The following is a 260,434-nucleotide window of genomic DNA, read 5'->3' on the forward strand; positions in this document are numbered from 1 at the left end:
GGACCCGGAAAGACAAGCCAGCAACAGGTTAAGTGAAGTGTTTTCTGTTACTTCAAACGTCTCCTGTACCTTTTCTTATGTTACAATAACAAGCCGCCCCAGCAGCGCCAGGGGCCCGTTTCTCGGGACTCTCTCGGGTTCGGTCACCCCGGGGGTGTCTCTGGGCTCCGGGCGGGGAGCAGGGCGAGGCTTGTGGCCGGTCTCTGGCAGCGGAGGGGTTAACCCTGTGGCTCGCTGCTAAGGGCGGGGAAGTTGCTCTGGCTCCTGCTGCTCCGCAGAGCCGGGGCTGAGCTTCCCGGGTCAGACGCTGCCGCCGCCTCCATCGTGAGCCGGGAGCCCGGGCTGAGCCGCTGCTGCTCCCCAGCGGGGTGTGTGCGGGAGAGCCCTTCCCTAGCGCCCCTCGGGGCCCAGCCGGGGGGACTTTCTCCGGGGGCTGGAACCAGCCCCTGAGCCGGAGCCTGCAGGTGAGGGAGAGACCCGGGGAAAGGGCTGGGCAGGAAAGTGACTCTGCACCAACGGCCCCTCCTGGCCCCAGCCCTGCTCGCCCTGTATGTGTACGCTGTGGTTTAAAAGCCATGGCTGGCCCTAGCCTGGGGCTAAGGGGCTGTTTAATTGGGGTGTAATTCAGGCTGGGGCTCACCTTAAACTCTGTGAATCGATGAATTTTCGGTTTTCCTCCAGCAAACACTCACTGCAGGTGTTTAATTAAGCGTCTGAGTGCGCCCATTGATTTCGCTATGACGAAGGCTTAAAAAAGTCTCCCTGGATTTAGTTCTGGTGGGAGGGGCTGGATCTGTGGCAGGGCTGGCTTTACCATGAGGTGAACTGAGGCGGCCGCCTCAGGTGTCAGACTGGGGCGGGGAGCCACTAGGACACAGAGTGTAGAAAATTGTATCTGCTGGTGGTGCATCTATATTCTCTCTGCTCTAGATGCACAGAGATGGTGGAGTGCTGTGCTGGGGGAAGGAGGGCATAAGAGACCTAACAAGCAGGCAGGAGAAAAGGTGAGCAGGAAAAACAGAAAGCAGCAGGGAGAGAGAGGAGGAGGAGCAGCCTCTTATGTACATCTCTAGCATCCCCAGGAGCCTGGACTGATTAACACCAGCTTCTCAGGGAGCTTCAAGTTTCCTGCTGCTTCCCTGAACCCCTTAAGGGGAACAGGCAGTCAACTGAAGTAGTAGGAGCCAGTTAGGCCCTTAAGACGCTGATATCTTCCCTCACTCAGGCCCTCCTATCAGCCTGCTTGTTTGTCCCCTTCAATTGAGTGTTGAGAGCCACTATAGCTGGCACAGAACAGCAGTCATGAGCGAAAGAAGAAAACACCCCTCTGGGGCAGCATTCAGAAAAATAAAGAAAGCAAAGGAAGCTTCTCTATCTAAGCAGGAAGGAGCTCTCCTGAGATACATAGACACCAATGTTCACGGTGAGCCTTCCGGCCCCAGTGAGGATGTGAGTGGTGAGGAGATGCCTGATCTTCTAGTTAGTCAGAGTGCAGGTGACCTGGCAGCTATTGCAGCATCCATATCTCCATCTCAAATGGATGTAACCATGCACATTCCTGAAGAAAAGTGTAGATCAGAGAAGAGTGTGGTGGAGGCGCAAGAAACAGCCGTTACTGAATTTAGTTCCTTAAGTCTAGATGGTCCAGGACTGTGGACCCACTTGAGCAGTAGCCTGAGGGACTTCCTTGTACTGCATGGGTCACAGCAAGTGAAAAACTTCATGTTCCCCAAAGACAATGAAAATAGAAGTTTCCATCCAACACATTACTGGCGTGAAATCCCCAATGGTGACAAAGTGGAGAGGCCATGGCTTATGTCCTCAAAACCCCAAAATGCTGCACACTGTTTTTGTTGCAAACTCTTCCAGTCTAATGTTCCAGCCACATTGGGTTCTACAGGAATAAAGGACTGGAAACATCTGGCTGGAAATCTGGCATGCCATGAGAAGGCAGCAAATCACCAGAGAACATTCCATAGGTGGAAAGAGCATGAGATGAGACTAAGGTTAAAGGACCCCATAGATGATCAGCATCAAGAGAAGATTGCATCAGAGTCTCTTTACTGGCAAAATGTTCAGAAAAGGCTCATTCCCGTTGTGAGAATGCTTGCTACCCAAAACCTAGCACTGCGTGGCACTTCAGATCAGCTGTATGTGCCAAACAATGGAAACTTCCTTAAAATTGTGGAGCTGATGGCTGAGTTTGATGCTGAACTCCAGGAGCAGCTAAGAAGAGTCACCACCCCAGAAACGTGTACACACCACTACCTTGGAAAAACAATTCAAAATGAGATCATACAGTTACTGGCAACAAAAGTCAAACAGAAGATTGTGGCAGATCTGAAGTCAGCAAGATATTACTCTGTTATTCTGGGCTGCACACCTGACATCAGCCATATGGAACAAATGACTTTAATGGTGCGTTTTGTAACAACAACAGAACCTAGTGAAAATGTCCCTGCAGTGGTGATGGTCAGAGAGCATTTTCTAGAATTTATTGACATTGATGATACTACAGGAGCTGGTATGACAAATGTGCTTCTTAAAAAGCTGGAAAATACGGGAATTGCGATTGCTGACATGAGAGGTCAGGGCTACTACGATAATGGTGCCAACATGAGAGGAAAGAACAGAGGAGTGCAGACACGGATCCGAGAGTAAAGCCCTCAAGCCTTTTTTGTCCCATGCAATTCTCATTCATTGAACTTGGTGGTCAGTGATGCAGCATCAGCTTCTAGTGAGGCAGCTGAATTTTTTAATGTAATTCAAAGCATCTGTGTATTTTTCTCTGCATCAACTCATCGATGGCAAATTTTGAAGCAACATCTGGGAACTTCCTCTCTGACACTGAAACCACTGAGTGCCACACGATGGGAAAGTCAAGTGGAGGCGATAAAGCCTATCAAACACCAAATTGGGAAGACAGATGATGCCATAGTTGCCATTTATGGAGGATAATGCTATGACAGGAACTGTTTGTGGGAGAACAGTGGCAGAGGGAAATGGAATCATCAGAAACATACATCACTTCCAGTTTCTGTGTGGCTTAATGTTGTGGCATGACATACCGTTTGAAATAAATGTTGTAAGCAAGAGACTGCAAGGTTTTGACCTTGATATATCTGGAGCAATGGAATAACTGGACAAAGCAAAGTCATACCTACAGTCTTACCAGACAGATAAGGGATTTCAAAACGTTCTGAAGAATGCACAGAAGTTGGCAGAGGAACTTCACACTGAAGCTATTTTCCCACCCATTCAAGAATACAAGAGTCAGCGAAGAAGAAGACATTTTGATTACAAGGCACAGGATAAGCCCATAAGAGACCCCAAAAAACAATTCAAAGTTGAATTCAGTCAACTACAGTCAGTTGAAGAACATTTCATGCAGCTGAAGGAACACAGAAGTATATTTGGGATGTTGTATGATATTCCCAAACTCCTCACTATACCTGAAGAAGACCTACACCAGCAATGCAGGGCACTAGAGACAGTGTTGACACATGATGACGTGCGCGATATTGATACGAGTGATTTAGGTGATGAACTGAAAGCCCTTTCAAGATACATTTCAGCAGGATCAACTCCAAAGGCTGTTCTGGAATATATGTGCACAAATAAGATGACCACCCTCTTTCCAAATGCTTTTGTGGCTCTGCGCATACTTCTAACATTTCCTGTAACAGTTGCCAGTGGAGAATGCAGCTTCTCCAAGCTGAAGTTAATAAAAACACATCTACGCTCCAGAATGACGCAGGAGAGGCTGGTCGGCCTTGCAACCATCTCAATAGAGCATGAGCTGGCCCAGACTGTGGACCTTCAGCAGGAAGTAGTTCAAATCTTTGCAACCAAGAAGGCACGGAAAGCACCACTTTGATTATTCAAACAGATAAAAACCCCAGTGTTTACTATGCAGACAAGAAAAGTTACATTTGCTGTTCAGGTGTTTGAAAGTTAAGTGTTACTTAAAATTTTTGAACAAGGCATTTTAAGTTGTTAGTTCTCCTTTATTGGGGTAGGTAGCAGAGCAGTACCATGAGAGGAGTAGAACAGGAAGAAGGTAGAATTGAGACCTCAGGTGTCAAAATGTTGTGGGCCAGCCCTGATCTGTGCTATAATAAAATGATGAAGGCCAGGGTCTTTAAATACAGGAGCATAATTAGACAGTTATATCCATACTCAGGCACCTGAATAAGTAGATTCATTATCAACAGTGAACACTCAGAAATGAACACCCATGTTGCAGGCTCCACAATTTTAAACTCAGGCCACTGATGGAGAAAACTGACTATGAATTTCTGAGCCTAACTTTAGGGTCTTGTTTTTAATATCTTAGCATAAACATCCGCCCAGAATGGCAGAATCTAGAACTGTCTGGGAAAGAACCTGGGATGAATCTGGCTGTAAAAGGGACTGAAGCCCCTTCTGAAACCTCCTCAATTGCCTTCTTGCCCTGACAGGCTGCAGAACATTAGCTCCAGGTCATCCCATCCCAGCATGAGACGGAGAAGTGACATGGCCGTAGCAAAGCCTGTGATCTTCGAGGAGGTGGCGGTGTATTTCACCAAAGGGGAATGGGCTCTGCTGGACCCGGGTCAGAGAGCCCTCTACAGGGATATCATGCAGGAGAATTATGAGATTGTGACCTCACTGGGTAAGGATTCCTGTCCCCTTGGGTATTAGAATCTGTGTGGCTCTGAAGCACCTGGGTCAACTGCTGTGCAGGATTCTTCATTGGTCCCCTAGATTTCAGAGGGATCAGCCCCAGTATTCCCAGATCCGGTGTGTGAGAGACTGTGCCCTCCACGTCCCCTCTCTTGGGACAGGAGATTCAAGGACATAATGTTAATGGAGCTTAGGTAAAAGTGATCATGACTTGGTCATATTTATAATGTGCATTAGAATAAAGTCCAGACCAGTTATATAACTGGTGTTTCTAAAGGATCAATTTCACAAAGTTGAAAAAAATTATGAGCCAAATCAGCTGGGAGGAAGAATTTCATCAGAAAAATGTGAATGATAATTGGGAATCAATTTAATAACACCTTCCTGGATTCCCAAAAAGCCACAATTCCACAACTGAGGAAGAAGGCTGTGCTGGTTAAAATACCAACCTGTTTAGAGGGAGAGTGAAGGCAGCTGCAAAATACAAAATAAAATATATTTATAACAAATGGAAGAAAGGGGAATTTGACCATTATGAAAATAAATCAGAAGTTGGGAAGTGTAAAAAAATTGATAAGGGAAGCCCATGGACACAAGGAGAAATCTATGGCCAGCAGAGTTAAGAACGATAAGAAGGAGATTTTAAAAAATATTAGGAACAATAAGCAATCCTGACAATGATAGTAGTATATTACTAAGCGGAAATGATAACATTATCAATAATAATTTAGAAATGGCAGAAGTCTTCAATAAATATTTTTCTATTTTGTATTTGAGGATGCAAAAGATGATTTAGTCATATCACAGGGTGGTTATAACACTCTTTCCATTCCATTGGTATCTCTGGAGAATGTTAAACAAAAGCTACTAAAGTTAGACTTTATTAATTCAGCAGGTCCAAATAACTTGCACCTAAGAGGTTTAAAAGAACTGGCTGAGAAACTCACTGTCCATTAATGTTGATTTTCAATAAGTTTTGGAGCACTGGGGAAGTTCCAAATGTCTGGAAGAAAGCTAATGTGCCAATTTTCAAAAAGGGTAAACAGGATGACCCAGATTATTATAGGCTTGTCAGACTGATATTAATCACAGGAAGATACTGGAGAAGCTAATATAGGACCCGATTAATAAAGAAGTAAAGGAGGGTAATGTAATTAATGTAAGTCAATGTGTGTTTATGAAAAATAGATCCTGTCAAACTAACCTGATTTTTTTTTTAAGATTATAAATTTGGTTGATAAAGGTAAAAGTTTTGATGTAATATACTTAGACTTCTATGAGAAGTTTGACTTTGTTCAAAATATTTTGATTAAAATATTAGAAAGATATAAAATTAACACAGCACATATTAAAAGGATTAATAACTGGCTAACTGATAGGTCTCAAAATGTAACTGTAAATCGGGAATCGTCATTGTTTGTGTGTGTTGAGTGGACTCCCACCGGCATCGGTTCTTGACCCTATGCTATTTAATGTGTTTATGAATGACCTGAAAGAAAAGATAAAATCATCACTGATAAAGTTTGTGAGTGACATAAAAATTGAGGGAGTGGTAAATAGTGAAAAGGTCAGGATACTGTTTCAGAGTGATCTGGATATCTCATAGTATACTGGGTGTTTACCACATTTCGATATGACTAAATGTAAATGTATACTTCTGAGAACAAGGAAAGTTGGCAATACTTACATGATGGAGGAAAAGCAGTGAGCCTGAAAAGGATTTGAGGGTCGTGGTGCATAATCAGATGAACATGAGCTCCCTGTGTGATGCTGTGGCCAAAAGAGCTAATGCAATCCTGGAAGTAGTGGATTAGCCACTGGGCTGATGGGGCCTGTGCCCAAGGGCCCTGACCAACTGGGAGGCCCCTGGAAAAAATCCACCGCTTCTGGAGGAAGCCTGGAGCTCCTCTCCAGCAGCCCCGACCTGTCCCTGGCAGCAGCCGCAGGGAGCAGGGCAAGTCCCCAAGCCCGACCTGCTCTCCAGCAGAAGCACCAGGCAGGCGGGGTGGGATAAGCCCCAACCCCCTGACTCTGATCCCCTGCAGAAATGCAAGGGGGTGGCGGGGGAAGCCCCAGCACCCAGACCCCTGCTGTAGCCCTGGAACTGAAAGAGCTCTCGCTCCCCATTGTGGCCCTGGGGCCATGGCATGGGGACAGAGCTTCTCCAGTCTTGGGGCCGCAGTGGGGCAGGGAGGGCAGAAAGGAGCAAAAGGGGTTGTGGGGCTGCAATGGAGGGGCGGGACGGGGAGGACCCTGGGTGGAACAGGGGCAGGCCCTGGGGAAGGGACAGAAAGAAGTGGGGCTGTGGGTGGGGCCACAGGCGGAATGGGTGGAATGGGGGCCGGGCTGCAGGTGAAAGGGATGGGGAGGGGCCCCCCACTTCCTCTGACCCAGGGACCCAGGAAATCTTAGTCTGCCTCTGGATCCTGGGATGCCTAAACAAGGGAATCTCAAGGAGGAGTAGAGAGATTATTTTACCTCTTTATTCAGCACTAGTGTGACCACTGCTGGGATGCTCTGTGTCCAGTTCTGGTGCCCACAATTCAAGAAGAATGTTTGTAAATTTGAGAGGGTTTAGCAAAAAGACACAACAATGTTTACTAGAAAGCCTGCCTTATAGTGATAGACTCAAGGAGCTCAATCTATTTAGCTTAAAGAAAACATTAAGGGGTGGATTGATTACTGTCTATGAGTATCTACATGGGGAACAAATGGGGAATAAGTAGCTAGGTAGTAGTACTGCAGAAAAAGTTATCACTGATTGATTATGAGCTAACAATGTGAGGCAGTTGTAAAAAAGGCTAAAGTAGTTCTGGCGTTTATCAACAGGAGTTTCATATGTAAGATGTGGGATGTACTTGTCCTACTCTGCTCAGCACTGGTGAGCCTCAGCTGGAGTATTGCGTCCTGTTATGGGCACCACAATTTAAGGAAGGTGTGGACAACTTGGAGAGAGTCCAGAAGAGTGGAACAAAAATGAAAAATGGTTTAGAAAACATGAAATACTAGGAAAGGTTTAAAAACCTGGGGATATTTAGTCCTGATAAAAGAAGACTGACGGGGGACCTGATAACAGTCTTCAAATAAAAGAAAAGGAGGACTTGTGGCACCTTAGAGACTAACCAATTTATTTGAGCATAAGCTTTCAAATATGTTTTTTTAAAGAGGACAGTGGTTTTTTCTCCATGTCCACTGAAGCAGGACAAGAAATAATCAGCTTAATCTGCAGCAAGGGAGATTTGGGTTAGATATTAGGAAAACACCTTTCTAACTCTAAGGATAGTTGAGTACTGGAACATATTACCAAAGAAGTTAGTTGAATCACCATCACTGGAGTTTTGGACATGTTAGATGAACACCTGTCAGGGATGGCCTAGGTATACTTGGTCCTGTCCCAGCACAGGGGGCTGGATTAGATGGCCTCTTGAGGTCTCTTCCAGCTCAACATTTCTATTATTCTACTATTTGAGCCTAGGCAGGAGGAGACTGGCAACTTTTCCTCCAAAGTGGTCCTTGCTGTATCTGTGGAGTATGGAGCAGGATGAGATAGTGAGAAGAGCCAGCGCCACACCTGAGATGTCAGTCAGCTGGGCGTCTGGGTGGGCAGAGCAGGTCTCATGGGTAGTGAGGAACGGCTGATTGAGCATTCAGCAGCCAGGGGATGGGCCTGTAGTGCTCATGTGAGCAGGATCTTTGCTCTCTGCAATGGACTGGGAGCAGGTGTCTAGTATTTTCTTTCCAGGCCATCAGTGGCATTTCCTCTGTTTATTTTTTAACAACTGTTTTCGGGGAAGTACCTAGAGACTCCAATCAGGGATGACAGCCTTGTGGACCCAAGTGTTCCATGGACACATAAGGAGACATGAGAGAGCTTGGCCTCTGTTGTGAAGGTGTGTGGGTGTGGAGGGGAGGTGTCATTGGCAGTGATGGAGAATTTACTTGTACCCCAAATACCTAGAGAGCATAGCAACTCTGCTCAGCTTCCCCGGGGAATAATTTAGGGCTGCTCCCTAGGCAGAGTGGATGAACCCTTGCTCCAGCCCAGTTCATCATGGGATCTTTTACAGTTTATAGCCCAGTCCCTGTAGGGTGGGGATGGGTAGGGGAAAGACCCTTTTTGCATTTTGCTGCTCAGATCCTGGGTCTGGAAGTAACAGCACTAACCTTAATGAACAAGATAAGAATTTGTTCCCTTTCCCCCCCAAGCAGGATTTCTGATTTCCAAACCCAGTGTGATCTCCTGGCTGGAACAAGGGGAGGAGCCATGGGTCCCCAGTCTCTGGGGCTATGAGGAAAGGGAGATCTCAAGAGATGCCCACACAGGTGAGGAATCAGCTAACCTGCTTCAGAAACCAATTCTTGTACCCTCATGCAGACATGGCTCTTCATCAAGTGGGTGGGTGAAAATCCGTGGCCTGCGTTGTGGTGGAGGTCAGACTAGATGATCATAATGGTCCCTTCTGACCTTAGTATCTATGAATCAAGACTGTCTGACTCTTCAGCCCCTGCCTTTATTTATATTCAGAGGATGTGAAGAATGGCTGGGTCCCCTCCTGTCTCTTCTCTGGGGAAGATTTTTTGGAGGGATGGTGATTTAGCTCCTGATATTTCCATCTTCCCAGCAGTTGTTTGGGTTTATTCCCCCTTTCCTTTCCCTCTTTCCGAGATTCCCTTTCCCCAGCACAGGGAGTGACTCCTGTCTGGATTCTGTCTCTGTCCCAGCAGGTGATGGGACGGTGAGTGAGAACAAGGAGGAGAACCCTCAGCAGGAAGGTCCCGAGCAAATGGAAACACATGGGATTCTATCAGGAAGATCTGAAAGGAATGTTTTCCAGAATCCTGAGCACAAGGAGGCCTTGCAGAGTCAGTGCAGACCAGAGAGACATCAGGGAAACCAGCCAGGGCAAAGACAGGGTAAATCCACTCAGAAGAGCAGAGGGGTTGAGCAAATCAAAGAAACTGTTCAGCAGAGAATCCCCACTGGAGAGAGACCAAACACGTGCAACAACTGTGGGAAAAGCTTCCTTTGCAGATCAGCCCTTATTACTCACCAGAGAATCCACACAGGAGAAAAACCCTTTAAATGCCCTGAATGTGGGAAAAGTTTCTGCAAGAGGTCAGCCCTTACTGACCACCAGAGAACTCACACAGGGCAGAGACCTTACAAATGCAATGAATGCGAGAAAAGCTTTACTTGCAACTCACACCTTCGATCACATCAGAGAATTCACAGGGGAGAGAGACCCTACGAATGCCCCCACTGCGGGAAACAATTCCGGCACAGCTCAACCCTCATTAGGCATAAGAAAATCCACACAGGACACAAACCCTAGAAGTGTCGTGGCTAGGGATGGATCAAGTAAAAAACACCTTTGTTGGGTCCTATGATTCCCAGAGAGTCAGCACAGTCTGGAGTGACCATATAACAAGAACATGCAATAGTTGTTAAAGGAGAGAATGAAATTAACTAGCAGGAACAGAGCTGTGCAGAGCAAGAGGCTGAGATAGAGTCCCATGTTATGATGGGATTTGATTATAGCATCCTCTGTTCAGCTCCTATATTAAAGTTTGATGTTATTCACCTACAACCATCTTTATCTTATACAATGTGACTTCTCATTTATTCTTGATAGTGTTTTGGGCCTGGATCTACCAAGGGGCCTAGGTGTTGTGACATCGAGAATTACAACACCTAACTTTTAGGGTCGTAGAAAATCACAGGTATGACACTGGGATCCTCAGAGCCTGAGTTTGGAGCCCAATCTCCCTGTAAGATGAGTATGCAGAGATAGGCATCTTACAATTGCCTTTTTAAGTAGATCAGCAAGTTGAGACAGTAGCTGCAGCCAGCAAGCTCCTTCTGTCCTGAGCCCTATTGTGTCCCCCCACCTGCCCTATGGAGAAGTGGTAAGTGGGGGGCAGGAGCAGGGGGGAGGGGAACACCCTGACATTAGCCCCCCTCCTCTTCCCTCCCCTCGCCCCCGCACAGCAAGCAGAAGGCTCCCTGGAGCAGCTCCAAGGCAGAGGGCAGGAGTAGCACATGGCAGTGGGGGGAGGGACAGCTGAACTGCTGGCAACTGGAGGGGCAACTGGACTAAGTTATAGGATTTGAATTTGACAAAATTATAATTAAAATTGATTTGGTGCTGAGTTAGACTGTGTGCTTTCACTTGTAATTGCCAATTATTGCTTACACTTGTGTGTATAGTGCTGCGCTCACTTCACTTGATTACTAAATTATCTGGTATACTACTTAAAAGAGCTACTCTTGACGTCTCTGGTTTGTTGAGTACATAACACATCTGAGATTTAGTTATCATTTGTGGGAATTCATTGTTGGATGATAAATTCTGTTTTGTTTTCTTACTTTAATTCAATTTGTACCTTTAAGTGCTAGTGAGAGCTAGCAATTTTGTTAAATCACTGTTCTGCTCTGCTCTGCATCTCACACTCATCCCCTGCAGCTGTGCTGTGTTTACACATTTGAGTGAGAATTACCTGCTGGTGAAAAATGCATCCTTAAATCTCTCTCCCTTGTTACATTACACTGTGTGTGAGAGAAAAAAAGCTATCTTCTGACTTCAAAATCTCACATCCATCTTTGTGTGTGTTTGAAACTTTAGAATACTTTCAAGCTAACTTTAATTTTTGTGTATGATTTTTGAACTACAGAGCTATCTAAAGTGCTCATACCTTACACTCGCCTCTAGCTTCATTCCAATCGTGGTGTAGGGACTTCTCTAGCACGGTTATAAATAGCAGTGTAGAAGGTGAGGCACGGCTTAGGAGACTAGAGTAAAGACATGACTGAACCCTATGGGTATGTACCCTACACTGGCCCTCAACTCATCCAAGCACTGCCTCCCCCATCTACACTGCTATTTTTAGCAACGCACTGTCCCCCTTCCTCCCTGCCTCAGTTTGCTGCCAGACCCTTTCCCTGACTCTGGGAGCTGCTGGACCCTTTGCCTAGGGCAGGGAGACTCTGGCTGTGGGGAAAGACTGCAGCAGCTCTCCTTGCTGAGCCTTTTCCTGTGGCCTACTCCTGCCAGAGCCTTTCACTGACACATGCAGCTATGCACCATAATGTAGACCCAGCTTGCTGTTCACTGAGTCATGAAGTTGTGGGTCACCAGTGTGGTTAGATGTTTGGCTGTGTATGTGTTTTTTGTGTGTGCTGCCCCACCTCTGTGCAGACAGCTGGCACAGCAGACCTTGAATGAACCGCTCAATGACTACAAGATCCGTTAAGATACGAAGGCACCAGGCCAGGTTTATTGTTGACAAAGCACAGTAATAGCACCTGGCAGACTCTACAAGAATACCAAAACATGTATGTTTGTAACAATGGACGCAGTGCCGTGAATGGTGGGACTTTCCTTCCCCCCTCGGCTGAACAAATATACTCCCTCTGAAATATATTTTTATACCCGAATACAAACAAGTTAGTACTGCCTCTGACATAATTAGTTACTATCCCCTGATGTAGCTAGTTATCACCTTGTACGTGTTGGTTGAATTAAAACATTTTCATTATATACTGTCATCCTGACTTTATCTTTAAAAGGAATCAGTGTGTTCCTGTTATTTTTGAAAAATGTTTTTTACCATTTTTAATACCCGAATGTTCTCGTACCACTTAATATTGGAATGTGTTTGCATGAATACTTTGTGCTTAGCACTTCTTAGGAATATGTATTTTCGCAATATTAGCCCTATTCTTACCAAATTCTGTGAGCAGGCCCTGCCTTATACCAGGCCTTTAATACAAGGGCATATGTGTCAGCCTCTCTTCCTACTACAGCCATTGCCAGTGGATGCAGTGCATTGAAACCATGTCCAGATAGACATGTGTCTACACTGCTGAATTCCAAGCTGTAGTAATCATATGTATGTGAATTTGCCTTAAGAATCATGCTTAGCCTCAGAATACTACCATCGTAAGAGAGACGGAAAAGAAGTATCAATGGTTTTGCTAGCTTTTGTTAAGTTGAAACTACTTTCAGTTCTGTTGTCCTGTGCAACCTCTCTAGTTCAAATTTATTTTTAGTTTAAAAGTTTTAATATCAAGTTGAATTATAGTTGTTGTAATCTAGTTACTTCACTGAGTTTTTACTTGGTTATATTACACTATTTTGTTAAATTGAGCTGTTGAGTTATGTTGATGTTTAGCTACTAATTAATCTTAATTAGGATAATCATTGTGTTGATGCTGTAAGTATCCTAAGTAATTAAGTGAATACCACGGTGTTTAATGCTCACAGCTTTTTAAAATTTATACTGTTTTATATCTGGTCCATTCAATATATTTAACCAATGTTGTTTTTATTTACTGCCTTATTTAGTATTTCATGTTTAGTTAAGAGGTTGTTTTAAGCAGGGCTTTGGAGCTGTGCTCCAGCTCCAGGCAAAAACCTGCAGCTCCACGCTCCAGCTCTGGGCTCTGCTCCAAAGCCATGGTTTTAAGAGTTGCTCCATTGTATTATTTGTTTTATTTACCTGGAGTATCTCATTTGGATAATTCTTCATGATTTAATTGTTTGTTGGTTTCTTCTGTCATTTCTTATTTCTTAAATGTTTATTTTAAAGTCAATTTTAATGGTTTATTTTGGGACATCCTTTAGTGTTTAGGGAAAAGTATCCCCAATACATTCTTCTGTGGTTACACCCTGATAGCAGTCTCACTAATAACCATAATTAATAATTTCATGTGCTTGTTTGGTTTTCCTGAACTGGTTGTATGAGAAGCTATTGTTCACAATTCCATCTAATTAATTGTTGTTTCTCTCACTTACCAATTCTGATAATTGTTTGATTCTTTTGGTAATTTTACTTTGAAAATTAGCTGGCGTCCAACAACTTTCTGGAGACAGATTCACCTCTGCATTCCTGACTTCTGAACCATTTTCCGGGACACTTGGACAAGGCGAAAGGAGCTTTTTAACTAAACCCCGAGTAGATTTGCCGTGGAGTGGGTGTTTGGAAGACAGAAAGGAAAAAGGAGGAGCCTTCTGACAAGATTGGAGGATGCCAAGCAGATCTGCCTAGTGTGGTAGATACTTGCTGGGTTTTGCTGAACATCTCTGAGAGCAAGGGGGAGATCTTCACTGATAGCCGGCAGGTGGACATGAAGGGACTTTCTGCATGTTATGAGCTGCCAAAGAGGGGACCCCTATGAGGTTCCCTAATTGGTCAGGGAAACATGGTCAGGGATGTGTTGTGGTAGAAAATGAATGTCCTGTAATCCAGTGTGTTTGTGTTGAGATTTTATTAAGAGTTGATGCTATTAGAAGGGATCTGCATCTCAGTTAAATTTTTCAGCTGAGTTGTACAGGACAAAATCTTTGTTGATTTAACATAACATAGGGAAAATTTCAAACCAATGGCCCTGTGACAAGTGCTGAGCACACACATGGCTGTGTTGATAGGCTCACAACAAATGTGTAGAACAAAATAGTTCTCCTTGTCTTGGTGGGTGCAATGGTGCGGGCAGGGCCTGCCAATTGAGGGCACAAAAGGGGGCTCCTAGTACCCTGTGTTCTCCACAGGCTGCAAAACATGGCTAGGTTGGGGTGTTCTTTGTCAACATCATTCCACTGTGTTCTCTAGCCGTGCTGTTTGCTTCTGCATCATATTCAGAAGCCTTTCCTGTATGTCCTTTCCTTTGTCCTTGTTCTCCCTTGAGAGCAGGGGGCAGGGATAGGTGTGACTTAATGACCCCTTAATGTTGACTGGTAAAGGGGTTACAGGAATGTCCTAATTCTGGTCTGTACATTCTGGTTCCGCCAAGAATGTCACGTGAGGTCTTAAATAAAAGCTAGGCTCACACTGTGTCAAGGTTCCTTCCCTACTCTGAACTCTAGGGTACAGATGTGGGGACCTGCTTGAAAACCTCCTAAGTTTACTTTTACCAGCTTAGGTTAAAACTTCCCCAAGGTACAAACTATTTTACCTTTTGCCCTTGGACTTTATCACTGCCACCACCAAACGTCTAACAAGTATACAATTGGGAAAGAGCCCGTTTGGAAACGTCTTTCCCCCCAAATTCCTCCCAACCCTTACACCCCCTTTCCTGGGGAAGGTTTGATAAAAAAATCCTCCCCAATTTGCATAGGTGAACACAGACCCAAATGCTTGGATCTTATGAACAGTGAAAAAGCAATCAGATTCTTAAAAGAAGAATTTTAATAGAAGAAAAAGTAAAAAGAATCACCTCTGTAAAATCAGGATGGTAAATACCTTACAGGATAGTCAGATTCAAAACATAGGGAATCCCTCTAGGCAAAACCTTAAGTTACAAAAAGACAGAAAAACAGGAATCTACATTCCATTTAGCACAGCTTATTTTCTCAGCCATTTAATGGAATCAGAATCTAATGCATATCTAGCTAGATTACTTACTAAGTTCTAAGACTCCATTCCTGTTCTGTCCCCAGCAAAAGCATCACACAGACAGAGAGAGGCTTTGTTTCTCCCTCGCCCCAGCTTTTGAAAATATCTTGTCTCCTCATTGGTCATTTTGGTCAGGTGCAAGAGAGGTTATCCTAGCTTCTTAACCCTTTACAGGTTAAAGGGTTTTTCCTCTGGCCAGGAGGGATTTTAAAGGTGTTTACCCTTCCCTTTATATTTATGACACACTGGTTATTCATATTGTTGTGAAATATACATACAGAGACTATGTAAATATGTTCTTAGATTCTGTATCTAGGTATGAATCACAAGCAGAAATGGCAAAATGTTTTTTCTGTCAGACAAGAGATCTCTCTGCACCTCTCTCTTTGTCTGCTACAAATTAAGCATTATAAGCTAACAGAATGGATGTCCATTTACATACAAAGCTATCAAACAGATGAAAAGTCAACAGAGAAGCAGCACACAGGAAAAATAAGCCATGGGCAGACATCCCCTTATTCTGCTTCTAGGGGTAAAGAGACATTTGTATTCATGAAAGCGAAGTTTCAGCCACCACTACAGAGGTCTTTGGGGAAATAAACTTCTCCAGGCATGAGGATAATCTGTTAGTTCAGTTTAGTGTCTAGAAAGCGTGTTCTGATCTTGTTTTATGTGTAACGTTTTGTTTCCAATATCATTACTCACTATCACTTGAATCTTGCATCTTTGGTAATAAACTTTATCAAAGTGCTGTGGTATTAAGCAAGCTGCTGATTGTGAGGTGACACATACAAGCTGCTGTTTTTCCTTGGTAATTCTGTGAGTAGCTATTGTCAGGGGCTGGATATCACAGGAGAACACTTCAAAGGGACTCAGGGACTAGGTTGCACCTATTGTTAACCTGCAAGGTAAATTAAGGGCTGGCCTAGCCCAGAAGAGAGAGCTTGGAAGACTAACAAGCTGGTGGTGTCAGGGAGCTGACACCCAGCTAAGCACAAGCAAGACACTGTCCCGCTGTAGATGGGGGTAACAAAGTGACTCTATGATTTCTATGATTCTATGACTCTCAGTCCTAGGTACCCCAAGAACCATCACAGTAGGTAACTGCATGTGCACCTCTTCAGGCTTTCATTATAGTGAGGGATGTTACCCTGAGGTGTCCCCAGGAGGCAGAGAAGGGTCTTGTTGAAAAAGGCAGTGGGCCCAAGGGGAAGATATGCAGCACTGCTCTTTACCTGGATGGTGCTGTCACTCTGTCTCAAGTGGCTCATGACTATGAGTGCCAACTTCAGGGCAGACTGTCAGAAAGTGGGGCAGACACCCCCAACGTGGTGGTGTGATTTCACCAAGCCAGTAACAAATGTGAATTTCTGAAGCACTCCAACAGTCTTACCACAGAGTCACAGACAGTGCCCTTGGGTGCTCCAGTCTCTCTTGCCACGCAGGCAAGCTGGACTTTGTGATAAATGGTCACTTATACCTAAGATCACAAAATATGCAGATTGCCCCCAGTTCCAAGAGACTTTTTGCTTAGTATTCACCTGTGCCTCAATATGTACCTTAGATCTCACACCAATGACAATGCTTGTAGCCAATCCTATAATAAACTAAGGATTTGTTAACTAGGAAAAATAACTGAGAGACAGGTTGCAGGCAACATATATACACAAATGAGTTACAGTCTATGGTTCCAAAAGGTGACAGATTTGCACTCATCTGTCAGCACTGAATGTCTTTTAGGGCTAACCCAGGATGACCCTGGGGGTCTCTGCTGGGGAGAGTCCAAACAGCAAAGAGATGAAGAATTTTCTTGTCAGAGATCTTTATTCCTTTCTTCCAGAATTGAAGCTGATGGGATGAGCTTTCTTGCACATAGCACCTTCCTGGATGTAAGAGGACCATCAACCCAGTCTTTGTATCACAATGGCCCAGTTAGTTTTTATAGTCCTTCTTCATGGGTGGGGAAACCACTCCTCCTGCCTGGGTTCACAAGTTCAGAGCGGGCATTTTTACAGTTATAAAGCAAAACTTACATATTACCTTATACAGAAATTATAAGTAAGACTAATGTATGCAGAAACTATAAGCATCTTACAGAGTCTAAACATTAAACCAGTGGTTCTCAAACTTTTTTTGTAGACCATTTGAAAATTGCTGAGGGTCTCGGTAGGCCACTTAATGATCTTTCCAAATGTTGTTTGTACCATTGTACAAACATTGTACCATTGTTGTTTATACCATTGTAAAGCACCTTGAACAAAAGCACTATATAAAAAGACCGAATAATAATTAATGTTTTTTTTCTACAAATAAAAGTGCACAACTCATATTTTAATATCAGTAGTCTTACCTTTCTAATGTGATGGATGTGCCCTTTCTCCCCCGCTGCGGGAGCCATCGAGCTGGGCTGGGAAGGAGGGCCATCTCTCCCCTGCAGCTGCAGCCCTGGAGCTGTGGAAAGTCACCTCTTTCTCTGGCCACTGCAGCCCTGCATGTCCCAAATTCACCCCACCCGCTCTTCTCACCCCACTGCCCCCTCCCATCTACCTCCTATTCCCCCCAAGATCACCACCTCACTTTACATGTGCATCTTCTCCAGGGTCCAGGCACCCAATTAGTGGAGCCATGCCTGCGTGGCTCCACTAATTAGGTGGGTGGCCCTTCATTCTCTTGTGTGCAGCCACCCGGGTGCTCACCTTAGAGGGAACTATCCGTGGACCACCTGAATGGAGTTCATGGACCACTGGTGGTCCACGGACCACAGTTTGAGAACCTTTGCACTAAACCATCCTTACAAGCCTAACACCGATCTTGAACAATACTGACATACAAGTGAGCTGATCTGGTTTTCAGCTATGATTTGCCAGTGTTCAGCTGATGCCTACAGCCTTGGAAAGAGATGGCACCTGGTCTACCAACATCACAGGTGCCTTCCCCCTCTCTGCTGACACAGGAGTGGAAGGGAAACATCCGCTACATTGCAGTTCTGGGAAAGCCTTCGAAGAGAAGGCTTTGGATTCTTTGACCATGGGATGGTGTTCCAAGAAGAAGGATTGCTAGGAAGAGGCAGGCTCCACCTAACGAAGAGAGGGAAGAACATCTTTGCAAGCAGGCTGGCTAACCTAGTGAGGAGGGCTTTAAACTACGTTCACTGGGGGAAGGAGACCAAAGCCCTGAGGTAAGTGGGAAAGTGGGATGCCAGGAGGAAGCACGAGCAGGAGAGCGCAATGTTGTACTTAAAGTACTGAACATTTATTGGTAATACATGTATCAATCAACACTGTATCATATGGGTATGATATATATTACACTCATTGTCAAGGTTCCTTCCCCACTGTGAACTTTAGGGTACAGATGTGGGGACCTGCATGAAAGACTCCCTAAGCTTATTCTTACCAGCTTAGGTTAAATGTTACCACCACCAAAGTGTCTAACAATAATAACAGGGGAAGTGCCCACTTGGAAAGTCTTCTCCCCAAAAAAATCCCCCCAAGCCCTACACCCCCTTTCCTGGGGAAGGCTTGATAAAAATCCTCACCAATTTGCATAGGTGAACACAGACCCAAACCCTTGGATCTTAAAAACAATCAGGTTCTTAGAAGAAGAATTTTAATTAAAGAAAAAGTAAAAGAAACACCTCTGTAAAATCAGGATGATAAATACCTTACAGGGTAATCAGATTCAAAAATATAGAGAATCCCTCTAGGCAAAACCTTAAGTTACAAAAAGACACAAAAACAGGAATATACATTCCATTCAGCACAGCTTATTTTATCAGCCATTTAAACAAAACAGAATCTAATGCACATCTAACTAGATTGCTTACTGACTTTTTACAGGAGTTCTGACCTGCATTCCTGCTCTGGTCCCGGCAAAAGCATCACACAGACAGAGAGAACCCTTTGTTCCCCCCCCCTCCAGCTTTGAAAGTATCTTGTCTCCTCATTCGTCATTTTGGTCAGGTGCCAGCGAGGTTATCTTAGCTTCTTAACCCTTTACAGGTGAAAGGGTTTTTCCTCTGGCCAGGAGGGATTTAAAGGTGTTTACCCTTCCCTTTATATTTATGACACTCATGCACTCACATACACACACAAGCACACTCCGGGTATGTCTACACTACTAAATTAGGTCGAATTTATAGAAGTCGGTTTTGTAGAAAGCGGTTTTATACATTTGATTGTGTGTGTCGCCACACAAGTGTTCTAAGTGCATGTAGTCGGCGGAGTGTGTCCACAGTACCGAGGCAACCGTCGACTTCCGGAGCGTTGCACTGTGGGTGGCTATCCCATAGTTCCCGCAGTCTCCACTGCCCATCTGAATTCTGGGTAGAAATCCCAGTGCCTGATGGGGCTAAAACATTGTCATGGGTGGTTCTGGGTACATATCGTCAGGCCCCCGTTCCCTCCCTCCCTCCGTGAAAGCAAGGGCAGACAATCGTTTTGCGCCTTTTTTCTTGAGTTACCTGTGCAGATGCCACACGATGGCAAGCATGGAGCCCGCTCAGCTAACTGTCACCGTATGTCTCCTGGGTGCTGGCAGACATGGTACGGCATTGCTACACAGCAGCAGTTAATTGCCTTTTGGCAGCAGACAGTGCAGTATGACTGGTAGCCGTCATCGACGTAGTCCTGGGTGCTCTTTTAATCGGACGCCTGGAAAAACATGGGAGTGACTCAGCCAGGTCATTTCCCTTTTAAGTTTCGTCTCGTGGCGATTCAGTCCTACTGGCAGTGCACTTCTTTTAGTCTCCAGCCAGCAGAAGATGATGGCTAGTCGTCATACTGCACCGTCTTCTGCCGAGCACCCAGGAGATGATGACGGCTAGTGGTCGTACTGCACAGTTTGCTGCCAGCAAGATGTATAAAGATAGATGAAGTGGCTCAAAACAAGAAATAGACCAGATTTGTTTTGTATTCATTTTCTCCTCCCTTCCTCCTTCCCTCTGTGAAATCAACGGCCTGCCAAACCCAGTTTTGAGTTCTATCCTTGAGGTTTTGAGTTCTATCCTTGAGGGGGCCATTCACTTTCTCGCAAAGCCACCCCCTTTGTTGATTTTAATTCCCTGTAAGCCAACCCTGTAAGCCATGTCGTCAGTCGCTCCTCCCTCCGTCAGAGCAATGGCAGACAATCGTTCCGTGCCTTTTTTCTGTGCAGACGCCATATCACGGCAAGCATGGAGCCCGCTCAGATCACTTTGGCAATTAGGAGCACATTAAACACCACACACATTATCCAGCAGTATATGCAGCACTGGAACCTGGCAAAGCGATACCGGGCGAGTAAGCGATGTCAGCACGGTAATGTGAGTGATGAGGACATGGACACAGACTTCTCTCAAAGCAGGGGCCCTGGCAATGTGGCATCATGGTGCTTGTCATAAATATAAATATCAAGGTAAACCCCTTGAAAATCCCTCCTGGCCAGAGGAAAAATCCTCTCACCTGTAAAGGGTTAAGAAGCTAAAGGTAACCTCTCTGGCACCTGACCAAAATGACCAATGAGGAGACAAGATACTTTCAAAAGCTGGGAGGAGGGAGAAAAACAAAGGGTCTGTGTCTGTCTGTATGCTGCTTTTGCCGGGGACAGAACAAGAATGGAGTCTTAGAACTTTTAGTAAGTAATCTAGCTAGGTATGTGTTAGATTATGATTTCTTTAAATGGCTGAGGAAAGAACTGTGCTGAATAGAATGACTATTCCTGTCTGTGTACCTTTTTTGTAACTTAAGGTTTTGCCTAGAGGGATTCTCTATGTTTTTAATCTAATTACCCTGTTAGGTATCTACCATCCTGATTTTACAGATGTGATTCCTTTACTTCTATTAAAAGTCTTCTTGTAAGAAAACTGAATGCTTTTTCATTGTTCTAAGATCCAAGGGTTTGTGTCTGTGGTCACCTATGCAAATTAGTGAGGATTTTTACCAAACCTTACCCAGGAAGTGGGGTGCAAGGGTTGGGAGGATTTTGGGGTGGAAAGACATGTCCAAACTAGGTTTCCCAGTAAACCCAGATAAAGTTTGGTGGTGGCAGTGGAAATCCAAGGGCAAAGGGTAAAATTAATTTGTACCTTGGGGAAGTTTTAACCTAAGCTGGTAAAAGTAAGCTTAGGAGGTTTTCATGCAGGTCCCCACATCTGTACCCTAGAGTTCATAGTGGGGAAGGAACCTTGATATGGTGGCAGAGTGGTGGGATTAATCTGAAATCCTTTTGAGATCAGTTTGAGATTTTTTGAACCAGAAAAACAGATTTTAAAAAGGAAATTTTTTTTTCCTTTGGGGCTGCTGGAAAGGAGGTCCAGCTGAAAGCAGCTAGTTTTTTTCTCTGTTTTGGGGCCAGAGCAGAGACAAAAGGGGATTATCTTTGTGAATTGCAGGTTTTCTTTGCCTGGAGGCAGAGTAGTTAATCTCCTGCAGGGAAATTCACAGTCTTCGCAAACCATAGGTTTTTTTCCCCCTAAAAGTAAATAGGGGGGGTGTTCTACCCATTTGCCTGGAGACAAAAGTGGCAGGGTTTTGTTTTTTTTTAGGATTTTGATTTTTTTTTTTCAAGGAGCACAGGTTTGAAAAGGAATTTTTTTTCCTTTGGGCTGCTGGTAAGCAGGTTTCCAAGTAGTTGGAGGTTTTTTGCTTTGATTTGGGGCCAGAGCAGAGACAAAGGGAATTGTCCTTTTCTGTAGGCTGACAATCACTATCAGAGAATAGGTATCCTATTCCAGCACAGCAAAATTTTACAGCCAAGTTTTGTTTGTTTATTTCTAAACCTCGGGTGTAAAGTTAGTTAAAAACAGAGAGGTTAGAATGACAGGCTCCACGACTCAACAAAAGCTGGAATTAGCCAGATTTGAGGCTGCTGAAAAACAAAAGGAACATGAAAGACAGATAGAACTCCTGCAGATGGAGAAGGAGGTACAGGAGGCTGCCCACAGGAGGGAGATGGAGGCAAGGAACAAAGAGATGGAGGCAAGGGACAGAGAAATGAAGGCAAGTGACAAAAAGATGGAGGCAAAGGACAAAGAAAGGGAGGCAGCGAAAGAGGCAGAACAACACCAAGCGGCTGCTCACAGGAGAGCTATGGAAGCAAGACAAAAAACTGGAGGAGAAGGAAAAAGAGAGGAAGCATGTGGAGGAGATGGAGAAGATAAAGGCTCAGCAGAATATACTAACAAACCCTAGCAATCCTTCTCCAGGTACCACTTTCCATCCCAGAAAGTTCCCCACCTACAAGGCAGGCGATGATACTGAAGCCTTCTTAGAAAACTTCGAAAGGGCCTGCCATCTCTACTGACTGATACATGGTAGAGCTGAGGCCGCAGCTCAGTGGACCCTTAGCTGAGGTGGCGGCTGAAATGCCTAAAGAACACATGAACAGGTATGAATTGTTTAAATCCAAGGCGAGAGTCAGAATGGGGATAACACCCGAGCAGTCTTGTCGGACGTTCAGAGTCCTAAGGTGGAAACCAGACGTGTCATTTACCCGACATGCCTACCACATTGTGAAACACTGGGATGCCTGGATATCAGGAGCAAGTGTTGAATCTCCAGTAAATTTGCCCTTCCTAATGCAAATGGAACAATTCTTAGAGGGTGTTCCTGAGGAAATAGAAAGATACATCCTAGATGGGAAGCCCAAAACTGTAATCGAGGCAGGAGAGATTGGAGCCAGATGGGTGGAGGTGGCAGAGAAGAAGAAAACTGGTCGCAGTTGGAGCGGAGACCAGAAGGGATAGCCCCAGACCACACCCTATTACAGGGGGCCGCCCAAAGCCCCACCTACCTCCCAAAGAACCCTCTAGACCCCTTATCATCCCACCACCCCGTTCTCCAGCAACCCACCTCGCCCCAGTGACCCGTCAGCTGGACGATGTTTTAAATGTAACGAGCTGGGGCACGTAAAGGCCAACTGCCCCAAGAACCCCAACAGATTACAGTTCATTGCACTGGAATAACACCAGAGGTCCGCAGGCCCAGATAACTCCCAGATACCCTTGGTGCGGAGGGAAACTGTGAGTGTGGGCGGGAAGAAGGTCACCACGTGGAGGGACACCGGAGCACAAGCGTCAGCTATCCATGCTTCCTTAGTGGACCCCAATTTAATCAACCCAGAGATCCAAGTGACGATTCAACCCTTCAAGTCCAACTCTTTCAATTTGCCTACAGCCAAGTTGCCTGTCCAGTACCAGGGCTGGTCAGGAATGTGGACTTTTGCAGTCTATGATGATTATCCCATCCCCATGCTGTTGGGGGAAGACTTGGCCAATCATGTGAAGCGGGCCAAGAGGGAGGGAATGGTCACCCGCAGCCAGGCTAAACAAGCCATGAGGCCTAACTCTGTTCCGGAAACTTCTATCAGGACCTGGTCAGAGGTGATGGACCCGGACCCCAGGACAACGTCTGCAACAGCAGTAGTGGATCCAGTCCCAGAGACCCAGACGGAACCAGTCCCAGAACCGGACCCACTGCCAGCACTGAATCCAGTACTTGCAACCTCAACACCAGAGGGCCCCACCGAACCTGAACTGGCAGCAGCCCATAACCCTACACAAGAGACTCAGCCAGAGCCTGAACCCCAACAGAGTGTCCCAGCGGAGAGCGGTTCACAGTCAACGGAAACAGCCCCATCCCCTACATAGCTTCCAGAGGGACCAAGCATAGGTCCACAATCCAATGAGGAACTGATGTCTCCAGCATCAAGGGAACAGTTCCAGACCGAACAGGAAGTAGACGAAAGCCTCCAGAGAGCTTGGACAGCGGCACGGAGCAACCCACCGCCTCTCAGCTCTTCTAATCGATCCAGGTTTGTTGTAGAAAGAGGACTTTTATACAAGGAAACTCTTTCTGGTGGACACCAGGAAGACTGGCATCCTCAGAGACAGTTGGTAGTTCCAACTAAATACCGGGCCAAGCTCTTGAGCTTAGCCCACGATCACCCTAGTGGCCATGCTGGGGTGAACAGGACCAAAGACCATTTGGGGGGAGTCATTCCACTGGGAGGGAATGGACAAGGATGTTTTTACCTATGTCCGGTCTTGTGAAGTATGCCAAAGAGTGGGAAAACCCCAAGACCAAGTCAAAGCCCCTCTCCAGCCACTCCCTATCATTGAAGTTCCATTTCAGCGAGTAGCTGTGGATATTCTGGGTCCTTTTCCGAAAAAGACACCCAGAGGAAAGCAGTACATACTGACTTTCATGGATTTTGCCACCCGATGGCCGGAAGCAGTAGCTCTAAGCAACACCAGGGCTAAAAGCGTGTGCCAGGGACTAGAAGACATTTTTGGCAGGGTAGGTTGGCCCTCCGACATCCTCACAGATGTGGGGACTAATTTCCTGGCAGGAACTATGGAAAGCCTTTGGGAAGCTCATGGGGTAAATCACTTGGTTGCCACTCCTTACCACCATCAAACAAATGGCATGGTGGAGAAGTTTAATGGAACTTTGGGGGCCATGATACGTAAATTCGTAAATGAGCACTCCAATGATTGGGACCTAGTGTTGCAGCAGTTGCTCTTTGCCTGCAGAGCTGTACCACATCCCAGTTTAGGGTTTTCCCCATTTGAACTTGTATATGGCCGTGAGGTTAAGGGGCCATTACAGATGGTGAAGCAGCAATGGGAGGGATTTACACCTTCTCCAGGAACTAACATTCTGGACTTTGTAACCAACCTACAAAACACCCTCCGAACCTCTTTAGCCCTTGCTAAAGAAAACTTACAGGATGCGCAAAAAGAGCAAAAAGCCTGGTATGATAAACATGCCAGAGAGCGTTCCTTCAAAGTAGGGGACCAGGTCATGGTCTTAAAGGCGCTCCAGGCCCATAAAATGGAAGCATCGTGGGAAGGGCCATTCACGGTCCAGGAGCACCTGGGAGCTGTTAATTATCTCATAGCATTCCCCGCCTCCAACCGAAAGCCTAAGGTGTACCATATTAATTCTATAAAGCCCTTTTATTCCAGAGAATTAAAGGTTTGTCAGTTTACAGCCCAGGGAGGAGACGACGCTGAGTGGCCTGAAGGTGTCTACTACGAAGGGAGAAGTGCTCATGGCATGGAAGAGGTGAACCTCTCCATGACCCTTGGGCATAGGCAGCGACAGCAGATCAAAGAGCTGTGCACTAGCTACACGCCGACATTCTCAGCCACCCCAGGACTGACTGAACGGGCATACCACTCCATTGACACAGGTAATGCTCACCCAATTAAAGTCCAACCTTACCGGGTGTCTCCTCAAGCTAAAACTGCTATAGACCGGGAGATCCAGGATATGTTACAGATGGGTGTAATCCGCCCCCTGGAAGTGCATGGGCATCTCCAGTGGTTCTAGTTCCCAAACCAGATGGGGAGATACGTTTTTGGTGGACTACCGAAAGCTAAATGCTGTAACTCGCCCAGACAACTATCCGATGCCACGCACAGATGAACTATTAGAGAAACTGGGGCGGGCCTAGTTCATCTCTACTTGGGACTTAACCAAGGGGTACTGGCAGGTACCGCTAGATGAATCCGCCAAGGAAAGGTCAGCCTTCAGCACACATCTCGGGCTGCATGAATTTAATGTCCTCCCTTTCGGGTTGCGAAATGCACCCGCCACCTTCCAAAGACTTGTAGATGGTCTCCTAGTGGGATTAAGAGAATATGCAGTCGCCTACCTTGACGATGTGGCCATATTTTCGGATTCCTGGGCAGAACACCTGGAACATCTACAAAAAGTCCTTGAGCGCATAAGGGAGGCAGGACTAACTGTTAAGGCTAAGAAGTGTCAAATAGGCCTAAACAGAGTGACTTACCTTGGACACCAGGTGGGTCAAGGAACTATCAGCCCCCTACAGGCCAAAGTGGATGCTATCCAGTTTGTGGGACAGCGAGCAGAGCAGAGCGGCTTGTGGAGCAGAGCAGTTTGCGGGACGGTGAGCAGAGCAGCTTGTCGGATGCCTAGAGCAGCTCATGGGGCAACTGGCAGAGTGGAGCCCCATGGAGAGGAGGGGCCATCAGCTTTGGACCATGTAAGGTGCCCCTTAGCGCCCCCCCCCCCGCATCTCCACCCAGGTTGGGAGGTAAAACTCTGCAGATAAACTTTCGAACTCTGGGGCTGCCCTGACCAAGGACAGAGACTTTTGGGTCATTGGACTTTTGGGACTTTGGGTGGTTTTGGGTTGCTGGACTCAAGAACCAAAGGGAAAGGACATGCCCCAATTTGCTTGGGGTGGGTTTTTTGCTCATGGCTTGTGTTATGAATCCTGTTGGTGGTGTTTCCCCAACATAATGTCACATTGTTTCTCTCTGTTATTAAAAGGCTTTTTGCTACACTCAGACTATGTGCTTGCGAGAGGGGAAGTATTGCCTCTTGGAGGCGCCCAGCGGGGGTGGTAAATATTTGTCCCAGGTCACTGGGTGGGGGCTCGAGCCAGTTTTGCATTGTGTTATTGGAATGGAACCCCTAGATACTAAACCCGGCCTTTGTTGCTGCCAACTCTGACAGGCAGAAGGGTTACAGTTGTATGAAAATAGAGGTTATATATGGAAAGACTTAAAACAAGGTTATATGAAGAGGCAAAATTCAAAGTCATATGAAGATGATACACAGTTATGCGAAGATCCTTAATGCAGAGATTTATCTACAGCAAGAGGGGAGGTCTCCTGCCTCATACTGAGAAAGCAGGACAATCAGCGAGTTATCTTAAGTGCCTATACACACATACAAGAAGCCTGGGAAACAAGCAGGGAGAACTGGAAGTCCTGGCACAGTCAAGGAATTATGACGTGATTGGAATAACAGAGACTAGGTGGGATAACTCACATGACTGGAGTACTGTCATGGATGGATATAAACTGTTCAGGAAGGACAGGCAGGGAAGAAAAGGTGGGGGAGTTGCATTGTATGTAAGAGGGCAGTATGACTGCTTAGAGCTCTGGTATGAACCTGCAGAAAAACCTGAGTGTCTCTGGATTAAGTTTAGAAGTGTGAGCAACAAGGGTGATGTCATGGTGGGAGTCTGCTATAGACCACCGGATCAGGGGGATGAGGTGGCTGAGGCTTTCTTCCGGCAACTAAAGGAAGTTACTAGATCGCAGGCTCTGGTTCTCATGGGGGACTTCAATCACCCCAATATCTGCTGGGAGAGCAATACAGCGGTGCACAGACAATCCAGGAAGTTTTTGGAAAGTGTAGCTGTCAATTTCCTGGTGCAAGTGCTGGAGGAACCAACTAGGGGCAGAGCTCTTCTTGACCTGCCGCTCACAAACTGGGAAGAATTAGTAGGAGAAGCTAAAGTGGATGGGAACCTGGGAGGCAGTGACCATGAGATGGTCGAGTTCAGGATCCTGACACAGGGAAGAAAGGAGAGCAGCAGAATACAGACCCTGGACTTCAGAAAAGCAGACTTTGACTCCCTCAGGGAACTGATGGGCAGGATCCCCTGGGAGAATAACATGAAGGGGAAAGGAGTCCAGGAGAGCTGGCTGTATTTTAAAGAATCCTAATTGAGGTTGCAGGAACAAACCATCCCGATGTGTAGAAAGAATAGTAAATATGGCAGGTGACCAGCTTGGCTTAACAGTTAAATCCTTGCTGATCTTAAACACAAAAAAGAAGCTTACAAGAAGTGGAAGATTGGACAAATGACCAGGGAGGAGTATAAAAATATTGCTCAGGCATGCAGGAGTGAAATCAGGAAGCCCAAATCACACTTAGAGTTGCAGCTAGCTAGAGAAGTTAAGAGCAACAAGAAGGATTTCTTCAGGTATATTAACAACAAGAAGAAAGTCAAGGAAAGTGTGGGCTCCTTAGTGAATGAGGGAGGCAATCTGGTGACAGAGGATGTGGAAAAAGCTGATGTACTCAATGCTTTTTTTGCCTCTGTCTTCACGAACAAGATCAGCTCCCAGACTACTGCACTGGGCAGCACAGCATGGGGAGGAGGTGACCAGCCCTCTGTGGAGAAAGAAGTGGTTCGGGACTATTTAGAAAAGCTGGACAAGCACAAGTCCATGGGGCCGGATGCGCTGCTTTAGTATCCGAGGGTGCTAAAGGAGTTGGCGGATGTGATTGCAGAGCCATTGGCCATTATCTTTGAAAACTCATGGCGATCCGGGAAGGTCCTGGATGACTGGAAAAAGGCTAATGTAGTGCCTATCTTTAAAAAAGGGAAGGAGGAGGATCCGGGGAACTGCAGGCCAGTCAGCCCCACCTCAGTCCCTGGAAAAATCATGGAGCAGGTCCTCAAGGAATCAATTCTGAAGCACTTAGAGGAAAGGAACGTGATCAGGAACAGTCAGCATGGATTCACCAAGGGCAAGTCATGCCTGACTAACCTAATTGCCTTCTATGACGAGATAACTGGCTCTGTGGATGAGGGGAAAGCGGTGGACATGTTATTCCTTGACTTTAGCAAAGCTTTTGATATGGTCTCCCACAGTATTCTTGCCAGCAAGTTAAAGAAGTATGGGCTGGATGAATGGACTAGAAGGTGGACAGAAAGCTGGCTAGATCATCAGGCTCAACGGGTAATGATCAATGGCTCCATGTCTAGTTAGCAGCTGGTATCAAGTGGAATGCCCCAAAGTTCGGTCCTCGGGCCAGTTTTGTTCAATACCTTCATTAATGATCTGGAAGATGGCGTGGATTGCACCCTCAGCAAGTTTGCAGATGACACTAAACTGGGAGGAGTGGTAGATATACTGGAGGGTAGGAATAGGATACAGAGGGACCTAGACTAATTAGGGGATTGGGCCAAAAGAAGTCTGAGGAGGGTCAACAAGGACAAGTGCAGAGTCCTGCACTTAGGACAGAAGAATCCCATACACTGCTACAGACTAGGGACTGAGCGGTGAGGCAGCAGTTCTGCAGAAAAGGACCTAGGGGTTACAGTGGACGAGAAGCTGGTTATGAGTCAACAGTGTGCCCTTGTTGCCAAGAAGACTAACAGCATTTTGGGCTCTATAAGTAGGAGCATTGCCAGCAGATCAAGGGATGTGATCGTTCCCCTCTATTCGGCATTGGTGAGGCCTCATCTGGAGTACTATGTCCAGTTTTGGGCCCCACACTACGAGAAGGATGTGGAAAAATTGGAGAGTCCAGCAGAGGCCAACAAAAATGATCAGGGGGCTGGGGCACATGACTTATGAGAAGAGTCTGAGGGAACTGGGATTATTTAGTCTGTGGAAGAGAAGAATGAGGGGGGATTTGATAGCTGCTTTCAACTACCTGAAAGGGGGTTCCAAAGAGGATGGATCTAGACTGTTCTCAGTGGTAGCTGATGACAGAACAAGGAGTAATGGTCTCAAGTTGCAGTGGGGTTGGTTTAGGTTGGATATTAGGAAAAACTTTTTCACTAGGAGGGTGGTGATGCACTGGAACGCGTTACCTAGGGAGGTGGTGGAATCTCCTTCCTTAGAGGTTTTTAAGTTCAGGCTTGACAAAGCCCTGGCTGGTATGATTTAGTTTGCGATTGATCCTGCTTTGAGCAGGGGGTTGGACTAGATGACCTCCTGAGGTCCCTTCGAACCCTGATATTCTATGATTCTATGTGTGCCAAAATACATCTTTCCTTGTGCATTAATTTCTCTTTTATAACACCTACAGATAACCACAAAGATCACTGCAAAATAAACTTCTGCAGTAATTGGACTGTACCTTAGGTGTTTAATGGTAGTCACAAATGCCTTATTTTCTATGTATTGGGAAATATCTCTGCAGCATGATTTGGGGAATTAGCCTCACAATACAGGATGTGTTTGGGAATGTAAAGGGAGCTAAAAGCTCAGGGCATTGATCACACTATGAGCCAAAGGAATTTCTCTATTGCTTTTCCTATTTCTGTATCCACCCGCCACAATAAACATGACTGTCTTGCAATGTATAACATTTCTTTAACCAACACAGGGCTATTATCTTGAGCAGGGGAGAAGAGAGGGCTACAGTGGAGTGGGTGGGAGAGAAGGCACCAAGAAGCAAGGGAAAGCAAGTTGGTGGCATGTTTGGCCAATGGTGGGATTTGATACTTCAGGGAAATCTTTCACACAGCTTAGTCTGCAGTGTCAAAGCCACCCTGAGCACACTGGGGGTAGGGATGTGGGAAGCAGGTCAGGCAGTGAGCGCTCATAGCTCTCATTCAGGGCAACACTCACCCGATACCTGGAAGAAAGTTGTTTAAATGTGCCTGTACAATTCTATTGCAATACAGTGCATAATGCTGAGTGGTGGAGCTCTGCACTACAGCAGTTCCAGTCTGGGTCTCCTGGATTCTGGGGACATCTCCAGCACCCGTGTCCCTGGCCCAGCCTCGGCTTTCTGAGTGAATCTCCTCCTGGGTGACATTTGACAGAAACGGTCCTCATTGCTAGATCAAAGGCAACAGGAGGAATTTGGTGACAAGCCAAACATTCAGTCAGTCTTGCAGTAATAACATCACAAAGAATAAATTAGTGCTATGGGGAACCCCCTTCCCCACAAAATTAGAAAAATAATTGTATGTTACAATATCATAATAAAAACACACAAAGTATTATACTGGGAAACACTGAGAGATGTATCAGAGGGGTGGCTGTGTTAGTCTGGATTTGTAAAAGTGGCAAAGAGTCCTGTGGCACCTTATAGACTAACAGACATATTGGAGCATAAGCTTTCGTGGGTGAATACCCACTTCGTCGGATTCATGTAGAGATGTAATTGCTTAAGCTTTTATATAATTTAATATTAATTAATCTTAATAATTATATTGTTCATGATGATTTACCATTAAGAACATAAAGTAGCTAAATGACAGCCATCTGCACACTATTACACCACAGAAATGATGGAGCATTCAAGCAATAAGAGTCAGCAAAACAGCTTTTTAAAATAAAAACTTAAAAGGACTGAAACTACATTCACAGTGAATTACAGGAAAGAGAGTCCAGTTCAGGCAATCAGAACAGCAGACAAATCCAGTTAGTGAACTGCTGTGAGTCTGTATGTATCTGCATGTTACAGCTCCTCAACTGACAAGGAATGTATTAAACACCAAAAACACATATGGAAATTATGAATTGTTTAGAATGGGTGTGTCAAATATTTCACTGAATCGGATCTCATTTGGCAGCTCAGTGTATCATCTCAAATGGAGAAGATCTGCCCTGTCAAGGCACTGGGCTGAACTTTGCCTTTAATATCACAGCCCTGGGGAGGGGGAGCTGAAAACATCTTCTCCTTAACCCCAGTTCCTGTCCCTGATTTTACCTACCTGCCCCACGCCTGCCCCCTGCACACGCCGTGCCCATCTCGCCCCTCTGATTCCCCCGCCCCAGTTGGAAGCAGAGTCTGGTGGTAGCAAGGGCAGAGTGAGGGCAGAGGCTTCAGCAGCTGTTACTGCTCCGCAGATCCGGGGCTGAACTTCCCGGGTCAGACGCTGCCGCCGCCTCCATCGTGAGCCGGGAGCCCGGGCTGAGCCGCTGCTGCTCCCCAGCGGGGTGCGTGCGGGGAGAGCCCTTCCCCAGCGCCCCTCGGGGCCCAGCCGGGGGGACTTTCTCCGGGGGCTGGAACCAGCCCCGGGCTCTGCCGACACCAGCCCCTGAGCCGGAGCCTGCAGGTGAGGGGAGAGACCTGGGGGAAGGGCTGGGGCCGGGCAGGAAAGTGACTCTGCACCAACGGCCCCGGGGGGGCGGGGGTCTGCGAGTCCCGAAGCTGCTGCCCTCCCTGATCCCTCACCCCCCCCCCGCGGCTCTGCCCTCCTGAGCGCCTGCAGGAGCCGAGCCAGCGCCAGGAGAGCGAACGGGCCGGGCCAGGGACCGAGTCTCCCAGCCCGAGGGGAGGGGAGGGGGGACAGGGGGGAGACAGGGGCAGAGACTGGCAGGGGCAGCAGGAGCAGTCAGTGGGGAGGGAGGTTCCCGGCTCCCTGCCCAGCCCCGTTTCCTGCAGCACCCCGGGCAGATTGACTTTCCTGGGAGAAGGGGAGGAGCAGGGAGGGGAAAAGCCAGTTCCTGCCTCTGCCTGGTCTCCCCGCTGCTAGGGGATGTGCAGCGGCTCCTTGGATTCTTTCATGGCAGCTGGAGCTCACAGTGATACTGACAGTGTCGCTGCACAATTTCAGTCTAAAGGGACCTTTTCAGTTGCTTATAAAATTCTCAAATTTTGTAGACGGACCTCGGATCTGATACTGTCTGGCCGTTACTGTCTTCGTCTTTACGGTACCTCACGTAGTTGTAGCTGTGCCAGTCCCAGGGTGCTAGAGAGACAAGGTGGGTGAGCTAATATATTTTATTGGACCAATACATACATACCAATATACACAGAAGTTGGTCCACTAAAAGATATTACCTCAGCTACATAGCATAGCTAAAAGCTTTAGGGTAGACAGTCTCTGTCCTGGATGAATGTATTGATGAATGTTCGAAGGGAATCCACGTCTCCCGCAAGGAACACACGCTGACCCTGACACACCTGGTCTACACTAGAAAATTAGGTTGGTTTAAAAATCCACACCACTGAGTGACATGGCTAAAATTACCTATGTCCCCATGTAGACAGCACTAGGTAAAAGGAAGAATTTTTCTGACCTACCTACCACCACTTGGGCAGGTGGATTACCTGTGCTGACAAGAGAACCCCTCCTGTTGGCATAGGTGGTGTCCGCACTGAAGTGAAACAGCAGTGCTGGTGCAGCAATGCAGCCATGCTGCTACAGCCATTTAAGGGTATACCAAGCCTTCTGTGTTGGCGTCATAATTTCAGTGTAAAGGGACTTTTTCAGTTGCTTTTAACATGCTCACAGTTATTGGATGGACCTCAGGTCTGATCCAGTCTGGCAAATCCCATGTTCATCTTTAGGGTTGAAAGTCTCCATCCAGGGGTGAGTACTTTAGAAAGTTGGGGGAAAACCATGTAGTTTATAGCTGAGAAAGAGCCGGTGGGGAAAAGTACACATATTACTATTAAAATATCAATTTCTGAGCAATTCTAATTGTAAATCTAATGCCTTGGGCTGCAGATTTGATAGAGAGAGAATTCCTAGTTCAAACAGTCTCCTCTCTGCAGCCTGGTTGATTTCTGAGTCCAAGTGTACATATCCCCCACACAGGCTGAGTTTTTCCCATTCAGGAAAATTAGTTTAAATACTTAAGATCCAATCTTGCAAGTTTTTTACACACATTTATGTCTTTGAGCATCTGAGTGCTCCTGTTGCCTTCATTTAACGTCTATTACTGTGAGGGTTTAAAATTGTCTCTGTGGATTTAGTCCTGGTGGGAGGGGCTGGGTCTGTGCTGTAGTTAAGTCACCATGGCCAAGAATTTTACGCACTGGAGCTTAAAGTTGATTTTCTCAGTCCATATTCAGGCAGCTAAATAGGAGGCCCGATGATCAGCTGTGCTGGCCATTCAACCACAAATTTGGAGGCTCAGCATTTTTGAAATTCAGGCCACTTAGTGAGAGACCTGAATACGGATTTAGGAGCCTAGCTTTAGGTTGCTCTTTTTGAAAATCTTGGCTGAAGCATCACCTCAGAATGGCAGAGGCTAGAACATCTGTCTTCAGGGGAAGGGACAGGGATGAACTGGGATGTGAAATTGTCTAGAGCCCCTGAAACTGCCCCAATCACCCTTCTCACCCTGCCAGACTGCAGAATAACGTCTATGTTTCACTACAGATCATCCCATCCCCTTAAGAGACAGAGAAGGGAAATGGCTGCAGTGGAGCTGGTGACCTTCGAGGAGGTGGCTGTGTATTTCTCCGAGGAGGAATGGGCTCTGCTGGACCCGGGTCAGAGAGCCCTGTACAGGGACGTCATGCAGGAGAATTATGAGACTGTGACCTCACTGGGTAAGGTACTAGAGGCTGGTGGTCTCTAAAGCATCTGGGTCTGATTCTGTGCAGGGTTCTTCATTGGTCCCCCAGATTTCAGAGGGATCAGTCCCTGAAACCCCCACAACACATGTGTGAGAGTCTCTCTCCTCTGCACTCCTTACATGGAATAGGAGTTTCACCGACATAATGACGGTGCTGTTCTCCCCATAACCAAGGCTGTCAAGTGGGACAAGCTCACTTTCTCCCACCATTCCCAGGGCAGGTTACACCTCTGGGACCTCTGTCCCATTCTTTTTTTTAATGCTTGTAATTTAACTCTGTCATTGCATATTTCTCTTTTTAAGATCTCACTCAGTTCCTTCCAAATTTCAACTGTGTCAGCAATAAAACAGCGATTTCCCTGCATTTTGTTCAAGGCTACAGAAATAGGCTTCAGGGCACTCAGCCTGTGTTCAACATTTCTTTTAAGCCCCAGGTTGAGAACTTTGGCTGTGACAGTGCCATCTATTTTTTCACAATTTTGTTCACAAACTGTCATCAGATTATATATCATGAGATATAGTGCTCAAAACAGTCCACTGCTGAGTTCCATTGCACGTCTTGTGGGAGAGTTAGCTTGGGTCCTCCCACTTTTTTCAGAGCAGCTGCTGCAAAGTGGTTGTTACAGAAGTATTTTGCAATTTCAACAACGTTCGCCTTTATTTCTGGAACACTGAAGTCTTTGGCTAGGAGGTGCATCAAATGAGCACTGCAACCATATGTTATTAGCTTGGGACTCGCTTCTAAATAATTTCTTCTCATCTTGGATACATTTGCAGCATTGTCTGAGACCAAGCTGCGTGCTAGACGTTTGAATTTTTTTTCACAGTTTGTTATAGCTTTTACTACTACTACTTGTAAGTATTCTGCTGTGTGTGTATTTTCTGATGTATCAGTTGTTTCTGTAAGGAAGCCATTCCCTTCTTCTGTTGTCACACAAGCACACACAACAGGATCATCGTGGACATTGCTCCACCCATCAAGACTCAGGTTAACAATTTTACCCTCTAGACCTTTTGCACACTGCTCAATTTCTTTTTCATACACTTTATCCAGCAATTTGCCTGCGACATCTGCTCTGTTGGGTGGATTGTATCCTGGTCTTAATGACTGAACCATGTTAATGAAGTGTGGGTTCTCAATCATACAGAAAGGAGAGTTTGTTGCATAAACAAACCGGGCAATTTTTTCATCAATTACCTCTTTTTGTAATCTGCTGGTTCTTATCACAAGCCTATCTATGGTTGTTTCTGGATGACGGAGACTTTTTTTCTTTTTGCTACAGGCGATATACTGTGGCTCTGTGACATACATGATGTGACTGAAACACCATCATTGGCAGATAACTCTGAAACTATAGAAAATGATGGTGATCTTGAAGGTGGATAGTTTTCAAAATCCTGTATGTTGAGGATGGATTCTCCTAAACAAAATAAGTCAATCAGTTATTTAATTATTATTACCATACTGCTCATTTAGTATTACTCATTGCATTCACTGACACTCAGTACTACTTTAAAGGTGAAATTGTAAAAGGAGGAACTGCCTATTTCAGCTATTTATTTTTTTATCACAACTGCATCTAAAATGATAGTATCATAGAGTAATAACTATATTTTTTGCTCAAACATGAGAATTCAAGAATAGTCCAGAAGGAAGACAGGCAGTCCTTAAGAAGGAGGTATGAAATAAAAAACTTTACCAGCCTGAAGACCCTGCATGTTCAGACATGTTCCTTTCATCATCTTCAGTGCAGCTTCCTCCCGAGAAGGAACACTTCTCATGATGTTGTTTCATTTCGGCAACCAGGCCTTGCATTTCTTTGCTGCACTGTTTACATTTTGCATGCTTGCCTGTCTTACCCACAGGTAGAGGAACTTCATTAAAATATTCCCAAACTGGGTCTCTTTTATGGCCTACTGCCATTATAGGTTTTCCCTTCTAGTGAGAGAATGGCATGGTAGATGTCAAATCAATGAAGGCTACACTCAGAAAGACCTCAAGACTTCTGGAATATGCTGCTCAAGCAGTTTCACTTTTGTTTCTACTGCTTGTCCCTCCCTTCTCACATTTATCTCCAGACTCCTTCTCCTTGTCCAGATCTATTCTGCCCCCAACAATCTTCTATTCGCAGAACTTTTTGAAACTTTTCACTTTTAGAGAGAGGTAAGGGATCGAGTCTGTGTACACACATGTGCAGAGGGTCAATAGGGTTGAGGTCTGTTATTTCTCACCTCTAATATTTATTTATTTAAAACATTTTTGCTGTTAACAAGCATGTTATCTCTGGACACACAAATCCACAGTTTGAGAACTGCAGAACTAAGCATCCCTGATGGTATCTTCTAGATTGAGCACTGGGTCCCATAGGGTAGATAGAAAGATTAACCTAAATAATCTATACAGAAGCCCCTGGAGCCCCATAAAATTGGGTCCCTAATCCATTAACTATTGGAACTCATTTACAAAACTTTTCTTAAATATTAAATGAGTATATTGTCTCATACTATAGAATTAGAAATTATAATCCCTATTCCACGATGAGATATCTTAGTTTTAATTAAGATAGGCTATTTCCTCAAAAAGCATTTTATCAAAAAAATCCTATTTAAATAAAAAAAAATCCAATTTTAGATTTTTTTTAAAAAAAATCATTGATTTTTATCCACCCTGTTTGCCAGATAATTGTAGTTTTGTGAAATGGCCCTTCTAAAGCACAAATTATGTATATCTTGTTGATCTGGACTTCATTCTGTTTGATATTTGCAAATGCAATCTGGGCATTGCTGAGAGCTGTATTGTCATGTAATGTCCATGCTAAACTGGAGCATTACCTCTGGCTTAAGTCTGCATTTGTAACAACCAAAGATCTGCATAAACTGCACTGCAAAAGATATAGAATTCGGCAGTAGTGCCAAAAGGGTAGTGAACTCTTAGCCTTAGCATCTTACTTTTTTGAAATTTCTCTGTGGCATGATTTGGGCTATTTGCCTCATAATAATTGCAAAGCAGAAGACATTAATGAACCTGATCCAGAAACATTTTTTCTTTTTCTTGTCTCGAGGTGATGGGTGAAATTGTTACACTGTGGTAATTTTTGCAGTGTTGAAGGAAATGGGCATGTTTAGTCTAGACAAGAGAAGACAATGGGGACAAATGATAACAGATCTCCAATATGTAAAAGGCTGTTATAAAGAGAATGGTGATAACGTGTACTGCATGACTACCAAGGGTAGGATAAGAAGGAACCAGTTTAGTGTGTTGCAAGGGAGATTTCAGTTAAATATTATGAAAAACTTTCTAACTTTAAACATAGTTAAGCATTGGAACAGGTTACATAGGGAAGCTGTGTACAGTTACTTCTCACTTAAAGTCATCCCGGTTAACGTTGTTTTGTTGTTACGTTGCTGATCAATTAGGGATGCTTGTTTAAAGTTGCGCAATGCTCCCTTATAACGTTGTTTGGCAGCCGCCTGCTTTGTCCACTGTTTGCAGGAAGAGCAGCCCATTGCAGCTAGCTGGTGGGGACTTGGAACCAGGGTGGATCAGAGGCCCCCTATCAGCTCCCCACTCCCCTAAGTTCCCTGTGCAGCAGCCGCCCAGCAGGCTACCAGTTGCCGGTGTGGTGTAGTAAATTGCTCTGCATAGGAATGTGCCTCCTGCATGCTCAGTACATCTGCTGAAGCCACTGCCCTTCACCCTGCCCTTATTAGCCGTAAGATTCTATGGACTGCTTTTGACAGGGGTTAAAAAGTGGCAAAAAGGGAGAATCGGAGGAGGGGGGTGGCCAGGGTCTGAGCAGGGAGTGGAAATTTACTGGTCAAGGGGGTCAAGCAGCTGGAGGCAGCATTAGGAGAGGGGCTAAATGGCAAAATCAGGGATGGGGGGGGAAAGGCGGAGTTAAGCCAGGAGTGAGGCACTGGCAGAGTGTGTCAGAGGGCAAAACCCGGCAGGGGCAGAGGGGATAACAGTTATCCCAGTGGGATTGAGACACTAGTGCTTGGCAAAATAGTTTGTTGCAAATTGCTACAGATAGCAGTCTCACATACCTACGATGTGAGAAACTGCTATCTGTAGGAATTAGCCTCACACATATATAGCAGTGTCACGGGTAGCACATCCCTACACACTGCAGTTTCTTACATGCATGTGTGTGTGAAAATGCTATCTGTAGGATTGTACTACCTGCAGCAGCGACAAGTCTTACTTTGCTAAAAAAGGCCATCTGATGTAGCTAATTCAAGCAGTCTCACATGTTAAACCAACCTGATAGTTTTCTTTAACACTGTAACAAGCCTTGTGGATGGGGGGAAGTGATCAACATGGTCTATCTTGCCTTTAGTAAGGCTTTTGATACTGTCTTCCATGACCTTCTCATAAACAAACTATGGAAATGCAACCTCGATCAAGCTAAAATAAGATGGGTGCAAAACTGATTGGGAAACAATTCCAACAGAGTAGTTATCAGTGATTCACAGTCAGACTGGAAGGGCATAACAAGTGGGGTTCTGCAGGGATCAGCTCTGGATATGTTTCTATTCAAAATCTTAATCAATGATTGAGATAATGGCATGGAGAGTACACTTATAAAGTTTGTGAATGATAAGCTGGGAGGGGTTGCAAGTGCTTGGGAGGATAGGATGAAAATTCAAAATGATCTGGACAAATTGGCGAAATAGTCTGAAGTAAATGGGATGCAATTCCAAAAGGAGAAATGCAGAGTACTCCATTTAGGAAGAAACAATCAGCTGCATGCATACAAAATGGAAAATGACTTCCTGGGAAGGAGTACTGTGGAAAGGGATCTAGGGGTCATAGTGGACCACAAGCCGAATATGAGTGAACAGTGTAACACTGCTGGAAAAAAAGCGAACGTCATTCTGGGATGTATTAGCAGGAATGTTGTGAACAAGACACATGAAAATGAACATACATGTTCTCTGTATGTATATATATCTTCTTACTATATGTTCCATTCTATGCATCTGATGAAGTGGGCTGTAGCCCATGAAAGCTTATACTCAAATAAATTTGTTAGTCTCTAAGGTGCCACAAGTACTCCTGTTCTTTTTTTAAAGGCAATGTACCTAGAGTGCGGTCAGCATACTTAAAGGGGCAATGCGCATCTCTCTCTCTCCCTGTGTGTGTCTCTGTCTCTGTCTGCCATGCGGTTTCCCCTCCCTCCATTCGTGCTGCCTTGTAGAGTGTGAGGCTACATTAACATCAATGTGTTAGCCCTTGAGGGCTCAGCCAAATGTTAGTTCATCATTTAGCAGTAAGGCATTCCCTGGGAAATATCCTACCTTCTTCCACCCTCTAATTTCACTACCTCAACCAAGCTTCACAATCATCATTGCTGTGTACAGTATTAAATTGTTTGTTTAAAACTTATACTCTGTGTGTGTGTGTGTGTATATATATATATATATATATATATATATATATAAAAATATAGTTTTTTGTCTGGTGGAAAAATTTTCCCCCTGGAACCTAACCCCCCCATTTACATTAATTCTTATGGGGAAATTGGATTCACTTAACATTGTTTTGCTTAAAGTCGCATTTTTCAGCATCATAACTACAACATTAAGCAAGGAGTTACTGTAATCCCCATCATTGGGGGTTTTTAAGAATAGGTTAGTCAGGGATGGCCTAACTATACTTAATTGTTCCTCAGCACAGGGATGGGCCAGATGACCTGCTGAGATTCCTTTCAGCCCTATGTTTCTATGATTCTGTTTCAATGATTCTATGACTTGCCCTGAAGCAATCGCTATTTTTTAGTTTTCTGATAAGTTCCTCTTTATCTGTCAAGATGAGAGCTACTGTAGAACTCCCCTGTGTTGAATGCAGCATGTTTTGAATTAGGACATTTTCATCTCCAGTTTTTAGACATTCCAAGAAGAGTTTATAGAGTAAGAGACTTAAGGAGCTCAGTATAATTAACTAAGCAAAGAGAAGGCTGAGAGTTGACTTGATCATAGTCTACAAGTACCTACTTGGGGAAGAGCAGAGGTCTCATCAACCTAGCAAACAAAGGCAAAATGAGAGCCTATGGTGGGAAGCCAAAGCTCGACATATTCAGTCTAGACATAAAGCACAAATGCGTAACAGTGATTTGAATTAACCATTAGAATGACTTACCCAGAAACATGGTGGATTTTCCATCTATAGACATCTTGAAATCAAAACTGGACATCTTTCTAAAAAAATGTAAAAATGTTAAAGAATTCCAAAAATATGTCGTTCTAAAAGTTCAACCACAAAATATGGGCTTGCTTGTAATAGGGTTTGACTTAGATTAATAATCAACAAGATATCAGACAGCCACATTCATTTGGTTTATTAAGTAAAGACAGATCAGCACAAATACAGAAAGGCAAAGGTTAACGTAAATCCCCTTCTGTGGACAGCTTCACAGCTTATCCTCTTCTAAACTGGTTACAATTTTGTGGATTTTTATACCCTACATGTTTACAACTATTCTAATTGATTGTCATATTTCTTCTCAGCTACAAACCCCACAATTTTACATCTTGCAGGCAGACACTGTCTCCAGTCAGATCACTGTCTTCTACTTTTTCCCTTCTTTTATACAAAAGAAGCAATGGTCACAGCAGTTTAACTATAAGTAATTTTCCATATTATCTTAACATAGCACATGCTATTACAATACTTAATTATATGATTTGTGGTTTACCGTATGACCTTTGTATTTGGAACTTCCTATGTAGCTGCAAAAATAGGCTATACTCTAGATATAATTCCATTAGCAATACAAAGTTATTCTGGTAGTAATTTTCCATTATTTCTTTTCACAGAACTATGCAAAACTTTATGAGAGTATGACTTATATGCTAACATGATAAAGAAATAGCTGATTGAGTTTCTCTGGCCTGTGTCATGCAGGAGGTCAGACTAGATGAACATAATTGTCCCTTACAAGAGAGGTAGCCGTGTTAGTCTGTATCCACAAAAACAACAAGGAGTCTGGTGGCACCTTAAAGACTAACAGATTTATTTGGGCATAAGCTTTCATGGGTAAAAACCCCACTTCCCTCAGATGCATGGAATGAAAATGTGGACTCCTTGTTGTTATAATTGTCCCTTGGCCCTCAAATGTCTGATCCTATGTCTACCCAGATATGTTCTTAGTCTTGTCTCTGGACTCAGGCACCAGTTACAAAAAAAAGAAAAGAAAAAAGAAAAATCCTATTCAGCAAAGTCCTAAGCATGCACTTAACTACCATTAAAGTGAATGGGACTCAAGCATCAAGAATAAGTTCTTTGATCAGTGGTGTACCTATGCAAATGACCTCGGTGAGATTTATTGGGAGGGAGCGTCTCCCGCATTTGAACCCAGGTGAGAGGAGAATGACTTCTCCTCTAGATCTGTCCTCTCTGGGTCTGCGGTGTATGAAGCAGGCTGAGGGGGTGTGGAGAGCCAGCCCAAGGCCTGTGGTTTCAGCAAGCTGGGTGTCTGTGGGGGCAAAGCAAGTCTCACGGAAGAACCAAATGACTATTGATTACTATGGGGATGGACCCTAGTGCTAGTCCATCATCACGTCATGAGAGGAGGCTCTTTACTCTCTGCATGCCACTGGGGGCAGGTGTCTAGTAATCTTCTTTCCATGGCCTGGGCGGTGTTTCCTCTGTTTATGTCATCACTGCTTGTATCAGGGCACTCCCTAGAGGCCCAAGTAAAGGATCACAGCCCCAGTGAGCTGGGTGCTGCATGAGCACATAGTGAGAGACTATTCCCACCTCCCCCAGAGAGCTCCCCATCTAAGTAATATCTTCCATTTCTGGCTCGTGCCATAGATGGAATGGCGTATGTAGGTGTGGGAGCCGGGAATTCGCAGTGATGGAGACTTAGGGCTGGTTTACACTACAGCATAGGTCGATGTAATTTACGTTGCTCAGGGATGTGAAAAACATATACCCCCACTGGAGCAACGTAAGTTACATCAACCTAAGTGCTGTCCAAACCAGTGCTACATCTCTTGCTGACATAGCCTCCGCCTCTCATAGAGGCGGAGTAATTAGGCCAATGGGAGAGCGCTCACCTGTCGGTATAATGTGTCTTCACTCGGCATGCTACAGTGGCACAGCTGCGCCGATGGAGCATTCTAGTGTAGACTAGCCCTAGGTTGAAAACCAGACACCTAGAGAGTGTAGCAATTCTGCTCATCCACCCAGGGGCACCAGATAGGGCCATTTCCCAGGCAGACTGGATGAAGTCTTGCTCCAAACAAGAGGATCATTTGCAATTTATAGCCCAGATTCTGTATGTGGTGGGGGAAAGAGGAAGGAGCCTCTCTGAGTGAGTGACTCAGATTCTGGGTCTGGGAGTAGTAATAGCAGTGACCGTAACAAACAAGAACAATGCTTGTTTCCTTGCCCCCAAGCAGGATTTCCAATTTCCAAACCTGTTGTGATCTCCTGGCTGGAACGAGGGGAGGAGCCTTGGGTCTCTGATATCAAAGGGTACAAAGAAAGGGAGAGCCCAAGAGATGCCCACACAGGTGAGTAATTGGCTAAAATGATTCAGTTTTTATATCCTCTTGGCAGCCGTTACTCATGGGTTTTCAACAAACTTGTTTGCCCAAGTAACCATGTAACTCATCCCCTCATCCATATCTGGATGTGAGGAGGAGGCAGAATTGGTCCCCTCCTGTCTCTACTCTGGGGAAGGATCTGGAAGGGATTCCTCTCAGCAATTTTCTATCCCCACAGCAGCTACTTTGGTTTGTTTACACTTTTGCCATGCTTCTTTTTGAGGTTTCCTTTGCCCCTAGGCACAGGGACTGACTCCTGTCTGGATTCTCTCTCTATCCCAGCAGCTAATGGGACGGTGAGTGAGAATGAGGAGAAGAATCCTCAGCCAGAGGAACTGCATGGAGTGCTGTTGGAAAGAGCCGAAGAGGACGTTTCCCAGAGTCCTGAGCAGGGAGAAGCCCGTGAGAGCCAGCACAGGCCAGAGACACAGCAGGGAATCCAGCCAGGGGAGAGATGGGATAAATTGATTCATCGGCGCAAAAAGGCGAAGAAAATGAAAGAAACTGTTCCGCAGAGAATCCCTGCTGGAGAGAGACCCAACACATGCGGTGACTGTGGGAAAAACTTCTGTTGGAGATTAGACCTGATTAGACACCAAAGAACCCACACGGGAGAAAAACCCTATAACTGCCCTGACTGCGAGAGAAGCTTCAGACGGAGCTCAACCCTTATTGAACATCAGAGAATCCACAGTGGAGAGAAGCCTTATAAGTGCCCTGACTGTGAGAAAAGCTTTCGTTGGAGCTCAAACCTCACTACACATCAGAGATTCCATACAGGAGAGAGACCCTATAAGTGTCCTGAATGTGAGAAAAGCTTCTGTTGCAGCTCAGACCTCACAAAACACCAGAGAACCCACAGTGGAGAGAAGCCCCATAAGTGCCCCAACTGCGAGAAAAGCTTCAGAAGCAGGTCAGAACTCACTCAGCACCAGAGAACCCATACGGGAGAGAGACCCTACAGATGCACTGTATGTGGGAAAAGCTTCCCTCAAAGCTCACAGCTTCTGCTACACCACAGAATCCACACGGGAGAGAGACCCTATAACTGCCCCAACTGCGGGAAAAGCTTCAGTTGGAAATCAAACCTTATTAATCACCAGAGAATCCACACGGGGGAGAGACCCTATAATTGTCACGACTGTGGGAAATGCTTCAATCAGAGCTCAAACCTTAACAAACACCAGAGAATCCACAGAGGACAAAAGCACTAGAAGTGTCATACTAGTGATGGGCCAAGTGAATAACACCTTTGCTGGTTCCCATCAATCTGAGAGGGTCAGGCCAGGCTGGACTGGCCGTCTAACAAGGACATGCAACAGTTATTAAAGCAGAGAATGAAACCACCTTCTTGGAACAGAGCCATGCAGAGCAAGAGGCTGAGATAAGATTCACACATTGTGATGGGGTTTGATTACAACTTCTCAAGAAGTTCTGAACATCCTCTGATCGGCTCTTACAGTTTAGTTTGGTGCTAGTAACCTAGAACCATCTTTATTTTATAAGCTGCAAATTATTGTTTATTCCTGATAGTGTCTTAAGTGGAGGGGAGGGTGTCTTAAGCTCTGCCCCTGTCATGGAGAAAGATGCCTATGTTCAGTCTGCAGGGAGACACCAATCTCTGCTTACCATTCACAAACCAGGAATGACAGGCACTCCTCTGGCTATGGGCCACATTCAGTAGGAGTGTTCAGAGGCTGCCTAACTCCACTCAAAACAACCTGACTGGGGGAAGAGGAGGCTTTACCTCATAACCTTTAGCCCAGTGGTTAGGGCACTTACCCAGAGGGGAGAGACCCAGTTCAAGTCTGCCTGATCAGAAGAAGGGCTTTGCAACCTCTGTGGTGAGTGCCCAGGTACTGAGCTATGGGATATACTGATGGGTGGGTGGGGCCTCTCAGTCTACCCTGTGGAAGCTGTTCCACTGTGCAAAAATACTAAAAGACTCATTGGGCCAAATAGACTGAAAATGATGTTATAGGACACCCTGCAGCAAGGTGGGAGACCCAGGGTCCAGTCCCTTGCTCCAGTGTTGCTTTCAGTATCTATTCACAGGGCTCTGTCCTGTGAGATAGTCAATTCCTATTCAAATCCCTTCTCATCAGGCAGAGGAGGGGACACTTCAAGTGTGTGTGTCGGGGGGGGTATCGTCTCCCACATCCTTTTCAAGCACCCTAACCACTGGGCTGAAAATTAGGAGGGAGGGCCATCTCCTTTCACCCTCCCCCAGCCTCCCAGCTATTTTGTGTGGAGCTAGGCAGCCTCTGAACATACCTATCAGATTGAGCCTCTGGCTACCTTCCCCTCATCTGTGAGTTGCGCTGAGGCTTAGGGGAGAGGCTAGGGCTTGGGTGCCTAGGGTGAGACAGCCGCATGCACATCCAGAAGCAGGAACATAGGCATCTAGCGCAGGGGTTCTCAAACTGGGGGTTGGGACCCCTCAGGGGGTCGTGCGGTTATTACATGGGGGGGTCACGAGCTGTCAGCCTCTGCACCAAACCCCGCTTTGCCTCCAGCATTTATAATGGTGTTAAATATATTAAAAAGTGTTTTCAATGTATAAGGGGGGTCGCACTCAGAGGCTTGCTATGTCAAAGAGGTCACCAGTGCAAAAGTCTGAGAACCACTGATCTAGAGGATTTTTACTGCAAAAATGTAGGTGTCCGAGTGAGGTTAAGAGCCTACAGGGATAGATGGCACCTGAGTGGGAGTGCTGTTATCACAGGGGTGCCTAGAAAGGTGCCTAAGAACCTTTGTGAATCCCCCCCGCCACCTTACTTAGTACAATGCCTACATACAGATGAAGAGATGGGCTCAGTTAGATTGTCAGTGTGATGTCCTGACTTGGCTCTGGGCACTGAGCAGGACAATGATTTATTTGTGACTTTCTTGCTTTGAACCAGAAAGTTCGGGTTGGTCCTGCTTTGACCATGGGATTGGACTAGATGACCTCCTGAGTTCTCTTCCAACTCTAATCTTCTATGATTCTGGAAGAATGGGGTGGATCTGAGTCTCAGGGTATGAAAATGGGCATTTGTGGAGCTGGGGCCTCCAAGAAAGTCTCTTATGGGTCTGTTTTACACAGTATAAACTATCAAGTGTGATTACACTGGGGTTCTGTTTTTTATTCCTATTAGTTCCCATCAACTCATAGATCTGGAAGGTTTAACTAGATGTCTGAGTTACTGACTATTACCAGTAGCGTTACACACTTCTTCTGTCATGGATCTGCAGTTCCCCATTTTGAGACCTGTATCCTTTACAAAGTCCTCTATGACTACATTCCACAGAATTCATAATTAATCTGATTACATGTAGAATCCAGGTTCACTAAATACACTGTAGTTCCACTGTTATTAACTTCTTATTTCATTTTTCTGATGCAGGCATTTAGCACAAAAATATAAAAAAAGCACTTTAGACTCAGGACAGTGAAAATACATAGAAATTAATTCCCTGGAATGTAATAATAGCTGATCAACCTTTGTGGACATTAATGGTGTTGTGATTCCTTCTGTGGTACCTAAATGTCTGATTTTGACCCCTGAGTATGCAATTTTCATACGCTTTTCCTTAAAAGTGATACCATTACGATTTAATGAAATAGCTCACACTTGACTCATGTATTCTTGCATTTAAACATATGCAAAGCCTGATTTTAGGCCAAGTTACCTACAGTTGAACGCTGAAATGAGTTAAATGGTTTAATTACCCTCTTTCCTGAATCCAGAGTTAACAGACTTTTCTAACAATATAAAAGTTGTCTTATGACTTTGAAAAGGAGTGTACAGCTTTAAGAGAAGGAATAAACAAAGGCGTTTCTATGTCCCTACATGTTCTAGACCCTAAACAAGTGACCTGTCCTCCTCTCCCATCTGTTGTTGTAGATTTATATGTAACATTTTAAATAAGCCTAAGTGGCTCATGACCATGAGTGCAGACTGTCAGAAATCAGGCAGACACCTGGAGCTGGAGCGGTGTCCCTATAATTAGGGTTCACCAAGCCAGGAACAAATGTGAACACCTGCATCACGATACCAGTCTTGCCATGGAGTCACAGACACTCCCCTCAGTGCCTCCTGTCTGTCTTGCCACCCAGGCAGTGATGAGTGATAAATGGTCACTTATACAAAAGATCACAAAATATTCAGGTTGCTTCCAGACCCAAGAGCCCAGTCACTTACCCCAGATCAATTGGTACCCTAGATCTTACACGAAAGACAATGTCTGTAGCCAGTCCTGTAATAAACTATCTATCTAAAGGTTTATTAACTAGGGAAAAGAAATGAGTTATTGACAGGTTAAAGCAAGCGAACACATACAGACAAATGAGTTACCATCTAAATCCTAAGTGACAGTGTCTGTCAATTCAAAGTATCTTTCAGGGCAGACCCAGGAGATAACCCCTGGGGATCTCTGGCTTCAGTTTGGTTTCTCTGGCCCTGTGAGAGGTCAAATGCAAAGAGAGGAAAAATCTTCACATCAACTATTTTTATTTCCCTCTTCTAGCATTCAAAGCTCTGGGACAAGGCTTCTGCACATACTTCTCCATGAGTGGATGGGACAATTAACAAAGTCTTTGTCTTTTAATGGCCCATTTAAATTTTGATAGTTCTCCTGGATGGGCTGGGGGGATTATTTCCACAACTGGGTTCACAAGTTCAGAGCAAACATTTTCAAAGTTATAAAGCAAAACTTACATATTTCCTTATAGCCTGGAATACGAATATTACAAGTGAGATTAATGCATACAGTAATTTACAAGCATTTCATAGAGTCTAAACACTAAATACATTCTTACAAGACTAATACCTACTTTGAGCAAAACTAACATACAGATGAACTGGACTGGTTTCCAGCGCTGAGTTTGTCAGTTCTTAGCTAATGCTTGCAGCCTTGGCAAGAGCTGGCATCTGGTCTGTAACTAAAACTGATTTAGTGCTGCTTTAAACTGTGTGCTTGCACTGCAAATAACTGCCACTTATTGTTCATGCCTTGTGTGTATTGTGCTGAGCTCACTTCACTTACCTTACTAATTTACTGCTTAAATGAGCCACCCTTCAATTTTTGGTTTGAAGAATACATAACTAAAACTCATCTGTACTTATTGTGTTATCATAGTTTTGAGGAAATTCATTGTTTGATGGTTAATTTTGTTTTGTTGTCCTGTGTCAATTTAATTCATAACATTAAGTGCTTTTGAGAATTAGCAACTTAGTATAATCACTATTTTGCTCTGCCGTGTGTCTTACTCTCACCCCTGCAGCTGTGCTGTCTTTGCATGTGTGAATGAGAATTACCTGCTAAGAGAAGCATTCTTAGAACTCTCCCCCTTGTAATATTACACTGCGTGAGTGAGAAAAGCCATCTTCTGACTTCAAAATCTGACGTAAATCTTTATTTGTGTGTTCTAAACTTTAGAATAATTTTATGCTAGTCATGTTGTGTTTTTAACTAGAGAGTATTTAATGTGTTAATACCTTACACCTCACACTAGCCTCATTCCAATCTTGGTGAAAGAATTACTATTTTACCATTGTCTATTTTAAATACCAAAAGCCAGGTACTTTGTGATAGTACTTTATCTATATTTGAACATTAGTGTTTTCCCTTTGGTATACATAATTACCTTTAATAATCAATCTTTGTCTTATGCCAATTAATTCAAACACCAGGATCTCCCTGCAATACAATGTCTACCTATCAACTCTCTAAGAACGCTACCTCAACCAAAGTACAGTAACTCCTTGCTTAATGTTGTAGTTATGATCCTGAAAAATGCTACTTTAAGCAAAGTGATGTTAAGCAAATCCAGTTTCCCCATAAGAATTAATGTAAATCGGATGGGTTAGGTTCCTGGGAATTTAATACTGTACACAGCAATGATGATTGTGAAGCTTGGTTGAGATGGTGAAGTCAGAGGGTGGAAGAGGGTGGGATATTTCCCAGGGAATGCCTTACTGCTAAATGATGAACTAGCACTCGGCTGAGCCCTCAAGGGTTAACACATTGTTAATGTAGCCTCACACTCTACAAGGCACCACGAATGGAGGGAGGGGAGACAGCATGGCAGAGAGAGACAGAGACACACACCGTGTGTGTGTGAGAGAGAGAGAGAGATGCGTATTGCCCCTTTTAAGTATGCTGACTCCACTCTAAGTCCATTGCCTTTTAAGTAGATCAGCAAGCTGAGACAGCAGCTGCTGCCAGCAAGCTCCCCCCTCCTGAGCCCTGTCGTGTCCCCCCTACCTACTCTGTGGAGATGGCCCGATGGGGTAAAGAAGCTGGGGGGTGTGTGGCAGGAGCGGGGGAGGAGGGGAACACCCTGACAAAAGCACCCCTCTTTCCCCCCCCATCTCTAGCACAGCAAGCAGGAGGCTCCCGGGAGCAGCTCCAAGGCAGAGGGCAGGAGCAGCACATGGCAGTGGGGGGAGGGACAGCTGAACTGCCCAGCAATTGGTAGCCTGCTGGGCAGCTGCTGCACAGGGAACTTTAGGGGAGCGGGGAGCTGATAGGGAGGCTGCTGGTCCACCCTGGTTCCAAGCCCCCCCCCAGCTCGCTCCAACAGGCTGCTCTTTCTGCAAGCAGTGGACAAAGCAGGCGGCTGCCGAACAATGCTATAAGGGAGCATTGCACAACTTCAAACGAGCATGTTCCCTAATTGATCAGCAACATAACAATGAAACAATGTTAACCAGGACGACTTTAAGTGAGGAGTTACTGTATTCAAATTAAAGTTAATCAAACTGCTTTCTGAACTTGATCACTTGTAAAATTGTCTATTGACTGCACCAAATCAGAGCCAAACCTATCAACTCTGCTCTATTGCATAATAATAACACTGGGTGATTCGTGTACCGCAGCTTTTGTATGTATTATTCTAACCATTTTCAGCTATTGGCATGCCTAAATACTGCTGAATTTCAAGCTGTAATAATCATATGACTGAATTTTCTTTAAGAATCATGCTTGCCTAAGAATACTTCTTTAGACAAAGTAAGAAAAGTATTAATGGTTTTGCTAATTTTGTTGACACTGATTTAAACTTGATTGTCCAATCCAACATATCTATTTTTGTCCACTTTCATTTTTTGTTTAAAAGTTTTAATGTCAAGTCAAATTATAATTTTTAATTGAGTTACTTCATTGAATATATACTTGGTTATTTGACACTAGGGCCATGTTTACCCCCATAGCACTTTCACTATCCTCCATATTTGACAAAAGCATGGAGTCTGCACAGCTTTGAATGATGAATAATGCAATGGTATTTGCAGACCCACAGGAAGAACTGCAGCAATGGGGCCATGACCATTTCCAATATCTCCTGTCTACTCCTTGCAGGAACATGTCTAGTGTATGTAATTAGCATGGGCAGTTGCATACATCAAGGGAGAGTTAGCTGCTAGCTGTGCTTGCCAAACTGGGCAATCAGAAAAAAACATGTCAAAAATACATGGTGTTTTAAAAGGTTGTGTGTGGCTTCTGGTCTCCATGATCCCTGGACAGTGGAGTTCACAATTGTCACCAGAGAGGTCAGTGTTGGGCATTGTGGGACAGCTGATGGAGGACTCTTAGGATTGATGGGCAGGATCCCCTGGGAGGCTAATATGAGGGGGAAAGGAGTCCATGAGAGCTGGTTGTATTTTAAAGAAGACTTATTGAGGGCACAGGAACAAACCATCCCAATGTGCAGCAAGAATAGCAAATATGGCAGGCGACCAGCTTGGCTTAACAGAGAAATCTTCGGTGAGCTTAAACACAAAAAGGAAGCTTACAAGAAGTGAAAACTTGGACAGATGACTAAAAGGCATATGAAAAGATTACATCCCTGCATGCTCAAGCAATCAGGAAGGCCAAAGCAATTGGAGTTGCAGCTAGCAAGGAATGTGAAGGATAACAAGAAGGGTTTCTACAGGTATGTTAGCAACAAGAAGGTCAGGGAAAGTGTGGGACCTTTACTGACAGGGGGAGGCAACCTAGTGACAGATAATGTGGAAAAAGCTGAAGTACTCAATACTTTTTTGCCTCATTCTTCACAGACAAGGTCAGTTCCCAGACTGCTGCACTGGGCAGCACAGTATGAGGTGGAGGTGAGCAGCCCTCAGTGGTGAAAGAACAGAATAAGGACTATTTAGAAAAGCTGGACATACACAAGTCCATGGGGCCAAATGCAATGCATCTGAGGGTGCTGAGGGAGTTGGCTGATGTAATTGCAGAGCCATTGGCCATTATCCTTGAAAACTCGTTGTGATCGGGAGAGGTCCTGGATGATTGGAAAAAGGCAAATATAGTACCCATCTTTCAAAAACGGAAGAAGGAGAATCTGGGAAACTACAGACCGGTCAGCCTTACCTCAGTCCCCAGAAAAATCATGGAGCAGGTCCTCAAGGAATCCATTTTGAAGCACTTGGAGGAGAGGAAGTTGATCAGGAACAGTCAACATGGATTCACCAAAGGCAAGTCATGCCTGACCAACCTGATTGCCTTCTATGATGAGATAACTGGCGCTGTGGATATGGGGAAAGCAGAGGACATGATACACCTTGACTTTAGCAAAGTGTTTGATACAGTCTCCCACAGTATTCTTGCCAGCAAGTTAAAGAAGTATGGATTGGATAAATGGACTATAAGGTGGATAGAAAGCTGGCTAGATTGACAAGCTCAACAGGTAGGGATCAATGGCTCGATGTTTAGTTGGCAGCTGGTATCAAACGGAGTGCCCCAGTGTTTGATTCTGGGGCCAGTTTTGTTCAACATCTTCATTAATGATCTGGATGATGGGATGGATTGCACCCTCAGCAAGTTTGAGGATGACACTAAGCTGGGGGGAGTGGTAGATATGCTGGAGGGTAGGGATAGGGTCCAGAGTGACCTAGACAAATTGGAGGATTGGGCCAAAAGAAACCTGATGAGGTTCAACAAGGACAAGAGCAAAGTCCTGCATTTAGGAAGGAAGAATCCCATGCACCTCTACAGGCTGAGGACCGATTGGCTAAGCAGCAGTTCTGCAGAAAAGGATCTGGGGATTACAGTGGATGAGAAGCTGGATATGAACAACAATGTGTCCTTGTTGCCAAGAAGGCTAACTGCATATTGGGCTGCATTAGTAGAAGCATTGCCAGCAGATCAAGGGAAGTGATTATTCCTCTCTATTCAGCATTGGTGATGCCACATTTGGAGTATTGCATCCAGTTTTGGGCCCTCCAGTACAGAAAGGATGTGGACAAATTGGAGAGAGTCCAGCGGAGGGCAATGAAAATGATCAGTGGTCTGGGGCACATGATTTATGAGGAGAGGCTGTGGGAACTGGGATTATTTAGTCTACAAAAGAGAAGAGTGAGCGGGGATTTGATAGCAGCCTTCAACTACCTGAAGGGGGGTTCCAAAGAGGATGGAGCTAGGCTGTTCTCAGTGGTGGCAGATGACAGAAGAAGGAGCAATGCTCTCAAGTTGCAGTGGGGGAGGTCTAGGTTGATATTAGGAAAAACTATTTCACCAGGAGGGTGGTGATGTACTGGAATGGATTACCTAGGGTGGTGGTGGAATCTCTGTCCTTAAAGGTTTTTGAGGTCTGGCTTGACAAAGCGCTGGATGGGATGATTTAGTTGAGGTTGGTCCTGCTTTGAGCAGGGGATGGACTAGATGACCTCCTGAGGTCTCTTCCAACCCTTATCTTCTATGAGTCTATGATTGACATAGGTCACATCTTGCACAGCATTAACCACAGTAGGTCACCCATGGCTCAACACCATTCAAGGAGATGGTATTACTGTGTCACTGTAATTGTTTGCTTACATAGCCGGGAGACAAATTTCAGCATAGACACATGCAGATCCAGGTTTATGCAAGGCAACTTACATCAAGTCTAACTTTGAAATGTAGAGCAGACCTAGTTCTTTAAGTTGAGGTACTGAATTCTGTTAATAGTGCTTCGCTATTAAGCATTAACAGAATTAATGTTAATTTCAATTAGGGCAAACCTGTAGATTTGGTTAATATCTTATGAAAAATAAACAAATTTCATTGTAGTTAATGTTCATAGGTTTTAGAATTTTATACCCAGTTTTATAACACTACTCCACTCAATATAGTTAACCAACCTTGTTTTAATTTACTTTCTATTATAGAATTTCAATTTTTAGTTAAGAGGTTGCTTTTAGGAGTTGCTACATTGTATCACTCTTTATTTACCTTTTTTAAAAATCTGGTTCATCTCACTTGGATCATTCTTCGTGAATTAACTGTTTATTGGTTTCCTTCTGTCATTTCTGATTACTTAAATAAATTTTTATTTCAAAGTCTGGTAGAATTGTTTATTTTGGACATCCCATCATGTACTAGAAAAAGAATCCTTGATAAATTATATTTTCAGTCTCATTAGTAAGCTGAATGCAATCCCACTAGTAACAATACACAAACAATTCCATCTTTTGGTTTCGTTTTCCTGAACTAGTCATATGAGAAGCAATTAATAGATAATTATTTCTAATTAATTGTTTTTATCCCAATTCTGAATTTTGATAATTGTTTGGTTCTTTTACTTTGAACATTGCTTGGTGTCCAACTCCTTCCTCCCCAAACGCCACTGAAACTGCAGAAAAACCTGAGTGTCTCTGGATTAAGTTTAGAAGTGTGAGCAACAAGGGTGATGTTATGGTGGGAGTCTGCTATAGACCACCGGATCAGGGGGATAAGGTGGCTGAGGCTTTCTTCCGGCAACTAACGGAAGTTACTAGATCACAGGCTCTGGTTCTCATGGGGGACTTCAATCACCCCAATATCTGCTGGGAGAGCAATACAGCAGTGCACAGACAATCTAGGAAGTTTTTGGAAAGTGTAGGGGACAATTTCCTGGTGCAAGTGCTGGAGGAACCAACTAGGGCAGAGCTCTTCTTGACCTACTGCTCACAAACTGGGAAGAATTAGTAGGAGAAGCAAAAGTGGATGGGAACCTGGGAGGCAGTGACCATGAGATGGTCGAGTTCAGGATCCTGAAAGGAAAGCAGCAGAATACGGACCCTGGACTTCAGAAAAGCAGACTTTGACTCCCTCAGGGAACTGATGGGCAGGATCCCCTGGGAGAATGACATGAGGGAGAAAGGAGTCCAGGAGAGCTGGCTGTATTTTAAAGAATCCTTATTGAGGTTGCAGGAACAAAAGATCCTGATGTGTAGAAAGAATAGTAAATATGACAGGTGACCAGCTTGGCTTAACAGTTAAATCCTTGCTGATCTTAAACACAAAAAAGAAGCTTACAAGAAGTGGAAGATTGGACAAATGACCAAGTATAAAAATATTGCTCAGGCATGCAGGAGTGAAATCAGGAAGGCCAAATCACACTTGGACTTGCAGCTAGCTAGGGATGTTAAGAGTAACAAGAAGGGTTTCTTCAGGTCTATTAGCAACAACAAGAAGGTCAGGGAAAGTGTGGGTCCCTTACTGAATGGGGGAGGCAACCTGGTGACAGAGGATGTAGAAAAAGCTAATGTACTCAATGCTTTTTTTGCCTCTGTCTTCACGAACAAGGTCAGTTCCCAGACTACTGCACTGGGCAGCACAGTATGGGGAGGAGGTGACCAGCCCTCTGTGGAGAAAGAAGTGGTTCAGGACTATTTAGAAAAGCAGGATGAGCACAAGTCAATGGGGCCGGATGCGCTGCATCCGAGGGTGCTAAAGGAGTTGGCGGATGTGATTGCAGAGGCATTGGCCATTATCTTTGACAACTCATGGCAATCCGGGAAGGTCCCGGATGACTGGAAAAAGGCTAATGTAGTGCCCAACTTTAAAAAAGGGAAGAAGGAGGATCCTGGGAACTACAGGCCAGTCAGCCTCACCTCAGTCCCTGGAAAAATCATGGAGCAGGTCCTCAGGGAATCAATTTTGAAGCACTTAGAGGAGAGGAAAGTAATCAGGAACAGTCAGCATGGATTCACCAAGGGCAAGTCATGCCTGACTAACCTAATTGCCTTCTGTGATGAGATAACTGGCTTTGTGGATGAGGAGAAAGCAGTGGATGTGTTATTCCTTGACTTTAGCAAAGCTTTTGATATGGTCTCCCACAGTATTCTTGCCAGCAAATTAAAGAAGTATGGGCTGGATGAATGGACTAGAAGGTGGACAGAAAGCTGGCTGGATCATTGGGCTCAATGGGTAGTGATCAATGGCTCCATGTCTAGTTAGCAGCCAGTATCAAGCGGAGTGCCCCAAGGGTCGGTCCTGGGGCTGGTTTTGTTCAATATCTTCATTAATGATCTGGGGGATGGCGTGGATTGCACCCTCAGTAAGTTTGCAGATGACACTAAACTGGGAGGAGTGGTAGATAAGCTGGAGGGTAGGGCTAGGATACAGAGGAACCTAGACAAATTAGAGGATTGGGCCAAAAGAAATCTGAGGAGGTTCAATAAGGACAAGTGCAGAGTCCTGGACTTAGGATGGAAGAATCCCATGGACTGCTAAAGACTACAGACCAAGTGGCTAGACAGCAGTTCTGCAGAAAATGACCTAGGGGTTACAGTGGACGAGAAGCTGGATATGAGTCAGCAGTGTGCCCTTGTTGTCAAGAAGGCCAATGGCATTTTGGCATGTATTACTAGGAGCATTGCCAGCAGATCGAGGGAAGTGATTATTCCCCTCTATTCGGCATTGGTGAGGCCACACCTGGAGTATTGCATCCAGTTTTGCACCCAACACTACAAGAAGGATGTGGACAAATTGGAGAGAGTCCAGCGGAGGGCAATGAAAATGATTAGGGGGCTGGTGCACATGATTTATGAGGAGAGACTGAGGGAACTGGGATTATTTAGTCTGCAGAAGAGAAGAGTGGGGGGGAATTTGATAGCAGCCTTCAACTACCTGAAGGGGAGTTCCAAAGAGGAGGGAGCGCGGCTGTTCTCAGTGGTGGCAGATGACAGAACAAGAAGGAATGGTCTCAAGTTTCAATGGGGGAGGTCTAGGTTGGATATTAGGAAACACTGTTTCACTAGGAGGGTGGTGAAGCACTGGAATGGGTTACCCCATCCTTAGAGGTTTTTAAGGTGCGGTTTGACAAAGCCCTGGCTGGGATGATGTAGTTTGGGATTGGTCCTGCTTTGAGCAGGGGGTTGGACTAGATGACCTTTGAGGTCCCTTCCAACCCTGATATTCTATGATTCTATGGGCGTAAAAGGATCTGTGGCTCTGCCTGAAGCAACTCCGTTTTAAGTAATAGCCCTCCCAAACATGACTAAAAAAAAGCAAGCACAAAAAGCAAACAAACACAGACATGCCCTACAAAAGTATGACAAGCCCCTACTCCTTGGTGGCTAAAAATTTAAAAACAGCTCCTAAAATACAAGCCAAAAAAAATGACTTATGCAACCCAGAACTTTTGTTAAGGCTGTCTGAACATGAAGGAAAGAGTGTCCTTTCCACTGCCTCTCCTTAGGGAGGATAGATGCCCCTAGGTCCCCTGATAGTGGCATGTTCGGACAGCAGTGATGGTGGCGGAGGGGGAGGTTCACACAATGTAAAATTTGAAGGAGGGATATTTGGACAGAATTTATTGTTGCTGGTGCTAATGTGCTAAATTAATAAATGGTTGCAAAGTTCATGCTTTTGCAAACCAGGAGTACTCCCCCCTAACAACGTACATACAATCTGGTCTCTAAATATGACAAAAACCAAAAGTAAAAACGAAAAGTGCCAGCCAAAAAAAGAAAATTATTGGTTTCAGTTAAAAGCCTTAAGTCTATGCTGGGCCTCACTAAAGTTGTTTTATATGTGTTTGTGCAAATCTTAATATTAAAAAATATACAGTCTGTAAAGAGGGGTGTTTTGTGGGAGAAATAAAGTTGACATTAATGCAATCAGCGATTTTGTGTTTTTAGCCACTGCTAGCTGAAAGCCAAATACCACATAGCTTGGAATAATTTTGAGGACTCAGAAGCAAGGCCGAATAGCTGCATGTTTGTGGCACAGAATTTAGTTGTATGAAGTGGAAATCCATCAACTTCATGAAAAAACTCGCACAAATACAGACAGACATCATCTTCCTCCCCAAGTGCAAACAGATGGACATCATACCAGATGGACTGAAGGTAAAAAATCCATTGCAATTGACATGCTACGGTGACTATGGTCAGAGATTTTGCCACACACTCTCAAAGAAACTGAGGAACCACCTGATCAGTATCCTGTACAGCAAACAGGAGAAGATCAAGAATGTGCTCTCAAAACTGGAGACTCTCATAGAATCATAGACTTTAAGGTCAGAAGGGACCATTATGATCGTCTAGTCTCACCTCCTGCACAACGCAGGCCACAGAATCTCACCCACCCACTCCTGTAACAAACCTCTCACCTATGTCTGAACTATTGAAGTCCTCAAATCATGGTTTAAAGACTTCAAAGTGCAGAGAATCCTCCAGCAAGTGATCTGTGCCCCATGCTGCAGAGGAAGGTGAAAACCCCCCAGGGCATCTGCCAGTCTGCCCTGGAGGAAAATTCCTTCCCAACCCCAAATATGGCTATCAGCTAAACCCTGAGCATGTGGGTAAGACTTACGAGCCAGACACCCAGGAAAGAATCCTATCTAGTGTCCCATCACAGGCCATTGGGCATATTTACCGCTAATAGTCAAAGATCAATTAATTGCCAAAATTAGGCTATCCCATCATACCATCCCCTCCAAAAACTTATCAAGCTTAGTCTTGAAGCCAAATATGTCTTTTGCCTCACTGCTCCCTCTGGAAGGCTATTCCAGACCTTCACTCCTCCGATGGTTAGAAACCTTCATCTAGTTTCAAGTCTAAACTTCCTGATGGCCAGTTTATATCCATTTGTTCTTGTGTCCACATTGGTACTGAGCTTAAATAATTTCTCTCCCTCCCTGGTATTTATCCCTCTGATATATTTATAGAGAGCAATCATATCTCCCCTCGGCCTTCTTTTGGTTAGGCTAAACAAGCCAAGCTCCTTGAGTCTCCTTTCATAAGACACGTTTTCCATTCCTCAGATCATCCTAGTAGCCTTTCTCTGTACCTGTTCCAGTTTGAATTCATCCTTCTTAAACATGGGAGGGCAGAACTGCACACAGTATTCCAGATGAGGTCTCACCAGTGCCTTGTATAATGGTACTAACACCTCCTTATCTCTACTGGAAATACCTCGCCTGATGCATCCTAAAACCGCATTAGCTTTTTTCACAGCCATATCACATTGGCGGCTCATAGTCATCCTGTGATTAACCAATACTCTGAGGTCCTTCTCCTCCTCTGTTACTTCCAAGTGATGTGTACCCAGTTTATAACAAAAACTCTTGTTATTAATCCCTAAATGCATTACCTTGCATACAAAACCAACCTTCCACACAAACTTCCACGTGGCTGGACTTTACAAAAACAAGACAAGACATTTACAATGCACACTTTACTTCTCTACAGAGGAAAAAGGACAGTAAACTATCTAAACTTATACATGTCATGGGGCTACAACAGTGGTACCCTTAACTCACCCAACAATATTGTTAATCTATCCAACCACACACTTACCCAGGCAGAATAGTCTGTCCTATTTCAGAGCCTCTTTCTATCCCACCACCCTCACGTACATTATACAGTTCTGCAGGGATCTGGAAGCCTACTTTCACTGTCTCTGACTCAAAGAATATTTTCAACACACCACTGAACAGAGTACTGACCTACAAGAACCGTCCTACCAACACTGCAAGAAGAAGAATTCTGTGTGGACTCCTCCTGATGGTCGAAATGACAGACTGGACTTCTCCATAGAGTGCTTCTGCAGATGTGCACAGGCTGAAATTGTGAACAAACAGCATCACTTGCCCATAATCTCAGCTGTACAGAATGCAACGCCATCCACAGCCTCAGAAACAACTGTGACATTATAATCAAAGGGGCTGACAAAGGAGCTTCTGTAGTCCTCATGAAGAGGTCGGATTATCATAGAATCATAGAATATCAGGGTTGGAAGGGACCTCAGGAGGTCATCTAGTCCAACCCGCTGCTCAAAGCAGGACAAATCATCCCAGCCAGGGCTTTGTCAAGCCTGACCTTAAAAATATCTAAGGAAGGAGATTCCACCACCTCCCTAGGTAACGCATTCCAGTGTTTCACCACCCTCCTAGTGAAAAAGTTTTTCCTAATATCCAACCTAAACCTCCCCCCTGCAACTTGAGACCATTACTCCTTGTTCTGTTATCAGCTACCACTGAGAACAGTCTCGATCCATCCTCTTTGGAACCCCTTTCAGGTAGTTGAAAGCAGCTAACAAATCCCCCTTCATTCTTCTCTTCCGCAGACTAAACAATCCCAGTTCCCTCAGTCTCTCCTCATAAGTCATGTGTTCCAGTCCCCTAATCATTTTTGTTGCCCTCTGCTGGACTCTTTCCAATTTTTCCACATCCTTCTTGTAGTGTGGGGCCCAAAACTGGACACAGTACTCTAAATGAGGCCTCACCAATGTTCAATAGAGGGGAATGATCACGTCCCCTCAATCTGCTGGCAATGCCCCTACCTATACATCCCAAAATGCCATTGGCCTTCTTGGCAACAAGGGCACACTGTTGACTCATATCCAGCTTCTCATCCACTGTAATCCCTAGGTCCTTTTCTGCCGAACTTCTGCCGAGCCATTCGGTCCTTAGTCTGTAGCGGTGCATGGGATTCTTCCTTCCTAAGTGCAGGACTCTGCACTTGTCCTTGTTGAACCTCCTCAGATTTCTTTTGGCCCAATCCTCTAATTTGTCTAGGTCTCTCTGTATCCTATCCCTACCCTCCAGCGTATCTACCACTCCTCCCAGTTTAGTGTCATCCGCAAACATGCTGAGGGTGCAATCCACACCATCCTCCAGATCATTAATGAAGATATTGAACAAAACCAGCCCGAGGACCGACCCTTGGGGCACTCCACTTGATACTGGCTGCCAACTAGACATGGAGCCATTGATCACTACCCGTTGAGCCCGACAATCTAGCCAACTTTCTATCCACCTTATAGTCCATTCATCCAGCCCATACTTCTTTAACTTGCTGGCAAGAATACTGTGGGAGACCGTGTCAAAAGCTTTGCTAAAGTCAAGGAACAACACGTCCACCGCTTTCCCCTCATCCACAGAGCCAGTTATCTCATCATAGAAGGCAATTAGGTTAGTCAGGCATGACTTGCCCTTGGTGAATCCATGCTGACTGTTCCTGATCACGTTCCTCTCCTCTAAGTGCTTCAGAATTGATTCCTTGAGGACCTGCTCCATGATTTTTCCAGGGACTGAGGTGAGGCTGACTGGCCTGTAGTTCCCAGGATCCTCCTTCTTCCCTTTTTTAAAGATGGGCACTACATTAGCCTTTTTCCAGTCATCCGGGACTTCCCCCGATCACCATGAGTTTTCAAAGATAATGGCCAATGCCTCTGCAATCACATCCGCCAACTCCTTTAGCACTCTCGGATGCAGCGTATCCGGCCCCATTGACTTGTGCACGTCCAGCTTTTCTAAATAGTCCCGAACCACTTCTTTCTCCACAGAGGGCTGGTCACCTCCTCCCCATGCTGTGCTGCCCAGTGCAGTAGTCTGGGAACTGACCTTGTTCGTGAAGACAGAGGCAAAAAAAGCATTGAGTACATTAGCTTTTTCCACATCCTCTGTCACTAGGTTGCTTCCCTTATTCAGTAAGGGGCCCACACTTCCCTTGACTTTCTTCTTGTTGCTAACATACCTGAAGAAACCTTTCTTGTTACTCTTAACATCTCTTGCTAGCTGCAACTCCAGGTGTGATTTGGCCTTCCTGATTTCACTCCTGCATGCCCGAGCAATATTTTTATACTCTTCCCTGCTCATTTGTCCGATCTTCCACTTCTTGTAAGCTTCTTTTTTGTGTTTAAGATCAGCAAGGATTTCACTGTTAAGCCAAGCTGGTCGCCTGCCATATTTATTATTCTTTCTACACATCGGGATGGTTTGTCCCTGTAACCTCAATAAGGATTCTTTAAAATACAGCCAGCTCTCCTAGACTCCTTTCCCCTTCATGTTATTCTCCCAGGGGATCCTGCCCATCAGTTCCCTGAGCTTGTCAAAGTCTGTTTTTCTGAAGTCCAGGGTCTGTATTCTGCTGCTTTCCTTTCTTCCCTGTGTCAGGATCCTGAACTCGACCATCTCATGGTCACTGCCTCCCAGGTTCCCATCCACTTTAGCTTCCCCTACTAATTCTTCCCAGTTTGTGAGCAGTAGAAGAAGCTCTGGGGCAAGAAGAGCTCTGCCCCTAGTTGGTTCCTCCAGCCCTTGCACCAGGAAATTGTCCCCTACACTTTCCAAAAACTTCCTGGATTGTCTGCGCACTGCTGTATTGCTCTCCCAGCAGGTATCAGGGTGATTGAAGTCTCCCATGAGAACCAGGGCCTGCAATCTAGTAACTTCTGTGAGTTGCCAGAAGAAAGCCTCATCCACCTCATCCCACTGGTCCAGTGGTCTATAGCAGACTTGCACCACGACATAACCCTTGTTGCTCACGCTTCTAAACTTAATCCAGAGACACTCAGGTTTTTCTGCAGTTTCATACTTGAGCTCTGAGCAGTCATACTGCTCCCTTACATACAGTGCAACTCCCCCACCTTTTCTGCCCTGCCTGTCCTTCCTGAACAGTTTATATCCATCCATGACAGTACTCCAGTCATGTGAGTTATCCCACCAAGTCTCTGTTATTCCAATCACATCATAATTCCTTGACTGTGCCAGGACTTCCAGTTCTCCCTGCTTGTTTCCCAGGCTTCTTGCATTTGTGTATAGGCACGTGAGATAACTCGCTGATCGTCCCTCTTTCTCAGTATGAGGCAGGAGCCCTGCCCTCTCGCACGCTCCTGCTAGTGCTTCTTCCCAGTATCCCACTTCCCCACTTACCTCAGGGCTTTGGTCTCCTTCCCCCGGTGAACCTAGTTTAAAGCCCTCCTCACTAGGTTAGCCAGCCTGCTTGCGAAGACGCTCTTCCCTCTCTTCGTTAGGTGGAGCCCGTCTCTCGCTAGCACTCCTCCTTCTTGGAACACCATCCCATGGTCAAAGAATCCAAAGCCTTCTCTCCGACACCACCTGCGTAGCCATTCGTTGACTTCCACGATTCGACGGTCTCTACCCAATCCTTTTCCTTCCATGGGGAGGATGGACAAGAAGATCACTTGCGCCTCAAACTCCTTCATCCTTCTTCCCAGAGCCACGTAGTCTGCAGTGATCCGCTCAAGGTCATTCTTGGCAGTATCATTGGTGCCCACGTGGAGAAGCAGGAAGGGGTAGCGATCCGAGGGCTTGATGAGTCTCGGCAGTCTCTCCGTCACATCGTGAATCCTAGCTCCTGGCAAGCAGCAGACTTCTCGGTTTTCCCGGTGCTGATATTTTGGATTTAGCATCTGGTCACCCTAGAGCCAGGGCTCTGGTCCTCTCCCTGCCCCCCAAGCCAGCCGAGACTGACTCGCTTCCGGCTGCCTGGCCCTTGCCCTGCCTGTTGCTCCACCTCCAGCCTTTGTCTCACTTCCCGGGCCAAAGTCACCTGGTTGCATTCCCCTCCTGGATCTCAGGTTATGAAGGGGTGCCCATAGCATCCGTGCCGGCAGCTGGAGCAGCCTCTGCAAAAGTCACACACAGAATTCATGCAACACAGTAAGACTCACATAGACTCACATGCAGCATAACAAGGGAAAATCCCCACTTCGTCACAATACTCCCCTCAAGAGGTCTGACCATTAGTTATCCCTGGAAGGATAATGACTCCTCCTCCTTTCAGAGCAAATGCAAGCCCCCTGCCAAAGAGAAGGCTGATGGGTGCATTTTCCCCTCCTTCTGCAAGGCATCTGCCCACCAGCAGGGCCCACTCCCAGGCCTATGCTCAAGTGTCTGCAGTTAATTCAACATCTACTACATCAAAGACAACTGCCTCTGCTAATTCTACCCGTGGCACCTGCTCCTTCCAGGCCTAACCAGGAGGCAAGGGGATCATTACCTCCTGTGGCAGCTGCCTTGTCCCACATGTCATTATATGCGCAGGCTTTGGTGGCATTCGTTGGGCCTTCCCTTCCCCTTCCCTCTGGGGCTCCTTCCTCCTGCATCAAGGCACATGGACCATGTGGTTCAGGAGGTGGTGCACTGGGGCTCAATGGAGGTTGATGTGGAGGGGGGAGAGGAGTTGTCCCTTCCTGGCAGTTGGAGTGGGAATGACACTGGGTGCCTTACTCAGATAGATCACGAGTCTGCGGGCTCCATTAAGTCCATGGACTTCTTGAGTCCCACTTTCTCATGGGACAAACTGTGCCAGCTCCTGGAGCCTATGTCTGGCACCGGGAGAGGGGGCAGCTTGCTCTCAATGTGAGGGGGCATTTCCATCTTATCTTCTACTCCTGAGAGGGCCTTGTTATGGGAGGCCCAGAGGAGGTGTGCTTTTATCCGTGTGCGACTGCCATCCTCAGTATGTTGGATTCTCATGAGTGCTTAGTCGTGGGTGGGAATTTTAACACCACCCTTCAAGCAAAGAACCAGGTTGGGAAGCAGAGATGCTGCCAACATTCTCAGGTGGATATTGAACATCACTCCGTGGTGGACATGTGGTATGACTAACACTCAGATGATGCCACCTCCTCACCGTTTTCTGGGGTGAGGTGGTTCAGTCACATCCCTCTGAGCTGGACATAATGTACCTTTCACATTTTCATATCTTGTGGGCCCATTTCTCACACATTCAGCCAGGACCCCTTCTTGGGCCATCATTTAGTCCTTGTGAAGGCCCCCCTCATAGCTGAGCAGCTCTGGCTGGCTTATTGGCATTGTAATAATAGCTTATAAGAAGATGTTGGCTTTGTGGAGTCCTTCTGGGAGGTTTGGCTGTCCTGGTGAGCATAGAGGCACACATTCAGTTTGGGACAGGGATGGTGAGAAGTGGGGAAGGTGTGTGTCACACTATTCTGCTGAGACTACCCCACGGGACCAGTGTCAGGAATAGGGCCCTGCAGCTACACCTGTACAGTACTCCTGATGCCCTAACGAGAAGCTAGGCTGCCTGATGACCTGCCCTGCGTAATTGGCTAAGGAAGCTAGAAGGCCAGTTCTTAAGCCCAGCAGCAGGAATAGCTGACTAGCTGGTCAACGCACATGGTGATGGACTGTCTGCCTCCTTGTGCTCATCTCTCCAAGCCCTGCTCCTGCTTGGCTCTTCCACAGCTCCAGTCCATCTCCTACCCTGCACCCAGTCTTGTTCCTCTGCTGTTCAGAACCAGCCTTGGTCCTGCCTTCCCTGACTCCTGGTAATCCAGTTCCGACCCTTGGCTCTGTTTCCTCACTCCGACCATCTCGACCTTTGGCTCTGGCATTCAGACTTCAATGACTAGGCCTGACTCTCACTCTGACCACAAGGACTGACTGCCTATGACCTGGTTTATTGCCAAGCAGCCGGAGGAGGGATGGAGCAGTGATGGAAACAGAGATGAAGTAGTTCAAACAGAAAGTCATGGAGGTGGAGAGATGCATGGCTACCAACCCTGAGAATCTGTCCCTCCACAGAAAGTGTTGAGAAAAATGGGATGAGCTTTGGGTCCTTGATGAACACTGGGCATAAGAACATAAGAATGGCCATACTGGGTCAGACCAAAGGTCCGTCCAGCCCAGTATCCTGTCTACCGACAGTGGCCAATGCCAGGTGCCCGAGAGGGAGTGAACCTGACAGGTGATGATCTAGTGATCTCTCTCCTGCCATCCATCTCCACCCTCTGACAAACAGAGGCTAGGGACACCATTCCTTACCCATCCTGGATAACAGCCATTAATGGATTTAACCTCCATGAATTTATCCAGTTCTCTTTTAAACCCTGTTATAGTCCTAGCCTTCACAACTTCCTCAGCCAAGGAGTTCCACAGTTTGACTGTGCGCTGAGTGAAGAAGAACTTCCTTTTATTTTTTTTAAACCTGCTACCCATTAATTTAATTTGGTGGCCCCTAGTTCTTACATTATGGGAACAAGTAACTAACTTTTCCTTATTCACTTTCTCCACACCACTCATGATTTTATATACCTCGATCATATCCCCCCTTTGTCTCCTCTTTTCCAAGCTGAAAAGTCCTAGCCTCTTTAATCTCTCCTCATATGGGACCCGTTCCAAACCCCTAATCATTTTAGTTGCCCTTTTCTGAACCTTTTCTAATGCCAGTATATCTTTTTTTGAGATGAGGAGACCACATCTGTACGCAGTATTCAAGATGTGGGCATACCATGGACTTATATAAGGGCAACAAGATATTCTCCACCTTATTCTCTATTCCTTTTTAATGATTCCTAACATCCTGTGTGCCTTTTTGACTGCCGCTGCACACTGCGTGGACGTCTTTAAAGAACCATCCACGATGACTCCAAGATCTTTCTCCCGATTAGTTGTAGCTAAATTAGCCCCCATCGTATTGTATGTATAGTTGGGGTTATTTTTTCCAATGTGCATTACTTTACATTTATCCACATTAAATTCCATTTCCCATTTTGTTGCCCAATCACTTAGTTTTGTGAGATCTTTTTGAAGTTCTTCACAGTCTCCTTTGGTCTTAATTGTCTTCAGCAGTTTAGTATCGTCTGCAAACTTTGCCACCTCACTGCTTACCCCTTTCTCCAGATCATTTATGAATAGGTTGAATAGGATTAGTCCTTGGACTGACCCTTGGGGAACACCACTAGTTACCCCTCTCCATTCTGAAAATTTACCATTTATTCCTACTCTTTTTTCCCTGTCTTTTAACCAGTTCTCAGTCCATGAAAGGATCTTCCCTCTTATCCCATGACAACTTAATTTACATAAGAGGCTTTGGTGAGGGACCTTGTCAAAGGCTTTCTGGAAATCTAAGTACACTATGTCCACTGGATCCCCCTTGTCCACATGTTTGTTGAACCCCTCAAACAACTCTAATAGATTAGTAAAACATGATTTCCCTTTACAGAAACCATGTTCACTTTTGCGCAACAGTTTATGTTCTTCTATGTGTCTAACAATTTTATTCTTTACTATTGTTTCAACTAATTTGCCCGGTACTGACGTTAGACTTACTGGTCTGTAATTGCCGGGATCACTTCTAGAGCCCCTCTTAAATACTAGCATAACATTAGCTATCTTCCAGTCATTGGGTACATTAGCTGATTTAAAGGACAGGTTACAAACTATAGTTAATAGTTCCGCAATTTCACATTTGAGTTCTTTCGGAACTCTTGGGTGAATGCCATTTGGGCCCGGTGACTTGTTACTGTTAAGTTTCTCAATTAATTCCAAAACCTCCTCTAGTGACACTTCAATCTGTGACAATTCCTCAGATTTGTCACCTATAAAAGACGGCTCAGGTTTGGGAACCTCCCTAACATCCTTAGCCGTGAAGACTGAAGCAAAGAATTCATTTAGATTCTCCGCGATGACTTTATCGTCTTTAAGTGCTCCTTTTGTATATCGATCGTCCAGGGGCCCCACTGGTTGTTTAGCAGGCTTCCTGCTTCTGATGTACTTAAAAAACATTTTGTTATTACCTTTTGAGTTTTTGGCTAGCTGTTCTTCAAACTCCTTTTGGGCTTTTCCTATTACATTTTTACATTTAATTTGGCAGTGTTTATGCTCCTTTCTATTTACCTCACTAGGATTTGACTTCCACTTTTTAAAAGATGCCTTTTTATCTCTCACTGCTTCTTTTACATGGTTGTTAAGCCACGGTGGCTCTTTTTTAGTTCTTTTACTGTGTTTTTTAATTTGGGGTATACATTTAAGTTGAGCTGCTATTATGGTGTCTTTGAAAAGTGTCCATGCAGCATGCAGGGATTTCACTCTAGTCACTGTACCTTTTAATTTCTGTTTAACTAAGCTCCTCATTTTTGCATAGTTCCCCTTTCTGAAATTAAATGCCACAGTGTTGGGCTGTTGAGGTGTTCTTCCCAGCCACTTGCTTTTGTTTGGTCATGTATGGAACCCCATTAGGAGATGTACTTTGGCAAAAAAACACATCACCTGTTTCCTAGCAGAGGATGGCACCCCTCCTGTGGATCTGGAGCAGATGTGATAAAGGGAAGGAGCTTTCTACATGAACCTTTTTTGGCCGGATCGACCAGTGCTGACATCTGAGCGGCCCTGTGGAATGAACTTCTGATGGTCAGCATGGGTGACCGAGACCGGCCAAGCTCTCAAAAGGCCTCTGTTTCATGCCCATTAACAAAATCTGCAGGCATCAATGGCTGACCATGCAGTTGTACCACACATTCTGGAATGGCCTTGGCTTGGACCTTGCCACCATCTGGGCAGAACCCCTGGGCAGCATGGTGCTCCTCCTGTCATGCAGGAGGGCTGTGCACACCCTGCTGGTGAAGAAGAGGAACCTTCACGCCCTGAGGAATTGGTGAAAATTGTGGAGTCCCCCAGGGCCATTTTTATTGTCTAGTGGTCTTATGCCTTCCTCCACTGCCTCCTAGTCTTCTGATGTGACCAGCAGCCTGCTGTCCTTCATCTGAGATGTCTCCTCCAAAATCTCTGTGAACTGACAGAGGTCTCCTCAGGCCCTGCAAGTTCTCCGCAACCAGATCTCTCACATCAGCCGAGGGTGGAGACCTCCTTCCTGAACTCCTGTTGCACAAACCAGATCTTGTGGCACATGGGAGGCTGGTCTTCGCTGTTGTCACCCAAGTCAGTGACCTTCTCGACTATGGTTCGCAGAATTGAGTGGACCCCAGTATGCTTGCCCAGTATATAGCACTGCCCACCCCACATGTCCCCCACTGTGTGTTCCAGGAGGTAAAGGCTGCCCTGTCCCCTGCCTCTGTGTGGCTGTTCTCGGGCAAGGTGTTCCCCGCCTGCCCATATCCCTTGGCTCTCTGGAGCATGATGTCAGGCCCCTGCCGCATCAGCTCCCACCCATCACTTAGAATCTCCCATTTCAGCTGACTCATATTTATCCAGCCAGTGAGCCTCTCAGCCACATCACAAGAGAAACTATAGACACTCACACTCACCCCTACTCATTTCCTTGCATTCGTGTCCTGCCCAGATACAAAATAGCTGGACATTTTGCCACCTATTGAGGATGAGGAGCCCTGGTGGGCCAGCCTGTATTCCACCTTGATTCCACAGCCCACCAGGAATAATGGTTGGTTGGGCTCTTTCATGGAGCACGGGCATGTTCCTAACACAGTTTTCAGACTTCCCTGGCACTTGTTCATTCTGTGGGAGAGGGAGACCCAAGCTCACACAGGAAGTCTGTGACAGAGCAGGGAATTGAATGCAGGTCTCCCGAGTTTCAAGCCAGACATTCGCTTCGGAAGAGAAAGTCCCTGACCCAAAGATATTTTAAATCTAAAATGACGAGACAAAGTGATTATCTCCATTTCACAGAGGGGCAAGTGAGCCTGAGAGAGAATACAGCTGGAATTTTCAAAGGGACCCAGGCCCCCAAGTCAATGGGATTGAATGTGTAACTCTCTTGGGTGCCTGTGAAAGCCACAGCCTCAGTAACTTACAAGAGCTTGCACAGGAATCCTGTGACAGAACCTGGAATTGAAACCAGATCTTCCGAGTCCCAGGGCAGTACCTGAAGAACAAAAGGAGCCCTCCTCATTTTTTTCTACTACAGTGATACACCCCACAGAAGGCTTGCAGAGCATTAACTGCTTCATAAGCCCTCACTCAGCCCCAGAACCCAGCCCCTCTCACTGGGAGGAACCAGCATTTCATAGAGATCAGCCATAGCCAGGGAAGGACTCCAGGAACCATACCCTCCTTCCTGGAGTTCAGCACATGGGCACAAGAATCCTAAGCCAAACTCAACCCAGCTGCTCCAGAGCCCACACAGCTTCTGATAGCTGAGGGGACAGGAATCCTTACCTAGCAAGGTCACAGTCTCATAATTCTCCTGCATCACATCCCTGTAGAGGGCTCTCTGACCTGGGTCCAGCAGAGCCCATTCCTCCTCCGAGAAATACACAGCCACCTCCTCAAAGGTCACCGGCTCCGCTGCAGCCATTTCCTTTCCCTGTCTCTGGAGGGCATGGGGACGATCTGGAACAAGACCTGGGTGTTCTGCAGCCTGTCAGGGTGAGAAGGACAATTGGAGACATTTTAGGAGGTGCTTTAATCCTTTCCACACACCCCTTCCCTCCAGACTCTTTCCCTGTTGACAGACATTCTAGACTGCATGCTTCTAACCAGTCAGTTGAGTTTCTTGCAGAAAGATAGTGAGCATTTGCTGGTCTTGGTCGGAACCCGTTTCCAACTTCTGGATTAACAATGACAATGCACTTAACATTGGCCTCCAGTTTGTAATGTGTGGTATCTCTTGCTTAAAGAGAAAGTATGATGTGACAGCCATGTTTGTTCACATAAACTGTGTTGTGTCTCCAGCATTCTTAACAGCCTCGTTAAGTACTTCTAAAATTAGCTTTGACAGTGACTGCCTTATAAGGCTTTCTGCTTGTTGATGCAGTCCAGAGGATTGGTGTTTTGCAGCCTTTTCACATAGTTTTTCAACATTGGCCTTGCTGATCAGTGTGGCAAACCAAGCTCCTACACTTTTACTATATAAATCCATGGTATGCTCACATCTTGAATATTGCATGCAGTCCTGGTCACTCCATCTCAAAAAAAGATAGATTGGAGTTGGAAAAGGTACAGAGAAGGGCAACTAAAATGATTAGGCATATGGAACAGCTTTCATTTGAGGAGAGGTTAGAAAGACTGGGGGACTTTCCGGCTTGGACAAGAGACTACTAGGGGCCGGGGGGGGGGGGGGGTGCGGGGGTGTGGATATGATAGAGTTCTATAAAATCTTGACTGGTGTGGACAAAGTGAAAGCTCCCTGACATAACACAAGAACTAGGGGTCACCCAATGACATTAATAGGCAGCAGGTTTAAAACAAACAAAAGGAAGTACTTCTTCACACAACACTCAACCTGTGGAAATTTTTGCCAGGGGCTGTTGTGAAGGCCAAAACTAGAATAGGATTTAAAAAAGAACTAGAGAAGTTCATGGAGGATGCATCCATCAATGTCTGTTAGCCAGGATGGGCAGGGATGCAACACCATGCTCTGAGAGCCTCTGTTTGCCCAAAGCTGGGAGTGGACGACAGGGGATGGTCACTCAATAATTGCACTGTTCTTTTAATTCCCTTTGAAGCACCTGGTATTGGCCACTGTCAGAAGACAGAGTACTGGGCTAGATGGACCATTGGTCTGACCCAATATGGCCGTTCTTATGTAAAAATTAATTATAATATAATACAAATGTTTAGTACAGAAACTCCTAACACCAGCCAAAATTGATCACTTGGGCAACACAGCTTTGTCTGCTGGATACCTAAGCAGAGTAGGCGAGTTCCTATAAATGCAGTCTGGTCCTGAAGCCTTTTCCCCACCCCGGCTCATCATTAGCTGTCAGGGGAGAGCTCATTTAGACCTTGCTTACAAATCATAATTTTAAATTATAAGGTTGGCCAACATTGCCGAAACCAATGTGCCAGCATTGTCAGAAAAAACAACAGCTGTGTGAGGAAGCCAGTCTTTGTTCATGCTTTTCAAACCTATTATACTTTTTCAGGTACAAGTATTTTATCATACACTGCATATTCTTTTAAAGTGTGTATTAATGTTTCAATGTCAATTCAAATTTCTAACCAATGACAAAATTACCAACACTGTTGTAACTCGCTGACCACTGGGGGGTGTTGGGGAAATTCGGGGGGGGGTGTGTGTACAGCCCCCTGGACTGGGGGGTTGTACGGAAGGCCTGGTTTCACTGAATTAAGGCTCCTGCTGCAGCACCTCAGTAGGTTACATCAAAGGGGAGCTGCAGTCACTAGGCATTCGGATGCCTGAGCTTTTAAGAACCCAGCTCTAGGAAGCCCATACTGAGAGGTACTCTCCTGTGGGAGGGGAAATAAAAAAGCCCTTCTGCTCCCCCAACCCTATTTTTGCCAAACACTGGGGTGTCAATCCACCAGGGTAACTGTTACCCCACTGCCCCTGCCTGTGCCGGGGTTTTGCCCTCTGTCACCCTCTGGCAGCACCTCAGCCCTGGGCTTAGAATCATAGAATATCAGGGTTGGAAGGGACCTCAGGAGGTCATCTAGTCCAACCCCCTGCTCAAAGCAGGACCAATCCCCAATTAAATCATCCCAGCCAGGGTTTTGTCAAGCCTGACCTTAAAAACCTCTAAGGAAGGAGATTCTACCACCTCCCTAGGTAACACATTCCAGTGTTTCACAACCCTCCTAGTGAAAAAGTTTTTCCTAATATCCAACCTAAATCTCCCCCACTGCAACTTGAGACCATTACTCCTTGTCCTGTCCTCTTCTACCACTGAGAATAGTCTAGAACCATCCTCTCTGGAACCACCTCTCAGGTAGTTGAAAGCAGCTATCAAATCCCCCCTCATTCTTCTCTTCTGCAGACTAAACAATCCCAGTTCCCTCAGCCTCTCCTCATAAGTCATGTGTTCCAGACCCCTAATCATTTTTGTTGCCCTTCGCTGGACTCTCTCCAATTTATCCACATCCTTCTTGTAGTGTGGGGCCCAAAACTGGACACAGTACTCCAGATGAGGCCTCACCAATGTCGAATAGAGGGGAATGATCACGTCCCTCGATCTGCTTGCTATGCCCCTACTTTATACATCCCAAAATGCCATTGGCCTTCTTGGCAACAAGGGCACACTGCTGACTCATATCCAGCTTCTCGTCCACTGTCACCCCTAGGTCCTTTTCCGCAGAACTGCTGCCTAGCCATTCGGTCCCTAGTCTGTAGCGGTGCATTGGGTTCTTCTGTCCTAAGTGCAGGACCCTGCACTTATCCTTATTGAGCCTCATCAGATTTCTTTTGGTCCAATCCTCCAATTTGTCTAGGCTTAACTCCGTCTCCCCTCCCCCCCCCCACCCCCATCCCTGATTTTGCCTTCAGCCCCTACCCTAACCCTGCTTCCAGCCAATTTTCATCCCCTGCTCAGACCCTGGCCAATCCCTCCTCCGATTCGCCCCCTTTGCCCCTTTTTAACCCCTGTCAAAAGCAGTCAGCAGAATCTTATAGCTAATAAGGGCAGGGTGAAGGGCAGTGGCTTCAGCAGATGTTACTGAGCATGCTCAGTTCTTGTGACCATGCAAAAAAGCCCCTCTGATGAAATAAAAAAAGCCCCCCCGTTTCCCCCACCCTATTTTTTTTCTTTTCTTTTCTTTTTTTTTCGCAAATACTGATGTCTCAGTCCACCAGGGTAACTGCTACCCCCTCTGCTCCGCCCCGTGCTGGGGTTTTACCCTCTGCCACCCTCTGGCAGCACCTCACCCCTAGGCTTAACTCTGTCTCCTTGCCCCCCCACATCCCTGATTTTGCCTTCAGCCACTATCCTAACCCTGCTTTCAGCTGCTTGATGCCCCCTGACCAGTCAATTTTTGCCCCCTGCTCAGATCCTGGACACCCTCCTCCTCTGATTTGCCCCCTTTGCCCCTTTTTAAGCAGTCAGCAGAATCTTATGGCTAATAAGGGCAGGGTGAAGGGCTGTGGCTTCAGCAGATGTTACTGAGCATGCTCAAATTAGTCTCTAAGGTGCCACAAGTACTCCTTTTCCTTTTGCGAATACAGACTAACATGGCTGCCACTCTGAAACCTGAGCATGCTCAGTTCATGTGAGCATGCTCGGTATATCATAATAGCACATTCCTACAGGGAGCAGTTTCCTGTACTGCACCCGCCCCAGCCCAGTACCTGAAGCAACAGTTTGGATGCACTTCTGCTAACGAGGCTCCTTCCTAATCCTGCACCACAACCCACCCTATGGGGAAACTTTGATTCCTACTCCAAAATTCCTACGAGTGCAACATCACCTTCAAAAACAACTACACACGGGATACAATTTAGCTACATTCCAATGTTTGTAGCTAATTTTATCAGTTTAATTAAGCATCACTCAATCTAATCCGAATCCTTAAGAATCTAGAACAACTCATCTGTGTATCTAGCCGGTTTCTTATCACTCTGTCTTCACATGTAATATCATGGTCCCATGCTATTGTTGTTTTTCTGTATTCAGACTGACCACTTGAAATTCAGTAGAAACGTCTGCTATTGTTTGCTAGGGTCACCAGGCATCCAGTTTTCGACTGGAACACCTGGTCGAAAAGGGACCCAGGTGTCTCTGGTCAACACTGCTGATTGGGAGGTTAAAAGTCTGGTCAGTGGCACAGCGGGGCTAAGGCAGGCTCCCTTCTTGTCGTGGCTCTGTGCGGCTCCCAAAAGCAGCGGCATGTCCCCCCTCTGGCTCCTAGGCATAGGTGCAGCCAGGGGGCTCTGAACGCTGACCCGCCCCAAACACCCCAACCCTTTCTGGCTCAGTGTCAGACATAGATATACAATATTGACAGCTCCACAAATTCAAAGATCATGCACCATGCGGTGCCTGCAGATGGAGCAGCATGCAGACCCGCGCCTCCGCATAGGAGCCGGAGCGGGGACATGCTGCTGCTTCCAGGAGCTGCCTGAGGAAAGCGCTGCCCAGAGCCTGCACCCCTGATCCCCTCCTGTGACCCAACCTCCTGCCCCAGCCCTGATCCCCCTCCTGCACCCCAAATCCCTCATCCCTGAACCCACCCCAGAACCTGTACCCCCAGATGGAGCCCTAACCCGTTCCAAGCTGGGGCAGGGGGTTAGGGTGCAGGAGCCCCCTCCCACATTCTGAACCCTTCAGCCCCAACCCAGAGCCCCCTCCTGCACCCCAAATCCCTCATCCCTGACCCCAGAGCCCGCACCCCCCTCCTTCACCCCAACCCCCTTCCCAAGTTCGGAGCCCCCTCCTGCACTCTGAACCCCGCATTTCTGGCCCCATCCCAGAACCCATACCCCAGTCCAGAGCCTGTACCCCCACCCGCACCCCAACCCCCTGCCTCAGCCCCCTCCAATATTCTTAATCCCTCAGCTACACCCCCCCAGCTAGGAGCCTCCTCCTACTGCCCAAACTCCTCATCCCCGGCCCCACCCCAGAGCCCACGCCCCCTGCCGGAGCCCACACCCCAACCCTCTGAGCCAACCCAGTGAAAATGAGTGAGTGAGTGAGGGTGGGAGAGAGCAAGCGACAGAGGGAGGGGGAATGGAGTGAGCAAGCAGCGGGGCTGCAGAGAAGGGGCGGGACCTCAGAGGAGGGGTGGGAAAAGGGTGTTCAGTTTGCATTTCTGAGTTGGATGTTGCCATGGTTGCTGTTTGTTCTGCTTTTTCTTCCCACTCCTCCACAATTCTTTTAGTACTCATCAAATCATTTCTGCTTCTTCCATAGGAATCTCCTTCCTCTGTCTCAACCAGATAAGATCTTGGTGCAAAGCATTGGTCAATCTCCTTTGCAGGTTTCCATTCTCCTTTTTGATAAATATAATCAGTCTCTTTATTGCCCAGTGGTGATAAAGACTTGCACCCTGGTCAAAAAAACATTTCTGCTTTGCTTGCCTCAATTTTAGGCTAATACGTTTCGTTTCCTTGTATCAGTCTGGATTGCAGTCACTGTGATGAAGTCTGCAGTCTGGTCCTTGGATGTCTTCCAAGGGGGGAGGGATAGCTCAGTGGTTTGCACATTGGTCTCCTAAAACCAGGGTTGTGAGTTCAATCCTTGAGGGGGCCATTTAGGGATCTGGGGCAAAAAATGGGGATTGGTCCTGCTGTGAGCAGGGGGTTGGACTAGATGACCTCCTGAGGTCCCTTCCAACCCTGATATTCTATGATTCCCATGACAAGTTGATCAGGTGTTCCTAAATCTCATAAGAACATACATATAGGTCTGTCCACAGCTATGTTGATAGTCTAGAAGAAAATGATAGAGATCTGTTTTCTCCAACCTAGATTTTTTTAGAATCCTTTTTAGAGTTTGAACTGCTTTCTCAGACATTCCATTCGATTGTGGGAACTACAGACTTGATGGTCCACTCAAACATCCCTTGACAAAGCTTTAACAGATCTGAGGTGAAAGGATCAGGGCCCAAGATTTCATTATATAGGGGGTTTTTTGCAGCCTTTTGACAGCATGCAGTTCTTGGGTGAACAATTGGTTTTTGAAGTAACCTCCTATTTCCTAAGCATCACCGGTAATTAGCTACGTGGATTAACATAAGGCATTGCTTATCTCCCACCATTTACAGGTAGTTTATTATATACTTCAAATAGAAATTAAGATAGTGATATCACTACATTCACCATTCATTTAAATGTTAACGTCTACTTTTGATCTCTGAATTAACAGAATACAATCATAGACAGGAACTGTTTGGTTAAATAGTCAACCTACACAAAAAACCACAATGACTATTACCTAATATGTCTCTAATATGTCTCTGGGTCAATTAGCCTGCTAGCTGTGTAACGATTTCTGACCCTGTGTCACACAATCTGGGCTTTACTACCCAAATAGACAGTAAGGTCTCCATCCTATCATGTATGAAATCCTTCTCCAGGGCAAATATCTATCACATTTTTTACTAGCCATAGAAATACATTTTGGGTTCCTTTTATTTGCCTTTTTGTTTCTGAGCCCCTAAGGAGAATTAACTCCTTATTTCTTAGCTTCGATTTCCAGCAGTTTATACTTTCAGAAAAAAAGCAAATATCGCCATAGTCATGCCAAAATCAGGAGAGTTGGTGATACTGGTGATATGTATTTCATACCTAGACACACATGGTCTAGGTATCTGTGGGAATATCTGCACTGCATAAAGTTATAGAATTGTTTAATTTATTTTCTGGGTTGAGGCCTTTGTTTGCAAGCTGATTCTGCAGCCATTGATTGGCTGTTATCTCTCCTGAAGAACCCATATCGCTAAAATGATATGACCTTCAAATAAGTATTAATGCTGTTTGTTGACTTCTAGTAATATGTTATTTCCCCTTTTTTAAATTTTTTGAAAAATCCTAATTTGTGTGACAAATTCACCCATCCTGCAAATATTGAAGCACGTGCGTTAGTCTTCTATTACTTCATTAGTCACTGTGGAGGTATAAGAGATACTATACCACTAAGATCAGAGGCTGGAAGCTGGCTGATTATCCCCTCCCGCTGCACCTGGGGAAAACACCTGCCACTTAATTGGCTGATCCTCATAAAAGGAGGAGCAGGAAATGGAGTAGGGAGCTACAATACCTGCTAATGCCTGCTAGGAAGAACTGCTCCCAGACACAAATGGACAGAAGGGAGACTGTCAGAAGTCCAATTATCACAAGGACCCTGAGGTTAGAGCCAGAAACTTTTTGGGTTGATGAGCTTATGGGTGTGAGGACAGACTGGGGGAGGGATAACTCAGTGGTTTGAGCACTGGCCTGCTAAACCCAGGGTTGTGAGTTCAATCCTTAAGGGGGCCATTTAGGGATCTGGCCCAAAAAATGGGGATTAGCCCTGCTTTGAGCAGGGGGTTAGACTAGATGACCTCCTGAGGTCCCTTCCAACCCTGATATTCTATGACTGGGGGTGAAGGGACAACTTCTCCCGTACAGAGTCTGAGGGGAGAAGTTGTGAAGGGCTGATCTTGTTTTGTTGAGGTGGCTTGAAATGAAAGGGGAAAAAAACACAACTAAGGCTATGGCTACACTACAGAGCTTACAATGACACAACTGTATTGGAGCAGCTGTAGTGCTGCTGGGGCAGATGCTCTAAGCCAGAGGTGGGCAAACTGCAGGCCACATCTGGCCCACGGGACTGTCCTGCCCAGCCTCTGAGCCCCTGGCTGGGGAGGCTAGCCCCCTTCACCCTCCCCCGCTGTTCCTCATCCCCCACAGCCTCAGCGTGCGCCATGTTGCTGGGTGTAGAGTATTAAACTGCTCCATGTAGGAACGTGCTACTGGTAGCAGTTACGGAGAGCAACTGACTACACTACACGGGCGCGACGCTCTGGTGGATGTGGCTGTAGAGCCACCAGCGCTCTGTGCTGCGCAGTAAGGGAGCGTGGGGGGCTGGAGAGAGGGTAGGGGAGTTCGGGGTGGGGATGGGGTTGGGGCGGTCAGAGGGCGGGGAATGGGGGGGTTGAATGGGGGCAGGGGTCCTGGGGGGGGGGCAGTCAGGAAGGAGGGGGGTTGGATGGGGCGGTGGGGGGCAGTCAGGGGCAGGGGTTCTGGGGGTGGTCGGGGGACAGGGAGTGGGGGGGGGGTAGATGGGGCAGGGGTCCTGGGGGGGGCTGTCTGGGGGTGAGAGGCAAGGGGGGGGTGCGGATAGGGGGTGGGGGCATAGCCTCCCCTAACCGGCCCTCCATACAATTTCCAAAACCCAATGTGGCCCTCAGGCCAAAAAGTTTGCCCGCCCCTGCTCTAAGCCGATGGGAGAGAGCTCTCCCATCAATTTAATTACTCCAGCCCTCCTGCCACCCGAGAGGCAGTAGCTCTGTTGGGAGAAGCTCTCTCACTGACCTAGCACTGTCTGCACCGGTGCTTAGGTCAGTGTAAATTATGTCGTGCTGTGGGGTGGCTTACCCAGACTCCTTAGCGATGTAAGTTATATTGCAGTAAGTGGAAGCGTGTACATGGCCTATCTCTGCTGGCAACTACCTTTCCTAGATTTTAGGAGAAGGCTCAAGACAGAATTTCCCCAGGGAGGGAGCTGGCTCAGCAAAAGTAAGCCTGGGCCCAACTGCGAGAGGGCACAGAGGGTAAGTCTACGCCAGTGGTCACCAAGCAGTCAATCACGATCTCCAGCAGTGGAGTGGGGTTGCCTGCTGCCGCTAAGGCAGGCTCCCATGCTGCTCAGCCCTGGGGGTGGGAGGGAAGCGGTCTCTGCGCACTGCTTCTGCCTGCAAGCACCACCCCATGCAGCTCCCATTGGCCACAGTTCCCCATTCCCAGCCAAAGGGAGCTGTAGGGGCAGGGCCTGTAGAGAGGGACAACATGTGGAGCCACATGCCCCCTCCCAGAAGCTGCAGGGGTGTGTTGGCCCCTTCCAGGAGTGTCATGGGGCCACCGGGGCAGGCAGGGAGCCTGCCTTAGCCCCATTGCACCACCAACTGGGAGCTGCCTGAGGTAAGTGCTGCATCCCAAGCCCCCTCCCAGAGCCAGCACCCCATACCCCCTCCTGCACACCACACCTCCTGCTGCACCCCAACCCTCCCCTAGCCCTGTCCTCCCTCCCAGAGCCAGCTACCCATACCCCCTCCTGCATCCCAACACTTTGCCCCAGCCCGGAGCCCCCTTCTCCACCCAAACTTCCTCCCAGAGCTTGCACCCCCTCCTCCACCCCACACCCTGCCCCAGGCTCAGCCTGGAGCTCCCTCCCACACTGCAAACCCCTCAGCCTCAGCCCAGAGCCCGCACTCCCTCCCGAACCCCTACCCTCTGTCCCAGTCTGGTGAAAGTGAGTGTGGATGGGGAAGAGCGAGCCAGGGAGAGAAGGAGGGATGGAGTGAGTGGGGCAGGGCCTCGGGGAAGGGGCGGGGTAGATCCTGGGTTGCCTTTAAATTCAAAAAGTGCTCTTGGGTGTTAAAAGGTTGGAAACCACTGGTCTCTGCTGTAATGTAAGCCCAGGGTCTATGTGGCTTAAGTCTGTAGGCTTAGTATTTCTATGTCCGTGCCCTTGAGTGTGCACACTGATTAGTGAATCTGGGTTTACAATTTCTGGACTCAGGCTCACACCTGTGCTCAAGTGGCCATATGTAATGTGCACTCCTGAGTCAAACCAGCCTATCGCAGGTTTCTTATTGCCTTCTCATACTGTAGCCACTCTAGCCCTTGGTTCATGGTGCACTATGGGAAAATGTAATGTCCATCCCATGGCACTTTACCAGAAGTTTTCTCAGGCCTTCAACACATCCAACTGAGCCATCTTTTGGGTTTTTGCACTCCCATCAACCACAGCCAGCAGTATGGAGAAGGCACCCTTTGAAGTACTTGTCCTGCTTGCACTTTCACTCCTGTGTCTGGAAACAGGCAACACATCCATGATATGTTTGGACACTTCAGTGGCATTTTATGACCTACCAAAGGCACCTGTCAGAGGATGATGATACATACATAGAACCATAGGGTTAGAAGGCATCACAAGGGTATAGTCTAACCCCATGCCAAGATGCAGGATTTGTTGTGTCTAAACCATCCAAGACAGATGGCTATGCAGCCTCCTTTTGAAAACCTTCAGTGAAGGAGCTTCCACAACATCCTGACGCCTCTGTTCCATTGTCCTACTGTTCTTACAGTTAGGAAGCTTTCCCTGAGATTTAATCTAAATCTGCTCTGGGGCAGACTCCAAGTGGCTGCTGCTCATGATTCTTGGTTGTGGTGCTGTGATGGAGAGACTGCCGAGACACATCAAGCCCTCGGATCGCTACCCCTTTCTGCTTCTCCATGTGGGCACCAATGATACTGCCAAGAATGACCTTGAGCAGATCATTGTAGACTACGTGGCTCTGGGAAGAAGGATAAAGGAGTTTGAGGCCCAAGTGGTGGTCTCGTCCATCCTCCCCGTGGAAGGAAAAGGCCCAGGTAGAGACCGTCAAATCATGGAAGTTAACAAATGGCTACGCAGGTGGTGTCAGAGAGACGGCTTTGGATTCTTTGACCATGGGATGGTGCTCCAAGAAGGAGTGCTAGGCAGAGATGGGCTCCACCTAACTAAGAGGGAAGAGCATCTTAGCAAGGAGGCTGGCTAACCTAGCGAGGAGGGCTTTAAACTAGGTTCACCGGGGGAAGGAGACCAAAGCCCTGACGTAAGTGGGAACATGGGATACCGGGAGGGAGCAGGAGACTGCAAGAGGGCAGGGCTCCTGCCTCATACTGAGAAAGAGGGACAATCAGCAAGTTATCTTTAGTGCCCATGCACAAATGCAAGAAGCCTGGGAAACAAGCAGGGAGAACTGGAAGTCCTGGCACAGTCAAGGAATTATGATGTGATTGGAATAACAGAGACTTGGTGGGATAACTCACATGACTGGAGTAGTGTCATGGATGGATATAAACTGTTCAGGAAGGACAGGCAGGGAAGAAAAGGTGGGGGAGTTGCATTGTATGTAAGAGGGCAGTATGACTGCTCAGAGCTCAAATATGAAACTGCAGAAAAACCTGAGTCTCTGGATTAACTTTAGAAGTGTGAGCAACAAGGGTGATGTCATGGTGGGAGTCTGCTATAGACCACCGGACCAGGGGGATGAGGTGGACGAGGCTTTCTTCTGACAACTAACAGAAGTTACTAGATCGCAGGCCCTGGTTCTCATGGGAGACTTCAATCACCCTGATATCTACTGGGAGAGCAATACAGCAATGCACAGACAATCCAGGAAGTTTTTGGAAAGTGTAGGGGACAATTTCCTGGTGCAAGTGCTGGAGGAACCAACTAGGGGCAGAGCTCTTCTTGACCTACGGCTCACAAACCAGGAAGAATTTAGTAGGGGGAGCAAAAGTGGATGGGAACCTGGGAGGCAGTGACCATGAGATGGTCAAGGTCAGGATCCTGACACAAAGAAAGGAAAGCAGCAGAATACGGACCCTGGACTTCAGAAAAACAGACTTTGACAAGTTCAGGGAACTGATGGGCAGGATCCCCTGGGGGAATAACATGAGGGGGAAAGGAGTCCAGGACAGCTGGCTGTATTTTAAAGAATCCTTATTGAGGTTACAGGGACAAACCACCCTGGTGTGTAGACAGAATAGTAAATATGGCAGGTGACCAGCTTCGCTTAACAGTTAAATCCTTGCTGATCTTGTAAGCTTCTTTTTTGTGTTTAAGAAGTGGAAGCTTGGACAAATGACCAAGTATAAAAATATTGCTCAGGCATTCAGGAGTGAAATCAGGAAGGCCAAATAACACTTGGAGTTGCAGCTAGCAAGAGATGTTAAGAGTAACAAGAAGGGTTTCTTCAGGTATGTTAGCAACCAGAAGAAAGTCAAGGGAAGTGTGGGCCCCTTACTGAATGGGGGAGGCAACTGGTGACAGAGGATGTGGAAAAAGCTGATGTACTCAATGCTTTTTTTGCCTCTGTCTTCACAAACAAGGTCAGCTCCCAGACTACTGCACTGGGCAGCACAGCATGGGGAGGAGGTGACCAGCCCTCTGTGGAGAAAGAAGTGGTTCGGGACTATTTAGAAAAGCTGGAAGGGCACAAGTCCGTGGTGTGAGATGCACTGCGTCCAAAGGTGCTAAAGGAGTTGGCGGATGTGATTACAGAGCCATTGGCCATTATCTTTGAAAACTCATGGCGATCGGGGGAAGTCCCAAATGACTGGAAAAAGGCTAATGTAGTGCCCCTCTTTAAAAAAGGAAAGGAGGAGGATCCTGGGAACTACAGGCCAGTCAGCCTCACCTCAGTCCCTGGAAAAATCATGGAGCAGGTCCTCAAGGAATCAATTCTGAAGCACTTAGAGGAGAGGAAAGTGATCTGGAACAGTCAGTATGGATTCACCAAGGGCAAGTCATGCCTGACTAACCTAATTGCCTTCTATGATGAGATAACTGGTTCTGTGGATGAGGGGAAAGCAGTGGACATGTTATTCCTTGACTTTAGCAAAGCTTTTGACACTGTCTCCCACAGTATTCTTGCCAGCAAGTTAAAGAAGTATGGGCTGGATTGATGGACTATAAGGTGGATAGAAAGCTGGCTAGATTGTTGGGCTCAACAGGTAGTGATCAATGGCTCCATGTCTAGTTGGCAGCTGGTATCAAGTGGAGTGTCCCAAGGGTTGGGCCTGGGGCTGATTTTGTTCAATACCTTCTTTAATGATCTGGAGGATGGCGTGGATTGCACCCTCAGGAAGTTTGCAAATGACACGAAACTGGGAGGAGTGGTAGATATGCTGGAGGGTAGGGCTAGGATACAGAGGAACCTAGATAAATTAGAGGATTGGGCCAAAAAATCTGAGGTTCAACAAGGACAAATGCAGTGTCCTGCACTTGGGAGGAAGAATCCCATGCACCGCTACAGACTAGGGACCGAATGGGTAGGCCGCAGTTCTGCAGAAAAGGACCTAGGGGTTACAGTGGATGAGAAGCTGGATATGAGTCAGCAGTGTGCCCTTGTTGCCAAGAAGGCTTACTGCATATTGGGCTGTATAAGTAGGGGCATTGCCAGCCGATTGAGGGGACGTGATCATTCCCCTCTATTCGACATTGGTGAGGCCTCATCTGGAATACTGTGTCCAGTTTTGGGCCCCACACTACAAGAAGGATGTGGAAAAATTGGAGAGAGTCCAGCGGAGGGCAACAAAAATGATTAGGGGAGTGGAACACATGACTTATGAGGAGAGGCTGAGGGAACTGGGATTGTTTAGTCTACAGAAGAGAAGAATGAGGGGGGATTTGGTAGCTGCTTTCAACTACCTGAAAGGGGGTTCTAAAGAGGATGGATCTAGACTATTCTCAGTGATAGCAGATGACAGGACAAGAAGTAATGGTCTCAAGTTGCAGTGGGGGAGATTGAGGTTGGAAAAACTTTTTCACTAGGAGCGTGGTGAAACATTGGAATGCGTTACCTAGGGAGGTGGTGGAATCCCCTTCCTTAGAAGTTTTTAAGGTCAGGTTTGACAAAGCCCTGGCTGGGATGATTTAGTTGGGGATTGGTCCTGCTCTGGGCAGGGGGTTGGACTATGACTCCTGAGGTCCCTTCCAACTCTGATATTCTATGAGAACAAGGCAATTACTAAGTGATCTGTGTACTCCCAGCTTCTGGCAATCAGAGGGTAGGGACACCCAGAGCATTATGTTCCGTCCCTGCCACTCCTGGCTAATAGCCATCAATGGACCTATCCTCTATGAACTTATCTAGTTCTTTTTTGAACCCTGTTATAGTTTTGGCCTTTAGAACATCCCCTGACAATGAGTTTCACTTGTTTACTCTGTATTCTGTTTGTTTTAAACCTGCTGCCTATTCATGTCATTGGTTCTTGTGTTATGTGAAGGGGTAAATAACATTTCCCTAGTCACTTTCTCCACACCAGTCAAGATTTTTATAGACCTCTATCATTACCCTTTCTTAGTCATCTTTTTTTCCAAGCTGAAAAGCCCCAGTCTTTTTAATTTTTCTGCATATGGAAGCCCTAATCATTTTAGTTGCTTTAACTTTTCCAATTCCAATCCATCTTTTTTTAAAAGATGGAGTGACCATCTCAAATACTGCACACACTATTCAAGATGTGAACATACCATGGATTTCTGTAGAAGCATTCTGATATTTTCTGTCTTATTATCTATCCCTTTCCTAATGGTTCCTAACATGCTATTAGCTTTTTTGACTGCTGCTGCACATTGAACAGAACTTTTCAGAGAATTAGCCACAATGAAACCAAGATCCCTTTCTTGAGTGGTAATAGCTAAGTTAGACCCCCCTATTTACACCACTATTATCTTTTTCCATTCTGAAAACTGACCATTAATTCCTACCCTTTGTTTCCTATCTTTTAACTAATTATTGATCCATGAGAGGACCCTCCCTCTTAGCCCATTATTATTTCGGGGTTTTAGAACTTAGAGCAGTGGTAACTTTAACTTTTTTGTTTTCTTCATTAAAGGCTGTATGAAGAAAAAATGAACAGCGACACAGCTTTCATTTGATAAATGATTGATACAAACCAAAGTGCTTTTTATTTAAAATTACTTTTTATTAGGTTTTAAGAATATATATATATATATATATATATATGCTATACTAGTAGGTTTAGAGTACTTAAAATACTACAGTTAAAGTTTGAGAGGGATTTCAGTGATTAACCAGTGGACTTTAGGGGGTGTTTTTTTGTTTAGGTGATGGGGGGGAGGGATGGATCACTTGAAGGTTACCTGTTCTCTTCATTTCCTCTGAAGCACCTGGCACTGGCTACTACCAGAAGACAGGATAGTGGGCTAAATGGATCTTTGATCTGACCCAGTATGGCCGTTCTTGTGGGAGTTCAGATGTAAATTTTGCCCAAAGAAAACCTTTTCTCAGATTATTTTTAAAGTATATAACTTTTAATAGCGAATTTAAACAAAGCACATAACTCATAGTGACTCCTAGTGGGTCACCATAGTAACCCCTAGTGGCTCACTAATTCTTCTGGTCTTAGAACATTTATAGGGCTTTCAATTAATCAGTTAACTCACACGATTAACTCAAAAAAAATTAATCATGATTAATCTGTTTTAATCACAGTTAAACAATAGAATACCAATTGAAATGTAGAAATATCCAAAATATTTAATACATTTTCATATACATTGTATTCTGTGTAATTGAAATAAGTGGTTTTTATTATAAATATTTGCACTGTAAAAATGACAAACAAGTATTTTTCAATTCACCTCATACAAGTACTGTAGTGCAATCTTTGTCATGAAAGTGTGACTTATAAATGTAGATTTGTTGTTGTTGTTCCATAACTGCACTCAAACAAAACAATGTAACACTTCAGATGTAATTAGTGACCTGCAAGTCCACTTAGTCCTACTTCTTGTTCAGCCAATTGCTCAGACAAACAAGTTTATTTACACTTACAGGAGATAATGCTGCCCTCTCCTTTACATTGTCACCTGAAAGTGAGAACAGACATTTGCATGGCACTCTTGTAGCTGGCATTGCAAGGTATTTACGTGCCAGATATGCTAAACATTCGTATGCCACTTCAACCACCATTCCAGAGGACATGCTTACATGCTGATGACGCTCGTTTAAAAAATGCATTAATTAAATTTTTGACACAATTCTCCCCCTAGGGAGTTCAATGTCCCCTGCTCTGTTTTACCCACATTCTGCCATATATTTCATGTTATAGCAGTTTTGGATGGTGACCCAGCACATAGTCTTCATTTTAAGAACACTTTCACTGCAGATTTGACAAAATGCAAAGAAGATACCAATGTGAGATTTCTAAAGATAGCTATAGCACTCAACCCAAGGTTTAAGAATCTGAAGTGCCCCCCAAAATCTGAGGGGGGTGAGGTGTGGAGCATGCTTTCAGAAGCCTTAAAAGAGCAACAGTCCAATGCAGAAACTTCAGAACCCAAACCGACAAAAAAGAAAATCAACTTTCTACTGGTGGCATCTGACTCAGAAAATGAAAAAAACATGCATCCGTCCACACTGCTTTGGATTGTTATCGAGCAGAACCCATAATCGGCATGGATGCATGTCCCCTGGAATGGTCGCTGAAGCATGAAGGGACACATGAATCTTTAGCGCATCTGGCATGTAAATATCTTGCGACACCAGCTACAATAGTGCAATGTCTGTTCTCACTTTCAGGTGACATTGTAAATGAGAAGCAGGCAGCATTATCTTCTGAAAAGTAAACAAACTTGTTTGTCTGAGCAATTGGCTGAACAAGAAGTAGGACTGAGTGGACTAGCAGGCTCTAAAATTTTACATTGTTTTATTTTTGAATGCAGTTTTTTTGCACATAATTCTACATTTTAAGTTCAACTTTCATGATAAAGCGATTGCACTACAGTACTTATATTAGGTGAATTGAAAAATATTGGGTTTTTTACAGTGCAAATACTTGTAATAAAAAATATCAAGTGAGCACTGTACACTTTGTATTCTGTGTTGTACTGAAATCAATATTTGACAATGTAGAAAACATTCAAAAATAAATGGTATTCTATTAACAATGCAATTAATTGCAATTTTTTAATCACTTGACAGCCCTAATATTTTTTATTAAAGCATTTTTAGTATTTTAATAACTTTATATGTTCGGGGTACTTAAAACCAAGGTCAGCTGTTTAAACATCCTTTTATTTTTATGGTTCATAACTTTTTGTTCTAGTCTCCCATTCTGATTAGCAAAATTGCAAACATGCAGCTATTTGGCCTTGCCCCTCAGGAATAATTGAGGACTCTAGCTACGTGGTATTTGGTTTTTAGCTCACAGTGGCTGGATACACAATAGCTGATTGCAGTAATGTCAAGTTTAATTCTCCCACAACACTCCCCTCTCTGCAGACTGTGTGTGTATAGTGTGTGTGGTTTTTTTTTTTTTTTAATATTAAGATTTGCTCAAACACATAGAAAACAACTTTAGTGGGTTACTGGTGAGGCCCAGCATAGACTTAAGGTTTTTAGCTGAAACCAATCAATAATTATATATTTATTGCTGGTACTTTTAGTTTTTACTTTTGATTTTTGCCTTTATGTAAGGTGTGTATTTTTGTTTTGTTTTTTGGGGGGGGAGGGTGTTTGCAACCGATTTTTATTTAGCATGTTAGCACCAGCAACAACAAATTCTGTCCAAATGCCCCTCCTTCAAATTTTACATAGTGTGAAATTCCCCCCTCCCCTGCCCACCAGTGTACAAACATGCCACTGTCTGGGGATGTAGGGGCATCTGGCCTCCCTAAGGAAACGCAGCGGGAGGCACACTTTCCTTCAGCCAGCCTTAACAAAAGTTCTGGGGCACACAAGCCCTTTTTTTTTTTTTGGGGGGGGGGGGGGGGTCTGCATTTTAGGAGCTGTTTTTTAAATTTTTACCCAGCAGGGATTAGGGGCTTTTCCCACTTTTGTGGGGCCTGCTTGGTTTTTGTATGTGTGGTTTTGTAAGAATCTTATTTGGGCGGGTTATTACTTTAAATGGAGTTGCTTCATGCAGAGCCATAGATCCTCTTATGACCATGAAAATAAACAGCACTTTTTGGGCCCAATTCTTGTTTTGTTAATGTATTACTACTTAAACTGTTTTTAAGGAAGTAATTAGGATTAGTAGCACAGTTAATATTCCTATTGCTTGGCAATTATATTTTTAAGGGGAGCAGAAATATTTTTATATGTGGAATTAACACAACTTTTAAAATAAAAAGCACACAAGAAAAAAACAGCAGTGGAAGCTGTGTGTGGAGAAGGATTTGTTGCTTCTGCTTTTTCTAACAAATGAAAAGTAAGTGGGGCTTTATGGGCCAGAGCATCTGGAAACCCATACCCTGGTCCCTTTCCTGGCTCAGAGGTTGTCATCTGCTCTTAGAAATTAATATGCCTTTGGGAACCTGTGGTAAAGTGGGTTGGTGGCTTTTTTTTTCTTTCCCCCTCCTCACCTTTATGTTACACTCAGTAAGACTCTCATGCAACTCGGTTTCCCTGTGTACTGCACCTATGTGGTGGGAATTGCATGTCTTTTGCTGAGGTCCTTGCGGCAGGGAAGGCTGCCCAGCTGCCTGCATGTAGGTGATGGCCAATGCCCTTCATAACCTGAGAGCCAGGAGGGGGAGGCGACCAGGAGACATTTTGCCTGGAAGCAGGACAAAGACCGGAGGAGGAGCAACAGGTGTGTGGGAGGCCAGGCAGCGGGGTCCAGGGCAGTCTGCCCTGGTGACAGTATGTTCAGAAAGAGGCAGCATACTACCCCAGAGTCCTGACTGGCTTCATACAGAGTTATTCCCGAACAGTGCCACAATGATTCTACAACAGCACCTTCTTTTTCAGGAGAGATCCCTACCTGGATAGCAAAGGGAGCCCTGCAAAAACCTCTGGGGTCATGCATTCCCTGACCAAGGCCACCACATCCACTGGAGTAAGACCAGGGGTGCCAGCTCTTGCCAGCCATCCTAAGGCTGTGCTCCAGTTTAACAGGCTAGCCACTTTCCCTACGGTTCTGACCTGGTCAGGAGAGAAGGGGCTGATCTCTACCCCTTCTTCACATCCTTGGTCCAATCTTCTTTACAGTGGTGTTTACTGTGAAGGCTATGGTTGGAGGCTTCTGCAACTCTTCAAGTGTATCAAGCAAGGGACAATCTGGCGAATGGTGTGGAAGGGCCCAGGGAAAGGGAAGCTCATGTGGATCATCCCTCTCATAATTATAATAAGGATGGAATTTGGGTCCTCCTTTGACCCATCTCCCCTCCCCAGTCTGCAACTTCCTTTAATTGCAGCCACTATTCCCTTCTGCTCTCCCAATTTGGCTCTGACAGCATAACTTTGTTTCTTACATTCCCCAGGATTTTCCTGAGTCTTATTCTGGGAATTCTTCAGTAAGGCTCTAACAGTACCTTCGCTTTCCATTGTTTGCTGTTTTTAATTCAAATACCTCCTGCTTCAGCCTGTCACTCTTTCACTGTCACACACTGGCTTCTGCAATGCCATTACCTTTGCTGTCTGAGTCAGGTTTATTGCCCAGAGGGTGTTTGACTCTGCTTTCAGGCCAGCTCCTTTTTTATTTTAATCTTATTTACATTTTTTGCTTTAAATTAATTTATTTATAACTGCTACTCTTTGATTACAGAGCTGCAGGAATGCCCAGGGCTGGTGAAGACTCCAAGCTTCTAAAGACCATTATCATGTTCCTCTGCAAAATCAGTCAAGTTGTTTCCTAAAATCACTTTTAGGAAAATGGTTTTCTTTCTAGATGTTCCCTTTCCTTCTGCCACATTTTTCAGTCGACGAGGCTACTGCCCTGAGTCCCACTAACACAATGTATCTGTAAATGAACTCTCAAACTAGGACACAGGGAAACTACAGATAGATATCCTGCCCTGCTGCCCTCTACTCTTGCACAGGCAATCATTTGTAATGTTATGCTCTGGTAGAGGCCGCCCTACAGGATGGGGGAGCAGGCATATAGCACATGTGGTGTTGGTATATAAGGCTCTAAATACTTTTATTGATTACAATATAAACCCCACCCACTCCACCTTCCCACCCCTTTCATACTACACCAGAGTCCAAAGATCAGAACAAAGTCCCAATGGCCAGTTGAAATTCAGTCCAATCACAAGGTGTGGGCAGCCAACGTTACACACCTCTTCTTTATCAGGGCTCTGGATCAATATCTGACTCCAAATTTCAGATACGTTAGGCAACCATTTATAGACCAGTCTGTTGTGTCATCAGCTCTTTGTCTCTGTTTACTAAGCCTTTCACCCATAACTCCAGGAAAACTGTTCTGGGTAGGCCACCATAATCCAAGACATTCCTTTTCCTCTTATGGACATGACAAATTTAACACTAACCAGTCCTTGACTGCTTATAACCTTGCTTCAGTTGCAACATGTACCTCACATACTTATGTCAAGCACACAGCGTTCATACTAGGCCTCCATGGCCTATAGCGTATTACAACATATACAATTTATATCCCACCAGTATCAGTTGTTCCCTTCTCTCCACCACTCCTGGCTGGCCGGCCAAATCTGTTACCTAGGGGTTACAGAAGCCAAAGCAGTGGTAAATTAACTGTTTCTTTCCAGGGGCTGTCAGGAATAAATCAATGGGGACTCAACTTCTCAGACTGACAAATGATTGATACAAACCAGAGTGCTTTTTAAAAATTAGGTTTTAAGCAGATAAACACACGTATATGCTATAGCAGTAGGTTTAGAGCATTCCAAACATTACAGTTACCCAAAGTCTGAGATGGTTTTGAGTGATTAACAGTCAGCCTTCCAGGGGCCCTCCTTTTGTCCAGTTGCTGGGGAGTTTAGGTGTCAGGTCCCTGCCCAAAGAAAACCACCCTTGGACTGCTCCACAGTATATTTGTTGCTTAATTTTTTATAGCTAAATTTAAATAAAGCACATAACTCATAGTGATGCTTAGTAGATCACCATAGGAACCCCTAGTGGGTCACTAATTTTTCTAGTTTTAGCAATTTTATTATCTTTTATTAAAGTATTTTTAGTTATAATAATACAAATTATGTGTTAGGAGCACTTCAACCCAAGGTCAGTTGTTTAAACACACCTTTTATGGTACATTAACTTTTTGTCCCATTCTGATTAGCAAAACTGTAAACACGCAGCTATAAATTATTCCTAACTGCATAATATTTGGTTTTCTGCTACCAGTGGCTAGACACACTGTCAAGGTTCCTTCCCCACTCTGAACTCTAGGGTACAGATGTGGGGACCTGCATGAAAGACCCCCTAAGCTTATTCTTACCAGCTTAGGTTAAACGCTACCACCACCAAAGTGTCTGACAATAATAACAGGGGAAGTGCCCACTTGGAAACGTCTCCCCCCCAAAAAATCCCCCCCAAGCCCTACACCCCCTTTCCTGGGGAAGGCTTGAGAAAAATCCTCACCAATTTGCATAGGTGAACACAGACCCAAACCCTTGGATCTTACGAACAATGAAAAAGCAATCAGGTTCTTAAAAGAGAATTTTAATTAAAGAAAAAGTAAAAGAATCACCTCTGTAAAATTAGGATGGTAAATACCTTACAGGGTAATCAGATTCAAAAATATAGAGAATCCCTCTAGGCAAAACCTCAAGTTACAAAAAGACACAAAAACAGGAATATACATTCCATTCAGCACAGCTTATTTTATCAGCCATTTAAACAAAACAGAATCTAACACATATCTAACTAGATTGCTTACTAACTCTTTACAGGAGTTCTGACCTGCATTCCTGCTCTTGTCCCGGCAAAAACATCACACAGACAGAGAGAACCCTTTGTTCCCCCCCCCCTCCAACTTTGAAAGTATCTTGTCTCCTCATTGGTCATGTGCCAGTGAGGTTATCTGAGCTTCTTAACCCTTGACAGGTGAAAGGGTTTTTCCTCTGGCCAGGAGGGATTTAAAGGTGTTTACCCTTCCCTTTATATTTACGACACACACAAAATAGCTAATTCCAGTAATGTCAAGTTTAATTCTCCCCACAACACCATGACTGCTTACTTTTCTTCAGAGCATTTTGTGAGGGACCGTATCAAAGGCGTTTATTATATGCACAGGATCATGCTTGTCCACATGTTTATTGACCCCCTCAAAAAATTCTAATAGATTGGTGAGGCATGATTTCTCTTTACAAAAGCCATGTGGATTCTTCTCCAAAAAATCATGTTCACCTATGTGTCTGGTAATTCTGTTCTTTACTATGGTTTCAACCAATTTCCCTGGTCCTGATGTTAGGCTTGCCTACCTATAATTGCTGGGATTGCCTCTGGAGCCTTTTTTAAAAATTGGCATCACGGTAGCCATCCTCCAGTCATCTGTTACAGAACCTGATTTAAATGATAGGTTCCATACCACAGTTAGTAATTCTGCAATTTCATATTTGAGTTCCTTCAGAACTCTTGATCAGGAGTGTGATTTACCCAAATTCGGTGGGCACAAACAAAGATCTCTGAAGTAATTGCCTGTTTTGAGAGAATGCAGTCTCTAAACTACACAGGGACCACAGATAGGATGCAAGGAGCATGAATACATAAACTGCAAAGGGTACTATCCCATTGTTATGCAGGCCTTTGTTAACCACAGAGGCTGATTTATGGATGCTAATGTGGACTGCTGCAGAGCACAGCTCTACCAGTCAGTATTATTTGCAGTACAACTGTATAGGGGGATTTAAACACTATGTTCTGGGTACTGGCTGGCCGTTGACATGTTGGATGGATCAAGCCTTTCTACACCTGCTCTGCTTTCCCTACCCTGACATACAGCATGCTCAAAATGGCATTGACACTAGAGACTTTTAAACTCTAATGGGTTTATTTCCCTAAAAGTATCAAATACCACAACCATCAGCGCAATGTGCCACCCAAGATTCTGGGCTGCCTGGTGCTCTCTCTCCTGCATGGTCCACTGCTGCCCTCCCTCTCCCCTTTCCAAGAAAATGGCATTGTAGTATTTCAGAAAACAAAAAAACAAACAAACAAACAAAACAGATTGCAGGGCAGGCATGTTTACTGTTCTGGAAGATACAGAAAGAATAAAGGCAACAGAAAATGTCCTTTGGCTCACAATGTGATCAGCCACCTGCATATCTTCCAGATGTGTCCACTACCTTTTTAAACAAGGCACTTCTGTGCCTATTGGAGACTTGCTTCAGGGTAACAGCCTGTAGAGTTGCACCCATAGTTACTATCCTGACCCCTGCTCCCCAGGAAAAACATAGACAAAGGAAAGGACATGCTGCAGAGGATGTCTGAAGAACATGCTACAAGGAGCCAAGTTTGCATGTGTGCAAGTGATAGGCTGGGGCATCTTTATCTTGATGCAACTTGCATCAATCAAAGTTTGTAATGTAAACATGGCCCTAGTATCAAATAACCAAGTATAAATTCAATGAAAGGTTTCAGAGTAACAGCCATGTTAGTCTGTATTCGCAAAAAGAAAAGGAGTACTTGTGGCACCTTAGAGACTAACCAATTTATTTGAGCATAAGCTTTCATGAGCTACAGCTCACTTCATTGGATGCATACTGTGGAAAATACAGAAGGTGTTTTTATACACACAGACCATGAAAAAATGGGTGTCTATCACTACAAAAGGTTTTCTCTCCCCCCACCCCACTCTCCTGCTGGTAATAGCTTATCTAAAATGATCACTCTCCTTACAATGTGTATGATAATCAAGGTGGGCCATTTCCAGCACAAATCTAGGGTTTAACAACAACGTCTGAGGAACGGGGGGGGGAGGAATAAACAAGGGGAAATAGGTTACTTTTTATAATGAATCAACCATTCCCAATCTCTATTCAAGCCTAAGTTAATTGTATCCAATTTGCAAATTAATTCCAATTCAGCAGTCTCTCGTTGGAGTCTGTTTTCGAAGTTTTTTTGTTGAAGGATAGTCACTTTGAGATCAGAAATCGAGTGACCAGAGATTGAAGTGTTCTCCGACTGGTTTATGAATGTTATAATTCTTGACATCTGATTTGTGTCCATTTATTCTTTTACGTAGAGACTGTCCAGTTTGCCCAATGTACATGGCAGAGGGGCATTGCTGGCACATGATGGCATATATCACATTGGTGGATGTGCAGGTGAACGAGCCTCTGATAGTGTGGCTGATGTTATTAGGCCCTGTGATGGTGTCCCCTGAATAGATATGTGGGCACAGTTGGCAACGGGCTTTGTTGCAAGGATAGGTTCCTGGATTAGTGGTTCTGCTGTGTGGTATGTGGTTGCTGGTGAGTATTCGCTTCAGGTTGGGGGGCTGTCTGTAGGCAAGGACTGGCCTGTCTCCCAAGATTTGTGAGAGTGTGGGGTCGTCCTTCAGGATAGGTTGTAGATCCTTGATAATGCGTTGGAGGGGTTTTAGTTGGGGGCTGAAGGTGACGGCTAGTGGTGTTCTGTTATTTTCTTTGTTAGGCCTGTCCTGTAGTAGGTGACTTCTGGGAACTCTTCTGGCTCTATCAATCTGTTTCTTCACTTCTGCAGGTGGGTATTATAGTTGTAACATTATATATATATATAACATTCATAAACCAGTTGGAGAACACTTCAATCTCTCTGGTCACTCAATTTTGGATCTCAAAGTGACTATCCTTCAACAAAAAAACTTCGAAAACAGACTCCAGTGAGAGACTGCTGAATTGGAATTAATTTGCAAATTGGATACAATTAACTTAGGCTTGAATAGAGACTGGGAATGGTTGATTCATTATAAAAAGTAACCTATTTCCCCTTGTTTATTCCTTCCACCACCCCGCCCCCCCCCACAGTTCCTCAGACGTTCTTGTTAAACCCTGGATTTGTGCTGGAAATGGCCCACCTTGATTATCATACACATTGTAAGGAGAGTGATCACTTTAGATAAGCTATTACCAACAGGAGAGTGGTTTTGGGGGGTGGGGAGAAAACCTGGATTTGTGCTGGAAATGGCCCACCTTGATTATCATACAAATTGTAAGGAGAGTGATCACTTTAGATAAGCTATTACCAGCAGGAGAGTGGGGTGGGGGGAGAGAAAACCTTTTGCAGTGATAAACACCCATTTTTTCATGGTCTGTGTGTATAAAAACATCTTTTGTATTTTCCACAGTATGCATCCGATGAAATGAGCTGTAGCTCACGAAAGCTTATGCTCAAATAAATTGGTTAGTCTCTAAGGTGCCACAAGTACTCCTTTTCTTTTTGCAAATTCAATGAAGTAACTCAATTTAAAACTATAATTTGACTTGATATTAAAACTTTTAAACAAAAAACGAAATTGGACAAAACTAGATAGGGTGGATGGGACAATGGAATTTAAATCAGTGTCAACTTAACAAAATCTAGCTAAATCATTAATACTTCTCTTACTTTGTCTTAAGAAGGAAGCATTCTTAGGCTGAGCATGATTCTTAAATGAAATTCATAGTCATATGATTACTACAGCTTGAAATGCAACAGCATTTAGACATGTCTCTAGCTGAAAATGGTTAGAATAATGCATACAAAAGTTGGAGTACATGAATCACCAATTCTTCCTGGTTCAAAGCAAGAAAGTCGCAAATAAACCATTCTCCTGCCTCAGTGCCCAGAGCCAAGTCAGGACATCACATTGACAACCTAATCAAGCCCATCTCTGCATCTGTATGTATCAATTGTACTAAGGGGGGGCAGGATTCACAAAAGGTTCTTAGGCACCTTTCTAGGCACCCCTGTGATTACAACACTTCCACTTACTTGTCGTCTATCCCTGTAGGCTCTTAAACTCACTTGGCACCACGCTGTAGGCTCTTAAACTCACTTTTTGCAGTAAAAATCTTCTAGATGCCTGTGCTCCTACTTCTGGGTATGCATCCGGCTGCCTCACTCTAGGCAACCAAGCCCTTTTTTCTCCTCTAAGCCCCAGTGCAATTCACAAACCAGGGGAAGGTAGGCAGAGGCCCAATCTGGTAGGCATGATCAGAGGCTCCCTCGTTCCACACAAAACAGCCAGGAGGCTGGGGGAGCGTGAAAGGAGATATTTCCCTCATAACTTTTAACCCTGTGGTTAGGGTGTTTAGCCAGGATGTGGAAGTTACATGTGAAAGCATGCAGTTTAAAACAGCACGAAGTCAGTTTTAGTTACAATGGTGTCACATTGAAATCCTATAACCCATTCCAGTTTGTGTTTCGAAGAATTTTCCCCAATCTTAAGCACTTTTAAGGCTGTACTACTTTTACTATTTCTAACTCTTTTCTTGCGTACCCTTTGAAATTAGGATCTTTTTCATAGTTGGATGGAAGTTGTTGGGTTTATATGACTTGGGTACTTTTCAGTTAACAGCACCTACCAGCCCAAGAGTCCGGTTTTACGGAACAGAACTGAACTCCAATGGGTTCAGTGTTCTAGGAAAGCAATAACTACCTTCTCCAAGGCCAAATTCCAACTTCTCTTAAGCACAGAAATTCCCTATGGAATTTTAGCAACAACAATTGATTTCTTAAACATTTGTGAACATTTTAGCAGCTGGAATTTCTGTAATCTTCTTCTTTGTCGCAGGATGTAGGATTTTGTCTTCAGGGACACTTAGAGAGTCATTGGAGCACAAGGACTGGACTCAGGGATATCCACCTCACATGTGGGTGCCCTAACCACCAGTCTATAGAGTCATTTTCACTCTCTGTCTTGAGCAAATGACTCTTGGTTCTAGGACAGATTGAGACACCCACATCAGAATATGAGAGCTGAGAGGCCAGGGCACTCCCCTGAGATGTGGCAGATCCCTGTTCTAAACCCTTGGATTAAGTAGGCGGGGAGGGGACCTGAACTGGTCTCCCACATCTTGGGTGAGTACCCTAACCTCTGACCAAAAGCTTATGTAGGAGATTCCTGCACCGCAGAGTTAGGCAGCCTCTGAAAACATCTCCTGGACTGAGTTCTATCATCAGAGCATCGTCTCACTTCCATGACTCATGAATTGCAAGCAGAGATATGCGCCTATTCCCATAAAAGGGACAGGGCTTAGGACATACCATTCTCATCAGCATGCTACACTGGCTACCTTACATGGCTCCCCATGTAATGTGCAGGGATTTGGGGATTCTATTCTAAGGCACCCCTCTCTCCTCATTCATTTTGTAAGGGGCTTGGTCACATAACTCAGTCTTTGTGGATCCCACAACTGTTTCTCTGATATTCAAGGTACCCAAAAGTTAGGCATTTGCAACACTCAGTGTCACAAGGCTTAAGTCCTTTGGTGGATTCCAGCCTAAAAACACTATCAGGGATGAATGAGAAGTCACAGCAGACAAGAAAAAGAGGGGGTTAGGTGTATAACATCAAAATTAAATGAAGTGGCTGAACACAAAACATTCAAATTTCCCAGCAAGTCATAATCAAGTCCCATCATAATGTTGGAATCTTATCTCAGCCTCTTGTTCTGCATGGCTCTGTTCTAGGGAGGAGATTTCATTTTCTGCTTTAATAAGGTTGCATGTCATAGAATCATAGAAGATTAGGGTTAGAAGAGACCTCAGGAGGCCATCTAGTCCAATCCCCTCTCAAAGCAGGACCAACACCAACTAAATCATCCCAGCCAAGGCTTTGTCAAGCTGGGCCTTGAAAAACAATAAGGATGGAGATTCCACAACCTCCCTAGGTAACCCATTCCAGTGCTTCACTACCCGCCTAGTGAAATAGTGTTTCCTAATATCTAACCTAGACCTCCCCCACTGCAACTTGTCCTCACTACATGGCCTCTGATATTTGTTGGAATACAAAAAAATGTTATTCACTTGGCTCATCCCTAGCCAGCACACTTTTACGGTATGTGTCCTGGGTGGATTCTCAGACATCTCGTGAGGGATGAGTTGTGCTAGAAGGCTTTCCCGCACTCAGGGCACTCTTCCCCGTCGGTTCTCTGAGGTTTATTAGGGGCTGAGCTCTCACTGAACATTTCCTAAATTCAGGGCATTTAAAAGCTTCTTCCCTGTGTGGATTCTCTGGTGGGCAACAAGGATTGACCTCCAACTGAGGCTTTTCCTGCACTTGGCAATTCATAGGGTCTTTCTCACCTTTAGGTTCTCTGATGTAATAGAATGTATGAGCACTGGCTGAAGCTTCTTCCGCTTGCAATACATCTGTAGGGTTTCTCTCTTGTGTGGGTTCTCTGATGTTCAATAAGGCTTGAGCACTGAGTGAAGCTTTTCCCACAGTCAGAGCAGTAGAAGTGTTTCTCTCTTGTGTGGATTCTCCTATGTCTAACAAGGTCTGAACTCTAATTGAAGCTTTTCCTGCAGACAGGGCAGTTATAGGGTGTCTCTCTTGTATGTAGTATCTGATGTTTAATAAGGTCTGAGCTCTGACTGAAGCTTTTCCTGTAGTCAGGGCAGTTCATAGAATCATAGAATATCAGAGTTGGAAGGGACCTCTGGAGGTCATCTAGTCCAACCCCCTGCCCAGAGCAGGACCAATCCCCAACTAAATCATCCCAGCCAAGGCTTTGTCAAGCCTGACCTTAAAAACTTCTAAGGAAGAGGATTCCACCACCTCCCTAGGTAATGCATTTCAGTGTTTCACTACCCTCCTAGTGAAAAAGTTTTTCCTAATATCCAACCTAAATCTCCCCCACTGCAACTTGAGACCATTACTCCTTGTCCTGTCATCTGCTATCACTGAGAATAGTCTAGATCCATCCTCTTTGGATCCACCTTTCAGGTAGTTAAAAGCAGCTAACAAATCCCCCCTCATTCTTCACTTCCGTAGACTAAACAATCCCAGTTCCCTCAGCCTCTCCTCATAAGTCATGTGTTCCAGACCCCTAATCATTTTTGTTGCCCTTCGCTGGACTCTCTCCAATTTTTCCACATCCTTCTTGTAGTGTGGGGCCCAAAACTGGACACAGTATTCCAGATGAGGCCTCACCAATGTCGAATAGAGGGGAACGATCACGTCCCTCTATCTGTTGGCAATGCCCCTACTTATACATCCCAAAATGCCATTGGCCTTCTTGGCAACAAGGACACACTGTTGACTCATATCCAGCTTCTCGTCCACTGTAACCCCTAGGTCCTTCTCTGCAGAACTGCTGCCTAGCCATTCGGTCCCTAGTCTGTAGCGGTGCATTGGATTCTTCCGTCCTAAGTGCAGGACTCTGCACTTGTCCTTGTTGAACCTCATCAGATTTCTTTTGGCCCAATCCTCCAATTTGTCTAGGTCCCTCTGTATCCTATCCCTACCCTCCAGCGTACCTACCACTCCTCCTATATCCAGTTATAGGGTTTCACTCGTGTGTGAATTCTCGTATGTCTAACAAGGTCTGAGCTTTGACTGAACCTTTGCCTGCAGTCAGAGTAGTTATAGGGTTTCTGTCCTATATGAATTCTCTGTTGTGAAATGAGGTGTGAGCGTTCACTGAAGCTTCTCTCGCAGTCAGAGCAGCTGAAGGGTTTTTCTCCTGGTTGGATTATACAATGTCTGTTAAGATTTAAGCGTCGACTGAACCTTTTCCCACAATCGAGGCAGTTAAAGGGCTTCTCGCCTGTGTGCGTTCTCTGATGTTCAATAAGGTATCAGCTCTGATTGAACCTTGTTCCACAGTCAGAGCAACTATTGGCAATGTTCTTCTAGTATTTTACATCCATGTACGGAATGAATTTTGTTATGTGCACCAATATGGAGGCGATGTGTGGTGGGGGTGGGGCCCGAGGGGTTCAGAGTGTGTGTGTGGGTTGCTCAGGGCTGGGGCAGACAGTTGTGGCGCATGGGGGTGAGGAGTCTGGCTGGAGGTGTGGGCTCTCGGGTGGGGCCGTGGATGAGGGGTTTGGGATGCAGGACGGAGCTCAGAGTTAGGGCAGAGAGTTGGGGTATGGGGGGGTGAGGACTTTGGGGTGGGGCCAGGGATCAGGGGTTCAAGGTGTGGGAGGGGGCTCAGAGCTGGAGCAGAGGGTTGGGGTATAGGGGGTGAGGGCTCTAGTTGGGGGTGTGGGCTCTGGTGTGGGGCCGGGGATGAGGGGTTTGGGGTGCAGGCTGCCCCAAGGAGAAAGGACTCTCCCCAGCCCTCTCTCAACGCACCAGCTTTCAGGGGAAAGCACCTCTCCATGTCTTCCCATCCACGATAGCTACAGGTCCGGGGGAGAGGCACCTCTCCCCATCCCCAATAGCTCCGGGTTGGGGCCAGGGGAGAAGAGTCTCTCCCCACCTGGGCAGCCGTTGATAGCCTGCTGTGCAGCTTAGAGGGAACTTAGGTTATAGGGTTTCTGTCTTGTGTGAATTTTCTGATGTGCAATAAGGTGTGAGCTTTCACTGAAGCTTTTCCCGCAGTCAGAGCAGTTACAGGGTTTCTCTCCTGTGTGGGTTCTCCTATGTCTAACGAGGTCTGAACTCTGACTGAAGCTTTTCCCGCAGTTATAGGGTGTCTCTCTTGTATGTAGTATCTGATGTTTAATAAGGTATGAGTTTCGACTGAACCTTTTCCCACAGTCAGGGCAGTTATAGGGTGTCTCTCTTGTATGTATTATCTGATGTTTAATAAGGTATGACCACCGGGTGAACCGTTTCCTGCAGTCAGAGCAGTTATACGGTTTCTTTCCTGTGTGGATTGTACGATGACTGTTAAGATTTGAGCGCCGACTGAAGCTTTTCCCACAGTCAGAGCAGTTGAAGGGGTTCTCGCCTGTGTGGATTCTCCTATGTCTAACAAGGTCTGAGATCTGACTGAAGCTTTTCCTGCAGTCAGGGCAGTTATAGGGTTTCTCTCCTGTGTGGATTCTCCTATGTCTAACAAGGTCTGAGCTCTGACTGAAGCTTTTCCCACAGTCAGGGCAGTTATAGGGTGTCTCTCTTGTATGTCGTCTCTGATGTTTAATAAGGTATGAGTTCCGACTGAAGCTTTTCCCACAGTCAGAGCAGTTGAAGGGCTTCTCTTCTGTGTGGGTTCTCTGATGTTTAATAAGACTTGAGTGCTGACGGAAACTTTTCCTGCAGTCACTGCAAGTGTAGTGTCCCTCTTCATGGGGGATTTTCTGTTGATTGGTTTCTTTGTTTCTTTTCACCCCTCTGCTCCTGTGAGTGGATGTACTCCGTCCCTCCCCTGGATGTTTTCCCTGCTGTCTTTGTGGCCTGCGCTGACTCTCGAAGGTTTCTCCCTGCTCAGGACTCTGGGAAACACGCTCTTCAGATCTTCCCCATAACATCCCACGCAGTGCCACTTGCTCAGGACCTTCCTGCTGAAGACTTTCCTCGCTGTTCTCATTCACCATCCCCTCCCCTGTGGGATAGAGAGATAATCCAGAAAGGAGTCATTCTCTGTGCTTGAGGGAAAGGAAAACTCTGAAAGGGGAACAGGAAAAGGGGGGAACACACACAAATAACAGCTGGGGAGATTGAAATATCATGAGCTGAGTTCATTCTCCTTCCTCAAAACCCCTCCCCAGAGGAGAGAATCCATCTTTCCTTCACATCATCTCACTAGAGATGAAGACAGGCTGAAGGGTCACATACACTTGATGAAAATGCAGAAGTGACATCTGCTATGAGGTTTGAGTCAGTGTAGCTGATTCCTCACCTGTGTGGGTGTCGCTGATGATCTCCCCTTCCTCAGAGCCCTGGAGATCCGGGACCCACAGCTCCTCATCTCGCTCCACCCAGGAGATCACATTAGGTTTGGAAATTGGAAATCCTACTTGGGAAACAATTAATCAAGTGTTGATTTTGTTCATTAAGGTCAGTCCTATTACTACTTCCAGACCCAGGATCTGAGTCGCCTACCCAGAGAGGCTCCTTCCACATCTTACAGAGACTGGGCTATAGATTGTACAAGATCCCATGACACACTCATCTGGAGTAAAGGTGCATCGCCTCTGCCTTGGGAATGCCCCAGCTTATGCCCCAGGGAAGTTGAGCATTCTGCTACACTCTAGGATACAACTGAATCTCCACCACGGCCCATTCCATTCCCCGCATCACAGGCCAGAACACATTACTTAAAATGTGAGCTCCTGTGAGGGCTTGTAAGTCTGAAACCGAGGCCCACAGGCAGTGCTCATACTGCAGCTGCCACTTGGCAGATCACTTAAAGCTTGCAGAGAAAGGAGTTAGCAGAGTTCTAGCTCCCCAGGGGCTCTGTTCTGACTTGGTGGGGAAAGCTAGCCCCACTCCTTGGCTCGGATGCACTACTTAAACCAGAAGGAGAGAGAGGAAGTTGTCTGAGGAATGAGGTGAATCCTTGACTGGCTGCTTCAGACCCTCCCTATACTCCAAAGTCCTGAACCCCTTACTGCCTGTGCCTGGGTGGGGCCCTCCAGCTGCCCACAATAGCTGCTGCTCCCGCAGCTGGCCATAGTGGCGTTTGGCTGTGCGGATCCTCCCGGAGTGTGTGTGGCTATTGCTGCAGCGGAGCTCCCCCTCAACTGCTTTGGTCCTACTCTGCCAGCAGCAGCAGCAGCCTCTTTGTGTTGTTTCCCAACCTTCCTCGGGTGCCCAGTCCCCCACCTCCTTCACCTTTGTCTGGGTGCAGGTGGCTCAGTCACACCCCTCTTGGTTGGACAGAATCTACTTTTCACATTTTCATATCTTGTGGGCCCATTCCTCACACATTCAGCCAGACCCCTTCTCAGACCTAAGTTCCCTCTACGCTGCATGGTGCGCAGCTGCCTGTTAAGCCCTGCGCATGGGCTCAGGACTGCAGAGGGGAGAGGCGTCCCTCCCTGCTGGCCCCAGCACGGACCTGCCCCAGACTTGCCACGGCTGGGGGAGAGGAGCCCCTCCCTCGGCCCAGCCCAGACCTGCCAGAGCTGCTGCAGTTGGGGAGAGGCGACTCTCCCCCCGAGCTGCTGCAGCGAGAGAGGGCTGGGGGGAGTCCTCTCTCCCCACCGCAGCCTGCACCCCAAACCTCTCATCCCCAGCCCCATCCCAGAGCCCGCACTCCCAGACAGAGCCCTCATCCCCCCACAGCCCAACACTCTGCCCCAGCGCTGAGCCCCCTCCCACACTCCAAACCCCTTGGCCCCACCCCACCACATGAATTTTGTTGTGTGCACCAATATGAAATCCATATTGGTGAACATAACAAAATTCATTCTGCACATGGATGTAAAAAATTAGAGGGAGCACCGTCTCGGACCATCATTTAGTCTTGGGAAGGTCCCCCTGTGACATTATATGATTAAAATATGACCACGTAAATCATTCTTGCTACCACTGTTATACAACTGGAACAAATCTTGTGCAAAGTATGTCATGTGAGGTGTCAATGTAAAAGTTATGATTTGCTGACTATGATTATCCTGTTTGTATGTGTATATCATTTTTGTATCTCAAGTTATGAATATTGCCTATGTATCTCTATTTCAAATGTGTCTGCTCTTGTTGTTATACCCACAAGGTAGTTTACATCTAGTCTAGCCTGCATATTGTGAATAGAGTATTCTGGTTGATGGCCCATCAACAAAAACCATGGAAAAAGCTCATCTGCACCTGATGGACTTTCCTGTGGACGTTTCAGCCAGACTATGGGTAATGCCTGCCATGACTCATCGAAGTATGCAAGGGCATGTGACCAGCTCATGTGTCACTAAATTCCATCTTGTGCCTGTACTTTTCAACTAACTATGCTGGGGTCTTTTCTTGGAACAATGAGTTTCACTCCACATGGCAGAAACTACAAAAGGCCCTAGGAACATCTTCATTTTTCCGCTTTCCTGCTCTGATCTCTGGACTATGCACTTATACTAATGGGAGCATTCTAACCAAAGGACTGAGGACCTTCCAATCTTTTAGAAGGAAGCAGAGACTTAACAAGCCAGCAGTTTATGCCATCACTGCTTCAAACCTGATACAAAAACTTTGCAATGTGTGTATGTATTTGATTCCTTTAACCGATTTTAACTCTCCCCTCTTTCTCTTCTCTTATAAATAAACCTTTAGATAATTAGATACTAAAGGATTGGCAACAACGTGATTATTAGGTAACATCTGAGTTATATATTGACCTGGGTACGTGGCTGGTCCTTTGGGATTGGAAGAATCCCTTGGTTGATTAAATTGGTTTTAAATAGCCAGTCATCATTAAGTCTAGCGTTTGGGTGTTGAAATAAGGACTGGAATACCCAAGGAAGCTGCCTTTCTGACTTCTTGTTAGCCAGTGTGGTGAGACAGAAGTTTATTTTTGTTGCTGGTGTGGTATATATGTTATAGAAGAATAACTACCAGTTTTGTGATATGTCTCTCCTACTTCTTAGCAGTTTGTCCTGAATTTGGTATTCTCAGTTGTGACCCCTGGAGGCAAAGTTTTGGTAAAATCCATGGAACCAGGTCAATTAAACTTTTGATCAGAACCCCAAACTAGTCAAAAATTTGAAATTTTATATTGAGAGTTTTGGTGGTTGAAGAGTAATTACAATGAATGAGCAACGATCATATGAGGGTCCTGACAGAAAAACCCTGGAAGATTTGTGCTCCCGAAAGGCTTTATCCTTTAAGAAAGCAGCCACTGATCAAGCACTGAAAAATCTGCTAAAGGACTTTGACTAGAAAGAGGGTAACCAAATATACCCCAACACTGCCACCTTTTATGTAAATGCTGTTACTGTGAGCTCAGGAGGAGGTAACCATAAATTGTGCCAACGCTATGTATGGGGGTGGCAATAGGAAATTCCTAAAGAGTGTAAAAATCAATGGTAAAAGCTGTTTAGGGCAAGTTACAGCTTCTATCATTCTAGTTCAAGCAGATCTTGTCAAAAGAGGAAGATTATTTACCAGATAAGAGTGTAAAATTTTGTGATCCTCTTATGAGTTTACTGTGAGTGTGCCTTTAGCCAGAACCCACCTGGAATGGAATGGTAGTAAACATGAAGTTATAATTGGTGTAAGGAATGTATTGCCTACAGATCTTTTAACTGGGGGTGACATTAAAGCTTTATTCAAATCAAGTTAATACCATGAACCAGTCAGACACGAAGTATGAAGGTATGCCCTGTGCTTTACCTGCTACTAGTGTGGAGAGTTATGACCAGGAAGGGACTGATCCTAAACCTGTGTCGATTGGTTTGTGGTTGCCGAAGCAGCAGAAGATAGAGAGGCCCACCTGTGCCATGTTACATGTGGGGGCTTGTCTGGGATCCTGAGCCAACGGACGTGGTTGGCAGCCTAGAGATGGAGGAGACCCTGCAATGGCTTGTAAAACAGCAGGAACAGATGCAGAAGACCCTGCAAGGCTTCCAGCAGTCCCAGCAGGCTGAGAGACAGGCCTTACTAACCTGGCAGGCAGAACAGCAGAAAAGCCTACAGAACTTTATGAGAGAGCATGTCAGCGTGCAGCAGCAACTCCTGCAACGATTGGTGAGTCCTGTGGTAGTGGATGGCACCTGGCCACCAGCCTTGGGACTCTGTAATACGGGCCCGGCAGATGACCTGGATGCCTTCCCCAGTACGTTCGAGTGGGTAGCCATGGGTGCCAGATGGGGTAGGGCAACCTGGGCCCTATGGCTGGCTCCCTACCTGGTGGGAGAAGCTCAAGGGGCCTACATGGCCTTGCGTAAGGAAGAGGCCTGGAACTATGAGATGGTGAGGGTGGCCATCCTAGACTGGGTGGGCCTGTTGGCAGAGTAATACTTTGCTACAGTGCCTCCCAGAGAATATCCAAGTCTGGGTCAGACAACATCAGCCAAGTACAGTCGATGCAGCAGTCAAGCTGACCGAGGAGTACACGGAGGCAGATGTTCCCCGAGGGGAGCGCCAACCCTATAAAGACAAAACGTTGGGGAAGAAACCCCTTCCTGGGAAAGGCCCAGAGAGGAAGAAGGAACCCTGAGGAGCTCCCATTAGAGCCGGTGCGATAGTTTGCTGGCAGTGTGGGTGGCCAGGACATAAAAAGTGGTACTGCTTGGATATGGAATGTGGCTGGGCCAAATTTTGTGGCTGGACTAATGATGAAGGGCAGACAAGGGGGCAGGGGCTGTCCACCATCCCAGTGCAGGTGGGGAGGAAACCCCATAGGGGCCTGGTGGATACAGCTTCAGCCTGCTTGCTCGTCCAGAGGGGGCTGATAACAGCACTGGATGACTCCAGGTGCATAGATGGCCCTGGAGTGTATCCACAGGGACAGGAGATACCTCCCGGTGGCCCAGGTGCCCCTAGAAGTGCAGGGCAGCTTTCAATGGAAGTGGATCGGAGTAGTAGAGGGGTTACCATACCCTGTTATGTTAGGTATGGACTGGGGCCCTCCCCACACAGAGGGAGGAGGAAAGGTTCCCTGAAGGAGGAGGCGGGCACTCCTAGACTGAGAAGCACCGGGGAGGAAGAGGAGCAAGGTCCTTGGGGTAGCGAGAGAACCCTAGTAGCATGAGAACCCTAGACAACAGAGCCCAGATAGGGTAGACAGAGGGGAAGGAGGTGCGGGGCAGATGGCCAGCCCAAGCCCCTTAGAGGAAGAAAAGGGGCAACTGGAGCTCCCCACAACACAGATCCCAGGAGAAGAAACGGGGACCCTGCTTGGTGGCTTGGGAGAACCCGAGGCCCAGGGTTTCCAGCAGGAGGTTGGGATTGGCCCTGACCCCCACTGAAAGAAATGGGAATAAAGGAAAAAGGATGCCCGCAAAGATGCGATTGGTGTGAAGATCTGTGGGTGGCAGCAGAGCTATGGGGACATCCACCCCCCGAACAGTGTACTTCCTGGGGTATGAAGGAAACCCCAAGAGATGATGCAGGTGATTGTCCGAAAGAGGGGGAAGAGACTTCTCAGGACGAACCCCATCAGAAGGGGGCAGAGAGGCCAAGGACTGACTAACCTGGTGATTCATAAGGGGGGAGATGCGTGACAGGGTGCTGGCTAGGAAACCCTGAGCCAGACCTCTGTCACACCAGCTCCAATCAGGAAAGGGGAATTGGAGCTGGCTGAGTAAGCCCAGGCCTAAGTGGCAAATAGGGAAGAGCTGCCAGCCTCGTTAGCCAGGGACTACATAAAGGCTGGAGGGAAGGAAGCCAGGGGGAGGAAAGGGAGGAGTCAGGGAGTTAGAGGCCAATCTCCCCTGCTGGCTGCAGAAGCTAGCGGTCCCTGAGGCTGTAAGCCTGATGCTGTCTGTAGCTACAAGGTGGTAGGAACTTGTACTGTAAATAAAGCGCACAGGTGATTGCACCAAAGCAGAGGTGGTTTGTGGGTGCAGAAGCGGCAGAAGATAGAGAGGCCCACGTACACTCTGTTACACTTGGAAACTTGCTGAAGACTTACAACACTGATATCCTCATGTTGCAAGAGACCCATGTTGGCAATGACCAACAGGCTAGGTGCTACTGTATCTATGGATAAAACCTAACGGCTAGCCATTATCATCCTAAATATGGCTTGGCAATATACATCAAGGACACCATTACAGATTTTAATATTATCCCATCAACCAAAGAGGAGACCACCTTTACCACAACTATCAAAGTAGGGGAGCTCCACATTACCAACATCTATAAAGCCCCTAGCACAAGATGGCCAAAACCAGTGCTACCCAGCACTCTTATTCCATGCATCTATGCAGGTGATTTTAATAGTCACCACGCTATGTGGGGCTATAAAACAAATGAAACCGATGGCGAAAATCTCATGGACTAGATATCTGCACAAGACTTACAACTAATCTATGAACTAAAACAACAATCAGCATTCCATTCAAGCCGCTGGCAATGTGGGTACAATCCAGACCTAACATTCATGTCTAAAGACCAAAGTGGTAACACTCATCGTAACACGTGAAGGACAACTGGCATTTCCAAACAGCCAACACAGACCTATAATGATCCACGTAGGCATTGAAATCCCTGTGTTCTTTCCAAAAGAGGTACTACGATGGAATTTTGCTAAAGCTGATTGGGATGCGTATAAACAAACTGTTGAGAAAACTGTTGCAAAGATTCTAGCAAGACTGGAATGCTATCAACGGTTTGCAGAAGTAGCAGGAAAGAAGAACATTCCCTGAGGCTTCCGGAAAAAGCACACTCCCTGCTGGACGAGAGAGACGCAGGAGTTGCTCCAGCAATACAAGCAGACCAGGAACTCTCAAAAGCCTTGCTACACTCCCTTGACACAGCAAGATGCCAGTGATGGCTTGAGTGCATGCAAAATCTTGATTTTACAAATTCAAGTTGTCGAGCCTGGACACTACTACATCATCTTGGGGCCACTAATCCCACAGAGTACTGGCCACCAAAAATCCAGCCAAACTCAATAGCCTCCAAACTGGTGGAGAACACAAAAGGACCACTTGATAAACACACAAGAAGAGAAGTGTATCCGTTGGGGGGAGGGATAGCTCAGTGGTTTGAGCATTGGCCTGCTAAACCCAGGGTTGTGAGCTCAATTCTTGAGGGGGCCATTTAGGGATCTGGCCCAAAAATTGGGGATTGGCCCTGCTTTGAGCAGGGGGTTGGACTAGATGACTTCCTGAGGTCCCTTCCAACCCTGATATTCTATGATTCTAACAACTTTACTGAACACTTGCATCAATCCCCGGAAGAGAACCTTCCACTGCCAACACTGAGGAAGTGAAAGAAGGACTTGCTGTGATGAAAAAAAGGGAAGGCTGCAGGCCCTGACGGTATTCTGCCAGAATTCCTCCACCTTCTGGATCTCAAAGGACTCCAATGGCTAGCAACGTTGTACTCCACTACCTTAAGGACATTACGGATCCCTGAAATATGGCGTGAGGGATGGTGCTCCTGTCATGCAGATAGGATGTGCTAGTAGTATAAGGGGCCTACCATGAATCAAACATAGACCCCCCCACCCCGTCCCATCAGGCCTGACCCCTCAGGCCCCCCCTCAGGCCCTGCCCCAAGGGGTATTATTTCTGGGGTCAAGACGGACACATGACCAGAAGCAAAAGGTGTCATGTGACCCCTCTAGGAACTCCTCCCACCACCCTCTACCAATCAGGATTTTTTTTTCCCCCATAGGACCACCTGAGAGGAGATTTAACCAGTGGGGGGAGGGATAGCTCAGTGGTTTGAGCATTGGCTTGCTAAACCCAGGGTTGTGAGTTCAATCCTTGAGGGGGCCATTTAGGGATCTGGGGCAAAAATTGGGGATTGGTCCACTTTGAGCAGGGGGTTTGGATTAGATGACCTCCTGAGGTCCCTTCCAACCCTGATATTCTATGATTCTATGATGCTATGAGTTCTGGGGCGGGGTGATCCATCCGGAAGTGGGTCATGTGACCGCTCTAAGAACTCCTCCCATCACCCTCTGTCAATCAGGATGGGTTCCAGCTGCAGAGGAGCTCCCGGAGAGTGGATTTAATCAATCGGGGGGAGTTCTGGGGCGAGGGTGAGCCTCCCAGAAGAGGGTCATGTGACCCCTCTAAGATCTCCCCCTGTTGCCCTCTACCAATCAGACGTCCCAGCGCCTCTGCTGCTGTAAAAGGTAAGTTAGCAAGAGTCCAGGCTATAAGCAAAAATCAGACCCTGTGACAAATATGCCTATTTGCAGGTTCACTGTCCGATACATGAACTTGGCAAAAGCAGGGCTGGTTTTACAAAAACACGAGCACTCCTAGGCACTAAGGAGATGAAGATTTTTAAGAGCAGGTCAGACAGACACCTGTCAGGGATGGTCTAGATAATACTTAGTCCTGCCATGAGTGCAGGGGACTGGACTAGATGACCTCTTCAAGGCCCTACCACTCCTACGATTCTGTCTAAGTATTCATGTAAACACATTCCAGAAGGGTAGTATGAGAACACCCAGATACAAGGTTATGGTGTAAACACATTCCCAGAAGATGATACAGGGACACACTGACCCCTCCTAAGGATAAGGTCAGCATGACAAGGGAATGGACAGAGATGTTTTGATTGAACCTACAGATGCATCTGTTGTATGCAAGGTCTTGGAAAAAATTTTGAAGGGAAAAGTAGTTAAGGACATTGAGGTCAATGGTAAATGGGAAAAAATACAACATGGTTTTACAAAAGGTAGATCGTGCCAAACCAACCTGATCTCCTTCTTTGAGAAGGTAACAGATTTTTTAGATAAACGAAACGCAGTGGATCTAATTTACCTCGATTTCAATAAGGCATCTGATATGGTTCCACATGGGGAATTATTAGCTCAATTGGAAAAGATGGGGATCAATATGAAAATTGAAAGGTGGATAAGGAACTGGTTAAAGGGGAGACAACAACGGGTCATACTGAAAGATGAACTGTCAGGAGGTTACTAGTGGAGTTCCTCAGGGATCAGTTTTGGGACCAATCTTATTTAATCTTTTTATTACTGACCTTGGCACAAAAAGTGGGAATGTGCTAATAAAGTTTGAAGATGACACGAAGCTGGGAGGTATTCCTTATACAGAGAAGGACCGGGATATCATACAGGGAGATCTGGATGACCTTGTAAACTGGAGTAATAGTAATAGGATGAAATTTAATAGTGAAAAGTGTAAGGTCATGCATTTAGGGATTAAGAACAAGAATTTTTGTTTTAAACTGGGGATGCATCACTTGGAAGTAACAGAGGAGAAGGACCTAGGAGTATTGGTTGACCACAGGATGACTATGAGCCGCCAATGTGATATGGCTGTGAAAAAAGCTAATGCGGTCTTGGGATGCATCAGGAGAGGTATTTCCAGTGGAGATAAGGAGGTGTTAGTACCGTTATACAAGGCACTGCTGAGATCTCATCTTTAATATTGTGTGCAATTCTGGTCTCCCATGTTTAAGAAGGATGAATTCAAACTGGAACAGGTACAGAGAAGGGCTACTAGGATGATCCCAGGAATGGAAAACCTGTCTTATGAAAGGAGACTCAAGGAGCTTGGCTTGTTTAGCCTAACCAAAAGAAGGCTGAGGGCAGATATGATTGCTTTCTATAAATATATCAGAGGGATAAATACCAGGGAGGGAGAGGAATTATTTAAGCTCAGTACCAATGTGGACACAAGAACAAATGGATATAAACTGGCCATCAGGAAGTTTAGACTTGAAATTAGACAAAAGTTTGCAACCATCAGAGGAGTGAAGTTCTGGAATAGCCTTCCAAGGGGAGCAGTGGAGGCAAAAGACATATCTGGCTTCAAGACTAAGCTTGATAAGTTTTTGGAGGGGATGGTATGATGGGATAGCCTAATTTTGGCAATTAATTGATCTTTGACTATTAGCAGTAAATATGCCCGGTGGCCTGTGATGGGACGCTAGATAAGGTGGGATCTGAGTTAGTACCGAGAATTCTTTCCTGGGTGTCTGGCTGGTGAGTCTTGCCCACATGCTCAGGGTTTAGATGATCGCCATATTTGGGATCAGGAAGCAATTTTCCTCCCGGGCAGATTGGCAGAGGCCCTAAGGGTTTTTCGCCTTCCTCTGCAGCATGGGGCATGGGTCACTTGCTGGAGGATTCTCTGCACCTTGAAGTCTTTAAACCATGATTTGAGGGCTTGAATAGCTCAGACATAGATGAGAGGTTTATTGCAGGAACGCGTGGGTGAGATTCTGTGGCCTGCATTGTGCAGGAGGTCAGACTAGACGATCATAATGGTCTCTTCTGACCTTAAAGTCTATGATTCTATGAATGTAAAGGGTGGGAACTAACCGCATCAGAGAGGCAATACATAACTTGTTTGTAACAGTGTATAAGAGAGGGGTGACAGAAGGGGTATCTTTGGCCAAGGAGGGAGCAGAAATTCCCACCACTCACTGAGCTGGTCCATTGTCACAGGCATCCATGTATTGGTGTACCTGTAACCGTTGAGCCGGGACACTAGTACTATGCTTTGTTGGCAATAAACCTGGCTGAGCATCTTCCCATGACCTGAGTCTGTGGTGTTCTTGGGCAGTTCGATCGAGGTCTCCTGCGTCAGCTAGCTGCACAGAGCTGGTGCAGCACACAGAGAGAACACACACGCGGCCAACAACTGATGACACAAGGCATGCCTTGTGAGGTATCATTTAAAAACTCAATTTGCTGATCAATAATATCAATGCACGTAGCAGTATTGTATGTGAAGTTATAAACATAAGCTGCAATCATAACTAAAAATATGTTTTACAGGTAAGTCTGTTCTCCAGCCACCACATTGAAAACTCACTTAAAATCACTACCAGTATCTCAAAGCAATCAGCTGTGCACAGATCCTGCTCGACTACACGATTGTGATGGGTTGGATCACAGAAACCCCCTTGGGGCTGCCAACTGATGTGCCAAGACTAATTCTGCCCCTGCTTTCCCTGCCAGCTTGAGACTCCAGCACCCTGTCTTGCTGAGCCAGACACACCAGTCTGCTCCAACACAGACCCAGGGTCTGAACCATGTGCCCCAAAGCTGCAGACTTAGCTGAAAGCAACTAAAGAAGTGTTCCTGCCTTTAACACTCAGATGCTCAACGCCCAATGGGGTCCAAACTCTAAATAAATCCATTTTACCCTGTGTAAAATTTATACAGAGTAAACTCATAAATTGTTTGCCCTCTGTAACACCGATAGAGAGATATGCACAGCTGTTTGCCCCCCCACCCCCCGCCAGGTATTAGTACATACTCTGGGTTAATTAATAAGTAAAAAGTGATTTTATTAAGTACAGAAAGTAGGATTTAAGTGGTTCCAAGTAGTGACAGATAGAACAAAGTGAATTACTAAGCAAAATAAAATAGAACATGCAAGTCTATGTCTAAGAAAACTGAATACAGATAAAAACCTCACCCAGTAAGCTTCCTTTTACAGACTAGTCTCCTTCTAGTCTGGTTCCAGCAATCACTCACACCCCCTGTACTTACTGTCTTTTTTTCCAGTTTCTTTCAGGTGTCCTTGGGGGTGGAGAGGATCTCTCTTTAGCCAGCTGAAGACAAAATGGAGGGGTCTCCCAGGGGTTTAAATAGATTTTCTCCTGTGGGTGGACACCCCACCCCCTGTGTAGAATCCAGCTACAGAATGGAGTTTTGGAGTCACATGGGCAAGTCACATGTCCACATATGACTGAGTTTTTTACTGGCCAAGCCACATTCCTGGGAAAGCTCAGATGTGGATTGGCATCTTCAAGATCCATTGTCTGTTAAGTGCTTCTTGACTGGGCATTTAACTTGCACATTCCTTTCTCAAGAAGCTGACCAAATGCCTACTAAGGCTACTTTGAAATCAAGCCAGTACACAGCCAATATTCATAACTTTGAATACAAAAATGATACATGCATACAAATAGGATGAATAGATTCAGTAGATCATAACCTTCACAGAGATATGTTACATGGCATATGTAGCATAAAACATATTCCAGTTATGACATATATATATATATACACACACACACTCATAAGCATATTTCCATAAAGCCTTATGGGGGGCACCATCACAGTGGCCAAACCAGTTCCTCAGGGACAAAGAGCAAGCTGATGCCTCAGTCAGGTGAAAACAAGGCTGATGGACCATTACCTGCTCAATGGCCATTCTTTGGCAAGAAATGGGGTGGGACAAAAATCTACATCCTGGCAAAGAAAAAGCATGGCTTCCATCCACACAGACTTCCTGTCGCCTTGCCCCCAGCTGGAAATGCTTCTTCTCAAAGGGAGGACAGGACTATAAAAAGGGGAAAACACCCCAAGACCCCCCCTCCCTCTCCCTGTCTGTCTCTGGCATCGCACCTAAGAAGACAAAACAGCTGTTGGACTCTGGGAGAGGGTCCTGACCTAAAGAGTTTGGTCTGTAAGACTGCTGAAAGCATGTGATGAGAAACTTTGCTTGAAGAGAATACAGTTTGTTAAGAGAGGAGTGTGTTGGGGTCACCCTGAGGTAATCTTTAAGGCTGGTAAAAGCCAGGGTGTGGCAGGTTATCTGACTGTAACTCATATAGACATAGCTGGGAGTGACAAATGTTTTTGTAAAAGGAAATCATGCCTCATCAATCTATTAGAATTCTTTGAGGGGGTCAACAAGCAAGTGTACAAGGGTGATCCAGTGGATATAATGAACCTGGACTTTCAGAAAGTGTTTGACAAGATCTCTCACCAAAAGCTCTGAAGCAAAGTAAGCAGTCATGGGATAAGGGGGAAGGTCCTCTCATAGATCAATAACTGCTTAAAAGCGGGAAACAAATGGTAGGAATAAATGGTCAGTTTCAGAATGGTGAGAGGTAAATAGTGGTGTCCCACAGGGCCATTCTTATAATTTTGAGGTCTTATGCCTTCCTCCATTGCCTCTGAGTCTTCTGATATGACCAGCAGCTTGCTTTCCTCCATCTGAGATGTCTCCTCCAAAATCTCTGTGAATTGACAGCGATCTCCTCAGGCCACACAAGTTGGTCTCTGCAATCAGATCTGTCGCGGCTGCTGAGGGTGGACACCTCCTTCCTGAACTCCTGTTGCACAATCCACCTTTTGTGGCACAGGGTGCGGAGGTTCCTGGTTTTGGCTGGTGTAATCAAAGTCCGTGACCTTCTCAACTATGTTTTTCAGGACTGGGTGGACCCAGTATGCTTGCCCAGTATATAGCACTGCCCACCCCACATGTCCCCCACTGCGTGCTCCAGAAGATAAAGGCTGCCCTATCCCCTGTCTCTGTGGCTTTTCCTGGGCAAGGTGTTCCCGACCTGCCCGTATCCCCTGGCTCTCTGGAGCATGGATGTCAGGCTCCTAGCCCATGAGCCCCACCATCATTTTCTATCTCCCATTTGAGCTGACTCATATTGATGCAGCCAGTGAGCCCCTCAGCCACATCACAAGACAAGCTATACACACACACACTCACCCCAATTCATTTCCTCGCACTCATGTCCTGCCCAGATACAAAATGGCTGGACATTTTGTCACCTATTGAGGAGGAGGAGCCCTGGTGGGCCAGCCTTTATTCCACCTTGATTCCACGGCCGACCAGGAATATAAGTTGGTTGGGCTCTTTCATGGAGCACGGGCATGTTGTTGACACAATTTTCAGACTTCCCTGGCACTTGTTCATTCTGTGGGAGAGGGAGACCCTGGCATATCCGTATCTGGAGTGTGACAGGTGGCAGCCCCTTTTCCGCACCCTCTGGAACCCCTTGTGCAGGGAAAAGTGCAGCAAGAATCTCAACATTTTTATTTACTCCCTGCCCATCCATGGCCCCACAAAGTCTCGGGACCTCCTCTTCGGCCTACTCTTCACCCTGGTGAAGAAGGCCATATATCTATCCAGGAGGAGAACATTGGATGGGGTGTATTTTGTGATGTGCGGTCAGTGACACAGCATCCTAACTGAGGCACATATTATTCAAAACCATCTTGTTCAGTATCTGGTAACCAACACTCAATCCTGACAAAGTAATATTTGATAATTAGAAACAACTGGGGGGTGGGGGAGAGGAAACTGTCCACAGGTCATATGAGAGAATGTGGAGACCAGTGGACACATGGGGCATGAATGTATAGATGGGTAAAGCAAAATGGCCAAGAAACAGTGTTTAGCCCACTGAGTATTTTCAGTTCATACAGTATGCTTTTCCGGGATGACGGGTAAACATCCTCCCATAAAAAGACAAAAAAAGAAGGGAATGTAGACCTTGTTGGAGCCCTAGGCATAACTAACAGTGTGAACCAATGGCTGGGAACCAGAATAGGCCTGGCCTTGGCAGAATGGTACCACACTAGGTGTCAGCTAAGCAAGTAAGCACGTTCCTGATGGGTAAGGAGGGCATAAAAACAAAAAGATCTCTCAAGTAACTACATAAACACATTGTTAAGAGATGGTAGAGGAACACACTGACCCCTTGTGAAAATAAGGATGGGATGACAGGATAATGGATAAGGATGTTTTGTTCAAACTAACTGGTACATGGATAAGGGTGGTAGCTACAGTTGGAGTGTAAGATGTATCTTCTTTGCATCAATGTATAGAAGGAGAAGTCACAGGAGGGGATATTTGTGGTAGCTCAGGGGACAGCATCTTGGTTTGCTGATTGAGTCGGTACCATTGTCGGGGAGGGGGGGCGGGTGTGGAGGGAATAAAACACGTTACTGTACCTGTGCCCATTGACCTGGGACACTAGTACCGTGCTTCGTTGACAATAAACCTGGCCGAATGCGTTAGCCACTGAACCCAGCCTGTGGTCTTTCTTTAGGAACAACTCTGAGGTGTGCTGAATGGGCAAGCTGCACTCTCTGCTAGTGCAGCTGACATCAGAGCTCCAGAAACAGCAGCACTGAGCAGCTATTACAACAGTCTGTGGCGCTAACAACAAATCATACATCACTGCAGCCGCTACAGGAAGTGAAGATTATGAATTACAGCAGCACCTGGAATCTCCAGTGTAAATCAGGACCCCATTGTGCTATCAGGATACTTACAGGGGCCCCCATGATCACAGTATCTGAGCATCTCCCAGATTTAATGTATTTATCCTTACACAGCACTGTGAAATAGAGACATACTATAATACCCATTGCAGAGACAGGGGACCGAGGCACAGTCTAAGTGACTTGCCCAAGGTTACTCACGAAGTCTGTGGCAGAACAGGGAATTGAACGGAGGTCTCCTGAGACCAAGTGTAGTGTCTGAAAACAAGAAGAGCCCTCCTCACTTTTTTCTACTACAGTGATACATCCCACAGAAGGCTCACAGAGCATTAACTGCTTCATAAGCCCTCACTCAGTCCCAGAACCCAGCCCCCTCTCACAGCGATCAGCCATAGCCAGGAAAGGACTCCAGGAACCGCACCCTCCTTCCCAGAGTTCAGCACACTGGCACAAGAGGGTAGGCCTGGAGGCACGAACAGCAGCCAGCCCCAGCTCCAGCACTCTGGTATATGCCGTTCCTGACTGGGCCCTTCCACTCACACCTCTGGCCAACGCACAAGATGGTAGTGAAGCACATTGAAACCTTGTTTGTGGGAAGAATAGCACCATTGTTATGTCACTGAATCTGCTGTTGTATGGGAGGGGACAGTCTCTCACATGGGAGCCAGTGATTATTGGGGCTGATCCCCCTGACATATGGGGGACCAATGAAGAATCCTGAGCCAAACTCAACTCAGCTACTCCAGAGCCCACACAGCATCTGACAGCTGAGGGGATAGGAATCCTTACCCAGCGAGGTCACAGTCTCATAATTCTCCTGCATCACATCCCTGTAGAGGGCTCTCTGACCCGGGTCCAGCAGAGCCCATTCCTCCTCGGAGAAATACACAACCACCTCCTCGAAGGTCACTGGCTCCGCTGCTGCCATTTCCTTTCCCTGTCTCTGGAGGGCATGGGATGATCCAGAGCAAGATATACGTGTTCTGCAGCCTGTCAGGGTGAGAAGGACAATTGGAGACATTTCAGGAGGGGCTTTAATCCTTTCCACACCCCCGTCCCCCCCCAAACTCTTTTCCTGTTAACAGACATTCTAGACTCTGATATTTTGGGCAAATGCTTGAATCTAGATATTACATAAACAACACACAAAAGTTAGATCCCAAATCCATATTAATTTCTTTCAATACGTGGCTTGAGTTTCCAAATTACTGCGCCTACAACAATGGGATTCAGTTCTGAGTGTCCGGTGTTTCTAAAAAACAAGATGCTTATTCAGCTGCCTGAATATGGATTCAGGTGTCTAAATTTAGGCTCCTGTATTTAAAGCCCCTAGTCTTCATCAGTCTATTTGAAGCACAGAGCAAGGCCCTTTCACCAGGACTAAAGAAAGAGACTTTTTAAGCCCTCTTCACAACAGAGATTAGGTGAAGTCAATGGGACCATTCAGATGCTTAATATTAAACATGTGTTGTGAGCGTTTGCAGGATGAGATCCTAAAATCCATAGAATAGATTCACAGTATCAGAAGGGATCATTAGTCATGTAATCTGACCTACTGTGTGTCACAAGCCATTACACTTAACACAGTTACCCAGGTACAAACCTGTATTTCCCAAAAGCATATTTTCTAGAAAGTCATCCAGTCTTGATTTGAAGACATCAAGAGATATCCATTGGTCATTTGTTTCAGTGGCTAATCATCTTTACTATCAAACATTTGTGCCTACTCTCTAATCTAAATTTGTCTGGCTTCCATTTTCACTTGTTTGTTCACACTAAGCCTTTATCCACTAGACCAAGGGTTCTCAAATTTCATTGCACTGCGACCGCCTTCTGACAACAAAAATTACTACACGACCCCAGAAGGAGGGATCAAAACCTGAGCTTTTCTGAGCACTGCCACACCAGGTCGGGGCCAAAGCCTGAGCCCCACCGCCCCAGGTGGGAAGGAGGAGGGCAAAGCCAAAGCCCAAAGGTGTCAGCCCCAGCCAGTAACCTGAACCCCACCACCCAGGGCTGAAACCCTCGGGCTTTGGCTTTGTCCCCAGGTGGTGGGCCTTGGGCTTTGGCCTCAGCCCAGGGCTCCAGCATGTCTAAGTCAGCCCTGGCAACCCCATTAAAATGGGGTTGCGACCCACTTTGGGGTCCCGACCCACAGTCTGAGAACCGCTGCACTAGACTGAAGAGACCTTGGGGATCCATTAGTTTCTCTCCATGAAAATACTTATACAGTGTAAGCAAGTCAGCTTTCAGTCTTTCAACATATTTATTTTTTTAAACCACACCTATATTTAAACTGAACAGATTAAATATTTAAGTCTCTCAGATTTAAGGTGCTGCAATTTATGTACTTTAACTTCACCTCTTTAGTGTCACACCCTATAGACAAGCCCTTAATAAGGGAACAGAATAACAGGAATTGAAGGTAAAAACCTTATGTTAATTCCTTCAATTCACTGGTCTCCAACCTTTTTATGCCCAAGATAACTTTTTGAATCTAAGGGCAACTCAGGATCTACCCTGCCCCTTCCCCAAAGCCCCGCCCCATTCACTCCACCCGCCCGTCGCTCACTCTACTGCACCCTCACTCACTTTCACTGGGCTGGGGCAGGGGGTTGGGTTTCAGGAGGGGGTGCAGGCTCTGGGCTGGAGCCAAGGGGTTCACAGTGTGAGAGGGGGCTCTGGGCTGAGCCTGGGGCAGGTGGTTGGGGTGCAGGAGGGGGCTACGGGCTGGGGCAGAGGCAGAGAGTTCGGGTGCAGGAGGGGGTGCAGGGTGTGGGCTCTGGGAGGGAGCAGGACAGGGCTCCAGGCTGGGGCAGAGTGTTGGGGTGCAGAAGTGGGTACAGGATGATGGCTCTGGGAGAGGAGTCAGGGCTGGGTCATGGAGTGCAGGAGGGGTTCAGGGTGCAGGAGGGGTATGGGGTGCTGGCTCCAGAAGGGAGCTCAGGGCTGTGGGTTGGGGTGCTGGCTCTGGGAGGGGGCTCAGGAATGGGGGTTAGGGTGCAGTCTCCCGCTGGGCAGCACTTACCTCCAGTGGCTCTTGGTCGGCAGCAGGTGGAGCAAGGCTAAGGCAGGCTTCCTGCCTACCCCAGCCCTACACTGCTCCCTGAAGGGGCCAACGCACCCCTGTGGCCCCTGCGATGCGGGGGGCATGTGGCTCCGTGTGCTGCCCCTCTCTGCAAGCACCACCTCCGCACCTCTCCCGGCCAATGGGAGCTGTGGGGGCGGAGCTTGCAGGCAGGAGCAGAGCGTGGAGGAAGACCCCTGTTTCCCTGCCCCTGGGGCCACGGGGATGCAGTGGCCACTTCCGGGAGCGGTGTGGGGCCAGAGTAGGCAGGGAGTCTGCCTCAACAGCAGCCACACTGTGCTGCCACCTGAGATTGCGATCGACTGGGAGATCCTCTAGAATCGACCACTCGATTGCGATCAACCGGTTGGTGGCCACTGGACTAGATCAAGGTGACTCTGCAAGTCAATAGCAGATCATAGAATATCAGGGTTGGAAGGGACCTCAGGAGGTCATCTAGTCCAACCCCCTGCTCAAGCAGGACCAATCCCCAACTAAATAATCTCAGCCAGGGCTTTGTCAAGCCTGACCTTTAAAACTTCTAAGGAAGGAGATTCCACCACCTCCCTAGGTAACACATTCCAGTGCTTCACCACCCTCCTAGTGAAAAAGTTTTTCTAATATCCAACCTAAACCTCTCCCACTGCAACTTGAGACCATTACTCCTCATTCTGTCATCTGCTACCACTGAGAACAGTCTAGATCCATCCTCTTTGGAACCCCCTTTCAGGTAGTTGAAAGCAACTATCAAATCCCCCCTCATTCTTCTCTTCTGCAGACTAAACAATCCCAGTTCCCTCAGCCTCTCCTCATAAGTCATGTGTTCCAGTCCCCTAATCATTTTTGTTGCCTTACGCTGGACTCTCTCCAATTTTTCCACATCCTTCTTGTAGTGTGGGGCCCAAAACTGGACACAGTACTCCAGATGAGGCCTCACCAATGTTGAATAGAGGGGAATGATGACGTCCCTCGATCTGCTGGCAATGCCCCTACTTATACATCCCAAAATGCCATTGGCCTTCTTGGCAACAACGGCACACTGTTGACTCATATCCAGCTTCTCTTCCACTGTAACCCCTAGGTCCTTTTCTGCAGAACTGCGGCCTAGCCATTTGGTCCCAAGTCTGTAGCAGTGTATGGGATTCTTCCGTCCTAAGTGCAGGACTCTGCACTTATCCTTGTTGAACCTCATCAGATTTCTTTTGGCCCAATCCTCTAATTTATCTAGGTCCCTCTGTATCCTATCCCTACCCTCCAGCGTATCTACCTCTCCTCCCAGTTTAGTGTCACTTGCAAACCTGCTGAGGGTGCAATCCATGCCATCCTCCAGATCATTAAAGAAGATATTGAACAAAACCTACCCCAGGACCGACCCTTGGGGCACTCCACTTGATGTCGGCTGCCAACTAGACATGGAGCCATTGATCACTACCCATTGAGCCCGACAATCTAGCCAGCTTTCTATCCACCTTCTAGTCCATTCATCCAGCCCATACTTCTTTAACTTGCTGGCAAGAATACTGTGGGAGACCATGTCAAAAGCTTTGCTAAAGTCAAGGAACAACACGTCCACTGCTTTCCCCTCCTCCACAGAGACAGTTATCTCATCATAGAAGGCAATTAGATTAGTCAGGCATGACTTGCCCTTGGTGAATCCATGCTGACTGTTCCTGATCACTTTCCTCTCCTTTAAGTGCTTCAGAACTGATTCCTTGAGGACCTGCTCCATGATTTTTCCGGGGACTGAGGTGAGGCTGACTGGCCTGTAGTTCCCCGGATCCTCCTTCTTCCCTTCTTTAAAGATGGGCACTATAGTCTCCTTTTTCCAGTCATCCAGAACCTCCCCCGATCGCCATGAGTTTCAAAGATAATGGCCAATGGCTCTGCAATCACATCCGCCAACTCCTTTAGCACTCTCGGATGCAGCACATCCGGCCCCATGGACTTGTGCACGTCCAGCTTTTCTAAATAGTCCCGAACCACTTCTTTCTCCACAGAGGGCTGGTCACCTCCTCCTCATGCTGTGCTGCCCAGTCAGTGGTCTGGGAGCTGACCTTGTTCGTGAAGACAGAGGCAAAAAAAGCATTGAGTACATTAGCTTTTTCCACATCCTGTCACTAGGTTGCCTCCCTCATTCAGTAAGGGGCCCACACTTTCCTTGACTTTCTTCTTGTTGCTAACATACCTGAAAAAACCCTTCTTGTTACCCTTAACATCTCTTGCTAGCTAGATGTGGAATGGGAGTTTCAGGAACATAAGGAGAATAGCACAGACTTCCTTCAATGGCTTAGTATTTCTTTTCAGTGTTACCTCAGGACTTCATGTTACATTTCATTCAGTTTAGAAAAAAATAAATCATAGTAAAATCTTTGTGCTACAAAATCACAGCAGTCAGATAGAGCTCTCTCCTTACTAACATGGTCTATGTCTTTTGTGGAAATGGAGGGTTTTGTTTGTTTGCTTTTAATAAAAACATCAACAACAAATTTGTCTCGTCTAACTTTTTATCCCATTTTACATCTACATTCCAAATGTGTGTAGCTGTACATATCAATTACAATGAATTTATCTGGGATTGTTGATAATTAATGGAAGTAATTTGCAAGTGAAGTAAATGCAATAAATACATAATGTATATTTCTGAAGCGGTTTCGTTTCTTAATACATTTTCAGTATGCTATAAAATGGAACAACATATTTATAAATAATGTACTGAAATACATATCATAATTATGCTGACATAAGGACATAACACTGACAGAGAGGTATGCACAGCTGTTTGCTGCCCCCCACCCCGGTTTTAATATATACTCTGGGTTAATTAATAAGTAAAAAGTGATTTTATTAAATACAGAAAGTAGGATGTAAGTGGTTCCAAGTAGTAACACACAGAACAAAGTGAATTACCAAGCAAAATAAAATAAAACACGCAAGTCTAAGTCTAGTACAATAATAAAACTGAATACAGATAAAAACCTCACCAGTTCCAGTAAGCTTCCTTTTACAGACTAGTCTCCTTCTAGTCTGGGTCCAGCAATCACTCACACCCCCTGTACTTACTGTCCTTTGTTCCAGTTTCTTTCAGGTATCCTTGGGGTTGGAGAGGATCTCTCTTTAGCCAGCTGAAGACAAAATGGAGGGGCCTCCCGGGGGTTTAAATAGACTTCACTCTGTGGGTGGAGACCCCCTCCTCTCTCCTATGCAAAGTCCAGCTCCAAGATGGAGTTTTGGAGGCACATGGGCAAGTCACACGTCCATGCATGACTTAGAACTTAGAGGTGGCAGCCATGGTTCACTGGCTTCCTTGAACATCCTCAGGTAGACTTCTTGTATGGGTTGGAGCATTCCAAGATTCACTGTCCTTTAAGTGTTTCTTGATTGGGTACCTAATCTGCACATTCCTTTCTCAAGGAACTGACCAAACTCTTTACAAAGATTACTTAAAAAACAAGCCAGTACAAAGCCAATCTTCATAACTTCAAATACAAAAATGATATATGCATAAAATAGGATTAATAGATTCAGTAGATCATAAACTTTACATAGATATGTTACATGGCACATGTAGCATAAAACATATTCCAGTTATGTCATATATATATATATATATATATATATATATATATATATATATATATATATATATTCATAAGCATACTTCCATAAAGCCTTATGGGGGGCACCGTCACACCAATATTCTGTGCTACTAATTTGGACTCAATCAGGATTGCATTCCATTGTTCATGAATCTGTTGAATGTCATTGATAAGACTTTCAATGTTATCCCTCTCAACATCAAGTGTAACATTGTGTGCTTCAATTACCAGATTAGTTTGGTGGATCATTGTAAGTAGCTTCCTCCACAAAGATGACATCTGAATGCATTCAAATTTGGACATGTGCTTCTGAATAAACTGAAGCTCAGTTCAAGCCTGTGCAGTGAGATTGAGAGATTCAAGCTCATTTAAAGCCTTTCTCACTGAATTCAAATGCTGTGCAACTGGTTGAACACCATCAATCCTTGCAGACCATCTAGTTTTAGACATCTCATGCAGTGAAACAGGAAGATATTGCTTCAGAATTTCCCACCTTTGTGGACTGCTACTGATGAGATTGTACATTTGCTGAACAGTTCCAGAGTAAATAATTGCCTCCTTGCATGATTCAGCACAGTCACCACCTACAAGGTTCAGTGTGTGGTTTCCACAGCTGGAGAAAATACAGTTTGAAGTATGCTCAAGCAGAACTGCCTGTACACCTTTGTACTTCCCAGCCATATTAGATCCATTGTCATAGGCTTGACCAATGCAGACTTGAAAGTCTAACTTAAAACCTTCTAGAATTGCCAGTACTCAAGCAGCAATTTCTTTTTCAGTTTTTATCGTGAAATTATCAAACAAAATAAACCTTTCTTCAATTGAAAATTTTGAGCTGTCTACAATCTTAACATATTGAATAACCATAGTAGTCTGTTCCTTGTGAGAACAATCTGGAGTTGCATCAACAATGATTGAAAAATACTTGGCATTTTGAATATCATCAAGAATTGTTGTTTGTACGAATGACCCACATAGCTCAATAAACTCGTTTTGTATGTGTGTGGAGAGATAATGGACTTGCATGCACTTTTGACTCTCTTGCAATTCTTGAATATGTTTAACATGCTCTGATAGAAGTGGGTCATATTTGCTGAGGAGCTCAACTGTGCCTAGAAAGTTTCCATTTACACAATCACCAATATGTTGACTGGAACCAAAGAAACCCAATACCCACTCAGAAAGAAAAAGGATGATAAATTGTTATGGGATAAGAGGGAAGAGCCTTTCATGGATTGAGAACTGGTTAAAAGACAGGGAACAAAGAGTAGAAATAAATGGTAAATTTTCAGAATGGAATGGTGTTCCCCAAGGGTCAGTCCTAGGACCAATCCTATTCAATTTATTCATAAATGATCTGGAGAAAGGGGTAAACAGTGAGGTGGCAAAGTTTGCAGATGATACTAAACTGCTGAAGACAATTAAGACCAAAGGAGACTGTGAAGAACTTCAAAAAGATCTCACAAAACTAAGTGACTGGGCAACAAAATGGGAAATGGAATTTAATGTGGATAAATGTAAAGTAATGCACATTGGAAAAAATAACCCCAACTATACATACAATACGATGGGGGCTAATTTAGCTACAACTAATCGGGAGAAAGATCTTGGAGTCATCGTGGATGGTTCTTTAAAGACGTCCACGCAGTGTGCAGCGGCAGTCAAAAAAGCAAACGGGATGTTAGGAATCATTAAAAAAGGGATAGAGAATCAAACAGAGAATATCTTATTGCCCTTATATAAATCCATGGTATGCCCACATCTTGAATACTGCGTACAGATGTGGTCTCCTCATCTCAAAAAAGAGATACTGGCATTAGAAAAGGTTCAGAAAAGGGCAACTAAAATGATTAGGGGTTTGGAACAGATCCCATATGAGGAGAGATTAAAGAGGCTAGGACTTTTCAGCTTGGAAAAGAGGAGACTAAGGGGGGATATGATAGAGTTGTACCGTGTGACTGGAGAATTACTAACATAGTTCCTATTTTTAAGAAAGGAAAAAAAAAAAAGTGATCCTGGTAACTACAGGCCTGTTAGTTTGACATCTGTAGTATGCAAGGTCTTGGAAAAAAATTTGAAGGAGAAAGTAGTTAAGGACATTGAGGTCAATGGTAAATGGGAAAAAATACAACATGGTTTTACAAAAGGTAGATCATGTCAAACCAACCTGATCTTCTTTGAGAAAGTAACAGATTTTTTAGACAAAGAAAATGCAGTGGATCTAATTTACCTAGATTTCAGTAAGGCGTTTGATAAGGTGCCACTTGGGGAATTATTAGTTAAATTGGAAAAGATGGGGATCAACATGAAAATTGAAAGTGGATAAGGAATTGGTTAAAGGGGAGACTACAGCGGGTCTTACCGAAAGGTGAACTGTCAGACTGGAGGGAGGTTACCAGTGGAGTTCCTCAGGGATTGGTTTTGGGACCAATCTTATTTAATCTTTTTATTACTGACCTCAGCACAAAAAGTGGGAATGTGCTAATAAAGTTTGAAGATGACACGAAGCTGGGAGGTATTGCCAATACAGAGAAGGACTGGGATATCATACAGGGAGACCTGGATGACCTTGTAAACTGGAGTAATAGTAATAGGATGAAATTTAATAGTGAAAAGTGTAAGGTCATGCATTTAGGGATTAAGAACAAGAACTTTTGTTTTAAACTGGGGACGCATCACTTGGAAGTAACAGAGGAGAAGGACCTAGGAGTATTGGTTGACCACAGGATGACTATGAGCCGCCAATGTGATATGGCTGTGAAAAAAGCTAATGCGGTCTTGGGATGCATCAGGAGAGGTATTTCCAGTGGAGATAAGGAGGTGTTAGTACCGTTATACAAGGCACTGCTGAGATCTCATCTTTAATATTGTGTGCAATTCTGGTCTCCCATGTTTAAGAAGGAGGAAATCAAACTGGAACAGGTACAGAGAAGGGCTACTCGGATGATCCCAGGAATGGAAAACCTGTCTTATGAAAGGAGACTCAAGGAGCTTGGCTTGTTTAGCCTAACCAAAAGAAGGCTGAGGGCAGATATGATTGCTTTCTATAAATATATCAGAGGGATAAATACCAGGGAGGGAGAGGAATTATTTAAGCTCAGTACCAATGTGGACACAAGAACAAATGGATATAAACTGGCCATCAGGAAGTTTAGACTTGAAATTAGACAAAAGTTTGCAACCATCAGAGGAGTGAAGTTCTGGAATAGCCTTCCAAGGGGAGCTGTGGAGGCAAAAGACATATCTGGCTTCAAGACTAAGCTTGATAAGTTTTTGGAGGGGATGGTACGATGGGATAACATGATTTTGGCAATTAATTGATTGTTAACTTTTCATGGTAAATAGGCCCAATGGCCTGTGATGGAATGTTAGATGGGGTTGGATCTGAGTTACTACAGAGAATTCTTTCCTGGGTATCTGGCTGGTGAGTCTTGCCCATATGCTCCAGAGTTCAGCTGATCGCCATATTTGAGGTCGGGAAGGAATTTTTCTCCAGGGCAGATTGGAAGAGGCCCTGGGGTTTTTTCGCCTTCCTCTACAGCATGGGGCACGGGTCACTTGCTGGAGGATTCTCTGCACCTTGAAGTCTTTAAACCATGATTTGAGGGCTTGAATAGCTCAGACATAGATGAGAGGTTTATTGCAGGAACGCGTGGGTGAGATTTGGTGGCCTGCATTGTGCAGAAGGTCAGACTAGATGATCATAATGGTCCCTTCTGACCTAAATATCTATGAATGTATGAAAATCATGAGTGGTGTGGAGAAAGTGAATAAGGAAAAGTTATTTACTTGTTCCCATAAAATAAGAACTAGGGGCCACCAAAAGAAATTAATGGGTAGCAGGTTTAAAACAAATAAAAGGAAGTTCTTCTTCAGACAGCGCACAGTCAACCTCTGGAACTCCTTGCCTGAGGAGGTTGTGAAGGCTAGGACTATAACAGATAACTGGATAAATTCATGGAGGTTAAGTCCATTAATGGCTATCAGCCAGGATGGGTAAGGAATGGTGTCCCTAGCCTCTGTTTGTCAGCGGGTGGAGCTGGATGGTAGGAGAGAGATCACTAGATCATTAGCTGTTAGGTTCACTCCCTCTGGGGCACCTGGCATTGGTCACTGTCGGTAGACAGGATACTGGGCTGGATGGACCTTTGGTCTGACCCAGTATAGCTGTTCTTATGTTCAGGATGCGCTCAAGAAGTTTTTTCCAGTTATTAGCTTCTGTAGAGAGTTCAGTCAAGAGTAAATTCTCAACTGAACTTTCAGCTGATGCTGCCCTACTGGCTGATTTCCATGCAACATAGTTTTCTTTGTGTGATGTTGAACTCTCATATGATGGTATTTAGCCTTTCAACTTCCTCCAACCTCTGCTGATGCTCTATCCTAATTGATCAGAGACAACTGATGCATTTGCAGCATTTTTGTTCAAAATAAGCAGGGTGCACAGTCCAGAGATTGTTCTTCCATACTCCAGCATAACCAGTCTGTTGTTGCAGGTCTCACCATTTGGAAGAGTTTTTGAATGTCAGCAGACCAGTAGGGAAAGCATGGAATGTTACTTGGAATTTCAAAACAACTACTCTGAAGAAAAGATTGGAATTATTGACAAGAGCAATGCTGCTCAAATGTAATGTCAGTCACTGTCAAACCTGTAGTACTCATGAATAGCTCTTGCTGCATAAGATCTACATCTTCCTGTTGCTGTTGATTTTCTTGATCCTACACAGGATCTTCTGCTGCATCTGTTACTGTTGGTACATCTCCTTCTTGACTAGTGTCCTCATGTTCAGGTATTGGCATTGAAATATCACCTGTTGCAGTTGCAGAGTTTTCATTATCTGTAGCATTGTTTGTTGGGTAAGGTGTGTTTTCCAGTGGTTTGAGAAATGAAGTTATTGGCTTTGAGCTCTTAGCTGCTGTGTCACTCAGTTGTTTTCGCCATCTCTTGCTTGCGCCACTTTCAAATCTCCTCTTCATAGTGATCTATCCAGTTACTATGTAGCCTATCCACACTTAAAATATTCTGCTGTAAATAAGTAGCTTATCTGCACTTTAAATCTTCTATTGTAAACATGTACACAAATGCTGAAAAGACTTAAAATGAAGGAATACTAATTAAGAACACAAAATGAAGCAGTCAGAGAGGTTATTATCCTTATCACTGAATCAAAACTCAAGCATGCAAGGTATAATATAACAGGCTGAGCTGAAGACAAAAGGAATGACATATATACAGTAAACACAGACACGGATACAGACAAAGGGATAATGTCCAAAAATTTCAAACGTGTGTCCTCATGAAACTCACTGTACAAGATTGTCCTCACAAATTTTCACCTTGAATCTGGGCCTATAGACTACGAAAGCCTATGATGATGGCCAAGCTACCAAGCTAAGGCTCAACCAACCAGTCACTTCTTTTAGCTACCATATGAAGATAATAATGAGGAATTCTCACACATAAATAATTCCTTAATCAACTAGATGTAAAATTCTAAAGATACTAAAATGTAACAATTCTCTACCTTTCAACTCACACTTGATCCAGCACCAGCCACTAGTAGTGGTTTGTTTATATAATCAGCTGATCTGAGAGGACAGGTTCATCACAGTCTAATCTTGTGCCATCAGAACTGGTATATTTTTATTAATATTTATGAACATTTTAACTCTTTAATCTGACAAAATATATATCAGTTAACAAAAAAATATGTCTTTTACCAAATCACATCTCTTATTTGCTTAAATTTGCTGCTCTAAGCTGATAGTGTGTGTCATATTTTAGTCCAATACAGATGAGCATTAAAAAAAGTTGTGAAACTTATCAAAGACCAAAAAAATTTACAAGTGTCTAAATTTGAGGCCCCCTTTGAGACTGAGCCCCAGGCCAAATGGCCCTCCTACCCCTCGATTGGCCCTGGCTGGCAGTGCCTGTATCCTGTTCTTAAACCTGGTGCCTACCCCCTGCCCTGGTGGGACTGAGCAGCCTCGGTTTGCAGGAGGCTGCTCAGGAGCAGCAAAGCAGCAGATGGTGCCATTGCCCCGGCCCCGGCCCTTTCCCCGGGTCTCTCCCCTCACCTGCAGGCTCCGGCTCAGGGGCTGGTGTCGGCAGAGCCCGGGGCTGCTTCCAGCCCCCGGAGAAAGTCCCCCCGCTGGGCCCCGAGGGGCGCTGGGGAAGGGCTCTCCCGCACACACCCCGCTGGGGAGCAGCAGCGGCTCAGCCCGGGCTCCCGGCTCACGATGGAGGCGGCGGCAGCGTCTGACCCGGGAAGCTCAGCCCCGGATCTGCGGAGCAGCAGGAGCCAGAGCAACTTCCCCGCCCTTAGCAGCGAGCCACAGGGTTAACCCCTCCGCTGCCAGAGACCGGCCACAAGCCTCGCCCTGCTCCCCGCCCGGAGCCCAGTGACACCCCCGGCGTGACCGAACCCGAGAGAGTCCCCGAGAAACGGGCCCCTGGCGCTGCTGGGGCGGCTTGTGCGGGGAGCATCGGGAGAGAGACGGGGGCTTCTGGAGTAAGAGCAGCCACTTGCCCGACCTCTGCCAGGGTAGTAGGGGAACCTGCTCCCTGTAGGAACATCAGGCAGCAGTTTCTTACCATCCATTGCGAATCAGTAACTGCTGCTACAGGTAGCACATTGCTACAGGGAGCAGTTTCCTACATTATACCCGGAACAAGCCGCCCCAGCAGCGCCAGGGGCCCGTTTCTCGGGACTCTCTCGGGTTCGGTCACCCCGGGGGTGTCTCTGGGCTCCGGGCGGGGAGCAGGGCGAGGCTTGTGGCCGGTCTCTGGCAGCGGAGGGGTTAACCCTGTGGCTCGCTGCTAAGGGCGGGGAAGTTGCTCTGGCTCCTGCTGCTCCGCAGAGCCGGGGCTGAGCTTCCCGGGTCAGACGCTGCCGCCGCCTCCATCGTGAGCCGGGAGCCCGGGCTGAGCCGCTGCTGCTCCTCAGCGGGGTGTGTGCGGGAGAGCCCTTCCCCAGCGCCCCTCGGGGCCCAGCCGGGGGGACTTTCTCCGGGGGCTGGAACCAGGCCCTGAGCCGGAGCCTGCAGGTGAGGGGAGAGACCCGGGGAAAGGGCCGGGGCCGGGGCAATGGCACCATCTGCTGCTTTGCTGCTCCTGAGCAGCCTCCTGCAAACCGAGGCTGCTCATCCCAGCTGCTGGTGCCCCCGCTGAGTTTTCCCCAGGAATTTAAATGTGTGTGTGTGTGTGGGGGGGGGGTGTCAGGGCCGATGAGGGGTGAGACCCTGAGGGTGAAGGTGGCTCTATGGCACCATAGTAAAAACTGAAAAAATGTTTCATGACCATTTAATTAGATTTAACTAATGTTTTAAAATCATCACAAAAATTAAAGTTGGCTACTCAAGCCTTCTGTGAAGCACTACATCTACATCCTTCTTGATTTCTTGTTATAATTTTGCACAACTCTGTTAATGAACTTCTTGAATGCAATGTGTTCATCTTTGGTGGCTTCTCCTGTGTCCGGTACTTCTATTCCTTCCATTGATATGCTCATTAGATCATTCACATGATCAGGCAGAAGGCGGCTTCTTTTAGAACACAAAATTTTATTCAATGAGGCAACAGAACGCTCAGCTGTAGCTGTTGTGACTGGGGGTAACGAGATGAATTCCTACTTCTTTCATCCCAGGAAACACAGCACAAAGACCGGGTCAAGCCACTAGTGATGATAAAAAAGAAGTAGAAGTCAAATCTTCATTCATTCATCGTATGATATTCCACTGTGTTCAAATTCTCTATTCTGTCCTGAGCACATGGCAGCCCCATTGCTGGTAGTGCCTCACTCCACTCAACTGATAGTGTTTTATAGGACAGGGATCTGTAAAAGCTACGTAGAGGTTGAGTAGAATCTAGAAGTCGCTGTTGTAGATTTTTAAGAATCAAGTCTCTGTACTTTTTCAGTTGTCTTAACAAACGCTTCTTGTCCTCTTCACTTAAGGATTCAATATAAATGCCTTCATTACTCAACTTCTGGACTGAAGTCTTTGCTTCTTCCAGTACTTTTTCAATGGGTAGCTCTCTGATTGATCTAATTGTAGCTTCTATTGCTAGACAAAGATCTACTCCTGTTGTAGCAGATGCCTGGATGGCATTATTTAATGACCCAAGTGGTTTCCAACAGTAGACTTAGAAGAGAGAGAATGGCAATAGTCTTCTCTGAATGTAGTAGCAAAAGTAATCCACCAGCTTCACTACTTAGATCCATCCCATCTTGGTAGATACTTTCCAAAGCTGGAGTAATTTTAAGACAATAGCCAAGGATCGTTCATGAGAAAGCTAGAGGGTTTCCGAGGCTGGATTAATTTGAACTTCAGTCTCAGTGTCTCTTCTATATTTTCCAAGATATTCAGTCTTTTTGGACTGTCAGGGTTCCCTCCCCACTCTGAACTCTAGGGTACGGATGTGGGAACCCACATGAAAGACCCCCTAAGCTTATTTAAATCATAGAATATCAGGGTTGAAAGGGACCTCAGGAGGTCATCTAGTCCAACCCCCTGCTCAAAGCAGGACCAATCCCCAATTTTTGCCCCAGATGCCTAAATGGCCCCCTCAAGGATTGAACTCGCAACCCTGGGTTTAGCAGGCCAATGCTCAAACCACTGAGCTATCCCTCCCACCCATTTCTACCAGCTTAGGTTAAAACTTCCCCAAGGCACAAATTCGTTGCACTTGGATGGTATGCTGCCACCACCAAGTGATTTAACAAAGAATCAGAGAAAGGACCACTTGGAGTTCCTATTCCCCCAAAATATCCTCCCAAGCCCTTACACCCCCTTTCCTGGGGAGGCTTGAGAATACTATCCTAACCAATTGGTTACAAAGTGATCACAGACCCAAATCCCTGGGTCTTAGGACAATAGAGAAATCAGGTTCTTAAAAGAAGGATTTTATTTTAAAAAAAGGTAAAAATCCCCTCTGTAAAATCAGGATGGAAAATAACTTTACAGGGTAACAAAAGATTCAAAAACACAGCACAACTTCCTCTAGGCTTAGTTTCAAAGTTACAAAAAACAGGAATAAACCTCCCTCCAGCAAAGGAAAAATTCACAAGCAGAACAAAAGATAATCTAACACGCCTTGCCTGGCTTTTACTTACAATTTTTGAAATATGAGAGACTTTTAGGATGGTTTATAGGAGAAGGAGTTTTCTGACCGGATGCTTCTCTGCTTCCCAAGAGAACACACACAACAAAGCCTTCCCCCCCACCACAAGATTTGAAAGTATCTTCTTTCCCCATTGGTCCTTTTGGTCGGGTGCCAACCAGGTTATTTGAGCTTCTTAACCTCTTCAGGTAAGGAGGAATTCTAGGCTACCCTTAGCTGTATGGTTATGACATGGACTCTTGCTGAAAAAAGAATATAATGAAGACATTATAATTTATAGCTTTTTAAATGTCTTTTGAAGAGTCTTCAGTTCGTTCTAGCGTTAGTTGGAATAGATGGCCTCTGCAGTGTGTATAGGAGAGATTAGGGTTACACTTTTCTCTGAGCAAATCTTGTACTCCACCATGTCTTCTAGAGAAGTTTGCAGCTCCATCAAATGCACAAGCAGCCATCTGTTTGGGGTCCAATTGACAAGCATTTAACTCTTCTAAGATGTGGGTTGTCACAGATGAAGCCAATCTGTCTTCTATAACTTGAACATCTAGAAATGCATCTCCTGGCCTACCACTGACATCAAGATAACATACACAATAACTTAATACTTGATGCCCATTTGCATCAATGCATTCATCAGCCATGTATGCAAATTTTTTTTGTGGTGAGAGAGTTCTTCACTTTTTCAACTGTTGAATCTTTCACTGTTGCACCACATGCTTCTAGCCAGTCAGTTGAGTTTCTTGCAGAAAGATAGTGAGCATTTGCTGGTCTTGTTCGGAACCAGTGTTCAACTTCAGGATGAACAAGTGAAAATGCACTTAACATTGGTCTCCAGTTTGTAGTGTGTGGTATCTCTTGCTTAAATAGAAAGTATGATGCCACAGCCATGTGTGTTTGTATGAACTGTGTTGTGTCTCCAGCATTCTTAACAGCCTCATTAACACTCACCGGTGTAGTCCTTGGTAAGTGGAGATTTCCACATGAGTTCACCTCCCAGGTGGCGGGGCAAGAAGGCACCTTGCTCATTCCTCCAGCTGCTCACTGTTTGCTCTGGCCACTGTTGTTCGTTGTACCACCATTCACTCCATCGCTCTATTGCCAATGGCTCTGCGCAGTCACCTTCTGCTGCCACCTGCCACTGTGACCTCTGCGAGTTGGTCTCTTGAGGTTCCACCCAGCTCTCAGTGATTTCAGCTGAGCTCTCAGAGGGGGAACCTCGCTGCTAGTGCAGACTGGGCCATCTCTTCCGCAGAAACACTGTCCCACAGCAGGTCTAAGCACTTAGACCTGATTCTCAGTGATTTCAGCTGTAGTGGTCACTTAACAAACAAAAGACTATCTATGGAGCCTAATCAGCTCTGTCTTTAAACAGTGGAGAGGGGCAGGTTTAATAGTACTTGTGACTCAGGCAGACCATCAAGCAAAACACCTGTCCCCACCCTCTCTTTTGATGCCCTCAATTGGCACAGGCCAAGTACAGTTGTACTGCCCTTTACTCATACAATAAGAATAACAACATTTCATTACCCCCCCTTCCCCACATTCAAGGGATTTGTAATCCAAACCCAACCAAAATCTATCACTTAGGCAACACGGCTCTGTTTGCTGGATACCTAGGTAGATTAGGTGTGAATATAAATACAGTCTGGTCCTGAAGCCTTTCCCCCCAGCCCCAGCTCATCACCTGCTGTCAGGGAGAGCTCATTCAGACTTTGCTTGAAATTATTAGGTTGGTCAACATCACCGAAATGAATGCACTGACATTATCATAAAAAAACAACAGCTATATAAGGAAGCTAGTCTATGGGGCTACACTTACAGATGTAGAGCGCTTTGAGTTAAACCAGCCTTTGGAGACTGCAGTAGGGAAAGCGCTGCAGTCTGTCCACACTGACAGCTTCAAGCGCACTGGCGTGGCCACATTTACGGCACTTGCACCGCTCCCAATGCCGCTGCATTATGGGCAGCTATCCCAGCATGCAAGTGACTGCAACGTGCTTTTCAAATGGAGGTAGTGGTGGAGTATGACAGGGAGTGTGTTGTGCGTATGTGGGGAGAGAGAGAGTGGGTTTTGGGGGGACTGAGAGCATGTCAGCATGCTGTCTTGTAAGTTCAGACAGCAGCAGACACCCCCCCCACCTCCCTCGCTCACACACAGCATTCCACACTAATGGTTGCTTTGTCTCAGAGCAGATAAGCAGCCGGCTGTCAGAAATGGAGCTTTCAAAAAGCATATCTGCATTCCTGCAGTGATTCAAAAACAATGACAAGAGTGCCATTTGACTTAAGGGGATTATGGGACATTTCCGGATCAGAGCGCAGTAACACAACACCTCGTCCACACTGACACCCAGGTGTTTCAGCGAAGACGCAGCAAGCGTTAATCTTCTCGCTGAGGTGGAGCACCAGGAGCGCTCTAGCCGTGGAGTCAGAGCTCTCTACGTGCCTTGCCAGTGTAGACGGGTAGTGAGCTAGGGTGCCCGGGGCTGCTTTAATGCGCTCTAACTCGCAAGTGTAGCCAAGCCCTATGTTTATACTTTTCAATCTATTATACTTTTTCAGATACCCGTATTTTATCATACACTGTATATGCTTTAAAGTGTGTATTAACGGTTCAATTTCAATTCAGATTTCCAAACAATCACTAAACAGGCAATACTGCATGTAACTAGTTCACAAAACTGGGCGGGGGGTGGGGAAATCCTTGCCCGGCTCCCACCTGCACAACGCGCTCCTGAGGCTTGAGGGGGCAAATCGGAGGGGCCAAGTCCGTGCAGGGGCCAGACTGACTGCACGGTGGGTGGGAGGTGTCACACAGCTGGAGGCAGGGCCAGGAGAGGGGCCAAGGGGCAACATCAGGGCAGGGGGTAGGCAGCGGGGTTAAGAACAGGATACAGGCACTGCCAGCCAGTGGCAGAGGGGAAACCCCGCGATAGGGAGCGGCAGAGGGGATAGAAGTGACCCCAGACGTGGGGGAGCCATCTGCAGTCTTTGCAAAAATAGAATGTTGGGGCACAGGGGCTTTTTTCCCACTTCCAGGATGGGGCAACCCAGTGTCAGCTTCCCAGGGCTGTAATCTGAATGGCACAGTGTCACCCAATGCCTGGACAAGGCACCTTGTCTCTATCTCAAATGATGGATTTTAGGAGACTAGATTCAGTGAAATATTTTAAATACAGTCCCTTCCAAACATTATAACTGTCAGGCATATTTTTAGGGTTTACAAGAATCCCTTATCAGTTTCTGTGTCTGCGTAAAACCTCATAGGAGTTCACAAATGTGTCCTAGCTGCTGTTCTATTGCCTTAATTCCTCTGTCTTTTTCTTGTAAGGTTGTTTCGTTCCTTTAAGTCATCCTTTTTAAACTGCTACTTTTATTACTCTGAGCAGTTCATCATATACTTTCATTTACATTGTGCAGAGGACTGTTCTTATGCGTCATTGTGTGTATTTTTAATAGCAAGAGATCACTGAAAGTATTCTGTTGCTGGTAGTTTCAGCAATTCCGTCTCCCAGTGTTTCTAATATAGCACTTCCTGTTTGTATGGCAACATTGGTTTTTAATTCTAAATTGTTGTTGTTGTTTTGTTTTCTGTGCAAGTTTATTCTTTCAGACCACATGATATCAAGGCTGACAGATTTCATAGGTTTGTATCAAAACTCCTTCAGTTTCCTTTAATCCTCCAATGGGGATTGCCTTTGTCAACTGTTGTTTTGCCTCTCTATCCTAATGCTCTCTACCCTAGTGCCTTTTCACATGTCACCATGTAGACCTTGGTTCCCAAATATTCACTACAGACCTAGATGCTTTTGAAAATGCTTTTGTAATAGAAAACTTATTAAAAATCCTTTTTTTCTGTAAGTATTTCCCCATCCTGCAAACTCTGTAATGAACACTTTACTCTTCTATTAGTTTATTTATTACATCTATAAATGTTGGCTTTTCTACTCATTTGTTTATACTTCTAATTGCATATTTTAATTTCCTAGCTTTGTATGTAAGCTACATCAATTGTTATGATACAATTCAGTGATGTTCTTCATTCTGACAATCTTATTGTTCTGTGCTGCCAAAATTCAGGATTTTTAAATTGAATTATCCTTTTTTTGCATTGGTTGGGTCTGGGGCATAGTGCTGACCGCCCCAGATTTGGCTTTCCCCCCATGTTTTTACAGGGGAATAGCTAATGCATGTTAATTAGTCCAAGACTGTAAAACACACATTTTCTTAGCACTGAGGATACAGACTATAATGCTGACTCAGATGCGAAATTAAACATTATTATTATTATCTTGACAACTCTGATACTGAATGTGGGGCCAGTGCTGCTTCTTTGCCATGACAAGTATTTGCGTCTGAATGTCTGCAGCCCCCCATTTGTGTGGATATTATGGAAAAGCAGTTAAAACATTTTAAACTAGACTAATTAACATAGTTTTTTTATCCTCATTTCCCCTTATTCCCTTCCCTTATTAAGGGCTTGTCTACATGGTGTGACGCTAAAGGTGTGAAGTTAAAGCACACAAGTTACAGTACCTTAAATCTGAGAGATTTCAATGTTCAGTTTAAATATAGCAGTGGTTTAAAAAGTAAATAGATCGAAAGACTGAAAGCTGACTTGCTTATACTGTATAAGTAAGTTCATAGGGAGAAACTCATGGATCCCCAAGGGCTCTTCATTCTAGTGGATAAAGGCTTAGTGTGAACAAATAACTGGCAGCTGAAGCCAGACAAATTCCGATTAGAGGGTAGGCACAAATATTTGATAGCGAAGATGATTAGCCACTGAAACAAATGACGAAAGAAGTGGTGGATTCTCCATCTCTTAGCCCTGGTCTACACTACGAGTTTCGGTCGAATTTAGCAGTGTTAGGTCGATTTAACCCTGCACCCGTCCACACGACCAAGCCTGTTTTGTCGACTTAAAGGGCTCTTAAAATCTATTTCTGTACCCCTCCCTGGCAAGGGGAGTAGAGCTAAAATCGACCTCGCTGGGTCAAATTTGGGGTAGTGTGGACGCAATTCGAAGGTATTGGGCTCCGGGAGCTATCCCAGAGTGCTCCATTGTGACCACTCTGGACAGCACTCTTAACTCAGATGCACTGGCCAGGTAGACAGGAAAAGCCCCGGGAACTTTTGAATTTCATTTCCTGTTTGGCCAGCGTGGCGAGCTGGTCAGCACAGGTGACCATGCAGAGCTCGTCAGCACAGGTGACCATGGAGTCCCAGAATCACAAAAGAGCTCCAGCATGGACTGAACGGGAGACACTGGATCTGATCGGTGTACGGGGAGAAGAATCTGTGTAGGCAGAACTCCGTTCCAAAAGGCGAAATGCCAATATATTTGTCAAAATCTCTAAGGGCATGATGGACAGAGGCTACAACAGGGACACACAGCAGTGCCACTTGAAAGTTGAGGAGCTGAGGCAAGTTTACCAATAAACAAAGGATGCAAACGGTCGCTCTGGGTCAGAGCCCCATACATGCTGCTATGATGAGCTGCATGCAATTCTAGGGAGCGCCCCTACCACTACGCCACCACTGTCTGTGGACACCTGCAAGGGGGGAGTCTCACACAACAGGGATGAGGATTTTGTGGGTGAGGAAGATGAGGAGGAGGTTGAGGATAGCGCACACCAGGCAAGCAGAGAATCCCTTCACCATGGCAGCCAGGAACTATTCATCACCCTGGAGCCAATACCCTCCCAACCCTTCCAGGGCGGGCTCCCAGACCATGAAGCCGGAGAAGGCACCTTTGGTGAATGTACCTTTGTAAATATAATACAGGGTTTAAAAGCAAGCGTGTTTAATGATTAATTTGCCCTGAAGACTTGGGATGCATTCGTGGCCAGTATAGCTACTGGAAAAGTCTGTTAACGTGTCTGGGGATGGAGCAGAAATCCTCCAGGGACATCTCCATGAAGCTCTACTGGAGGTACTGTAAAAGCCTTTGCAGAAGTTTACTGGGGAGGTCAGCCTTATTCCATCCTCTATGGTAGACACTTTTACCATGCCTAGCCAGTAGTCTGGAATCATTGCAGAACAAAGCATTGCAGTGAATTGGTCCGGGCTTTGGTGGCATTTCAAGCAACATCCGTTCTTTATCTCTTTGTGTTCTCCTCAGGAGAGTGATATCATTCATGGTCACCTGGTTCAAATACGGGAAATTTGTTTAAGGGGACATTCAGAGGTGCCCATTCCTGCTGGGCTGTTTGCCTTTGGCTGAAAAGAAGTCATCCCCCCTGTTAGCCATGGGGTGGTGGGCGGCCCGTTCATGCTCAGCTGTTTGCGTTTGACTGACAGGGATCTTCCCTGATACTAGCCATGCGGTGGGGTGCGGGGGGGGTGCTGAATCGATCATCCCAGAGAATTGGGGGGGGGGTTGGGTTGTGCAGCACATTCACCCTAAAACCGCAGCCCCTCCTTTTAAATGGCCAACCCAACGGGCTTTGCTTGGTATGGGAAAGGAGAGCGCTGCCTTTTGAAACCGTTCCCACATATTATGAAAGTTGAAGAAGCCGAAACCCTTTGCCTTACCATGGCTGCCTGCAAGCTGAATTCTGTTGCTCAGCCGAGCATGTGTGATGTCTCACACCAAACCAGCAGGCACTCAATATAAGAGGCAAAATGCGACCTTGTACCAAAAGCACATGTGCTATGTAATGTGAATCGCTTGATTCAGAGTGAGAGAGTCTTCCCTGTGTTCTCTAAAATGTATCTTTTTAAATACTACTCTCCCTTTTTTTTTCCTCCCACAGCTGCAAATGTTTCTATGCTCCCCCTATCATCTCTGTCCCAGAGGCTAGCGCAATTTGGAAGGCAAAAAAACCACACTTGCGATGAAATGTTCTCAGAGTTCATGCAGCCATTCCACACTGAAAGAGCTCAGCAGAATGCGTGAAGGCAAACAATGGCAGAGACCAGGAAAGCGTTAAATGAATGCGATGAGAGGAGGGAGGAGTGCGATGAAAGGAGGCAGGATGCAATGCTGAGTCTAATGGGGGAGCAAACTGACATGCTCAGGCATCTGGTGGAGCTGCAGGAAAGGCAGCAGGAGCACAGACTGCTGCTGCAGCTCCTGTATAACCGCCTGCCCTCCTCCCCAAGTTTCATATCCTCCTCACCCAGATGCCCAAGAACGCGGGGTAGGGAGGCTATGGGCACCCAGCCACTCCACCCCAGAGGATTGCCCAAGCAACAGAAGGCTGGCATTCAATAAGTTTTGAACTGTAGTGTGGTCCTTCCCTCCTCCCCTCATCCACCACCCCACCCGGTGCTTCCCACCTCACCCACCCCTCCTGGGCTACCTTGCAAGTTTTCCACCTATTTGTATGATGAATTAATAAAGAATGCATGATTTTCAAACAATAATGACTTTATTGCCTCTGAAAGCAGTGATCGAAGGGGGGAGGTCGGTTGGCTTACAGGGAAGTAGAGTCAACCAAGGGTGTGGGTTTTCATCAAGGAGAAACAAACAGAACTGTCATACCGTAGCCTGGCCAGTCATGAAACTGGCTTTCAAAGCTTCTCTGACGCGCAGGGCGCCCTCCTGTGCTCTTCTAACCGCCCTAGTGTCTGGCTGCACGTAATCGACTGCCAGGCGATTTGCCTCAACCTCCCACCCTGCCATAAATGTCTCCCCCTTACTCTCACAGATATTGTGGAGCACGCAGCAAGCAGCAATAACAATGGAAATATTGGTTTCGCTGAGGTCTAACCTAGTCAGTAAACTGCGCCAGTGAGCTTTTAAATGTCCAAATGCACATTCTACCACCATTCTGCACTTGCTCAGCCTATAGTTGAACTGCTCCTTACTACTGTCCAGGGTGCCTGTGTATGGCTTCCTGAGCCATGGCATTAAGGGGTAGGCTGGGTCCCCAAGGATAACTATAGGCATTTCAACATCCCCAACGGTAATTTTCTGGTCTGGGAAGTAAGTTCCTTCCTGCAGCTGTTCAAACAGACCAGAGTTCCTGAAGATGCGAGAGTCCTGCACCTTTCCCGGCCATCCCACGTTGATGTCGGTGAAACGTCCATTGTAATCCACCAGTGTTTGCAGCATTATTGAAAAGTACCCTTTGCGGTTTATGTACTTGCCGGCTTGGTGCTCCGGTGCCAAGATAGGGATATGGGTTCTGTCTATGGCCCCACCACAGTTAGGGAATCCCATTGCAGCAAAGCCATCCACTATGACCTGCACATTTCCCAGAGTCACTACCCTTGATAGCAGCAACTTAGTGATTGTGTTGGCTACTTGGATCACAGCAACCCCCACAGTAGATTTACCCACTCCAAATTGATTCCCAACTGAAGAGTAGCAGTCTGGCATTGCAAGCTTCTAGAGGGCTATCGCCACTTGCTTGTGAACTGTGAGGGCTGCTCTCATCTTGGTATTCTTGCACTTCAGGGCAGGGGAAATCAAGTCACAAAGTTCCTTGAAAGTGCCCTTATGCATGCGAAAGTTTCGCAGCCACTGGGAATCATCCCAGACCTGCAACACTATGTGGTCCCACCAGTCTGTGCTTGTTTCCCGGACCCAGAATTGGTGTTCTACAGCATGAACCTGCCCCATTACCACAATGATGTTCAAATTTCCAGGGCCCGTGCTTTGAGAGAAGTCTGTGTCCACGTCCTCATCACTATCATGATCGTGCAGTCGTCTCCTGCTTTTGCAGGTTCTGCACATACTGCAGGAAAATGTGCTAGGTGTTTGCAATGCTCACAACAGCAGCGGTGAGCTGAGTGGGCTCCATGCTTGCCGTGGTATAGCATCTGCAGGAGAGCAGAGTTGCAGCAGAAGCGGTGGAGGACAACAGTTAGCACTGCGCATGTTTCCCGAGGAAGAACACAGGCACCCGGGAGCCCATGACACACAACATGGAGAAATTCGCTATTGAGACAAGAGCAGCAGAGCAGAGTTGCAGTGGAAGCAGTGGATGACGACGACGGTTAGCAGTCCTACTGCACCGTCTGCTGACAGCAGTATGGCATTTGCACAGAAAAAAGGCGCGAAACAATTGTTTGCTGTTGCTTTCACGGAGGGAGGGGCGACTGACAATGTGTACCCAAAACCACCCACGACAATGTTTTTGCCCCATCAGGCATTGGGAGCTAAACCCAGAATTCCAATGGGCAGCGGAGACTGCGGGAACTGTGGGATAGCTACCCACAGTGCAACGCTCCGAAAGTCAACGCTAGCCACGGTACTGTGGACGCACTCCACTGACTTAATGCGCTCAGAGTGGACATACGCAATTGACTGTATAAAATCAATTTCTAATTTCGTAGAGTAGACATACCCTTAATGTCTTCAAATCAAGCTGGATGACTTTCTAGGAAATATGCTTTTGGGAAATAAAGGTTTGTGCTGGGGTATTTGGTTTAAGTGTAATGGCTTGTGACACACGGTAGGTCAGACTGCATGATCTAATGATACCTTATGATACTGTGAATCAATGGATCTTAGGATCTCATCCCGCAAACACTAACCACACATGTTTAATTATAAGCCTCTAAGTGGTTCCATTGACTTCACCTAATCTCTGTTATGAAGAGGGTTTAAAAAGTCTCTGTTTCTTTAGTCCTGGTGAGAGGGCCTAGGTCTGTGCTACAAATAGATTGATGAAGACTAGGGGCTTTAAATACAGGAGCCTAAATTTAGACACCTAAATCCATATTCAGGCAGCCGAATAAGCAGCTTGTTTATCAAAAACACCAGACACTCAGAACTGAATCCCATTGTTGTAGGCGCAGTCACATGGAAACTCGAGCCATGTATTGAGAAAAATGAATATGGATTTGGGATCTAACGTTTGTGTGTTGTTTATGTAATATCTAGACTTGAGCATTTGCCCAAAACGTCGGAGTCTAGAATGTCTGTCAACGGGGAAAGAGTGTGGAGAGAACGGGGGTGTGGAAAGGATTAAAGCCCCTACTGAAACGTCTCCAATTGCCCTTTTCACCCTGACAGGCTGCAGAACACCCATGTCTTGCTCCAGATCAACTCATGCCCTCCAGAGACAGGGAAAGGAAATGGCAGCAGCAGAGCCAGTGACCTTCGAGGAGGTGGCTGTGTATTTCTCCGAGGAGGAATGGACTCTGCTGGACCTGGGTCAGAGAGCCCTCTACAGAGATGTCATGCAGGAGAATTATGAGACTGTGACCTCACTGGGTAAGGATTCCTGTCCCCTCAGCTATCAAAAGCTGTGTGGGCTTTGGAGCAGCTGGGTTGAGCTTGGCTCAGGAGTCTTCATTGGCCCCCAATATGTCAGGGGGAACAGCTCCAATAATCCCTGGCTCCTGCATGAGAGGCTATCCCCTCCATGTCCCGTCCCATGTGACAGCAGATTCAGGGAGATAACAATGGTGCTACTCTTCCCACAACCAAGCTTTCAATGTGCTTCACCACCATCTTGTGCATGTTCTGCCTTGGCCAGAGGTGTGAGAGGAAGGGCCCAGTCAGGAAAGGCATGTACCAGAGTTCTGGGGCTGGGACTGGCTGCTGTTCGTGCCTCCAGGCCTACCTTTTGTGGCCCGTGTGCTGAACCCTAGGAAGGAGGGTGTGGTTCCTGGGGTCCTTTGCTGGCTATGGCTGATCTCTGTGAAATGCCGGTTCCTCCCAGTGAGAAGGGCTAAGTTCTGGGGCTGAGTGAGGGCTTATGAAGCAGTTAATGCTCTGCGAGCCTCCTGTGGGGTGTATCACTGTAGTAGAAAAAAATGAGGAGGGCTCTTTCTGTTCTTCAGGTACTGCCCTGGGACTCGGGAGACCTGGTTTCAATTCCAGGTTCTGTCACAGGCTTCCTGTGCGAGCTCTTGTAAGTTACTGAGGCTGTGGCTTTCAAAGACACCCAAAAGAGTTACACATTGAATCCCATTAACTTGGGGGCCTGGGTGTCTTTAAAAATTCTGGCTGTATTCTCTCTGTGGCTCACTTGCCCCTCTGTGAAATGGAGATAATCACTTTGTCTCGTCTTTTTAGATTGAAATATCTTTGGATCAGGAACTTTCTCTTCCTATGTGAATGTCTGGCTTGAAACTCGGGAGACCTGCATTCAATTCCCTGCTCTGTCACAGACTTCCTGTGTGAACTTGGGCAGATCACTTAGACTGTCTGTGCGTCAGGCCCCTGTCTCTGCAGTGGGTCTTATAATATGTCCCTATTTCACAGGGCTGTGTAAGAATAAATATATTAAAACTGTGAGGTGCTTAGGTACTTTGATCATGGGGGCCCCTGTAAGTACCCTGATAGTGGTGGGATCCTGATTTACGATGGGGTCCTGATTTACACTGGAGATTGCAGGTGCTGTGTAATTAATAATCTTTGCTTCCCGTAATGGTAGCAGTGACGTATGATTTGTTGTTAGTGTCACAGAGTGTTGTTACGACTGCTCTGTGCTGCTGTTTCTGGAGTTCTGATAAAAATAAAAGGAGGACTTGTGGCATCTTAGAGACTAACAAATTTATTTGAGCATAAGCTTTCGTGAGCTACAGCTCACTTCATCGGATGCATTCAGTGGAAAATACAGTGGGGAGATTTATATACACAGAGAACATGAAACAATGGGTGTTACCATACACACTGTAGCAAGAGTGATCAGGTAAGGTGAGCTATTACCAGCAGGAGAGCAGGGGGTGGGGGGGGAACCTTTTGTAGTGATAATCAAGGTGGGCCATTTCCAGCAGTTGACAAGAACGTCTGAAGAACAGCGGGGGGGAGGAGGGGGGAATAAACATGGGGAAATAGTTTTACTTTGTGTAATGACCCATCCACTCCCAGTCTTTATTCAAGCCTAAGTTAACTGTGTCCAGTTTGCAAATTAATTCCAATTCAGCAGTCTCTCAATGGAGTCTGTTTCTGAAGTTTTTTTTGTTGAAGAATTACCACTTTTAGGTCTGTAATCAAGTGACCAAAAAGATTGAAGTGTTCTCTGACTGACTGGTTTTTGAATGTTATAATTCTTGACCTCTGATTTGTGTCCATTTATTCCTTTACTTAGAGACTGTCCAGTTTGCCCAATGTACATGGCAGAGGGGCATTGCTGGCACATGATGGCATATATCACACATTGGTAGATGTGCAGGTGAACGAGCCTCTGACAGTGGCTGATGTGATTAGGCCCTATGATGGTGTCCCCTGAATAGATATGGGGACACAGTTGGCAACGGGCTTTGTTGCAAGGATAGGTTCCTGGGTTAGTGGTTCTGTTGTGTGGTGTGTGGTTGCTGGTGAGTATTTGCTTCAGGTTGGGGGGCTGTCTGGAAGCAAGGACTGGTCTGTCTCGCAAGATCTGTGAGAGTGTTGGGTCGTCCTTCAGGATAGGTTGTAGATCCTTGATGATGTGCTGGAGAGGTTTTAGTTGGGGGCTGAAGGTGATGACTAGTGGCGTTCTGTTATTCTCTTTGTTGGGCCTGTCCTATAGTAGGTAACTTCTGGGTACTCTTCTGGCTCTGTCAATCTGTTTCTTCACTTCAGCAGGTGGCTACTGTAGTTGTAAGAATGCTTGATAGAGATCTTGTAGGTGTTTGTCTCTGTCTGAGGCGTTGGAGCAAATGCGGTTTTATCGTAGAGCTTGGCTGTAGACAATGGGTCGTGTGGTGTGGTCTGGATGAAAGCTGGAGGCATGTAGGTAAGCATAGCGGTCAGTAGGTTTCCGGTATAGGGTGGTGTTTATATGACCATTGCTTATTAGCACCGTAGTGTCCAGGAAGAGGATCTCTTGTGTGGACTGGTCCAGGCTGAGGTTGATGGTGGGATGGAAATTGTTGAAATCATGGTGGAATTCCTCAAGGGCTTCTTTTCCATGGGTCCAGATGATGAAGATGTCATCAATGTAGCACAAGTAGAGTAGGGGCATTAGGGGACGAGAGCTGAGGAAGCGTTGTTCTAAGTCAGCCATAAAAATGTTGGCATACTGTGGGGCCATGCGGGTACCCATAGCAGTGCCGCTGATTTGAAGGTATACATTGTCCCCAAATGTGAAATAGTTATGGGTGAGGACAAAGTCACAAAGTTCAGCCACCAGGTTTGCCGTGACATTATCGGGGATACTGTTCCTGACGGCTTGTAGTCCATCTTTGTGTGGAATGTTGGTGTAGAGGGCTTCTACATTCATAGTGGCTAGGATGGTGTTTTCAGGAAGATCACCGATAGATTGTAGTTTCCTCAGGAAGTCAGTGGTGTCTCAAAGACAGCTGGGAGTGCTGGTAGCGTAGGGCCTGAGAGGGAGTCTACATAGCCAGACAATCCTGCTGTCAGGGTGCCAATGCCTGAGATGATGGGACGTCCAGGATTTCCAGGTTTATGGATCTTGGGTAGCAGATAGAAGATCCCTGGTCGGGGTTCCAGGGGCATGTCTGTGCGGATTTGTTCTTGTGCTTTTTCAGGGAGTTTCTTGAGCAAATGCTGTAGTTTCTTTTGGTAACCCTCAGTGGGATCAGAGGGTAGTGGCTTGTAGAAAGTTTTGTTGGAGAGCTGCCTATCAGCCTCTTGTTCATATTCCGACCTATTCATGATGACGACAGCACCTCCTTTGTCAGCCTTTTTGATTATGATGTCAGAGTTGTTTCTGAGGCTGTGGATGGTGTTGTGTTCTGCACGGCTGAGGTTATGGGGCAAGAGATGTTGCTTTTCCACAATTTCAGCCCGTGCATGTTGGCGGAAGCACTCTATGTAGAAGTCCAGTCTGTTGTTTTGACCTTCAGGAGGAGTCCACCCAGAATCCTTCTTTTTGTAGTGTTGGTAGGAAGGTCTCTGTGGGTTAGTATGTTGTTCAGAGGTGTGTTGGAAATATTCCTTGAGTCAGAGGCATCGAAAATAGGATTCTAGGTCACCACAGAACTGTATCATGTTCAAGGCTGATTCCCCACTCTGGCACTTCGAGTGCAGAAGGTGGGGGCCCGCAAGGATTCTAAAAATTAATACTGGCCACTCCAGGCTTGTATTAAACTCCCAAGGTTACAGTTTCCCTCTGACCTTGGATGGGTAGATGCTGCCACCATCCAAATGCAAAACCCCTTGGAATCCAGGAAGGCGCACTTGGGAATTCCTTCCTGTGGAGTACCCTCAAGCTCTTTCACTCCCCGTCAGGGGAAGAGCTGAAAAAGAAAAACAAAGATATCAGCTGTTGCCACCAGCTAACTAAAAAACATGTGCACAAAGCTCTTAAGACACAAAAATCCAAATCTTGTTCTTAAAAAGGTAAATTTTATTAAAAACAAAAAGAAAGAAAATACATCTGAAAAGTCAGGCTATTGCTTGATTTTAAAAAGAGCACTTCCAAAATTTAAGCACCCAAAATAGTTTTCTGGGGGTTCAACTTAAAGGTTACAAGCAACAAAAGCATCTGGGGTTAGCACAGAGGAATCCACAAGCCATAAGAAAATAAACAAAATAAACCTAATCACAACTTTCTACACATTTTCTAATCTACTTACATATCTGGGTTCCAAATAGGCAATTCTAGGTGTGATTCTGATGATTTTCATACCTGGCCTTCAGCTTCTCACAGCATAACTGCTGCCTTATTCCCCTCTTCTCCGGAGAGCCACAACAGACAGACATAGGGAAGTTTTTTTCCCAATTTTAAAAAGTTCTATTCCTCCCATTGGCTCTTTTGGTTAGGTGCCCACTCACTTCCCTTTACCTATGTATGCAGTCAGACTTTTTAACCCTTTACAGGTAAAGCAAGTAGAGAACAGCTACCAAAAAAAATTCTATAGCTAACTGGCTGGGTGGGTGTCCACAACTTCAGGGGGCCATTTAGGGATCTGGGGCAAAAATTGGGGATTGGTCCTGCTTTGAGCAGGGGGTTGGACTAAATGACCTCCTGAGGTCCCTTCCAACCCTGATATCCTATGATTCTATGAAAAGGAAGCTACCCCCCACCCCTCTCATTTATCACAGCTGCACTAGGAGAGAGTGCAGCTTGCCCATTCAGCAGACCTCAGTGTCATTTATAAAGAAAGACCACAGGCTCGGTTTGGTGCAGGTACTAGTGTACGGGCACAGGTACACAAACACGTTTTCCCCCCTCCATTCCCCCCCGACAATGGTACCGGCTCAATCAGCACATCAGGATGCTATCCCCTGAGCTAGCACAAAGATGCCCCTCTTGTGACTTCTTCTTTTATACATTGACACAAACAAGGTCATGTAGCGCTCCATGTGTTGCTATCATCCTTATCCTTGTACCTGTTAGTTTGAACAAAACATCCTTATCCATTATCCTGTCGTCCACTCCTTACTTGTAGAAGGGCTCAGTGTGTTCCTGTACCCTCTCTTAGGAATGTATTTATGCAGTTACTTGAGAGATCTGTGTGTTTTTGTACCCTCCTTAATGGTCAGGAATGTACTTCCTTGGTTAGCTGATACCTAGTGTGTTACTGTTCTGCCAAGGCCAGGCCTATTCTGGTTCCCAGCCATTGGTTCACACTGTTAGTTATGCCTAGGGCTCCAGCAAGGCCTACATTCCTCTCCTTGTTGTCTTTTCCATCATCCCGGAAAAGCATAATGTATGAACTGAAAATACCCAGTGGGCTAAACACTATTTCTTGGCCATTTTGCTTTATCCATCCATACATTCATGCCCCATGTATCCAGTGGTCTCCATATTGCCTCATACGACCTGTGGACAGTTTTTTCCCCCCTCCAATTGTTTTTAGTTATCAAATACTGCTTTGTCAGGATTCTGTGTTGGTTACCAGACACTGAAAACGATGGGTTTGAATATCATGTGCATCAGTTAAGATGCTGTGTCACTGACCACACATCACAAAATACGCCCCATCCAGTGTCCTCATCCTTCATTGATATATGGCCCTCTTGACCAGGATGAGAAGGAGACCAATGAGGAGGTCAGTGGGCAGTGACCTGGGCAGTGAGTAAATAAAAATGTGAAGGGAAAAGTGCAGCAAGAATCTCATCAAGGGGTTCTGGAGGAGACAGAAAAGGGGGTGTAATCTGGCACACTCCAGATACGCATGGGCCAGGCTCTCCCTCTCCCACAGAATGAACAAATGCCAGGGAAGTCTGAAAACTGTGTCAGGAACATGCCCGTGCTCCATGAAAGAGCCCAACCAACCATTATTCCTGGTGGGCTGTGGAATCAAGGTGGAATACAGGCTGGCCCACCAGGGCTCCTCATCCTCAATAGGTGGCAAAATGTCCAGCCATTTTGTATCTGGGCAGGACACGAATGCAAGGAAATGAGTAGGGGTGAGTGTGAGTGTCTATAGTTTCTCTTGTAATGTGACTGAGAGGCTCACTGACTAAATCAATATGAGTCAGCTGAAATGGGAGATTCGAAATGATGGGTGGGAGCTGATGCGGCAGGGGCCTGACATCCATGCTCCAGAGAGCCAGGGGATACAGGCAGGTGGGGAATTCCTTGCCCGAGAAGAGCCATAGAGGCAGGGGACAGCGCAGCTTTTACCTCCTGGAACACGCAGTGGGGGACATGTGGGGTGGGCAGTGCTATATACTGGGCAAGCATACTGGGGACCACTCAATTCTGCGAACCATAGTCGAGAAGGTCACTGACTTGGGTGACACCACCGAAGACCAGCCTCTTGTGACCAAGGGAGCTTCCCACTCCCCCACCCCCCGTGCCACAAGATGTGGACTGTGCAACAGGAATTCAGGAAGGAGGTCTCCACCCTTGGCAGATGTGACAGGTCTGATTGCAGAGACCAACTTGCAGGGCCTGAGGAGATCTCTGTCAATTCACAGAAATTTTGGAGGAGACATCTCAGATGGAGGAAAGCAGGCTGCTGGTCATATCAGAAGATTCTGAGTCAGCGGAGGAAAGCATAAGACCACAAGACTATAAAAGTGGCCCTGGGGGTCACCACTATTTGCCTCTCTCCATTCTGAAACTGACCATTTATTCCTACCATTTATTTCCCTTCTTTTAATTAGTTACTGATCCAGGAGAGGACCTTCCCTCTTATCCCACGACTGCTTACTTTGCCTCAGAGCCTTTGGTGAGAAACCTCGTCAAACACTTTCTGAAAGTCCAAGTACACTATATCCACTGGATCACTCTTGTTCACTTGCTTGTTGACCCCCTCAAAGAATTCTAATAGATTGATGAGGCATGATTTCCTTTTACAGAAACATGTTAGTCGCTCCCAGCTATGTCCATGTGTGCTGCAGTCAGCCACACCTTGGCTCTTACCAGCCTTAAAGATTACCACAGGGTGACTCCAACACACTCTTCCCTTAACAAACTGTGTTATATTCAAGCAAATTGTATCATCACATGCTTTCAGCAGTCTTACTGACAAAACCCTTTAGGTCAGGACTTCTCCCTCAGAGTCCAAAGGCTGATTTGTCTTAGGTGCGATGTGAGAGACAGACAGGGAAAAGGATGAGGTGTCTTGGGGTGTTTGCCCCTTTTTATAGTCCTATCCCCCCTTTTGAGACTCATTTCCAGATGGGAGCAAGTTGACAGACAGTCAGTGTGGATGGAAACTCCATGCTTTTTCTTTGCTAGAATGTAAATCCCCCCCCCCGTTTTTTGCAAAAGAATGGCCACTTAGCAGGTAATGGTCCATCAGCCTTGTTTTCACCTGACTGAGACATCAGCTTGCTCTTTGTCTCTGAGGAACTAGTTTGGCACTTCCCAGACTTAGGATATGTCTACACTTGCAGAGTTTTCGCGTTGTAAGTTTCACCAGTGATAGGGAACCGGTGAAAGTAAAGCGCTGGTTTGTGTACTCACCCAGTTCCTCAGGCGTCAGAGTGTTTACACTACCAGCACTTCCATCGCTGATGAGAGCAGCGCTGTAGGGCAGCTATCCCACAGTGCAGCTCTCTCAATAGGTCTTGTGGGAAGTGAGGGGGTGAATGGAGGGCATTCTGGGTCCCTGCTTAGTGCCCTGTGCTGCCCTGCTTCATGTTTCAGCAGCCCCATGACTTCCTTGTTTCTTTCGCGGCATTTTTTAAAACCCCTTCTGTCTGGCTGCTTTCCCTGCCACATCTACAAACAGGAATGGATCCTGCACTGCTGTCCACTACTCTGATTGCTGTCACCTGCACATCACGCTTGGCAGTGCAGCTGTTCTTAAACTTGCAAAGAGAGCTGCAACCAGAGATGCCTGATGAGCTGCCTGAAATGGAAATAAGTAACATTCGATTGCTTTTGGCATTAACTGAGGAGCTGTGCACTGTGGAACGGTGTTTTTGTGCTAGGGAAACTAGCTCAGAGTGGTGGGATCATATCATTATGCATGTCTAGGATGACAACCAGTGGCTTCAAAACTTTTGGATGTGGAGAGCCACCTTCATGGAAGCGTGTGCTGAGCTTTCCCCAGACCTGTGTCGCAAGGACATCAGACTGAGAGCTGCAATCACTATAGAGCAGTGGTTCCCAAACTGGGGTTTGTGAACCCCTGGGGGTTCGCAAAATGTTACAGGGGGTTCTCAGGAAAAAATTCCCTAATGGCGGCCAGAGCTCTCCCTGGGGACCCCGTGCAGCACGGGGCCAGCAGCCCGGAGCCTGTGGATTTCCAAGGGCTAAGCAGATCAAAGCAAGCATATCTATCACAATGAGGAGATTGAAATGTGAAGATTCCTTATAAGAAATGGAAAGGGAAAAAAGGGAGATTAAAATTGAAAAAGACACATTGGCCATTTAAAAGAAGGGGCTGATGTTTTCGGGTTAACGTGCAGCACAAACCCAACTAAACCCTCCCCACACCCAATTCTCTGGGATGATGGCTTCACCCCTCCCCCCACTGCATGGCTAACAGTGGGGATGATTTCTTTTCAGCCACAGGCAAACAGCCCAGCAGGAACAGCTACCTCTGAATGTCCCCTTAATAAATTCCCCTATTTCAACCAGGTGACCATGAATGATATCACTCTCCTGAGGATAACAGAGAGAGATAAAGAACGGATGTTGCTTGAATGCCAGCAAACATCAGGACCACACGCTGCCATGCTTTCTTATGCAATGATTCCAGACTACATGCTACTGGCCTGGCGTGGTAAAGTGTCCTACCATGGAGGACGCAATAAGGCTGCCCTCCCCAGAAACCCTTTGCAAAGGCTCCAGGGTGATAAACAGTTCCTAGCTGTCGGGGAGAATAGTTTCTCCGCTTGCCTGGTTTGCGCTATCTTCAACCTCCCACTCCTCATCAGCTTCCTCGTCCCCAAAATCTTTATCCCTGTTGCGTGAGTCTCCCTTGCAGGAGTCCACGTACAGGTGTGGGGTAGTTGTAGGGGCACCCCCTAGAATTGCATGCAGCTCATCATAGAAGCGGCATGTCTGGGGCTCTGACCCTGAGCGGGCGTTTGCCTCTTGGGTTTTTTGGTAGGCTTGCCTGAGCTTCTTAAGTTTCACGCGGCACTGCTGTGGGTCCCTGTGATAATCTCTCTCTTTCATGCCCTTGGAGATTTTTTCAAATATTTTGGCATTTCGTCTTTTGGAATAGAGTTCTGATAGCACGGATTCATCTCCCCATACAGCGATCAGATCCAGTACCTCCCGTTCGGGCCATGCTGGAGCTCTTTTACGATTCTGGGACTCCATGGTCATCTCTGCTGATGAGCTCTGCATGGTCATGCCACGGTGGCCAAACAGGAAATGAAATTCAAAAGTTTGTGGGGCTTTTCCTGTGTACCTAGCCAGTACATCTGAGTTGAGAGTGCTGTCCAGAGCGGTCATAGTGTAGCACTGTGGGATTGCTCCTGGAGGCCAATACCATCGAATGGCAACCACACTAACCCAAATTCGACCCGGCGATGTCTATTTTAGTGCTAATCCCCTCGTCGGGGAGGAGTACAGAAATCGATTTTAAGAGCCCATTAAGTCGACAAAAGTGGCTTCGTTGTTTGGATGGGTGCAGGGTTAAATCGATAGAACACTGCTAATTTCGACCTAAACTCGTAGTGTAGACCAGGGCTGGGAGTGTGTTTACACAATAACCTTGTAGCGGGGTGTTCTTATACTACTCTTCTGGAATATGTTTACGTGAATATTTTGAATTGTAGAACTGAAGGATGGGACCTTGAGAGGTCATCTAGTCCAATCCCCTGCACTCATGACAGGACTAAGTATTATCCAGAACATTAGGTGTCTGTCTAACCTGTGCTTAAAAATCTCCAACTCCTTAATGCCTAGGAGTGTGTGTATTTTTTTTTTTTTAACACAAGCCATGTTCTTGCCAAGTTCATGTATTGGACGGTGAACCTGCAAATAGGCATGTTTTGCACAGGGTCTGATTTTTGCTCATAGCTTAGACTCTTCCTAACTTTCCTTTTACAGCAGCAGGGCCTGACTTTACTTCAGGCCTTATGCCTCATACCAGACTCTTTATACTAGGCCTCATGTCTCAGGCTCTCTTTCTACTACACCTTGTACAAAAATTATTACTTTAGTCTGTAGACTGTGAACACAGCTTCTGTGACAGAATACACACCTATGGACACCTTCAGAGACCCAGTGCTTCCTAGGGCAAAAAACCGCCAAGACCTTCCTGTGGAGGTTGGTTAGAGTCCCCATTGGCAGGCTGAGGGTGTTGAACTGGTATTAGAGTATGGAGAAGACCAACTGGTTGATGACCAGTACCCTCCACTGAAGGGAAAGGCACCAGAGAAGCCCTGTTATTGCCTGCAACCAGTCCAGGGCCGTCCCTAGGGTATGACAAATCGAGGCGGCCGCCCTGGGCCCTACGCCTTGGGGGGACCCCTCAGCAGCCACCTCAATTCGCTGTACGCACTGGTGGGAAATGGAAGCAGCGGCCCCACTCTGCCCCACCCTGCTCTGCCGGCTCTCAGCGTCACTCGGGGGAGGGGGCGAAAGCCGGAAAGAGGCCGGGCTTGGGGAAGGGGTAGAATGAGAGTGGGGCAGGGGAGGAGCAGGGGTGGGAAAAGATGGGGTTTGGGGGAAGGGCATGGGGCAGAGGAGGGGAGTTGTCCCGGGCCCTGCACCACCCTAGGGATGGCCCTGAACCAGTCAGAAACTTTGGTTCCGAAGTCCATCCAATTTTCCAGGGGGAAAAGATCAGTGGCAGAAAGCTAATAGAGCAGACCTGTAACTCATTGGCTGGTACAGAGCATGGGGAAGAGGGAGCCAAACTACCACCCATCCCTGACCAACAGACCAGAACTCCTGACCTAGTTGAGCTCTGGCTCAGAGGAGTCCACCGAGTAATTGGTTTGGCAATCCTCCACCTACACGAGGGCTTCCTGATGAGAGCCTCATCATCATACACTGACAGCACCATGGCAGAGTCACTCAGTACAGCCATGTCAATCACTTGTACAAAAGACAAAGGAAAGGCTTGACAATGACAGCATACAAGTGGCCAGACAAAGGGCAGCCCTGATGCTCTCCCTGACTGAAAGTAACAGATTCAGTCAAGACCAGCTGAGCTTCACTGTAAACTCTACAGAGCCATACTGCACCTGGAGGAAGCCTAAAAAACAGGGACTGAAGCCAAATTCCTGCAAGGTTCCCCTGAGATACCCGTGATCCACTCTTTCAAATGGCTTTACCTAGTCAAGGGAGAGGAAGGCAAGAGACCGATCATGTCTACAAGCTAGATGGAGAAATTCCTGTGCCTGAGAGAAGTAATCAAGAATAGTCCTGCTTGGAATGGTGGAGGTGTGGTCAGGCTGGATCACATCTGCCAGAAAAGACTTCAGTCACAGTGAGTTGTCTTTTGCTATGACTTTATAGTCCATGCCAAGTAGCGATACTGAGCACCAATTCCTCAGAGCATGAAGGTTCCTTTTCTCCACCAGCAGGGTGTGCACAGCCCTCTGCATGACAGGAGGAGCACCATGCTGCCCAGGAGCTCTGCCCAGATGATGGCAAGGTCCCAGCCAAGGCCATCCAAGAATGTGTGGTAGAACTGCATGGTCAGCCATCGATGCCTGCAGATTTTGTTAATGGGCATTGTGGCAAATTGCCAGTATGATTATGATGGGTCCCGCACTTCCTCTTCTTGGGGGGGGGCGGGGTTCAGGGTGCAGTTTCCTGCCCCTGAACTAGGGTATTTACTGTCCCACTAGTAACCAGAGAAGGGTAGTGGAGAGGGAGGGACCTGGGCCTGCCCTCTACTCTGGGTCCCAGCCCAGGGGCCCTAGGGATAGTGGTAAACCACTTGAACTAGTGCTTCCTTCCCCTGGGCTACTTCCCTCTCTAGCTCTTCAGCTTGTGGGGCTTCCTGCCCTCACTCTCTGCACAAGCCGGATGTCTCTTTACCTAGGGTCTTGGTCTTCTAACCAGCCACGACACTTCTCCAAACTGCTCTCTGCTCCAACTCCAAACCACTCTGCTCCAATTCCTTCCCCTGGCTGATTGAAGCAGGGGGCTTTTATCAGGTGACTAGCTTCAGGTGCTGTAATTGGCTTCAGGTGCTTTTAATTAATCTATAGAAACCTTTATTCCCTCTACAGGGATTAAGGCTTCTCCTCAACCTGGGACTTGCATATCTCTCCTATATCACTCTCCTGCTGCCTTCTGGTCATGCTGTATCACATATCCTCCCCGCCCCCGCTCAACACCATGGGGTTGGGCTACCTGGGACGAGAGGCAATGCTTTCGTGACAAGCCATCTGCGTTGCTGTGTTGGCTTCCGGCCCTATGCTGTACTCAAAAATGAAAGGGTTGCAGAGATAGGAACCATCTAGTCACTCTTGCATTCTTCTCCTTGTTTCTGTGCATGCACTGGAGCGGGGCGTGGTCTGTCACCAGGGTAAATCGCTGCCCCAGTAGGTAGTAGCGGAGAGTTTCCATGGCCTATTTTATCGCCAGACATTCCTTTTCAACAACGGTGTACTTTTGTTCCCTGGGGAGGAGCTTCCGGCTGAGGTACAGGATCGGGTGTTCCTCCTCCCCTACGATCTGCGAAAGGACGGCTCCTAGCCCTACTTCCGAGGCATCTGTTTGTAGGACAAATTCTTTCTTGAAGTCTGGGGCTATGAGTACTGGATGGCAGCAAAGGGCTGTCCTTAAATCTGCGAATGCTCCTTCTGCTGCTTCAGACCATTTTACTATCTCGGAGCCCCGAGCCTTTATCAGGTCCATCAATGGCCCTGCTCTTGTGGCGAAATGAGGGATGAATCTCCGATAGTATCCTACTAACCTGAGAAATGCTCTGACCTGCTTTTTACGGACTGGCCGAGGCCAATCTTGTATTGCCTCTACTTTGTTCCATTGGGGTTTTACCAAGCATCTCCCTACTACATACCCGAGGTATCTCACCTCAGCTAGTCCTATCACGCACTTGAGAGGGTTGTCAGTGAGGCCAGCCTTCCGCAGGGCGTCTAGTACCGCTTCTACTTTCCCTAGGTGCGTTTCCCAGTCAGGGCTATGGATGACTATATCGTCTAAATAGGCGGCGGCATACCTGGCATGGGGTCGCAGCTATTTATCCATAAGTCGTTGGAATGTTGCAGGGGCCCCATGGAGTCCAAAAGGGAGGACAGTGTATTGGAACAGGCCATCAGGTGTAGAGAAAGCAGTCTTCTCCTTGGCGTTCTTGGCCAGGGGAATTTGACAATATCCTTTGGTCAGGTTCAGAGTGGTTAGGTATCGGGCCTTGCCTAACTGATCAACTAGCTCGTCGACACGTGATATTGGATAGGCATCGAATTGGGATACTTCATTCAACTTCCAGAAGTCATTGCAAAATCTCAGGGTGCCATCAGGCTTGGGTACTAGGACAATAGGGCTGGTCCACTGGCTGTGGGATTCTTCAATAACCCCAAGTTCCAACATCTTCTTTACTTCTGTCCTAATTTCCTCTCTTTTAGCTTCCGGTATCCAGTATGGTCTTATTGTCACCCTTATTCCGGGCCTGGTGATGATTTGATGTTGGACCAGTGTCGTACGGCCCGGCTGTGTACAGAACACATCTTGGGTCCGTTGGATCATATCAATGACCTCTGTTCGTTGTTCTGGGGCTAACCCGGGGGATATCCTCACCTGCTCCTGTGGGTCGTCCATCTGAGGTGGAGCTCTCCGATGACCAGGCATGTCTCTCGGTCACGCCCTGGCTTCAGTAAGTTTACATGGTAGATCTGCTCTGGTCTTCGGCAGTCTGGTTGTCTGACCTTATAGTCCACTTCCCCAGTGGCTTCCACTATCTCATATGGCCCATGCCAGCTGGCCAGGAGTTTGTTTTCTGCTGCCGGCACTAGTACCATCACCTGTTCTGACTGAAATTTCCATACTTTCGCCTGGCAGTTATAGTATGTCCGCTGAGTTTCTTGTGCTTTTTCCAAATGTTCTCGTACTATAGGGGTTACTCGAGCTATTCGCTCTCTCATCTGTGTCACGTGCTCAGTGACATTCTTTCCTGGGTTGGGTTGTTCTTCCCAGTCTTCCTTGGCAATATCTAGTATTCCGCGTCTGTGGCGTCCGTATACTAGCTCAAAGGGAGAGAAACCAGTGGATGCCTGGGGGACTTCCCATATTGCAAACATTAGGTATGGTAGAAGGATATCCCAGTCTTTTCCGTCCTGTGCTACCACCTTCCGAATCATACCTTTAAGGGTGCGGTTAAACTGCTCTACCAGTCCATCTGTTTCTGGATGGTAGACTGAGATCCATATGGCATGGATGCAGAGCAGGGTACATAAGTCCTTCATTAATTTTGACATGAAAGGGGTTCCTTGGTCAGTCAGGATCTTCTTAGGGATGCCCACTCTGGCAAAAACCTGAAGTGGTTCTTTTGCTATTGCGTTGGATGTGGGGTTTCTTAAAGGAATGGCTTCTGGATACCGTGTGGCGTAGTCAAGGATGACTAATACGTTTCGGAGGCCCCGTGCTGATCTTTCCAGCGGGCTCACTAGGTCCATGGCTATCCTTTCGAAAGGGACTTCAATAATAGGCAAAGGTACTAATGGGACCCGCAAGTGAGGTCGGGGGCTATGCAACTGGCATTCCGGGCAGGAGGTACAATAGTGTTGGACCTCCGCACGTATTCCTGGCCAATAAAATCTTCTTAGGACTCTATCAAGTGTCTTGTCTGCTCCTAGATGTCCCCCCATATAAATGACTGTGAGCTAACTCTAGTACTACCCTTGTGTGTTTCCGTGGGACTAAGAGCTGCTCTACTTCTTCCCCTTGAATTTGCACTAATCGGTACAACAGATCATGTTTCATCACATAATACGGCCTTGGGCCTTTGGTCTTTCCTTCCACGGGTACGCCATTTACTTCCACGACCTCCTCCCTCATATTTGCATATAGCGGGTCATTGGCTTGGTCCTGCGCAAAATTCTCACGTGCGGTACCGATTTGACCTAACTCCATGGGACCTATTTCTTCTCCGCTCCTTGGCTGGTCCTACTTGGGCTAGGAACCGCCTCTGAGTCCTCACTGGCCTGAATTGTCTCCTGGCCTCCTGAATGGGTTCGCTTACCAACAAGGGAGGCTTTCTGGTTCTCTGCTAGAATCCTGGCCGCTAGCCTTTTATCTGCCCTCTTTTCCTGCCTAGACTTTCAGGGTTTCCCGGGGGATGAAAATAGCTCTGGGGCAAATTCAGCAAAAATTGGGGTGAGGCTATCAGGTGCCTCTGTCTCAGCCCGGGGGTTGCTACCCTCCCCTGGCTCTACTGGGGGAAGTAAGTTCTCAAACCCAGGGAAGTCCCTACCAATTAAGACTGGGTAGGGGACCCTAGGGACCACTCCTGCAGTTATCCTGGTAGTGTTTCCCTGGATCTCAATCCGTACTGGAATTGTGGGGTGTTAGGGGGCTTATTCCTTCACCCACTTACTTCCCTGGTCCTTCTAGCATGAACAGAGAGCAACAATACCCGAAGTCCAAAGGTGCAAACAATTTGATGTTTATTGGGGTGAACTTCCAGCAAGCATGATTCCAGTTTCCTTCCTTAGTGTCCCCCTTCCCAGCTCTGACACCACAGAGCCTTACACCTGTGTCCCTGTTCCCATTCCTGCCCTTAGCCAAACATGATTCCAATTTCCCCACCCCCATTCCCTGTTCCCATTTCCCCCTTTAGCAAAACATGATTCCAGTTTCCCCACCCCCATTCTCATTTCCCCCACCCACACACCCATCCACTTCCTGATTGACTGCAGACTATATAGTAAAACTTGAATTCTGCTTAGCTATACCTTAACCAATCATTTTCCTGAAATTTAACTAACCAATCCTAACATATTGTAACATGATTATGTAACCAATTATATCCCACCACCTTAATTAGTTTACACCCAGCAAAATTAATTATACAGCAGGCAGAAACAATCCTAGAATCACAGAACCAGACAGAGACCATGCAAATAAACAATAGCAAAGTGGGAACTATAATGACAAAACAATACAGAAGTGAGGATTTCACATCCCAGCTATTGATAAGTGAGTTCTTGCCAGCCAGGATGCTATCAAACTAAGTTTCCTTTTACATCTTCTCGGCACTTCCCTTTCTCTGGAGGCGATAGGCATTATCAGGACAGGATTGTATTCCTAACAGCGCAATAGCACCTTATTTCAATGTGACTAGTTTGGAATGTGAGGATGTGACCAGTTGCTTCGCAGCTTATGGCTGCCTCTGTTGCTTAGCCAAAGGCCTTAGCCTAAGAACAGGGCCTCAGACTATCATAAGAGAAGGCCCTTACACCGGCAGACAGTGATTTTGATTCTTTCTTTATACCTCTATAACTAGCCAAGTGACAAGAATACACCTAAATTCTTAGAGTGTAGGCCTTTACAGACAGGCCTGAATATCTATATCCTAACATGGGGTAGAAATTTACGGTGCCATGAACGCACGTTACCCCTGTGGTTTTGACCCGGGTTAGTTGGTCTTGCCCCACCAACTTCCCTGAGACCAGTGTGACAGCACTCCCAGAATCTACTAATGCTATGGTCGCAATACCCTTCATCTTTACTGACCTTGTATACCCATGTGAGGTCATTGCGACCCCTACCAGGCCAATTAGGCCACATTGTTCCCCAGGATCCCCCAGATTGTACTGCATAGGCTCTTCCCTGCTGGGGCATTGGGATGCTATATGCCCCAATTCCCCACACTCGTAACTCCAACCCCTTATCCCGGTTGCTTCCCTCTGCCTGGGGCTATTTGGTCGGCCCCCCCAGCCCTCTGTTCCCAAACCTCCAGGTCCCTTCTTGGCCTCGGGCCATTCCTCAGTGTCTTTCCTCCCAGTTATGGTTCTTCTGTAGTTCTCGACAATCCGAGGCCTTGGGTTTGGGGCTGTCTTCCTGGTTTGCTGTGTCTCACCCCTGGGGTCCGGAACAGTTCACTGGCTGCCAGCTGTCTTCCCACAAGGGAGACGAACTCATCGTAGGTAGAGGGGTCATTCTGGCCAACCCAAACCCGAAGGCCTGGTGGTAGCACCTCATATACTGGTCCAGTACCAGGAGCTCCATCATTTTTTCAGAGCTGAGGGCCTCAGGGTGCAGCCATTTCCGGGTCAGGTGGATCAGGTCAAACAATTGTGATCGGGGTGTCTTGTCCTCTGTATACTGCCATTCATGAAACCCCTGGGCTTGCAACACCGTGGTTACTCCGGATCTGGCCAGGATCTCTGCCTTCAGCTGGGGGTAATCCTCCGCAGTCTCTGCAGCCATATCGTAGTAGCCCTTCTGGGCCTCTCCACACAGGAACGGGGCGAGGATACCAGACCACTGAGCTCGGGGCCAGGCCTCCTGCAGGGCTGTTCTCTCAAATGCCAGCAGGTAAGCCTCTACATCATCCTTCTGTGTCATTTTCTGTAGGCAGTGGCTGGCCTGTATAGTCCGGGTTCCGTCGCAATTGTGGTTCTGCTCCATAAGGGCCTTCATCTGGTTTGCCAGCTCCTGTAGCAGAGCTCGGTCCTGGGCAGTCTGATTCATCAACAGACGATTAGTCTCCTGCTGCACCCGAGTCGCCTCCTATTGGGCGGTTGCTTGGATTCGGGTAGCCTCCTGCTGGGCCGCAGTGACTTGTATTAGAGCCTTGACCACGTCATCCATCTTGGGGATGGGATGGTTTTGGATAACCCTGGTTTAAGTCCCCAGCGCGGAGATCCCACTGCTGACACCACGAGTGGCAAATTGCTGCTATGATTATGATGGGTCCCGTGCTTCCTCTTCTTTGGGTGGGGGGGTTCAGGGCGCAGTTTCCTGCCCCTGAACTAGGGTATTTACTGGCCCACTAGTAACCCAGAAAAGGGTAGTGGAGACGGAGGGACCTGGGCCCGCCCTCTACTCCGGGTCCCAGCCCAGGGGCCCTAGGGATAGTGGTAAACCACTTGAACTAGTGCTTCCTTCCCCTGGGCTACTTCCCTCTCCTGCTCTTCAGCTTGTTGGGCTTCCTGCCCTCTCTCTCTGCGAAAGCCAAGTGTCTCTTTACCTAGGGTCTTGGTCTTCTAGCCAGCCACGGCACTTCTCCAAACTCTCCTCTGCTCCAACTCCAAACCACTCTGCTTCAACTCCTTCCCCTGGCTGATTGAAGCAGGGGTTTTTTATCAGGTGACTAGCTTCAGGTGCTCTAATTGGCTTCAGGTGCTTTTAATTAATCTATAGAAACCTTTATTCCCTCTATAGGGAATAAGGCTTCTCCTCATCCTGGGACTTACATAACTCTCCTATATCACTCTCCAGCTGCCTTCTGGCCATGCTGTATCACTACATGAAAGAGAGGCCTTCTGAGAGCTTGGCCAGAGTGAAAGGAAACTAGCCCATCTCGGTCACCCATGCTGACCTTCAAGAGTTCATTCCACAGGGCCGCTCAAATGTCAGCATCGGTCGATCCGGGCAAAAAAGGTTCATGTAGAAAGCTCCCGGCGTTTATCACATCTGCTCCAGATCCACAGGAGGGGTGCCATCCTCTGCTAGGAGACAAGTGATGTGGTTTTTTACCTCATCTCTTCTTCTCTAGAGCACAGAAAAAGCAGGAGCCAAAGTACATCTCCTAAACAGGTCAGATACAGGACAAGACAAAAGCAAGTTGGGCCTAGTGTTCATCAAGGACCCAAAGCTCATCGCATTTTTCTCAACACTCTCTGCGGAGGGACAGATTCTCAGGGTTGGTAGCCATGCATCTCTCCACCTCCATGACTTTCTGTTCGAACTACTCCATCCCTGCTTCCATCACTGCTCCATCCCTCCTCCGGCTGCTTGGCAGTGAACCAGGATCATAGGCAGTCAGTCCCTGTGGTCAGAGTGAGAGTCAGGCCTAGTGGTTGGAGTTTGAATGCCAGAGCAAAAAGGTCGAGACGGTCGGAGTGAGGAAACAGAGCCAAGGGTTGGAATTGGATTACCAGGAGTCAGGAAAGGCAGGACCAGGGCTGGTTCTGGACAGGAGAGGAACAAGACTGGGTCCAGGATCTGGACTGGAGCTGTGGAAGAGCCAAGCAGGAGCAGTGCTTGGAGAGATGAGCACAATGAGGCAGACAGTCCATGGCCATGTGAGTTGAACAGATAGTGAGCTACTGCTGCTGCTGGGCTTAAGAATGGACCATCCAGGGATAACTAGTGGTCGGACCTATTGAGGGGACCATTCAGAGGTGGGACAAGAATGGTGGCCAGGACACCCTCTGTCCCTTCCCTTACCCCCCAATCTCCGTCCACCAGTTGCAGCCTCTGGGAGAAAAGCCTCTCCAAGCAGGGACTGGGCACCTGCATTTGTGGTGACCGAAAAGAAGGTGGTAGGGCAACATGGTTGTCCCTCTCCCTTCTGGGAGGGAAAATCAAGCCCAGCTGGAGAAAAACAAACAGAAGAACAAGAGAGTTCATCAGGAGTCTTCCCGTCCCGGGGGCTCTTAAGGGAAAGGCAGGGACTAAGTAAACAAAAACTAAGCAAAGGGTACAGGAAGGAAAGGTCAGGGGGATACAATAATGGGAGGAGGAGAGAAGAAGGGAACCAAAAATAGTGATGGAGGGAAGAAAGGGGGAGCAGTTGCCCCTAAAGGGAAGACCAGGGATTGGTAAGGCTGAATGGATGGGGAGACAGGGAACCAAGGGAGCCTGTCTGCCCAAGTGAATGTGAAAGTGAGGGCAGGAGCAAAAATGGGAATGAGGCAGGGGACCAAGAAACAAACAGACCAACCCAACCCAAGAGTGCAAGGGACAAACATCAAACAAAGCAAACAAACAAGGGAAAGGGGCAGCAAAGTGGAAGGCAGGACTTACCACAAGAGGAAGTTTGGGAAACAAGACAAAGAAGCTTCTGTTGCTGGCAGAATAGAACCAAGGCAGCAGAGAGGGAGCTCAGCTGCAGCCACAGCCACACACCCTCAGAGGAGCAGCAGAGCCAAATGCCACCATCGCCAGCCACAGGAGCAGCAGCTATTGTGGGCAGCTGGAAGGCCCACCCAGGCACAGGCAGTAAGGGGTCATGGTCAGAAGCATAGGCAGGCTCTGAAGCAGCCAACCAAGGATTCACCTAGTTGCTCAGACAACTTCCTCTGCCTCCTTCTGGTTTCAGTAGTGCATCCAAGCCAAAGAATTTGGGCTAGCCGTGCCCCCCAATCAGGCGCCTTTTGGACAGAGCCATTGGGGAGCTAGCGCTCTGCTAAGTCCTTTCCCTGAAAGCCCTAAGTGATCTGCCATGTGGCAGGTGCAGTCTCAGTACTGCCTATGGGTCTCGGTTTCAGACCTCCAAGCCCTCACAAGAGCTCATATTTTAAGTATTGTGTTTCTGTTGTGGTCTGGGATGGGGAAATGTAACGGGCCGTCATGGAGACTTAGTGTAGCAAAGAGCTCAGCTACCCCGGGGAATAAGCTGGGCCATTCCCAAGGAAGAGGTGATGCACCTTTACTCCAGATGAGTGTGTCATGGGATCTTGTATGATCTATAGTCCAGTCTCTGTAAGATGGGGGAGGAGCCTCTCTGGGTGGGTGACTGAGATCCTGGGTCTGGAAGCAGTGAGAGCACTGACTTTAGTGAACAAGATCAACACTTGATTAATTGCTCCCCAAGCAGGATTTCCAATTTTCAAACCTAATGTTATCTCCTGGGTGGAGCAAAAGGAGGAGCTGCGGGTCCCGGATCTCCAGGGTTCTGAGGAAGGGGAGATCATCAGCGACACCCACACAGGTGAGGAATCAGTTCAGTTGACTCAGAAAATTACTGTATCCTCATAGCAGATGTCACTTCTGCATTTTCATCAAGTCTAACTGTCCCTTTAGCCCATCTTCAACTCCAACCAGAGGCTGTGGAAGGAGGATGGTTTCTTTCCTCTGGGGAAGGGTTTTGAGGAAGGATGAACTCAGCTCGTGTTATTTCAACTGCCCCAGCAGTTATTTGGATGTGTTTCCCCCCTTTTCCTGTTCCCCTTTCAGAGTTTTCCTTTCAACTCACCACAGAGAATGACTCCTGTCTGGATTATCTCTCTATCCCACAGGGGAGGTGACGGTGAGTGAGAATATCAAGGAAAGTCTTCAGCAGGAAGGTCCTGAGCAAGTGGAACCACATGGGATGTTATTGGGAAGATCTGAAGGGCGTGTTTCCCAGAGTCCTGGGCAGGGAGAAACCTGTGAGAGTCAGCACAGGCCAGAAAGGCAGCAGGGAAACCATTCAGGTGAGGGACAGGGTAAATCCACTCACAGGAGTAGAGTGGTGAAAAGAAACAAAGAAACCGATCAACAGAAAATCCCACATCAAGAGGGACTCTACATTTGCAGTGACTGTGGGAAAAGCTTCCAGTGGAGACAGGTCCTTTGTTTACACCAGAGAATGCACACAGGCGAGAAACCCTTTAAGTGCTCTGACTGCGGGAAAATCTTCCGTTGGCACTCAAGTCTTATTGAACATCAGAGAACCCACACAGGAGAGAAGCCCTTCAACTGCTCTTACTGCGGGAGAAGCTTTAGTCGGTGCTCATACCTCATTAAACATCAGATACTACATACAAGAGAGACACCCTATAACTGCCCTGACTGTGGGACAAGCTTCAGTCAGAACTCAGACCTTGTTAGACATAGAAGAACCCACACAGGCGAGAAGCCCTTTAACTGCTCTGTCTGTGGGAAAAGCTTCAGTCGGAGCGCAAGCCTTACTGAACACCAGAGAATTCACACAGGACAGAAACGCTTCAACTGCTCTGTCTGTGGGAAAAGCTTCAGTCGGAGCTCAAACCTTACTGAACATCAGAGAACCCACACAGGAGAGAAGCCCTTTAACTGTCTTGACTGTGGGAAAAGCTTCAGTCAGCGCTCAAATCTTGAGAGGCATCATACTATCCACACAGGAGAGAAACTCTTTAACTGCTCTGACTGCAGGAAAAGCTTCAGGGAACGCTCATACCTTATTGCACATCAGAGTATTCACACAGGACAGAAACCCTATAACTGCTCTGACTGCGGGAAAAACTTCAGTCGGAACTCATACCTTATTAAACATCAGAGATTACATACAAGAAAGACACCCTATAACTGCCCTGACTGCAGGAAAAGCTTCAGTCAGAGCTCAGACCTTGTTAGACATAGGAGAATCCACACAGGAGAGAAACCCTATAACTGCCCTGACTGTGGGAAAAGCTTCCATCGGAATTCAAACCTTATTGAACACCAGAGAATCCACACAGGCAAGAACCCCTATGACTGCCAGGGCTCTGGGAAAAGGTTCAGTCGGAGCTCAAGCCTCATGGAACATCAGAGAACCCCCACAGGAGAGAAGCCCTTCAACTGCTCTGACTGTGGGAAAAGCTTCAGTCGGCGCTCAAATCTTAACAGGCATTTTATAATCCACTCAGGGGAGAAACCCTTCAACTGCTCTGAATGAGGGAAAAACTTCAGTGAATGCTCACACCTTATTGCACCTTAGAGAATTCACGCAGCACAGAAACCCTATAATTGCTCTGACTGTGGGAAAAGCTTCATTCAGAGCTCAAGCCTTACTGAACAGCTGCGAATCCACACAGGAGAGAAACCCTACAGACGCAGTGTGAGGAAAAAAAGCTTCAGTCAGTGCTCACTCGTTCTCTCACATCAGAGAACCCAAAGGTGAGAAAGACCCTGTGAATTCCCAAGTGCAGGAAAAGCCTCAGTTGGAGGTCAATCCTTGGTGTCCACCAGAGAATCCACACAGGGAAGAACTCTTTAAATACCCTAATTTGGGAAATATTCAGTGAGAACTCAGCCCTTAATAAACCTCAAAGAAGCTACAGCGAAGAGTGCCCCGACTCTGGGAAAGCTTTCTAGCACAACTCATCACTCGATAGATGTAAGGGAATCCACCCAGGACATAAACCTTAAAAGTGTGCTGGCTAGGGATGGGCCAACTGAATAACATCTTTGTTTATTCCCACAAATCTCAGAGGGTCTGGCATGGCTGCAGTGCCATGTAGTGAGGACATGGAACATTATCAAAGCAGAGAATGAAATGTCCTTCCTAGAACAGAGCCATGCAGAGCAAGAGGCTGAGATAAGATTCCCACAATATGATGGGACTTGATTATGACTAGTTGGGAAATCTGAATGTTTTGTGTTCAGCCACTTCATTTAAGTTTGATGTTATACACCTAACCCCCTCTTTTTCTTGTCTGCTGTGACTTCTCATTCATCCCTGATAGTGTTTTTAGGCTGGAATCCACCAAAGGACTTAAGCCGTGTGACACTGAGTGTTGCAAATATCTAACTTTTGTGTGGCTAGAATATCAGAGAAACAGCTGAGTTATGTGACCAAGCCCCTTATAAAAGGAATGAGAAGATAAGGGTGCCTTAGAATGAGATCCCCAAATCCCTGCAGATTACGTGGGGAGCCATGTAAACTAGCTAGTGTGGCATGCTGATGAATGGTATGTCCTAAGCCCCGCCCCTTTTATGGAAATAGATACATATCTCTACTTCCAATTCTTGAGCCGTGGAAGCAATCCTCTGATAATAGGGCCCAGTCCAGTAGATGTTTTCAGAGGCCGCCTAACTCCACACAAAATAGTTGCAGGGGGCAAATCTCCCTCAGAACCTTTTGGCCAGTGGTTAGGGTATTCACTCGGATGTGGGAGACCAGGTCCAGTCCCCTCTCCACCTAATAAAGCCAAAATTTTAGAACATGGATCTGCCACCTCTCAGATGAGTGCCCTAGCCTAGCCTAGATATTCTGATGTGGGTTTCTCAATCTGTCCTAGTGAAGTAGTTCCACTGTGTATAAATACCAAGAGTCGTTAAGCCAGACAGTGAGTGAAAATGACCCTATAGTCCTGTGCTTAGAGCACCCACCCACCCCTTGCTCCAATGATTCTAAGTTCTCCTCAAGATAAAATCCTAAATCCTGCCATGAAGAAGAAGATTACAGAAATTCCAGCTACTAAAAAGTTCACAAAAGTTTAGGAAATCAATTGTTATTGCTAAAATTCCACAGGGAATTTCTGTGCTTCATGGAAGTTGGAAGTTGGCCTTGGCAAACGTAATTATTGCTTTCCTAGAACACTAACCCATTGGAGTTCAGTTCTGTTCCCTAAAACCAGACACTTGGGGATTGGTAGGTGTTGTTAACTGAAAAGTACCCAAGTCATATAAACCCAACAACTTCCATCCAACTATGAAAAAGATCCTAATTTCAAATTGTACAAAAGAAAAGAATTATGCTAGAAATAGTAAAAGTAGTACAGCCTTAAAACTGCTTCAGATTGGGGGAAATTCTTCTAAAAACAAAACTGGAATGGGTTAGAGGATTTGAATGTAACACCATTGTAACAAAACTGTTTTGGTGCTGATTTAAACTGCATGCTTTCACATGTAACTACCAGAGGTATTGTTCACATGGCACATGGGTAGTGCTGATCTCACTTTACTTGGCTTACTAAATTACCTGGCTTATTGCTTAGAAGAGCTTCTTAGCTTTAAATTACTGGTGTGATGAGAACATAACTGAGTCTCAACTGTACTTATGGTATGATCATATCTTTGTGGAAATTCATTGTTTAGTGGTTAATTTTCTTGTCTTGTCTTGCTCCAACTCTACTCCTTATGTTAAGTACTAGTCAGAACTACCAACTGTGTAAATCACTATTCTGTTCTGCCCTGTGCCTTCGACTGTGTCTGCACTGCTCACCTTGCAATGGCGCTGCTGTGCCGCTGCAGCCACGCCATTGTAAGGTGCAAACTAAAATCACCTCCAAGGACAGGCGGTAAGGTCATCACCAGAAGTGTGGCTCCCGCCAACACTGTCCACATCAGTGCTTTTCATCATTAAGACTTTTGTCATTCAGGGGGAGTGTTTTTTTACAGCTCTGAGCAACAAAAGTTTTAATGACAAAAGTGCCAGTGTAGACAAAGCCTTACACGTATCTCCTGCAGTTCTGCTGTCTTTGTATGTGTGAGTGAGAATTATCTGCCAGCAAGAGGCTCATTCTTAGATCTCTCTCCCTTGTGACATAACACTGTGTGTGTGTGAATGAGAAGAGCTCCTGTCTAACTTCAAAATCTCACTTCAATCTTTATCGTGTGCGTTCTAAATTTTAAAGCACACTTTAATTTCATGGTGTGTTTTTAACTACATTGTTATTTCATGTACTAAAGATTTACACTCCACACTAGCTTCATTCCAGTCTTGGTTTAGGAACTTCACTAGTTACTATTTTACCTTTGTTTATTTTAAATACAAAAGCAGGGTTATTTCTCTTTCAATAGTTGAATGTTACACTGTTTACCCATTGGTGTATGGAATTATTTTTAATAATCTCTCTCTTTCTTCTGCCAATTAATTCAAACACCAAGATCTCCCAACAGTACACAGCCTTCCTATCAACTCTCTCAGAAAACTCCCTCAACCTGCTTCATTACATTTAATTTGAGTACCTTGGTTAATCAAACTGATTTCTGAACTTTCACAGTTGTGAAATTGACTATTAACTCTACCATATCAGAGTTAATTCTCTTGCTCTGCCCTGTTGTATAAAAATCACATTCGGTGATTCTTTTACCCCAGCTTTTGCATATGTTATTGTAACCATTTCCAGTTCAACACGTGTGTCTAAATGCTGCCTAATTTTGAGCTGGCATCATTGTATGACTGTCAGTTTGCTTTAAGGATCATGGTTAGGCTCAGAATACCAGCTTCTTAAAACATAAGTATAAGCTGTAGTATTGTTATTGCAAGCTTTGGTTAAGGTGGCCCTGCTCTCCCTTCTGTTGTCCTCTTCAACCTCTCTCATTTAATCCAAATTCATTTTTAGTTTAAAATTGTAATATCAAGTTGAATTATAGTTGCTGTGATCTATTTACTTCATTGAGCTTATTTATCTGATACTATTTCTTTAAGTTTAGGTGTTGAATTCTGTCAATAATGCTTAGTTACTCATTAATTTTAATTAGGGGAAACAACTTGTGGATGTTATTAGTATCCTAAGAAGTTTAAGTGAATAACGTTATGATTAACGCTCATAGGTTTTTTAATTGTATACTCAGTTTTATAACACTTATCCATATGATATAGTTAAACAACCTTGGGGGGGGTTTCACTTTCTCTTTTAGAATTTTTTTTAGTTAAGAGATTTTTTTTTTAAAGCATTGGTCTGTTGTCTCACTTATTTTATTTGCCTTTTTTACCTGGTATATCTTATTTGCATAATCTTTGTTGATTTAATTGTTTATCAATTTCTTTGTCATTTTTAGCTTACTAAGATAAATGTTTCTTTATTTCAAAGTCAACTTCAATGTTCCTCAATCTATAGGAGAAAGAATCCATGGTAAATTTGTGTGTGTTTACCCCGATGCAATCACATTGTTGACCAAATTAAACTACAGATCCATAACACTTCATTTGATGTGGCCTAACTAAATCAAAATATCCATGATGTTTAATGGCCAGACAAAAGGAAAAGTGGAAAAATACAGCTTGTGAAACCATAGCGCCTGTTTTGCAATGACACCTACCATATAAGAAATGGAATTTTAGTAGGACTGTCGATCGCAGTTAATGCCTATGATTAACTGAAAATAAAATTAAAGTATTATTTTTTTAACATGTTAATCACATACCTCTGGGTGGGGAGGGAGGCACCGGTGGGGGGCCTGAAGCCCCAGCCTGCCGCTCCAGAGCTGGCTGGGACGGCGGGCTGAAGCCCCAGCCTGGAGCCCCATGCTCCAAGCAGGTCTGGAGACACTTGCCTCAAGAGGGCCTGAAGCCCCAGAGCATCTGAAGCCCGGCACTCCAAGGGGGGCTGAAGCCTGGAGCCCTGAGCCCAGAGCAGGATTGGAGCCCCACAGCACCTGAAGCCTGGCACACCAAGGGGGGCTGAAGCATGGCACCCCAAGCAGGGCTGAAGCCCTGAGCCCTGTGTCCCGAGAGGGGGGACTAGAGCCGAACCCCATGCGCCAAAGGAGGCTGAAGTCCCGAGCCCCAAGCAGGGCGGAAACCCAGAGCCCCCAAGCCTATATTTGAAAATATAAAAAAACCTCAAAAATATTTAAATAAATGGTATTCTATTATTATTTAACAGTGCAATTAAAACTGTGATTAATCACAATTATTTTTTTAATCGCTTGACAGCCCTAAATTTTAGTAAAATCTGTGCTCTCACAAACAGAACTGTAAGCCAGGAGTGTAAATCGCTTTTTTTATTAACTACCAGTTTGTGTGAATAGAATGTATTGGGGTATCAGTTCTTATAAGTAAAATGCTAAAAGGTATTAATTAAAGTATGGGAACAGGTTATTGTAGCAACTATAAATATATATGGGAAAGGAGTGTTATGTATCCAAAATAAGTAAGCACTCAATTGTGAATAGGTAAAGTATATTATATTTGCAGTCCCTTATATTTTGTGTTAAATTCTCTAAACTGTATGATAGGTAAGTGTTGTTGGCTTTGTATGAACTTCTGCTTTGTTTATGTGCTGAAGAATGAAAACTTAGCAAAAGGTAAAATACAGGAACCTTGTGAAACACAACAACCTCTAGATATTGTACTGCACCTAGCTGCTGCAATATATGTGGAGCTAGATGTGAAAAAGTCTGTAAGGTCTATATTGTTAACCAATATTAATAATATTTACAATATTAACATTATATCTAATATCGCACGTATTCATTAAATTGTTTTCATGTGAAGATCTTCCCAAAATGTTTTCACTTATGTTAATCAGAGAGAAAGCTGGAGTGTTTTAATTCCAGAACTAAACACAAATATACCAGGAAAAGGGATTCCTTTAAACTTTTCTGATTTCTGAAATGCTATGACTGGAATGTTCAAAACAATTTTTTGGTCTTTTGTACATGCATCTCTGTGTTTCTGTGTTGTGCATGGTCTGTATAACTGTCCAAATGTAAAAAGTATGCCATGCTGAAACTTACAACTTATCTCCCACATACCAGGTATAGCAATTATTGATGTCTTACTGTCAGTGAGAAACATGTCAATGAAAATTCATATAAAAGATGTATTAGGTAAAGTGTTATAAAGAAAATTGTGAAACTCCTCCCAGTTAGATATAAATACAGGAGGGGACAGCACAGAATCTTTGAGATGGTTTGACAGTTACAACTGTTCTCTTTTCGAGGGTCAATAATGTAGGTACTCTTCTTTTCTGTATTGTGCTGTATTAATCTTTGACTAATAATTTTTGAACAAGCCTACCCGTTTGACATATCCCACCTGCAAGAGCATTAATAACCATAATCAATCATTCTCTTTTTTCATTTGGTTTTCCTGAACTAGTGATATAAGAAGCAATTTATAAATAAGTCCATATAATTAATTGTTGTTTCATCCAATTATCACCTTTGATCATTGTTTGGTACTTTTGATAATTTTACTTTGAAACTTACCTGCCATCCACCCCCTTTCTACCTCACACTCCTGTCATTCTGGGAGACAGCTTCACCTCTGTATCCTGAGCTTGTGAACCACTTTGCTGGACACTTGCTGTTTAACTATCGCCTGAGTAGCTGAAGAATGACAGTGGAGTGAGTGTTAGGAAGACTGAAGGGAAGGAAGATGAACCATCTGACAAGGCTGGAGGCTGCTGAACAACATCTGCCTTGTGTCATAGGTGTTTGCTACATTTTGCACAGCATCTGTCAGAGCAAAGGGGAGATGCTCAGTGATGACTGGGAGATGGAGAGACTTTACGTATATTATGAACAGTCAAAGAAGGGGCCTCTACGAGGTGCTCCAGTTGATCAGGATATAGGGTCAGGGATGTGAAGCGCTCCAAAATTGATGCCTGAGTGTAGTGGTAGAATATGAATGTCATGTAGCAAAGGGAAAGAATGCAGTGTGTTTGGGTAATGATTTTATTAAGAATTGATATTATTAGAGAAAAACTGTACCTCAGTGAAATTTTTCAGCTGAGTCATGCATGATCAAACTTTTGATTTAAACATGATACAGTGCAAACCTGAAGTCAATGGACATGTGGCAGAACATGCCCAAAGTGATGAATGTGCACATGGCAGTGCTGATGGTCTCACAAAAATGTGTAGATGGCAACTGTTCTCTCTGTCTGGGTGGGTGAAATGGTGCGGGCATGGCTTGCCATTTGGGGGAGTGAAAGGTGGCTCCCACTATCCTGTGTTCTCCACAGGCTGCAGGACATGGCTAGGTTGGGGTGCTGGCCATGAACATAGCACCACAATGTTGTTCAGCACAGCTATTTGCCCCTTCACCACATCCAGCATCCTTTCCTGCATGTCCTTTCCTTTGTCCACAAGCTCCCTTGAGAGGAGGGGCCAGGAGAGTAATTGAAAGTACACCTCTTCAGGCTGTCTTTCTATAGAAGGATGTTATCCTGAAGCTAATTCCCAAGAGGGAGAAGTATCTCATTCGAAAAGTCAGTTGACACAATGGGAAGATATGCAGCATTGCTCTTCACCAGGATGGTGATCTTCCTCCTTCCCCAGCTACTATAGTAGTGAAAAGGAAACCACCTGTATTTCAGCCCTGGGAAGGCTGCATTGCCTTACAAGGTGCATGCCAAAATACAGCAGTCCCTCTGCCTTAAATTCTCTTTCACAACATCTCTTATTACACCTACAGAATAAAACAAAATAAATAGAATTTTGCAGTTATTGGTCTGAACCCAAGATCTTTACACTATTGCCACAAATGTCTTATTTTGTATGTCTTATGAAATAGCTATGTAACCTCGTTTGTGCTATTTATCCTCATAATATGTTGCCCTGGAATTGAGGGGAATGTTACCCTGGAATTTGATCAAGCTAATTGCAACCTTTGATATAGAAGCATATTATGATTAAGATTGTTAGGAATGTTTTGTTGATAAATATTTTATTGAAGTTAGGTGAGATGATGACCCAGTAGGGGTCACAATGAGTGTGTGTTTTGTAAAAGTCAGTTAAAAAAAGACGAGATAATAGACGGTACTTTGGAACAGTTCTTTGAAGCTATCCTGAGAGACATTTTCCTGACACCATACTCCCAGAGAGAAGTGACCGGCCTTCAGTGACCTGCTGCTAACTACTAAATACCATCTCAGATTCTAGGTAATTATTTGGGATGTTCTAAACCTATTGCTTATGTCTGTGTGTGCTTAAATCTAATAAACAGTAGTTTTAGATAAGAACACGCTTACTTGCATTAATCTCTCTTCAACAGGAAGTGCTGTGTTCCCATTGATTTATTCCTGACACCACCGGTAGTGAAACAGTTAAGTTACCACTGCTTTGGGTTCTGAAAACCCTGCGTAACAGATTTGGTGAGCCAGCCAGGAGTGATGGAGAGGAAGGGATGATTAATACAAGTAATTTGTTTGTAATAGGGGAGGGGGGCAGTGGAACAGGGTTGTAACCTGTAATTTTCCATGTTATAGCCCATGAGTTGATCTACGGTCACATTACGTTACTGACTCATGGCTCAAGCTCACAGCTTGGTTAACTAAAGGAACCTCTGGAAGGAAAGCAAAGCTGGAAATGGTTCTGGGTAACAGCTTGGCAGATTTTATACAGGAACATGGGAATGACCCTTGGATGGCTGGAGCCTTTATCGGCCTTGGAGCGCTCTTGCAGATCTGTAAACAATGGGAAGCCTGGGTTGGTACAGGAAAATGGAGGGATCCTAAAGTTAAGGCAAAGAAAAAAGCTGTGTTACAGGGGGTGTGGATGGTGGCAACAATATTGGACCAGGAGATAGAACACTTAAAAGTTAAGGTGGAAGATTTAGAAAAGGACAAGGTTAAGAAACAAAAGGAAATAGTTAATTTGAAGGTAGAATCTGACACCCTCCAAGACACAACCTTCACTCAAGCAGTGTGGCTGATAGCCATGCAGAATGGCTACGCAGGTGGTGTCAGAGAGAAGGCTTTGGATTCTTTGACCATGGGATGGTGTTCCAAGAAGAAGGATGGCTAGGCATAGATGAGCTCCACCTAACAAAGAGAGGGAAGAGCATCTCCGCAAGCAGGCTGGCTAACCTAGTGAGGAGGGCTTTAAACTGGCCACCAGGAAGTTTAGACTTGAAATTAGACGAAGGTTTCAAACCGTCAGAGGAGTGAAGTTCTGGAACAGCCTTCCAAAGGGAGCAAAAGACATATCTGGCTTCAAGACTAAGCTCGATAAGTTTATGGAGGAGATGGTATGATGGGATACCCTAATTTTGGCAATTAATTGATCTTTGACTATTAGCGGTAAATATGCCCAATGGCCTGTGATGGGATGTTAGATGGGGTGGGATCTGAGTTACGACAGAGAATTCTTTCCTGGGTGTCTGGCTGGTGAGTCTTGCCCACATGCTCAGGGTTTAGCTGATTGCCATATTTGGGGTCGGGAAGAAATTTTCTTCTAGGACAGATTGGCAGAGGCCCTGGGGTTTTTTTTTGCCTTCCTCTGCAGCATGGGGCACGGGTCACTTGCTGGAGGATTTTCTGCATCTTTAAGTCTTTAAACCATGATTTGAGGACTTCAATAGCTCAGACATAGGTTAGGGGTTTGTTTCAGGATGGGTGGGTGAGATTCTGTGGCCTGCATTGTAAAGGATCTCAGACTAGACTATCGTAATAGTCGCTTCTGACCTTAAAGTCTATGATTCTATGAACTAGGTTCACCGGGGGAAGGAGACCAAAGCCCTGAGGTAAGTGGGGAAATGGTATACCAGGAGGAAGCACGAGCAGGAGAGTGCAAGAGGGTAGAACTCCTGCCTCATACTGAGAAAGCAGGATGATCAGCGAGTTATCTTAAGTGCCTATACACAAATGCAAGAAGCCTGGGAAACAAGCAGGAAGACCTGGAAGTCCTGGCACAGTCAAGGAATTATGATGTGATTGGAATAACAGAGACTTGGTGGGATAACTCACATGACTGGAGTAGTGTCATGGATGGATATAAACTGTTCAGGAAGGACAGGCAGGGCAGAAAAGGTGGGGGAGTTGCATTGTATGTAAGAGGGCAGTATGACTGCTCAGAGCTCCAGTATGAAACTGCAGAAAAACCTGAGAGTCTCTGGATTAAGTTTAGAAGTGTGAGCAACAAGGATGATGTCGTGGTCGGAGTCTGCTATAGACCACCACACCAGGGGGTTGAGGTGGATGAGGCTTTCTTCTGAAAACTAACAGAAGGTACTAGATCACAGGCCCTGATTCTCATGGGAGACTTCAATCACCCCGATATCTTCTGGGAGAGCAATACAGCAGTGCTCAGACAATCCAGGAAGTTTTTGGAAAGTGTAGGTGACAATTTCCTGGTGCAAGTGCTGGAGGAACCAACTAGGGGCAGAGCTCTTCTTGACCTACTGCTCACAAACCAGTAAGAATTAGTAGGGGAAGCAAAAGTGGATGGGAACCTGGGAGGCAGTGACCATGAGATGGTCAAGTTCAGGATCCTGATACAATGAAGAAAGGAGAGCAGCAGAATATGAACCCTGGACTTTAGAAAAGCAGACTGACTCCCTCAGGGAACTGATGGGCAGGATCCCCTGGGAGAATAACGTGAGGGGAAAAGAAGTCCAGGAGAGCTGGCTGTATTTTAAAGAATCCTTATTGAGGTTACAGGGACAAACCATCCCGATGTGTAGAAAGAATAGTAAATATGGCAGACGACCAGCTTGGGTTTAACAGTGAAATCCTTGCTGATCTTAAACACAAAAAAGAAGCTTACAAGAAGTGGAAGCTTGGACAAATGACCAGGGAGGAGTATAAAAATATTGCTCAGGCATGCAGGAGTGAAATCAGGAAACCCATATCACACTTGGAGTTGCAGCTAACAAGGAATGTTAAGAGTAACAAGAAGGGCTTCTTCAGGTATGTTAGCAACAAGAAGAAAGTCAAGGAAAGTGTGGGCCCCTTACTGGATTGCCTCCCCCATTTAGTGACTAGAGGAAGTGGAAAAAGCTAATGTACTCAATGCTTTTTTTGCCTCCGTCTTCACGAACAAGGTCAGCTCCCAGACTACTGCACTGGGCAGCACAGCATGGGGAGGAGGTGACCAGCCCTCTGTGGAGAAAGAAGTGCTTCGGGACTATTTAGAAAAGCTGGACGAGCACAAGTCCATGGGGCCGGATGCGCTGCATCCGAGAGTGCTAAAGGAGTTGGCAGATGTGATTGCAGAGCCATTGGCCATTATCTTTGAAAACTCATTGCGATCGGGGGAAGTCCCGGACGACTGGAAAAAGGCTAATGTAGTGCCCATCTTTGAAAAAGGAAAGAAGGAGGATCCTGGGAACTACAGGCCAGTCAGCCTCACCTCAGTCCCTGGAAAAATCATGGAGCAGGTCCTCAAGGAATCAATTCTGAAGCACTTAAAGGAGAGGAAAGTGATCAGGAACAGTCAGCATGGATTCACCAAGGGCAAGTCATGCCTGACTAATCTAATTACCTTCTATGACGAGATAACTGGCTCTGTGGATGAGGGGAAAGCAGTGGACGTGTTATTCCTTGACTTTAGCAAAGCTTTTGACACGGTCTCCCACAGTATTCTTGCCAGCAAGTTAAAGAAGTATGGGCTGGATGGATGAACTATAAGGTGGATAGAAAGTTGGCTAGATTGTCGGGCTCAACGGGTAGTGATCAATGGCTCCATGTCTAGTTGGCAGCCAGTATCAAGTGGAGTGCCCCAAGGGTCAGTCCTGGGGCCGATTTTGTTCAATTTTGTTCAATTTATCTTCTTTAATGATCTGGAGGATGGTGTGGTTTGCACCCTCAGCAAGTTTGCAGATGACACTAAACTGGGAGGAGAAGTAGATACGCTGGAGGGTAGGGATCGGATACTGAGGGACCTAGACAAATTAGAGGATTGGGCCAAAAGAAATCTGATGAGGTTCAACAAGGACAAGTGCAGAGTCTTGCACTTAGGACGGAAGAATCCCATGCACCGCTACAGACTAGGGACCGAATGGCTAGGCAGCAGTTCTGCAGAAAAGGACCTAGGGATTACAGTGGACGAGAAGCTGGATATGAGTCAACAGTGTGTCCTTGTTGCCAAGAAGGCCAATGGCATTTTGGGATGTATAAGTAGGGGCATTGCCAGCAGATCGAGGGACGTGATCGTTCCCCTCTATTCGACATTGGTGAGGCCTCATCTGGAGTACTGTGTCCAGTTTAGGGCCCCACACTACAAGAAGGATGTGGAAAAATTGGAAAAACGTCCAGCGGAGGGCAACAAAAATGATTAGGGGAGTGGAACACATGACTTATGAGGAGAGGCTGAGGGAACTGGGATTGTTTAGTCTGCAGAAGAGAAGAATGAGGGGGGATTTGATAGCTGCTTTCAACTACCTGAAAGGGGGTTCCAAAGAGGATGGATCGAGACTGTTCTCAGTGGCACCAGATGACAGAACAAAGAGTAATGGTCTCAAGTTGCAGTGGGGGAGGTTTAGGTTGAATATTAGGAAAAACTTTTTCACTAGGAGGGTGGTGAAACACTGGAATGCGTTACCTAGGGAGGTGGTAGAATCTCCTTCCTTAGAAGTTTTTAAGGTCAGGCTTGACAAAGCCCTGGCTGGGATGATTTAGTTGGGATTGGTCCTGCTCTGGGCAGGGGGTTGGACTAGATGACCTCCTGAGGTCTCTTCCAACCCTGATATTCTATGACTGGGGGTGCAGGGGTGGGAGGAAAACACAAGGGACCCAGTCTGGGAAAGGAAAGGCAGAAGGAAAAATGAATGAGGGTGGAGACAAGTATAGAATCATAGAATATCGGGGTTGGAAGGGACCTCAGGAGGTCATCTAGGGGACAATGTAAGGGGAATCCCCAAAGAGGCTCCCTTGGTTCTCCTCTTTTGTTACAGCTGGAGCACACAGTGACACCAACAGTTAGTGTTGGCTGCACAGTTTCAATCTGAAGGGATCTTTTCAGTTGCTTATAAAATGCTTAGTTACTAGATGGACCTCAGTTCAGATGCAGCCTGGTAGTTACTATGTTCATCTTGAAAGCAGTCCCTGTCCTGATTGAATTTATTTTTGGAAGTTTGATGAAAAAACATGTCTCCTGTTTCTGAGATGGGGATGGAAAAAAGAAAAAAAATACATTTTTACCATTTCAAAAAGTGTAGTTTTTTTAATCAATTCTAGTGTCTTAAGAATTTGGACTAGCAATTTTACATTTGACAGAGAAGGAATTCGTGTGTCAGACACACATCTCCCTGTAGTTTAACAATGTGTTTTGACATAGATTTGGAGAGAGTGTAAAAAATAGCTACAAATATGATTCAATGGCTGGAGAAAAATCCTTACAGTGAAAGACTTTAATCGTTCAATCTGTTCAATTTAAAAATAGGGTTAGTTTAAAAAAGTAAATATGTTGAAAACCTGGGAGGGGACTTAATTAACCTGTATACCTACCTCCCCTGAGACAAAATAATGGGTGGCAAATGGCTGTTTAAGCTAGTAGATAAAGGCCTATCATGAACCAAGAGCTAGAAGCTGAAACTAGACAAATTCAGACAGGAAATTAGGCACAAATTTTTATAATGAAGGTGATTAACCACTGGAACAAATTGCAAAGGGAAGTGATGGTTTGTCCGTCTCCTGATGTCTTAATATCAACACCAAATTATTTTCTGGAAAATATGCTTTAGGGAAATACAGATCCGTAGAGGGGTAATTGGGTTAAATTTAATGGCTTGTGACATACAGATGATCAGACTAGGTCATATAACGGTCCTTATTGGCCTTTGCATTAACAGTCATGTCCACACAGGCTGTCTTTAGGCCGTGCAGAGGCTACCTTATAGTGCTTGTAGTCCATCATGGTGCCAGTTAGTGCATACCTTCCCCTGATTCCTCCAAGGATTCTGATATGACCAGCAGTTTGTGTATTTCTATGTGAGATCTCTGTGAACTGCTGGTCTTTTATTGGGATCGCCTCCATTCTGAACCCCTGTTGCATAATCCACATCTTGTGGAGCAGGGCTTAAGTTCTGCCAGAGCTTTCCAGAGCAGAGCTCTGGTAAATATTTTCAAACAAGTGGAGCTGAAGCCCCGAACCCTGGCCCCTCCTATGGGGCAGAAGCCCGGGACTCCAGGAAATACACTGAGAATTTAAGCCCTGTGGTGGAAGATCCCTTGGTGCACCTGTTCCTGGTCATGGCTAGTGTCACCAAAGTCAGTGAGTTCCTGGACTATGGTTGCAGAACTTGGTGGACCCCAGTATGCTTGCCCAGCATGTGGGATTGCCCATCCTATATGTCCCCCACTGCGTGCTCCAGGAGGTAAAGGCTGCTCTGTTCCTTGCCTCTGTGGCTTTTCTAGGGTGAGTCCTATAGTAAGGTGTTCCCCACCTGTCCATATTCCCTGGCTCTCAGGAGCTTGATGTCCAGCTCCTGCCCCATAAGCCCTCAGACATTTTGCTACCTGGAGAGGTCAGGAGCCCTGGTGGGTCAGCCTGAACTTCACCTTGCTTCCATGGCCCACCAGGAATATAAATTGACTGGGCTCCTTAACGGAACTGTGAGCACGGGCATGTTGATGATGCAACTTTCAGATTTCCCTGACACTTGTTCCTTCTGTGGTGAGAGGGAGACCCTAGGCCATGCATATCTGGAGTGTGCCAGGTTGCAGCCCCTTTTCCGCCTCCTCCAGAACCCCTTGTTGAGATTCTTGCTACACTTTTCCTTGCACATTTTTATTTGCTCACTGCCCATCCATGGCCCAACAAAGTCTTAGGACCTCCTTGTCAGCCCCCTCCTCACTGTGGTGGAGAAGACCATATCAAGCCAGGAAGAGGAAGCTGGACAAGGTATATTTTGAAACTGTGACTTGGGGCCCAGTTTGGTGACTTCTCTGTTCACATCTCTGGGCAGAGTTCCTCTGGGCAGCATCCACGAGCTCCCTGGACTGCTTAAGGGAGCACTGGAGACTGTGTGGTGTTCTTGGCTTTCAAACCTATAACCCAAACCCCCTTGTTGTTTTTTTTAAATGTGTTGCCCCCAGAATTAGTTGATCCCCTTGGTTCTTTTTTGGCCGTTCTCCTCTGCAGAGGAGGAGGTATTTTTGGTTTAATAGATGGATCCATCATGAACGTGGGGGTGAAATACACCTCTCCCCACCCTTGTCATACAGGGACTGGGCTATAAATCATAAAAGATCCCATGGTGCACTGCTCTGGGGTGAGGATTCACCCACTCTGACTAGGTAATCAAACGTGCATATGCTAGTAAGGATCTTCGCAACAGCAGCGTGACCCCGGTTGGTGGCATCACACCAAGAATGTAGTGAAGTTACCAGATCTGGCTCAGTCTGCAAATACAGGAATCTTTGGGGTGGCCCCATGTGCAGTGGCAAATAGAGTCAGTGTTTTCACCTTTGTACATCATTGGAGAGTTTGAGAGCGTGGTGTGCTGGTGAATGTTTGTCAGCCAGGAGACATAGCCAAAGAGCATGCAATGCCGCTTTTGAATAGAATGAGCAATCTTTGCAAGACTGACATTTCATACAAAGTCAAACCACTTTATGCTCAGGATTTGGGGCTGACAGTGCATACGGAATGTCCCTGCCAGCTGCAAATGTACCTGCAAGAGGATCCAGGTCTCTGACTCAAAGAGCCATACACTGACTATATTTATTAGAAAGAGACATCCCGTTTTGATTTAAATACTCCTAGTGATGGAGAATCCACCACATCCCTGGGTAAGTTTCTTCAATGGTTAACTCACCTCATTGTTAAAGATTTGCACCTTATAACCGGCCTGAATTTATCCAGCTTCAGCTTCCAGCAATGGGATCTCATTCTGACTTTGTCTACTAGATAAAAGTGCCTTGTGCTGTCAGAAATCGTCTTCCTATGTAGGTACTTCAGTCTGGGCTGACAACCTGCCTGCTTTGCACCTCTTTTAGTCTCTTATTATAAGGTAGCCCCTCCATTCCCCTGAGCATCCTACCAGCCCTTCTCTCTACCTGTTCCTCTTCGCATTCATCTTTCTTGAACATGGGTGTCCAGAACTGTGCACACTATTGCAGAGAAGGTCTCACTAGTGCTTTATAATATAGCATTAATACTTCTCCATTTCCACTGGCAATACCTTGCCTGATGCATCCTAGAATTGCATTGGCTTTTTTCCTGGCTGCATCACATAGATGGCTCATAGTCAGCCTGTGATTGATGAATACACCAGGTCTCTCTCACCCTCAGCTGTTTGAAGTGGATGAGCCCTTAGTTTAAAGCACAAATTCTTGCTCTTCATCCCTAAGTGCATGACCTTCCACTTTGCACTACTAAATTTCATCTAATTTCTTTTACTCCAGTCCTGAAGGTTATCCAATTCTTCCTGTGTAATACTGTGACCCTGCATTGCCCATGGCCTCTCTACGAGACAACAGGACTGACCACTACAACAGAAAGAGCAACAGCTGATGGAACAGCTGCTTGTCATGATATCCAGCAGACAGCTGCACATTCCAGCCCTGATATCTCCCTCCTCCCTGCTCCAAGTTCAGCCTCCTCCAGTGGCCTCTCCTTTTCACTACCATGTCTTAAAGTCAAAGGGCGATTCTAGGTGGGAAATGAAACACTCCAAGCAATTCAAGGATGGAAGGGTACCTGGGCAGATGGACTCACTGTACTTTACCTTTGTATCAATGGGAAAATCAAAGCAAGTGCAGTGACAATGCCATCCTGCCTTCACTCGGCCAAATGCACCATCCAGCACCTACTCAGGTTTTAATTAAGCCTGCTTCTGCCAGGTGCTCTCACATCAGGGCAGGGTTTCATGAGTCCAGGCATGAGAGGATAGGCTGGGTCACTCAAAATCACGAGGGGCGCAGATGCCTTTGAGATGTGATTGCTGAAGCTACTAGTATCCATTCATATTATTAATGTTAATGATGATTTATTGTTAAAAGAACAGAGCAAACTGACATCCATCTGCACAATGCTGACCAAGGTCAATGATAGAGCGCTAAGAACAATAAGAATAACAAACCTCACTTTATAAAACAAATAATTAAAAGGAATGAAATGACATTTACAGTGGATTACAGTAGTCCAATTCAGGCCATCAGAACAGCACCTAGCTCAAATCCATTAACTACCCGGAGGCTATATGCATCTGCATGTTAATTCTTCGTCAGCTGAGAAGGAATTCTTTTAAACACCAAAAACACATATGGAAATTATGAATTGTTCAGGGATGTGTGTGTGAAATATTTCACTGAATCCAGTCTCCTTTAGCAGCTCAGTACAACTGCCTGGTCTAAGCGTTGAGGTACCTGGTGCCTTTAACACCCAGCTCTGGGTAGGGGGTTCTGAACGCATCACCTCCCCCTTACTTAGCCCCAGCTCCTGCCCCCTGATTTTATCGGTCTGCCCCTGCACATGCTGTGCCCATCCCACCCCTCTGATTTCCCCCTCTACTCCCCTTTCTGTTTTTCCCCAGTTGGAAGCAGAGTCTGGTGGTAGTGAGGGCAGAGGCCTCTGTGGCTGTTACTGCTCCTCAGATCCGGGGCTGAATTTCCCAGGTCAGACCCTGCCGCCGCCTCCCTTGTGAGCCAGGAGCCGGTGCAAAGTCAGCTCCCCAGCAGGCTTAGCTGCCTTGTTTTACTGAGTGGGCTGCAACGATCTGAGGATGCTCAGTAATGTCATCTGAAGGCACTCCCCCTCACCCTGCCCTTACTTCCCATCAGACTCTGCTACCTCTTGAAAATCAGAGGGAAAAGGAAGGCAGAAGGGGCAAATTAGACAGGAGGGAGGTGTAGAATTTGTGCAGAGTCCAAACTGTTTCCAGAGCAGGGTAAAGATGATGGAGGGAGAGGAAAGAGCTATCCCCACATACTTGTTTTATTGCTAACCACCCTCCACCCCCACCCAACTTCCTCTTACAGGTAGCTCATTCTGATGCAGGGGACAGTCCTCTGTCAGAATGAATTACCCCCACTTTACTTTAGAGGAGCATCCCATCCATCAGAATAAGATAACCCACGGAGAAAGTTGCAGGTAGATACTGCTGATAGAGAAGGGAAACCTGGCACATGCCCTATCAGAAACTGCTGTTGGTAGTAAATTCTGGTGGTAGCTGTTTCTGACACTACCCCTTGCTGTGGGCTTCCCCTGGGTGCCCCCACCAGGCCCTTCAGCTGTATGGTCTATGCTGAGACCTCTGCACAGTCAGCAGAGAGAGAGGGATAGAGGGGCCAAGCTGGGCCAGACTGGCATGTGGAAGCTGGGTCCACTTCTGGCTACACCCCAACTTAAATATAACCCATCACTTTTGGCAGCCCCTACAGGCCCAGGGGAGACTCTCCAGCTCCAGCTGGCAAAGAGATATGAAAATCTCCTGAAATCAAGAGATTGCTTGAGAATTGTAGCTTTCATTAATAATAATTAATTTTAAAAGGGCTCTAACCTTCAAGTTTGTGGGGGAAAAAATCTTGAAAATATTCAGATAGTGCACCCTAGGTAGTCAGAAACAAAACAGGGAAATAAAAACTATATATATGTATGTATGTGTATATAAATAATTCTTTGGTGCATTACTTCCTATTTGAATTCCTGGGGTTATCAATACTGTAGCAAAAATGACAGTAGAAATTTGTCTTTGAGAGGCATTTCATGTAAGATAGTGTTACCTCTTTTGACCTGAGTGAATAGCTAAAGTTCAGGGCCTGTGGTTTTCCAGACAGGAGGAGAATTTGGTGATGGAGTCTGACACCTTTGATGCAGTTCTGTTAATTTACCAAGTCCTGGTTCCATGAACACAGGAGGGACCAACTCCCCCAAGCTGGTGTCTTTGCTCACAGTGTCAAACACTATCAGCCAGTTTGATTAGGCTGGCTGTGTCTGGGATCACACACACACAAACAATGCCCAGCATGCCTCTCTATCTACATTGTTGAAATTCCTGAGTGGACTTGCGTGTGCCTTTGCTATGCTGTTTTACGTTTCACCTGACTGTAGGGCAGCTGCTATTTTCCTCTGGCTAAGGGGCTTTCACCCGACTTATAACAATGGCAGAGTGCCCCATAGTGAGCATTTTGGAAGTAAGTAAATCATGAGTGCGGTAGCACAATGACATCCAGCTGCACAGTATTAACCAAGGCAAGTGATGGAGTGCTAAGAACAATGAGCCTTAAAACAATAACTTTGAAAATTACTAATTTAATTATTGACAGAGGATTGCAGGAAAGGGTGTCAAACTCAAGCAATCAGAACAGCAGATAAGAGAGCTTTTGCTGCTTGACCTTGATTTTTCCCATCTATCCCTCCTCTTCTCTTGCCTCCACCAGTTTTACTTTCCTCTGGACACATTTTTACCCCCTCCACATATTCTGTCCATCTCTCTCTTCTCATTTTCCAGCTCTGCTCCACTTTTAGCAACATATGCTGGAGGGGCACGTTTCTCTGGGACTCTGTCTCTGGTTTATTTGCTCTTGAGGTTCTTTTTTTCAGGAAGGAGAGAAGGATTAGACTAGCAAAAGGAGAGATGAGAAGGAGGGAGAATATGAGCACTCAGCACAAATTTGAAATGTGGAGAAGAAAATTAATCAAGGGATGAAAGGACATGAAGAGAAGAAATTTTTGAATTGCCTATGCACCAATGCAAGGAGCCTGGGTAATACAACAGAATTGGAATTGCTCATTTGTGAATATAAATTTGACGTCGTTGATATTACTGAACCCAGGTGAGATGATTCCCTGAATTGAAAGGTTATAATAATTGTTTTTAATATATTTGGGAAGGATCCAGTGGGCAAAGGGGAGTAACATTTTCTGTCAAAATGGCAATACCTTTTTCTGAGTCACTGATAACTCAGAAGAAAATGATCTTGAATGCTTATGGATCAGTGTCCTAATACAGAAAGCCCAAAATGGAGTACTAGTTGGTGTCTGATACAGACCATCAAATTATTCTGTGGAACAGGATGACTGCCTCCTTATGTAGCTATCTACAATGTGTAGGAAAAAATCATAACCGATGACAGTTTCCTAACTCAAAGAGTGTTGCAGCCAACACTGGGGAATTCTATGCTAGATCTTGCCCTAATGGATAAACATGAACAGATAATAGAACTAAAAATTAATGGACGTTTAAGTACAAGTGATCTTGTCTTGATCACATTTCTAATGTACTAGAAGAAAAAAGTCCTGGTCACTTATATACTTGCTCCTTTAATTGGGCCAATTTTACAGAGCTGAAAACAATTATGAGCCAAGAAAGAATTGAATCAGAAAAATATGAATGATAACTGGGAATCATTTAAAAATCCTTTATTAGATGCCCAAAATGCTACAATCAGGGAAGAAGACTGTGCTTGTTAAAAAACAGTCTGGTTTGGAGGAGGAATGAAGGCAGCTGTGTATATATATAGTGCTTAATTTGTTCCAGGGCTGAGCCCCAGCACCTTCAGGCTTGGCAGTTCATAGCCCCGGCACCTCTGGGCTTGCCACATGAGTTATGAATGTAAAAAAGTTGCTTGGGCTCTGGCACCTAAAGTTGCTTGAGGTCCCAGCACCTCTTTCATTCCAAATTAAGCACTGTGTGTATAACAAATATAAGAAAAGAGGAATACAAATCAGAAGTTAGCAATTGAAGAAAATTGATATGTGAAGCCAAGGGGCACAAAGAGAAATCTCTGGCCAACAGAGTTAATGACAATAACGAGCTTTTAAAAAATATATTGGGAACAAAAATAATCCTGAGAATGGGATTGATTCATTGGTGGAATTGTTAATAATAATGCTGAAAAGACAGAAGTGTTTGATAAATATTTTTGTTCAGTATTTGCGGGGTGAGGGGGGGGAAGCACATGATGTGGTCTCATCCGATGGTGATGACAACGCTCTTTCCATTCCACTAGTGGCTCTGGAGGATGTCAGACAGAAGCTGCTGAAGTTAGACATTTTAAATTAGCAGGTTGAGAAAACTTGCATTGAAGCTTTCTAAAAGAACTGGCAGAGGAGCTCACGGGACCATTAATGTTGATTTTCAATAAGTTTTGGACCTCTGGGGAAGTTCCAGAAGACTTGAAGAAAACAAATGTTGTGCCCATCTTTAAAAAGGGTAAAAAGGATGACCCTGTTAATTATAGGCCTGTCAGCCTGACGTCAATCCTGGGCAAGATAATGGAACTTCTGATATAGGATTCAATTAATAAAGAACTAAAGAATGGTAATGTAATTTAAATAAACATGGGTTTGTGGAAAATAGATCCTGTCAAACTAACTTGATATCCTTTTTGATGGGATTACCATTTGGTAGATAAAGGTAATAGTTTTGATGTAATATAGTTAGACTTCTGTAAGGCATTTGACTTGGTACTACCTGGCATTTTGATTAAAAAATTAGAACGATCTAAAATTAACATGACACACATTAAATGGATTCAAAACTGACTTACTGATAGGTCTCAAAATGTAACTCCTCCAGCCCCTCGGGGGTTAGCACAAGACGCGGTCTCACAGCACTGGGGTCATGGGGTTAAGTCCCGGGGCTGCCAGGGTTACAGTCTTGCACTCAGAATCTCCTCCCTGGGGGCTTATCTCCCTTCCTCAGGGTTCACCTTCCCCCTCCCTCTGCCAGGCAGCACTAGGGCCCCCCTCCAGCCCTCTGGGTTAATGCAAGCCGTGGTCTCACAGTGGCGGGGTCAAGGGGTAAAGTCCCAGGGCTGCCAGGGTAGCAGTATTGGACTCAGAATCTATTTGAGGTGGGAAGTGAACCCTGAGGAAGAGAGATGAGCGCCCCGGGGGGAGATTCTGAGTGCCCAGGGGAGAGCCCCAGGGACTTCATCTTGTGACCCCAGTGCTGTGAGACCGCGGCTTTCACTAATACCCAGAGGGCTGGAGCCAGGCCCTGGCTCTGCCTGGCAGAGGGGGGGGGAGGTGAACCCTGAGGAAGGGAGATGTGCCACCAGCCCTAGCTCCAGATGAGTGCATCATCGGATCTTGTACTGAGATGGGTGTGTGTGGAGGGGAATAACCCGCTCTAGGTGGGCTACTTATATGCTGGGTCTGCGAGGAGTAAAACCATTGACCCTAATGAAAAAGATCAAAATTTGTTCCCTTGTCCCCATGCAGGATTTTCAATACCAAAACCAGATCCCTCTCTCCTCTGGGGAAGGGTTTAGTGGGGAAGAGCATGGAATCAGCTCCTAGTATTTCTCTCCAGCAATTATTTGGGTTTGTTTCCCCCATTCCTGTTCCCCTTTCTGAGGTTCTCTCTCGAACCCATCAGGTGATGGGATGTGAGTGTGAACAAGGAGGAGAATCTTCAGCAGGAAGATCCTGAGCAAGTGGAATCAAATGGGATTATATTGGAAACAGCTGAAGAGAATGTTTCCCAGAGTTCTGAGCCGGGAGAAGCCCATGACAGTTGGCACAGACCAGTGAGGCAGCTGACAAACCATGCAGGGGAGTGTCAGGGTAAATCCACTCACAGGAGCAGAGAGGTCAAGAAAATCAAAGAAACTGTTTAACAAATAATCCCCTTGGGAGAGGGACCCTCCATGTGCGATGACAGTGGGAGAAGCTTCCCTTGGAGATCAGTTCTTATTATTCACCAGAGAATCCACATGGGAGAAAAACCCTATAACTGCCCAGATTGTGGGAAAAGCTTCAGTCATAGTTCAAACCTTTTGTCACATCAGAAAACTCACAGGGGGGAGAGACCCTATGAATGCCCTCACTGCGGGGAAAAGCTTCAGTTGGAGATCAATCCTGATCTCACATCAGAGAGTTCATACAGGAGAGAAACCCTATAACTGTGGTGACTACGAGAAAAGCTTTAGTCAGAGCTTGCAGCTTATTCTGCATCACAAGATTCACACAGGAGAGAAACCCCATAGCTGTCCTCACTGTGGGAAAAGCCTCACTAGGAATTTATACCTTATTGAACATCAGAGAATCCCTGCAGGTGTCCCGACTGTGGGAACAGCTTGAGTCGGAGCTCAAACCTTATCACGCATCGCACAGTCCACACAGGAGAGAGGACCTATAACTGCCCTGACTGCGGGAAAACCTTCAGTCATGGTTCAAACCTTTCTAAGCATCAGAGAATCCACACAGGAGAGAAGCCCTATAACTGCCCTGACTGCAGGAAAAGCTTCAGTTGGAGATCAAACCTTGTCACACATCATAAAATCCACACAGGAGAGAAGACCTATAGCTGCCCTGACTGCCAGTCATAATAAAGACATCACTAATCACCAAAAAACCCACATGGGAGAAAAACCATATACATGCAGGGAGTGTAGAAAAAGCTGCAGTCACACCTTCTATCACATCAGAGAAGCCACAGGGAAGAGAGACCTTATGCATGTCCCGAGTGTGGGAATAGCTTCAGTCAGAGGTCAATCCTTATCATCCAACAGAAAATTCAGATGGAGAAAGAAATGCTTTAAATGTCCAGAATTTGGAAAATCTTCACTGTGAGCTCAGCCCTTAATAAACATCAGAGAACCCACAGGGGAGTGTGCCCAGACTGCGGGAATGACTTTCAACACAGCACAACCCTCACAGACTCATAGACTTTAAGGCCAGAAGGGATCATTGTGGTGATCTAGTCTGATATCCTGCACATGGAAGAACCTCACCCACCCACTCCTGTAATTGTCATAAAAATAAAGGGAAGTGTAACAACCTTTATGTATGCAGTAACATCAAATCCCTCCTGGCCAGAGGTACAGAATCACTTATCTGTAAGGGGTTAATCAGTTCCATTAACCTAGTTGGCACCTGACCAGAAGGAACAATGGGGAAAGAAGATACTTTCAAGTGGGGTGGGGGAGGGGAGGTTTTGTTTTGGGCCCTTTGTTCTCTCCGAGACAAAGAGAGAGACCAAGCAAGTAATCCAGCTCCTACTGAATGATACATCTAAAATTACAGAAATAGTAAGTATAGCAAGGAAATGGGTTGGATTATCTTTTGTTTTAGCTAGTGAATTTTCCCTATGCTAACAGGGAGGTTTATTCTTGTTTTTTGTAACTTTGATGTTTTACCTAGAGGGGAATCCTCTGTGTTTTAAATCTTATTACCCTGTAAAATTATCTTCCATCCTGATTTTACAGAGGTATTTTTTCTTTATAATAAAGTTCTGCTTTTAAGAACCTGATTGGTTTTTAGTGTCCTAAAAACCCAAGGGTCTGGTCTGTGCTCACCTTGTTTATCTATTTGGTTGGTATATTATTCTCAAGCCTCCCCAGGAAAGGGGGTGAAGGGGCTTGGGGGGATATTTTGGGGAAAGTGGTCCTTTTCCTAAATCTTTGTCTAACTCACTTGGTGGTGGCAGCAATACCGTCCAAGGACAAGGAAGAATTTGTGCCTTGGGGCAGTTTTTAACCTAAACTCGTAGAATTAAGCTTAGGGGGGGTCTTTCATGCAGGTCCCCACATCTGTACCCCAGAGTTCAGAGTGGGGAGGGAACCCTGACAATAATAGACCCCCTAACCTCTGACTGAGTTACTGACATCCTCAAATCATGGTTTAAAGACAAATTACAGAGAATCCACCATTTACACTATTTCAAACCAGTAAGGGAACCCATGCTGCAGAGGAAGGTGAAACACTCCTAGGGTCTCTGCCAATCTGACCTGGGGAAAATTCCTTCCCAATCTGAAATACGGTGATATTAGACGTAAGAGAATGCACCCAGGACACAAACCCTAAAGGAGTCATGGCTGTGGATGAGTCAAGCGAATAACATCTTTGCTTATTCCCAAGAATCTAAGAGGAAATCTCTGGCTGCAGTAGCCATGGAGTGTGGACATGCAACATTATTAAAGCAGAGAATGAAATGTCCTTCCTAGAACAGAGCCATGCAGAACAAAGGGATGAGATAAGATTCCCACATTTTGATGTGATTTGATTATAATATTTTGTCTAAATGTGCTTTGTTCAGCTCCTACATTTAAGTTTGATGTTTTACAGGTGTAACCCTTCTGCCCGTCAGAGTTGGCAGCAACAAGGGCTGGGTTCAATATCTAGGGGATCCATTCCAATAACACAATGCAAACCGGCTCGAGCCCCCACCCAGTGACCTAGGACAAATATATACCACCCCTACTGGGCACCTCCAAGAGGCAATACTTCCCCTCTCACAAGCACAGAGTCTGAGTGTAGCAAAAAGCCTTTTAATAACAGAGAGAAACAATGTGGCATTATGTTGGGGAAACACCACCAACAGGACTCATAACACAACCCATGAGCAAAAAAAACCCACCCCAAGCGAATTGGGGCATGCCCTTTCCCTTTGGTTCTTGAGTCCAGCAACCCCAAATCACCCAAAGTCCCAAAAGTCCAATGACCCAAAAGTCTCTGTCCCTGGTCAGGGCAGCCCCAGAGTTCGAAAGTTTATCTGCAGAGCTTTACCTCCCAACCTGGGTGGAGATGGGGGCGGGGATAAGAGGCACCTTATATGATCTGAAGCTGACCGCCCCACAGCTCCATAGGCCTTCACTCCGCTCTGCCAGCTGCCCCACGAACTGCTTCGCTCAGCTCCACTCTGCGGCCCACAAGCAGCTCCCGCCGTCCCACGAACTGCTCCACCAGCCGGTCCACAAACTGATCCGTGTCCCACCAGCAGCTTCCGCCATCCTATGAACTGCTCCACAATATATCTTCAGGCTCCCCCACTATTTAACACAACGCTCAGTGATTTCAGCTCTTAGGTGAATTCAGCTTATAGTAGGGGAGCCTTAGTGCTGGTGCACTATTAGCCCAAAGTGAGCTCAGCAGCCTGTAACTAGACTTCTAATGAAATCAAAATTAGCTCTGATATTCCACAGTGGAGAGAGGAGGAAGTGCAATTAGCATGTAAAGCCCTCACCAAGGGGCCCATGCCACCAAGTATTAATACTTGTCCCCAGGCCTCTCTCAATTCACACAGTTTTGGAACCCATGACCCTTGCCTAGCAAGTGCTACTTAGTTGATGGTGAGTCCCTCCATCATAACAAAAGGCCAAGTACAGTTCCAAGCACAGTTCCCATAATCAGGGTAATAACAATTTATTCTTCCTGCCCCAATAACAGAGACACTGGGGATCCCACAGCAGCCAAAGTGACCATTTGGGCAGCTATGGCCTCATTCTAGGTGGGGTGGGTGTGCCTATGCAAATGAGATTCATAGATATTTAAGTCAGAAGGGACCATTATGATCATCTAGTCTGACCTCCTGCACAACGCAGGCCACAGAATTTCACCCACCACTCCTACAAAAAAAACCTCACACCTATATCTGTTCTATTGAAGTCCTCAAATCGTAGTTTAAAGACTTCAAGGAGCAGAGAATCCTCCAGCAAGTGACCCGTGCCCCATGCTACAGAGGAAGGCGAAAAACCTCCAGGGCCTTCCAATCTGCCCTGGAGGAAAATTCCTTCCCGACCCCAAATATGGCGATCAGCTAAACCCTGAGCATATGGGCAAGATTCATCAGCCAGATACTACAGAAAATTCTTTCCCGGGTAACTCGGATCTTACCCCATCTAATAACCCATCACAGGCCATTGGGCCTATTTACCATGAATATTTAATTACCAAAACCATGTTATCCCATCATACCATCTCCTCCATAAACTTATCAAGTTTAATCTTAAAGCAAGATAGATCTTTTGCCTCCACTGCTTCCCTCGGAAGGCTATTCCAAAACTTCACTCCTCTGATGGTTAGAAACCTTTGTCTAATTTCTAATCTAAATTTCCTAGTGGCCAGTTTATATCCATTTGTTCTTGTGTCCACATTGGTACTGAGTTTAAATAATTCCTCTCCCTCTCTGGTATTTATACCTCTGATATATTTATAGAGAGCAATCATATCTCCCCTCAACCTTCTTTTAGTTAGGCTAAACAAGCCAAACTCCCTGAGTCTCCCTTCATAAGACAAGTTTTCCATTCCTCGGATCATCCTAGTAGCCCTTCTCTGTACCTGTTCCAGTTTGAATTCATCCTTCTTAAACATGGGAGGGCAGAACTGCACACAGTATTCCAGGTGAGGTCTCACCAGTGCCTTGTATAACGGTACTAAAACCTCCTTATCCCTACTGGAAATACCTCTCCTGATGCATCCCAAGACCACATTAGCTTTTTTCACAGCCATATCACATTGGCAGCTCATAGTCATCCTATGATCAACCAATACTCCAAGGTCCTTTTCCTCCTCCGTTAATTCTAATTGATGCGTCCCTAGCTTATAACTAAAATTCTTGTTATTAATCCCTAAATGCATGACCTTACACTTCTCACTATTAAATTTCCTCCTATTCCTATTACTCCAGTTTACAAGGTCATCCAGATCCTCCTGTAGGGTATCCTTGTCCTTCTCTAAATTAGCAATACCTCCCAGCTTTGTATCATCAGCAAACTTTATTAGCACATTCCCACTTTTTGTGCCCAGGTCAGTAATAAAAAGATTAAATAAGATTGGTCCCAAAACTGATCCTTGAGGAACTCCACTGGTAACCTCCCTCCAGCTTGACAGTTCACCTTTCAGTAGGATCCGTTGTAGTCTCCCCTTTAACCAATTCCCTGTCCACTTTTGAATTTTCCTATTGATGCCCATCTTATCCAATTTAACTAATAATTCCCCATGTGGCACGGTATCAAACGCCTTACTAAAATCTAGGTAAATTAGATCCACTGCGTTTCCTTTGTCTAAAAAATCTGTTACTTTCTCAAAGAAGGAGATCAGGTTGGTTTGGCACGATCTACCTTTTGTAAAACCATGTTGTATTTTGTCCCATTTACCATTGACTTCAATGTCCTTAACTACTTTCTCCTTCAAAATTTTTTCCAAGACCTTGCATACTACATATGTCAAACTAACAGGCCTATAATTACTCGGATCACTTTTTTTCCCTTTCTTAAAAATAGGAACTATGTTAGCAATTCTCCAATCATACGGTACAACCCCTGAGTTTACAGATTCATTAAAAATTCTTGCTAATGGGCTTGTAATTTCTAGTGCCAATTCTTTTAATATTCTTGGATGAAGATTATCTGGGCCCCCCGATTTAGTCCCATTAAGCTGTTTGAGTTTCGCTTCTACCTCAAATATGGTAATGCCTACCTCCATATCCTCATTCCCATTTGTCATGCTACCATTATCCCTAAGATCCTCTTTAGTCTTATTAAAGACTGAGGCAAAGTATTTGTTTAGATATTGGGCCATGCCTAGATTATCCTTGACCTCCACTCCATCCTCAGTTTTTAGCGGTCCCACTTCTTCTTTCTTTGTTTTCTTCCTATTTATATGACTATAGAACCTTTTACTATTGGTTTTAATTCCCTTTGCAAGGTCCAACTCTACTTGACTTTTAGCCTGTCTCACTTTATCCCTACATGTTCTGACCTCAATAAGGTAGCTTTCCTTGCTGATCCCTCCCTTCTTCCACTCCCTGTATGCTTTCTGCTTTTTCTTAATTACCTCTCTAAGATGCTTGCTCATCCAGCTTGGTCTACAACTCCTGCCTATGAATTTTTTCCCCTTTCTTGGGATGCAGGCTTCTGATAGCTTCTGCAGCTTTGATTTAAAATAATCCCAGGCCTCCTCTACCTTTAGATCCATAAATTCTTCAGTCCAATCCACTTCCCTAACTAATTTTCTTAATTTTTGAAAGTCAGCCCTTTTAAAATCAAAAACCCTAGCTGCAGATTTATTTTTATTAATCCTTCCGTTCAGTTTGAACTGAATTAGCTCATGATCACTTGAGCCAAGATTATCCCCTACAACCATTTCTTCTATGAGGTCCTCACTACTCACCAAAACCAAATCTAAAATGGCATCCCCTCTAGTCGGTTCAGCAACTACTTGCTGAAGGAATCCATCAGCTATCGCATCTAGGAAAATCTGAGCCCTATTATTATTGCTAGCACTCGTCCTACAGTCTATATCTGGGAAGTTAAAGTCTCCCATGATCACACAGTTTCCATTAGTATTTACTTTATTAAAAACATTTAAAAGGACTCTATCCATATCCAAATTAGATCCCGGTGGTCTATAGCACACCCCAAGCACTATCCCAGGGGAGGCTCTAATAGTTTTCTTCCCCAATTTAATTTTTGCCCAGACAGACTCAGTCATATCCATTTCATCGCTTCTTATTTCTTTACATTCTATCTCATCATCGATATACAGTGCTACTCCACCACCTTTACCTTTATTTCGGTCTTTCCTAAACAGCACATACCCTTCAATACCTGTAGCCCAGTCATGACTACTATTCCACCAGGTTTCTGTTATACCTATAATATCTGGTTTCACTTTCTGCACCAGTAACTCTAGTTCCTCCATTTTGTTACCTAGGCTCCTCGCATTAGTGTACAAACATCTTAATTTTTGCTGTTTGGCCTCACTCACATTCTGTACCCTATTAGGCACGGTTATTTTACTACCAGTATAACCTATTAGACTTGTATCTACACTGCCCTTCCTCCTACCTAGGGCTGTATCCACTCTTACTTCATTTTCTTTCCACTCAATGCTAAATTCTGGAGTGGAGATTACCTGGACATCTCCCAACCATCTCCCCCAAATTCCTAGTTTAAAGCTCTCTTAATCAGTTGTGCCAGCCTCCATCCTAGAAGTCACCCTACTCAGATGAAGTCCATCCCGAGAGAACTGTCCTCTATCCATGAACACCTCCCAGTGGCCATACATCCCAAAGCCCTCCTTATAGCACCACTGCCTAAGCCATCTATTGATAGTCATAATCTTGTCACACCTTTGTTGCCCTTCTCTAGGAACAGGCAGAATCCCACTAAAGATCACCTGAGCCTCAATTTCCTTAAGCGTCCTCCCCAGCCTAACATAGTCTCCCTTAATACTTTCCAGCGAGAATCTAGCCGTATCATTTGTTCCCACATGAAGGATAATTAGGGGATTCTTTCCCGCTCTCTTTAGAATCCTTTTCAACCTCAGGTCTACATCCCGTATCTTAGCACCTGGAAGACAGCACACCCTCCTATTTTCTGGATCAGCTCTGGTTACAGGCCTATCTATTCTTCTCAGTAAAGAGTCCCCAATCACATAGACCTGCCTTTTCCTAGTGACGGTGCTATTCTCCAGTCTATCCCCTGTTCCCTCTGGCTGCAAGTTCTTTCCATTCCCATTCTCCCTTGTAATCCTTTTTAACCCATTCTGTATCCTCCTGGGGCTCATATTTGTTGTAATCTCCATTAACTCTTCCCCTTTTCTTATAGGACTAGCCGCTCTTCTCTTCTTCCTTGCCCTTCCACCTTCAGTGACTACCTGCTGAGCCCCTTCTTCATTTTCCAACTCTGCAAACCTGTTCCTAAGCTCTATTTCTCCTTCACTAGCCCGTCTTTTCCTCTGCCTAGTTCTTTTAGTCACATGCTTCCACTGACCACTTTCCTCACCCAGTCTCCCCTCAGAATTCCCCAGTCCTGCTTCCATCTGCAAGTCTGAGCTTTTCCCTTCAGATACCTCATGTCTTTGCTCCATAATCTGCTCAAACCCCTTCCTAAACTCTACCAGACTTTCCACCTGCATCTCCAAACCTCGGATCTTTTCCTCCATCAGCTCAATCAGACGGCACTTCATGCAGACAAAACTCTTACCAGGTGCCCCCTCCAGGATCATGTACATACCACAGCTTCCACATCCAGTCATCTTCATTGTGTCTTCTGCTACATGGGTCACTCCCACTGCCACCTCTGTATCTGTCATAGCCTTCCCACCTAAATCCTGTTAATCTGGGAAACACAAACCACACCAAAACACCACCACCCACAGCAAAACCAAACCCCACACAAGCACCACAAGACAAACTCCCACTCAAACTCCCCTGTTTACAGCTCTGTTTGCTAGCTCCTGTGCCGCTGCAGCTGTCAGCCCCTGAAGTTCTTTTCCACAACTTGCCACACCTCACCACCAGATGTCAGGATGGAGCTCACCCTGACACTGCTTACACAGGTAGAGCCATCTTTTTCTTGTATGCTGTGACTTCTCATTCATCCTTGATAGTGTTTTAGGCTGGAATCCACCAAAGGACTTAAATGTTGTGACACTGAGCATTGCAATGACTAAGTTTTAGGCACCTACAATATCAGAGGAATAGAACTGGGATCCACAAAGCCAAGTTCCTTATAAAACAAATGAGGAGAGAGAGGTGCTTTAGAATGGGATCCCCAAGTCTCAGCACATTACTTGGGAAGACACCTAAGTTAGCCAATGTGAGATGCTGACAAGAGTGGTATGTTCTAAGTTCTGACCCTGGCATGGGGGCAGGTGCCTATCTCTGCTTCTGATTCATGAAGCAAGGAAGCTAGATGTGTCTTTGCTGATGGGGCCCAGTCCAGTAGGTGTGTTGTGTTCAGAGAGGCCTAATTCCCCCCAAAACTACTTGAGTGAGGAACCTCCCTCAGAACCTCTAGCCTACTGTTAAGCGTACTCACCGAGGATGTGGGAGACCCAGTTCAAGCCCCCCCTCCATCTGCTGAAGTAAAGGGATTTGAACAGGGATCTGCCACTTCTCAGAGGAAAGCCAGAACCACTGAGGCATAGGCGACGTATGGAGGGGTGGCATGTGGGGTCACATGCCCCCCAGATTTCTGGCAGAGTTGGACTTGGGCTGAATGTGGGACGTGTCTGGGAAAGGCACCAGCAGTGAGCTCTCCCACTGAGCCCCCTTAGGTGGCATCCAGAACACGGAAGCGAGACCGGGCTGCCAGCACCACTCTCAGCCAGAGGGGGTGTGGGAAAGCCTGCTGAGTCCATCCCTTCCTTGCCAGCCAACAGCTGCAGTTACCTGCTGTTAGCCGATGGCCAGGGATGTTTGGTGAGGTGCCAGCTATGCCCGTTTTATATCATCCGTGACTTTAACCTCTAGGACGCACTGTTCCTTCGCAGCGGGCAGCCCGGGCTAGGCTGACGGATGCCCCAAGGTCCTAACCACCCGTGACTTTAACTGCTAGAGCTCAGAGCTCCTTCGCAGCGGGCAGTCAACACTGACTGACAGGTGCCCCAATGGCAGTACTAAGAGCCTCTCCACACCCGTGACTTTAACTGCTAGAGCTCAGAGCTCCTTCGCAGCGGGCAGTCAGGATTGACTGACAGGTGCCCCAAGAGTTTGCCCCGTGGAGGCGGCACAACTCAACGCTAGGCTCTTAGTACTCTCACCTAATGGCCAGGCTTTATAGCCAAAATGGCTGAGGTTCTTTAATTGTGTTGGCTGCTTTACAGTAAACCAGAGAAACAAGTCAGGCTTATGCACAAATGGTTACCAAAATTTATTAAACTAGATTCTAATCATCTGGTTACAAAATTGCTAGTGCCTACTTATTTAAATGTAGAGATGTTACACACACAAACAAGTTACAAAACTGAAGCCAAAATCCCAAAGAAAGAAAACAAAGTATAGAGCTCTATTTCAAAATATGTGTACACTAAAGATAGGAGATCAGGTGTGGGTGCTTCTTACCCTCCTTGCATCTCTCGATTCCAGCGGTGCCAAGCCAGGATCGGTCACTCAATTCCGCGGAAAGACGAATAAGGGACAAGGCTTAGGGACCCTCTTAGCTGCAGAAGCCTTGGGAGGCTGTCACTTATCTGACCAGCAGATAGATAGTGAAAAGCACTCAAAAATCATGGTGCTGTAGGTCCCATACTTATACTTCTGTACTCCTTTATTCTCTTTCTCCTTTCTTTTGCCAAATTGGGGCTGGTCTGTCTGGGCGACGCCAGCTCTCGCAAGAGTAGTTTACACTTGCAAGGCTGTGCTGGAATTTATGTTAAGTGCCCTGTTCTGGCTTCCTCTTGTGTTCCCAGCAATGCTGGTCTGAGAGGGGGGGCTGTCTGTCTGGCTACACCTGCTCAAGTACGTGTCTGGGCTAGCCTGCCTGGGGTGCGGAGAAGGGAGCTCAGGAAGTCAGCTGGGGCAATGGAGTGGGAGACAGCGGGACCCAGGAGAGCTGAGAGTGGGGAGGGGATGGGGGCTTGTGGGAGGCATCAGGGGCTAGGGCAATGAGTTGGAGATGGAGGAGGCAGCGGGGGCCATTTTCCCTAAGGCAGGGCCGGTCTTAAGGGTGGGTGACATGGGCAATTGCCCAGGATGCTGTGGTCAGGGGGGTGCCATGGTCAAGAGGGTGTGGCTGGAGGGTGCCTTGGCAGTCACTAGGAAGCTGACTGTGGCTGTGTTGGCGAGGAGGGTCCCTGCCATTGTGCCCCCCTCCCACACACACTATCAACAGTTACCAGTTGCCTGTGTTCTGAGCTATGGGATATTCTGATGTGTTCTCTCAATCTGTCCTAGTGAAGCAGTTCTGCATGTATAAATACTTAAGGAGTCATTGGGCTAGAGAGAGAGAGTGAAAATGATTCTATAGCCTGGTGGTTAGAGCACCTACCTTAAAGGTGGAAGACATAGATGGCTGGTGCCTCCCCATACCGGACACCATCTACAGGAGACACAGTCTAAAGGGAAGGACAAATGATTGTCCCCACGTGTCCTCTGCCCAGTGACCCCCCCTGCACCCCACCTGGGTCTGCTGCACTCTCCCCACCCCACATTACCTGCAGGGGGGAGGGGTTGGCTCCATCCTGCTCTCTGTGCCTCTCCCCGGCACGTTCAGCCACTCTCCTTGGCAGCCGGTCAGGGAGTGGGACGGACACACAGAACTTCTGCCTGAGAGCCTGGCTGGAGGGCAGTGGCTGCCTGCTCCCTGCCCAGGCTCAGCTGCCGGAGACAGGGGCCAAGAAGCAGGGGGACAGGAGATCCAGCTCCCTTGGCCCCTGCCCCGGCAGAAAGGAGCCCTCTTTCCCCATCCCCACATGATTCTGGCTTTTTCAATTTTATACTGTTTTATAACACTAGTCCATTCAATTCAATTAACCTACCATATTTTAATTTACTGTCAATTTTAGAATGTTGTTTTAAGAGGTTGTTTTAAGATTTGCTACATTGTATCACTCATTTTATTTGCCTTTTTAAAATCTGGCATATCTCATTTCCATAATCTTTGTTGATTTCAATTTTTATTGGTTTCTTTAGTCATTTTTGATTACTTATATGAATGTTTCTGTATTTCAAAAAGTCCTTTAGCATATAGGAAAAAGAATCATTAGCAAATTATGTGGTTACCCCTGAGTGCACTTGCATTGTTGATCAAATGAAACTAAAAACTCCTCATGCTTCCTTTGTCTGTTGGCCAAACTAAATCAATGTACCTGTGGTGTTTCATGGCCAGGCCAAAGGAAAAGTGAAAACTACAGCTTGTGAAACCATAGCACTGGTATTGCAATGACAGCTGCCATATGATAAATAGAATTTTACTAAACCTGAGTTCTTACTAACAGAACTATTAACCAGGAATGTAAATTTTTTGTTCTTATGAACTACAGTTTGTCTGGATAGAATGTATTGGAAATATCAGTTCTTATAAGTAAAATGTTAAAAGGTATTGATTAAAATTTGGGAATTGATTATTGAGGAAATACAAGTATAAATGAGAAGGTGTTATGTAAGCAGAAAAAGGAAGTAATAAATAGTAAATAAGTAGAATATATTATATTTGAAGACCTTTATATTAATTTTTAATTCTCTAAACTGTATGATATTTTTTGCTAAGTTTGCATTCTTCAGCACAGATGCAAAGCAAAAGTTCATGGAAAGTTTACCTGAGATACAAGAAACTTATGAAACATAATAGTCTCTAGATGTTGTAATGCACCTGGCTAATAAAATACATATGGAACTAGATGAGAGAAAGTCTGTAAGGTCTATATTGTTAGCCAATTTTAACAGTATGGACAATATTAACATTATATATAATATCGTATAGGTTTCTTAAATTGTTTTCATGTTAAGATCTTCCCAAAATATTTTTACTTGTTAATCAGAGAGAGAGCAAAAGAGTTATAATTCCAGGACTAAACAAACATATCAAGAAAATAAATGCCTTTACAATTTATTGATTTCTGGATTGCTATCCCTGGAATGTTCAAAACAAAATTTGTTTCTTTTGTATGCACATCTCTGTTTTTGTGTAATGTGCAGGGTCTTATAACGATCAAAATATAAAATATATGCCATGGCAAAACTTGCAATGTATGCCCCACATATAGTGGTGCAGTTATTGGTGCCTTACTGTCTGTGAGAAAGATATGAAAAACAGATAAGAAAGATGTATTAGATAAAGTGATGCAAGGGAAAGTTGTGAAATTCTTCCCATTAGGTATAGGGATGAGGTAGGAGGGGTAAGCGCAGAATCTTTGAGACACTTTGACTTCTGCAACTGTTTTCTTCCAGAGGGGCTGGTAACGTACGTACTCTTCCTTTCTGTATTACACTGTATTAAACTTTGACAAATAATCTTTAATTAATAAATTGGTTAAACCTATCTATTTGATGTGTTTTGTTATTTACATTGCACCTGCACCAGAATTAATAACCATAATCAATAATTCCACTTTTTCATTTGGTTTTCCTGAATCAGTTATCTGAGAAGCAATTAACACACCATTTCATCTAATTAATTGCTGTTTCCTCCAGTTATCAATTTGGTAATTCTTTGATTCTTTTCAAATTAAAATTACCAGCATATAAAACTCTTTCTACCCCACACTCCTGTCATTCTGGGAGACAGTTCTCTGTATCCCTGGCTTATGAACCATTTTCCTGGGTACTTTGACAGGAGAAAGGTGATGTTTAACTGCACCCTGAATAGCTGAAGGATTATGGTGGAGTGGGCATTTGGCAGGCTGAAGGGAAGGAGGAGGAGCGTCCTCAAAAACTGGAGGTTGCTGAGCCATTTCTGCCTCATGTGATAAGCGATTGTTGTTTTGCAAAAAATCTGGGTGTGGGCAAGGGAGATCCCCACCAAAGGCTGGGAGGTGGAGGTGCATGGACTTTCTGTATGTTATGAACAGCTTCTAAACGGTGCCCCAAGTGGCCAGGGGCATAGGGCAAGAATGTGCTGTGCACCTACTTTGATGCCAGAGTGTGCTGGTCGAATATGAATGTGTTTTAACCAAGGAAATGGATGTAGTGTGTTCATGTAAAGATTATATTAATAAGCAATGTGATGGGCAGGGAAGTGAAATATTTTAGCCAAATTGTACATAACAAAATCCTTAATTGATTTAACATAACAGTGCAAACTTCAGATCATGGACCTGTGACTGAGCTGGGTGCACACATGGCTGTGCTGATGGGCTCACAAAAAATGTGTTAGTGGGAACTATTCTCCTTGTCTTGGTGGGTGGAACAGTGTAGGCAGGACCTGCCATTTGCAGGAGCAAAAGGAGACTCCCAGTATGCTTTGTTTTCCAAAGACTGCAGGACATGGCTGGGTGGGGTGCTGGCTGTGAACATAGCACCACAATGTTCTCCAGCAGAGCTGCTTGTATCTGCACCACATCCAGCATCCTTTCCTGAGTGTCCTTTCCTTTGTCCTCATGCTCCCTTGAGAGCAGGGAGTAGGATAGTAACTTCACGTGCACGTCTACAGGCTGTCCTGGCTTTGGAGGATGTTACCTTGAAGTGACTCCCCAAGAGGCTGAGAAGGGACTTGTTCAAAAGGCAGCAAGCACAATGGGAACGTAAGCAGTGTTGCCCTTTAACAGCGTGATGCCCTCACCCCCAGAAGTGGAAGGGAAACACCACCTCTACTGAAAACCTGGGAAGTCTGCGTTGCCTCACGCTGTGCTTGCTAAAATGCAGCAGTTCAGTCTCTTTCATAACACTGACAAATCAGCACAAAGAGCACTGCAAAAGAACTGGACATTTGTAGTACTTGGTCTAAACCCAAGATGTTTGCACTGTAGCCACAAATACCTTATTTTCTATGTCTTATGAATATGCTTGACAGAATTATTTTATATATATAGTTTAGAAGGGTAATATCAGTGTTTAATTTTAAGCATTTTATTTTGTTTTAAATTTCCCATTTGCTTGAAATTATGAGGGGCTGTGAGCGGAGTGGGACTCCCTGCCTAGGGGGTACAGTCTATGGCTGCAGCCCTGCCTAGTGGTTATGGGGTAGGGGAACCCGGACCCTACCTCTCCACCAGGTTCCAGCCCAAGGGCCATCTTGAGCACTGTAATGCAGGAGTCCAGTACATGCAGCCTGGCTAGTTCTCTGCCCTGGACCTCTTCCGACCACTCTGCCCCTCTCCCTAGGGCGTGTCATGGTTAGCAATTGTCCCTGGTGAGCTAGTCCACATGTCTCAGCAGGGTAGGGAGTCCTGGCTCCCTCTAGCCACCCTCCCCTTGGGATTGCCTTCCTGACCCAGTCTATCTGCAGCCCTGAGGGCAGTTCTGTCTCTCTCCACCTCCTCTGCTGCAGAGACTCCCTTTTAAGTCCCTCCTTCAACTGGAGCATGCCCAGCTGTCCTGTCAGGGCTTGGCTTCCTGGGCCCAGAGCTGTTCCTGTACTCAACTGTTCAGTGTGGGGTCTATTCACCCCATCTCACACACTCCGCCTTAAATCACGTGCTGGGGGGTCCAAGTCCAAACCTTGCCATCCCCCAGCCCCGGAGAAGATGTTCTCATGCTGGTGTTTGTTCCCTGTCTTTTGGCAAATACGGGGGGAATATCACCTCCTAATCTGGGGGTCTGTGTCCTTCCTGGAATTGAGCCAGTGGAGGGGTGCGTGATCCATTATCACAAGGAAGGGATTTCCCAGTGGGTAATTTCACTATGCCTCTGTGGCTCACTTCACCAAGAAAGCTTATTCAACTGTAGAAAAAAAGAGGCTTTCTCCCAGAGAAACAGTTTTTGGCTGATAGAGAAGATCAGGTGTTCTGCCCCCTCAAAGTCCTGGGACAATACTGCCCCAACCCTATGTTGGAAATATTGGTATCAAGTATGAACCTTCACATGGAGGCCGGGTGGAAGAGGACTGGTTCGCTGCTCAAGAGGTCTTTCAAGGTGTTGAAGGCTTGGTTGGAGGATTAGGAGAAAGTGATCTTCTTGGGGATGGAGTTCTTCATCAGGTCTGTGAGGGGTGTGGCTAGTGTGATGAAGCTGGGTATGAATCTCCTATAGTAGCTGGCCAGACCCCAAAATTATCTTAGTTGCCTCTTTGTTGAGGGGCTAAGACAGTTCTTCAAGGCCTGAACCTTCCTGTTTAAAGGCCTACGTTTGCCCCTTCCAATGGTGTATCCCAGATACATCACCTCATGAAACCCTAATCAGCACTTTGCTAGGTTCACGGTGATGCTGGCATACCCAAGGGTTTGTCCCAATCACAACTGTAAAAGACTATATCGTGCATGCTTTGAGCAGGGGATTGTACTAGATGACCTCCTGAGGTCTCGTCCAACCCTAATATTCTATGATTCTATGAATTCTGTGCCACTGTGCATGCGCAGAATTTGTGTCCTGTAGAATTTTTTTCTGCAGAAAATACATTCTTCCCAAGAAGTGCTGCAGTTCTGCCTTTCACCCACCAAAGGCCACTGTGGCACCATGAATGCAGCAGGCTGCTCTGGTACCACAGCAGCTTCTGGTGGGCAAAAGGTGGAACTGCAGCACTTCTGGGGTAGAATGTATTTTTTGTGGGGAAAAAAATTCTGTATGCGCGCAGTGGCACAGATTCCCCCTGGAGTAGAAATTCATCACAGCACCCTGCCCGCAAAGCCAGGTTAGGACAGCCAGAGCAGGGCAAACAGGGCTGCTGTGGGGGTCACAGGCTGGGGTTCAGAATGGCTAGTGGGAGGGACAGACTGGGACATGGGCTCAGAGCTAATGGGGTGACAGCATTGAGCCAGGGGCTGAATGGGAATGGGGGTGCAAGGCCACATGGGGTGGGGGAGGAGGAAACAGAGGCCCATGGGGATGGGAGGTACCAGGACAGGGGCAAATGTGCCTGACTGAATGGGAGAGGCTTGAGGTCAGCCAGGCTCTGCATGGTGGAGGCTCCCCAGCTCCCTAAAAATCCTGTCCCTCCCCCTGTAAGCAAAAGCCTAATGGGAAGAAATTGTCTCAATTAAAATTGGACTCCATTTTGCTTATTTTGCTTTATACTCCATTTTGCTAGCTTGGAATTGGTAAAAAGAAATTGTAGCCTTGAATTAGTAAGAAGAAATTGTTCTGAGTTTATTCATTACTGATTGTGTTAATGATTGTTCTTAGAAGGATAGAAGTTTTATGGCTGTAATTGTCTTATTTACTGTTTGGTGTGAATGAAGAATGTATGGTAATTAACTGAGAAAGGACAGCTAAGCTGGCTGGTCAAGAAGGGAGTTGAGGAGCCAAGAGGCACCAACTTTCACCCGGATGGCAGATTGACGACCCTGAAGCAAAGGCATGCACCCCAAGAACAAGATAAAGAGTGGAACTAGAGGGATGAGATAAGAAACAGCTGCAGATAACTCCCAGTAACAACACAAATAATACTAATTGGCACAACCTTAACTAGCTCGTGATTAACAGCTCCAGTGTGACACAGCAAGGTCCAGAGACTTGTATGGGAACTTATTACTATAAAAGAAGGGCATATTGCCATGGGACTTTGGGTTCGTTCTGCATCAACATCGGAGCTTCAAATGCCCAGCCCTCTCTCTCTCTCTCTCTGTGTGTGTGAGTGAGAGAGAAAGCATATGCTGATTTCAATGCTTAAATTGTACTCTCAATAAACGTGGTGTATTGCCTTATCCCCTTTAAAAAGATTCTGTGGGCTTCTTATAAGCATAACACCCCCCTCAAAACACCTGTTCCACACATCTCCCATCCACACCCAATAACCCTCCAGGTTCACTCCAGGCTCCTTCCCTCTCCCTCAGCTCCTCTGTTACCGCTGACTGCCCCAAGCCTTTGCACTGCTTCTGACAGGTGCAGAAAATACAGTTCTGTATTGTAATTTAAATGAATTACTCAAAGTCCTGTATTAATATGCCTAGTAAGGAATCTATTTGTCAAAAAAAATTACCAGAATCTTTTTTTGGTCTGTATTGTTACAGACATACTTGCTGACAGATATTTTGAAATAAATTACCAAAATAATTGAAACAGGGATGATCATACTGTGTTATTTTGACAAATAAAATATGCAGAATTTTTAGATATTGTGCCCAGAATTTTTTATTTTTTGACACAGAATTCCCCCACGAGTACTCCATACATCTTTCTGCCAAGTATAGACATCTTAGTATAGTGAAAGGGTGTCTCCACACTGCTTGTTTAGGCTGGATTAACTACTTCTGTTGTGAATCATTGCATCCACATAGCTATGCACTTTTTTCAGAATAAGTGCACAGTCTTCTAAATAGTCTTCTGAATAGTCATTACTATGAATAAACTATTGTATGTAAATTGGCTTTACATGGGTTGGCAGACAGCCATGGTGATGCCACAGCGAGAGAAAGGGGATGAGGGCAGAACTTCATGATGCAGATGGCTACTTTCCTATAGACCTGTGCAGATCTCATGCCAGAGCTGTAGTGATGGAGCACCAGCATGAGAGTACCCCTTTGCATGGAGATGTCTGTGGTCATCACTATCTGGAAGTTCCCCACCCTTGACCACTACCAGTCATTAGCTAAAAATTCTGGTGGTAGAGGAATTGTTGGGGCTGATGTCATGGAGAGAGTGCCCCTGGGCCAGCAAATAAAGCTTGACAATGCGTAGGAGAATAGGTATAGATTTGCATGGTTGTCATTATCAAATTTTAGAGGGATCCCACATTCCTGGAATTTCTCCCTAACGTCAGGCCTAAGAGTTCATCAACAGAAAGGGGTCTGTTGTTGCAAGACCTGGTTGATCACTATGGAACATTCACCAATATTAATGTGAGGCGGTCTGGACAGGTCCATGATGCCAAGAGCTTTAGACACTCAACCCTGTTTTACAGTTTGAAAAAGGGAAGTTTTGTTCCAAAGCCACTACGGAAATTAATGGTCTTGTGATTCCTCCTGTGGAGCCTAATGGATCAAATTTAGATCCCTGAACATATAATTGAATTAGAGATTTTGGTGTATAAAGTCATAGGGTGTGCTCATATATTAGTAAACCGAAGACTTTTGTATAAAGCTAAAAGGTAATAATTATGCATTATATTAGAAGACATTATTAGTAAGACATGGCCTAATTTTTGTGTTGCTAATATTTTCAAGTATCTAAAACAATGCTTAAAATAAACTAGATTGTTCTAACCATTTGGAGTTAGGATACTGATTTTATAATGAACCTTGAATTTGTTAAAAGTAGAATCAGAACAGGGGTAATTTCATCCTGCATTTGGAAGTGGGATGGAATGAAACACTTTTCAAATTAAAGTTAAGAGTAAGAAGAAAAAAGAATAAAGCTTCCAGAAGGTAATTACCAAGTTAGAACAAAATATGAGAAAAATTATTCTGTTTTTAAATGGTTCATGAAGGAATATCAGAAGAAAATTGAGACCAAAGACTTTTTAAACCATTCTGTTGGTTTATTTTTCAATTAACTATGCTAAATAAAAAATTAAGGATTCCCAGGAGAGACTGAAAACCCTTAGAAGGGAATCAGAGTAACAGCTGTGTTAGTCTGTATTTGCAAAAAGAAAAGGAGTACTTGTGGCACCTTAGAGACTAACCAATTTATTTGAGCGTAAGCTTTCGTGAGCTACAGCTCAGCTCACGAAAGCTTATGCTCAAATAAATTGGTTAGTCTCTAAGGTGCCACAAGTACTCCTTTTCTTCTTAGAAAGGAACTTTCTGTGCAGCTCAAATGCCACCTACTGGATGGGCAGGAAAGTTGGTATGACACTTGGACCTGTTTAGTTAATAAATGACTACCTGCAACAAAAGGAAATGGCTCCTAAATGAAATGGGCCAATGGAAAATTGGCCAATATGAACTTATGGGGTAGAGCAAGCCCCAGTGCAACCAAATGGTAATACATAAAAAGGTATTACATAAAAAGCATTGTCAAGCCCCAAACTTTTGTCCAGCAAAAATCTACATCTGTTGATCATGTTTAGCAGATCAGTGCCTGATCCAGAGGAAGCTAGTCCATTCCATGTAAGAAGTGTTCATTTAAATTTAAGAGAGAGTTTTATTCTTTTAATGAGATTTCTTTAAAGACAAAAAATTAGACCCTGGAATGCTAAAATCCAGATCACAATTATAAGCAGTTTGGGAGAAAAGATTTTTCCCTTAAGTCAGAATCTTAAGTCCTACCACCAAGAAGAAGATTGCACACTGAACAACAGAAGGAAGACTGAGAAATTCCACCTCTCTAAAAGTGCAGAAAGATTTAGGAAATCAATGACTGTGGACAGCATAATTATTGTTTTCTAAAACACTGAACTCACTCCATGAATTTCACTCCATGGATCTGAAGAAGTGGGTTTTTTACCCACAAAAGCTTATGCCCAAATAAATCTGTTAGTCTTTAAAGTGTCACCGGACTCCTCGATGATTAATAAAGAGGTTGTTTTAAGAATTGCTACATTGTATGGTTCATTTTATTTACTGTTTTTTAATCTGGTTTCTCTTATTTTGATAATCTGTCTTCATTTAATTGTTTATTGGTTTCTTTTATCATTTTTGATTACTTAAATAAAAGTCTCTTCATTTCATGGTCAAGTTCAATTGTTTATTTTGGGACATCCCTTAGTGTATAAGAAAAATAATTCTTAGTAAATTTTTATGTTTTTGTCCTGTGTGCAGTCGTATTAATAACCATAATCAATAAATCCATCTTTGTTTGGGTTTTCCTCAGACACTCATATGAGAAGCAATTAATAATCCCTTCTAATTAATTGTTTCTCCCAATTATCATTTTTGATCATTATTTGGTTATTTTGATTATTTTTCTTTGAATATTACTTGTCATTCTACCCCTTTCTGCTCCGCACCTCTGATAGTCTGCATCTCTGGCTTATGAACCATTTTCCTGGCCACTTCACAAGGACAAAGGAGCTGTTTAACTTTGCTCTGAGTAGCTACACATTGGCAGTGGTGTGGGCATTTGGAAGACTGAAGGGAAGGAGGAGGAGTTCCCTGACAAGGTTGGCGGCTGCTGACCAACATTTGCCTCACATGATAAGCACTTGCTGTATTTGGCACAACATCTGTGAGAGCCAGTGGGAGATCCTCACCAACGGCTGCTAGGTGCAGGTGAAGTGATTTTCTTTGTTATGAACAGCCAGAAAGGGGGCCTCTAATAGCTTCCCCAAGTAGTCAGGGACATGGGGCAGGGATGTGGTGTGCTCCTACTTTGATGTCAAAGTATAATGGTAGAATATGAATGTCCTACAACCCAGGAAATGAATGCAGTGTATCTGGGTAAAGATTTAATACAGAATTTATGTTATTGGGAGAGGCCGTACCTCAGTGAAATTTTTCAGCTGAGTTGTACATGATAAAATCTTTAGGGATTTAACATAACATAGGGCAAACTTAAAAGCAATGGAACTGTGGCAGAACATGCCCAAAAGGTTGAGCACATACAGCTGTGCTGATGGATTTACAAAAGTGTGTAGATGGGAACTGTTCTTTCCTTGGTGGGTGGCATGCGGGAGAGCGAAAGGAGACTCCCAGCGTCTTGTGTTTTCCACAGGCTTCAGGACATGGCTAGGTTCTGGTGCCAGACATGATCATAGTGCCACAATGTTCTACAACAGAGCTGTATCACATCCAGCATCCTGTCCTGCATGCCCTTTCCTTTGTCAGATGCTTCCTTGACAGCAGTGGACAGGATAGTAATTTCATGTGCACCTCTACAGGCTATCAATATACTGAAAAGTATTACCTTGAAGTGAGGCCCCGAGAGGCAGAGATTTGTCTTTTCAAACATGCAGTGGGCACACCAGGGAGACATGCAACACTGCCCTTTACCAGGCTGTGCCCCCCCCCACACTACCCCTCCCAAACTGGTGCAGGAGTAGAAGGTAAACACCATCTATGCAGCAACACTGGGAAGGACTCAAAGGGGTGCAACTGGATGGGAGACAGAATTTAGATGGGGAAATGTCCTCTGGTCAACATGACTCCAGAGCAGTAGAAGACATGCAGGTAAACACACAGCCAGGTCTGAGTATAAGACAATGCACTGTGGGATAGCAGTGGGAGGACTGCCAGAAGTGGTATAGTTAAGGCAAAATATGGATGTTGGCACAAATCAATCCTTGGCTGAGTGCCCCCTTTGGGAGCTATGTCAGCAGCACAAGTATGTAGGTTCATTTGTCCCCCACAGCTGACTCTGCAGGTTGTGTCCTTCTAGCGGGGCCAGTGCTCTAACCTCCAGCCAAGACTTTCTGGCTCTTCCCCCACCTCCCCACCTCCCATCGTCCCAGGTGAAACAGAGAAAAACAGTCCTGCAGCAGCAAATGAGGTTAAATAAAAGATCACCACACTTACCTTCATAGATCCAGTAACCACCTCAAACACACCAAGAAATCTCTTGTCTAGAGCCAAGCACTCAGATACCACAGAACATGCTCCGAGGAGAAAGTCTGGGATATCCACCATAACACTCTCAAAATTGCCTTCACCAAACCAGGACACTCCACCAGAGAAATAGATTACATCATGGAACAGGCCACCCAAATACCTTGAGAGAACCTGTTTCAATACCTGTTTCAATACAATGCACACCCCTAGTTGTCAGCTACCACTCTACACTGGAACCCATGTGCAGTATCCTACAAACACCTACAACCCATAGTCGATGGGGACATCAACCCAAAGCCTCACCAGGCTCTGCCAGAACAACAAATGCAAACTCTGCAGACATATCTCCACTGCTACAGTAATGAACACTCCCCCGTGCCCCCCGCAAACACACCTTTCAAGATCCATGGCTTTCAAGATCCATGCCTATTACAACATGTGGTGTACCTCATCCAGTTCACTAACTGCCCCAAAAACAACTATGTGAGCGAAACCAGACAATCATTATGCTCTCAAATAAACTCACGTAGCAATATGATCAAAAAGACAAAAACACTTAGGTGAACACTTTTCACAAAGCGATCACTCCATATCTGACCTCTCAGTCCTCATCCTCAAAGGAAACCTGCACAACACTTTCAAAAGACAAGCCTGGGAGCTTAAATTCATAACTCTGCTTGACACTAAAAATCATTAACTGAATAGAGACAATGGATTTACAGCTTATTGCTACAGAACAATCTATAACCCACTCACCAACTCCTCATCATCTGTTTCCCCTCTCCCTTCCTTTTCTCCTTATGATGGGAGAGGTGTTAACGGGCCACTTTACCTTGAATGGTCCCTTGAAAAAGTTGTTAACTACTTATGCTAAACACTCTGTTCCATGTTGTATTTAGCAGTGATGCTCTGAAGTTTCCCAGGCCTGAAGAAGAGCTCTGTGTAAGCTTGTCTATCCCACCAACAGAAGTTGGTCCAATAAAAGATATCACCTCACCCACATCTCACACATATACCTTGACATGAATGAACATAACTCACAACTTTGGGCTAACATTCCTATATAATAGGTATAATATTAATGTGATGTGCAATACATACTAATATGGTGTGCAATACAGAGAACATATACTTTGGCTAACAAAGGGAAGAAAGGTAGGTCTAGCAGCTAGGTTGTTGGACTGTGACATAGACAGCAGATTTTTAAAAACCAAAAAGAAATACTTTTCACACGATACATGATCAACCTATGGAGTTTGTTGCCATGGGATGTTGTGATGGCCACAAGTATAACTCGGTTAAAAAAATAACTCAAGAGTTCACGAAGGATAGGTTCCTCAACAGCTATTAGCCAAGATGGGCAGTGACACAACCTCTTGCTCTGGATGTCCCTGAACCTCCAACAGACAGCATCTCAGACTGGACTACAAGGAATGGATATCTTGAAATTGCCCTGTTCTGTTCATTCCCTCTGAAACAAGTGACACTGGCTACTGCCAGAAGATAGGATACTGGGCTAGATGAACTCACATAGACCATTGGTCTGACCCAGTATGGTTGTTTTATGAGACCTGAGAGTTCAATTTTTGACTCAGCAACTTACTTCCTGTGTGAATTTGGGCACAGCTGTTAACCTATTCTGTGCCACAATACACCTTATTTAAAGTGATGTAATAATCCTCTATCTCATAGAGGTGTTTTGACTTTGAACATAAGAGTATTTGGGGATTGGGGGAGCAAGAACTTTTATTTTACTTTGTATAGTAGCTATTTTTTTTTTACAGGATATGATTCCCACCCACATTGTGTCTTTAGACCAGCTGGTTTAGCAGCTCTGCTTTAGCCTCAATAGTAGCAGTTCATTCTTACAAACACAGGAATCCTGGACTCAATCCCTACCAAGCAAGGAAGTTACCATCTCCTCAAAAAGAAATCAAAGCACTCTGGAGGTTCTTTAGAGATGACCCCTTCTCAGCCCTCCTTACACTGAGAACCTAGGGCCCCAGATCCTGGTGGGGAACCTTTGGGTCTTACCACAGTTCAAACAAACAATTATTATGACAATTCAGCCACACTTTCATAGATTCATAGATATTTAGGTCAGAAGGGACCATTATGATCATCTAGTCTGACCTCCTGCACAACGCAGACCACAGAATTTCACCCACCACTCCTACAAAAAAAACCTCACACCTATATCTGTGCTATTGAAGTCCTCAAATCATAGTTTAAAGACTTCAAGGAGCAGAGAATCCTCCAGCAAGTGACCCGTGCCCCATGCTACAGAGGAAGGCGAAAAACCTCCAGGGCCTCTTCCAATCTGCCCTGGAGGAAAATTCCTTCCCGACCCCAAATATGGCGATCAGCTAAACCCTGAGCATATGGGCAAGATTCACCAGCCAGATACTACAGAAAATTCTTTCCTGGGTAACCTGGATCCCACCCCCTCTAATATCCCATCACAGGCCATTGGGCCTATTTACCATGAATATTTAATTACCAAAACCATGTTATCCCATCATACCATCTCCTCCATAAACTTATCGAGTTTAATCTTAAAGCCAGATAGATCTTTTGCCCCCACTGCTTCCCTTGGAAGGCTATTCCAAAACTTCACTCCTCTGATGGTTAGAAACCTTTGTCTAATTTCTAGTCTAAATTTCCTGGTGGCCAGTTTATATCCATTTGTTCTTGTGTCTACATTGGTAGTGAGCTTAAATAATTCCTCTCCCTCTCCGGTATTTATCCCTCTGATATATTTATAGAGAGCAATCATATCTCCCCTCAACCTTCTTTTAGTTAGGCTAAACAAGCCAAGTTCCTTGAGTCTCCTTTCATAAGACAAGTTTTCCATTCCTCGGATCATCCTAGTAGCCCTTCTCTGTACCTGTTCCAGTTTGAATTCATCCTTCTTAAACATGGGAGACCAGAACTGCACACAGTATTCCAGGTGAGGTCTCACCAGTGCCTTGTATAACGGTACTAAAACCTCCTTATCCCTACTGGAAATACCTCTCCTGATGCATCCCAAGACCGCATTAGCTTTTTTCACTTTCCCCCTTGTTAATTGCTTTGCCATTGCTTCCCCTGCAATGAGAATAAATTAATTGAGCTGGAACTTCAGCTGCTGTAAATCAGCTGTGGTTCCAATGGTAACAGGGGATGATCACTTAGAATCATAGAATTTCAGAGTTGGAAGGGACCTCAGGAGGTCATCTAATTCAACCCCCTGCTCAAAGCAGGACCAGTCCTCAACTAAATCATCTCAGCCAGGGCTTTGTCAAGCCTAATCTTAAAAACCTCTAAAGACGGAGATTCCACCACTTCCCTAGGTAACCTAAGCCAGTGCTTCACCAGCCTCCTAGTGAAAAAGTTTTTATAATATCCAACCCAAACCTCCCCCACTGCAACTTGAGACCATTACTCCTTGTTCTGTCATCTGCTTCCACAGAGAACAGTCTATATCCACCCTTTCTGGAACCCCCTTTCAGGTAGTTGAAAGCAGCTAAAAAATCCCTCCTCATTCTTCTCTTCTGCAGACTAAATAACCGCAGTTCTCTCAGCCTCTTCTCATAAGTCATGTGCTCCAGCCCCCTAACCATTTTTGTTGCCATCCTCTGGACTTTTTCCAATTTTTCCACATCCTTCTTGTAGTGTGGGGCCCAAAACTGGACACAGTACTCCAGATGAGGCCTCATCTCTTGGTGATTACCTGTTCTGTTCATTCTCTCTGGGGCACCTGGCATTGGTCACTGTCAGTAGACAGGATACTGGGCTAGATGGACCTTTGGTCTGACCCAGTATGGCCATTCTTATATTGCCATTGGATCAGAACCCCAAATGGTGCGAAAGGACTTCGGTCTATTAGAGGTGATGATGGGGCCAGATTGTGAATAGTAGGAAGCTGCACTGGAAACAGTCAAGCTTGGACAATTCATACCACATGAATATCTGGCCATTTGATTTTTAAACAGCCCCAGCAAGTAGAAATAATATTTAAAACAAACTAGAGTGTGGCCATTAAGACCCCTTCCCTTCAGCAGCCCCAAGAGGGCATCTCAGCCTTTTGACAAATCCTCAAAACCTTGGCAAGTTATTTCTCTGCCACCCACCATATCAGCCTGAATGGGTCTTGGGTCCATCAGCAGTTGTGATAGCAGAGCCCCCATGCCAGATCCCCAGCGTGCGACTCCGGGTCTCCTTAAAGGGGAGTCTAAGGATCATGGTTATATCAATTTTTACCTCCTCCCCTCTCCCCCACACAGCAGATGCGGATGAGAAGCAAATAGGGGAGGGAAGGGTTAATTTACAAGGAGTGGGGACTGCTGCTGGTGGGAATATACAATAAATTACTCCAGGGCTGATGGGCACCTGGTCCCGGGGGTACCCGTAGCTGTGGATGGTTGCAGGTGACACATTTCTCTGCGACTGTGTCTAATTTTTGGCTCAAGGCTCCTACTATTGTCAGGAAGGAGAGCGGGCTTCTGGCTAGCGTCAGGCAGCGGAGGGGTTAACCTGTGGTCCCAGCCCGCGCTGCTTGTTGCTAAGGGCGGGGAAGTTCCTCTGGATCTTGCAGCTCCGGGGCTGAGCTTCCCGGGTCAGACGCTGCCGCCGCCGCCGCCTCCATCGTGAGCCGGGGCTGAGCCGCTGCCTCTGTCCAGCGGGGTGTGTGCGGGGAGAGCCCTTCCCCAGCGCCCCTCGGGGCCAGCTGGGGGGACTTTCTCCGGGGGCTGGAACCAGCCCCGGGCTCTGCCGACACCAGCCCCTGAGCCGGAGCCTGCAGGTGAGGGGAGAGACCCGGGGGAAGGGCTGGGCAGGAAAGTGACTCTGCGCTTGAGTGACCAGACAGCAAGTGTGAAAAATCGGGACAGGTGGGGGGTAATAGGTGCCTATATAAGAAAAAGGCCCAACTATTGGGACTGTCCCTATAAAATCGGGACATCTGGACACCCTACTCTGCACCAACGGCCCCTCCTCGCCCCAGCTCTGCTCCCGGGGGGAGGGGCGGGGGTCTGAGAGTCCGGGAGCTGCTGCCCTCCCTGACCCCCCCCAAGGCTCTGTCCCCCTGAGCGCCTGCAGGAGCCGAGCCAGCTCCGGGAGGGAGAGTGAACACCCCCAGGCAGAGGAAGTAAGTAGTGCCACCTTTATTAATAACAGCCCTAGCACAAACCCCCCCAGCCCAAGTTCCAGGTTGTGGGAATGTGCTAATACACGCCAGGGTGGTGGGTTAGAAGCAGTCCAGGCACTTTTGATTAAGGGCAGTGGTACCTCGTAGAGTCTATCTTTTAAAAATGAATATGTTGAAAGACTGAAAGGTGACTTTATTACACTGTATAACTACCATCATGAAGAGAAAATGTGTACTCAAGGGCTCTTTAGTCTTGCAGCTGAAAGCTTAGCATGAACAAGCAGCTGGAAGTTGAAGCTAGAGGTAATCAAATCAGAAATTTGTCACAAATATTTAATCATGAAGGTAATTACCACTGGTAAAAATGACCAAAGGAAGTAGTGGATTTTCCATCTCTTGATGTTTTCAGATCAACACTAGAAGAACTTCCCGAAAATCAGGCTTTAGGTACATATTGGGATAATTTAATGGCCTGTGATATACAGGAGGTCAGATTAGATGATCTAATGGTCCCTTCTGACCTTAAAGTCTCTGAATCTATGACTCTTAAATTCTCATCCCACAAATACTCTCGCACATGTTTAATATTAAAGCATCAGAAAGCTGCAAAAAGCAGCCTTTCAACAATATCAATGCTCAAAACTGAACCCCCACGGTGCAAACTGAAGCCTCCCCCGTTGCCCTTCTCATGCGGACAGGCTGGAAAATAATATCCACATTTTGCTCCAGATTGTCCCATCATCCTGGGACATGGCTGCAACGGATCCAATGACCTTCGAGGAGGTGGCTGTGTATTTCTCCAAGGAGGAATGGGCTCTGCTGGACCCGGGTCAGAGAGCCCTCTACAGGGACGTCATGCAGGAGAATTATGAGACTGTGACCTCACTGGGTAAGGATTTCCGTTCCCTTGGTTATTAGACAATTTGGAGTCTCTGAAGCATCTGGGGGCAGAGTGAGGGTTAATGAAGTACTTTATGGTCTGGAAGTGTTCTGTGGGGTATATCACTATAGTAGAAAACAGTGAGGAGAGCTCTTCTTGTGTTTGAGGCATGGCCCTGGATCTCAGGAGAGATGGCTTCAGTTCCAGGCATAACCACAGGCTCCGTGTCTGAGCTCTTCTAACTCACTAAGTCTGTGGCTTTCAAAGGGACTTGGGAGAGCTAGACACAGATGCCCCATTAGGTATGTCTTCACTGCAGTTAGACACTTGGATAATAAAGTGGAGAGTATGCTTATCAAATCTGCGGATAACACCAGACTGGGAGGGATTACAAGCACTTTGGAGGACGGGATTATAATTAAAAATGACCTTGACAAATTGAAGAACTGGTCTGAATTTAACAAGATGAAATTTAGTAATGACAAGTCTCAGGGTAAGCGCACCCCATCCCCCTGTTGGGGCAGGGTAGGGGCTGTTATAGCCCCGCTGCTGAGTTCTCCTGACCACCCTTAGCCTCAGGGTGTTGCAGCCTAATGGCCAGAGCCAATATAAGTGCCCCCTATTTTGGAGGGGGGACTGCATGGCCTGATGGCCAATGGGGAGAAGTGGGCCATCACCTGGGGGTGGGTGGCAGCTGTGGTAAGGGGACCCAGGCCCTCCCTACTCCACTGGGTCCCAGCCCAGGGCCCTGGTGAGTGTGCTTGCCACTGAGTCAGTGGGGATCTGACCGAAACATGCTGATTTATTGCTCAGTTCAGCAACTAGACCACTGTGTATTTTCCCTGGGCTACTTCCTACTGTGTGTTCCTGTGGTGTCTGGGTCTCCAGCCTGTGAAGCTCCCAGCCATCCCACGGTTTCCTGGGTGTCCAGGGGTAGCTGGGTATGTGTCTGGATCCTGGTGGACTTGGCCTCCACTGTCCCAGGCTCCAGTAGCTCCCAGGCGGGAGCCTGCTGCATACATCCTTCCTCTTGGCAGTCAGCCCAGACTGAGCAGGGCTGCTCCCTTTTATACCTGGTTTCTAGCCAGAGCAAGCCCAGCAGGGCTGACAGGGCATGGCTTACTTGGCCCATAGGATTGAGTTAACCCTCGCAGGCTCAGTGCAGGGCAAGTGCGCCTTGTCACACAAGTGAAGAGTACTCCACGTATGAAGGAAAAAATCAAATGCACAGCTACAAACTGGAGAATAACTGGCTACTCAACAAAACTGAAGAAAAGGAGCTGCTGGTTGTGGTGGATCACAAATTGTATATGAGTGAACAGTGTGATGCAGTCGCTAGAAAGGCTAATATCATTCTGTAGTTTATTTACAAGAGTGTTGTATGTGAGACACAGGAGTTAATTGTCCCGTTTCTCTGCATTGGAAAGGCCTCAGATGGAGTTCTGTGTCCAGTTTTGGGCACTACACTTTGAGGTCTGGTCTACACTACAGACCTATATCGATATAACTATGTCACTCAGGTGTGTGAAAAATCCACACCGTTGAGCGATGTCGTTATACTGACCTATCCCCATGTAGATGAGATTATGACATAGCTACTGCCTCTGGGGAAGATGGATTAACTACGCCGATCGGAGAACTCTCTCTCTCATCGACTTGTAGCATTTTAACAAAGATGCTCTAGTGGCTCAGCGTTTTAAGTGTAGATGTGCCCTAAGAAAGATATGGACAAAGTAGAGAGAGTCTTGAAGAGAGCAACCAAAATGATACAAGGTTTAGTGACCTATGAGGAAAGATTTTAAAAGAAAAAAAAAAGGCATATTCAGCTTTGAGAAAAGAAGACGGGGGGGATCTGATAACTCTTCAGATCCGTTAAGGGCTGTCATAAAGGACAGTAACCCATTATTCTTGATGCCCACTGAAGGTAGGACAAGAAGAAGTGAGTTTAATTGGCAGCAAGGAAGGTTTAGTTTAGATATTAGGAAACACTTTTCAACTGTCAGGCAAGTTCAGCACTGGAACAGGTTCCCAAGAGAGGTTGTGGGATCCCATCACTGGAGGTTTTTAAGAACACGTTGGACAAACACCTGACAGGGATGGTCTAGGTTTACTCAGCAGAGGAGGATGGGCTAGGCGGCCTATCGAGATCCCTTCCAGTCCTTCATTTTATGATTCTACAGTTTCAGCCCAGGTGAGAGGAGAATGGCTGCTTCTCCCCTCTCAGGTCTGTGCTGTAGAGTAGGATGGGGTGTGGGGGAGAGGAGAAGTAAGGAGAGCCAGAGCCAGGCCTGTGTTGCCAGTCAGATGGCTGCCTGCTGGAGTAGAGCTGGTCTAATGGGTGATTGGGAAGGGCAGATTGACCATTGATCAGCCAGGGGATGAGGGCTTAGTATGACCCCATGAGAGGAGACTTTGCTCTCAGTGCGGCACTGGGGGCACATATCTAGTGATCTTCTTTCCTGGACTTGACTGGCATTTCCTGGGTTTATTTCTTCACATCTTCTCTTAGGGAAGCGCCACCTAGAGGCCCCAATAAAGGATCACAGCCCCTATGAGCTGGGCACTACACAGCCACATAGTGAGAGACAGTCCCCACCCCAAAGAGCTCACAGTAACAGGAAGCAATTGTTTCCTGCTCTGGCTTGTGTTAGTGAAAGATATGGGTGAGTTTGCGTGTATGTGGGTGGTGACCGAAGAATCTCTTGGTGCCAACTGGCAGAGGGCCCTGCTCTATATAGGGGTACTGGGATCCTCCTGCGTTCAATAAAAGAATATCATGTATGGTCTCTAATAAAAGCCTGTATGACACTGGTCATTATAACCATTGTGAGATGCATGTACAGAAAATATGTGAGGAGTTATGTGTATACAGTAACTCCTTGCTTAACATTGTAGTTATCTTTCTGAAAAATGCTACTTTAAGTGAATCAAATTTCCCCATAAGAATTAACGTAAATGGGGGGGGATTAGGCTCCCAGGAAACTTTTTTTGCCAGAAAAAAGACATATACTATACATTTTAAACAAACAATTTAATACTGTACACAGCAATGATATTGTGAAGCTTGGTTGAGGTGGTGGAGTCAGAGGGTAGAAGAGGGTGGGATATTTCCCAGGGAATGCCTTACTGCTAAATGATGAATTAGCACTTGACTGAGCCCTCCAGGGTTAACACATTGTTGTTAATGTAGCCTCACACACTACAAGGCAGCAGGAATGGAGGGAGGGGAGACAGCATGGCAGAGAGAGACAGACACACACCCTGTATGAGAGAGAGAGAGAGAGATGTGCATTGCCCCTTTCAGTACACTGACCCCACTCTAAGTACATTGCCCTTTTAAGTAGATTAGCAAATTGAGGCAGCAGCTGCTGCCAGCAAGCTCCCTACCTCCTGAGCCCTGCTGTGTCTCCTCCCCCGCCCCCACTCTATGGAGATGGGGGGCAGGAGCGGAGGGAGGGGAACACCCTGACATTATCACCCTTCTCCTCCTCCGCCCCGCCCCGCAGAGCAAGCAGAAGGCTTCTGGGAGCAGCTCCAAGGCAGAGGGCAGGAGCAGCACATGGCAGTGGTGGGGAGGGACACCGAACTGCCTGGCAATTGATAGCCTGCTGGGTGGCTGCCGCACAGGGAACTTAGGGGAGCAGGGAGCTGATGGGGGGGCTGCCGGTCCACCCTGGTTCCAAGCCCTCACCAGCTAGCTCCAACAGACTGCTCTTTCTGCAAGCAGTGGACAAAGCAGGCAGCTGCCAAGCAGTGTTATAAGGGAGCATACTTTAAACGCGCATGTTCCCTAATTGATCAGCAACGTAACAACAAAACAACGTTAACCGGGATGACTTTAAGTGAGGAGTTACTGTATATACTAAAAAAAAAAGTTTCTCTAGGTCTGTAGTTAAAAATAGGTCACTCAAAGGTAGCATGTCTCGAGACAAACTCCTTCACATAGGGGTTAGAGATACTTATCTCCACAGGGGGAGGCACTGTATATTGTGTGTCATACAATAGGACTCTATTGTCGTTCTTTGTCAAATGCTAATGAAGAGTTCGTAGAAGCTTCAGAAAGAAGCTAACCGGAAGAAATAAACAGCCTGAGGTGTACTCAAAGGTCTGTTCTGGTATAGTGAGGGTGCAAAGAGACATCCTGGCATCCTTCACCTATGAAGTAAACTCACTTGAGTTTGCTTCATGAAATGGGGATTTCAGTCAGGCTTGGCTGAAAGCACTGGGGAGAGCTTTGTGTGAGGTGATGCTCTTTGGACAGGAGGATAACCTGTTAGTTAAGGTTAGAATTTCATGATATTGTTTTACATGTAACCATTTGTTCCCATCTCCCACACAGATTTTCATTTGAATCTCTATTCTTCCTTAAATAAATCTCATTTTCTTTTATACTTGAACTCACATGCTGTGTGGAATACAGGAGCGGTGGTCTAAGATAAAAACTGGCAAACTCTGGTAAGCTGTTCCATTGGGAACAGAGGAACTGGGAATTCTCTGGGTATCAGTGATCAGGGGCTGGCTACCACAGGGGTATCACTGATGTGACTGGGGCTTCAGGGGCTGGAGCACATCTGTTGTCAACCTGCAAGGCAAAGGTAGGACTGGTGTATCCTAGAGGACACTTGACCGGGTCTTTACCTCATCTCTAGTTTCCTAATTTATCTTGTCCATTGTTAGTAAATGATTCTCCCTCCCCAGGGTGTTCTCCCTCTTATCTTAGCTGGCACAGATATTCTGTCTTTTTAGCCTACTGACCTATTGTCTTGTCTTATTTAGCAACAATCTGTTTACCTCCCTAATTCTATCCTCCAAGTAATGGGGCCTCCCCCCATGTGTCAATTACTCATGTCAGGACAGGCCTCTGCTACCCAGATAAGACTCCCTCATGCTGGAGGCTGGTGATAACAAGGTGACTCACAGCCCTGGATGTCCTGAGACGCATCATGGGGGCGGGGTGGATTGGCTGAAAACTGGTTATACCCCAGATAGCTAAAGAGTGTAGCAATTCTGCTCAACTCACCATGGGAATAAATTAAGGGCGTTCCTTAGGCAGACTGGATGAACCCTTGCTCCAGATTAGTGTGTCACCATGGGCTATTGTATGATTTATAGCCCTATCTCTCTAGGATGGGGGTGGGGAGAGGAAGGAGCCTCTCTGGGCAGGCTATTCAAATCCTGGGTCTGGAACTACTATCAGCCCTGACCTTATGAACAAGATCAACACTTGTTTCCTTCCCCTCCACCCCCATCCCCGATACAGGATTTCCAATTCCCAAGCCTGATGTGATCTCCCGACTGGAACAAGGGGAGGAGCTGTGGGTCCCCAATCTCCAGGGCTATGAGGAAAGGGAGATCCTGAGAGAAGCCCACATAGGTAAGGAAACAGCTAAACTGACTGAGAAACCAATTCTTGTATCCTCATGGCAGACGTCACTCATAGGTTTTCATCAAGCTTGCCTGAACCTTCAGCCCCTGCCTTCATCTATATTCAGAGGATGTAGAGGAAGGATGAGTCCCCTCCTCTCTCTCCTCTGAGGAAAGGGTTTGAAAGGATAGGGTGGATTCAGCTCCTGATATTTCAATCTCCCCAGCAGTTGTGTGTTTGTTCCCCCATTTTCTCTTCCTCTTTCTGAGGTTTCTTTCCCCTCCCACTCTACCCCGGCACAGGCAATGACTCCTGTCTAGATTCTCTCTCTGTCCCAGCAGGTAATGTGACACTGAGTAAGAACAAGGAGAATCCTCAACAGCAAGTTCCTGAGCAGGTGGATTTGCACAGGACGGTGTCAGGGAAAGCCAAAGGGGATGTTTCCCAGAATCCTGATCATGTACATGCCTGGGATAGTCAGCACAGGCCAGAGAGGCAGCAGGGAAACCAGCCAAGAGAGAGACACAGTAAATCCACTCAGAAGAGAAGAGGGGACAACCAAATCAAAGATATTGCTCAGCAGAGAGTCTCCACAGGAGAGAGACCCTACACATGCAGTGATTGTGGGAAAAGCTTCCGGTGGAGATCAGCCCTTATTACTCACCAGAGAATCCACACAGGAGAAAAACCCTACAAGTGCCCTGACTGTGAAAAAAGCTTCAGACAGATCTCAGCCCTCACCTATCATCAGATAATCCACATGGGAGAGAAACCCTATAACTGCCCCGACTGTGGGAAAAGCTTCAATCAGAGCTCACACCTTATTAAGCATCAAAGAATCCACACTGGTGAGAAACCCTATAACTGCCCCGACTGCAGGAAAAGCTTCAGTCAGAGCTCACACCTCATTATTCATCAGAGAATCCACACGGGGGAGAAGCCTTTTAAATGCCTGGAATGTGGGAAAAGCTTCAGTGTGAGCTCACACCTTGCTGCACATCAGAGAATCCACAGGGGAGAGAAGCCCTATAGGTGCCCCAACTGTGAGAAAAGCTTCAGTCAGAGCTCATACCTCATTATTCACCAGAGAATCCACACAGGGGAGAAACCCTTTAAATGCCCAGAATGTGGGAAAAGCTTCAGTGCAAGCTCAAACCTTGCTGCACATCAGAGAATCCACAAGGGAGAGAAGCCCTATAGGTGCCCCAACTGTGAGAAAAGCTTCAGTCAGAGTTCAGCCTGCACTAATCACCAGAGAATCCACACAGGAGAGAGACCCTACCGATGCAATCAGTGTGAGAACAGATTTAGTCAGAGCTCAAACCTTATTTCACATCAGAGAATCCACACAGGACACAAACAGTAGAATTGTCCTGGCTAGGAATGGGCTAAGTGAATAACACTTTTGCCAATTCCCCTGAATCTCAGAAGGGTCAGGCCAGGCTGGAGTGGCCATGCAATGAGGACATGCACCAGTTACTAAAGCAGAGAATGAAACCACCTGTTAGGGGGCTTATTCCTTCACCCACTTACTTCCCTGGTCCTTCTCACATGAATGGAGAGCAACAATACCCGAAGTCCAAAGGTGCAAACAATTTGATGTTTATTGGGGTGAACTTCCAGCAAGCATGATTCCAGTTTCCTTCCTTAGTGTCCCCCTTCCCAGCTCTGACACCACAGAGCCTTACACCTGTGTCCCTGTTCCCATTCCTGCCCTTAGCCAAACATGATTCCAATTCCCCCCCCCATTCCCTGTTCCCATTTCCCCCTTTAGCAAAACATGATTCCAATTTCCTTACTCCCATTCCCATTTCCCCCACCCACACACCCATCCACTTCCTGATTGACTGCAGACTATACAGTAAAACTTGAGTTCTGCTTAGCTATACCTTAACCAGTCATTCTCCTGAAATTTAACTAACCAATCCTAACATATTGTAACATGATTATTTAACCAATTATATCCCACCACCTTAATTAGTTTACACCCAGCAAAATTAATTATACAGCAGACAGGAACAATCACAGAACCAGACAAAGATTATACAGATAAACAATAGCAAACTGGGAACTATAATGACAAAACAATACAGAAGTGAGAATTTCACATCCCAGCTATTGATAAGTGAGTTCTTGAAAGACAGGATGCTATCAAACTAAGTTTCCTTTTACATTTTCTAGGCACTTCCCTTTCTCTGGAGGTGATAGGCACTGTCAGGACAGGATTGTATTCCTAACAGCCCAATAGCACCTTATTTCAATGTGACTAGTTTGGAATGTGAGGAGGTGACCGGTCGCTTCCCAGCTTATGGCTGCCTCAGCTGCTTAGCCAAAGGCCTTAGCCTAAGAACAGGCCTCAGACTGTTACAGTAAGAGAAGGACCTTACACCGGCAGACAGTGATTTTGATTCTTTCTTTTATACCTCTAACTAGCCAAGTGATAAGAATACACCTAAATGCTTAGCATATAGGCCTTTACAGACAGGCCTGAATATCTATATCCTAACACTCCACCCCTTTTTTTTTCTTTTTCTTTTGGGATCCTCCTGCCCAAGTATCCCTGGAAAAGCATAGGACATATGGCGACACATTTCCTGATAAGGCCAGGCATCAAGGTGGAAGGTGTCAATATTCCATTTGTCCCACTGCCCCTTGTGTAGTATAGTGCCCTGCACCTTCTCTCGTACAGGCATACCACACCTATTCCAATTAGTATTCCAGACTTCCCATTATAGTGGGCCCAAAAAGGTTGGGTCCGGGTTGTCTACTACACTGCAGGGTTTGGAGGGCTTACTACATTACTTATAGGTTATCTTCATATGCAACGTAACACAAGTACAGTTAACAATACAAAGTTCACAGCAACACCGAGTCCTGACCACTGCAGTATGGTCCAACATCCGAGACACCCCCGAGACACTGCCTCTCCTCCTTCGACAGGGTCACGATCTTACTTGTCCAGTTGCTGGTAGTTGCAACAAGCTGCCCCTGCAGGTTTTACTTGCTTTTGTCCATATCATAAGTCCACTGAATGTTCACAGAGAAATGGGATATTGTCCAAACCAGCTTGACCACTTGGTATGGAATCAGGCAGTATGCCCTGATTTGATTATTCACAGCAATAAGATTCACAGATCCATTTGTGCACCAAAGTCCAGATAGCAGCATGTAGATGTGTGTAGTTTGGTTATGGGCTGGTGTAATTGTGCCCCCAGTAATATGTACGTTCCCAGCAAAACACCTTATACAGAGTACACCCAATTGTCCACCCCTTGCATAGGCCATTGATTCTGCTCCTCCATAGTCATAGGAGAGGGGCACATCCAAACATCTTCTGTTGATTTACACTATTTTACACACCCCTCCATTGATTTCCAGTGAGCTCCTTAATTTTCCCGCTGGCGCCAGCTTGCTTGTAGAGTGTCTGAAAAACAAAAGAAACAATTTCTACCCCCCTAGTGGGGACAGATTATTGCTTAATAATAATTAATAATAATATAATATCACTTTCTTTTACAAATTTCCTTGCTAATTGCAGGAAAAACAGAAGAATTACCTCCAGGCTGTCCTTATTTTGTTCTATAGTCAGGCTAGTGAATTACCCCACTCACTGGTCATTTATGAAATTCATGAGGTGGTGTACCTCAGTTTCCCCTCTTGTACAACAGACCATGTTTGCAATAGTTTCTCTGCTGTACCAAGCTTTAAGTTTATTCTCAGGTAATAGCTGAGACACAGCTTCAGATTTTAGCACAGTACATATCCTGGGAAAATGCAGATTCCTTCCATATAGTTTAACCTCCATAACATTAGCCATATTAATTTTACACAAGGTGTAACTGCCTCCCCCATGCCCACAGAGTTTTCATGCACACCCACCAAAGCAACAATTTGATCCCCCAGAGCCACCCCAAGGCTCAGTGTTCCCATCACCACCTTTCTGGAACTGAGTTGTGCAGAGGCTGAGGTAAGATTTCCATGTTGTGATGGAATTTGATTATTACTTTTTGAGAAGCTCTGAAAGGCCTCTGTTCTGCTCCTACGTTTACGTTGGTGCTAGAAACCTAGAACCCACTTTATCTTGTATACTGTTGTGATGGGATCCCTGGGGTGCAGCCTGGGACTGCTGTGCCCCCTTAACTTCCCAGGTTGGGCTGTCTCTCACGATGCTTTGCTAGTGACCAGCAGCAAACCCCTCCAGGCGCTGTTATCACTCAGTACAACTGCATGTGGAGCCCCACACAGAGCCAGATTGCATGAATGCTCCCAGAGTCACTCATGAATCACACAGAGAAAGGCACCAGCCAAATCCCCGCCCCAGCTCCCAGCCTTGTACCTCAGGAATATACCATCTTGCACTGCTCAAGATGAGCAGTGCAAATTTATTAATTGGTTCACCACTTCATCGATGGAAAGTGGATATACACCAGCCTTTGTAAACCTGAGCAAACACCCTTACCAAACACTTCAGGCAAACTCACTGGTAAAGATAAACAGTTAAACAAATTTATTGACTACAAAAGATAGGCAAAAAGTCAGAATGGTTACCAAAACAAAATATATAAGTACACAGTCTAAACTCTCAACCCTATTAGACTGGGCAACATCTAGATTAAGCAGTTTTTCTCTCCCCACTGGATAGTGCAGTTCATAGTACACAGGTTTCACCCTTGAAACCTGGGCCAGTCCTCTCTGTTGGAGTCTTCAGAGTGTCCTTGTTGCTTGCAGCATAGGTGTGGGAAGGAGAAAGGCCAAGCATGGGGCCCCTGTGTTCTGTTTTATACCCTTAGTCCCATGTGCTTGGAGAACTCAAGTCCAGGCATGCCTGCTGGGCATTGCTGAGTCCCCAGTCAAGGTTGAGCAATTCCCCTGGTGTGGCTTTGTGCAAGTGAATCATTGAATTATAACTTCACTGCTGGACAATGGCTGGTGATGTCTGTTCAGCATCCAGCTGGGCATTAGTTACCTCTCTTGTCATTGTCCCTGGAGAGCTAGTATCTGGGCGCCTCCCAAGCCCACAGCATATTTTAGTGATAACCATACAATACAAATCTCATAACTTAATGATATACATATTTAGATAGAACAATGACTTTCAGAAGATCATAACTTTTCCCCTGATAACTTACATAGCATGCTTTATATGCAAGATCACAATTTTATATATAAATGAGGAATATAAGGGTTACAGGGCACTCCCCCAAGGTATAGAATGTCATAACTGCGACTTCTCATTTATTCTTGGTAGTGTCTTAAACCTGGATCCACCATGGGAATTAGGCATTCTGACACCCAGCAGTACAATCATAGAATCATGGAAGTGTAGGACTGGAAGAAACCTCAAGAGGTCATCTAGTCCAATCCCCTGCACCCATGGCAGGACTACGTAATAACTAGACAATCCCCGACAGGTGTTTTTCTAACCTGTTCTTAAAAACCTATAATGATGGAGATTTCACAACCTCCCTAGGCAATTTGTTCCAGTGCTTAAGCACCCTGACAGTTAAGAAGTTTTTCCGAACGTCCAATCTAAACCACTCTTGCTATAATTTAAGCCCATTGCTTCCTGTCCTATCCGCAGAGATTAAGGACAATACTTTTTTCCCCTCCTCCTTGTAATGACCTTTTACTTGAAAACTGTTATCATAGAATCATAGAATCATAGAATATCAGGGTTGGAAGGGACCCCAGAAGGTCATCTAGTCCAACCCCCTGCTCGAAGCAGGACCAAGTCCCAGTTAAATCATCCCAGCCAGGGCTTTGTCAAGCCTGACCTTAAAAACCTCTAAGGAAGGAGATTCTACCACCTCCCTAGGTAACGCATTCCAGTGTTTCACCACCCTCTTAGTGAAAAAGTTTTTCCTAATATCCAATCTAAACCTCCCCCATTGCAACTTGAGACCATTACTCCTCGTTCTGTCATCTGCTACCATTGAGAACAGTCTAGAGCCATCCTCTTTGGAACCCCCTTTCAGGTAGTTGAAAGCAGCTATCAAATCCCCCCTCATTCTTCTCTTCTGCAGACTAAACAATCCCAGCTCCCTCAGCCTCTCCTCATAAGTCATGTGCTCTAGACCCCTAATCATTTTTGTTGCCCTTCGCTGGACTCTCTCCAATTTATCCACCTCCTTCTTGTAGTGTGGGGCCCAAAACTGGACACAGTACTCCAGATGAGGCCTCACCAGTGTCGAATAGAGGGGAACGATCACGTCCCTCGATCTGCTCGCTATGCCCCTACTTATACATCCCAAAATGCCATTGGCCTTCTTGGCAACAAGGGCACACTGCTGACTCATATCCAGCTTCTCGTCCACTGTCACCCCTAGGTCCTTTTCCGCAGAACTGCTGCCTAGCCATTCGGTCCCTAGTCTGTAGCGGTGCATTGGGTTCTTCCATCCTAAGTGCAGGACCCTGCACTTATCCTTATTGAACCTCATCAGATTTCTTTTGGCCCAATCCTCCAATTTGTCTAGGTCCTTCTGTATCCTATCCCTCCCCTCCAGCGTATCTACCACTCCTCCCAGTTTAGTATCATCCGCAAATTTGCTGAGAGTGCAATCCACACCATCCTCCAGATCATTTATGAAGATATTGAACAAAACCGGCCCCAGGACCGACCCCTGGGGCACTCCACTTGACACCGGCTGCCAACTAGACATGGAGCCATTGATCACTACCCGTTGAGCCCGACAATCTAGCCAGCTTTCTACCCACCTTATAGTGCATTCATCCAGCCCATACTTCCTTAACTTGCTGACAAGAATACTGTGGGAGACCGTGTCAAAAGCTTTGCTAAAGTCAAGAAACAATACATCCACTGCTTTCCCTTCATCCACAGAACCAGTAATCTCATCATAAAAGGCGATTAGATTAGTCAGGCATGACCTTCCCTTGGTGAATCCATGCTGACTGTTCCTGATCACTTTCCTCTCATGTAAGTGCTTCAGGATTGGTTCTTTGAGGACCTGCTCCATGATTTTTCCAGGGACTGAGGTGAGGCTGACTGGCCTGTAGTTCCCAGGATCCTCCTTCTTCCCTTTTTTAAAGATTGGCACTACATTAGCCTTTTTCCAGTCATCCGGGACTTCCCCCGTTCGCCACGAGTTTTCAAAGATAATGGCCAAGGGCTCTGCAATCACAGCCGCCAATTCCTTCAGCACTCTCGGATGCAACTCGTCCGGCCCCATGGACTTGTGCACGTCCAGCTTTTCTAAATAGTCCCTAACCACCTCTATCTCCACAGAGGGCTGGCCATCTCTTCCCCATTTTGTGATGCCCAGCGCAGCAGTCTGGGAGCTGACCTTGTTAGTGAAAACAGAGGCAAAAAAAGCATTGAGTACGTTAGCTTTTTCCACATCCTCTGTCACTAGGTTGCCTCCCTCATTCAGTAAGGGGCCCACACTTTCCTTGGCTTTCTTCTTGTTGCCAACATACCTGAAGAAACCCTTCTTGTTACTCTTGACATCTCTTGCTAGCTGCAGCTCCAGGTGCAATTTGGCCCTCCTGATATCTTTCCTACATGCCCGAGCAATATTTTTATACTCTTCCCTGGTCATATGTCCAACCTTCCACTTCTTGTAAGCTTCTTTTTTATGTTTAAGATCTGCTAGGATTTCACCATTAAGCCAAGCTGGTCACCTGCCATATTTACTATTCTTTCGACTCATCGGGATGGTTTGTCCCTGTAACCTCAACAGGGATTCCTTGAAATACAGCCAGCTCTCCTGGACTCCCTTCCCCTACATGTTAGTCCCCCAGGGGATCCTGGCCATCTGTTCCCTGAGGGAGTCGAAGTCTGCTTTCCTGAAGTCCAGGGTCCGTATCCTGCTGCTTACCTTTCTTCCCTGTGTCAGGATCCTGAACTCAACCAACTCATGGTCACTGCCTCCCAGATTCCCATCCACTTTTGCTTCCCCCACTAATTCTACCCGGTTTGTGAGCAGCAGGTCAAGAAAAGCGCCCCCCCCCCAGTTGGCTCCCCTAGCACTTGCACCAGGAAATTGTCCCCTACGCTTTCCAAAAACTTCCTGGATTGTCTATGCACCGCTGTATTGCTCTCCCAGCAGATATCAGGAAAATTAAAGTCACCCATGAGAATCAGGGCATGCGATCTAGTAGCTTCCGTGAGTTGCCGGAAGAAAGCCTCATCCACCTCATCCCCCTGGTCCGGTGGTCTATAGCAGACTCCCACCACTACATCACTCTTGTTGCACACACTTCTAAACTTAATCCAGAGACACTCAGGTTTTTCCACAGTTTCGTACCGGAGCTCTGAGCAGTCATACTGCTCCCTTACATACAGTGCTACTCCCCCACCTTTTCTGCCCTGCCTGTTCTTCCTGAACAGTTTATAACCATCCATGACTGTACTCCAGTCATGTGAGTTATCCCACCAAGTCTCTGTTATTCCAGTCACGTCATAGTTCCTTGACATCACCAGGACCTCCAGTTCTCCCTGCTTGTTTCCAAGGCTTTGTGCATTTGTATATAAGCACTTGAGATAACCTGTTGATTGCCCCTCATTCCCAGTATGAGGCAGGAGCCCTCCCCTCACAGACATTCCTGCCTGTGCTTCCTCCCGGTATCCCGCTTTCCCACTTACCTCAGGGCTTTGGTCTCCTTCCCCCGGTGAACCTAGTTTAAAGCCCTCCTCACTAGGTTAGCCAGCCTGCTGGCAAAGATGCTCTTCCCTTTCTTCGTAAGATGGAGCCCATCTCTGCCCAGTACTCCTCCTTCATGGAACACCATCCCATGGTCAAAGAATCCAAAGCCTATAGCCAAAGCCTATATCCAAAGTTATATTCCCCTCTATCTTCTCTTCTCCAGAAGACAAACCCAATGTTGTCAATCTTCCCTCATAGGTCATGTTTTCTAGACCTTTACACATTTTTGCTGCTTTCCTCTGGACTTTCTCCAATTTTTCCACATCTTTCCTAAAATGTGATGCCCAGAACTGGACACAATACTCCAGTTGAGGCCTAATCACCACGGAGTAGAGTGGAAGAATTATTTCTTGTCTTGCTTACAACACTCCTGCTAATACATCCCAGAATGATGTAACACTGTTGCAAAAAAGCAAACACTGTTGAGTCATATTTTGCTTGTGATACACTACGACTCCCAGATCGCTTTCTTCAGCACTCCTTCCTAGGCAGTCATTTCCCATTTTGTATGCGTGCAACTGATTGTTCCTTCCTAAGCAGAGTACTTTGCAATTGTCCTTATTGAATTTAATCCTGTTTACTTCAGATCATTTTTCCAGTTTGTCCAGATCATTTTGAATTTTAATCCTATCATCCAAAGCTCTTGCAACATCTCCCAGCTTGATATCATCTGCAAACTTCATAAGTGTACATTGTGTAACTTGTAGGCACCTAGCAAATGACAGGAATAATGCTGAGTTAGGGAGATTTGAAATAGGGGGTCTTCTGTGAGTCCCAACTCAGGTGAGTAACCTAACCATTGGGCCAAAGGTTATGAGGGTCAGCCTCCTCCTTCCCAGCTCCCATCTTTATTGTATGGAGTCAAGCCTGAGAATGCAATTTAAAAACCTGGTACACTAGCCAGAGAGCTGCCTAAGGTAGCCCATGGGAGATGCCAATGAGAGGGGTGTGTCCTAAGTCCCACCCCTCTTAAGGAGATAGGCACTTAAACCCAGGCTGCTGATTCACAAACTGGACAAGATGCTATTCTGACGATGGAGCTCAGGCTGGTTGGCATTTCCAGAAGCTGCCTAGCTCCACACTAAACAACAAGAGGTAGGGTATTCATCCAGGATCACAGAATCAAAGAAGATTAGGAATGGAAGAGACCTCAGGAGGTCATCTAGTCCAACCCCCTGCTCAAAGCAGGACCAACACTAACTGTAACATCCCAGCCAGGGCTTTGTCAAGCCAGGCCTTAAAAACCTCTAAGGAAGCAGATTCTACCACCTCCCTAGGTAACCCATTCCAGTGCTTCACCACCCTACTAGTGAAATAGTGTTTCCTAATATCCAACCTAGACCTCCCCAACTGCAACTTGAGACCATTACTCCTCGCTCTGTCATCTGCTACCACTGAGAACAGTCTAGATCCATCCTCTTTGGAACCCCCTTTCAGGTAGTTGAAAGCAGCTATCAAATCCCCCCTCACTCTTCTCCTCTGCAGACTAAAGAAGCCCAGTTCCCTCAGCCGCTCCTCATAAGTCATGTGCTCCAGCCCCCTAATCATTTTTGTTGCCCTCCTCTGGACTCTCCAATTTTTCCACATCCTTTCTGTAGTGGGGGGCCCAAAACTGGATGCAATACTCCAGATGTGGCCTCACCAGTGCCGAATAGAGGGGAATAATCACTTCCCTCGATCTTCTGGCAGTGCTCCTACTAATGCAGCCCAATATGCCGTTAACCTTCTTGGCAACAAGGGCACATCCCTGACTCATATCCAGCTTCTCATCCACTGTAATCCCAGGTCCTTTTCTGCAGAACTGCTGTTTAGCCAGTTGGTCCCCAGCCTGTAGCGGTGCATGGGATTCTTCAGTCCTAAGTGCAGTACTCTGCACTTGTCCTTGTTGAACCTCATCAGATTTCTTTTGGCCCAATCCTCCAATTTTTCTAGGTCACTCTGGACTCTATCCCTACCCTCCAGCATATCTACCTCTCCCCCCAGTTTAGTGTCATTTGCGAACTTGCTGAGGATGCAATTCATCCCATCATCCAGATCATTAATGAAGATGTTGAACAAAACCTGCTCCAGGACCAATCACTGGGGCACTCCACTTGATACTGGCTGCCAACTAGACATGGAGCCATTGATCACTACCTGTTGAGCCTGACAATCTATCCAGCTTTCTATCCACCTTATAGTCCATTCATACAATCCATACTTTTTTACACTTGCTGGCAAGAATACTGTATCAGTAGCTTTGCTAAAGTCAAGATATATCACATCCACTGCTTTCCCCATATCCACAGAGCCAGTTATCTCATCATAGAAGGCAATCAGGATGGTCAGGCATGACTTGCCCTTGGTCAATCCATGTAGACTATTCCTGATGACCTTCCTCTCCTCCAAGTGCTTCAAAATGATTTCCTTGAGCACCTGCTCCATGATTTTTTCAGGGAGGTTGACCAGTCTGTAGTTTCCTGGGTTCTCCTTCTCTTTTTTTAAAGATGGGCACTATATTTGCCTTTTTCCAATCATCCGGGACCTGCCCCTGTAGCCATGAGTTTTCAAAGGTAATGGCCAATGGCTCTGCAATCACATCAGCCAACTCCCTCAGCACCCTCAGATGCATTAGATCTGGATCCACGGACTTGTGCATGTCCAGCTTTTCTAAATAGTCCTTAACCTGTTCTTTCACCACTGAGGGCTGCTCACCTCTTCCCCATACTGTGTTGCCCAGGACAGCTGCGTGGGACCTGACCTTGTCTGTGGGGACTGAGGCAAAAAAGCATTGAGTACTTCAGCTTTTTCCACAACATTTGTCACTAGGTTGCTTCCCCCATTCAATAAGGGTCCCACACTTTCCCTAATCTTTTTCTTGTTGCTAACATACATTTAAAAACCCTTCTTGTTACCCTTCACATCCCTTGCTAGCTACAACTCCAGTTGTGTTTTAGCCTTCCTGATTACTCCCCTGCATGCTTGAGCAATATTTTTATACTCTTCCCTAGTCATCTGTCCAGGTTTCCGCTTCTTGTAAGCTTCATTTTTGTGTTTAGGCTCACCGAAGATTTTACTGTTAAGCCAAGCTGGTCACCTGCCATATTTGCTATTCTTTCTGCACATCAGGATGGTTTGTTCCTGAACCCTCAATAAGGCTTCTTTAAAATACAGCCAGCTTTCCTGGACTCCTTTCCTTCTCATATTAGCCTCCCAGGGGATCCTGCCCATCAGTTCCCTAAGGGAGTCAAAGTCTGCTTTTCTGAAGTCCAGGGTCCATATTTTGCTACTCTCCTTTCTTCCTTTTGTGTGGATCCTGAACTCAACCATCTCATGGTCACTGCTGCCCAAGTTGCCACCCACTTCTACTTCCCCTACCAATTCTTTCCTGTTTGTAAGCAGCAGGTCTAGAGGAGAACGGCCCCGGTTGGTTCCTCCAGTAGTTGCACCAGGAAGTTGTCCCCAACATTCTCCAAAAACTTCCTGGATTGTCTGTGCACTGCTGTATTGCTCTCCCAGGAGATGTCAGGGTGATTGAAGTCCTGGTTAGAACCACAGCCTGTGTTCTGGAAACTTCAGTTAATTGTCCGAAGAAAGCCTCGTCTATCTCATCCTCCTGGTCCGGTGGACATCACCTTGTTGCTCTTGCTTCTAAACTTAACCCAAAGACTCTCAACAGGCTTTTCTCCAGTTTCATACTGGAGCTCTGAGCAATCATACCGCTCTCTTACATACAGTATGTGGGAGGATGTGGGAAGTCTCCAGTTCGAGCCTCCCCTCTGCCTAATGAGGAGAAGGGATTTGAACAAAGAGTGTGATAATGAGTCTTAAGCCAAGGTGACAAGATCCAGGGCTCAATTCTCTAGCTCCAATGGTGCTTTAAATATTTATTTACAATAGAAGAGTTTCAACAAGAGAGATTGCAGAAGTCCCACAGCAGAATATCTCATGGCTCAGTGGCTATGGTATCCTCGAGAGGCAGCAGATGCCTGTTCAAATCTCTTCTTCTCATCAAATCAGGTGATTTGACCTAGGGGTCTTTCACAAGTCCCAGTCTGCGGACGTACCATAACCACTAGCCTAAAGGTTATGAAGGAGGGCCCCCTCTACCTGGCTGTTTTGTAAGCGTGCATGCCCAGAGGAAGGAACATAGGGCCTAGAGCACTTTCACTGTAAAAACCTAGGTGCTGAGCAAGTTTAGGTATCTATAGGGTTAGGTGGCAGCCAGGTGGGAATTTTGCGAATCACAGTGGTGGTCAAAAATGGGATTTAGGTACCACTCTGTGTTAATAATATTGATGCAGAGAGGAACAATGATGGGCTCAGTTAGATCTGGGCTCTGAGTCAGGATGGTGGATTGTTTGTGATTATCTTGCTTCAAATGATGAGGATCTGAGTTTCTCTCTCTAGAAAGGACAAGTGTGTGAAAACAGGCCTCTGTGGGATGAGGAATGTATCTGTAAGGGTTTATTTTACACTGTACAATCTAGCAACTCTAATTTCTGTGGGGGTTCTGATTTTTATTCTCTTTAGTTCCCATGAGTTCATACATCCAGAAGGCTTTACTAGATATCTGAGTTACTGATTTTTACCAGTAGAGTTACACACTTACACTGTCATGGGTCTGCAGTTCTCCATTTGATACATGTATTCACTACACAGTCCAATAGGGAGGAGGTGAATTCCAGGACTAAATTCCACAGAGTTGATAATGTTATTGCATTTAGAATTCAAGTTCATTAAATACATGGTAGTTTTATTGCAATTAGCATGTTGTATTATTTTCAGAAACGGGTACTTTGCAAAAAATATCAAAGTTCACTTCAGACTCGGGACAGTGTAAATACATAGTACTGAATTCCCTGCAATGTAAAATAATTGATCAACTGAGTATGGAAGAAAAGCAACAGTAATAGATTTGATTTTAAAGTTAATTTGCTGCTTATATGAAATACGGGTAAGGATTGGTGAAAAGAAGATCAGAGTCACCAGGCTAGACAGGAAATCCAGATAGTTTACCTGGAATTGGAGTATGATAGGATCACTGACTTTAGGCCAAGTTTACATCGTTAAGTTTTTTCTGGTATACATTTTTCTGCTGTAACTATACAGATGTAAATATAGTAAAAACGAGTGTCCACACTGCTTTGTTCATGCTGGCTTAAACAACTTCCCTAATGAATCATTGCATATGCACAGCTCTGCGCTTTTTCCAAATAAGTTCACAGCATTCTAGACAGTTATTCCTGAAAGCAATGTTCCATAGCAGAGCTATATGCATTCTGGGAGTTTTCACATGGTTGCATTGTGGGATACCTTCCAGAATCTACTGGAATTCTGGTACTTCAGGCCCTCATAAAGGGGCCCACACCACCAGGTACTAATACCTGTCTCAAACCTCTTTCAATTCACAGAGTTTTGGAACCCATATCCCTTGCCTAGCGAGTGCTACTTAGTTGATGGCGAGTCCCTCCATCATAACAAAAGGCCAAGTACAGTTCCACTGTCCTTGATTCCCATAATCAGGGTAATAACAATTTATTCTTCCTGCCCCAATAACAGAGACACTGGGGATCCCACAGCAGCCAAAGTGACCATTAGGGCAGCTATGGCTCATTCTAGGCGGGGTGGGTGTGCCTATGCAAATGAGATCACCCCCTGAAGTTCTTTTCCACAACTTGCTGCACCTCACCACCAGATGTCAGGGTGGAGCTCATCCTGACTCTGCTTACATCTTAAACAAAGGGATTCTAAGACAGACTGTGTATGTTGCTTCTAGCTAGTCAGCTAGATGTTAGTACAATGGGAACAAATAAGAGCAGTTAAAATGTTACTCGAGAATACGCTTTAAGATTGCCTCAACCCCTATCTCAAGGCAAGGTCAAGCAACCAGTTGGGAGGGGCAAGGAGGGATGGGGGGCGGGAGGTGTAAGAAACACTAAAAGCCAAAGAAAAGCCTGGCCTTGGCCAAAACACAACCTCACTCTTTACCCCTCCCACGGGATACAAAAGAGGTATGATGAAGACCCCAACTCATGACCCTCCCAAATGGAATATGACCATAAGTTGTAAGGGGTGTGACTAGGGGCATGCATTGCAGGTATATTTTGGCCTGCTAAGAAGGAGGAGGGGGGAATAGGAGAATGGGGGATGGGAATGGGAATGGGGACACAGGCAAGGCTCTGTGGTGTCAGAGCTGGGAACGGAACAATGGGAAACAGGCTGTCGGCATGTAGAGCTATGGATATGCTTGCTTGGAACCAATCCCAATAAACACTGAATTGCTTGCACTTCAGACTTCCGGTCTTCTGCTTTCTGTCTACGTGACAAGAACCAGGGAAGAGGGTGAAGGGAAAGCCCTCTAACAAAACATACACACAGATCAAGCCATTATTAACCATTCCAGTACAGTTTCAGCACCTCCAGTAATTTTCCACATCATTTACCTAATGGTAAGAGAATCCTGCTCCCAGAATCCTCTAGCAGATTCAGACATACACCAAACTCATGTTTGCCACATCTATTCATATCAGTCACAGCAATCCGTAATAATCTGGCACCATCTCAACATCAGGCATCCGACAATTATTAAGGATTTCAATATTGGGATTCTTGTCACCCATTTGATGGTTCAAAGACCAAAGACAGCACATATGGAACTGATCAAGTTTCTTAGTGGAACAGTGATATGTTGTCCATGTCTCATAACCATGTAAGAATGATGGCCTGATAGGTGTTTAGCTTCATGCTCTATTCCCTGTTCTGCCACAGGCATGCTGGTTGATTTTAGCCAAATCTCTTCACCAGTCCTTGCCTCAGTTTCCCCATCTGTACATGGGATAATGATGCGTCTCTCCCTGAGAACCACAGATGAAAAGCGCAATGTAAGAGCTAAGTTAGTGCTGGAGGCAAAATGGGGATTTGGGGATGGAGGCTGAGAGCTCGCAACCCCCACGTAATAACCTCATGACACCCTGAGGGGTCATGATCACCAGTTTGAGAACCCATGAACTAGATATTATTACCGTTATTAGTCCACAGGAGTGTCTGAATTGCATACTGACAGAGTAATTACTAAATAACCACTAACAACTACCAATGACATTTCTCTCTCTCTAACAGAAAAGCTAGGCAATTCACTGATTTAAAAACACCAAAACATTGTTCATGAAAAGTTAAAGTTGCCCTGTGATCAGGGGTGCTGGAACAATGTGTATAGTGGGGGTGCTGAAAACCACGTAACTAAACTGTAAACCCTGCATATGCTAAGCAAGGGTGACATTAAAGATATTAAAAATAGCATACTATATTACTGCTATTTGTTTATGTGGTTTGGAACTTTTCTGTCTTTACTAATTCTATTAATAAAGGTAGTTAAGGTTTTACTTTGCTGTCTGTGTGAGTGTCCTTGTTATACACCCCAGGATTCCCTACAAGATATTGAACTCATTAGTTTTAATTCTACTGTGGCTGATTCTGGGATAAGAACCTTATTACACTCATCTCATTAATTAGTACCAATTGGCAACCATTAAAGAATCAGGCTACACCAGGAAATACAGAGCTAAGTTTCATACCCATGCAACATTAACTCTGGCATCTTTGAGCAATGCCCCGATACATCCGCAACACCTACCCACACACTCTTTGCACTGTAATGGCCAGAGGCTACCTACATCTGCCCTACACTCAAACACTTTAGTCTACTCCACAGAAAGAACACCACATCTGCTAAATTTTACAGCCTCTTCAATCCCTTTAACAAAGCTTTCACCTTTATACACACAAAGCCATTAATTCATTCCAAGGCCAGAAGGAACCATTGTGATCATCTAGTCTGACCTCCTGTGTAAACACAAGCCAGAGAACTTCCACAAAATAATTCCTAGAGCAGATCTTTTAGAAAAACAGCCAATCTTGATTTTAAAATGGTCAGTGATGGAGAATCCACAACCGTCTTTGGTAAATTTTTCCAATGGTTAATTACTCTCACTGTTAAAAATTGATGCCTTATTATGCCATGTAACCTTCATTAATCTCACCAATCACAATTGAAATTTGAGTTTTCCTGAACTGGATATTCCGGAGGGACACATAATAAGGCCATCTTCATTTTGCATTAATACTTTTTTCTCAGTGAATTAAAACCCTATATAGAATAAAACATCATAGAAGTTTGCTGCCATGCACCGAGAACGATCTTTCTCTTATATACGCTGACTTCTTGATAGTATTTTAGTGAATAGTTTTGATACATTCAGGAAAAGCAATAGCCTTAGATAGATTAAAAATACAATGTCCTGACCTGGGTTTCGGGCATTAGTTAAGACAAGGGTTTATTTGTGACTAATTGCTTTGAACGAGGATGAATAGAATGGATCAGAATTTCTCAGAGGCCTTTATTTTGAGAAGTTATGAGTGTGCAAAAGGGCTTTCCTGGGGTGAGAAGGGGCCTTCAGGAAATATCTTTAAGGGTTTATTTTATATTGTATAAGGGTTTATTTTATACTGTATAATCTAGCAGATATTATTGGCCTCTGTTTCTGTGTCTATATATAATGCAATAACTATCACTTTTTAATACCACATCTGCTCAGTTCCAAAATTTCAGGGAATGTTCTAGATATCAATGGACATAACTCTAATAATTTGGGGGGAATCAGAAACCAAAATGGGGACACAGAGCCCCTGCCACCTGTTTAGCACAGCCACCAGTTCAAGCACCTATGGAATAATATGTAAACCAAAGAACCAGTTGCTAGCTTCTTTAAAACCTTCCAGTTTAACAATAACCCTGTTCATCCTCCCAAAAGAATTTAGCAGGTTGACACCCTGAGTGACTTACATCCCAGAAAAAAAGAATAATAATGGAAGGATGGTGGGACATGGGGTAAAGAAAGTATACATCTAGCTCTTGATGTGGGAGGGGAAAATGGGGGACTGTGGTATTGGGGTGCACACAGAACCCCAGATGGGGGAGATTTGAGGACCCCTGGCATTGGGGAAAAGGGGACCAGGAGCAGACATAGCCTTTAGTATTGGAGGAATGGTTGGGAAAGCAAATAGTAGTGCACACAGAGCCCATAGCATGGGGAGGGGAGAATGGGGGGATGATGGAATGGGTGAAGAGGTAAATGGGGGGCACAGAACCCCTGACAGGGAGAGCAGTTGGGAGAATGTGGGGAATGATGGAAGTGCACACAGCTCTGGGCATGGGGTAAAAATGGTGAATGCTTGCATGGAGGGAGGGGGGAAATGGTGATTACACAGAACTTCTGCGGGGGAAGACTGAAGGAAACTGGAGAGAGGAAAAGGGGCACACACAGCTACTGAAATAGGGGAAGGGAGGACTGGGGGACAGACAGAGTCAGTCATGGGGGTTGAATGGGGGACCCTGGCATGGGAGGAAATGGAGGAAAGAGGAAATGGAGTGAACAGAGCTACTGACATGGAAGGGGAATTGGGGACTCTGGCAGCAGTAACAGGAGAAGTGGGGAAACAGGGACACACAGAGCCCCTGCTAGGGGAGGTGGGGGAGATGGCTTAGGGGAGACTGAAATGGAGGAAGGACAGCAGACAGAGCCTCTGGCAGAGGGGAGATTGGGGGACTTGCAGGGACTCCCTGAAATCAGTGGAACCCTTTGCCAGAGGATGTTGTGAAGACCAAGACTATAACAGGGTGTGACATTACACTCTATATTCTTTATGGAAATATGCTTATGATATGGATATGACATACCTGAGATGTACTTTATGCAAGATAGCTCATGTAAGATATCATTGGGAAAGGTTATGATTTACTGAATGTGATTATCCAATTTGTATGCCTATATCATTTCTGTATCTGAAGTTAGGAATATTGACTATGCATCTGAATTTCAAATAGGTTACTTCGGTGTCACCCCCAACTAACCCTTCAGGTACAACAATGGAAAAGCCAGGCAGGGCTAATGGCCCATTAGCAAAGACAATGGACTGTGAAAGAGCTTAGTCTTCCTGTGGATGCTTGAGACAGCCTACGGGTAATGGCTGCCACAGCCCTGCAGAGACATGGTTCCGAGTCACCTGGTAAGGGACCGTCCCCCTCCACTTTTGGAATGCCAGTGTTTTTCCACTGGAAGACAAAGGGTTCCTGCCTTACAGAAAAGCTATAGAAGGCAGGGGAGTGACATCATCAAGGTCCTCCTCCGACTCCCCACCCAAATAGACACTGAAAAACACCTGGAAGCAAGAACTGAACTGCAGGGGCGGGGGTGGGGGGGTGGGATAAGGGTTGAGCCCAAGCTGGAAGGGCATCTAGCTTGTGCGTAATAATACCTGAGGTATCAAGCTGCAGGCCAGTGCAGCTGCCTTTTAAGAGTTCTGCAATCTGCCTGCAACAATATCTAGGGTGAAAAATTACTATTTGTAACCAATTTCTTTAGTGAAACAAGCTTAGTTTGCGTGTTTGGTTGTAGTTGCCTAGTCATCTGCTTTGTTCTGTTTACTACCTTTCAACTACTTAAAATTCACCTTTTGTAGTTAATAAATTTATTTCTTGTTTATAATATAACCCTGTTTGTACAATTCATAATTGGGTGTGGGACGGGAAAAGGTCGTGCATATCTTCCTCCACATTGAGGTAGGAGGTGGATTTCATAATCTACCTTTGGGTCTGCACTCCAACGGAGGTGGACACCTGAGTGCTGGGGCAAGTCCCTTAAACTGAGTCTTCCCAGAGCTAATCTCTGGGTCGTTCTGCAGCTGGGTGTGGCCCTGCCTGTGTGTATGTGCTGGAGGAGGCTTAATAGCCTGGCTCAGCAAGACAGGTAAAAAGATGCCCAGGCTGGTAGAACAGGTGGGTTCAGTGCTATCTCAGCACATCAGGTGGTATCTTAAAGGGGGGCAACCCATCATACAGGGTTCAAAAAACCAACTAGATAAATTCATTGAGGATAGGTTCAACAGTGGTTATTAGCCAGGATGGGAAGGGATGGTGTCCCTAGCCTCTGTTTACCAGAAGCTGGGAATGTGCAACAGGGGCTGGATAACTTGATTACCCGTTCTGTTCATTCCCTCTGAAGCACCTGGCATTGGCCACTGTCTGAAGGCAGGACACTGGGCTAGATGGACCATTGGTCTGACCCAGTATGGCTATTCTTATTGTTATTATTCACTATTGAGTGATTATTTATTTGGAATACATTGACATCCTTCTCCCATTTATACCTATAATGCTACAATAACCAATTCCCATATTTTAATCTATACCTTTTAACATTTTATTTATAAAATCTGATTTCCCAATACATTCTATCCAGGCAAACTGGTAGTTACTAAAAAAAAAAAAAAATGCAATTTACACTCTTGGTTAACAGTTCTGTTTGTAAGAGCACAGCTTTACTTAAATTCCATTTCTTATATATATGGCAGCTGTCTTTGCAACACCAGTGCTATGGTTTTACAAGCTGTAGTTTCCCACTTTTCCTTTGGCCTGCCCATGAAACATCATGGGTACTTTGATTTAGTTTGGCCAACAGTCAAATGAAGTATTATGGACAAGGAGTTTAATTTGGTCAACAATGTGACTGCATTGGGGGATAATCACATAAACATTTACAAAGGATTCTTTCTCCTATAGAATAAGGGACACTGAACTTGACTTTGAAATAAAGAAACATTTATTTAAGTAATCCAAACTAACAAAAGAAACCAATAAAGAATTAAATCTACACATACCATGCAAATGCCATATACCAGATAAAGCAGGCAAATAAAATGAGTGATACAATGTAGCAACAGTTTAAAAAAATCTCATAACAAACCATGGTTAACTATATTGAGGAGACTGGTGTTTTAAAACTAGTGTGGCAAAGCTCTGTCCTTGTCTCCATGGGGCCCACGTTTCCTGGCAGATTTTGCTAGCCTCAGAGGCTCACTGTGACCCTCCATATAACCCTTCTCTCTCTAGAGACAATTCCCTGGGCTACTTCCCCACAGAAGCCCCCACTTCCTCAAGCTCCACTTCACCTTACCTCAGGGCCTCCTTCCTTGTGCCTGATATGGTGTGTACTACTCAGCCTCTCCAACAGCACAACTTCCTCCCACAGCTCCTGACATCCACACCCACCTGACTAACTGGGAGGCTTTTAACTAGTTTCAGCCAATCCCTGATTGGCTTCAGGTGTCCCAATCAACCTAGCCTTCTCCCTGCCTGCTGGAAAGTTCTTAATTAGCCCCAGGTATCTTAATTGACCTGGAGCAGCTGCCATTTAACTTATCCTGGTACCAGGGATTTGTTTAGCCTGGAGCTAATATATCTATCTTCCACTACTTTTCTATAGCCATCTGGCCTTGCTTGCCTCATCACACTAGGTATAAAATTGAAAAAGCTATGAGCATTAACCACAATTAAATTCAATTAATTATTTAGGATACTAACAACATCAACAGGTTAAAATTAGTTAAAATTAACTAGTAGCATTATTAACAGAATTCAGCAGCTAAACTTAATGAAATAGTATCAGATAAATAAGCTTAATAAAGTAAACAGATCATAGCCACTATAATTCAACTTGATATTACAATTTTAAACTAAAAATGAATTTGGATTAAATGAGAGAGGTTGAAGAGGACAACAGAAGTGAAAGCAGGGCCATCTTAACCAAAACTTGCAATAACAATACTATCAATTATACTTACGTTTTAAGAAGTTGGTATTCTGAGCCTAACCATGATCCTTAAAGCAAACTGACAGCCATACAATTATGCCAGCTCAAAATTAGGCAGTATTTAGACACACGTGTTGAACTGGAAATGGTTACAATAACATGTGCAAAAGCTGGGGTAAAAGAATCACTCAATGTGATTTTTATACAACAGTGCAGAGAAAGAGAATTAACTCTGATATGGTAGAGTTAATAGTCAATTTCACAACTGTGAAAGTTCAGAAATCAGTTTGATTAACCAAGGTACTCAAATTAAATGTAATGAAGCAGGTTGAGGGAGTTTTCTTAGAGAGCTGATAGGAAGGCAGTGTACTGTTGGGAGATTTTTGTGTTTCAGTTAAATGGCAGAAGAAAGAGAGAGATTATTAAAAATAATTCCATACACCAATGGGGAAACATGCTAACTGTCAGCTATTGAAAGAGAACTATCACAAAGTACCCTGTTTTGTATTTAAAATAAACAAAGTAAAATAGTAACTAGTGAAGTTCCTAAACCAAGACTGGAATGAGGCCAGTGTGGAGCGTAAGTCTTTAACACATTAGATAACAATGTAGTTAAAAACACCCCATGCAACTGAAGTTAGCTTTAAAGTATTCTAAAGTTTAGAACCCACACAAATAAAGATTGAAGTGATATTTTGAAGTTAGACAATAGCTCTTCTCAATCCCACACACAGTGTAATGTTACAAAGGAGAGAGATCTAAGAATGTTCCTCTCTCTAGTAGGTAATTCTCACTCACACATACAAAGACAGCAGAGCTGCAGGATGTAAGTGTGAGATACAGGGCAGAGCAGAACAGTGATCTAACAAAGCTGATCGTTTTGAGTAGTACTTAACATGAGGAATTGAGTTGAAGCAAGACAACGAAAGAAAATTAACCATTAAACAATGAATTTCCACAAAGATATGATCATGCCATAACTACAGTTGTGGCTTAGTTATGTTCTCATCAAACCAGTAATTTGAAGCTAGGTAGTTTTTCTAACAGTATGCCAGATAATTTAGTAAACCAAGTAAAGTGAGATCAGTACTACACATGTGCCATGTGAACAATAACTCTGGCAGTTCATGGGAAAGTATTCAGTTAAACCAGCAGCAAAACAATTTTAGTTACAATGGTGTCATATTCAAATCCTCTAACCCATTCCAGTTTTGTTTTTAGAAGAAACAGAACATTCTGAAACAGTTTTAAGGCTGGACTTTTACTATTTCTATCAGAATTCTTTACTTTCGTACCATTTGAAATTAGGATCTTTTTCATAGTTGGATGGAAGTTGTTGGGTTTATATAACTTGGGTACTTTTCAGTTAAGAGCACCTACCAGCCCAAGAGTCTGGTTTTAGGGAACAGAACTGAACTTCAATGGGTTCAGTGTTCTAGGAAGCAATAATTATGCTCTCCAATGCCAAATTCCAACTTCCCTGAAGCACAGAAATTCCCTATAGAATTTTAGCAATAACAACTGATTTCCTAAACCTTTTTAGCAGCTGGAATTTCTGTAATCTTCTTCTTTATGGCAGGATTTAGGATTTTATCTTCAGGGAAACTTTAAGAGTCATTGGATCAAGGGGTCTGGACTAAGGGATACCCACCTCACATGTGGGTGCCCTAACCACCAGTCTTTAGGGTCTTTTTCACTGTCTGTCTTGACCTAACGACTCTTGGTATTTATACACAGTGAAACTACTTCACTAGGACAGATTGAGAAACCCACATCAGAATATCTGAGAGTGGAGAGTCTAGGGAACTCCCCTGAGAGGTGGCAGATCCCTGTTCTAAACCCTTGGCTTTATTAGGTGGGGAGGGGACTTGAACTGGTCTCCCACATCCTGGGTGAGTACATTAACCACTGGGCAAAAGGTTATGAGGGAGATTTACCCACTGAAGAGTTAGGCAGCCTCTGAAAATGTCTATTGGGCTGGGCCCTATCATCATAGCATTGTCTCACTTCCATGACTCATGAATTGGAAGCAGAGATATGCGCCTATTTCCATAAAAGGGGTGGGCTTAGGACATACCACTCTCGTCAGTATGCCACACTAGGTAGCTTACATGGCTCCCCATGGAATGTGCGGGGATTTGGGGATTCCATTCTAAGGCACTCCTTTCTCCTCATTCATTTTATAAAGGGGCTTGGTCACATAACTCAATCTTTGTGGATCCCACTGTTGTTTCTCTAGTATTCTACATACCCAAAAGTTAGGCGTTACAATACTCAGTGTCACAATGCTTAAGTTCTTTGGTGGATTCCAGTCTAAAAACACTATCAGGGATGAATGAGAAGTCACAGCAGACAAGAAAAAGAGGGGGTTAGGTGTATAACATCAAACTTAAACGAAGGGGCTGAACACAAAACATTCAGATTTCTCAACTAGTCATAATCAAGTCCCATCATAACACGGGAATCTTATCTCAGCCTCTCGCTCTGCATGGGCTCTGTTCTAGGAAGGACATTTCATTCTCTGCTTTAATAATGTTGCATGTCCTCATTACATGGCACTGCAGCCGTGCCAAACCCTCTAAGATTTGTAGGAATAAGCAACAATATTATTCTCCTGACCCATCCCTAGCCAGGACAATTTTACAGTGTGTATCCTGCATGGATTCTCTTACATCTAAAGAATGATGAGTTGTGCTAGAAGGCTTTCCTGCACTCGGGGCACTCTTCCCCATAGCTCCTCTGAGGTTTAAGGGTTGAGCTCTCACTGAACTTTTCTCAGATTCAGGTAATTTAAAAGGTTCTTCCCTGTGTGGATTCTCTGATGGGCAATAAGGATTGACCTCCAACTGCGGCTTTTCCTGCACTTAGCAATTCATAGCAGGTCTCTCACCTTTGGGTTCTCTGATGTGATAGAGAGTGTGAGCACTGACTGAAGCTTTTTCTACTTGCACTGCATCTGTTGGGTTTCTCTCCTGTGTGCAAAAAGAAAAGGAGTACTTGTGTCTCCTTAGAGACTAACAAATTTATTTGAGCATAAGCTTTCATGAGCTACAGCTCACTTCATCGGTACTTGTGGCACCTTAGAGACTAACAAATTTATTTGAGCATAAGCTTTCATGAGCTACAGCTCACTTCATCGGATGCATTCAGTGGAAAATACAGTGGGGAGATTTATATGCACAGAGAACATGAAACAATGGGTGTTACCATACACACTGTAAGGAGAGTGATCACTTAAGATGAGCTATAGCTATAGCTTCTCCATATGGCAGGAACCCTTTGTTCCAAACTCAGTTCAGCTTGTGGAAAAATACAGGTACCAAAATGGAGTTCAGTGTCATGTGATCTGGTCACATGCCTTTGCATGCCCTGTTGAGTCACAGCAGCCATTATCCATAGGCTGTCTGAAGCATTCTGAGGAAGGATAACCAGGTGGGGGGATAAGCTTCTCCTAAGGCCTATTGTTTTCCCTAATGGCCCATTACCTTGAATAGGCCCTTCACAACCAGCTATCTAGACTGGAAGCATCTTGCAAAACGGGTGTCACCCAGGTGTAACTGCATTTGAAATACAGATACATAGTCAATATTCAAAACCTCAGATACACAAATGATACATGCACACAAATAGGATACTCATAGTCAGCAAATCATAACTTTTCTCTAGACACCCAACAATAAATATCTTGTAAAAGATGCAGCATAATTATGTCATAATCATACCACTATGAAGAATATGGGTTTCAGGGTCACACTTAGCACCCACTGTCAGCCATCTCCCCCTATTCCTCCCCAGTGCCTCCCATCTGCCAGCGGCCCCGCCGATCAACTCCGATCAACCCCCTCCACCTACCCTCCCATAATTATGCTGCGATCAGCTGTTCTACAGCATGCAGGAGGTGCTGGTGGGGAGGGGGAGGAGCGAGGGTGGGAAGAGACAGGGCGGAGACTTCGGGTAAGGGGGCGGGTGGGAGCAGGGCCTGGGGTGGAGTGGGAGGTTGAGCACGCCTGGGGCCTGAAGGAAGCTGGTGCCTGTGACCCCGTGTCTCACTCACCACAATCCTCTCCACCAGAGCTGCTTTGCAGCAGTGCAGCTCCAGCATGTCCTGCCCTCTCTGCTGTGCAGTGATGCACATGGACAGGGGAGATTGGCATGAAGGATCCTGAGCTACTGGACCTCATCCTGCACCCACCAGGGGAGGAGTTGCGAGGGAGATAGCCTGTTAGCCAGGGACTGCCCTGATCCACCTACACCAGCTCCAGGGCTCAGGACTCCCTGGGCAATATTGTGGACCTCCCCCCATTCTCAAAATCACCCATGACTCCTGCACAGGCAGGGTCAGGAACTGGGGGAGGAGACCCGGGATGGTGTATGATAAACACCCCCATCTTAGAGGTCCCAGATCATGTGGAATAAAGATCCGTATATGGGTTTGTGGATTGTGTGGGACAAGATCTCCTGCCAGCGGTCGGGACGCTGTGAGGAGGAAGGAGAATCTCGGTTCCAGCCCAGCAGGGGAATGTTTGTATCTTTTCTCTGCCCTGGAGCTGCTCCGGGATCACCTTGAAAGCAGGTTATTTGTGGCTCCATGCATTCACCTCCCTGTGCACCCCCCCCCTTCAATGAGTCCGAGGGGGTCTGTGCACCAGGGAGAGAAGGGGACAGGGTGACTCCTGCTGCCCTTGGGTAAAGGACAGAGGCATGGTGGGGAGAGCAGGGTTAATGTCCCACCTTCCCACATAAGCAGGGCTGGCCTTATCATGAGGCGAACTGAGGCGGCTGCGGGGGGCGCCACTAGGATCCAGAGTGTAGAAAATTGTGTCTGCTGCTGGGGCATATGTATTCTCTCTGCTCTAGATGCACAGAGATGGTGGAGTGCTGTGCTGGAGGAAGGAGGGCATGAGATACATAATAGGCAGGCAGGAGAAAAGGTGAGAGGGAATAACAGAAAGCAGCAGGAGCTGCAGGGAGAGAGAGGAGGAGGAGCCTCTTATGTACGTCTCTAGCACCCCCAGGAGCCTGGATGGATTAACACCAAGCTTCTTAGGGAGCTTTCTGTTTCCTGCTGCTTCCCTGAACCCACTTGAGGAGAACAGGCAGTCAACTGAAGTAGTAGGAGCCAGTTAGGCCCTTAAGACACTGATAACTTCCCTCACTCAGGCCCTCCTATCAGCCTGCTTGTTTGTCCCCTTTAATTGAGTGTTGAAAGCCACTATAGCTGGCACAGAACAGCAGTCATGAGCGAAAGAAGAAAACACCCCTCTGGGCAGCATTCAGAAAAATAAAGAAAGCAAAGGAAGCTTCTCTATCTAAGCAGGAAGGAGGTCTCCTGAGATACATAAACACAAATGTTCACGGTGAGCCTTCCGGCCCCAGTGAGGATGTGAGTGGTGAGGAGATGCCTGATCTTCCAGTTAGTCAGAGTGCAGGTGACCTGGCAGCTACTGCAGCATCCATATCTCCATCTCAAATGGATGTAACCATGCTCGTTCCTGAAGAAAAGTGTAGATCAGAGAAGAGTGTGGTGGAGGCGCAAGAAACAGCTGCAGCTCAGTTTAGTTTCTGAAGTCGAGATGATCCAGGACTGTGGACCCACTTGAGCAGCAGCCAGAGGGACTTCCTTGTACTGCATGGGCCACAGCAAGGGAAAAACTTCATCTTCCCCAAAGACAATGAAAATAGAAGTTTCCATCCAACACATTATTGGTGTGAAATCCCCAATGGTGACAAATGGAGAGGCCATGGCTTATGTACTCAAAACCCCAGAATGCTTTTTGTTTTTGTTGCAAACTCTTCCAGTCTAATGTTCCAGCCACATTGGTTCTACAGAAACAAAGGACTGGAAAACTCTGGCTAGAAATCTGGCATGCCACAAAGGGCAGCAAATCATCAGAGAGCATTCCATAGGTGGAAAGACCTTGAGATGAGACTAAGGTTAAAGGCCACCATAGATGATCAAGAGAAGATTGCATCAGAGTCTCTTTACTGGTAAAATATTCTGAAAAGGCTCATTGCCATTGTGAGAATGCTTGCTACCCACAACTTAGCACTGCGTGGCACTTCAGATCAGCTGTATGTGCCAAACAATGGAAACTTCCTTAAAATTGTGGAGCTGATGGCTGCGTTTGATGCTGTACTCCAGGAGCATCTAAGAAGAGTCACCACCCCAGAAATGTACGCACACCACAACCTTGGAAAAACAATTCAAAATGAGATCATACAGTTACTGGCAACAAAAGTCAAACAGAAGATTGTGGCAGATCTGAAGTCAGCAAGATATTACTCTGTTATTCTGGGCTGCACCCTGACATCAGCCATATGGAACAAATGACTTTAATGGTGCGTTTTGTAACAACAACAGAACCTAGTGAAAATGTCCCTGCAGTGGTGACGGTCAGAGAGCATTTTCTAGAATGTATTGACATTGATGATACTACAGGAGCTGGTATGACAAATGTGCTTCTTAAAAAGTTGGAAGATACGGGAATTGCGATTGCTGACATGAGAGGTCAGGGCTACTACGATAATGGTGCCAACATGAGAGGAAAGAACAGAGGAGTGCAGACACGGATCCGAGAGTTAAGCCCTCGAGCTTTTTTTGTCCCATGCAGTTCTCATTCATTGAACTTGTTGGTCAATGATGCAGCATCAGCTCCTAGTGAGGCTGCTGCATTTTTTAATGTAATTCAAAGCATCTATGTAGTTTTCTCTGCATAAACTCATCAATGGCAAATTTTGAAGCAACATCTAGGAACATCCTCTCTGACACTGAAACCACTGAGTGCCACACGATGGGAAAGTCGAGTGGAGGTGATAAAGCCTATCAAACACCAAATTGGGAAGATAGTTGCCATTATGGAGGATAATGCTATGATAGGAACTGTTCGTGGGAGAACAGTGGCAGAGGGAAATGGAATCACCAGAAACATACATAATTTCAAATTTCTGTGTGGCTTAATGTTGTGGCATGACATACTGTTTGAAATAAATGTTGTAAGCAAGAGACTCCACGGTGTTGACCTTGATATATCTGGAGCAATGGAACAATTGGACAAAGCGAAGTCATACCTACAGTCTTACTGGTCAGATGAGGGATTTCAAAACGTTCTGAAGAGTGCACAGAAATTCGCAGAGGAACTTCACACTGAAGCTATTTTCCCACTCATTCAAGAATACAAGAGTCACTGAAGAAGAAAACATTTTGATTACGAGGCACGGGATAATCCCATAAGAGACCCCAACCAACAATTCAAAGTTGAATTCTGTAACCAGGTGCTCGATTGTGCAATACAGTCAGTTGAAGAACGTTTCATGCAGCTCAAGGAACACAGCAGTATATTTGGGATGTTGTATGATATTCCAAAACTCCTCACTATACCTGAAGAAGGCCTACACCAGCAATTCAGGGCACTAGAGACAGTGTTGACACATGATGACGTGCGCGATATTGATGTGAGTAATTTAGGTGATGAACTGAAAGCCCTTGCAAGATACATTTCAGCAGGATCAACTCCAAAGGCTGTTTTGGAATATATGTGCACAAATAAGATGACCACCCTCTTTCCAAATGCTTTTGTTGCTCTGTGCATACTTCTAACACTTCCTGTAACAGTTGCCAGTGGCGAACGCAGCTTCTCCAAGGTGAAGTTAATAAAAACACATCTACGCTCCAGAATGACACAGGAGAGGCTGGTCAGCCTTGCAACCATCTCAATAGATCATGAACTGGCCCAGACCGTGGACCTTCAGGAAGCAGTTCAAATCTTTGCAAGCAAGAAGGCACGGAGAGCACCACTTTGATTATTCAAACAGATAAAAACGCCAGTGTTTACTATGCAGACAAGAAAAGTTACATTTGCTGTTCAGGTGTTTGAAAGTTAAGTGTTACTTAAAATTTTTGAACAAGGCATTTTAAGTTGTTAGTTCTCCTTTATTGGGGTAGGTAGCAGAGCAGTACAATGAGAAGTGTAGAACAGGAAGAAGGCAGAATTGAGACCTTTCAAAGTTTTGGCAAAGTGAGGGGGCATGGGGGCATCATTTGAGCTCCCCACCTCAGGTGCCAAAATGTTGTGGGCCAGTCCTGCACATAAGGGATCCAGGTCAGAGTGGGCCCTACACTCCCCCACTCTGAGGGACGCCTTTGGCTGCCAAAGGCTTCAGGAGACCATAGCAGAGAGGGCCCCGCACTGTCCTGGACTCCCTGGGAGGTGCCCTCCCCAGTGGAGCATCAGGGACGCAAGTGGCGACAGCTCTCATCTCCTCCACCCCCCAGGTCCCCTTGCTTCACGGGGGCAGCTGTTTGACTTCTGCTGGTGTCAATGGGGTTGCTCTAACAGACAACAAACCCCTCAGATGCAGAGATAGAGCCCAGGAGCTGAGTTAGGGTAAATTCTCATTGAAACAGTTTTCTGTCAGAAAATCCCATTAAAACTAAACGGTCACCTATTTCTCACAAAGTGTTACGTTGTCTCATCGCACACAAAGAGGAGACACTTTGATCTAGAAAATTCGATAAGATGCTTCAGTCTGTGCTAAGCAGTTGCTGCTCTTAACAATTTCAAAAGAACAAAATACAAAGAAAAGAATATTTCAGGTAGTATTTTATGTCATAATCTGATAGGACAGCTCATATTATGCACTACTGCTACTAGTGACATTCTGAAATGGATCCTCACAGCTCCCCATTCTCCACCCATGGTGAGGTGGGTAGGAGAGGATTGTTATCCTTACTTCACAGAGAGAGAAACTAAGGCTGAGAAAGGTGAAGTGACTTGTCTTAGGTCACACAGCCAGTCAGTGGCAGAGTTGGGAACAGGACCCAGGAGTCCTGACTTTCAGATTAACTGTCACATCTTGAATTTCATATGTTGACTGATCAGAATAAAGTGCTCTCAAATGAGCTACAGACCAACAATTATTCAGCAAGTATTTTAGAAGAACTAGAACATTTGAGAGAATCATGAACTGCTCAGAGACAATTAATGGGGAAAAGCAGCAAGATTAATCAAATATAGATGATTGGTTGTGACTTATTTGCCTGGTTTTAAAAGAGAACAAAAGAACCTGATTCTCCTCCCTGTCAATAGCCCTCTGCTTGGCCAATCAGGATTGAGAGTCTGAGAGGTGGGAGGCTGAGGGGTGTCATCTGACGTCCCAAAAGATGGCCCAGGTCACCACCAGAGGGGATCGCAACCTCCACCGCCCCCCACCCCCACCTGCTTGGTGGAGGGAGGTAAGCAGGTAAAAAAGAAGCTAGAGAAGAGGAGAATGAAGGGAGGGAAAGAGAAAAAGGGAAACCAAACCCTAAGGTCCCCAGTGATTCTAAGGGACAAAATCCTCGATAGGAAACCAAATTCTGCCATCTCAACCTAGTGCCCACTTCTCATGTACAATGTCACCTGAAAGTGAGAACAGGCATTCTCATGGCACTTTTGTAGCCGGCGTAGCAAAGTATTTACATGCCAGATATGCTAAACATTTGTATGCCCTTTCATGAATTGACCACCATTCCAGAGGACATGCTTCCATGCTGATGATGGTTTCTGCTTGATAAGGATCCAAAGCAGTGCAGACTGACACATGTTCATTTACATTATCTGAGTCAGATGCCACCAAGAGAAGGTTGATTTTCCTTTTTGGTGGTTCAGGTTCTGTCATTTCCCAAACAGAGTGCTGCTCTTTTATGACTTCTGACAGCAAGTTCCATATCTTGTCCCTCTGAGATTTTGAAAGGCACTTTAGATTCTTAAAGCTTGGGTCGAGTGCTGTAGCTATCTTTAGAAATCTCACATTGGTACCTTCTTTGTGTTTTGTCAAATCTGCAATATAAGTGTTCTTAAATCGAACAACATATGCTGGGTCATAATCCAAGACAGCCATAACATGAAATATATGGCAGAATACAGGTAAAACCATGGAGCAGGAGACATACAATTCTCCCACAAAGAGTTCAGTCACAAATTTAATTAATGAATTATTTTTTTAATGAGCCTCATCACTATGGAAACATGATTGTCTTAGGGATTGGCTGAACAAAAAGTAGAACTGAGTGAACTTGTAGGCCCTAAATTTTTTAAATTGTTTTGGTTTTGAGTGCACTTATGTAACAAAAAAAATGTACATTTCTAAGTTACACTTTCATGATAAAGAGATTCCACTACAGTACTTGTATGAGGTGAATTGAAAAATACTGTTTCTTTTGTTTATCTTTTTTCTGCTACAAATATTTGTAATAAAAAAGAATAGTATTAAGTGAGCCCTGTACCCTTTGTATTCTCTGTTGTAATTGAAATCTATTTGAAAATGTAGAAAAAACATCCAAAAATATTCATAATAAATTTAAATAGATATTCTATTATAGTTTAACAGTGTGATTAAAACTGCAATTAATCATGATTTTTTTTTAATCAAGTTAATTTGTTTTGACTTAATTGTGTGAGTTAACTGCGATTAATTGACAGCCCGAGTTTGAGCTCTAACTGAAACTTTTCCCACAGCGGAGGCATTTATAGGATTTCTCTCCTGTGTGGATTCTCTGATGTGAACTGAGTTCTGAGCTCTGACTGAAGCTTTGCCCACACTCAAGGTATTTTTATGGTCTCTCTCCCACGTGTAGTCTCCAGTGAGAAGTAAGAGTTGACCTCCGATTGAAGCTTCTCCCACAGTCCAAGCATTTATAGGGTCTCTCTCCAGTGTGGATTCTCCTATGGTTAATAAGGCCTGAGTGCTGACTGAAGCTTTTCCCACAGTCCAAGCATTTATATGGTCTCTCTCCCGTGTGCAGTCCCCGATGGGCAACAAGATTTGAGCTCCGATTGAAACTTTTGCCACACTCCAAGCATTTATAGAGTCTCTCTCCCGTGTGCAGTTTCTGATGGGTAACAAGATTTGAGCTTCGACTGAAGCTTTTCCCGCAGTCTAAGCATTTATAGGGTCTCTCTCCTGTGTGGATTCTTCCATGATTAATAAGGACTGAGCGCTGACTGAAGCTTTTCCCACAGTCCAAGCATTTATAAGGTTTTTCTCCCGTGTGGGTTCTCTGATGTACAATAAGGGCTGATGGTGCACTGAAACTTTTCCCACACTCAAGGCATTTATATGGTCCCTCTCCCGTGTGTGTTCTCCCATGGTTAATAAGGATTGAGCGCCGACTGAAGCTTTTCCCACAATCCAAACATTTATATGGTCCCTCTCCTGTGTGGATTCTCCCGTGGCTAATAAGGCCTGAGCGCTGACTGAAGCTTTTCCCACAGTCTAAGCACTTATAGGGTTTCTCCCCTGTGTGGGTTCTCTGATGTATAATAAGGGCTGATCGTACACTGAAACTTTTCCTACACTCAGTGCATTTATATGGTCCCTCTCCTGTGTGTATTCTTCCATGGGTTGTAAGAACTGAGCGCTGACTGAAGCTTTTCCCACAGTCCAAGCATTTATAAGGTTTCTCTCCCGTGTGGGTCCTCTGATGTGTAATAAGGGTTGATGGTACACTGAAACTTTTCCCACACTCAGTGCATTTATATGGTCCCTCTCCTGTGTGGATTCTCCTATGGCTAATAAGGTGTGTCCGTTGACTGAAGCTTTTCCCACAGTCCAAGCATTTATAGGGTTTCTCTCCTGTGTGGGTCCTCTGATGTGTAATGAGGGCTGATGGTGCGCTGAAACTTTTCCCACACTCCAGGCATTTATATGGTCTCTCTCCTGTGTGGATTCTGCTATGGCTAATAAGGCCTGAGCGCTGACTGAAGCTTTTCTCACACTCCAGGCACTCATATGATCTCTCTCCCATGTGCAGTCTCCGATGGGTAGTAAGATTTGAGCTCCAATTAAAGCTTTTCCCACAATCCAAGCATTTATATGGTCTCTCTCCTGTATGGATTCTCCCATGGTTAGTAAGGACTGAGCGCTGACTGAAGCTTTTCCCACAATCCAAGCATTTATAGGGTTTCTTTTCCTTGGGATTTGTCTGCTGGGCTGTGGTTTCCTTGGGATTCTTGCCTCCTCCCCCATATTCAATGGATTCATCCACTTTCTTCCTTCGGTGGTTTCCCAGGTTCCTCTTTGACCTGTGCCAATTACTCCAGGCTTTTCTCTGTTCCAAGCACTGGGAAAAATTCCCTTCAGCTCTTCTCAATAACCTCCCCTGAAGTTCTATTTTCTCAGGACCTTCCTGCTGTGGATTCCCCTCCTCATTCTAACTCTTTGTCTTGTCACCTGCTGGGGGAGAGGGAGAATCCAGGCAGGAGTCATTGCCTGGGCTGGCAGAAAGGACAGAAAGGGGAATAGCAAAGAGGGAAAACACAACAAAATAACTTTGGGGAGACTAAGAAACTGGATTCTGCCACCACATCCCATCCAAACACTCACAGGGAAGTGACATCAGGGAGAAAACTCCTGACAGCTAACACGGTGGGTGGGAAGTCATGAGCGATATCTGCCATGATTATACAACACCTGCTGACAACAGCCTACCTAGGGGAGATGAGGCAGAACTGACGGCGCTCATGCCATATTTTGGGGATTTTCAGCTTTTTCCTTCATTTGCCATATACCTCCTGTGTCAGTGTTACTGACTCCTCACCTGTGCGGCTGCCTCTTTGGATGCTGCTTTCCTTGGGGGCCTGGAGATCTGGGACCCACAGCTCTTCCCCTGCTTCCAGCCGGGCTATTAGGTCAGGTTTGGGAATGGAGAGTCCTGCGCAGGGGGTGAAATCAGGCATGATCAGAGTGCACTGAGGATTGGTGGAGTATTTGTCACAAAGGGCACATAATGAGATTAAACTGACCCCATGATTTGCTGGGGGGTTGTGGGGTCTGAACAGATGGGAACATGGTCACTGAGCCCCCTTGAGAGAGGCAGATGTCTGGGGCAGGGGGAGTTGTCGCACCCTCACTAGGAGCTTTCAGGATCTGTGGGCTATGGGTGACTTGCTGAGGCACACACACAGCTCTGGTGTTAAACCCCTGCCTATGTCTGAACCTACAGAGATCAGAGGCCTCCCCACACATAGAGCTAGTCGCATGAAGGGAGGTGCACAGAGATTCTGTGTGTGAGTGAGAATTAATGCAGATAGGTTAACACATTGCTTCTGTCCCTGTGAAAGCTGGAGGTAAGGGGATGAATTAGCATGTCCATTAGGTTCATGACTCCCCTATCCTGTTGGAGGAGGTATGGAGGTGAACGGCTCTCGCACACTGGAGCTCTGGACTATGTGACACACTCCCCTCTAATGTACCTGACCAGGGAAGAACCTGACCAGATTCAGAAATGCAGACCCCTGGCTTCAAATAGCTGAGGGGACAGGAGTCCTTACCCAGCGAAGTCACCGTCTCATAATTCTCCTGCCTGACGTCCCTGTAGAGGGCTCTCTGACCGGGGTCCAGCAGAGCCCCCTGCCCCTCACTGAAATATACAGCCACATCCTCGAAGGTCACCGGCATCTGAAACAACAAATGTTCCCTTCTCAGCACCTGCTGTCCCAGCCACAATCCCAGTATTTATGGGGGAAGAAGCACAGAAATAGGGCAGCTCTGGAAAGGCCAGAGGAGCAGAATCCCACCCCCACCCTGTTGAGAGTGGCCAGGAGTCTCCAGGGAACAGACAGAAGGGGAGAGCTCCTTGTCCATCCCAGCAGATGGAGGAAGGCAGGGTCTTTTCATTTACCACATACCTACGAGGCACAGGCTGATATGGGAAGCAGAGCTCTGGGCAGGGGACAGAGACAGGAATCCCAGCAACTGTATTTCAGCAGAGTCTTTGCCTAGTGGGTTTAGCCTCCAGCACTCTGGTCTGTTTTCCCAGCCTTAGACTGAGCATGGCCCATGAAGTTTATCACACCCTGTCCCCTCCCTGCCCCTCCCCTCCATGGCAACCCTCCCCCTTCACGACAACCCTCCCCACGAGCTCCCCACAAATTTCTGCTACCTGAGCTGGATCCACCACAGCCATTTCCCTTCCCCAGCCCCTATGACGATGGGATGATCTGGAGCAAAATGTGATGGTTACTCTGCAGACTGTCAGGATAAGAAGGGCAACTGGGGAGGTTTCTTAATTAGCGTTAGTCCATTTCACACCCCGATTGCCCCCAGGCTCTTTCCTTGCAGACAGACATTCGAGACCAGGGGTTCTCAGATTTTTTTACTGGTGACCCCTTTCACATAGCAAGCCCCTGTGTGTGACCCCGCCTTAAACATTAAAAACACATTTTTATATATTTAACACCATTATAAATGCTGGAGGCAAAGCGGGGTTTGGGGTGGAGGCAAACAGCTCGCAACCCCCCTATGTAATAACCTCATGACCCCCTGAGCGGTGCTGACCCCCAGTTTGAGAAACTCTGCTCTAGACTCTGCCATGCTGGGAAAACTCTCAGTTATGTTATTACAACACAGACCTGACCCTTCCCACTGGGACTAAACACGAGACATTTTTAAACCCTCCCAGGAACAGAGTCTCTGAGCCAAAAGATAAAAAAGAGCAGAATCAAAGGAGCCATTTTGGGGGATCCCCCTGACACTGTCCCCAGGGCAGCACATTCCCCCAGCATCACGGGGACTAGGCAGAGGCAGGAACTGGCTTTCTCTGTCTCTGTTCCTCACCTTGTCCCAGGAAAGTCAATGTGCCCTGGGATACTGCAGGGAATGGAGCTGGGCAGGGTTGGGAGCCAGGAACCTTCCTCCCCACTTATTGCTCCTGCTGTCTCTTTCAGTCTCTCCACTCTCCCTTCTGCATGGAAGAACTGGTTACTGTCCTGCCATTCCTGTGGGCATTTCCTCTCCAATAGCTACTGCCACTGCCAACAGGAATGTGGGCCTGGATGTGTCGGGGGCAGCAGCTATGGGACTCGCAAACCCCTGGGGAGCAGAGATAGGGCAAGGAGGGGCCGTTTGTGCAGAGTCACTTTCCTGCCCGGACCCAGCACTTTTCCCTAAGTCTCTCTCATCAGCTGGAGTCTCCGACTCAGGATCTGGCGTCATAAGAACATAAGATCGGCCATATTGGGTCAGACCAAAGTCCATCTAGCCCAGTATCCAGTCTTCCGACAGTGGCCAATGCCAGATGCCCCACAGAGAATGAACAGAACAGGTAACCATCAAGTGATCCATCTCCTGTCGCCCATTCCCAGCTTCTGCAAACAGAGGCTAGGGACAACATCCCTGCCCAACCTGGCTAATAGCCATTTATCGACCTATCCTCCATGAATTTACCTAGTTCTTTTTTGAACCCTGTTATAGTCTTGGCCTTCACAACATCCTCCGGCAAGGAGTTCCACAGGTTGACTGTGCGTTGTGTGAAAAAATACTTCCTTTTGTTTGGTTTACATCTGCTGCCTATTAATTTCATTTGGTGACCTCTAATTCTTGTGTTATGAGAAAGAGTAAATAACACTTCCTTATTTACTTTCTCCACATCAGTCATGATTTTATAGACCTCTATCATAACCCCCCTTAGTCGTCTTTTTTCCAAGATGAAAAGTCCCAGTCTTATTAAACTCTCCTCATATGGCAGCCGTTCCATACCCCTAATAATTTTTGTTGCCTTTTTCTGAACCTTTTCCAATTCCAATATGTCTTTTTTGAGATGGGGTGACCACTGCAGGCAGTATTCAAGATGTGGGAATACCATGGATTTATATAGAGACAATATGATATTTTTTGTCTTATTATCTCTTCTTATCTATCCCTTTCTTAATGATTCCCAACATTCTGTTTGCTTTTTTGACTGCCGCTGCACATTGAGTGGATGGTTTCAGAGAACTATCCACAATGACTCCAAGATCTCTTTCTTGAGTGGTAACAGCCAATTTAGACGCCATCATTTTATATGTACAGTTGGGATTATGTTTTCCACTCTGCATAACTTTGCATTTATCAACATTGAATTTCATCTGCCATTTTGTTGCCCAGTCACCCAGTTTTGAGAGATCCTTTTGTAGCTCTTTGCAGTTGCGTAGTTTTGTACCATCTGCAAATTTTGCCACCTCACTGTTTATCCCTTTTCCCAGATCATTTATGAATATGCTGAGCAGCAGCCCTGTAAGCCCCAACTTGCTCCCCTCTCCAGTTCCCGCCCAGCTTTATCGTCCTTGAGTGCTCCTTTAGCATCTCGATCGTCTATTTCAACCCACTGATTGTTTAACAGGCTTCCTGCTTCTGATGTACTTAAAAAAATTTTTGCTATTACTTTTTGAGTCTTTGGCTAGCTGTTCTTCAAATTCTTTTTTGCCCTTCCTAATTATATTTTTACACTTCATTTGCCAGAGTTTATGCTCATTTCTATTGTCCTCACTAGGATTTAACTTCCACTTTTTAAAGGATGCTTTTTTGCTTCTCACTGCTTCTTTTACTTTGTTGTTAAGCCACCGTGGCACTTTTTTCGTTCTCTATGTTTTTTAATTTGGGTTGTACATTTAAGTTGAGCTTCTATTATGGTGTCTTTTAAAAGTTTCCATGCAGCTTGTAGGGATTTCACTTTTGGCGCTGTATGTTTTAATTTCTGTTTAACTAACCTCCTCATTTTTGTGTAGTTCCTCTTTCTGAAATTAAATGCGACAACGTTGGGCTGCTGTGTTGTTCTCCCCACCACAGGGATGTTAAATTTAATTATATTATGGTCATTATTACCAAGTGATCCAGCGATATTCACCTTTTGAACCAGATCCTGTGATCCATTTAGGACTAAATCAAGAATTGCCTCTCCTCTTGTGGGTTTAAGGACTAGGTGCTCCAAGAAGCAGTCATTTAAGGTGTCAAAAAACTTTATCTCTGCATCCCATCCTGGGTGTTACATACCCAGTCAACATGGGGATAGTTGAAATCTCCCATTACTGCTGAGTTTTTTATTTTAATAGCCTCTCTACTCTTCCTGAGCATTTCACCGTCACTATCAGCATCCTGGTCAGGTGGTCAGTAATATATCCCTACTGCTATATTCTTATGATTAGAGCATGGAATTACTATCCATAGAGATTCTATGGTACAGGTTGGTTCATTTAAGATTTTTACTTCATTTGATTCTATGCTTTCTTTCACATATAGTGCCACTCCCCCACCTGCACGACCTGTTCTGTCCTTCCAATATATTCTGTGTCAGCAGAGCCCAGGGCTGGTTCCAGCCACCGAAGAAAGTCCCCCTGGTTGGGCAAAGAGGGGTTTTAATGATGGTCTGTTCCAGCACAGACCCCACTGGGCAGCAGCAGCCTCTCAGCTCAGGCTCCCAGATCACAATGGAGGCAGCAGCATCTACCCCAGGAAGTCCAGCTAGCTCTAGGGTTGCAGTATCCTGAGCACAAAGAAAGACTGACATCAGCCTCCACAGCCTTAGCGATTACCAGAGCCCTCTGGTTGGGGGCAGCTAATGACCGAGCCTCCCTGTGCTGCCCCTGCAGCCCCCAGGGACAGTCAGGCCAATGCTGATCTCATTTGCCCACCTGGTCTCATACTGGAACTGGAGAAACAGTTCAAATCTGGTTTTTGTACTGGAACTGGAATTGAACCTGAACCATAATTTAGTTTTACCAACTGAACCTGAACTGAACTGAAAAAAGTGGGGGAGGGGAAGGGAAAGAGTTAAAATAAAGATTCAGCATTTTTTAAGCTCAATATTGTTGGAAAAAATGGACAGTGATCTTATTTTCATTTTAAGAGAAGACAACAAATTAGCCAATGGGCTGCTGATTGCTCCCAGAATGGCCTGCCCCAAGGATAGTGAGAAGAGAATGAGCATAGAGGGGGGCCAGTCCACAAGAGCAGGGAGGGAGAGGGGAAGGTTGGCAGCTGCCTGCACACCATGGGAGGCAGAAGGGGGGCCCATAGATAGAGGAACCATCTCTGAGATGCCCTCCTGGGAAGATAAGAGTTGGGATGCTCCCCAGGCCCTGAAGTTCATAATAATTCTTCAAGCCCAGGGGCAAAGGTAATGGCCCCCCAACCTTCTCCCAGGGGTTCTCATAACAAATCTTTGGTGGCCTCAGAGTGTGGCCACCAACTCTTGCTGATGGCTACTCTGACAATTTTTCCTAAAATACTGAATTAACTTTAGGAAAAACAAATAAATACTGTATGCACATGTCCAAATCATTGTAATTTATTGATGTAGGGTGAGTTTTTTTGCAAACGCAATAATAAAATAATGTACAGTTGTCTCTATTTTTTACTGGACCTAAACAGAATAGAAACAAAAATAATGTGTTTTGCATGCTATTGTTTTTTGTTGTTTTATCTTTGCTTGCTGGGGTTTTTTTTAGACTTGCTAGCTAGTCAGTCTGCTACTGAAAAGTGATATTTGTATGTTTGTTAGTATGATTTTTCACAGAAGCATACTAGCTAGCTACTTGGGAGGCAGTGAAAAGTGATGCTGACAAGCATTCAAATATCACTTTTCACAGCAGATTTACTCAGCCCTGGCAAGCTGGGAGACAAATAAAGCCCTGGATGGGAAGGTGGGTAGGGAGGCATCAGGGGCCAGGGGTGATGGATGTGGGGCTGGAAGAGGCAGCGGGGGCCAGAGGTGTTGGGGGTTTGTGTGAAGGGCCAGGGGAGGAAGCGGGGGCCAGCGGTGATGTTGGGAGTGGGTAAAGGGCCAGCACCCAAAGCCTGAGGTCCAGGCTGGCACCGGAAACCCTGCAGCCAGGGACCGCAGCCCATTGCTGTGTAGCTAAAACCCGAGGCCAGAGGACACACCGGGAACCGGGGTGATGGGGGGAGGGGGTGAGAGCCTGGGGCCAGAGCCCAAAGCTCCAGGCTGGATCCTGGGGTCCTGGGGTTGGAGCCCAGGGCCCAGAAATGGAGCTCACTGCCACGCAGCCAGATCCCACGGATGGATGAGGCAGCGAGGACCAGGGGTGACAGGCAGGGGTTATGAGCCCGGACCGGCACCTGCCGCAGCACAGCTGGGACCAGAGCCTGGAGCCCTGCCACATGGCTGAAGCCGAGGGCCAGATGAGGTAGTGGGTGCCAGAGTTGATGCGGGAGAGGTGAGCCTGAGGCCGGAGGATAGAGCCTGTCCCTGTGTGGCTGAAGCCTGAAGCCCCACGGCCGGAGCCTGCTGCATGGGCTGAAGCCGGAAGCCCGAGCCCCACTGCCCCCAGGAAGGTGGGGAATTCAAATTGGTTGCCTGCTTCTCCAGCGTTTCTGGTTCCAGAGGGGGACAGGGCCCAACCCCTGCTGGAAGCCCTGGGGGAGGGGCCGCTGCTTCTTCCCTCAGTCACCGCCCAGGAAGCTATGGCTGCTAGAAAAGCGCCTGGTAGCCACATTTGAGAAATGCTGCCTTAGGCCTCCACCCACCATCGCCAACCCGTGGGGCACCTCCTCCCTCCAATTGCCCAACTTACAGCAGGGTTCATACTCCAAACTCCCTTCCCCATTGAAGCCAGCTGCAGGACCCACTCCCAACTCCCACCTTCCAGGGCACTGTCTGATACCCACCTCCAGCCGGCCACCCCATCTCCAGAGCTGTTCTTTCTCTTCACCCATCCTGGCTGGCTCTGGCAGGCTCAGATTCAGAGCCAAGTTCTGCCTGAGCAGCAGGCCAGTCTGTCTGCAACCCAGTGTGTTCCTGGTGGTCCCTTGGCCCAGCCCTGCTGCTGCAGTGAGCACTGAGCTCAGTTCTGAGCCTGCCTGAGAGGCACTTGGAGCTCAGGGATTTCTGCCAGGACGTGGCCACCTCGCGCCATGAGCTTCACCTGACAGAAGCAGAATGGAGAGCTGGTGAAGGCATCACAATTCCACTGAAACCTGATAATTTGACAACAAAGATACTTTAACATGAACGACCATGGGTGACTTTATGGTGCTTGGTTAAAATGCCAACTGGAAATATCAAAATTTTCTTCTATCTTCACTGTTTAATTAATCCTTACTAGCTTCAACGGAAAAATGAGAAAAAAAAAATCTGTTGGAGCTGATGACAGTCTCTCCTCTATACACTCTGATCCTAGATAGCAATTCCCACTGTCAGAAGAGGACAAAGTCAAGGCAAATTTCATTTCACCAAAACGTGAATGAAGATGGAATGCTTGAGTTAGAAATAATGATGTTATCGAATCAACCTCAGACACATCTTTAATTTAAAGATGAAATAGAAATTCTGAATGCTTGTGAAATCTCCGAAAAGGAAGCGATATCTGATCAAAGGAAAGCCCCAGAAAGGATTGGGCCAATACTTGATTCATTCACAGATGAGCCACATGTCAATAAGAAAGAAAACAGAGCAAACTATTGGGAATGATTGGTCTCCTTACAGTGGGTATGGCAACACCCATTTTTTTCATGTTCTCTGTGTATATTTATCTTCCTAATGTATTTTCCACTGCATGCATCCCATGAAATGGGTTTTAGCCCACGAAAGCTTACGCCCAAATAAATTTGTTAGTCTCTAAGGTGCCACAAATCCTCGTCGGTTTTTTATGCCCAAACTGTATCAAGGAGCAAAAATGGGACTGGCAGGGCGGTGTGGGCAGATCTCACTGAGCAGCCTCCGTTCACACCAGCATGGCCAGGGTCAGGGAACACAAAGCAGCAGACCGTGTGGGCAACGTGACCCCGGCTCCCATCTTCCTCTGTCCCCCCAGGTGTCGCTGTCCCAGCGCTCTCACGGGCGCGCGCTGGCTTCACCCGCCCCGCAAACACCGGGAGCTGGCGGCAGCTTCCCTGGGCCCAGGGCAGGGAATCGCAGCCAGCTCCCCTGGGAGCAGCCTGGGGCCAAACCCTCCCCCTGCAGCCAGGGTGGCACCGGGGGGCACCGCTCCCTGGGGGGATGGGCAGGTCTCTCTTACCTTCCCTCCAAGCGGTGCCCTCCCTGGGAGCAGGGACTGGAGCCCGGAAAGCGGGGTCCTGGCGAGGCTGGGGTCTCTGCACCGGGAGAGGCTCCTGGGAGCAGGGGGGAATGTTGCTGCTGGAGATTCCCCTCTCCCGGCTGCCGCCAGGGCTCCGAGGTCCCCAGCAGCAGCGGCCGGGGGTTGTGGATCTTGCAAGGAGCGTGGGCTCCCCACAGCACCCCAGAATCAATCACTGCAGAGTGCGATTCACTAATTACTTCCTGCTGCCACAGGACTCAGTAGTGACCCCAGCCAGCAGTGATCACTCCCAGAGCCACATCCCAGCTGCTGAACTCCTGGGTCCTAGCGATCAAGGGGCTGCCGTGCAGCCCCCTTCCCCCCCGCACCCCAGATTCTGCCTCCTGGGGCCCCACGTCCTCTGGGCAGGGGCAGCTTCTCTCAGTATTAAGGGGGCATCATGCATAGAATCCACGATGTCAAAGGGCAGAAAGGAGACGTCCACATCCTCGGGAG

The 260,434-nt window shown here is 45.7% G+C and overlaps 6 protein-coding genes across 9 annotated transcripts; 3 read left to right on the forward strand and 3 right to left on the reverse strand.

Moving 5' to 3' along the window:
• The first annotated feature begins 271 nt into the window (after window positions 1-271).
• LOC102941353 (zinc finger protein 3) lies at window positions 272-47,588 on the forward strand. The gene is made up of 6 exons (XM_043528792.1): window positions 272-464; window positions 931-1,004; window positions 4,461-4,654; window positions 33,636-33,839; window positions 42,272-42,388; window positions 42,704-47,588. Exons 2-6 carry the CDS (start codon window positions 931-933, stop codon window positions 43,633-43,635), a joined length of 1,521 nt encoding a protein of 506 aa, XP_043384727.1. The 5' UTR covers window positions 272-464; the 3' UTR covers window positions 43,636-47,588.
• Window positions 31,350-170,361, forward strand: LOC114018318 (zinc finger protein OZF-like). 3 transcript variants are annotated; one of them, XM_043528755.1, is made up of 4 exons: window positions 31,350-31,611; window positions 139,891-140,091; window positions 160,824-160,937; window positions 161,245-170,361. In XM_043528755.1, exons 2-4 carry the CDS (start codon window positions 139,905-139,907, stop codon window positions 162,621-162,623), a joined length of 1,680 nt encoding a protein of 559 aa, XP_043384690.1. In that variant the 5' UTR covers window positions 31,350-31,611; window positions 139,891-139,904; the 3' UTR covers window positions 162,624-170,361. The 3 variants fall into 3 exon arrangements, with proteins under 3 accessions (XP_043384690.1, XP_043384689.1, XP_043384692.1); XM_043528754.1 differs by having other exon boundaries at window positions 160,821-160,937; window positions 161,245-170,335; XM_043528757.1 differs by lacking the exon at window positions 31,350-31,611 and adding an exon at window positions 127,486-127,849 and having other exon boundaries at window positions 160,821-160,937; window positions 161,245-170,335.
• Window positions 97,874-127,254, reverse strand: LOC102941590 (zinc finger protein OZF). 2 transcript variants are annotated; one of them, XM_037913300.2, is made up of 4 exons: window positions 126,881-127,254; window positions 114,932-115,132; window positions 99,479-99,595; window positions 97,874-99,181 (listed from the first exon to the last, which is right to left on the reverse strand). In XM_037913300.2, exons 2-4 carry the CDS (start codon window positions 115,068-115,070, stop codon window positions 98,145-98,147), a joined length of 1,293 nt encoding a protein of 430 aa, XP_037769228.1. In that variant the 5' UTR covers window positions 115,071-115,132; window positions 126,881-127,254; the 3' UTR covers window positions 97,874-98,144. The 2 variants fall into 2 exon arrangements, with proteins under 2 accessions (XP_037769228.1, XP_037769229.1); XM_037913301.2 differs by having other exon boundaries at window positions 97,917-99,181; window positions 99,479-99,592.
• Window positions 170,362-211,080: 40,719 nt separating the features above from the next.
• Window positions 211,081-219,461, forward strand: LOC102942504 (zinc finger protein 879). The gene is made up of 4 exons (XM_037913302.2): window positions 211,081-211,265; window positions 212,340-212,499; window positions 217,751-217,864; window positions 218,197-219,461. The coding sequence occupies exons 2-4, from the start codon at window positions 212,361-212,363 to the stop codon at window positions 219,219-219,221; spliced, it is 1,278 nt and encodes a 425-aa protein (XP_037769230.1). The 5' UTR covers window positions 211,081-211,265; window positions 212,340-212,360; the 3' UTR covers window positions 219,222-219,461.
• A 29,782-nt stretch (window positions 219,462-249,243) lies between these two features.
• On the reverse strand, window positions 249,244-251,321 carry LOC102940725 (zinc finger protein 665). Its single transcript, XM_027817657.3, has one exon. The coding sequence runs from the start codon at window positions 250,930-250,932 to the stop codon at window positions 249,739-249,741; it is 1,194 nt and encodes a 397-aa protein (XP_027673458.2). The 5' UTR covers window positions 250,933-251,321; the 3' UTR covers window positions 249,244-249,738.
• Window positions 251,244-253,102, reverse strand: LOC122462976 (zinc finger protein 707-like). The gene is made up of 4 exons (XM_043528920.1): window positions 253,069-253,102; window positions 252,458-252,584; window positions 251,725-251,838; window positions 251,244-251,360 (listed from the first exon to the last, which is right to left on the reverse strand). The coding sequence occupies exons 1-4, from the start codon at window positions 253,090-253,092 to the stop codon at window positions 251,338-251,340; spliced, it is 288 nt and encodes a 95-aa protein (XP_043384855.1). The 5' UTR covers window positions 253,093-253,102; the 3' UTR covers window positions 251,244-251,337.
• Between the last annotated feature and the right edge of the window lie 7,332 nt (window positions 253,103-260,434).

The sequence above is a fragment of the Chelonia mydas genome, chromosome 14 (assembly GCF_015237465.2).
Source record: "Chelonia mydas isolate rCheMyd1 chromosome 14, rCheMyd1.pri.v2, whole genome shotgun sequence".
Lineage (NCBI taxonomy): Eukaryota > Metazoa > Chordata > Testudines > Cheloniidae > Chelonia > Chelonia mydas.

Excerpts from the sequence above, each read along its gene's own strand:
- LOC102940725 (XM_027817657.3), bottom strand. The coding sequence starts at position 250,932 with ATGGGAGAGAGATCATATGAGTGCCTGGAGTGTGAGAAAAGCTTCAGT.
- LOC102941353 (XM_043528792.1), top strand. The coding sequence starts at position 931 with ATGCACAGAGATGGTGGAGTGCTGTGCTGGGGGAAGGAGGGCATAAGA. Across the intron at positions 1,005-4,460 it reads ACAAGCAGGCAGGAGAAAAG|GCTGCAGAACATTAGCTCCA; the intron begins GTGAGCAGGAAA and ends TTGCCCTGACAG. Across the intron at positions 33,840-42,271 it reads TGAGACTGTGACCTCACTGG|CAGGATTTCCAATTTCCAAA; the intron begins GTAAGGTACTAG and ends CTTGCCCCCAAG.
- LOC102942504 (XM_037913302.2), top strand. The coding sequence starts at position 212,361 with ATGGCTGCAACGGATCCAATGACCTTCGAGGAGGTGGCTGTGTATTTC. Across the intron at positions 212,500-217,750 it reads TGAGACTGTGACCTCACTGG|GATTTCCAATTCCCAAGCCT; the intron begins GTAAGGATTTCC and ends TCCCCGATACAG. Across the intron at positions 217,865-218,196 it reads CCTGAGAGAAGCCCACATAG|GTAATGTGACACTGAGTAAG; the intron begins GTAAGGAAACAG and ends CTGTCCCAGCAG.
- LOC122462976 (XM_043528920.1), bottom strand. The coding sequence starts at position 253,092 with ATGGCTGTGGTGGATCCAGCTCAG. Across the intron at positions 252,585-253,068 it reads CTGTGGTGGATCCAGCTCAG|ATGCCGGTGACCTTCGAGGA; the intron begins GTAGCAGAAATT and ends TTGTTGTTTCAG. Across the intron at positions 251,361-251,724 it reads CCAAAGAGGCAGCCGCACAG|CAGGTGACAAGACAAAGAGT; the intron begins GTGAGGAGTCAG and ends CCTCTCCCCCAG.
- LOC114018318 (XM_043528754.1), top strand. The coding sequence starts at position 139,905 with ATGTCTTGCTCCAGATCAACTCATGCCCTCCAGAGACAGGGAAAGGAA. Across the intron at positions 140,092-160,820 it reads TGAGACTGTGACCTCACTGG|CAGGATTTCCAATTTTCAAA; the intron begins GTAAGGATTCCT and ends TTGCTCCCCAAG. Across the intron at positions 160,938-161,244 it reads CATCAGCGACACCCACACAG|GGGAGGTGACGGTGAGTGAG; the intron begins GTGAGGAATCAG and ends TCTATCCCACAG.
- LOC102941590 (XM_037913300.2), bottom strand. The coding sequence starts at position 115,070 with ATGGCAGCAGCGGAGCCAGTGACCTTCGAGGAGGTGGTTGTGTATTTC. Across the intron at positions 99,596-114,931 it reads TGAGACTGTGACCTCGCTGG|TAGGATTTCCAATTTCCAAA; the intron begins GTAAGGATTCCT and ends TTGTTTCCCAAG. Across the intron at positions 99,182-99,478 it reads CATCAGCGACACCCACACAG|GGGAGGGGATGGTGAATGAG; the intron begins GTGAGGAATCAG and ends TCTATCCCACAG.